This window comes from Lepisma saccharinum, chromosome 6, assembly GCF_977018435.1.
Source record: "Lepisma saccharinum chromosome 6, izLepSacc3.1, whole genome shotgun sequence".
NCBI lineage: Eukaryota > Metazoa > Arthropoda > Insecta > Zygentoma > Lepismatidae > Lepisma > Lepisma saccharinum.
The window spans coordinates 68,968,604-69,222,571 of NC_139234.1; the positions used below are offsets into that span (position 1 = coordinate 68,968,604).

General features: G+C 38.4%; 2 protein-coding genes across 3 annotated transcripts in view; both read right to left on the reverse strand.

The window, feature by feature from the left end:
* Positions 1-41,273, reverse strand: part of jeb (low-density lipoprotein receptor domain-containing jelly belly protein) — a 279,585-nt gene extending 238,312 nt beyond the window's left edge. Inside the window, exon 1 of the mRNA XM_083124078.1 lies at positions 40,485-41,273. Coding sequence (XP_082980204.1) covers positions 40,485-40,827 — 343 coding nt within the window. The 5' untranslated portion in view covers positions 40,828-41,273. The remainder of the gene's footprint in view (positions 1-40,484) is intronic.
* Positions 41,274-121,402: 80,129 nt separating this feature from the next.
* On the reverse strand, positions 121,403-236,129 carry S6kII (Ribosomal protein S6 kinase II). Of its 2 annotated transcripts, XM_083124079.1 has the most exons (18): positions 235,987-236,129; positions 218,503-218,546; positions 208,858-208,896; positions 202,341-202,472; positions 201,242-201,323; positions 200,717-200,877; positions 193,341-193,447; positions 183,524-183,701; positions 179,999-180,164; positions 165,675-165,836; positions 162,531-162,652; positions 162,116-162,241; positions 160,127-160,216; positions 159,121-159,279; positions 144,907-145,145; positions 142,122-142,239; positions 139,100-139,237; positions 121,403-126,998 (listed from the first exon to the last, which is right to left on the reverse strand). In XM_083124079.1, exons 1-18 carry the CDS (start codon positions 236,018-236,020, stop codon positions 126,867-126,869), a joined length of 2,229 nt encoding a protein of 742 aa, XP_082980205.1. In that variant the 5' UTR covers positions 236,021-236,129; the 3' UTR covers positions 121,403-126,866. The 2 variants fall into 2 exon arrangements, with proteins under 2 accessions (XP_082980205.1, XP_082980206.1); XM_083124080.1 differs by lacking the exon at positions 218,503-218,546.
* Positions 236,130-253,968: the final 17,839 nt, after the last annotated feature.

The following is a 253,968-nucleotide window of genomic DNA, read 5'->3' on the forward strand; positions in this document are numbered from 1 at the left end:
ACCCGAACTACAATGTACCTCCACCGGGTATCGAACCCGGGATCCCTTGACGACGACGCTACCACTGCTCCATCAGGAGGCCCTTACTGATATTATGGAATACACACACGTATTTAATCATATTTTGCAATATCATGGAGATCATCTTGTGACTGAGATGTATTCTAAAATCTGGGAAAACCAGGGAAGTTAAAAGTTTTTTATATACTGTGAGCATGAGAGGAAAAAAAATTCACTTCTCCATCCAAGTAGTTCTTGGTTAGAGATATTATTTATCCTACTGTTTGTATATCTAATTTGTGTTCATTTATTCTGAATGATTCATTTGAACAGCTTACAATATTTTTGCACTTATATGTTGGTTCATAAAATGAGTGCAGAGTAGTCAGGAAATTGTTTTTTAACGTACCTGAAATAACGCGGTATTTGCCTTGCAAAATGGGCGGAATGCATTGACGTACGCAGAGGAAAGGGGGGCTGAAGGGGCGAATTTTTTAGAAAATGAACATTTTCAAACAAAAGCAGTGAAGAACTCGGCAAAAAACAGAGTGGTGAATGCAAACTCGCCTTAAAATGACCCCCAATTGCAATTTTTGAGAGGGGAAAGTTTTCAATATACAAAACAACTTATTGCAAGCAGCTATCAACCTTTACAATTCCAGCCCCCTTCCGAAAAGAATCCTGCGTACACTAGTGGTTTTACTTAGTATTACTGTGAAAATGTTTTTTTTAAAAAATTAACATTATTGATTGTATTTAGTACGGTTATGAACTGGGAGGAAACAGGTTTTTCCACACATGCAAGTTTGCATTTCGATAACATCGAGTGATACTATCAAAAGTTAGTATCTGATCAAAACAGGATTCAAAACACAGGCTTGCAAAGTCTCTGAGGCGTGTGTCGAAGCCTGATTAAGACACATATGTTCTTTGTATACAATTTTAAAACTAGGAAGTTTTAATTTCGTTTTATATTAATTTCAACTAGGAGTTTATTCTGATTTTGCTACGCAGAGCCCTACATAACGTCAGAGCGGCTTGCATTCTGCGGTTTGGTCATCTCAGCACCATTCCAATGAATCGTGCTCGTATGAAGACGACCTAATATTAGCGCTTGTCACCCCGCTGCTATTCCGAGGTTGCAGGGGAATTTGAATGAAATGCGCATTTGTGTCACGTGGAGCCAGGAATCCACGCGATGCACCGTCTGGTTGGAATCAGTGCTGCCATCTTCTGAGCGAACACCCACACTCTCTCGTTCTCTCCTGGCGCCCAGTGCATTTCATCTCGTCACCTTCGGCACAGAATGAGCTGTTAGGATGGGGGAGGTAACGGACACCATATGATTTGTTTAAATGTGGGACACGATATTAATTGCTCACCAAACTACATTTTGGTCACCACTAACAAAATTTGGTAAATCTGATGAAATGATGTAGCATACACCCACGTTCAAAAATTATAACCTCTTGCTACATGCGTTTTATTTTTTTCTAAATTAAAGCAAAGATGTAGTTTAATTTTATTTCATTTCATACATATAAATTTCCGTACTAATAGCTGGTTTAGTATTTAGTAAATTTTTGCTGCAAAATATGAGTTACAAATGTCTGCTTCACCTGGGAGCTCTTGACATATTTGTTCTGCTTTTGTGATATAGCAGGAATATTTAATTATAATTTCTCCTTTTTAACACAGAAATATTGTTTGCATTTCCTTGATACATCAGATATATTTACTTACAAATTTGCCTAGCTGTTATATTTTTCTGATACACCATGAATAATTTTACTTACAATATTTTGCCGATGCTGCTAAAGTATTGGTTATATTTTTGTGGTATGGTAGGAACATTTACCTAGAATACATCAGAATCTTGTACAAATAGTAATTTAAACTTTTAAGTCCACTTTATGCACGGGTAGGCTAATTGGGACTGGACCTACAGTGTAAAGTAGAATCCAAATCACTGTGCAATGTACCTTGATTAAAACGCGATAACGTTAGAGAAATACTAATTAATTGTGCTCTGGCACGAAGAATCTTTATTAGTTATTTTTCTGATCCAAAATGAAGTGAAATCCGACATTTTTTCTCGTACTTTATCCTCGAGATCAACAATAACGCAGATGATTCAATTCCATCGAGCAAGAGTGACATCTGCATAAGAAGATTCAGTCCAAAGTTTACGTAAACAGTCATGTCTGTTTTAATGAAATGTTTATATATGTAACACTGCCGTGTTTGCAACGTTTGTTGTTGTCATGGAAACGAACGTTGCTAGGGAACTTACAGAAAGGATATATTAACCCGAAAACTATGGTGAGTGAGTGATACTTGATTCTTTGTTATTTTAAATTTTTTACGTCAGAATTTATTACAGTGACAAGGTAATAATTTGCCGGGATTGAAGGAAAATAATTTTAAAATTATTTTTTTAAATGTAGAAATGACAAATGATGTAAATATTGCTTCTCTAGTTTGGTGACACTTTTGAAACAGACAGTACCTATCCACTTTATTATTAAGAAGATAGACAATAATATTTTGAGTATATTTACAACATTAGAGCACGACCACACATAACATTATTGCTTTTCTGAAAAGATCATAGAGAAATTTATTTTTTTAAATATCCAAAAGTTTTTCACTTTAAATGTCAAATGTAAAACGTTCCTTCCAATTACTAAACTTTTTGACGGTCAATTTACCGTAACTTCTGAAGGAACGTAAAACTTGTGGCGGTGCAGCATTTCCAGGTTTGCGTTGCTCAACGAAGGAGGTCGCTGATGAGAGGCTGTAATCCCGCTTGTGTGCGTCATCCTTACTGTTCCCGTGACGCGTCTCGGGAGACCATCATCTTGCTTCTTCCCGAGGGAGCACTGGAAGAAGGGAGAGGGGGGAGGAGAGGATCCGAGAGAACGGGGGATCCCCGGGGAAGCCCCCGGTCCTTCGCGGCGTTTATCATTTCTCGGTTGCAAAAAAAATGAAGGCGGTCGAGTTAATTCCCTCTAAAGGAACGTCTGTCTTCGAAAGAGTTCATTTTCTGCGGCGAGGCAATAATTCAAAGCGCTTTCATTCCTCTCAGAGGGGAGGGGGGAGTGGGTGACGCTATAAATAGACTCCGAGGAAAATGAAAGCATGGACTCCCTGCCTAAATATATCCCCCGAGTTGAAATCGCGTAATAGAAACGTCTCATGAAAAGGAGCGAACTGACAAAAGGTAAAATTAAGTAGCTGCGTAAAAAATACACTGCACGTCCATTGTATATTCAGATTGCTATTCTACCTCCGTGTAAGCTCCGTGATAAACTAATGTATCATCTTGGACTAGAGGTGGTAAGCGTCACTTTCCTGCTAGGATATTATTAATCAGTTACAGTTATTGAGTCATTTGGCTTGTTCCGTCATTCGTTTCATCAATTCATCATCATCAAACAGCCAACAAGATAGAAATCAAGAAATAACATTCCGTAAAGTATAAAGTAGCCTCTAATTTAGCACCGTACGAATTCAACTTTTTATTTTGGGACCGGGGGAGGGGGAGGAGATGACCACTCAGTGGCGTATTTGTGGTTTCATTTCTGGAGGTAGCGATTTCTAGCCAAGTGTGCCGAGTACTGATTTTATTTGTTCCTGTTCCAATCACAGTAACCTCTATGCTTATTCACTTTCCGCAAGAAATTATATTCTCCATTGTCACTTTTTCAATATTATACACTTTTCTGTTCATAAGGTATACTGAGGTTTTGTGAATTGTTTTGGTATACCCTTGTTCTGGGGGGGTATGAAATTGTTTATATTCTGAAGTTATGTTTCCAGGCAAATCTGTGCAGGATCCACAGAACAGCAGTTTGAGGTTCAAAGATAAGTGTTCATATGGATATTGGAAATGGTTTTCTTGCGCATTGCAAATTTTCATATAAGGTATCACGATGGTGTTCCCGTAAATGGCATTGAAAAAATACATGATTAATTGACTATAAAGCTTCTCATCATTCGCAAGGGGCCTTCCCGATAGCCCAGTGGTAGCGTCGTCGCCTTGTAATCAAGTGGTCCCGGGTTCAATACCCGGTTAAGGCACATGGTACTTCGGATCCAACTTTAAACTGTAGGTTCAGTCCCGATTAGCCTTACTGTGCATAAAGTGGACTTAAAACACCAAATCAATCAATCCTCATTGACAGGAAGTTGAAGACACAACTTTTAAAAGTGCTAAGTTTCATTAACTAATACGTGACCTGTACGCATTCTCAAAAATAAATACAATTTAGGAATAAAAGTGGTAAACGTTGTAAGTGCCAAAGCGAAAGTGTTGGGAAATCGCATCGTTCCGCACATCAGCCCGTAAGAACGTGCACACTAGTGACCTCTTTACACGCCCTTTAAACTACTTAGAGGGCTACCAGCCACATTTCACGTTTACCACATTATAAAGCATGGCACATTTCACAGTTTAACGTGGAAAACGGTGTTTGAATTATTGTGGCACTGACAGCGTTTTCCAATTTTAGTCTTCAATTACTACCCGTGGTAGATCCATATTCACACACCACCCAGGCAACAAAGACTGACTAACACATGATACAAATTACTATGGAAACTAGAACAAATTTGGTCAAAAACTTACAATCCACTATCATTGTTGTAATTAAATTACATGGAAACAATAAAAGAAAGCTAACACAGAGAAAGAATGAAGGAAACGTCATTCCATGGAACAGATGTCTGGTATATTATTAAAAACACCAGGACATAAGCTCATACCCCTGAATGTATGCGCGAGGAGGTGTGCTCGTCAGGGGTTCCCCTTTTATATATAATTAAATAGCCCCAACGAAAGAACACCAATATTACAGGACGACAATATAATTCGCTTCCTTCCGTGGCAAATAAAATCTTTCTTTCTAGGATATAACGTGTTCCCAGAAGCGGAAGTAAAGCGACTGCCGGCAAACGGCGCTTGCAGCAAGGGGGGAAAAAATCCGTCGCTTTACTCTTCCCACCTCTTTCGACGCACAACTTTATTTCTCCCCCACCTTCTGTTACCATTTGCCTCCCCTCTCCCTCCTCTCCCTATTCTTTTCGCGAATATTATGTTTCCTAGAAATGATGTTATGTGGGGATATAAATCTTTTTTATTATCACAGATGGTTAAGTTCGGGTTAGCGAAACTTCCCCGCATATCGCTGTTAATCGAAGAGAATGAAAACAGCGGACGGTATATTAAGCCACCTATTCTTACCGTTCTCAATTTTTCCCCACTTTTTCCCACTTTTTCCCACTTTTTCCCACTTTTATACCACTTTTCCCCACTCTTGCATTTCCATGTGTGCTATTGCTCAGTCTTTATCTTCCTTCATCTTTTCCGCAATCATTCCTATTATCTTCACCTACCAGCGCCTGCCGCATTGTTGTTCAGCGATCGTTCTAGAAGCATTGGAAATTGCTTTGGCTTACACATTAACACCCTGGAGGCATTTTCAGAACTTGTTATGCAGGCAAAGATAAAAGAAAACAAAAAAGAAAAGATATCCCGCTTGTTGCATCGCACGAATTATCTCTACATTATTGGTCCTGCACTTTTCTTTGTGTGTATCTGAATGGGGGGGGGGGGGCTGCGTGGGGGTAAATAAAGTTTGACGAAGTCCACTTCACGCTCAGATAGACTAATCGGAAAGAGACCTACAGTTTGAAGCAGTGGCAGACTGGCGCTCTGGCCGGGCTTCTATGAGCAAAATTTGGATCAGTTCTGGACCAATTTTGGCCGATCACACATGTATGCAAAGATTCCTCGAAAATTGTCTTCCGTGTGTGGTGTCACCTACATACGTACAACATCACTGCAGTCGTTGGCCCGCGTAAACCCTTGCAGATGTTTGTCCAAAATTTTGCATTTGGAAGTTGTAAATTTGTATGTTTAGGAAAGTATAGGGATAAATTTAGAGATTACCAGAAATTGATTTTTTTATGAAACATTTTAGGAAGACGTTTGAGAAAATTTCGGAGGGTGTTGGGACTATCACTAAGCCCTCACGGGTCCCTTGAAACTTGTCAAAATTTTTGGAGTTTCTTCACGGGGATTGCAATTTCAGAACGTGGCTTTTCGTTATATTTGTGTATCTAGTTTGTCTGCGGTGTCAAATTTCATGAATCTTGACCTATCTTAATTTCTGCTAATCATTACTACCAACAACAATATGCTTAGAATCTGGTAATTATTTTTTAGAACTTCTGTAGTTCTAAATTCCAATTTACATGAGGTGTGTAAATGTGGTGAGTGAATGGGGGTGATCAGCAATCAATAATTAATGAATATAAGTAAAGGTAAGGCTTTTTCATTTATGAATGATATTTTACTTTAATTCTAATGAAAGACGGTAATTATTTGAGTCATAAAATATTTTATTACCTATAATTATAAGTGAGAATTGCAATTTCAGTGGGGAAAAGAGAAAAATACCCGTCCCTGAAAAGTCAATAATCCACCAGTGAATTTGGAAAGGGGAGACATATACATTTTCTTTAACTGAAATAGCATTACGAAGAGGCTACGATAGAGAAGGATTCAAGAATCCAAAAAATTAAATGACCACAAGGCCCACAGACCTTTTTAAAATATTTCTCAAATAATTTATATATTTATTTCAGTGTTTGACGTGGATTTATACACTCACCATGTATTGTGAAATTTTTATGTCGGATTAATTTTTTGTCTACTGGAATGACCTCCTCACTCCAGACTATCCGTTGAATGATAATACTCCTACGCGATGAATATGACTTGAAAAAAGATATTTAACCATCACATTTTATGAATCAAGTAGAATAATCTTAAAATTTCATTACATTTTGTTCACTCACTGTCGTTTAAATTTGGTAGATATATTTCTAGGACACTCTGTCCGTGTTGTGTGTGTACATGCATGCCCCTGGTTCATTAAGTAAGAAGCTCGAAATGTGTGGTAGCCTTTGTGAACAGCTCGTATAGGTTGTTATGCGCTGCGTGTAAATTTTGATGTCTGCATCACAGCATTTGATACGTGCTAATAACATCTGTAGATGTGCGTGGTCACCTAAAAGCAACATTTACACATGAGCGTACATTCGTAGATGCGTGTTTGTGTTTCTAAAGCGACATTGTTATTGGATACCTGGAAATCGATAGTGGGTTGATGTGAATAATAATGATCATGAAATATTTTTTTCACAGTTTATTCAGAACCGACAGTGTGTACAAATCAATTGTCAAAGTCAGAATTCTCTTTTCAACCTGGTTAAATATTTTTAATTACACGATAGTGAATGACATGACTGTGGAGAAAATATGTAATTAGTAATTATTAACTTAAGCAAAGGCACATTAAATTGAATTGAATTGTTGTCTTTAGTTTAATTTATGCACAGATAGGCTAATCGGAACTGAATCTACCGTCTAAAGTGGGATTCGAACCACTGTGATATGTGCCTTCACCGGGTAGCGAACCCGGGACCCTTTGAATACACCCCTACACATTGCAACGTACCATGAAGGTATACGTCATAATCACAATCTCGACCATTTTTCGAGGTGATGTTACACCACTATTCGGGCGCCTTTACACACACACACCCGCACCCATTTATTAGGGACTGGGTGAACCTCAGAGCCGTTCCATGCAGGGCGTTTCTGGAAAAACATCCACCTAAAATCACCCGCCCTGGGAATAGAAGCAGGTCCCCTATTTGGTCTGGCGACTGAGCCAATTATTCACTCGGTATTTATATAATTAACGCCAGAGATCCAGATTCGAGTTCTCATGATGTTTCTCTGTTTCTACGATGTAACATATGAGTTTGCCAAAATGAACTGTAATATCACATACTGGATGCATTGGCACGAATAGTCCGTCTGATTTACGAAAAAGCTTATGAGAAACAGGTGGCATGTTAGGTTGTGTTCTCGTCGGTTAGAAAGCCGGAATGATTTGGTTTATTTTAGTTCGCTTTTCTGTCACTTGCGCTCAATCGCAAAGATAAGAATGAATGGTGATAAGATGAATTGATGAAAGGGCAATCAGAAAAGCATATAGATTGGACACAAAAGAATCCTTACAGAGGAGTATTGTGTCTGTCTGTCCAGACGCCAGAGACTCGATAACCTGATAAATGCAGTCCAGTGTGTACTATGTGGACACAACCTTAACATCAGATCGCACAGGAGAACTCATCTACTCATCCCCCTTCATAACTCATTTCTATTCAAAAAACTTTCACTGTTTTCGCTTCCCGTCTTCGGAACTCACTGCTCTTCAAAATTCGGTACGCATCTTCAGAATACGAGGTATTTAAGACACAATTATTTTTTTTTACTGGGCACAAATAGCTAGCACATTAGTGCAAGCTTATTCGCTAGCTAGGGATAAATTGAATACAGTTATGTGCAGAAAAACACTGAAACCCGTTATTTAACTTAATATTTCAAATTCCAAATTACTGTCATGAAAATGTGAGTGTGTGTGTCTTTTTTGTTGTAGACTTTTATTCCTGTATGCATTTTTTTGTAATTTTATATTTTCTTTCCTTGTTTTCAATATTTCCCTTTTTATGTAATGATTTTAATTGTTTTCTATTTTTCGTACACTGAAATTTCGATGTAAACATGGTTAAGTGGTAGAAAAGGCTACAAAGCCTTAACTTTGCCGTGATAAACAAGACGTAATAAATGAATAAAATAAATAAGAGAGTTGACATTTGTGTGGCTTCTGAAAAATGCAGTTCTATAATAAGTACAGATGGAAGAACTAAACATTGTATAATGTCCAATTAACATTGCATGCCACCGTAAATACATTTTTAAAAACTGAACTATTAAAATTACATTAATCAGGGTGACTGTGTAATACTTGTTAATACCGGGTGTCCCAGAAGTAACCTGGCTGTAGTGTAGCAGTGTCAGTGCCCAGAAAACCGGAAATGTTCACAAATCAGGAAAAAGCTCAGTATGTCGTCTGGTATCACGAGACCCGGTCACCAATAACAGTGCAGAGGAACTTTCAAATGTACAGAATTATTTCGTCTAGAATATCTGCCATCAATAAGTTGGTATTTAAAATATGGAATTTATCTTCATTCCCAAATCCTGTCAAGTTCAAGAAACATTGTATGGAAAAATGCCACCCGATGTCAAGAGCATTAATTCCAGATTCCTTGGCACTGACACTACTACACTACAGCAACATTAATGAAACCTACAACAAATAAACTTGGTTAGTTTTCCAAAATTTTGGCACCACTTTCACATTTCTACCTTGCATATAGCGGATATGAATAAAGCTTGCAATCAGAGAAAGACTTCTGGGACACCCGGTACTTTAAAAACCATCATGGTCATTTATGTTATGGTAGTTGGATGGCAGTAGAAATTCACGGTCTTAGACTGTTATTTCTTCAGACAAAAAGTTTACACACTGTAGAAGATAACGAACTGAGCTCCAACTTGCATTTTTTCCTGTTGGCTCTTTAAAACATGGGCTTGGTTACACTCTGATAAATTATGGCGTCGAAACATCCCTCGAAATCCGTGCAACACCATATGGCTATTTATGGCCGCCCACATGGGGATTAAGCTGCACATTGGCACCTACGACCTCTTGCAGGAAAAAGGGATAAATATTAATCCCCATCGCTATTAGGCCCATCCGAACAGCCAAATAGTTCCGATAGTTTACGCGGAGAGCGCTGGCGGGCAGATCCTAATCCTCTGCGGCGAGCGCGTTGAATGATACCAGATTGTCACCTCGGCAATGTTTTCGGTCGTGGCTCTTCAGGTAAATAGGCGATAAAAGGGTATATTGTTGGTGAAACGCTATGACTGCAAGCGACTGCTGAAGTTAAAGGCTACGATGTGCGGAGAGTAAAACCCTTGGGTGGTGTTACGGTCCCCCTCCACTCAATTTGATCCGATCATGGATGCGTCGGATTATATTGCCGGGAATTCGTGAAATTCCGAGAATCATGCTGGAGACATAAGCATGCGCACATGGGATAAGGGGGCGGTTACCCCCATAATAGTTTAACTTTCAATTCAATGTAGAGAGAGTTTATAGCCGCTAACAAACAATATTATAATCTTTAATAAAGCATTTTGAAGCCCATTCGTATTGAAGCTTATTTCGTATTTGGACATGTGAGCGACAATGAATAAACACTAACATTATAGGCTAGAATATCTTCGTAAGACTTCGTTCTAAAGTTGGACCAACAGTTTTCATATCCTATCCCATATTTATAAATATACGTGCATTCCATTCTCCAGATCGTGAGCAGTGAAAGTTTTAGTCTAAGACGTGAATTTTGTTTGGATTCGGTTGTTTTTTTTTACTTGGCGTAAGTATGGGATTTTCAAGGGGTCAGAACCCACTCGAGATACGTCCCTATTTTGTAAATACAGTTTGTAAAACAGTGAGGTGGAATGCAGTTTTCTTTCCTAATCAGAAGATGTTCACCCGTCTATGGTGGGAATTATTGGTAACGGAAAATTTGCGAAAATTTTCTACATAAATGTAAAACTCTTAAGCCTGCACGTAGAAAATGCATTAAATAATGTTAAAAGTGCATAAACTCTCCAGCCAAGCGGCTAAATGTATGAACTAAAATGCATTTTATTTTATGTCATAAATATATTTATTGTGTCGTTCAAATGCATTATAAATATTTTTATAAACTTTCTTACGATAAAACTAAATTATTTCCGAGTTCTTAAAACATAATTAATTCATCCTTGTGTTTAATGAGATTGTACAGGGTGTCTCGGAAGTCATTGCAGTCTGTGGTGAGAAACATATGTCATATACGGACATAAAAATAAATTAATTACCTAACAAATAGGCTACCATATCACGTACTCAGACCAAAACGGAAATCACTATGTAATCGATTGATTGATTGATTTACCATATTTTACTTCGCATTTCTGGCTAGTCGCGAGGACGAGGATGGATGATGACATGATGAAATTGATGAAGTGACATACACAGAACACTCATGCTCAGGCCGGGATTCGAACCCGCGACTTCTGGCGTCGTAGCGCGGTGTGATAACCCTCTGCAACGGATTCCAGCTGAAACCACCGTATAAACTCATTGCGTTACGGCATGAATTATGGAATACCTTGTATTATGCATGAATGGTTAAATGTAACTTTCAACCCGTTGCTGAACCTCTTGGCCAATTGCGAAGATAAGCATGACGTCGACGACGTTGAGGTGCGGTTAAAGAAGTAAATAAATATAGCTTTATCTAGTCGACGATCATAACTTCTGCTTGTGGTCTGGTATCTTTCCGTTTACGATCCTCACATAGTTCAGGAATCAAGCCTTTTTCTCGCCGTAAAACGAGAGGAATTCGAGCGTCGGAATGTCATTTCGCTTCAGTCGCCTTTTGCGAAATTCCTTGTCTTTTGAGCGTCGGGAAGATAAGCCGATCGCAGAATGGACAATCGATGCAATACCTTGTCTCCCCTTCTGAAAGGAACACGAGATTGGCAAAAACAACCCCCACCCTCTCGTTCTTTCCCCTCCCCCACTTTCTTTTGTTTTTCGAGCGGAAACGTTTGAAGTTCTGCTGAGATCGCGCGGAGTTTTCCCCCACACACGTCCCCCTCCTCCCGAAGACTCAGTCGATCTCCCTCGGAAAAGTAGATGGCCTTTTCCGATGACAAAAAACGGCCGAGTAAAACTGTCTGTATCTTTTGATCGAAAAGTTTTCGGACGACGAACATATACGAGAGGGGAAGGGGCACGAATACGATTGAAAAGCGACAAAAAAAGAAGAGAAGAAAGAAAAATGAGAAGAAATCAATTCTTAGAGTAAGATTTTTGGCAACGTATTCTGGGATTCACTCGTTGTAGACTTCAAAGCCTCGTGTGGGCCTTGGGTCAGTCACAGCAAAGGCTATTTAAAATCTCTCTTTCTCCCCCTCTCTCTCTCTCACTCGCTCTTTACCTCTCTCTCTTTCTCTCTCTTTTGCTCTTGCTTGATTGATTGATCTTCATTAAAAGTATTATCCCAAGATTATTCTGGTGCCGCTGAGTATAATAACGGGATAACCTCATTCAAAGTCCATTGTTTATATAATAAGTCCACCTTATGCTCAAAAAGAATAAATGGAACTGGGCCTAGTTTAAGAAGGGGCCTGATTCATTGTGTCCCCAGCAAGATCGAACCCGGGACCCTTATATTACAGCTTTGAGTAGCATGTTATCGGAGAGTCTCCACTAGGATTTGAACCGGTGGCCTTGCCACTTTAACCTCGAACAGGACGCTTCCGAGAAAACCAATATTAATCTTTACCCGGCCTCTGTGGCTAGCGTAAAATACTTCATGTAATTATTCACCATCCGCAATCATCGTCGACAATAACCTAGGGAGGTAGGGGTGCGACTTAAAACAACCAAAAATATAATTCCTTGATTTTCGCCCCTTTTCTACACCTTTTGGAAAATCGCGACGTTGATAACGAGTGATGAGGTGATCACTCCACCTGCTCGACCACCGAGGCAAGAAAACACAAATCATCAGTCTGATAATTGACGGAGGGGGTTGCCAAGGACCCTCCCCACAAACTCAAATGTTCCAGGCAATGAGGAAATTTGCATCCATGCCAGGGCTTATTTTATCCCCCCCCCCTTTCCATAATATCACATCATAGTAATCTCAAACATGAAGCAAGTATCGTTTCTCACTTTTAATACACCAATCAACTATATGGCATGTCGTCCAATTCTTGTGATATCTATTGCTACTGTAATTACCCAGATTATGTATTTATTTAATAAGAGCACAAGAGGAAGAACCAGGAAAATTATCCATCACCATTTTTATGAAAAACTCAATATGCTGACCAAGGCAGTAATTTATTTTATTATAAAACATAAACTAAACGTAACGTTTCAACCTTCTAGCAAGGTCTTCATCAGACTCTGTATCAAGTACAAAAGTAACAAGATACAAAAACAGGAAGATATACGAGATACACAAACATTGATCCCCTCCAGACTATTAGAAAGTTGTGCAAAGTGCTTAGGAAAGCGAGCATTAAAACTTACAGGAAGGGATAAGCATCTTAAGAATAGCAAAGAATGCAAACAAGAAAAAGGAAAACAGAGAAGAGGAAGGGCGTATCTACGAAGTGAAGTGTAAAGAATGTCAGAGTGTGTACATAGGAGAAACGAAAAAGACAGGTTGAAACAACATAGGGATGATGTACGACTAAAGAGAGAGAGAAATGCGATATTTAAACACGCGAGAGAAACAGGACATGACATAGTGTTGGATGATGCTAAGCAGATAGGAAGGGAGAAGAGAATACTAGTGAGAAAATGGAAGGAGGCCAAGAAAATAGAGAAGATAGGTGAAGAAGACACAATGAACTGGAATGGGGGACTGAGGATAAACAAAGATTGGAAGAAGGTGTTAGAAAGAGTGGAAAGGACAAGAGAGAAAGACGAGAGAAGAAGGAAGAAGAATTAAGGGAAAAGAGTGTGAGATAAAGAGTCCAACCACATTCTAGATGGAAGAATATATGTTTAGCCTTTTAGGTGAAAGTACAGTTGACAAGGGAAAGCCACCTGCTAGAATGTTCCAGAACAACTTTCTAATAGTTTGGAGGGGAGTAATGTGTGTGTATATATATCGTCCTGTTTTTGTACCTTGTTACATTTGTATTTGGTGCAGAGTCTGAAGAAGACCTTGCCAGAAGGTTGAAACGTTACGTTTAATTTATGTTTTATAATAAAATAAATTTCTGCCTTGGTCAGCATATGGAGTTTTTCATATCATGCAAACAAGGCTTAATGCTGTTGTAACACCATTTTTATTCTCTTTGTTTTGAACAATGAGAGTTTTGAGGTTTCTAAAATATATATCAAATAAGCTGATGCCATCCTCTGCCACACCTTAACAACACATACTGTAGGATGTATAAGAAAAATTAATACAAAGTAGTCATGTTCAGTTTTCCGTATTGTGAATCCTACTGTACCCTGGCTTTCGTATACAAATATATTTTTCTTTGTAGCTGGTCACTGGTGGCTGATTCATGTTGATTTGTTTAGACTTTCTACCACTGTGTGTGAGCGGTCTAATGTATTTGTTGCTGTCTTCCTTCATATGCGCTTCAACACATTGGTTACATTCGTCAATTTCCGTGGCGGAGATCACAGCGCGCTACGACGCCAGGGTTCAATCTTGGCCTGGGCATGCTTCATGAGTTTCATCATATCATTACCAGGGACCTTGATTTCTCGCAAATGCTATAACACCAAAAAATGTTAATTGTTGCAAAAATGTTTTAATGTAGGTGCAGTAGTATGATCTAACCACGGTTTCCATGAATTCGAAATCGCAAAATAACGCGAATTGAGAAGAATTGTGACTCTTTATGCAAATTTAAACATATTTTGTACTTAAAAAACGAAAAATTCCGCGAAAATTCAGCATTTCTTGTGTTCTGGGCTTTACAAAATAAGATATACCATATTTCCGCGTGTATAATTTGCATTTTTCCCACAATTTTATTTTTAAAATAAATTATGATGCGTGTTATACACAAAACAATTCCGACAGCTACATGAAACCATGTGTAAATGGATATTTTCCACATTTTTTTTTACCTTCTGTACTAACGTATTGCATCACCAAGCAAAGCAGCGGGGTTTTGACGGGAGATCGACTGCACACCTGCCGTCGCAGGGAAACCGTAACATCGATATCGAAAATAACTTTCTCAAAAATTGCTTCAAACGCGTCAGCCACGAACAGTGGTAGGCCACGTGACTTTTAATTTAAATACTAGTTTAAAATCACCATGAAGGTATAATTTCAGGTACATTTGGCAGGAAAAGTGTTCGAAAATAAAAAACGCGAATTAAAAAAAAAAACACCGAAAAATCAAAGTCCCTAATCATCACTCATCCTCGCATTCGCAATTAACCAAAAGTGACAGAAAAGCGACGGTAAATAACAAAAATGAAGTCAGTCAATCAAGCATTGGCTATATTCGTACGACCTCTTAAGAATGAAGTTTGATATTTACTGCAGAAGAATGGACCCAGTGAGACAACTGTATGTTTACTTAAAGGGGTATAGTGGTTCGGATCCCACTTTAAACTGTAGGCCTAGTCCCGATTAGCCTATCTGTTCATAAAGTGAACTTAATACATAAAATACAGATATGTTTACTTGCATTCCCAGTTCACGAGACAGAATATGAGCAGTGTCTCCAAATGACAGTGTAGCAATTACACCCGATCGAACTTCATGTTTGGCCTCACGCAAACCTCTCCGACCTACAGCAATGTCACTCCGGACCGCATCAAAATTTAATCAGGGACCGTTTCGGAACTCCAAGGTATCATGAGACGCGGGTGTCTTCCAGCACATATATATATATTTTCGCAGCCCGCACCGACAGGGCCATGCCCCCTCCCGAAGGATTATTTATAGCGACCATGCTCCGTGGAAATAAACCCACAACGAACGGGGATTCCATCGACAGGAAGTGACGCACTTTGCTCTCCTGTGACGACATCACTTCGATCAACAGTGCAGGAAAGACACACGAACAGGCCCTCCTCTCTCTCTCTCGATCAATATAGGTGGCAGGGCATAACATTATTCCCACCTGTTCGCACAGCGTTAATCATAGCCACGTCCTGTTAATATTCCTGTACGTGTGTGTGTATATATATATATGCACACACAGAGAGAGAGAGAGAGAGAGAGAGAGCGTAAAATACCGGAAGTTGAGGAGGGGCCTTTTGACGTTCAAGTTTTTAAACGACACCCTCATTTGTGACGCAGGAAATAGAGTTCTAACAGATATGTATTGCTATTTTGAACTCTACCTTAGAATATGAAGAAGAAATTTTATGGAATGATGGTACATACTCTTATTCTTAGTTTCCGTTTACTGTCAAATAATTATTAATTATAATTAATACGTGTTTACCAAAAATGAATATTTCTAATGGCCTGCTATGTATATAGACACACACACAGATATATATATATATATATATATATATATATATATATATATATATATATATATATGTATGTATGTATGTATGTATGTATGTATGTATGTATGTGTGTGTGTGTGTGTGTGTGTGTGTAATGTAGTGTATATGTCTTTGAATTACTATTTTTTTGCCGTGGTTTGTGTGTGATGTGAAAAGTGTATGTATGATCATTATTTTTTATGTTTACATGTGAACCAAATTATGAATGTATATTATACGATATTATGAACTTTCTGTATAATATGGTTTATTGTAAGACAAGGCATGAACCTTATTCTCCACCATACAAAATAAGGGGTAAATAAATATTTCCAGTGTAAATACATCAATTCTGTATGTCACTCAAACATCAGCTTCTCTCTTCAACTGAAGGCTAACGAGGTTCTGGCGTATTATGTATTTTTCTTAAATATTATATGGCTTTTGTGCCTTTTTGGATAATCGCGACGATGAGGTTGAATGGCAAATTGAGGCCTAGGTCGTGAGTCGATATTGTGATTCGACCACTCAAGGCACCTAAGTGGTGAACAGTAGATTAACGAGGCTCTGACGTAAGGTGACCACTCTTTGATGATACGAAGCTTCTTACCAGACTATGTTGTTTTGTACTTTCTTTTTCCACTCCTCTTTCCACTTCTACGCCAGGGGTCCCGGACTGGACGTGGGTATTCTTTGTGAGTATCTCTTCATCAATTTTCATCATATCATCCCTCAACTCCATCTTCGCGATTAGCTAAAAGTGGCAAAAAATTCGGTCTAATAAACCAAATCGTTCATTTTTCTACTTCTCGTTATTCAAATATGTCATTTTTTCAATAAATTAAGAATCAAGTAAATTATAAGCATCAGAAAACTAATATTTGTTTTGTTTCTTCGACACGATCTCTCTCTCTCCCTCCCCCCCTCTCTCTCTCTCTGGATGACGCTTGTCAATCGATGGAGGATCATTGATATTGTTTTCTGACTTTCTACATTGGATCATTGGATTACCGTAATTCTTGCTTTTAAGAAGATCCAACATTGATATTTGGAGAGTTGGCACTGGGAATCGAAGCCAGGACCGATAGCACCAAAGGCGAGAGCGAGTGGAATGGGACTTGAGCGAGTGTCTTCATCAAATTGACCTTTAGAAACGGAAATAAATAAAATGCAAATTGAGCAAGATCCAATTGCGAGTCTGTTTCACATTGTCCGAGTACTTGACCGAGGAGTGTCTTCCATGAGTTAGTACAAAAGCTGTCCAAAAGCCAGATCTCTGGTACGTTAACAGTGGGAGCATTTGATCGTGGGGCTTTGTGAGACCCAGAGATACAAATAAGCCAGGACTGAATGCCATCGTAGCGTGCAAAATACATCAATGCGCTCAACAATTTACAAAAGTTCATAGCCTTTGTGTTCCCTCGAAGCGAAGAAAGAAAATTACGGACAATCACCGAGAGTAATCCTTTGCGGATGCAGCCACGGTTGATTTATCGTGGGGTAATTAAATGACGAGGCCAGTGGCGGGTTTCTGCAACAGCTCCCGGTCATTTGTCCATCCGGTCCTGACAGCTGTTTGTGTTGACATAAATTACCATGGCCTAATACCGTGGAACGGACATCCTCAGCAGCATTTAATATTGCGTTTGTGTTTCCTGTAATAGGAAGAGGAGGTCGTCGGTCTTTTCCCTTTGATGGAGTTGGTGCGTGTGTCCTTTCGCTCGAAACCCTGTGGGTTAAATAATGCAGAGGTGGGGGAGATTTTGCAGGTTTAAATGCGTGTGAGCTCATTGCGTGAGGATCAGCGTGAAGTTGAAGCCCTGCCTCGGTTGCTACACCTCTACCATAGGGTTGCTATACGTCCCGGATTTTCCGGGACAGTCCCGGAATAGTATAATTTGTCCCGGTGATAAAGATTATACTTTCGTGATGATTATTTCTATTTAAATGCGTGGACGTAATTTGAAAATGCTAATTTTCAAAGAAATTGAACAGCTCGCTATCAATAATACTAGAGACATAGAGTTACAAAAATTTGCTATAGAGGTTTTTGACTTCACCATGACCACTTGCCGACAACAATTAGTAATAGTGCCACTTTTATTTTTATCTGTTTGGGCCTTGTAAACAAAGGGTCCCGGGTATCGGCACATTGCACAGTGGCTCGGATCTCACTTTAAACTGTAGGTTCAGTCTCAATTAGCCTAGCCTTTATGTGCGTAAAGTGGACTTAAAACAAGAACTCAACAAATTTATTAACTAAACAACAAATTACTTCTGTTTGCAGTGCTAAATTTCAGTTAACGTTCTCTTTCATTGTATAGTTTTCGTTATTGATTAATTACACACTAATCAATCTATTATGTTAGATACAAGTAGCTGTCTGAAAATTATTTTAAGTCTTGATTGTTTGTGACTTTTGTTGCAAAAATGTATCATCTAAAGTTAGGCTAAAGAGCGATGTTTTTTTCTTTCGCGTCTCAAAATTGTTTCTGAAATACCTTAACCCCCCCCCCCGCTCCTCCACTAGACATCCGGTCAGCGGCGTCCTGGATTTTTAATCACGAAATATAGCAACCCTGCTCTACCAGATCGAGAAATAACCTTGATAAATTCGCAAACAAAACTGGACAATCATTTGTTTTCTCCCTTCGCTTCCCCTTCCCTTAGCTCCGACCGCCCCCGTGTTGCCATATTAATAATCTTCCTCCTTTGCTTCTTTGTCAAAAAAATTTCACTGTGTACGATTTTGCCTTTCATGGTGATACAAATAAATAAAGATGGTGATGGGTTGAATAAAGTCATACATTTTGACAATGGCAGGGGCAGATAAGCAGCTGATTGCATTACCCACGCTCCCTTCACTCACCAACGGTTGAAAATTGGTCGACAGCTCCAGAGGAGCCGCTATGTAGGCGCCCTCTGGTGTTGGCCAGTATTCCAGGTTTGTTCGGACTTCTTGTGAAGCCGGTAATGCATGGTTGTTCCTTTTAGAGTGTCCCCAATGTCATCTAATCATCGTTCATCTTCATCCTACAGAGATAATAAACTGGTCACTGCCAAAAGTATGGTGTGTTTTTTGGCATTTAAAAATTCAGATATGTGTCAAGAGTTTTTGGTACACCCTGTATTCCTGAACAAAAGCCCTGTTTTCTCCTGAGACCCACGCTCTTGATTATGTCCACAGCCACCTGGAAACTTTCCCAGAATATTGAATAACAATCAAGTCTTAGAGTGTAACAATGGGAGGCCGAGTCTCCAACTAGAAATTCGCTCCATTATTGATCAAGATTTCGAAATCATTGTTTTTCAGCGTTCGGTGAGTAACACGGTGGCAAGAATGAAAAATAGCATTTGAGCGACAAAGGAGAAGCGATTCTTAAAAAAAAAACAGTGCCAAGAGACGGTTGTAGTGAGAGGTTTTGACACAAGATGTCGCCAGCCGTAATGGATGAAGAGGTCGAGATGTGGGTGGTTCTTGAAGACAATGCTGGGAGGCTTCCCACCCACGCAGCGGGCAACAGGCGACATGACTAATAACCAGGGCCATTCTTGCCGCTTAATTCATTTCAATTTTCCCAAAAGAGAGAGAGGGTTCTTCTCCCCGGCCGCTTGCTAGGAGCATGTTGGCGTTGCTTCAAGAAACAAGCCGGGAACAAAGAAGGGGAGGGAGGAACAGGATAGCACCGTCATTTTTTCCCCACATCGTTGTTTAACTTTGTGTGACGGAAAATCACACCATTGATTTGATTAGGTGTGAGATACATACCTAGGGATTACCATACGCCTGTTTACACAAGACTGCCCTGTATTCTTTGGTCTGTTTTGAGGTTTTTTATAGTTTCACACCAGGTGGACATTTGTTTCAACATCGTCGAAATGTGAACTGCTTCTGATAAAAACGAAAGTGGTAAAAGAGAGCATGAATTTCTCCCCATGTTGGAAGTGGAAGAGATTTTTAATGTTGATTATTAAGCGACATACGATCTGCGGAAAAATATGATGAATTTAAGTATTTACAGGATCCCATATGTATTCCTTATGGAGAGGCAACTTCAACTTCGAATTACGTCAAATCTAGTGGACATTTCGACTTTGCCTAAGTTAAATGAAATCTTCAACGTGTGTTCTTTCCATTCATGTGTTTTTCTACACCATCCGAAGTTTAATATTTCCAAGAGAACAAGTACAATAATACTCCCATAAGCGATCTCCAGCCCACAGACCTCTCTTTCCCCCAGATCGCCGAGGGGGAATGGTCTGTGGGGGAGGACCAGTTTAGGGTCCTCGCGTCTGGCTGGACACAAACTGTTCCTCCTATCCTTAAAGGTTTGTACGGGCTCCCCGATTGCGTAGTGGGGACGTCGTCGAATTGCAACCAATGGGTCTCGGGTTCGTTACCCGGAGGAGTCACATAGCGGTTCGGATCCTACTTTAAACTGTAGGTCCAGTCCTGATTAGGCTATCTGTACATAAACTGGATTTAATACTGCCGATGTATTGGTATCCGCAGATACCAGTTGTATCGGTATCGGAAAGTATCGTTTGGATTTTATTTAACGATACTTTTCTGGCATTTTGATCTTTCCCAGGGTCAGGCAAAATGCTGCGGTGCCTAATTATACTGGAGGTTATGCAAAATTCGAAGTTTTAATTGATTCTGTGCCAATATTATGTCGAGAACTGTATTCTGTGATTACATAACAGGTATTTTCATATTCTGATGTAACCATTTTATATTTTAAATCAAAACTCTGGTTATAATTGGAGTAGAACACTCACCCACTAATATTATAATCGATATTTTAAACAATTTTTAATTTGTGCAATTTCCAAGAATCGATATCGGTGGCAATCGGTAAGGGTATCGGTATCGGTATGGGTATCGGCTCAGCCCTACTTGAAACTAAAACACTTAAAAGTTTATGCAGAACGCCAATTTGCCTTGCATTTTGGTACTTACAATTTTTTTTTTAGGTTTTTTTCATTGAGCGGATGAAATTTCAAAAGTGAATATTATACCGCGACAATTTTGTTTAGGAAATATAATTTGCTCACTAACAACAGAAAACTAGTCTGCTTAATTTAACAGCCTTCTGCTTCAGCTACTTTGATTACCTCTTCGGGTATGCTGATAGAACGCTGAAAGTACAACGAAAGTGTTGAGTGAGAGTTCTTCAAAACAGTGGGAATATAATATTTGTATTTTTGTTAAATAATGTCCCTTTTCTGCTACTTTTGGCTAATCGCAACGATGAAGATAAGCGACGATTAAATTGAATTGATTAAAGAGACACTAACAAAAAACGCCTTGAATTTGAACCCAGGAACTTCGGTAGCGAATCGAAAGTCGACCACTTAATGCTCTCGTCCACCGAGCAGGCAGGATAATATAGTAGAATAGATATTATAATAATATAATGTATTTTATAATACACAAGATTGCTCTTCTCTGTTGGTGTTTAAGAGCTGGTACCGTTCAGTGTGTCCTGTATTGGCAGATAGAATTTTTGCATTGTTTATTTCAACATAGGCGGGGTAAGGTGAGGTGCTTGCCCCCCTAAATTTTGAGATTTATTAAAATTTACTAATTAAGGGTATTTTTGTTAACCTCCTTTGGCCTAAGGAGCAAGGTAACAAAGAGTTATTTTTATGATTTCGCAATGTATCAGTTATTTGTTAAGATAGTCCTGGAAGCTATTTACGGGATGGAAAACCTATCAATTCTGTCCACTCAAAGAAAAGTCCTATATTCGATTCTGCCCCCCGCCCCAACGTTAGTCTCCAAGTTGCGCCCATGGCTTACAAGTTATGAAAGTCGTTTCCTGTAGGGTTTAACAAGAACAATTCATATCCATTTAGAAATTTTTGTGTAATTGCTTTAATCTCGCCAGTTATTAGATGTACAGGAGATATTTCCAGGAACCCTTGTATCTGGAAACAAATGCGAATGTAATTCCCCGAGGTTCGTGTTTCTTCTTTTAGAATTCCGTAGCCCGGAGGAAATCAACAGACTGTTAATGCAAATCAAATTACGCGAATAATAAAAATTTAACGGGTAATTCATAAAAGATTTCCTTGCAGTCTCGCTGGAGGGCAGATCTTGAATATTGAGTGAGTGGGCTATATGAAGTTTAACTGTTTCAGAAATATTTGAAGCCTCTTGTATAATTCAATAGCGTAATTTAAATTGAAATATCCTCAGGTGCCATTCTGAGGTTTGCTTTTTATTCGAAATGTGCAAGTAAAGTTATAATATGTTATAATGCCAATGACGTAGTGGCAGCGCTGTCGCCTTGTAATTCAAGGGTCTGGAGTTCGTTAATCTAATTTACAATTTCGTAGATCGAGGAAGTGTTTCGTAGCAATTTTGGAGCATTACTTTTGGGCCACTTTGGTAACGGTAACTAGGAGGCACCATGGTCTAGTTGGAAGTGCGTCTTACTGCCACGCGTGAGACTCGAGTTCGGAATTATTCAGTATAAAGCAGCGCTCTGGGGTTCATCCAGCCTCCAAAAAATGGGTACCCGGGGGGTAAAAGCAGCCGGAGCGTTGTGATGATCATATCACCTCCAAAAATGGCCTAGATCGAAGATGTGTGGAGCCGTACTCCCACAACACACCTATAATAAGTGCCTTAATGGCATGGTGTCAAATGCACGGGGAACTTGAAAGAAAAACCTTTCAATAATTTTGTACTGCGTTGTGGGGGAAGACTGGACGCCCAAGGTGGAGCTGTAAATCACCAGCCCTCTGACCGCAACAACTGTTCTAAAATTAAATCCTTTGATATTAAATTTACACAGTAAGCAAACACTGAAAGGCTCCTCTGAAGATAAATTAATTAATTTGCTTTATTTTACTTCGCTTTTATTCCACTTTTGGCCAATCGCGAAAATTGAGGATGAGTGATGATACGACGATGAAATTGATGAAGGAACATTCACAAATACCCATGCCTAGGCCGGGATTCAAACCCGGGACCCCTGGCGTCGTAGCGCGATGTGCTAACCACTCCGTCACAGAGGCCCGCTGGGCCAATTTGTTTATAAGGTGATAGGATTAGTCATTTGTTTTTTAAATAGTATAAGTTATTTGCATTAACAATGATTACAGAAAAGGTATAATCTTGAGAATTCACTTCCTGCGACGAAGGTGTCACAGACATGGGGTATATTTGACCATCAGAAGGTTCTTGCCTTGTAACAAACAAGCCCCGGGTTCGATTTCTGGTGTCGAATTATTTAAGTGTCTAGTAAATTTAGTCTCGACTAATTATTTGTCCTTTGTTTTATTCTTTTACACTCTGGGAAAGGATTGCTCAAACAATTTATTTCTTGTAATATATTGCTAGCAATACTCTATAATAATTAGTCAGTCCTTTTAGGAGAGGTGCGTATGGTCCCATGCTCCTCCTGCTAAATCCGCCAGTAGCCATGTTTGAACTGTGTGTCCAGTCCTAACTAGCCCGTGTACAAAAATCGACCTTATGAAGCATTTGTTGCCTTCGATAATCGTATTCCACCTAGCGACTCAAGCATTCGGCGCTGAGCAAGTTGTTAAACAATGGACCACCTTCCCCCTGCGCTGGGGTTCATCGGAAGGGAATGAAAACTTGGATCGCGGTGTTTGGTTTGTCGGGATGGCCGCAGGATGGCGGGTGTAGGTGGGGTCGAGTAGGCGGCGGGGGAGTGTTTTTCCAGCCGCCAAGGTCGCCGGAGCCCGAAAACAACCCACCCACTCATCTCCTCCCCGGAGTTTCCGGGCCGCCTCTCTGGCGCGACTTCCACGGAGGACGCAGCTATTCGTCTCCCGGAGGCTGTTGTTCTCGGATTCTGGAAGAAACGCCAGTTACTTTCCTCGCTTACTTAACGCGATCACAGTTGAATACGTTACAAAATTAATATTAATATCTAGAGAGAGTATGTCTCAGTTATTACATGTCACTCACTTACATTTGGAAATGAGTAACTTCAAGCCAATCACTTTTGAAAATGAGTTGCTGGAAATTCATTACTTTTGAAAATGAGTAACTGCAACTTGGTTACTTTTGATAATGAATAATTTCAACTAAGATTCCTTTGAAAATGACTCCATCTAACCTAGATACCTATAAAAATTAGTAACTATGATTCAATTCTCTTTGATTGATTGATTTGGTTTATTTTACTTCGCTATTCTGCCACTTTTGGCTAATCGCGAAGATGAGGATGAGTGATGATATGATTAAATTAATGAAAGGACACTCACAAAGAACACCCATGCCCAGGGATTCGATCCCAGGATTAATTATCTTTCAAAATGAGTAAACATAATTAAATTATTTGTAATGATAATGAGGCGGTTCATTTTCAGTGCTCTAATCATACAATTTCAAAGTTTCTATATAGTCTTATGTGACCGTTGTCAGCCACTTGGTTCGTTACCTTGTAGTTTCTTTGTTGGGGAAAATTATTACTCAGGAAATGAAAGTAAGACAATAAGAAATTACAATACAGAAAAACAACATTAGCTGAAATACTTTGCGTTGTAAGTCAGTTTGTTTATCATAAAATTTCAAGAAATATTAATTTGTTGGTATCCTTATTTCTTAAAAGAGTTTCCATGAATCAATATTACAATTAAATAGTCTTGTAAATCAAAATGACTCTGTTTTTGTATGTACTCCATTGAAGTAAGATCGTTGTCCTGTAAAATCTTGTTTTGCCATATCAAATATGCTTTTGTAGCTCCAAAAGATACTTTTTGCAATGGATAAAACTCCGAATACCTCTGAAATTTATTTTCGTCGATTCGAGAATAAAAGGCTGCTAATTTGATCCATATTGTTCAGATAGAAATTAATGGTGTAATCACTCACGAAAGGTATTTATCTTGCTTCGGCCAGCATAGAGAAATCTGATTTTGCTTCTTCTATCCGGAGAAGCTGACTTCCTTTGTTTCCGTCAGAGTCAATGGCCTGATTTTCCTTTCAACAGTCGGAGAAGCTGACTTCCTTCGTTTCAGCTGGAGTAAATGATCTGATTTTGCTTCTCTTATCCGGAGAAGTTGACTTCCTTTGTTTCCGTTGGACTAAATGACCTGATTTTGCTTCCTTCAGTCGGAGAAGCTGACTTCCTTAGATTCAGCTGGAGTAAATGATCTAATTGTGCTTCTTTTATCCGGAGAAGCTGACTTCCTTTGTTTCCGTCGGAGTCAATGACCTGATTTTGCTTCCTTCAGTCGGAGAAACTGACTTGCTTAGATTCTGCTGGAGTAAATGATCTAATTGTGCTTCTTTTATCCGGAGAAGCTGACTTCCTTTGTTTCCGTCGGAGTCAATGGCCTGATTTTGCTTCCTACAGTCGGAGAAGCGGACTTCCTTCGTTTCAGCTGGAGTAAATGATTTGATTTTGCTTCTTTTATCCGGAGAAGCTAACTTCCTTCGTTTCCGTCGAAGTAAATGATCTCATTTTGCTTCTTTTATCCGGAGAAGCTGATTTCCTTCGTTTCGGCTGGAATAAATTATCTGATTTTTATTATTTTATCCGATAAAGCTGACTTCCTTTTGTTTCCGTCGGAGTGAATGATCTGATTTGCTTCCTTCATTCGGAGAAGCTGACTTGCTTAGTTTCCGCTGGAATAAATGATCTGATTGTGCTTCTTTTATCCAGAGAAGCTAACTTCCTTTGTTTCCGTCGGAGTCAATGACCTGATTTTGCTTCCTTCAGTCGGAGAAGCTAACTTCCTTCGTTTCGGCCGGAAAAAATGATCTGATTTTGCTTATTTCAGCCGGAAAAGCTGACTTCCTTCGTTTCAACAAATAATTTGATTTTGCTGGGTGTAAGGGTTGACCTTCTGGAAAGACACCCAAGAGTCAATCACATTTCCACGTAGCACATCTTGATAACTATCATGTTGAATGCCAACGAGGCTCTAGCATCTGCACCTACGCCCAGTATAATCCTCCGTAGGGCTGTGTTATCCTGTGTTTATCCTTGTGTGTGCCGAGTGTCCCTGTACAGCCTCAGCTTTTAATAGGTAACTATATTTTAGTAATCATAGGCAGTATAAATTTAGCTCGTGTTAAGAAATTAATGAATGAATTAGTTTTAAACATTGATTAATGAAATTTTTAATAGACATTTCATTCCTTGTTAGAGGCTTGTCTTCAATATTGTTTTAGTTACGTCACGTATTGCGTGACGGTCAAATATTGCCTATGTGCTGAAGTGCCCACATTATCAAAATCAATCAATCAATCTGATTTTCCTTCTTTCAGTCAGAGAAGCTGACTTCCTTCGTTTCAACCGGAACAAATGATCTGATTTTGCTTCTGTCAGCCATGGAAGCTGACTTCCTTCATTTCAGGGCGAGAAAACGATCATATCGCATATTGCTTCTGTTAGCCAGAAAAGAAACTCCTTGCTCTTAGCGTCTCGGTTTGACGAAATGAATATATAGTTCTGACCATATCCAAAATGAAACACTTATTGCCCTCGGTCAACGGAAATGAGTTATTGTATCTTAGGTTTCGTTTGGTTTCAAAGAGTTGTTTCAGTAGAGTTAGCTGGCTCGATGACAGAACATAAGCAAGACCTGTTCATGTCCCCTGTCTTTTCGACGTTTTCCAAGTAAGTTCAGACTCTGAATACATAATTTGTGTAAAGGATATGTAATTTTGGGCACCCATGGAAACAGAGTGACTGGTTGATTTGGTGATGCATAAGTGTAGAGTTGAATAAGTATTCAAGACGTTAACTGATGTTCGCTTTATTTCTATAGAAAATCCCTCCAAACTCTGGTCTGTAGAGGGTAGTAAAGAGTTGATTCGAACCCGGGCTTCATTGATTAATTAACCGATTGCTGTTGCTTCATTCTCGCATGTAATTGAGCGGCTGCTCTCAATTAGCCAAATTATGACTGTAAATGCTCTGTAATGAAATCCCACCACGGGTGCGTGTTCAAAATAACTTCTTCTTTAAGGGAAAATGAAAGTTGTTTGTTTTACACCTTTCCCACTCTATTGCGCTTTAAAAACTGAACCTTCCATCATGTTTATATGCATTTTGTTGGTGAATTAATGGAGATTTGTTCTACAGGCGTGTTGTTTACATGTGGGTACAAATCAATCTGATAGCTATGTTTCCCGAGCCCTCAGCGTTCCTAGTAAATTGCACTCTACCTTCCCGGAAGGACACGTACGATGGAAAGTTTGCAGTTAAGTTACGGTTGCGAATTAACTTCGTCCATTTATTTAATTAATTAATTTATTTAAGCAATTGAACGCAACACGTATATTACCTAGTTATGGCGTTCATTACGCAATGGTTGAAATACATTTTAACACAAATTAATCGTGTTAAGATCGCAGAATTTTCATGAATTTATTATGAATTGGTGAAAATAAGAACAGCACTTTGCACCATGCCATGAGGCATATATGCGAGAGACGTCTGAGCCTCACACAATCTCGGCCATTTTGAAGGCGGTGATCAACACCACGCTCCGGTCGCCTTTACCTCTCCCCCCAGGTACGCATTTATTTGAGGCTGGATGAACCCCAGAGCCGGACAAGGCCGGGAAAATTCCGAACTTAGATCACCCACCCCGGGAATCTAACCCTGGTCCCCCACTTACTGTTAGCAAAAAAAAAACAAGGGATTCAAGGTGCGTATAGCAAGAAGTTACCAATGGCCTATTTTATTACAAGCTATTAACAGGTAGTGACTTATTTCAGCTTTTAAGGATTTCATTCATTTACATTGAAAACGTGACAAGTTAGAAACAACAGGTATTGCATATTTTTTTAGTACAGACCATTTGCATAGTCAAGAAAGCAAAGTATAATTTGCACCATTCACTGCATTTTCAAATTTAGCATACACACTCTGCAATCTTTCAGGATATCGAGGCTCTACCGCTTGGACTCTGGGCCAATATAATTGTTCTGTATGTTTGTGTCCTGTGATTGTCATCTTAATAGTCGAAATTAGCAAGAAGTGGCAAAAAAGGGCCACAAGTAGCAAAGAGAGGCAGAATCCGTCTTTTGGAAGAGTCGCAATGTATCCTACTTTGCCTAGGATGCTCCATCCCAAAAGAAGGGTGCCCCTTTGTTGTCATCCTCCCTAAGACCATCCTCCACGTAGTTACATTTGTATCTGTACTACTTACAAGAACACCTGCAATTCTGAAGAGTTGTGATTCCTAACGAGTGGTCTTCGAACCCTCAGAGGATTAGCTGCCCCCAGTTATAAAATAAACGTATTTAAATCGTAAATATTGCTAACTAAACACGTGACAATATTTTTGTATATCAGATGTTATTTACAAGACAGAACGTTTAATATGAGATCCAAATTTCAGATTGTCAATAAGCGAAGCACAATCCGTTTCCGCTAGTCACGACGCAAGTATAAAACAAAGAGAGAAAGAGTGTAAACAACTGTTGATTGAATTAGGTTATTATACGTCGCTTTTCTGCCACGTTTAACTAATCGCAACGATGGGGATGAATGGTGATATGATGAACTGGATGAATTGAAAATCACAAACAAGTATGGACGATACCCCCAACAAAATTCCTACAGAAAATTATACTGGCTGTATGTCGAGACATCAGAGCCTCGTTAATCTGGAAACTACGTGGAAGAGATGCTGACATTTGAGTGTCTTTGCTCCGCAGTAAACAACCACACCAACATGTTGATCGCTTTTATGAGAATTGTCATAAACTGTATTGTCTAATTGTAATGCAGGGTGTCTACCTATCAAGAAAGTCATGCAAGTTAAGAAAAAGTAAAGAAATCAACAAGTGTGTGAATAAGTTAATAAAAAGTCAAACAATTATACTTGTGGTCAAGAATTTAGTTTATTTTACTTCACTTTTCTGTCGCTTTGCTTAATCGCGAAGATGAGGATGAATGATGGTAACATAAGCTGGATGAAGGGACAATCATAAATATATAGGGGCGAACAACACGAGCCCCACATAATATTATACTGGCCTTGCTAGTCTGCCAAATTCAGTCCAGTATGCATTAATATATAAAGCAATTCTCTTGTTAAATACAGTTTCGGTTTTCATTAAAAAAATATTTATTTTCTTAATTGCTAATTTCCAACTTTAGCTAAGTAAGGGTCGATTAAATAAAGGTTAAAAAAGACGAAAAAGGGTCAAGAAAACGTCAAGAAAAGTCAGGAATTTTCGATGTTATTCTTGTAGACACCCTGTAACAAAAGACTTCTGATGATCAATTTTAAATACATATTTGATGCACTTCAGGCCTTATTGAACTAAGTCCTGGAGGTCCGTAACGAAAAATGTATTTAAAAGCTGTCCGTAGTAAGATAAAGTTCTGAATCTACAGAGCATTAGAGACCATCTTTAATTTAAAATAAGAATCGAGCAACATTTCTAATGTTACAAGTGAAATTCGCCTACTACATTGAAATAGGAAAGAAGGACATTGGGAAACGGAACGTAGATGTCAACCACTCTGTATTGTGCGATTGCATACATACAGGATAAATATGTGAATTTTCCGAGAGCATAGTAGCTTGGTACGAAGCAGCATAATATCGACATTGTTTTGGCCAATGGGCAACTTCACTCAGTGACGCTGTGATGTTTCTCGCGGCGCAAATTAGATTTTTGAAATTTACCATCGCCTCCGAAGGAGTGTCTTTGGCCATCTGCCAGAAATATGAACATCTGGGGGAAAGGCAAGTTGACAAAGAAGATCTGGTTGTTTTGTGCAACAGAGCCCGTATTTTACACGCACCGAGAAAGGCTTTCCGTTGGCGAACGCTCCCAACGACGCTTGTCTTAGCGGCGGATGGACGGTGTTGCGTTTCGCGAAGCAGGAACTTCTGTATGTGCCGTTGTTCTCAGGGCCGTGTGGAGGCCCATGACCACTAGGCCCAGGAGCGCAGGAAATCTCTTTTCCTACCCTTCCTTCTCTTTACTCTTTCCTCTCTCTTTCGCTCTATGCAAATTTATTTTGCTATACGTCTCTCTCTTACTTTCACTTTAAATTGTTCTTATTCATCTAATCTCTCTCTTCCCTATTTCCATTATAAGTCTTTCTCTTTTTCTCTAATTCTATTTCTCTCACACTCTTTCTTTCTTCTCCCATATTTTCTCTAATTCGTTCGTTGCCTTTTGTTGTCTTTCAAATTCTCCAAGGTTCCTTGTTCGAATCCTGGACATGGGTGTTCCTTTTGAGTGTCGCTTCATCAATTTCATCACTCATCCTCATCTTCACGATTAGCCAAAAGTGGCAGAAAAGCGAAGGAAAATTAACCAAATCAACGAACCAATCAATCTTTCTAATTCTCTCATGTTCCTTCTCTCTCTCTTTGACAACCCACCTTTTAGACAGGACTAGCGCTCGCTATCCCATGGGTATACGGAGTGATCTTTTTTTCTTCGTCTCTCTCTCTCTCTCTCTCTCTCTCTCTCTCTCTTCTACTCGCTGCAATTTTCATTCTTCGCCTCTTTCCATTGCTTTCCTCGTCTCTGTCGATCAAACTGTGCAATTTTCTTCCTCCCTTGCCTTTCTAATTCTCACACTCTCTCTAATTCCTTTTTTCCCATCACTTTTAATCTTTCTCTCGTTCGTCATTTCATTCTTGTACTCGATGCAATTATCATCCTTCATCTCTCTCTTTCTCTCTCTCTCTCTCTTCATTTCCTAGTGTCTATCACTGTAATTTTATCTCTCCCTCTCTATCAGAAGCCGTTCTAAAGTCCACCTGCACCTTTTCCCGCTTCTCTCGGCTGCACGCATTGCGTTAACTCCATTACACACATCATTGACTCCTCTTCCTGTTCAAAATACCGGCGGACTGGAGAAATTCGTATTCGACGCAACTGGTGATAGGGAATCGTGGAATTGTAAATCGGCTGCGGAGTTGGTTAAATAAACTACAGACTGCGTAAGAAATTTAGTTTCCTAACTACGTAACCAGAGCTTCTGGGTTCGAATCTCAGATAGAGCATGTGCTTAGAATTTCATTCATGCAGGTAGTTAATTCGTATTTCGTCCAGAGAAAGGGAAAGATAAATTTCCCCGTGCATATAGCATCGTGCCATGAAGACCCATTTAGGAGATGTGGGGGTAAGGCCCCATACATTCTCGTCCTCGGCAATTTTGGAGGTGATGTTATCAGCACCGCGCTCCGGCCGTCTTCGATTTGAGGTTGGGCGGGCGCAGAGCTGCTTTATGCGGGGACAAGTTCGGAAAAATTCCGACCTTAGATCACCCACCCCGGGAATCGAACCCGCACCTCCCGAGTGGCAGTCCGACACCCTAACGACTAGACCACCGTTTGCTCTCAGAGAAAACTATACAAAATAATGACAATGCATTACGTCGTTAAAAGTTATTTGTTCTTGGAATAATCGAAATATTTCTACACATTTTTGCTTCGCGAAATAAAAGTAAAAAATTGCCAAACGTATCCTTCCAACATGAGATTACGGATGTACCGTCATTAGCAGAAGCGATATTGGGTTCATTTATAAAAATGAGGAATTTAGATCATTCACCGCACCACACAAGCCAGGTAACTCTCATCACACGACAAACTTGTGAATTGTCTACCCTGCAAGAATCACCATTACTCCGAGCAGATCTAATTTAACATGCTTCTGGTATTGCATCATAAGATATTTACTCTCTCTCTCTCTCTCTCTCTCTCTCTCTCTCTCTCTCTCTCTCTCTCTCTCTCTCACTATATGCAGAGTTATTAAAAATGAATGTCTTGGTGTTTAAAGCAGCCACACGTTGTACACTTAGAATATGAATTATTTTTCTATTTTTGTGTAAGATTTCGCTACAGAAGGTTCTATTTTAAAGCCCTGTCTTGGACATTGGTGTTTGTTTCTTTGCGAGCATCCCTCCGTCAGTTTCTTCTGAACATCATTCTCCCTAATCGTTATGATCCCAAAGTGAAAGAAAGAGCTACATTAATGAGGAAAATATAAGTGCATTATTTTAGCTCAATATGTCTTATACACGTCAGAATGCTCCTTTCAACCGACAGCGAAATACAGATACCCACTCATCCACACCTCCCACCCCGACACAGATATCCTGTCTCCTGAAATTGGGCATACTATCTCCGAATACAATTGTTCGAGGGCGGATCTTTCCCAAATTCCCCTGACAATAATGGACCGACTTTGATGAAACTCGCGGACTTAAAAATCTGTTCTTTGTCAGCCACCATACTGCAAAAACCACCAACAGGTCGTCAGGTGGTGAAACAAACGTGGCGTACGGTAGAAAATAAATCTTAGAGACTTTGTATCCAGTAGCGTGACTACAATAGTCATATCTTGCTTTCGCTGTTGTCTAGATATTCTCCAATATTTGTATGCCGGCATCCATGGCGGAGTGGTTAGCACAGCTCTCTACGACTCCAGAGGTCCCGGGTTCGAATCCCGGCTTGGGTAAGGGTTGGGAGCGTTCCTTCATCAATTTCATCATATCGTCCCTCATTCTCATCTTCGCGATTATCCCAAAGTGGCAGAAAAGCGAAGTAAAGTAAACCAAATCAATCAATCAAGCAATATTTTTATGGATGAGCGAGCTTATTAAACTATTGCGAAACAGAGAAAGCAAACTACACCAAGATTCACGTGAATTCTCTGCAAGAAATTCTAAGCAAATATATATATATATATATATATATATATATATATATATATAAAGTCATAACATTACGTCCATAAGTAGCATTACAGGTTGCCTCTCTCGAGTGTGTAACACATCAACATAATTGTTCAGTCAATGGCATCAGTAAATGTCTAATGATACGTACGTTGCCTCTCCTGAGAAACTGCTCAACATCGCTTGTAAATCTTCCGACCCGTGCGTAACATAGCAAAGATAGCGACCTAACAGTTCAAGGTCTAACAAAAAAGAATCCACCTGAAGCTTTGAAGTGCTATTCTCAAACAGATAATTGTGCGGCAGTTAAACTCAGAATTTCAATAAGTTATGAACACAGCACTGGGTCGTATATTGCAAAGTTCTAGGAACCAGGAACAACTTTAGCTTCGAGTAGCACGATTACTCGAATTTTTGACTCAATACGTCCTGAGAATTAGAGAGAGGATTCACAAGAAACGCTACTTGGGTTTTATGACTTTCACGCAAATTAAAAGCTCCGGAAGTTCCCCTCAGGAAATGTTTTTCTTACAATTGTTTATGGTTTTAAGCAAAATTAATATATGTAGGTAAAGCATATTGCGTGCCGTGAAGGCATATGGGGACCTGTGGAGACAGAATCCTACACACATTCACAATCTAGTCCACTTGATAAGCACCACGCTTCAACCACCTTTACATATTTGATCCCCACTACCCATTTATTAGAGGTGGAAAAATTTCCACATGAAATCACCCACGCCGAGAATTGAACCATGCTGGCTCGTGCTGTGCATATTAGAGCAACGTATTGTTAAAAAGGTATCCAAATAATTTGGCACTTAAATTCTGTGTGTGTGTGTCTCTCTCTCTCTCTTTCGCTTTCTCTTTCTCTCTCTCTTTCTTTCTTTTCTCTCTCTTTCTTTCTCTCTCTCTTTCTTTCTCTTTCTGTCTCTATTTCTTTCTTCCTTTTTCTTTCTCTCCCTCTCTTTCTCTCTCTCTTTATATCTTTCTCCCTTTCATTCTTTATTTCTCTTTCTCGTTCTCTCCCTCTCTCTCTCTTTCTTTCTATCTCTCTCTCATTCTTTCTTTCTCTCATTCTTTCTTTCTCATTCTTTCTTTCCTTCTCTCTCTCTTTCCCTCTCTCTTTATTTCTTTCTCTCTCTCTCGCTTTCTTTCTTTCTTTCTTTCTCTCTCTCTCTCCCTCCAAACTTTGCCGTCCTCCGTGGTTAACACAGTGCGCTACGACGCCAGGGGTCCCGGGTTCGAATCCCAGCTTGGGCATGGGTGTTCTTTGTGAGTGTCCGTTTCATCATATCATCACTCATCCCCATCTTCACGATTACCCTAAAGTGGCAGAGATGCGAAGTAAAGTAAACCAAATCAATCAATCTCTCCAATTTATAACGAAACCTTGGAAATCTGCTCGCCTGAAAAAGAAAATAGCGCCAGTGAATTTGTATTTAGTACCTTCGTGTACCTCTGCGTCAATCGTAATTTTTTTAAAGGTGAATGGTGATTGGATGAGACGGGTGAACAATGAATGGTAATGAACTAATTCGTGCACTAGTTTGTTTGGACCCATCAATAGAATAGCGAAAAAATCATCCTGCATATACAAATGGCTGCTACATCACTAGATATTTTTATTTCTTTATTAAAGAAGTAAAATATTGATTGTTATTATTTCTTCTGTCCAAAGGAAAATATTGATTTTGATGTAAAATTGCATGTTTATTGTTGTATGACGAGCATACACGTAATGAAGATCACGTGTTTGTTCGCTTGCATTGCATGCATTTGCCTATAGTTTTGTTTTCTTCATATACCTATTTCCACGATTTAATCATTACAGCCTTTCGTTTGGTATTTCCAACCAACCTTACCTTTGCTTTTCATGATTAATACTTCCCCTTTCTTCACGAGTTCCGATTTTTTTTATCTCTATTAGTGTTATATGTACCACCCTCACAACATTTATTTATTTAAAAATTTAATTATTACGAACTTCCCACAATATTTTTTGATCGTTGCAATCACAGAACACACAGTGTTATTTCATAGGGGCTTTAAAATTTAGGTACAGTTACCGGCAATAAAAATGGAACACCTAGATCCTGAGATGGTCGTTTCCTGCAAGTCGTTATGTGTGTTGCCTAACTCTACGGTGATAATTGGATTTTAATAGCAAAGTTTCAATGGTTACTTCTGCCGACGCCGTAGAGCTAGGTAACACACATAACGCCTTCAGGGAAGCGATTATTTCAGGATCTAGGTGTCCCATTTTTATTGCCGGTGACTGTACATTCAACGCTGGAAAACGTATGCTACAAAATAAGCAAATATTTTTGTTTCAAACTTACATGTGTATGCAGTGAGCCAAATGACCCTAGACAAATAAAATCTAAAAAGAAATAGAAGTTGTTTGAAACGTATGGTACAAAATAAGCAAATATTTTTGTTTCAAACTTACATGTAGATGTAGTGAGCCAAATGACCCTAGACAAATAAAAACTAAAAATATAAAAGTTGTTTGAAACGTATGGTAAAAAATAAGCAAATATTTTTGATCCAAACTTACATGTGGATGTAGTGAGCCGAAGACACTAGACAAATAAAATCTTTTAAAAAATAGAAGTTGTTTGAAACGTATGGTACAAAATAAGCAAATACTTTTGTTTCAAACTCACATGTGGATGTAGTGAGCCAAATGACGCTAGACAAAAAAGACTAAAAAAATATAAGTTGTTAGATGTGGTACATAGATATATAAGATAAAAATAATAGAAACGTCTGGAGAAAGTGGTAGTATTAATCATGGGAATCAGAGCTAAAGTTGGATATACCAAATGAAAGGGTGTGATAATGAAATTGAGACGGTTTCAAATCGTATGGAAGTAGATATGGAAAGGGAACATTCCAAACCTTTACGGAGGTTTTCTAGCCATGACAGTCTCCTTTCTCACACTTGCCTTTTCTTCTGCAATATATTTATTAGTAGTAATTTTTGTGTTGTTTCTTAGGATATGTACACGACATTCAGTTTATATTCTCTGTGTCGATTGTATCATATTTTTTTCATATATCCTATTGCTCGCAGTTTTTCTTTCTTTTTCACTTTGAGAAAGATTTGTACTGTCATCTTTACATATTTGCTCTGAAATCCATTTATCATACTTCGTTCATGCTTGTTTGCGTGCTCATCGAGATAAATCTCTGTTTACTAGACAACAAAACCAATCTTCCCATACATTGGAACTGTCGTCTCGCATACCTGATATGTGTCACATGTATACACAACACAGATTCAATTTGTTTGACCAGAAAATGTAAATGTACGTACCTGGATGACATTACATAAAAGTCTTTGTACGTATTACAACATATTGAAACATATTATTTGTTTAAACAACAGGAAATACTGCTAGAAATGTGTACTATTTTCTGTCGACTCTGTGAAGATATTTTCCTTGTATGTATCCGCAATCCTGCTTAGTTTTCGTATTCGCACACACATTTTTATCAATATATTTTGCTGTTAAAATAAATGCACTGTGTAATTACATTTACATGTGTTGTAAGTAGCGGAGAGTTATAGTTGAGTACCTAGCCACGAGCATTGGAAAGGTGGAGGGACCGGGGCACGCTTACCCCAACAATTGAGTATAATTCAATAACTCAATGATCCAAAGTATTAAATAAAGAAATAAATTCCTATATTTTGTATAATTACAATTGCAATCAAAGGTTCGAATTTTATTTTTTTGTTTGAACCTAAAATAAAAGAATAACTGCATTCGGAACTGCCTCCTGTGTCATATTCTTGGCAATATCAATGCTTTTTTTTTAACTCTGTTTGTTTTTTCTGCAGGAAAACATAGAATTATTTTTTTCACTGGGCTGTATCAGTTTCTATTCTCCACTGATGTAATCATTTTCTTTCAGGTGTTGTGTAACGGCGAAACATCTGCCGTTATGTTAACGGTCGCGTGTAACGGAAAAGCAAGCGAAACGTAAGGAAACGTGAGAAGGTTATCATCGTGGCATTAGTCTGATGGGACTGGGGACTTTTTTTTCCAGTAGACTCTTAGTACTGATGCATTCTTCTGTCCAGTGGTTCTAAAGCTTCCTGAGACCGCGGTTCGAAATTCTTTTTTTAAGAGTCTATGCCCGATTCTGACAATTTTATTCACAAATACCTTTCTAATTTTTAACTTTATATATTAATTAATATGTAGAATTGATATTAAATATTAATAATTAAATTACGTCATAATCGTAAAGAGTAATTCTATTGTGTCTGACAAATTTAAAATTACGTTGAAGCTAGTTGTCAATCAGTGGAACTAATGAACCTTAAGCGGCTCAGCGGTTGAGAAACACTCTTTCATTCGTTGTTCGTTCGAGGCCGCCGTATCGATGGCAGTACCCGTTGAGGGATCTACTCACGAAGGTTCAGGGTTCGAGTCACGGCCAACGCATGGATGTTCCCCTCGTTTGTCCTTTCGTCTCTTTAATCTAATCATGATTCATCTTCATGGTCGCTATTAATCTAGTTAAGTATAAAAGTTACGTCAACAAATCGCACAGAATACACCGAACCAACATGCCGTTTAAGGAGATTACTTGTTAACGTCTATTACTTGCACTTTCTAAAGGTAACCTATTTTTCAAAAATTATTGCAAAATTGCAGGAGCAAGTGAACCAGTGACGTGCCCAGAATTTTCGAAAGGGGGGTTTCGTATACCTTTCTTAGTAGTCAGCCCTCATTTTGCCATCTTTTCCTGCCTTTGACTTTTTTTTAGGAATACTGAGTCAAAGAGGGGGTAATGACCTCCACCTTCCCTGGGCGCGTCAGTGAAGTGAACGTTCGTCATTGTGGACAACAACGTGTGAATAATACACACAGAATTCATTGTGTCATGTGACACAAATATGCATAAATACTTCGACTCCAGTAACTCAATACACAAACTGCTAATGACGCAATTTTGGTGCATCCAAAATATGAACAGAAATGCATCAAGGGATACTGTTATCACCTCCTGTTCCGTGGAATGCACTGAAAATGCATCAACTGAGAAAAGAAAATATGAACATTAAAAGAAATGAAAAGTGTATATATATAACGTGCAAAAACGGCGACAACTTTAATTTGAGACAATTTGAATTCTTTGTAGCTGTTGGGAAACGTGTGTAATATTTGCCTTTTGTTTGTTATTTAGCGACGATTCTCCGCCATTTTTGGCTACTCGCGACGATCAGGATGATTGTGTGAAGTTCTTGAAGGGACACTCACAAGGAACACTCGTGTCCACGCCGGGATTTGAACTTAGCTTCGGTTCAGAAAATTGACCGCTTAACGCTCTCGGCAATCGAGTCAGGAACTTGTGCAGGTACGCCAACTGTTAGGTTACGAGGTCCCCGTCTTGCTGTAAAGCAGTGCCGTAGCAAAAATAAGCGACAGTGTTATATTGCTAAGGCCAATGTGAAAAAGTAAAATACATTACTAAGATACGTAGATACGACAATCGAAGACAAGTCGCGGTATTAAAGATAATGGGTTTTCAATGAAGTCTATAATTCTGTGGTCTTCTTGAAGAATTACGTTAGCGGTTAGTACTAGTTATTAAGACCGTTAAATGCATATCAGCAGCTTTACTGATGCGATATTTTGGCATAAATAACCCTAACTAGCTTCTGCGCATAATTTTTGTTATTGTAAACATGAAATCATAATTTGCCCATGTGCTCGTAAGTTCCTCTGCCTGTAATATATTTTTTCTTGTAATCATATAACCATTACATTAATAAAAATAATTAAGATTAAAATAGTTGCAGTTTCTTGAATCGGATCGTTGTCGGCTATAGTTATCAGTAAATTTATTTCCAATTCTCTCTCGAGCCGGTAAAAATTTAGTTTTTACCTTATAATGCACTCGATATGAGATCGTAATATCTTAGGTTTCATCGGTTTGATTGTCCAGCTTATGAAAACGTGATGAAATGTATTCCTGGTGGAACAAATCAGAGGTCATAGCGTTCGTGACGTTCATATCCTCCGTAGATACTCACTCCCTACCCGTAACTCGAACCCAGGACCTTCGAAGAGGATATCGTAAGTACAGCAATGCGACAGGTTCCTCTGTGTGACAACAAAGCGAATTTAAGTTAAGTTTGAAACATTTCGGAATCCGCTAATATTAGTGCCTGGTTTTGTTTTCTCGAGAAATTGCTGAAAGGGAGGGGGGGTATTCTCATCCGGGGTACTCCTGCCCTGCCACTTTCTGCACGGCTCGTTGGAGCGAAGGCACCACCTACGCAAAGGACGGCCATTCTGTATACACAGTGACGTGTTACATGGCAATGCGACAAGCCCCTCCCCCTTTGAAAGTGCCACCTGTAAAATTATGGCAACCCTCAATATTTCACTTAGAACAGCAGCGTACACACTTCTAAAGAAAAAGGGAAGGCAAGTGTTCGTCGGAAAGCATTTTTAAGAACTTAACTTTATTTTCAATGCATAGATTAAATTTAGCAAACTTTCGTTAAATCTTTAGAGGATATGCAAAATGAGCTGCCGGTCTGAATTCAAGATTACATACATAGCAGGATAAACAGTCGTCTGTGCTAATCAAGCCATATGTATTGTATATTGGAACTGTAAATGCTAGCAATATTTATCACTGCGTTGTTGCTTTAACACGCGTTCGCATATCTTTTTGTATTATTTTCGTTTTCCAAAAAAGAGAATTCGATTAGTACTGGCGCTTCTTTAACATACTCGTATTTAAATGCAAGGTTTTTAAATACAAGTGGATAACGCATACAAAGAACACAAATATGTTCAATATAGCGAAAGTGTTAAATCCCAAACGGTGCTGGCGGTAAGGGATTACCAATTGTCATTTTTTAATGACAATCATTACGACACTCCCCTCAAATCTTTACGAACAAACACGGTCTTCCTTGAAATATTAAAATGTTAAGAGCAGTTGATGCATCCCAAACCTTTCGTTCTTGAAATTTGCATTATTCTTTTAAAATGTTTTCGAATTTTTGTTGAGGTTCAGTAATCGGATATGATGCAGGTTCCTGGACTAAAAATGGATGTTGTGAGTGGGGAAGTACCTTACTTCCTTGCATGTACGCAACAGGCAGAGATTGTAAAGCATGGAACGTTTGGCATTGTCTGTCAGATACATCACAAGAGAGAAGATGAGGTGCCTAGAAGTAGTATTCTGTTCGTACTCATCGACATATGCCTCTTCGTAGGATTTGGATGTGAGAATAGAAGTAAGTGTTGGTTGCACATGCTCAAGAAATATGCGCGGCGATTTGAACCAAGTAGCTCACGGTACAGACACTTATGTAGATGAGGTGGTGTGCCGATAAGAAAACACCACACGTTTGGCAGATTGGCTAAATGGAACTTAGGATTTACTTTCTTGCATCAACCAATAAGACCACTTTGTGGTAATTGGCTGAACACAATTTAAAATTCACTTTCCCTGTGTTAATCAGTAACACCACGCAATTGGGCACATGGAACTTAAAATCCACATTCTTTTGTTAACCAGTAACGCCACATTATGACAGTTGACCAAACGGAATGTGAACTTTGATTTACTAGTTTTACGTTAAGTAACTTCATGCAAGCGTTTGTACATTTTAAGTAAAGTAGCCAGCTCCATTCTTGTCGAATCGGTTTACCCAGGAGTGAAAATACGCGACGATACCGTTAAGAACTTACACTTAAAATCACTTATTCTTTCCCCCTGTTAAGAAAATGATTGCACTTACCTATTTGCGGCACGTCAAAAGGTGGGCGATTTCCTCGTGGGGATCGCAGCATAAATTGGTTGGCGATATTTTTTCCAGCCTGCACCACACTGTCGGCCAGCTCTGAGCCAGACGACCCCGAGGGGGGCTCCTTCCCGGCCCTTTTCCTCCACGGCATTTGAACGTCGGAAGCTGCTGGGGGCGGCAACGGCTCGTACATGAGCCACCGGTCGGCTGACGCTGGCTCCATCAACTGCACTTCGGACTTCACCCGGTGTCGCGGGTATCGAACCCGGGCACCACTCGTCAAACTGATCGCGATGAGCACGAGGCACACAACCGCCGCACCACCGCTGGTCATCATACGTGGAGGAGAGTCACTCTGAGATACTAGTCCCTCTCGTACCCAGTCTTCGGTGTATCCTTGCGTTTGTTGTTGTCGTCGCGGGCCGAACCTGTCTTGCTTTTCTTTTTTTATTATTATTATTAGTGTTATTGTTCGGTTCGAACGGCGGAATTGGGTTGTTGTTTTTTTTGTTTTTTTATTGGCTTAGAAAGTCATCCTGACGGATCACAGGGTGCCTAACGTCCGTGCTGGACGTTTTGCCCCGTCGATCTCACGGGCACCCGTCACCAGCGTCTGTCTCTCGTTCCTTCTGGAAGTTTACCAACAAAAAAAAATATGTCCCGCGTATCCTCGCAGCGACGGTTCAACCTTGTCGGAGGGAGTCCATGAGCTCCCGCGCTGGGGATCGTAGCCTAGGCATAGCGGCTGCTGCTCAACTTCCAACGCGGTGCAAATCGACCGCCTCTCGTTCTCCGTGTGTAGCCCGGCGCCGGCGACCGAAGCAAGCACCTCTTCGCCTCCCACCCACGCACACAGAAACATCCTCGGTGCGCCCGCGCTGCGACCGCATTGATTTTGCCACGGTGGGGAGCGAGAGGAGGGGGGGAGGGAGGGAGAGAACGTTCCGCCACGAGGACGTTCAGGTGCGGCCCCCATTCAGGACAGCTGGCCGAGGGGCCGCCGGTCCATTCACGAACTCAACAAGTACCCGATGCACGTTCCCCGACCGGCTGCACGGGACGCTGTTTGGTGTTTGCGTCCGAGGCGATCGACTGCTTGCTCTGCTGTTCCGGCCGCAGGTGCGTTTCGGTTCCGTAACCCATCAGAACGAAGCAGTGGGGCATGAATGTAACTCAGCACCTGATCTCTACTCAAAGTTTTGGATCGTGTATGTTGGATCATACCGATTGTAACACTTTTTGTTCTCGTGTATGTTGCCGATTTATACATGGCAGTTCATAAACGAAATTTTACACACAAGAAACTTCACATTAGTAGTTTAAAATATGCAATAACTGCAAACAAACTATGAGCCGTTTGTGAGAAATTAAAGAGCAAAGGTAAAAAGGTAAAGTGTTCCCCTGTGCATAGCACCACGCCATGAAGGCGTATAGGGGGTGTGGGGGTAACGCCCCACACTTTCTTGATCCGGTCGTGAGTGGGGGTGATGTGATCAGCATCACGCCCCTGACCGCCTTTACCCCCCAGGGTTTCCCCCAGGTACCCATGTTATTCGACGCTGGGTGGGCGCCGGGGCCGCTTTCACCGTTAGAAAAGTTCCCGGATTTGAACCGGCCGGGGATCGAACCCGGGACCTTGAGCATGGTAGTCAGACGCGTTACCGACTGAGCCACCGCGGCCAAAAGGTAACCTTGCAATTGTTACCACCTGCCCCATCAAGTGGGTTGTTGTAACATTCTCCTTCATAGATGAACACACTCGAATATCTGAATATAGATGACAAAACACAAAATATGGAAACTTTTAGTTGTATGATTGTACATCGAAGTACAGCAAATCTACAGAAAAGTGACATATTAGAGAAGCGTGTCAGAATACATTACCTAACATAAAAATTGGATAAATGAATCACAGTAACTTTTAAAATAATACTGCACACAATTAAGTTCACGATAGAAATTAAGATTTTTGTTGAATATTAACAAGTTACTTGCATCAAAATAAGCTAAATTGACTCAATTACAATGTAACAACCAGACCCATGCAATTTGTTACAACCTGCTCCATAGTGCTGTAGGCATTCTTATCCTTACATTGCTGACATATGTTGGAAATTAGAATCAATTCTTCTCTCAGTACTAGAAATTGCACAGTCATGCTGTGATCACATAACCAACCTATCTGCTACGTATTTACAAACAACACTATTTTTCTGACAAGGCAAATTTTTGCTTTGTCCTCGAAATAACAGGAGAAGTCCTCTGTCACCTGCAGTTGCCGAATGGGCAACTGAGGCACTAATAAGCGCTCCACTACCACTGAAATTTCAAGGTCATCGACCAAAGAGAATCGAAGTTATTAGCTCTGTTACAACCTGGATTGTTACAACCAGACCCGCTCTCCACTATTCCATTTGGTACAAATGAAACTGAGCACCTCGCCACAGCTCAAAGTTTTGGAACAGCTATTCCGTTTCATTGTAGGCCACTTTGGCAAACACCGGGTGGCCTGCGTGATTAGGCTAGGTACGTATATACCTTTCTTTTAATGGATCCTCTCGACGAGCTTTAGGTGGAAGCTGGAGTATCACCCTTTTGCTTACCATTTGAACATGCAATAAATGTCAAGTTGAAAGAGAAATATTTAAAATGAGGGAAATTTGCTATGCCGTTAATATGTTCCCTATGGCTAGATAGTACATACATGAGCTTTACATTTCGAATTGCACATTTATACAGACATACAAATCACAATCAACATTTTTTTTATGTTAAATAAAGAAATATTAGCATTTAGAAATTGGACATCCAAATATTCAACATTACCAATATGCAAGGTTCACAAATTCTTAAATGTCGTACTTCGGGTTGAACACAAACATATTTTGCACTAACGTGTAATTAAACGTTGCATCACATACAAAAGCACGAATTTAAGTGTAATTGATAAAAAATGATTATTTCTAATTTGCTATTATTATTCTCACCCTTGTTTACAGCAAATTTACAGGATCTTTCTTGTGAACTAGTAGCTCATTCAAATAGATGAATTTCCACAAAATATAGGACCAGTCTTTTGACGTCATCAGCCATTGATTGAGGGTCGTAGTATCTCGAAGGCCCCGTGTAATCCCAGTAAATTAAGAAGTAAGTACCGATATTATTGTTTGACCTGGGCATGATATTTCCAGCCAATTAGACATTCGAATAGAGTTATCCACTGTCCTAGGTTTGTATATCATATACTTACAGATTTCATTTATCTCGGTTAAAGGCTTGGTTGCACCAGAGGTTATAATACACAGTAGTTTCACTGTTTTGCTATTCGCATTAGTAATTTTTTGTGATGTTGCAATCAACCCTGGCCTGTCTCCAAGGTGTCAGTTTAAGTGTGCTGTCAGCAATGACGTACTGGTGCCCAAGTTAATGCATTACTAGAAATGAAACTAATACACGATTTGCTAAATTTCATCAAATTACATGTTAGAGTGTTATTGTATTACATTTTGTGTTTATATTGTAAAATATTGAAACAAAAACTCGTATTGCTCATTTTAAACATTGCTCAATGGTTTTTATTTCATGTTATGTGTAATAAGTACCCGTCAGTATATTCAATTTATCTGAAGCCAGAAACTGTAAGTGGGCTTATTGCTTATAAGTAAAAAAGCATCTTACATCAGGAAATGCGTTACAGTGTTTCCTATTTCGTGTATTCAGTTGTCTGACATTTTTTTTTATTTGCATAGTGCTACACTAGGAAATAGATTTCGTATTCATTTCATGGAAAGATCACCTTTAACCGTCATTACACCATGAAGAAAACAATTAATCTCCCCAACTTCTATTCTTCTAATAACCGTGGTTGCAATCAGTGGCGGTGATTAGGGGAGGCGTGGCAGTTGCTTCCCACTTATGCCCCTGTACTATGCTAAACCTTATATATCAAGGTAAAGTAAACTGTCCTTGTCGCCCTCCCCAGATATGACACCTTGCCCCCTTAGTTTTGGAACCCAATCGCTGCCACTGGTTGCAATGGTTGTTAGGTTACGGATTCAAGCTCATTCAGTTTTCCTTCCTCTACTCTGTCCCGGGAAACTGTGGAGCATGGCAGCGCATAACGGTAGAGAAGGGAAGACTGCGGGTTAGCGGAGCGAAGCAGTGGACGCTGCTGCAAATGGCTGGTACCCACACTCACTTCCCCTCTCACGAGTTCATTGGACGAGACCTCTCGAGTCACTCCTTGCGCAGAGACTTCTTTTCTTTCTTTCGCTCCACAGATACCTGAGATAAAGTATATGTTCTTCCTGTACATTAATTTGTGGTTATTGACTTGAGTTGGTGTTTGAAGTCAACTTTATGCACAGTAAGGCTAATCGGGACTGGAACACTATGTGCCTCCACCGGGTATCGAACTCGGGATCCCTTGATTACAAGGCAACCACGCTACGGTACAACTGCCCCTTCGGGGAGGCCTCAATTTGTGGTTATTGTTTTCTTAGCACAGGTGTTAGTGAAAATCGAGATTTCGCTCAAACTAGTAATATCGATATGACTATGAGCATTTTCAAACTCATGTACACGTACATTAGTTTGAATTGAATTGTTGTTTTAAGTCCACTTTATGCACATAAAGGCTAATTGGGACTGAACCTGCAGTTTAAAGTGGGATCAGAGCACTGTGCAATGTACCTCCACCGGGAATCGAAACCGGGACCTCATTGTTACTAGCCGGCGACGTTATCACTACGCCATCGGGGATGCCCTGTACACGAGTTTGAAAATGTTCGTGTTTCCGTGCTCTGAGATTTTTTATATCTCTTTAAAATATTTACAAGATGAAGAGAATGTCTCAAAAAATCGAGAGGTGGTATACCTGATTTCACATTGGTTCCACGACAAGGAAAGAAGCTTTTCGAGAATAAGGGATGTTTGTGCGAGGGGGCTGTCCAGGTCCACGCTAAATCTGAAAGTGTTGGGAATTTGATGTGAAGAGGCGGAGGGTTATTGCACTTTGGAGGAAAAACCAATATCCGAAAACCTAGAAATAGAAGGTTTAACAGCAAACCAATTGGAGCGTCGAAGAAACAATGGAAAATTCCTCACACAAACAAGTGATTCGATTCGCCGTAATGTTTGTTTCGGAGACCCAAAGCTAATTTCAAGTTCCCGGATTAATTTATTGGCTCGAATCAATAAGAAAGGTGTTCTTCCTTTTCTTCTCTCTTCCAAATGACGTTAATTGAGGGTCTCTCTATTACGGAGAGAAGGAAATTGTAATTATCGGTTGATTTTCCTTGTTCTCTTAAGTAAAAGTCATGGTTATGATAAGACTTGCTCAGAGGCGTCGCCCGAAGGGTGTTCACGGAGCACACGAACCCCCAACCGAAAACGGAAATTTTTCAATTTATTTTCTTTTCTGCACAATAAAACACTACATTTCAATATACTTATTTTACAAAGCAGCTTTTTTCGTTCACAATGTCTTCGCAACGCTTCAAATTTCCCAATTTACCCAGACTGTTGACAAGAAAAGGTCACCAGGTTAGACAGCGAGAGCCCGGGGCACATCTGACAGAGTGAACTCCCTCTGCTGTATTCTCCCGATTACGTGCGTCTAGCGCAAGTGCATCGAGCGCACAATATTTGGAGCGCACACAGAAGACAAGCCGTACATCGAGCGCACGTGAAGGTCACATAAGTGAATCACCCTAGCATATCCAAGGTGCAGGCAAGAAGGAGATTGAAATTTGTAAAGTGGGCTCATTCTTTTCAAAGTATTTATAGTGAGAAAGTCGTGGTTCAGAGCGCTTTGTTTTATGTAGTTTTATATATATATATATATATATATATATCATAAATACAAGAGTAAACTTAGTCTTCTACTCGACGAATATCGGTACCGTGTTGGCCGTCAAACTGAGAACATTATCCACTGGCGCTGTGTGAAGGAATGTCAACTAAAGTGCAAGGCTTCAGTGAAAACGATGTTTTGGAATCGACACCTCATCAATGTGTGCCAAACGTTGCTGAGTCGGAAGTAGAAAAAATCAAGTATAAGTGCAGTAAAAAAGCCAGAGAGGACCTTTCGACGCCAGTCAACGCCATCTGCAAGCAAGAGTTTGGTAAACTGTTCAACAGGGGATACGAATTGGTGACAGAAGTTCCTAGATACGCAAACGTGCCAGGAACGCAGAGAAGCACTGGGAACTACGCAAAATTCGGCCGACAGTTCCGAAATTTGTTTCAATTAGAAGATGCTGCGACGAGGCTATTGTCGATTGAAAATATATTATGAAAAGTTTGACGAAACTCACTGCTGAATTAAATAGTATTCATCCTAAAAAAATTTGATGAAGTCGTTGCTAATAAACAACAACCTTTAAACCAGCATTGTGCATTGTGCATTGTCCAGTCCCAAGTCTAGAAAACAGTGTGAGGGAAGGTTGACATTTAATCATAAAGGTAGAAAAATATGTGAGCGCTCGATATAAGGTCCTTTAAAGGTTATTTAGGAAGTGTGCGCTCGATGTACGAAATTTTCTTAGTGCGCTGGATGCACGTGCGCTCATCGCACGACGCACCATTCTTCCCGTGCTCTAGATCTTCTACGGAAGAAGCCGAGAGGAACCAAGGGGGAAAACTGGAAATCGGAGCACGTGCGCCTTCCGAAAGAACACTCAACAGATGACAGCAACTGTTCGGAGAATGCCGATAGCGGCGGAGGGACGAGGTATCTTATTTTTCCTTTCGTTTAGCTTCTGTATTGGAGAAAAGTAAGCAGTAGTTAAGATATAATGGAAGCACTGTTTGCATTGTTATAGTAATTCCTAAGATCTTCAATGTTTTAGCCTAATATTTCTTTTTTCCAATACATTTCACCATGGACGTCCGCAGGATTTTTTCAAGGGAGGGGCAAGGAATATATTTTTTCCAGAGGGGGCAAACGGCAAACAAGGCACATTTTCTGCAATAATAGTGTTGTTCCCTCAAAAAACATTGCTAATTTGAATTTATCATGTTCGTGCAATAATTAATACGTATGATTGTGGCTGAAAGAAATTATGTGCGTGAAATATATAATTTTTGGTTGACTTTAATTTTCAAGAAGGGGCACGCCCCCCCCTCCTTCGGACGCCCATGCATTTCAACAAAAATTTAGGCCGCAAACCTCTTCAACAACTCCATTGCAAATAGTTGTCGCGCAGCCAAACCTTTCATGGCGAAGGTTTTAAGTTCTAAAACACTATACAGGGTGCTCGGAAATTCCCCTTACAAACTCCTAGGGCTAGTAGAGGGGACTGAGTAGACAATATATGGAATAGGAACCCATGTCCGGAAACTTACTGTTTTCGAGCTACAACCATGATAATGTGTCGGATGTGCCTGTGCTGGTATGCAACCTGGTAGGCAGTACATGACGTCAGAAAATCTCCTGATGGAACTTGACGTCTACCCTGCCGCGGTATCCAGCCAGTCTAACGGGTGCCGCGTACTTGATCTTCCTACAGGAAGTATTGGCCCTGTTCTTGGATGCTGTGCCATTGAACGTCCGTCAGGAACTGTCGTTTCAGCACGATGGCGCACCGCCTCACTTTACACGTGACGTTCGGCGACATCTTAACCGAAGATTCGGGCAAAGATGGATAGGCCGAGGTGATCCAACCACGTGGCCCTCACGATCGCCGGATTTAACGCCATTGAACTATTTCTTGTGGGGTCGTATGAAGAGTATGGTGTACGAGACTCTTGTAGAGACAGAGGAAGAACTGCTGGCACGAGTTATGGTCGCTGCACAAGAGACTGACGGGACACCGGTGTGATGGAGCGAGTGTACCGGAAAATGATTCGTCGGTATAATGTGTGCAACGACGTTGGTGGTCGTCACATCGAGCCACTGTTATGGTTGAGCAGTGCCGTATGGGACACATACAGTGCAGAAGACAGAAACAAATTGTTGCGTTCCACTGTCGACACAATTGTTATTGTTATCAATGAATAGTACGTTTCTTTGTTGTTCCCTTGCCATTATTACCAAATAAATTTGTTTGTATTATGTACTGAGTCACACATCATTCAATGCTGTACCTTACGTAACACCTCATTTGACATGGTTGTAAAAAATGATTACACTTTAGGTTATCAGGTGATCTTCTGACGTCATGTACTGCCCACCCGGTTGCATACCAACGCAGGTACATCCGACACATTGTTATGGTTGTAGCACGGAAACGGTACGTTTCCGGGCATGGGTTCCTTATCTAAATATTGTCTACTTAGTCCCCTCTTCTAGCCCTAGGAGTTTGTAAGGGGAATTTCCGAGCACCCTGTATTACCAAAATGAGCAGATTTACACTTACATCAATAGTTAAAATGTGTTGCTTAAACCTTTAGATAATGTAGATGAGTCAAAACGAAAGAAGACTAAGACACTCTTAGCAAAAAATAATATCTTGGTACACGAGTATGGATAATTTCCAGTTACATTTTTTGGAAAATAAATTATAATTGTTATAAACTCCTACTTATAAGCTTTAAAACAATAATTTTTAAGTTTGTCGAGTTGCAATTCTCATCATGAAATTTGAACATTGCCAGAGACTTACAAATAAAATATAGGGAAGCTGCCCTGAAATTACAAATAGCTATTTTAAAAAATCACATATTCGACGGTATCATGATTAGTTAAAATGAGAGTGAGGGTTAATTCTTAGGATCAAGGAAAGAAATTTCCAAAACTAAACTAAAAGAGAAAAGTAATTGTTTATTGGTTTGGTTTATTTTACTTCGCTTTTCTGTCCCTTTTGGCTAATCGCCAAGATGAGGATGAGTGATGACATGATGAAACTGAAGAAGGGACATTGACAAAGAACAACCATGCCCTGGCTGAGATTCGAACACTGGACCCCTAGCACAGCGTTGTAGGACGGAGTTCGGCGAGGAGAAAAGCATGGAATTTAAATAACTTGCAACATAATTTTTGCATTGTTTAACTTGGTAATTTTTCCATGTGTTTGAATGATGAATGCACACTCACAAACATCCATGCCGAGGCCGGGATTCGAACCCGTGACCCCTGGCGTCGTAGCGCGATGCGCTAACCACTCCGCGTATCCTCGATACACACGCGCTTTTATATTCCTTCTTTTATGTTGCTTTTCTTCGACGTTTGGCAAAGGCACTCGATGAAAAAAGAAAATAAATCTTAGCTTCCACTCTTGGCTGCAATTTCGTCCTTTGTATGCTCGATTATCCAGTGTCACTTAGGTTCTTTTTTCTTGCGATGGTGATCAATAATTGATTTCTCTGTGTTTTTAGCCCCCTCGGTCTGGGGAAGGGGGGGTGTAAATTTTCTCTGATCAAGGATTTACTCCACGCGACGCCACTGGACTTGCTGTAAAAAGGGCTATGTACACTACATCAATGTTTAATGATAGGCCTCGTTATCCGGGCTCTGAATTTACAAAACCTACATGAAAATCGCAATTCCAGCCATGGCTAATGTGATGAGCCAATATGTTACATCATAATCTTCGTGGCATAAATGAAACACACATATCAAGAACGGAGCTTAATAATGGAACATATGTTGATTCATTTAACTAACACATGCAGATTATTTTATGTAAACGACATTCATATAGAAACCTCATACCTCGTTCCTATCCGTTTGGCCACAGCTGCGAGTTAACCACGCATAGGAATACAATATATTTGAAATCCAATGTTAGGATGCATAAAAAGTTAATCCTTTTATCAGAACAGACATCTTATCCAAACACTATGACAACCTGTATGCTTGTATTATATTTTTTGAATTATCATTTTAATTTTTACCATTTTTGTTTTACAATTTTAATAATATAATATGCAGAGCAATATTGATTGAAATTAGCGTTCTGTTCCAAAATCGTAAATTTTATATTATGCTGTATTAATATTGTTACAGCATAACAGAATTGTAAGTTTAAATGTAGTCCATGACGGGTTATATGACAAAACAAGCTCTGGCTGAACCTCGCCCACGGAAATAAAGATTTTTAATTTGATCCCAATAGTAACGTGTTTCTTACAAGTAGTGTAGCCTCGTATATATATTTTTTTCCGCGTCAATAATTATAACATTCGTTCGTTGCATCGGGTCCTGTTAATTTCTTTATTATACTTTTTTCTAAAGAATTAAACCATTAGGTTATACGTGTTAAATAAAATGTTGTTAGTAACTTAACGTTTTTCTTTGGTATCATGATATTAGTAAATTTATATTTTTCTTCGGTTAGATCCTGTTAGCAATTTTATATTTTTCTTCAGATTGGTCATGTTGATAATATTACGTATTTGTTATCCTGTTAATAATTTTACGTTGTTTTTTTTCGTTTTGATCCTGTTTGCAATGAACGTTTTGTTTGATTTGAGGGTGTATAATTTTCTCACGCCACATACACCGATTGAGAAATAAAGTTTGCGCTACAACGTCAGGGGTCCCTGATTCGAATCCCAGCCTGGGCATGGCTGTTCTTTGTCATTATCCCTTCATCAATTTCATCATATCGTATCAATCCATAAGATTATATTTTATTTAAAGCCTCTCTGATGCTTCATGTTGACCAGAGCATTCACTTGTTTATCTCAGTTGTCTCAACCTCTTTGGTATGTAAATAATGCACAGTGTTGTGCTATGCAAACCTCCTGAGGTATTCAGGATATAGGAAGTTCCATCAGCCTATGGAGTCAGCTGTTTGCAATAGAGGTAGTAAAAATCACGATTCGGCATAGAGGAAGGTCTCCATGGCCTGAGTGATATAGAGGTGAGAGAGACTGAGAAGGGACTGACTTTGGATTTGGATTGAGGAGAAAGAGGAGCTTAGAGAAAGGAGTTGAGGGAAAGTGAGGCGAGTCCTGGTCAACCTGCAAGGAAGCCTAGAGAGGACTTAGTTTATTTTATTCTTCGAATTTATCATCACTCTTCAGATAGACAGGTAATTATCTTAACCCAGTCATGAGTCAGGTTCGAAGGTTCATAAAACCCAATGAATGACCATTGTCTTTTCTAATTGTTAAGCTGTTTAGTTTTATTTGTGCCTTTCGCACTGCTAAGTGTTTAACTTGTCATGTTAATGACAAGTACTCTCAATATCGAGGATGAAGGATGAATAAGTTTCATTACCCAGCAATTAATTGTGGAAGTGATTGGTTTTGATCTCCATCATTCTGTAGAATGATACGTGGTGGAGATGCTGACTCTATAGGCTCATGGAACTTCCTATATCCTGAATACATCACGAAGTTTGCAAAGCGCAACACTGTGCATTATTTACATGCCTCAGAGATTGAGACAACTGATATAAACAAGTGAATGCCTTGGTCGACATGAAGCATCAGAGAGGCTTTAAATAAAATATAATCTTATGGATTGATACGATATCATCTTTCAACCTCATCTTTGCGATTAGCCGAACGTGGCAGAAAAACGAAGTAAAATAAACCAAATCAATCAATCATAAATAAATAAAGTTTGCGAGACCAATTTTCTTTTCACGGTTTAACTCGCAGCCGATGAAACTGGTGTGCAACTTATGAAACGAGTTACTATTGACTGTTGCAGTTAACCACACATACAGTTGCAATTTCCATATGGGTTTTGTAAATTCGCAACCGGGCTTATGATTTCAATTCATTTCTTCCAATTACGAACGAGACGAGATGACACTTGGACAATCTTGTTTCTTCATATTTCAGTTATTTTCCGTCGCTTTCATATCTCTTCGATTAATCCTGACAATGAACAGTGAAATGGATAACGAGACATACAATTATTCATGCATGACTTACACAGGCTTCGATTGATTGATTGATCTGGTCTATTTTACTTCGCTTTTCGCCCACTTTTGGCTAACTGCGAAGATGAGGATGAGTGATGATATGTTGAAATTGATGAAGAGATCTTCACAAAGAACATCCATCCACGGGATTCGAACACGTGAGACTTGGCGTAGTATCGAGGTGTGATAACCGCTTCACCACGGAAGTCGGCCAGAGTGAAAGTTATTTGTAATACTTGCTTAGAAGGCAATACTGATCTTAAAGAAAATGTTTAAATATGCTTTCAGTGTTTTGTTAAATTTATGTTTTTAAATTTCTGTAAGTATACAATTTTGTATGTATTCACTACATTCGACTAATTACGTATATTCACTTTTTTAATGATTTTTTGTAAATAATGTAAATATAAAAGCTGAAAATTAAAGCACAAATTTGAAAAATCGTAATTACCTATTTTTTTCTTAATTTTTATGGGGAAGAAATTAGGAACTCCTTCCTTGGTTTTGCCGAAAATATAGACTTTTGGAATTATTTACTTGGCACTAACAATTGATTATACAGGCGATTTGGCTTGGTTTCCAAGTAAAGGGATAGTTGATGAAGGTAGAGTCAAATTTTGAAGCTCGTTGTCATTTAATAAGGTCTGCAGGTATGAAAATGTGACTATTGGATGAAATTTGAGCCCTCTGCTTTATCTACCGCACCCCATACGTACAGTCACCGGCAATAAAAATGGGAAACGTAGATCCTGAAATACTCTCTTCCCTGCAAAGCGTTATGTGTGTTGCCTAACATTAAGGCGATAAGTGGATTTTAATAACAATGGAAAGCTATACCACACGCATAACGCCTTGCAGGAAAGCGAGTATTTTAGGATCTAGGTAGGTGTCCCATTTTTATTGTAGTTGACTGTACCTCCATCCTGCGAGAACCTATACGGACGTTTGTTCGATTTCCATTCTTAACCTTCTGATGTAGGAAGGGTACATTGTTGTTCGTTGCCTGTACTGTCGGAAGACATTCAAGTGACGTCAGCAAGCGACCAGGTTGGGAAAGATTCGAGCAGCAGCACCGCTTGTTTCATCTTGCGGAACCTCCTAGAGCACAGGGCCCTGTCTGACGTCACTCGTTATCACCCGGCAGTGATTGGTGGAGCGTGGGTGGGATGCTTACCGTTGGCGAAAATTGAGAAAATTTTCTTCTCATCCTCTCCCCACTCCCTCTCTCTGTAAGCTTCCTTCCGATTCTAGCAATATTCTAGGAATCGTATAAAGGATACATGCAATTTTCCCATGACGTATCTAGATGAATAATTCAGCTCGTAGTGCATTCGACGTGTGAGATAATACCAAGCAAATTATTGCTATTCTCAATTTTGTAGAATTCTAAATCCGGAACATTGAATTGTCTGGTGCATAAGCTGATATTATCTGTTTATTTCAGTTCACCTTCTCACGTTGCAGACAATGGAGTGCATAAACATGATGATGGGAAATTTGACTAGCATTTTAGTTTATTTTACGTCGCATTTCTGCCACTTTTTTCTAATCGCGACAATGGGAATGGCGATAAGATGATGGGGAGACAATCACAAACAAACCCTCAGAGGATTATATTGCTTGTGGGTCAAGACGCCAGAGTCTCGTTAGCCTGCTAAAATGCTGTCCTGGGTATACTGCGTGAAAGTGAAGTTGACAGTTGAATACCTTCAGCGATGATCACTCCTTGAATACCTATTCGCCAACTAGAGTGCGTTGATTTGGTTATTGTGCCGCGCGAAGGCGGCCCAGGTAGCCACTGGAATATCGCCGCTTGCCGTCGGAATTAGCAACTCCTCAAGTCCTAAGATTTATTTTAATCATTTAATTAAAATGTTTCACAATTAAAAGTAAAATTATCACATACTATTGTTTCAGAAAATATTGGAAATATTGCCTTTGTACTGTATTACCTCAGCTGCTTACCACACTTTACCTCTCCTCTCGAGGATTGGTGCACTCCGTTTTCGGCTCTGATTTCGCTAGCAGTATCTATCTTTCTAAGGAAATGCATGTGTGTGTGTGTGTGTGTGTGTGTGTATGAGGGAGAGAGAGAGAGAGAGAGAGCTCCCCACCCCAACAGTCCCGTGGCGAATGTAGTAAGCACATCACGCTACGACGCCAGGGGTACCGGGTTCGAATCCCGGTGGATGTTTGTGAGTGTCCATTCATCAATTTCATCATATCATCACTCATCCCCATTTTTGCAAATTAGCCAAAAGTGTCACAAAAAAGCGAAGTAAAATAAAGCAAATCAAATCAAATCAAAACAAAGATTCCCCTTATCCCCTCCTTATCCGGGCAAGCTATTTTTGTAACGTGTCCGGGCAAACAGTGTCTGTCGGACACTGCATTGTTTTAAATGGATCCTGCTCTTCTAATGCGAGATTTTTATGTTTCATCGATGTGGAAACATCCGAGTAGCATGATATTTAACCTAATCATCATTCTTGTGTCCATAATTCTTGTATTCATCATCATCATCATCGTAATTGCATTTTTTACAGCATAGTATATGAAACATGTTAGGCCGGAAGGTAGTGTGAGGAAATTGTTTTATTTGCTCATATAGTTTTCATTTTTTTTCTATTTTATCGCTAATAATATTTTTATGTGGTGTCTTATTAAATACTTTATTTTTGGTTAAACATTTGAAGGGCTCGGTGCAATAAGGAGCTAACCCTCACTTCTGTCAAAATTGAGATACACCGTGCAGTACGTGCGGCATGAACGTTTGCTGCATTCACCAAGAGGTGGTGCTGGTGCTGTGTGACATTCGCGCGCAATCACATGGTACCCTTCTTCGAAAGGAACATACGAACGGAAAGTTCTGTGCAACAAGGTGTCAAGCCACAGGAAAATGTCGGATAACGAGGAAGGTCTGCAGAGCACCTCCTCATATATTTGTGATTCTGATGAGGAAAATGGCCCTCTGTGCTGTGACAACAGCTTTGATGACCCAGACTATGTGTGTGGAGTGTGGAGCAGCGAAAGCACCGACTCTGAGGTAAGAAAGAGGTTGTTTTTTTGGGGTATTTTTTGAAAATGTTGGTTAACACCTTATTGTCTTAGACTTGGGCACGGTGAAAACGGTTGGTAAGTGTGCGTCGTGATGTGTATGTTAATGCGCAAATCAGCTCACTATGCATTCGTCAGGCCTCTTGCAAGTTGGTACAGTAAAATCATGACAACTGCTGCTAACATAATGAATGTAGGTTAGCACCATATTGCTGAAATGATTAATCACGAAGAAATCGACATGATACACGTACATGGTTCCCTAATAATGACAAATTCTGACAACGTACCATCAAGGACATTGCGATAAATCGTATAGAATAGGAAAAGTGGCCTCCCGTATGGCGCAGTGGTAGCGTCGTCGCCTTGTAATCAAGGGGTCCCGGGTGCAATTCCCGGTGAAGGCACATAGTGGTTCGGATTCCACTTTAAACTGTAGGTCCAGTTCCGATTAACCTTAATGTGCATAAAGTAGACTTAAAACAATAAATCAATCAGTCAATCAACAGGAAAGGTATTGTAGAAATAGTGTAGAGATAAATAGTCAGAATTGTTTTGTCATTTGCAAATATGATGTTTTTCGGAAATTTCTGTTTGTCGAGTGGATTGGGCTGTTATTGCTTAGTGCTAGTTTACATTTTCAAATAAATTTATTACTCTGATCCATTTCAGAATGACCTTCACATCACAAGGACGACAGAGCGATCTCCTGTGAAACATCCTCCAGCCAGAAAGAGACGATGCGACCAAGATAACTGGGAGAGAGTGAAACGTAAGAGAAGAAGAAATAAAGTGGAGCAGTACACATCCGGGCACACAAAGGATGTTGTTCCAGCCAGGAACATAGGCGAGCCATGTACTTGTCCAAAGAAATGCTGGAACAAAATTAAGGGGGATGCAGAGTTCATTTTTCACACATTCTAGGACTTGGCTGATTATGCAACACAGAACACATACCTCATGCAAAATATTAGAATTCAGAATACGAAACGTTCCTACACAAAGGGACAATCTTCCAGGAGGTCATTCACATTTTCCTATAATATACAATATGCAACAGATGAATGTGCAGATGTGATCAGCAGTGCAAACAGAAAGAAGAAATTTCATGTAACACGCATGCAGCAAACCGACTTTAAGAATTTCACACCACTTGTGGCATCAATTACCATGAAAACCACCACAGATGGTAAGGAGCCCATCAAGTTTAAAGAGGCTGCGCTGTTCATGATGGAATCCGCTACTCGCCATATTCTGCATGAGAGTTATTCATACCAGAAACAAGCGCCAGTATGGGCTAGGTGCACCCTAAAGAAAAGAGGCCGTCCACTGCCAGAGGTACCCTTAAGTGATTTGCCATGCAAGTACAAGGAACAGATTCCCATAGATATCCGGAAATATTCAGACATAATGTCCCTGTTAGAATGAATCCCTCCAATATACCATAATTTTTATCTCAGCCTTGTTCCGACGGAAGTAGCTGCCGAGGAGAGTGCAGAAATTCTGGATGGACTTGATGACTGATACATTAGGAGGGCCTGGATCAGTTGAATTCAGAATAGTTTGTGCGACCTGCATTCATATGCCACTATTTGGTGTCAGTGCTGAGAATATTTCGGCTGACACTGCATATGAATTAAACTTGTATGTCATTTTTTTCTCCCTACAAAATTAACTTTGATTTTTCATTCTTATGTATATTTTTTTGTTCACAATATAATGGTCATGGATTCCTGTTTGTCGTTATTCCACATAACTGACACCGAAGATTGTGATGCAATAAGGATCTAACCAACAATGGAAAACAATGAACTGAAAAAAAACTAATTTAATCATCTTTGCAATAATTGTACCACATTTGAATGTGTCTATGTAAACTGGAAACTTCAGACATGCTTGTGAAATCACCTATACGACAATACAAACAAAATTCATATTTATGGATTTTTTAAAACTTTCAAATGCTTATATCTCGAAAACAAGTTTTTGATGGTTAGCTCCTTCTTGCACCGAGCTCTTCATTTGTTAATACATATTCAAGTAATATTACAACTTTTGTTTTCAGACACTGTTTGCCCGTTTACGTAAGTGAAATGGAATTTTTTTTTTACGCCGGACCTTCTTTATCAAACAAAGTCAAACATTGTGAAATGAGGAGAAAAAAGAGAAACAAACAAAGTAAAAAATATCATGTTCGCAGGAAGTATCCTTTGGAGTATGTGACAAAAAATATAAGCAACAGTGTCTTATAGACACTGGTTGCCCGGATAAGGGTTAAATCCACCCAGGGAAAAAATACCCTATTATAGACACCCTTACGGTGAAATCTGAACTACAGCTAAACTCCCATGTGCAACAGTCCTTTCAGGCCCAATGCCTGCAAAGCATATTTTTTCATTGGGTAACGCATCGAGTCCCATCGCCGCTATTTTCTGGCTTTCGAGACCTGTTGTTTTCTAGTAACTCTCCAATTATCATCACTATTGCCGAAACGTTTGGAGGTCCTGCGGAGTGGCTAGCACGACGCGGTACGACGCCGTAGGTACCGGGTTCAAATCCTTGCCTAAGCACAGGTGTTCTGAACGAGCGTCCCATTATCAATTTCATATCATCACTTATCCTCATCGCCCCTATTAGCCAAAAAATGGCAGAAAATCGACGCTAATTAATATTTTTTTAAAAATAGAGCTCACATCAGCGATCGAACCCAGCACCGCTTGCACCAATGACAAGAGCGCTAATCACATGACTATGCGGAATTCATTTTATATCAATGACTGGGCCTCCCCGATGGCGTAGTGGTAACGTTCTTGGCCTCTAATCAAGGGGCTCGATGCCAGGCTCATAGTGCTTCGGATCCCACTTTAAACTGTACGCCCAGTCCCGATTAGCGTTACTGTGCATAAAGTGGACTTAAATTAAAAAAAAAACTCAACCGGCCCCCGTGGCATCATCGCGCTACGACGCCAGGGGTCCCGGGTTCGAATCCCGGCCTGTGCATAGATGTTTGTGAGTGTCCATTAGGGTGGAACGAAAAAAATATATTTTTTTGAAAAAATCTAATAGTGTGGAAAAGTTGTCTTTTGATGTAAAAACGACAAAAATAAAATTTGATGGCAATCGGAGCATGTCTTGAGGTGCCGCAAGTACGATAAAGTTTCATAAATTTGATTTTTTTGCTCTATTTCAATCTTTTTCTCTAGTTTCATATTTGCCCAAATCAAGAAGTTCGTACTTTTTATGCCTTTTTATTAATAGAACAAAAGTTTTTTTGGGTTTTTAAATTTATGGTGAGGATAAAAAAAAATTATTAAAATATTAAATTTAAAACCCCAAAAAAACGTTTGTTCTATTAATAAAGAGGCATAAAAAGTACGAACTTTTTGATTTGGGCAAATAAGAAACTAGAGAAAAACGTTGAAATAGAGCAAAAAATCAAATTTATGAAACTTTATCGTACTTATGGCACCTCAAGACATGCTCCGATTACCATCACATTTTATTTTTGTCGTTTTTACATGAAAAGGCAACTTTTCCGCACTTACAGAATTTTTTTTTTAAAAAAAAATCGTTCTACCCTAGTGTCCATTCATCAATTTAATCACATCATCACTCATCCCCATCTTCACAAATTAGCGAAAAGTGGCACAAAATGCGACGTAAAATAAAGCAAATCAATTAAAACAAAAACTCAATTATATCAACTACTTTATCAAAATTCCTGAAGAGAACACTTACTTATTGCTGATTGTAAATCGAAGGAACAAAAAGGATGGGAAAATATAGATTTTCATGAATCCGGCAAAGTTTTCCCAAACGCTGTCTAGCCAAGTAATGCCAAGAGTCCTTTCGCTGTCTCCGAGGACGAAACGAGGTGCGGAAAAATAAGCGAAAGCCGGGAGACTAGTTTCGGCCGCTCAGGTGAACCACTTTCGCCTTTCCCCCGCCAGATGCCCTCGCTGCGGCTTCAAATAAATCAGCGCCATCTGGGGAATTTGGCAGTCGCCCGAACAACTTCCGGTTACAGAAGTGTCCCTGCGCTCGAGCGGGAGTAAAGGGGGGAAAACGCTCGCGAACAGGTTCGTCAGGACGCTTCCCATTCATCATCCTTGCGAGTGAACTCCTCATCCGGCTGTACATGGAACAAGTGTTGCCACAACCTCAGAGAATAGCGTCACTTTTGCAGGTGAAATAATTCCCTTTACGTGAAAATTTTCCGTCCATCATCGGAAATTTGTAAATTCGGATCACAAAACTTCAACTTCATGTACTCTAATTACAGTGTTCGGAAAGTTAGTTATAAAATGGAACTTAGTAACAGTTACTCGTAGCGAGAGGGTAGGCTATGGGGGGAGGGGGCTGAAGCATAGAGCATCATGCACAGAGGGAGCCAGCTATTCAAACTTTTTTTTAAAAAAAATATAACAAAGAATATGCGACGGAGAAATTTACTCTTAGCAGAGGTATATTCTTGTAACACAGTGCAGGAATTTTCTGTTTCACAAAGTAGTGGTAATAGTACTTTTTAAAAGATTTTCTTCTGACATAACTGAAATATTCTTAAATATGAAAAACTTTTTTAAAATCATAAGTTCAAACTACGAATCTTTAAATATAACCTACATTATTTTTCAATGTGTTTTCTTTGTTTCCTCATTTCAAAATTTGTAGAATGTAAATATCACAAACCATAGGATAAGAAGAAAATTATCGAAGTACGCGCATAAAATGTCTTGGGGTCGGCGGGGAGCGCCAAACCACAATCCCGCCTAGTGCGGTGCTGCAGTTATAATTTTAGGGGTGCCGGACCCTGTGGCCGAGTGATTAGCACATCGCGCTGCGACGCCAAGGGTCCCGGGTTTGAATCCCGCTCGGGCTTGGTTGTTTCTGAATGTTCCATTCATCAATTTCATAATTTCATCACTCATCCCCATCTTCGCAAATTAGCCAAGAGGCACAAAACGCGAAGTAAAATAAACTAAATGAATCATTTTAAGAGTAACTCAGTTTGCTGAGGAAGGGAAATGGATAGATATTGAATATATGTTAAGGAGAAAGCATATGAGGAAAGAATGAGGTAAAATATAGAGAAAGACACAAGAGTAATAGAGAATAAATGAAACAATTAGTGGAAAGAAGGAGAGAAAGAATCATAGGAATATAGAGAGATAGAAAGAGGAAAATGAGGAGAAAAACAAAGGGGAGGAGAGAGAGAGAGAAAGGTAGAAAGACAATCAAGGAAAGAGGAAAGGAAATATAGAGAAAGTAGAGAGAGAGATAAGGGTATAAAGATAAAGAAAAAGAGAAAGCGAGAGATTCTTAGCATCCAAGACAACCAAGAAATAATGAACCTGGCAAAATTTCTCCACCCTTCATCCAACCTGGCGACTCTACTACTTAGCATGTGGCTTAGTAGTCGTTCCATCCAGGGTACATTTCCCCGTTTTTTTCGCCACCTCTGTCGATTGGAAGGGCGGCAATGTAATCAATCCGTTGATAAAGGTCAGGGGGGGAAGAGATTCTCCCTTAATGGGTCGGAAGCAAATAGGCATATCCCAGATACACCCACGAGACGCTTCTCTTCCAACGGGTCGCTTAAGTTTTTGCCGATGTTCAAGTCTTTTGTTTGGCCGAAACACCCACGGTGGCTTACTGGGAATTCCCCCATTCCGGTGACGCAATGGAGATGCAACCGTCCCGTCGTTCGTGATGTCGGAAAGTTACTTAATTGAAAAGTAATCCAACTGCAGTTACTCTCCGTTCCTTTACATGCTAAGGATGACCGAGACAAGTGTACAAGACACGCCACTAGTCAGGGGGAGGGCTACGGGGACTGAAGCCCTCCCCGAAATCCCACAAATATCTAATTTAAATAGTGTATATTGCTAATTAATTTTACTTCCTTATCAGGATTTAACATCTTGCATAATAATTAGTAATATACTGAGAAATTCATCTTCGGGGCTTCTATCCCTTTTTTTCACTTTTAGATGGCGGCTGCTGATAAGGGATGACACCCCCCTCCCAGAAATAAAATCCTGGCTGCGGGCCTGACACTAGGTACAGCATTCCAACAAGTCATAGACCCGTTGGGATGAGGGGGGAGGTACTGGTTCCACATATTCACTTCTCGGTCATTGTGGAGATGATATGGTCAACATCACGCTCCGGTCGCCTTTACCCCCCGCCTTGTTTCCCCAGATACCCATTTTATTAGAGAATGATTGAACCTTAGGTGGAAATTTTCCTGACCACGTCCCTGCATAAGATGACTCTGAGATCATCTACCCCGGGAATCGAATCTGGATCTCCCAAGTGGTAGTTAGACGCCATACCGTCCTATTTCTGCGTTTTTCAATTACAGTCCGTCACAAAAAATAGCACCACTGCGTTTGTTCTCCGCCATGAATTATGTGATCTTCCTGCAACTGGACGATATAGAAAACAATTCCTTTCGATCTGTAAACAGGAAAAGAGCAAGGGTGGAGCCATGGTCGCATACAGGGTGGATAAAAAATTATGGTTATTATTAAATCGTCCTCCTCCGTTGCCGTGCGGTATAAGGCGCTTTGCTTTGGACTCCGACTGCGGGACGGCATGGGTTCAAGTCTGCCTAAGTCTCTAGGTTCTCGTCCTGTGTATAGGACTGGTGGCAAACCACCATCGTGAGGAAATTGGGAAATTACAAGAACACATAGAGTTCGAACCCGAGACCTCTGCGCCAGCCACTTTGCAGCGGAGGTCGACATGTGGACCACTGCGGATACATACTACGTAGAGTTACTATGTTACTGAATATTCAACCTAAACCACATTAACCTATCCTAACTCAACCCAACCCAACCTAACACAACTTAACCTAACCCAACACAAACGAACCTAACGTAGCCTAACCCCATCTAACCTAGACCAACCCATCCTAACCTAACCTAACCCAACCGAACCCAACCTAATCTAAACTCACATCCTAATATACGTCCTGATTTCAGTGCTGATTTACGTCTTGACTTACGTCCTGAATTCAGTCTGCACTTCAGTCCCCACTTCAGTCTCACTTCTGTGTTAAGTTAGGTTTGGCCGATAGCGATACAACGGCATCGTTATCAGCTTAGTCCTGTGTGTGTTCTTTCTCTCTGTTTCTTTATCTTTCTACTTTATCTCTATTATCCCTTAGATCCCTCATTTCCCCCTTTTCTCTCTTATTTTCCTCTGGTTTTTCATCTCTCCTCCTCTCTCTCTTTCTTTTCTCTTTCCATCTCCAGCTTATATATATATATATATATATATATATATATATATATATATATATATATATGTGTGTGTGTGTGTGTGTGTGTGTGTGTGTGTGTGTGTGTGTATAGTGTGTATAGTGTGTGTATGTATATATATATATAAATACCGGGTGTCCCAGAAGTCTTTCCCTGATTACAAACTTTATTCATATCCGCTATATGCAATGTAGAGATGTGAAAGTGGTGCCAAAATGTTGGAAAACTAACCAAGTTTATTTGTTGCACGTTTCAGTAATGTGGCTGTAGTGTAGCAGTGTCAGTGCCAAGGAATCCGGAATTAATGCTCTTGACATCGGGTGGCATCTTTCCATACAATGTTTCTTGGACTTGACAGGATTTGGGAATGAAGATAAATTCCATTTTTTAAATACCTACTTATTGATGGCAGATATTCTAGACGAAAGAATTCTGTACATTTGAAAGTTCCTCTGCACTGTTATTGGTGACCGGGTCTCGTGAGACCAGAGGACATGCTGAGCTTTTTCCTGATTTGTGAACATTTCCGGTTTTCTGGGCAGTGACACTGCTACACTACAGCCACGTTACTCAAACCTGCAACAAAAAAAAACTTAGTTAGTTTTCCAACATTTTGGCACCACTTTCACATCTCTACCTTGCATATAGCGGATATGAATAAAGTTTGTAATCAGGAAAATACTTCTGGGACACCAGGTATATACTCTATGTGATCAAAAGTATCCGGACACACCGTGAAACGTGTGTTTATCATAGAGGGCGACACAGTACTGTCATCTACCGCGTGGAACTCATAGTCAGCGAACTCAGTAGTCTGCAGAAAGTGTGAGACAGCAGTATGGGACGGTCTGAGGAACTCGCAGACTTTCAACGTGGTCAGTTGGTTGGGTGCCACTTGCGTAGGAAGTCTGTGTGTGAGATTTCTACCATCCTAAACATCCCTCTGTCCACTGTTTCCGATTTTACAGTAAAGGGATGTGTACAACCCAAAAGCGTGCAGGCCAACATACCATGTTGACCTGCAGAGACCATCGAGTGTTGAAGAGGGTCGTACAGCATTATCCTCAATCATCCATCGCCACCATCACACAGGAATTCCGAACTGCAGCAGGATCTACTCCAAGCACCATGACTGTTTGGTGCAAGGTGCGGCAACTTGGTTTCCATGGCCGAGCAGCTGCTCATAAGTCAAACATCACACAGACAAATGCCAAACGCCTCCACGTGTGGTGCAAGGAGCGTCGAAACTGGACCATAGAACAGTGGAAAACCGTTGTGTGGAGTGATGATTCACAGAACACAATGTGGCGATCCGATGGTAGGGTGTGGGTGTGGCGAATGCCTGGTGAACGACATCTACCATCCTGTATAGTGCCGACAGTGAAATTCGGAGGTTGCGGGGTTACAGTGTGGTCATGTTTCTCCTGGAGGGGGCTTGGCGCCCGTGTTGCACCGATCCACATCAATACCTCTTCTGATTTTGGCGTTCTGCGAGGAATGGGCTGCCATTCCTCAGGAAACCTTCCGGCACCTGATTGAAAACATCCCTGTGAGAGTGATCGCTGTCATCAAGGTTAAGGGTGGTCCAACGCCGTATTGACTGCCAGTGTTCCCGATGGAGGGTTGCCCAAACTTGTACTTTATTTTCAGGTGGGTGTCCGGATACTTATGATCACATAGAGTATACACACACACACACACACACACACACACACACACATGAGGTATTTAAGAGGGGTTCAACGGGTCCAACCCCCCCTTTTGGTTCAGTAAAATTGCCAGATTTCCTGTTCTATCCGCTTGTTCATAAAAATTTCTTGGGACTTATTTTATTCTCCTAAATTCGAGACGTATAGAACGGGATACGGATGGGAAGGAAATTACGAAATTCCACACACCAGATGGACCAAATGTCTGCAATTTCCTAATATTTTCGGAATTTCTGCGATAAGAAACTGCATTGGGACTGTCAAATCAGTTATATTTTTTTCCCTCGAGTCTTCTTAAAGGAATTTAGTTTTAAAAAACGCAATGCAAGAAAACCAGGTAAATATCGTAGCATTCTCAAGTTGCTTGATGCAAGATGAACACAGACAAGTATCAAAACTAAGTAGCGTGACTTCGTGACTACATACACACAACTTTGTCGGGTCCAGCAACACCCCCCCCCCCCCACCCCCCGTCGCTCCCCAACAAGCTTCCGGTCATCAATGCCCTGGATTTTCACATATGAAATAAAGCAACCCTAATCATACCAAAAGTTGAACCCCCCTTACGTGAACTATATATACGTATATATGTATATGTATATGTATATATATATATATAAAATTTTCCTCTGGTTTTTCATCTCTCTCCTTCTCTCCATTTTCTTTCTACATTCTCTCTCTCTCTCTCTCTCTCTCTCTCTCTCTCTCTCTCTCTCTCTCTCTCTCTCTCTCTCTCTCGCCTCCTCCTTACCATCCAATTCCTCCATATTTGCACGACCTTGTCTCAGGACATGATCATCCCCTTCTACCCCTTTAGTCATTCCCAGAGTTTGAAGTGTGAATTCGATTGAAATCACAATTTTGATTTATAAATTACGTCTGCATTCAAAGGGAAAACACATGTCCGGTAAATTGCACCCCCTCGACTAGGGAGAGGGGGAAGTAAATCTTATTCTTAAGTGACAGAACTTCTTTTGAATCTGTCCGCCCACGCCGAATTCTCATTTCCTTCCCAGCATTGCAAGCAATAGGGGCAAATCTTCCCACTAAGAAAGGCGATATCAAGAGAGCTGGATCTTTTAACGTCGGTTCTTTCAAAAGAGGGGCAGGTAATCAATAAGCACTCGGGGGAGGGGGAAGGGGGGGGGCAAGGATTTCCATTCGGCAGAAATATGAACTTTGAGCTTCGAACATCATTTGAAAAAATCAGCTTAATAAAACTTGCAGATGGAGTTTTGTGAAAGGTTCGGTAGTAAATAACGAAGACCGTTTGGCGAGGAAATGCACAATGGGAATATTTAAGTAGATTGTTCGTGAAAACCCAATTCGGGACTTGCCCGATATTTATCAAAAATCTATTCAGTTACGACAGTGTTGCAAAGCACGTGGGACCTCCCTACCCAAAAATTCAGATAAAAATTGGATTTTTATTTTCACAATTTTGCGTAGTTGTCTATACTTTTGAATAAGTTATAAAATATATAACATATATAATATATATATATATATATATATACACACACACACACACACACACTATTCTCTTAGTTCTAGATTTGTGGTGAAGATAATAGTTTTAATAAGATGTAATAATTGAAGACTAAAATTGGTAAACGCTGTAAGTGCCAAAATAATTGAAACACCGTTTTCCACGTTAAACTGTTAAATGTGCCATGCTTTATAATGTGGTAAACGTCAAAAGGGGCTGATAGCCCTCTAAGTAGTTCAAAGGGCGTTTAAAGAGGTCACTAGTGTGCACGTTCTTACGGGCTGATGTGCGGAACGATGCGATTTCCCAACACTTTCGCTTTTGGCACTTACAACGTTTACCACTTTTAGTCCTCAATTATTATAAAACCAAAACAGACGCTTCTGTTCCCCAACACGTTCAATTGTCGATTTACGTTCTCGCCACCGAAAGCTCCGGGTTCGTGTTCCGGTCTGACCATGGATTCTTCTTACCATCATCCTTTCGTTAATTTCAACCAATCATCATTCGTTGTGATCGTTGCAATTGACCGGAAGTAGCAGAAAAACGACCAAATATAATAATAATGCAAAACCAAATACATGTCTGTCCATCTTTCTCGAGGGATAAAGGCTTTCCAGCTGATGAGCACCCGATCTTCGAATGTTTTCCACTCATACATTTTAGGAACAGTCGTTACAAATGAGGTCAGTTTTGTCTTCTCAAGCACAGTCGAATGACACCACTCTTTACCCAAGATGTCCTGAACCCATTCTTCAACTCGGAAAATTTACGGTAGCAATAGGTTCACTCAGTGGCGACGATTAGCGGGGGGCGTGGTAGCCCAACACTTTTTGCCCTGTACTATGGCCTCTTAATGCTACCAGGTGTGCCTGTTAATAATTCTTAATTTCGTCACTGGGTGGCGCTGGAAGCAAGGGTTGGTGCACAGTCTCAACTGTTACGTCAGTGTGTTGCCAGGACAGTACCTGTCAAAACGCCGTGGATGTGCAACCGAGTGCGAGTGACCGTGATATTGGGTTTGTGTGGTAAACATGTCGACCTTCAAACCAAATAAGGAGCATGTGCGGCACGTCCTGCTTTTCTTGTTCAATCAAAAGAAAAACGCGAGTGAAAGCCATTGTATCCTTGTGGAAACGTACGGTGACAAATGTCCTAACGCAAGACGCGTGTGTGCGTTGGTTTCGACGATTCAAAAGTGGTGATTTCGACTTTAAAGACAAAGATCGCCCGGGCCAGCCGAAAAAATCCAAGACGCCGAATTGCAAGCACTGTTGGACGAAGACGATACGCAAACGCAACAACAACTGGCAGAGAAGTTAAATGTTGGTCGACAAACCATATCTGATCGTCTTCATGCCATGGGAAAGCTCCATATTGGGCGACAACACACGGAAAAGTGATTTTACAACACGACAACACCTCATCACATACAGCGAAAGACGTCAGAGACTCCATTTCTGCACTTGGCTGGGAATTCTTGCCCCACCCACCATACGCACTAGACTTAGCCCCTTCGGACTACCACTTGTTTTCATCAATGTCTCACTCACTTTCCCAGCAACACTTCAACAATTTCGAAGATGACGAACAATGGCTGATTGAATCACCTCAACAAGTGAACGATTTTTCTGGTAGGGCATCCACAATTTGACGGACAGATGGGCAAAATGTATAGCTAGCAATGGCGCATACTTTGAATAAAGCATTTGTTGTTACCTTTCTCTCCAGATACTCTTGTTTTCTTTCGGATCAATTAAGAATTATTAACCGGCACACCTGGTAAGCGTTGCCTACCGAGAAAAAAAAACGACCCACCCCCTCCAAGTTTTGGCCCCACATCGCCGCCATTGCGTTCACTTGACAAATGCAGTGGTAACGTCGTCGCCGTGCCGGGTTCGATTCCCGGTGGAGGCACATACTGGTTCGGATTTCACTTTAAACTGTAGGTCCAGTCCCGATTAGCCTTTCTATGCTTAAAGTGGACTTAAAACAAACATAGTGGAAAATGCAGTTATTTCTACTTAAACAGGTGATTGATAGATAACTCAAAGTAAAAAAAAAAAGTAAAAGTAAAGTGCTCCCCTGTGCTTTGCACCACTCAATGAAGGCGTATAGGGAGTGTGGAGTCATGGCCCCACACTTTCTTGATCACGGCCGAAGGTGGGGGTGGTGTTATCAGAGGACTAAATGCATCATATCGATTGATGCACCAGAATGCATCGATTGATGCACTAAAGTGTGTTTTATGGCTTCTTCAAAGAATCAGTCACATTTGATGCATTTGGGTGCATTTTTGTATGTCGTGAAAGAAACGCCAAAGTGCATCATTTGATTCAAATGAGGACTTATTACAGTCGAGATGCACTTCAATGCATCAGTTGATGCGTTTTGATGCACCAGAATTCATCTTTTTCGATGATGCACTTAAACGTTTCGTCTGAACTACACGAACTCTGTAGCTCAGACCAAACGTTTAAGTGTATCATCCAAAAAGATGCAGGAAGGTGCATCAAGGAAAATCAACTGATGCATTGAAGTGCATCTGAACTGTAATAAGTCCTCACTTGAATCAAATGATGCACTTTGGTTTTTCCTTCACGACGTACAAAAATGCACCCAAATGCATCAAATGTGAATCTGATTCTTTGAAGAAGCCATAAAACACATTTAGTGCATCAATCGATGCATTCTGGTGCATCAATCGATATGATGCATTTAGTTTTCTGTGTGTGCTCAGGGTGTCTACCAAAATAACAAATCCAAAATTCTTGACTTTTCTTGGCACCCTTTCTTTTCCTTTTCGTACCATTTAATCGCCCCCTACTTAGGTGCAGTTGTTAATTAAGAAAATATATATTTTTATTCAACGAATAACCCCCACCACAAAGACGGTTATGATGAAAGCTGAAGCTGTACTTTATCAAGAGATTTAGACTTGATTTAATTATTAATGCTGGTAAAAATTAATTCTTCAGACTTCGTCCTTGGCAACATTACTTTGATATTTTTTTACAAAACTTCACGCACACAGAAATGTAATCCTTAAGAAACAAAGTGAACTAAACTTAACCACACTCAATACAATTTTAGATTTTAAAATATTCAATTTTATCATATCCCATTGTAGGGATGTAACAATGTAAATTCACTATACTGTAAAAAAAAAAAAGAAAAAAAAAGCAAAAATTATTGACCACAAGCATAATTTCTTGACTTTTTCTTGACTTTCTTGACATACCTGTTGATTTCTTGATTGTTTCTTGACTGGTAGACATCCTGCTACTTTATTTGACGCTGGGTGGGCCCCGGAGCCGTTTGAACAGAAAAATACCCGGTTATCCCCCGCCGAGGATCGAACCCGGGTCTCTCGCATGGTAGCCAGACGAGAACTTAAGAATAATTTCGCTACCATTCTTAAATTTGGAGGAACGAACCATATAGTAGATACGTTCAAGGAAAGAGGAGGGGAAATCTCCCCCTACCCCCTTGAAATCGCACCCTTCTTTGCGCTACCTCACGCCATTTTGCTGCTTGAGGAGAGAATCCTGAACTGGCTGGACGAATCCGTATTTATTACTGCCCAGAGGGTTAGTATTGCAAGGTAAGGGAATGTCGTGAGGAAAAGACATGCTAAAAATCACAACATTATTCAGTGTGGAAGTTAAAGATACAGACGCGCTGTGTGTGGCGTTCAGTGTTGCCTGTTACGATCGTGTGCTTGTAGAGGTTGAAAAAAAAAAGAGCTCTTGAAAGGAAACTGTGATGTTCCCTTTTGGAATTTAATGGTCAATGTCGAAAGAAACAAAACAAGATATTTCACCCGTCCACTGTGAACTTAGTTCTATTGAACCACTGAAAAAACACGTTTTCTCACACTTCAACAATTCACACAGTAAAGTTTCATGCGTCATCGGAAAGGCAAGGCAAGGCAAGGCAAAAAAAAAAAAACTCTTTCTAGCGAGAACATTACAATCCAAACTTTCTCGCTATAGCCCTTGTTTGCACGAAGAAATAAATAATTTAGAGGGAGCGCCAATTTTAGCGTCTCCCTCATCCAGTATTGATGTGCGTCTGATATTCTGATGGCCTGACGTCAGCTTTCCCTCTAAAGAAGCAGCGAAACTGCGTACAATAGACGAATAAAAGTAAAGATTGGTGTATATTAAGACGCGGCAATACCCCAAAGAAAACTTATGATGTATGGGATAAGCGTCCATCACGTTAAACACTGACATGTCCGAACTTGAAAAGGTAATCCAAGCAACGCCTACGGTACTAAAACATGCTAGGTTATTCCCGCGCCTTTCTAAGAGACATGGTGTACCTGCGGTCACCCACGCACGTGCCAATCTTTCTAACCGACGAAGACTGTTACAAATAGGTTGGTCCACCATCTATCTTGCTGTCCTTGTTTTCTTTAGCGTTAACGAAATATATTTATGTAAAGTGGAAATGTTGTTCCAGTGGCTTATCTTAACGGTATCAACTTCTGCAAGTATGGGATTTGAAAAAAAAACACAATTTCAAAGTTTTAAGTGTTCTTTTTTTGTTTTATTTTGCTTGTTTAAGTGTTAGAACTGATAAAAATGGACGATAAGTGCAAATAACCTGACTTGTCTTTCCAAACTTCTGCATTGCTGAATTTGTTCCCACCCAGAGAACGAAACGCTTATCTTTTCCGAGAATATAAACTCTATGTATAGTTTCATAGTTGTTTTACATTATTTGTTAATAATATTTCAGTATAATGATTGATTGATTTGTTGTTTTAAGTCCACTTTATGCACAGGAAGGCTAATCGGGACTGGACCTACAGTTTAAAGTGGGATTCGAACCACTGTGCCATGTGTCTGCACCGGGTATCGTACCCGGGACCCCTTGATTACAAGGCGACGACGTTACCACTACGCCATCGGGAGGCCTTTTCAGTATAATATCTGAAACTTTGAAAAATATTTTTTAAATGCTCTGATCTTTTTCATTATGGATAGCTTAAACAGTACAATTTGTTGCAATCGCTATTCTAATGACATAATTTGGATTGGTATTCCATGATGCTTTTCAAGATGTGAAAGAAATTCATGGGTGCCGTAACCAAGTTGGAAGGATCAGTTCTAACCCCTTCGTCAGTCACAACCCTGAGATATTTTCATGCAAAAATGAAAGAGAGAGGAGACAAAATAGGAGAGAATGATATGAGAGGAAAAGATGGACATTGGAGAAAGAAAACAGAAGATATAAAGAAGAAAAGGAGGAAAGAGAGAGGAAGAAGGAGAAAGTTAAAGAAGATGGATATAAAGAGATAGCAAGAAAGGGTGAATGAAGAAGACAAGATGTAGGAGAAAGAAAGGGGCAAAAGAAGAAGAGACGTGGGAAGAAAGAAAGAAATAAGAAAGGAAATAAAGAGTGAAAGAGGGAGAGTTCCGTGACTGAGAGCCCAACCATCACCGCCTACATTCTATGATATTAGGACACTGGTTATTCACTTCCTTCCTAACGGTATAGATGGAAACAGATGTTTGGTGCTGCCCTCCGGCGGACAATTTCTGAGTTAATTCTGCTGCAGTTTTTGGAGGGTGTATTAGAGCAGCCACTTTAGTGTCGTCCCCCTCCCACCACTTTAAAGAGGGCGAAATGAAGAGGAACTGCCGAGGCCATCTTCGGGTTTCTCCAGGGGATCTATTCCTGTGTAACGTAAGCTCTGTGAAATCGGATTTTCTGGAAGCGAGACACTTCCGAGCATGAGACGGGGGGGGGGGGGTGAGCTCACAGGATTTGCAATAGGGAGTCTCTGGCACATTTGTCTCTTACAAGTCCGTTCAGAGTTTAGCTTAATTGTTATCCTGATCTGTTACGTCACTGAGTAGCGAGAGTTTCAAGTTTACAAGGAGTTACTGATCGAGCAAAAATAATACATTCTCCTCCGCTTACATGGGACTGGGACAGCGAGTCTGGTGCGGTGCACATCCAGTTTGCAACAAACGCTAAAACTAATTGCTAAGAGCTCTAAATCTGACCCTTCTAACCTAACCACATATACAGAGTGTCCCAATAAAATGTATACACTCTTTGAAAGCTCATAACTACCACACTTTTTGTTATTTTAGCAGGTGTGACCGCATAAAATAACGGCTGAAGTCAGACTAAGCTCTGAGGAAAGGAAATTTATTCTAAAGTGTTACTGGAAGACTGAGAACATAAGTGAAGTGCAAATACAGTTTAGAAGGGAGTTTCAACGAGATGCACCAACACGACTCACAATTGCTCGTTTGCGAGATAAGTTTGAGGTGGAAGGAACTGTTCACAATGTCCATAAGAAGCATTCCGGAAGACCACGGACATCCACCAGCCCCACAAGAGAAAGAGAAGTCATAGAAAGGTTTGAGCAATCTCCCAGAAAATCTCACTTACCTCAACGTGGTACAGGAATCCATCATGTCACGCATTCAAGAGATGTTTAGGCACGAAGAATGGTACTTCCAGCAGGATGGAGCACCTCCCCACTACCATCGCGACGTGAGAGCTTATCTTGACGAAAATCTGGTGAATAGATGGATAGAGGTACCACGGAGTACCCCCCACGGTCACCGGATTTGACCCCGATGGACTTCTTTTGTGGGACACCTCAAACACAATGTTTACAGCACAAAACAAGCTACAATCAATGAGTTGAAAGCAACAATTGAAAGAGAATGTGCCCAAATACCAGATGAAATGATTAGGAACGTTCTTGAATCAATTGATGAGCGTTATCAGCTGTGCCTGGACCATAACGGCCAACAATTCGAGCACTTTCGATAAATGGCTGACTTATACATTTGTCTACTTTATTTTGAAATATCAAACTTTTCTGTATCATAATAATTGCTAGTGTTATAGTCATTCAAAGTGTGTATACATTTTATTGGGACACCCTATACATAATTAGACCTAAGCAGAATTGTAGATTAAAGAATTGTAAGAGGACAGGTTTTGAGCTTTTAGCAATTAGTTTTAGCGTTTGTTGCAAGCTGGATACGCCCCGCACCATACTCCCAGAACAGCATTGAAAATGATTCTTCTAGAAATTACTGTCGTAGTTACTTCATGAGAAAAGTAACTTTAATTATTGTTACTTTAGAAAGAGCTGTAATAGACTTACTAGCACCATATAACACATTCATTTATTGATTAGTTGGTTTTACTTTTGGCTAATCTTGAAGCTGAGGATGAGTGATGATATGATGAAATTGATGAAGGGACACTCACAAAGAACACCTATGCCCTGGAAGGGAATCGAACCCGGGACACCTCACGTCGTAGCGCATTGTGCTAACCACTCACCCACTGAGGTTGGCACATCCAATATATATATAGCCCCAATCCCACCACTGACTCACTCACTGACATAAATGTTCTCCATGAAGGAAGCCCCGGAGGCGAAAAACGCCCGATTACGAGCTCCCATGAAATCGTCCCACAAGGCCGAGAAAATTCAAAAATCGCTCAATCGGCCCTTCCTTAAGGGCGAGAATGCCCTTTTTTCACGTCCTTAGCAACCGTTGCCACGGGCATTTCTTTTGCACACATTGTTTCCTTCAATTCTTAATTGTCTAGCTACATTATATTTCTCACAGATCAATAGCACACAGATGAATCAACTCCTGGTTTTGAAAAGGTGCCTCAAACAAGGGTGACATCTACATAATAAGGAGTTTCAGCCCAGATACAATTACGTATATATTGTTATACTCAATGCGTAAATATCTACATCGTGGTTGTTTTAACTAAATGTTTAGGGGGTATAATGACATGCAATTCCTTAGAGCTTGCCGTGCCTGTTGTTGTCCATGGAAACGGACGTTGCTAGGGAACTTAAAGAAAGTTTATTTTCATCCAAGAAACTACTGTAAGGGAATTATGCTAGACTTTTCGAATTTCAAAATACCAGCAACAGAATTTATTACAGAGGAGAGGTAGAAATTTGAGGGGAATGACGGGAAAACTGTTATTATCCAATTACGTTCAAAAATGTGAAAATAACAAAATACGTAAATATTGCATTTTCAATTTAGTCGCTTTTCAATTCGTTTAGGCAAAACATCCAACTACTTACCTTGAAACGGTTATTACTTACTCAGTTCATTATTAAGAAAATAGACAATAATAGTTTGAATATTTGTACCTTATTAGAGCCAATACACATATAAAGTTACTTTCTAAACTTTTCAAGCTTATACATATGTTCTCATCATCCAATACAACATGCAGACATTTTCAAAGTCATTAAGATCTATGAAGAACCCCATCTCCCACAACGTAGCCGAAGGTCACGCATGCGAGCGTACAAGACGTGGCCAAAGGCCACGTCGAAAGTACGCGAGTCCAATATATATATAGCCCCAATCCCACCACTCACTCACTGACATAAATGTTCTCCATGAAGGAAGCCCCGGAGGCGAAAAATGCCCGATTACGACCCCCCATGAAATTGTCCCAAAAGGCCGAGAAAATTCAAAAATTGTTCAATCGGCCCTTTCTTAAGGGTGAAAATGCCCTTTTCTCACGTCCTTAGCAACCGTTGCCACGGACATTTTTTGCAGCACACATTGTTTCCTTCAATTCTTAATTGTCTAGCTACATTATATTTCTCACAGATCAATAGCACACAGATGAATGAACTCATGACTTGAAAAGGTGCCTGAAACAAGGGTGACATCTACATAATAAGGAGTTTCAGCCCAGATACAATTCCGTATATATTGTTATACTCAATGCGTAAATATCTACATCGTGCTTGTTTTAACTAAATGTTTAGGGGGTATAATGGCATGCAATTCCTTAGAGCTTGCCGTGTCTGTTGTTGTCCATGGAAACGGACGTTGCTAGGGAACTTAAAGAATGTTTATTTTCACCCCGAAAAATACTGTAAGGGACTCTCTGCTAGACTCTGATAGACTCTTCGAATTTCAAAATGCGTGCATCAGAATTTATTACAGAGGCAAGGTAGGCAAAAGAGGGGAATGACGGAAAACAGTTATTATCCAATTACGTTCAAAAATGTGAAAATGACAAAAGAAGTAAATATAACATTTTCAATTTAGTGTCGCAATTTAATTCGTAAATGCAAAACATCCATCTAATTATCTTGAAACGGTTATTACTTACTCAGTTCAATAATGACAATAATAGTTTGAATATTTGTACCTTATTAGAGCCCATACACACATAAAGTTACTTTCTAAACTTTTCAAACTTATACATATGTTCCCCATCATCCAATACAACATGCAGACATTTTCAAAGTCATTAAGATCTATGAAGAACCCCATCTATAACATGATTGCGACCACAACGTGGCCGAAGGTCACGCATGCGAGCGTACAAGACGTGGCCAATGGCCACGTCGAAAGTACGCGAGTCCATCCAATATATATATAGCCCCAATCCCACCACTCACTCACTGACATAAATGTTCTCCATGAAGGAAGCCCCGGAGGCGAAAAATGCCCGATTACGAGCCCCCATGAAATTGTCCCAAAAGGCCGAGAAAATTCAAAAATCGCTCAATCGGCCCTTCCTTAAGGGTGAAAATGCCCTTTTTCACGTCCTTAGCAACCGTTGCCACGGACATTTCTTTTGCACACATTGTTTCCTTCAATTCTTAATTGTCTAGCTACATTATATTTCTCACAGATCAATAGCACACAGATGAATCAACTCCTGGTTTTGAAAAGGTGCCTCAAACAAGGGTGACATCTACATAATAAGGAGTTTCAGCCCAGATACAATTACGTATATATTGTTATACTCAATGCGTAAATATCTACATCGTGGTTGTTTTAACTAAATGTTTAGGGGGTATAATGACATGCAATTCCTTAGAGCTTGCCGTGCCTGTTGTTGTCCATGGAAACGGACGTTGCTAGGGAACTTAAAGAAAGTTTATTTTCATCCAAGAAACTACTGTAAGGGAATTATGCTAGACTTTTCGAATTTCAAAATACCAGCAACAGAATTTATTACAGAGGAGAGGTAGAAATTTGAGGGGAATGACGGGAAAACTGTTATTATCCAATTACGTTCAAAAATGTGAAAATAACAAAATACGTAAATATTGCATTTTCAATTTAGTCGCTTTTCAATTCGTTTAGGCAAAACATCCAACTACTTATCTTGAAACGGTTATTACTTACTCAGTTCATTATTAAGAAAATAGACAATAATAGTTTGAATATTTGTACCTTATTAGAGCCAATACACATATAAAGTTACTTTCTAAACTTTTCAAGCTTATACATATGTTCTCATCATCCAATACAACATGCAGACATTTTCAAAGTCATTAAGATCTATGAAGAACCCCATCTCCCACAACGTAGCCGAAGGTCACGCATGCGAGCGTACAAGACGTGGCCAAAGGCCACGTCGAAAGTACGCGAGTCCAATATATATATAGCCCCAATCCCACCACTCACTCACTGACATAAATGTTCTCCATGAAGGAAGCCCCGGAGGCGAAAAATGCCCGATTACGACCCCCCATGAAATTGTCCCAAAAGGCCGAGAAAATTCAAAAATTGTTCAATCGGCCCTTTCTTAAGGGTGAAAATGCCCTTTTCTCACGTCCTTAGCAACCGTTGCCACGGACATTTTTTGCAGCACACATTGTTTCCTTCAATTCTTAATTGTCTAGCTACATTATATTTCTCACAGATCAATAGCACACAGATGAATGAACTCATGACTTGAAAAGGTGCCTGAAACAAGGGTGACATCTACATAATAAGGAGTTTCAGCCCAGATACAATTCCGTATATATTGTTATACTCAATGCGTAAATATCTACATCGTGCTTGTTTTAACTAAATGTTTAGGGGGTATAATGGCATGCAATTCCTTAGAGCTTGCCGTGTCTGTTGTTGTCCATGGAAACGGACGTTGCTAGGGAACTTAAAGAATGTTTATTTTCACCCCGAAAAATACTGTAAGGGACTCTCTGCTAGACTCTGATAGACTCTTCGAATTTCAAAATGCGTGCATCAGAATTTATTACAGAGGCAAGGTAGGCAAAAGAGGGGAATGACGGAAAACAGTTATTATCCAATTACGTTCAAAAATGTGAAAATGACAAAAGAAGTAAATATAACATTTTCAATTTAGTGTCGCAATTTAATTCGTAAATGCAAAACATCCATCTAATTATCTTGAAACGGTTATTACTTACTCAGTTCAATAATGACAATAATAGTTTGAATATTTGTACCTTATTAGAGCCCATACACACATAAAGTTACTTTCTAAACTTTTCAAACTTATACATATGTTCCCCATCATCCAATACAACATGCAGACATTTTCAAAGTCATTAAGATCTATGAAGAACCCCATCTATAACATGATTGCGACCACAACGTGGCCGAAGGTCACGCATGCGAGCGTACAAGACGTGGCCAATGGCCACGTCGAAAGTACGCGAGTCCATCCAATATATATATAGCCCCAATCCCACCACTCACTCACTGACATAAATGTTCTCCATGAAGGAAGCCCCGGAGGCGAAAAATGCCCGATTACGAGCCCCCATGAAATTGTCCCAAAAGGCCGAGAAAATTCAAAAATCGCTCAATCGGCCCTTCCTTAAGGGTGAAAATGCCCTTTTTCACGTCCTTAGCAACCGTTGCCACGGACATTTCTTTTGCACACATTGTTTCCTTCAATTCTTAATTGTCTAGCTACATTATATTTCTCACAGATCAATAGCACACAGATGAATCAACTCCTGGTTTTGAAAAGGTGCCTCAAACAAGGGTGACATCTACATAATAAGGAGTTTCAGCCCAGATACAATTACGTATATATTGTTATACTCAATGCGTAAATATCTACATCGTGGTTGTTTTAACTAAATGTTTAGGGGGTATAATGACATGCAATTCCTTAGAGCTTGCCGTGCCTGTTGTTGTCCATGGAAACGGACGTTGCTAGGGAACTTAAAGAAAGTTTATTTTCATCCAAGAAACTACTGTAAGGGAATTATGCTAGACTTTTCGAATTTCAAAATACCAGCAACAGAATTTATTACAGAGGAGAGGTAGAAATTTGAGGGGAATGACGGGAAAACTGTCATTATCCAATTACGTTCAAAAATGTGAAAATAACAAAATACGTAAATATTGCATTTTCAATTTAGTCGCTTTTCAATTCGTTTAGGCAAAACATCCAACTACTTATCTTGAAACGGTTATTACTTACTCAGTTCATTATTAAGAAAATAGACAATAATAGTTTGAATATTTGTACCTTATTAGAGCCAATACACATATAAAGTTACTTTCTAAACTTTTCAAGCTTATACATATGTTCTCATCATCCAATACAACATGCAGACATTTTCAAAGTCATTAAGATCTATGAAGAACCCCATCTCCCACAACGTAGCCGAAGGTCACGCATGCGAGCGTACAAGACGTGGCCAAAGGCCACGTCGACAGTACGCGAGTCAACGTATAAAGACGGCGATCGAATATTATGTATTCTGCCAGTTCGTCACATTTATGTTTTTACCTTACGTTGTATTGCTTTTCTGCCTTTGTAGGCTAATCGCGACGATGATTACATGAAATTGATAAGAAGGACAAACACTAAGGACTCCATGGCGGGATTTGAATCGAGAACCAGAAAAATAAATAAATACTTATTAAACGATAAAGAATTGGCTTAGAGATGAACATCATACCGGTACGGTCACGAGCATAAAGGTATTGGAGTTAAAAATAGAGGTAAGGAAAAGATAATCGGTTACTAGCTCCTTAAAGTCACGACAGTATTTCTACATTCTATGCATGGAGACCCGCTACATGCTGACTGAATTGACTGGGCTCTTTTTCCTCAGGCATTCTATGTTAATACTGAGACGGCAGCTCTAACGTAGAACACATCCTGTTCCCTTCCATACCTACCGCATCCCTCTGTCTCATTTCGTGTACCATATAAGGAAATACGATCATATCCTCCAAACCCTAAAAGCAAACAAAATGTTGAACATGGCCAGACGCCGCAAATTACATCTGTGTTGCTTTATTCATAATCTTTTACAGGCCAAAACACTTAAAAACCTTTTCTAGAAATTAAAATTCAGAAGGGAAATACATGATTATAAAACAAGGGGAAATCGAAACTTGAGCTTACAAAGCACACACTAGTGCTTTTCGAATCATCATTCAGCTGCAAGAGCGTGGAATGAACTTCCTCCTTCCATGACGTCCCTCAACTAATCGCAACAAGTTCAAAGACAAACTGAAAGATCTATTGTTAAATGAACAATATATGTGTTCCAGCACTCACGAATAATAGCTCTCACTTCTGAACCAACTTCCTAAAAACAAGTATTTTCATTTTCATTTTGCTTGTTTACTTTCCCATTTACATGTTGCCAACCCTTGCCACACCAAACACCCTTACATGTTGCCAACCCTTGACGATATCACACCAAGCACAATTGTGTCAATTAATTTGTGTATCCTTTGTGTATTTTTTCTTAGTGTGTAGACGAGACTTTGTTCTCAATTTTGTATTTGTTATTTTTGTGTCTTCTTTATGTTTCTATCTTTCTTCTTTGTTTGTTATTGTACAAACATTTAGTATGTAGAATGTATTTAGTATGTACATGTATCCATTGGGGTTAGGTGGTAGAACAGCCGCAGGCTGAACCTCGCCCTTTAATAAAGGAAAATTGAAATTGAAACATAATAGTGCAAATAAGTGACGTCATTAAATCGGACTACTCCGTGGCGGAATGTTTAGCACATCGCGCTACGACGCCAGGGGTCCCGGGTTCGATTCCCGGCCTGGGCATAGGTGTTCTTTGTGAGCGTCCCTTCATCTGTTTCATTATCACTCATCCTCATCGTCGCGATTAGCCAGAGGTGACAGAAAAGCGAAATAAAGAAAACCAAATCAATCAAACAAGCGAAGTGAAATATACCAAATCAATCAGAATCAGTCATTAAATCGAACCAATTCAATATATTCTACTCGTTTCCCGCCTGATTTAATTTGATGCGATTATTTCAGATCCGCCGGAAGCACTGAGGTAATATTTTTCATGCACTCGTTACACGTGCTCGTATTAGAACAAGGGGTTAGGAGAGAACAGTTCGAGGAATTCGTTGATTGAACCCAGACGCTGTTATTTTGGCAGTTGTCAGTACGATGAGAGTGCGTGTACTACTTTATGTATTTCCCTCAAGGATGCTTTGACAAAGGTTCTGATAAGTGAAATCACCCAGACTAGGAAGACGCGAGACATTGGATCTGTCCCTTATTTTTCACCGTCCATGTAGACAAGAACACCCAGCTTGTGAACGAAGACAAAATCTACTCAGCACATCTGAAAACATGTTCAAACTGTGTTTGCGGCGCATAACCACATTCAGCGCACGGGAACTGCATGCTACGAAGCCAAAGGTCCCAGGTTTGAACCCTGGGTAAGTATGTATCGTTGTACGTACTTGTTCCTCCATCTTTGACGCGCTGAAGCCAAGAGGTAGAATAGCGACTTAAACTAGCCGAAATAGAAAGAAAGAAACAAACAAACAAAAAGCTGTGTTTAGTTGCTGTCCATTTGCCTCCAAAACTTGGTCTATCCCGATAACGTATAGTAGCTAATGCTGTCGCCTTGTAACCACGGGATCCCAGATTCGACTACTTCTTGAGGTACAGTCAACCGCAATAAACATGGGTCACCTGTATCCTGAAATGCTCGCTTCCCTACAATGTGTTGTGTGTGTTGCCTAACTGTACGGCGATGAGTGTATTGATTGCTATTGAGCATTGTTCATAGCCGTAGAGAGGAAGCGACATGATACATTTTACTGCTGGTGACTGTACGTGCATTGCAGAGTACTTTGGATCGCTCTTGAAACTGTAGACCCAGTCCCGGTTAGCCTTTCTGAGCACAAAGTTGATTTAAAACAAACTTTGCCGAATTTTATTATTTATTTATTATCCTGGCAGCGTTGAGATAACCGCTTCTCTGGTTCTGGCTGGTGAACCGACTTCAGACGCTCAACTTAAATTTCTAAGTAGGGGACGGGACTTCTGTAAAATTGCCGTATGTGAGCGGCGGGGATAAATAACTTAAAGATGAGATTGCCGTCGTACCACTTTTACTTTGAATATTTTCTGTCTTGTTTTGCCTGGAAATAGAAAGCAATATTTCGCATGATTGAGTACACAGATTGCGACGTTCTTTTATAGGTGGGGCCTCGGAAATATGTCGCCTGTGTAGCAGAGGAGGATTCTGATTGCACGTGCTAGTTGTATTTCTCTGTGTGTGTGTGTTGAATAGTAATTGATGATATTGATGAAAGGACTCAAACCCGGTGACAAGATCGTGAGTCGAACACTCAACGCGCTAGGTTGGAAAGTCTCAAATACAGATAGAGTTTAACAAAAAAAATGTTTGCGGCTGTAAAAAGAACTATTGATAGCAATTTAAGCACTGTTTTAGTGACTGCTATTATTAGCTTGCCTTGCAGAAGCCAGTGTGTTTCTTCCTTTCTTATTACTCCATCCACCAATACACCCCTAATTGTAATCGTCGCGATTACGTAAATTAATAAAAATCCACGGCAGTGGTCATTTTTCCATGTTACATGTGTCTCCTTCAAGAATGATGGTGAAAAAACATCGGACTGTGTCCAGAGTTATTGTTTAGTGGTGTGTCCACCGAATTTCGTTTGGGTGGGTTCAAGGGAAGAAGAAATATTGTCAGGAGGATCCTGCTTCAGTAGTCAAGAGATTCTCTCGTTTTCCCTCCCTACCTTTCTCTCTGCTATCTGGTTTTTTACCATTCATTTGTTTTTGCTTCTTTATGGATGCACCACTTCATTTTTAAACCCTGGTATTGGAGCAGTGGCACTAATGAGAAGATATAGTTACGAGCATGCCTGTAGCTCGCATATTTTCCAGGTTTTACAAGTCTTGGCGCTAGTAGTATACCTTTATTTCGGTACCTCTTAGTCTATATACTAATCTTCTATCTCATTCTTTTCCATCTCCCCTCTGTCTATCTGCCTTTATTTTCTTTAGATCTCTCTCTCTCTCTCTCTCTCTCTCTCTCTCTCTATGTTAACAGTTATTTAACGTCATTTTCCCACCCTATGAGATTAAGGTGAAGAGTGACAGTTTCGTACCAGGTGTGCATGTATTTCAATATCGTCGGAATGCGCACTGCAACTAAAAATAAACCCAACTATACTAGAAAGTATGACTTTATCCCCATGTTACAAGCGGTTTCTCAAGTTGGTGTTTGATACGGAGGAAAAATGCATCAGCAACTTCAAGTTAAGACTATTCATGTAGGAGTCTTCCACTTTCCCGACGACAAATAAAATCTTCAACGTGTTCTCTTTCCGTTCATGTGTTTTACTACGCCTCGGAAGTTTGATATTCCCAAGAAAAGAAGTAAAATAATAAGTGTAATGCTAAGTTGTATCCCCCTCTTACAACCATCATTCTCCATTTCGCTGCGAGTAAAGGTCGGTGGGGAAGGGACGTTCTAGAGTCTTTGCACTGAAACTGTTCCTCCTGACCTTAATCCACAGGATAAATGACAATGAGCTGTAATAGATGAAATGACAAGGGCAGTGAAACACACTTGCTCTGGCCAGGTCTCGAACCTAGAATTTTTAGTGACGAGATCGTAAGTCGATCAATAAACACGCTCTGTGTGTATATATATATGTGAGGGCTGTAGCAGGCAGAATGTTTCATGTTTCAGCAAATAGGTAAAGTGAACGTTTTCTGTCTGCACCAATGCTGGTAAATCTTGAGATGGGAGTGATTCTTGTGGTTCGAGTTTGTTATAAATTCCCATTTGCATTGAGGCCTGGCTATAACACCTACACCTAGGACGATGGCTCGTGCGTGGTGTACGTGACTCCACGGGATTATGTTCCTTGAGGTAAGTTATCGACCCCCGTGGAACTCATCACAGGTCGTCCACCCTCGGCGCTCCTTCATCTCTTAATTTAAGAAAATATGAAATGCCGACGCACAGGAAGGTTCATAAATAATAAGGGAGGTCGTTGCCTTCCTCTCTTTGTATATTCTTTCATCCCTCTGAGAATCTCTAAGAGGAGACGGATAATCTTATTTTCAACCGCCTTCTGCAGATCGTAAGCGAAGGTACTTTTAGACATTACGAAACGCGCCTCCCACCCTGCGTATGGAAGCGTGTTGGCGGCCTGGAACAGGAGGATGACCTGTGTGTTGTGCGCAGTGACGCCAACTTTGGCTGGGGTAAAAAACTACCTCAGGGCTACAACACTGATCAGGCAAACTTCAAAACGCCATTTTTGTCATTTTGAAAATGGCACCTCCTCCATATATTTGCACAAACGAAGAGCAACGGCTTCTTGCCGCCATCTGGAAGCCAAAAGCTTCTCCGGCAAATGAAAATTCAATATTTCTGTGCATACGTACCACACTAGCAAGCTTACAAATAGAGAAGGAAGATCCACAATGTCCTCAGTTTGCAGGCAGATGGGTGGAAAGACCTTCGCAGTGGATTCAGAACTGACTGCACCTGCATTCCAAATATTCTTCTTCTTGAGGAATACAGACACTAACTCAGACTTGGTTCATCAGCTAGCAGCTGGGTCTATGCTAAAATGCAGCAAACTTGTGCAATTCTACATTATCATCTCCTAGAAAAAACAAAAGAACAAATTTAGGTTTTCATTTGACTGTCCCTCGTATATTATACGAGGCCCGTCCAGAAAGTAAGTTTCCCTCGGGCTGTCTACAGAAATAAACAAAATTGCAATGGAAATTTTTATTGGAACAGATTCAGCAATTATTCAACTATTTTCAACATACTTTCCACCGGAATTGAGACATTTTTCGTCCCGTGGGATCAACTTTTGTAACCCTGCGTCGTAGAAGTCTGCCGCCTGGGATCGGAACCAGTGTGTGACAGCCGTCTTCACCTGCTCGTCACTTTGCAAATGCTGAAAGGACAGGAATTTCTTGAGGTGTAAGAAAAGATGGTAATCACAATGAGCGAGATCCGGGATATAGGTTGGATGGTCAAATAACTCGCAGCGGAACTCCTGCAGAAGATCTGTTGTGCGCTGAGCCATATGTGGACGAGCGTTATCGTGCAGCATGACAACACCGGTTAGAGCATCTCGCGCCGCTTGTTCTGAATCGCCCGTCACAAATTCCGTAGTGTTTCACAGTACCGTTCAGCGTTCATCGTCTCACCTCTGGTCAAGAACTCGATGAACAGAATGCCCTGTCTGTCCCAGAACGCCGTGCACAGCACACTCCGCGCCGACACAGTCTGCTTGAATTTCTTCTTACATGGAGATCCACCGTGACGCCAATGCTTAGACTACTGCTTGGTTTCTGGGTTAGAGTGTGCGACCCACGTTTCATCGCCTGTAGTGATCCGGTCCAGAAACTCGTCGCCCTCATCATGGTACCACATTTTGAGCGGTGCTATGCCTTGTGCGTTCAAAAAATGTATCACCGACCGAACTTCACAGTCGGCGGGAGTGTGGTACTTGGGGTTCCCGACTTGTTGGTCCATTTTTCATTGAGGGAAACTTAAAGGCAGAAGGCTACTTGCTTCTGCTACGGGAGGAGATCTTACCATCCTTGCTTTCCGAGGATGGGAGCTATCCTGAATGGCTCCAGGAAGATGGTGCCACACCGCACAATGGGATGATGGTCCGTTAGTACCTGGGTCAACAATTCCCTCACTACTGGATTGGTCGCCGAGAGACTGTGGAATGGCCAGCACGTTCACCTGACCTGGCATTGGACTTTTACATGTGGGGACATCTGAAAGCCATGGTGTATGCTACGAAAATCAGGAATGTGGCCCATTTGCGCACACGCATAATGGATGCCTGTGCTGCAATCTCTCCTGAGGTTCTGCAGAATGGTCATGGGAGAGACGTTTACACGTGTGTGTTGCGCAACAGGGACGCCATATTGAGCATGTGTTATAACTTTTGTGGTACCGTTATCTCTGCAACAATTAAAGTTAGGTGCAAACAAATGTAACAGTTGGATTCCTGGTGAAATTCTAGCCCACATTGATGTGTCGCACGACCCCCTGCCTATTTAAAATTATCACGTTGGTTTCAAGATGGCTGGCATCAAGATGGCCGTCGACCGCGCGGGTGGCATCAATGTGGTTCCCTCTTGGCCTGGCAATGATTGGTCGCCACCATTTCCACGTTGCGCGCTGCAGTGGCCTTGTACCGGGGGTGTTAAGGAATTTATTGAGCCACCCTGTATATACATTCGTTTATTGTTGTTTCGAGCAAGTTAACGTACTTTTATTGTGCCTACAAATGCTTGCTTTGAGGTGTAATGCGTATTTTGCTTAACCTTGACTAAGAAATGCCTTTTCAGTATTTATTACTTACTCCCAGTTTCTGTCGCTACAATAATTGCAGAGGAAGGTGACATTGTTGATGAAAAATGAACAATAAAGACTAGAAAGGTGTTCAAAATGAGAGAAAAATATTGCAGTAATGTTCAAATTGTTACTGAAAAATGAACCTAAAACTTTCGAAATCGGACCAAAAGGAGTGCAAAAACTGTGCCTCTCTCCACAGTACAGTGCGTAACTTGGCGTGGGCAAGGGGGAGACTCGCCCACCCAAAATTGGTAGGTTTATGAAAATGTATAAGTTAATGGAACCTTTCTTAACCTCTTCGAAGAGCAGCAAAATAATGAGTATTTTTATGATTTCGTAAACTTAACAGTTATTTAGGAAAATAGTCCTGGATGCTATTTTTGCTATTTTTATGGGGTTGGAGAATATTTTTTGTCCTGGCCCCCTCCCCAAGTTTCACAAGTTACTCCCATGCACTGCAGAATGTAATTTCTTGCCTTCTGAGTGTTCCATCATCATTCATTATCATTGTTGGGCTTAGTCAACAGTTCCAGAAAAACTGACTCAAATAGGAAAATACAAGTTTGCAATTTAGAATGGAAATTAATAACAAGTGTTCAGTGCCTGTTTTCGTTTTTTTTTTATCAAGTGACTGCACACAAATAATGAGACGAATTCGTGAGGAACGAAAAACGTCATGTCGTCTCTTCTGAGCTATTTTCGTACATGAAATTTCGCTAAGAGTAACCCGAGTTATGAATCTGTGTCACCAGGATGACGTAGAGGCAGGAGCCCCCGTGCATCCAGATGGCGATCAAATTGCCTGTAGCTGTAACTCGAGCGCCATTTCCGTGCTTCGAGAAAGTCTAGCAACGCCATTACAATAATCCAAGCGACCTTATTTTATGTTGGAAGCGGCGCGTCCTGGAAATGACCTTTTAAGAAGCTCCGGACGTCCGCGGAATATAGATCTGCAACTTGATCTGAAAGTATCTTCTTAGATCCAGCGGGAAAGGTGATCCACTTCTACTCTTCGGCACCGAAGCCTTCTTCCTCTTTTTCCTAACTTTAGATGGTAACGCAGGAGGAGACTATTTGTGTATTCAACGCTTTCTTGCCTATATAACACCGATGTCAGGTGTGGAATATTATGAGCAACTTTTCACAAAGTTCAGCATTTCAGTTACTGCTTGCACCTGAGGCAGGTGCACGACCGTGTATTTGCTAAATTGTTCTCGAAGAAGCTTTTAGGTTCATGCTATCGTGCATGACTAGAATAACTGCTAGCAAATAGCCCAGTGAGTGATGTGTGACATGAGTTGCTTTCACGCGGTCGAAGCATAGATTAAAACAGCGTGCCGAGAGAATCGGGGTTGGGGATCTTCTTCTTCTTTATGCCACGCTACATCTCTCACAGAATCACACCGAACTGGATATCCAGTAAGAATGCCCTAGTTGGCGCTGGACTGGTTACCTGGCTGGAAATCATGGTTGCCAAGCTGGCTGCTGGACTGGTTTTCACGACTAGACGGTGCTCTAAATTCAACCGGCTTTCTCAGCTAGATTCTGTGGAACAGCCAATCAGAGCAAAAGTTTGGTCATGTGACGATAATCTGTGAGTTTCGTAAGCGAAAGTTTTTTGTCTGTAGTTTCAGAGTGTTGGTTGTTTTTGTTCACTGCTCGATGAAAGAAAAAGTAATAGATGATGTGCATTTGTGTTCATTAATATTTAGGAATTTACCCAAAGCGATGAGATTTGTGTACGATAAATGTGATTAGCCGATAATTCAAATCCTTCTTATTACCAGTGTATTAAAAGTTTGACATATTTAGTTAAATAAAATATTTTTTTATGAATAAATCCTGTGAATTTTATTCATGAATATACAGGGTGGTCACAAACTAGGCATACCACTGGGTTTTCGTCGGAAAGTATGTTTTATTTATGTTGATTTGCAATCGTTCGACCATGATGAAACACAAGAAACTTGATTTAAAGTGCAAGCCGTACCGTCGTTGTCACGTTAATGAACTCTCTGATGCTGATAGGACGTGACGCCGGAATATCTCCGCAAAACATCTGCCAGGACATGGTGCAGAATTCAGCTGTGCTACAATCATGATGGTCTCCATACCGATGTCCTGGTCAAGTGAACTATCAGGTACGTGATCAACAACAACCACTGTAGTATCGGAAACAGAAGGGGTACGCCCACTTTGTGACCTCCCTGTTCATACCCGAGTTCATTAAAAAGCTTATTGAGTACACCTTGATTACCGTATTTCATTTCGAGCCAATTTCAAGCCCATACTTTTCATTTAGGTTTAATTTTTAAGAATAGCAGTAGCAGTTCTCCCAGAACGATTTTCAGCGGTTATTAAAATAACACCGATGATGTTATTTTCAATTTTGTAGCAAGGAGGAAAATACTAATTATAATATTGTAATTCTTCTTTAGAAGTCAAGCTGGGAATAGCTTTTATAAAAGCATTTTCTACTCATTTTATATGGAGAAGTTAGAAGTTTGTAGATATACCTAAATTAATAAAGTTATGGCCTTTCATGTGGTGGCAGATTGAATTTTGATAGCCTGATCATACTTAGACCTGCTATACATCCCAGATTTTCCGATACAGGCACGGAATGTTATCATCCATTTCTTCATCATTTTCTCTGCTTTGGAATAAATTGAAGTTCTCAGAACTTTCTCTTAGTTTTTTTTAATATCTCTATTAGAAAAAAATATAAAGAAAAAGAAAGATGCAGGCAGTGGAGATTAAATTTTTTAAGGAGTATGTTGGGGAAGACTAGAAGGAATAGAATAAGGAATGAGGAGATACGACAGACAGTGGTGGTGGTGAAGCTTCAGGGCAGAATAGATCAGGTACAGATGGGATGGTTTGGACACATGAAGAGGATGGATACTGAAAGACTACCAGTAAGAGCCGTTACATATTGTCATTCATATAATATGAGAAACTTGCGCTATTCATCCCTGCACAAGCTAACTGAACGGTTCCATTTATTGCTGCAGGCGAAGTTACGATCCCATTTCATAATAGAACAATACGGAGCTTATAATGCACAAGGAGTGGGAATAAGGCCAAGGGGAAGACAAAGATGCCGTTGGAAAGAGCAGATAGTGGAGAGTTTTAGGAGAAAAGGACAAGATTGGAACACCGTGGAAAAAGAGGAACACGCTGAAGGAACTGAAGAGCTTGCTGAAATGTTTCTCTTGTACTGGTGAATTGTAAAGTCTGTAAAGTATCTACTTTAGTCAAAACAATTCCAAAGTCACATAACTTAGTTTTGATACTATTCTGTCCATCTTGTGTCAAACATTTGAGAATATTAGGGTGTTTCCTTGGTTTTCTTGCAATGCGTTTTTTTAAAAACAAAGTCCTTTGAAAAGACTCGAGGACAAATATATAACTGATTTTACAGTCCCGATGTAGTTTCTTATCGTGTAATTTTCACATGATGTGCAACACCTAGAGTTAAAATATGTGCTGAACAATGCACAAAAATTGCTTTTGGACACTTCTCTGAAATTATCGATCTCACCCCCTTAAATCTACCATGCATTACATCAGCGCCAGCATATCCTTGAACAAACATTTTTTTTTCCTAAATCCGCACCCAACCAAGACAGAGTAGAAGTAATAGCTGAACCTAACCCACATGCTGTTACATCTTGTTACGTGCCTAGATGGACGAAATACATTGTAAATAGTTGAAAGTATTAATGAAAGATGGCAGCACAAGCGGCTGAATCTAAATTATATTATTTAACGAGTGAGAGGAGATAAAATTGATTATAGAACAAATGTAAGTTTTAATAATGAATGGATAACAATTAAATTTCGTGTCATTCTATAGAATGAAGGGATCTGAACCAGTTAATTGATGGGGTGATGTAACTACTCATCATTCATCCTCTTGATGAGACCACTCGTCATTGACATGACGAGTTATTGCTTGGCATGCGAAAGGTACAAATTACACAAAAGGAATTAAACTACTGAAAAGACAATGGCAACTCGTTGGATTTTGTGAACCGTTGAACCTGTATCATGGCTGGGTGTAGGATAATTACCTGTCTAACTGAAGTCTCTGAGCTGAATGAAAATAGCGAAGTCCTCTGTAAGCTTCTAACTTGTTGACCAAAGCGTGCTTCCACTATCGACCTCCTGTCTTGCTGACCTCCTCTCTCTACCAACTCAATTCCCAAAGTCCAGTCACTTCCCAGCTTGTCTCACCTCTATATTGCCTGGCCATCGAGCTCTTCCTCGATGCCGAATCGCCGAATCGTGTTTATTATAATTGCTACCATGCAAACCGCTGACACCAAACCCAGAAGTATTACCTGCTTCCTGAATGCTCAGGAGGTTTGCATGGCACAACACAATGCATTGTAAACATGCCTAAGAGGCTTGAGACAGCTGAGAAAAACAAGTGAATGCCCTGGTCAACATGAAGCGTTCAGAGAGACTTAATAAAATAAACATACAATCCTATGGATTGATACGTTCGCGCCCTCTAGGAAAAATTTTCTTCTTTGAAAATTTAAAAGTCAAATCGCAAAGCTTGACATGACTCAGGTTCGCCAATTCCATATATTTTCTTAAAAAACCCAAATATACAACAAAAAAAAAAAAAATCCACCAAAACATACCTTCCCTTGTTTACCGTAGCCGGAAGGAAAGAAAAAATTTTTATTCCCTAAACTCTATAATGAATAATACCCTTAATACTAACAAATTCGTATGTTTATACGATGTAAAAAACAATAATATATACTATTATATGACTAGAAATCACAAAAGTTCGTGTCGTTAAGCGAAAAACTCTTAATGTACCACATTTTGTGCGTACGTACTATTTATTATGTATAATTGCTCATCCATTTGCTCCGAGTCAAGAGTCTGTGATGCCTCGCCACGCGGTAAAGACTCTGTGTCTTCCGCGAAGCTAACGGCTGGAGCGGAGCGTCTTTGCAAGATAGAACAAAATTCACAATGTTGTTTATATTGCCACTTGATATAGACTCTTCAAATAAATAGAAAAGAACTTACTAGGTGCACAAGTAAGTACACGTAAGTAAGCATGTAAAACATTGTCACTTCTCACTGTTTTGTCCGTGTAAAAACCTGATCATATCAAAAGTGCGTATGTTTTACAAACTGCGTAGCCACTGTACTCCTAAAATCGTTGAATATGTGAGCTTGCACGGCTGTGTTGCACATTCCAATGTATTATTATACAATATTCAAATGCATATAGTGAGTTACACTGAAAACTGTCGCTGGTAAAACTTAAGTATAGCGTTCCATTTTCTTTTCTTCGTTTAAACTGTACACTGTATACACAACTATGGCGTGGTGAATACCTTTGTATGACTGCACACAAAATTAATAATCTTCCAAGTGACAAAACTATGTGCTTAAGTTATAACTATCAAAAATGTTTTGCGAACAAATATGTCGCTTTCAATATTCCATGTTGGTGAAAAGAAAGAGATAAAAAAAAAATAACAATAATACCTGCATGCGACAAACATATGCATAAAATATTGGCACTAAAGCATGCTTTCTAAAATGTTCGAAAGTGCTATAATTATGTTATTTGTATTGCTTGCATGTCCATTTATTATTCGAAGTGCAAAATTTCATCGTAAAAAAAAAATTATGCACTAATTGATGCGAACACTGGTCACTTGACACCACTGGTGCGTGTCGCTTCCTTGTAGTATGATGTACACTTGCATGCATATAAAACTAGTTCTTATGCATGACACAAAACTAAAAAATGTATATAAGGGCTATGGAAAAATATTGTTTCCCATAATGCATGTTAAATAACCAAATAGATACACATGATAGGAGCTCGCATGTGTATGTGTAGAAACACTGTAGCACAATTCTGTAATTATTGTTTGTGACCAGAACTGCTGTTTGTAGAATGTATGTTTTCTCTGCTTCCTCTTCTTTCTGGATTGCTTGTCGAAGATTGCTTGTCGTCTTGACTGCATTGGGGCAATGTAAAAATGTAGTGAATTACCCGTAGAACTTGGGAGATAGGGAAAAATTGTTGTTCGAACTGCAGTGTGGAGGGAAATTTTATCTAGCTCCATCACTAGCTGTTGTTGATAATGTGTAGTCTGTTATACTGGGAAATGTATGGTTGATTACATCCTTCCTGTAAAAGGTAGTCTCTGTGTAATAATTAGAAATGTCTGCATGTCTCCCTCAAATTGGTGGTGACGATTCTCTTCTTGAAATAGTGCTTAAAATGTCTGCATGTCCCCCTCGTAGAATGGTAATCAGTCTTTCTGCCTGGTAATAGACTGCCTGCGGATGTCCGTCACAAAAAATGCCCATGGATGGTGTAGGCATTGCTTGTCCATGGTGCTCCGTATAGACAGGTTAGGTTAAAAGGAAAAATTATGACAAAGAAAGGAAATTGCAATAGGATGGGTATATATAATTCAAGTATGCATGTACACAAAACCAACTAATTTCCACTGCCTTTTCTTTAAAATTAAATTAAATTGTCTCATCAAAAATAAAATATGATTAAAATAAATTAATAAAATAATTGCCATAACTCTTTGAAAATAAATAAGGAAAATTTAAATAAAATATCCAACCGTAATTAAAATATTAATGTCCATGATTAATGTGTTGCCTTAACCTATTAATTATTACTGTGCTGCTCTGAATTAATCTGTTTCGCAAGCTGATGATGCTTATAAAAATAATATCCTAAGGTTGCGGTTAATAACACATTCCAAATAACAAAAACTAATATAGACATAGGCAAAGGGTTTAGAACTAATTCTTGAAATGAAATGTTCTTACTAATTGATTGATTAAGTTGTTTTAAAGCAAGTTCAAGCGAAGTCCATTGGGGAATAGTGAAATCAGATAAATTCTTTGGAATATTAAGTAATAACTCAATTTCCTGCATTTTGACTTGTTCGAAGGCTAAAATTCTTGTGTGTAAAATTTGTTGATCCACAATAATCTGTGAAAAATCCTGATAATTAAAAAATAAAGATTCCCCTTCGTTAAGCTGAATTGATCTGTGCGTGTTCAAATTATTATTCAAATTCTGAATAACAATAAATTGACCTGAACCTGATATTAAAATACCATTACGTGTTCTAATAACCTGAAATAATTTATTGTCAGTAATAGATTTCACTTCAAAATTACAAAATGTAAAATTAATAAACAAAAGATAAGTGTTGCAAGCATGTTCTAAATTCTGTTGAAAATTATAAAATAAATTATGGTGTGAACCCTAAAAATAAATATATAAAATTTGTGTTGCGCAAAGCAAGCTATTAGAATCTAAAAGTTGCTTTGACAAGCCTCTAATGGCCTCCTAATAAACAATAGGCCGGTGCAATTTGCCGTGGTTCATTAATATGCAATGTAAGACAAAAATTTCAGTAAATGCTACTTCTGAGTTTCGTTGAAACTCCAGGTGGTAACAACTATAGCATCAGGGAATTAAAAAAGGTGATATTCAAATTTGAAACACAATAAAAATAATAAAACTTTCTCAATTTCAAATTTTCTTTAAACAAAAGAAATTTAACCACTCAAAACTTCTTGAGTCCGCCGTATACCTCAAATCACTTGGTCGTGTAAACAGACCCGCCGCGGAAAGGTATACTTGACCCATATAAGAATGGTGTGTCAATCCCTTAGGTATGTCCAAACAAAATAGATAGAGAATAGTTATGCAATATATTAGAATATAAATACAAATTAATAGTTATTACCTACTGTACTAACATTAACATGAAGTTAATCAGTAAGAAGTAATGAATTTATTGCTGCATTGTCGAATAAGGTGCAAATTGGGTAAATTAGCTAAATTTCCTAATAATAAATATGAATAATAATAATAATTCTCAAATTATAACATTTGTGATAACCCACTCTGTTTAAATTTGGAAAGGCTAACGATGCCGTGGCGACTTTTGCTGCACATGCCTGTGCCAATCACCGAGGCTTAGCCTGGCATGTTGCTAATAATCTTGATTACTCTAAATGCATAAAGTGCTAAAATTGCCCTTTTGTAGAAATTTCCCTGATTTTATCAAAATTTCGTTTATCTTTATCCTGATTTAAACCAAATGTACGTCGATTTCCCAAAAAACTTACTTACTATAAATATCTCTATGAAAAACGGGAAAATTTGGCGAGAAAAACGCAGAAAATTCGTCGTGTTGTTCCTTTGAAAAATTATTGGTCGTGATTAACCTGAAGTGCATAAATGCGACGTTTTACGGAAAAATTTATCTATATAGAACAAAATATCCCTAACATTGTTTACATGAACTTCTATCGTAAAAATCAAATTCTGATGGCTATATGCGTAACTAAACTGATTCCCTAAAATTTTACTGAACGAACGCCACTAACTCAAAAAAAATATGCAAAGCCTGTGGTAAGTGTTTCTGAGCTTCTAGCGTGTTCAAAGTACTCGGAAGAGAGCTTGAGTGCGGAAAAGGAATTTGCAAATTCAGCTGCAATGTATTTCTGCTTATCGTTGCATTCTTCGTAGTCGCTTGGATGGACTGAACAAATTTCTTTACAGCGACAGGCGTGATCGGCGACTTCGGGGAAGTTCGGGTTCCGTTCGGGAGGTGGAGGGAAAAAGGTCGCTGCTTCGGGCAGCGGGCATAGAAACTGAGAAGGAAAATGCAACGCCAGGATTCGTTGATACATGGAATGACGCGTAACTGTTTACAAAGCTTTAACTTACTACGAACAAAGTCTAGTAAGCGCTGCGGGAGTTCGAAATAAAGTCAAGGACTTTGAAATGACGTAATAAATTGGATGGAAAGAGAGAAAACTTCGTTGTGCTTGCGACAGCGTGTTCACTTGAACACTTTCGTGCTGGTAAAATAACAACAGTTGGGAAGCTGTTAGCAAACTAAATGACTAATAAACATTGCATAAGGTACAATCAAACATAAAAAATGAATTATACTTAAAATTTGAATCGTAATAAATATAAAATTCTAGTCGAACATGAGGTCGTAGAAAATATGGTCTGTAAACGAAACAACAGGTTCGGGAACCTGAAAATTTGGCTTACTTTCTGCTTTTAAAGTAACACTTGAAACTTTCTCGATTTTTACGGGTGACTGATTAGCAAATGACTCTTTAATTTTTACAACTGGCTGAACACAGGGTGAAATAGGCAATTCACTTTCCATTTTGCGACTGTTTTGAACAAAATTAGGACCCTTGCTTACGGCAAATTTTTGAACTCTATCTTTAACGGATAAAATATTCTTCGGCACATCTATACTGTCGTCTTTAGTGACTAAACTATTTCTGGATAAATCTTGAACTTCTTGTTGTACAATATGAGGAATAATAATGGACTGAGGGAGTGGAGGAGGAATTGGCGGGTGACTCGTTTTTAATGGTACCACTTCAACAATCGGTGCAATATCGTCGTAAATCGGATCAATGGACGGTGAATCATTATTAAGTTTGCTCAACGGTAATTCGTTGGTACACTCATGGTCATAAGTAATGGATTTCTTGCGTTGACATTGAAAATAACAGATTATGAAAATTATAAAAATACTAATAATAAATGTTGTTAATAATAAAATTGTAATTATATTATAAGGATAGTCAAAAGACTTGTTCAACAGATAAATAAAATTAGAAGCTTTTACGTATGGAAGAAATCCGTTTAAAATAACTAAAATCGCAATGATTTTCATGTTGCTTAGGCAATCAAAACAAACAGTTCTTCAAAACTAATACGTACTTTAAGCCTGCCTAGTCTAAATAGTAGATATATTAACTCAACTTTTAATTATTTCTGACTCTAGGCTCAATTATCTGCGTGATTTATTTATTTAATATAATTTATTTATTCTCTAAATTTATTAGCACTGGTTAACTTATGTTATTTTAAATTTTACTGCAAACTTCTCTTATCTACTTTCAGGTGTTATTTCTATTCTTACTCCTGACTACCTGAAAAATAATAATTATTATTTATGCGATCTTTAAATGCATTAAAATACTAACATCACTAAAACTTGAAGAATCTTTAATTCTCTCTACTCATTCTAAAATATGCTTAGCATATTATTGTGGCAAAGCTTTAAACTAAAACCGTTGTGGTTTACTCATTATCATTCTGCGATGGCAGAATGGATTTCCAGGATTATCGGTTGCAATCCAATATCCGAAGGAAAATACTTGTTATAGGAGCGCAAAAAAATCTTGACGTCGACGTCTACATATTCATATAATATAAATATTCTCATAACTGGCGCTTAAAATTAAACTTTGCTAATATAATCATATACCTTCTTCTGAAGAGTAACTATAAAATTCTAGTGATGTATTCGCTGAGCTAGTATTATTACATACTGCCAAAAAAACTTTTGTGCCTAAAGCACATTATTAAATAATAAGTCTGCTTTTAATTGTTAATGTTATTAGTGCTATTTTATTATAAATTATTATTATGTCACGCGAGTGGATTTAAAATATTAGACCTGTTTCACTTTAATAAATGCCGTAACTTGGAGCAAACTTGCAATATTTATATTTAAGATTTTAAAACAATCTGCATTTTAAAGTTTTTAACATTCGAAGCTACAACATGCTAAGGATAAATATTCAACTGTCAAACGAAACATTGTTTCGGACAGAGAAAAAAAATATATAAATATATACTAACAAAAAAAAATCTCGTTAATATGTGAGAAACGTCCACGCCGTGTGATGCTCTCATAATTCTCTTCTAGTTATTCAAAATAAGTTGGCTGTGCCTAACTTTGCTTAAAGCATATAAGTATATGTATATCTGTGTACGGATTCATTCATTCTCGTCACTACTGCTTACCTGTGAACGGACATCTCTCGTCACTGCAGCCTAATAATACATCTATTACTTCTCAACTAGAACTTTTAATTAATCGGGCGGTTTATACCCTAAATCACGGTACGAACCTTGTACATGCGTGTCGAGGAATATAATTGGCGTTTCGTTTCTTTACATATTAACATGAATTAAAATTTTCAGGCAATGTATGCGTAAGTTAAGGTAACGTAAGGCAAGTGACTATCTCGTATAAACTTGACTATCTCCTTAATCTAAGCTCCCTTCAAGAGGTGCTAGGAGACTTCAGTCATTAAGAATATAAATGAGTGGTCCTCGGGGCCTTATTCGTTCCCAAAACTATATATGTATAAAATGTAATATCCTCGTTGCAATAATCTTAGCAGTTATAGTTCAAGCATTCTAAATCATTTACAAGTTACGGTCAGTTTTAAACAAAATTAAATTAATCTTTTAATGAATCTCAATTATTAATAATAACAATAACAAAAAAAATTGACTCAGAAAAGCATACTCTCTGCCATGACTCGTTAAACTGCACCATAGTGCTGATTGACTCTGACTCGGTGGCACTAATTTATTTTCCTCATTCATAAATAACTTTAAAATCCACTTGTAATCCACGTTATTAATTAATTAAAATATTAAGGGTAAAATCGTTTACTGTTCACTGTAGCTTACTGCATCCTCATAACCAACGTTGTAATAATTTTCGTATTCAAGATTATGTAAAAAAAAATTCTAAAATCACTGTCAATGCAAGAAATCTTCAAATCTAAATGCCTTTCCCTTATTCCTTATTTAAAATTCTGGATGGTAAAAATTTCCCAGGTGGGAATTTGTCGTAGCCATGGTACCGGGTTCGTGAGTGAACCACAGAGCTACCAGGAGCAGATTGATAGGGAATCGTCCACAGACGTCCCTGGCCGACCGCATTTTTGGCAAAATGTGGCTGCCTGAAACCCGACATCGAACCTTCCGCCACGCGGAATGCCGGACGCTCCTGATACAAAAGCGCCAGCCCGACGCGGGTAACCGCGACAGAGCTAGGGCGCAGTTCCTCCGCATTCTTACATTTCGCTGATTACCGACCCAGACTCGAGGTCGATAAATTTCATCGCATTCATCCTCATGTTAGACTAAACATCTATCATGGCATATATAAATTCTTCTCCCCCCATTAATGCAAAAAAGCTTTAAGCCCTATGTATTTTCAAAATTGAAATATGGCAAGGACATACCAAAAAAAACTAAACAAATGAGCAAAATTTTGGGGTGGGATTTGAACTAGCACTCCACTACGTGTCAAAATTTGGGGTGGGGTTGAATCCTAAACTGGTTAACAAACTTTTTTCTCATCGCATTTCCGAAAAAATGCATGAGAAGCCCTAGCAAATCCACCACGTGTCAAAATTTTGGGTGGGGTTTAAATTTAAACTGGTTGTTGAAACCTCTTTTCTCATCGCATTTCCGAAAAAATGGATGAAAGCCCTAAGCACCTCCATCCACGTGTCAAAATTAGGGGTGGGAAATAATTCTAAACTGGTTAACAAACTCTTTTCATTCCTGTAAGAAATGAAAAGGCCCACGTATCTCCACCACGTGTCATTCTATAGAATGAAGGGATCTGAACCAGTTAATTGATGGGGTGATGTAACTACTCATCATTCATCCTCTTGATGAGACCACTCGTCATTGACATGACGAGTTATTGCTTGGCATGCGAAAGGTACAAATTACACAAAAGGAATTAAACTACTGAAAAGACAATGGCAACTCGTTGGATTTTGTGAACCGTTGAACCTGTATCATGGCTGGGTGTAGGATAATTACCTGTCTAACTGAAGTCTCTGAGCTGAATGAAAATAGCGAAGTCCTCTGTAAGCTTCTAACTTGTTGACCAAAGCGTGCTTCCACTATCGACCTCCTGTCTTGCTGACCTCCTCTCTCTACCAACTCAATTCCCAAAGTCCAGTCACTTCCCAGCTTGTCTCACCTCTATATTGCCTGGCCATCGAGCTCTTCCTCGATGCCGAATCGCCGAATCGTGTTTATTATAATTGCTACCATGCAAACCGCTGACACCAAACCCAGAAGTATTACCTGCTTCCTGAATGCTCAGGAGGTTTGCATGGCACAACACAATGCATTGTAAACATGCCTAAGAGGCTTGAGACAGCTGAGAAAAACAAGTGAATGCCCTGGTCAACATGAAGCGTTCAGAGAGACTTAATAAAATAAACATACAATCCTATGGATTGATACGATTTGTAAGAGTAGATAAAAATGAACATGAAGAAAGAGATAATACCAACAGGATTGCCATAACAGTCACATACGAGTCGAATAACAATTTAAGGAAGTGAAACTGCAGTTCTCAATCTGGGTATTTACATTCTAACAGGAAAGAGTCAGTCCTGTTAGTAATTGTGGTTGTTTTCCCAAGGTGGCACCATCTCCTACGGGCTGCCCCAAGCACTTCGGTTGCGCATCATAGAAAACTACACCGGGTAGAGCAGTAGCACGTGAATGGACGCGATCCTCGACTTGCACTCAAAGCGGGGGTGCAAGATAGATAACTTTATGCCGAAGGTGACAGGAAAACGGACCGGCCGAAAGGTTAGGGAAGCGCTGCAGGAGCGACGAAGAAAAGAAGGGGGCGAGAAGATCGAACCGCCTATCCGAAATAATGATTTTCTGGGATTGAAACACGATATAGCGAATGAGGAAGGTAAATACAGATTGATTCCATTGGATTCATCGGATATATCAAAGGCGATATATCAAGGCCTTCCAGAGGAGAACCCGAAGGATCCGAGGTGTGGTTCACGTAACGGAAAGTGCTGTATTGATAAATAATCTAAGGCGTTCCTAGCAGATTATGAATTATAAAAGAAGGTATCCATGTATCCTGTGAAGAAGAAGATATCCATGTACCTGTAAATAGAGGAAGTACTATCGCGGAGAAGCATAGTCTATGTAAAGAAGAAGATATCCATGTATCCTGTAAAGAAGAGGATATCCATGTACCTGTAAATAGAGGGAGTACTATCGCGGAGAAGCATAGTCCATTGGTAGAAGAAGATATCCATGTACCTGTAAATACGATATCCATGTATCCTGTAAAGAAGAAGATATCCATATGAAGGATCTCATTAAAAGAAATCTGTGTGAAGTTAACGATCTCAGATTAAATTATGTTTATTTTATCTTCATCGTAAACAGATATATACATACAAGCTCATATATTATTTCCTTTCTACCTTAAGTTATCTTGCCCTGAGGTATCTCATTGCTCTACTACTGTCCTAAGCCGAGCAGGTTGTAACGATCTCCAACAGAAACAAATCGGAAATATAGTTTCCCATTCCGATCTGGGCTTTGGGAAATTATTTATCGACTCTCAGATTTATCGAACAGTTTGGAATTTCAAATTGTAAAAAAATTGAACTTTATGAATGCTTAATATCGTGAACTTATAATGAAATGGTAATATTCGTGCTACAAGTTCACAAACAACTGCTTCGGGCAGAAATTACATGTAACATTATGGAATTTGCGTAATATCAGGAATTATCTGAGCATTTTCCAGGGAAATTCCGAAACTATCAGGAAATTGCAGACATTTGGTCTGCAATACCATCTGGTGTGTGGAATTAATTTCTTTCCCATCCGTATCCCGTCCTATACGTCTCTAATTTAGAAGAACAAAATAAGTCTAAAGAAATTTTTATAAACAAGCTGATAAAACAGGTAATTTTACTGAACCTAAAGGGGGGGTTGGACCCGTTGATCCCCCCTTTCAATACGCCCATGTAAAAAGTGGAGTACTTCTTCTTTGTTATAATGAGAAAATGAATCACAGCTAGAAACTACGACAAGGTACATCTGTTATTATGAGCAGCTACAGCCTTGTTTAAATCCAAAGATTTGATATGATCCACATTTTTATGTGACGTCACCAGTAGAAGATATGTCACTAATGTATTTATTTTTTGTAAAAGAAAGCGTAATTTTTTTGTTATTATATGTAATATTGCACCCTGTTTGTAATATATATATTTTGTTTAATGTTTATTGTATTTTATGCTCTGTTATGAGTAGTTTAATGTATCTTCATGTTTGCAAGAGTGCACTATACGAATTTGTATTTCTAAAGATGTATAGATGTCAGTTTTGTTGATAGTATCTTTTTGTAGATAGTGAATGATTCATCTGTACTTTAATCTGTGTTCTCGAAAATAGTATAAAAGCGAGGATATCGCGTAAGAATCATCACACTTTTTCGCCACGGATCGACGAAGCTTTTAAACTTAAAAAGAACTCCTCGGTGTTGTGCATACATCTTGGTATGGTAGTTCGGGGCGCAAGCTAGGCCTATGTGATCATAGGTACGCCGATAGCCATGCATTGATGATATGCACAATACTGTAACCATTCTACTTTAATAATAAAGTTAGGTAAGGATTAATTTGGAAATAAAAGGCTAAAGAGCAAATATTGGCTCAGTTATCATTGCATATCTCTTGGTGTGGTAGTTCGGGGCGCAAGCTAGGTCTATGTGATCATAGGCTTGCCGATAGCCACGCATTGAGTTTATGCGTTTTAGTTGAGTCAATTCATCGACAAAGCGAAATCCTCGCCTTCGTCTCAAGTATAGTTGCATTATAATTGCAATAAATAAAGAATAAAACTTTTCAGTTTATACATACTGCAGTAATGTGGTTTTATTTCTCTGAGCTGTTAATATTGTCTTTGCCTAACACTATCCCTGTACCTGAGAGGAGTCTGTGTACTTCACCGAGTCTCATCGTTCCCCGCTGAGTATTATTAAGTTAATATTAATAGTAAAATAATACGACCGTGAAGTAATTGTGCGTAAGAACGTATCAAGTGGCAGCTCAACGTGTTGGCTCGATTTTGTAGTGTACAAGGGCAAGATAATTATTTAAAGTTGAGATTCATTGTGCAAGAGCACTAAACTTTTATATTTGTAGAAAAGCACAGAACTACTTCGTTCGAAATGGAAAGAAAACATTTGCGTAGCGCAAATAAAAATCTTGCTTCAAGTTCAGAGCTTAATGTTCCCGATTGTTGTCGGGCCATTGATAAAGAAAGAACCACATTTGTATGCAAGAAATGTACAAGGCTTCTACATTATGAATGTTGTGGCTTAGACATTCGAACTGAAAGCCACGATGCTACCGATTTGGTTTGTAAAGATTGTGAATCATTGTCTACGGATAGTTCATCTGATCCATTAAATATGTTCAAAGCATTAAAAGCCATGATTGAAGGGATTAGCAAGCAACAAGTCGAAAGTATGGAAAAATTACAGGCTGATATTAGCAATGATATTAGCAAACAGTCTGAAACACTGCAGGCGGATATGTGTAAACAGTCTGAAGCACTGAAAGCTGATATTAGCGAACAGTCTGAAGCACTGAAAGCTGATATCTGCAAACAGTCTGAAACATTACAGGCTGATATTAAACAGCAAGCTGATTCCATTAACGACTTGAAGGCTGATATCTGTAGACAATGTGCGCTATTAAAGGATGATATAGGTAAGCAGCACGATGAATCTATGAAAGCTTTAAGAGCTGAAATAGGCGAGATGGCCTGTGAAATACAACAACTAAAGTCTGAGAACGAGGAAACTAGGGCCCGATTCTCTGAAGAAATTCGGCAGGCTAGAGAGATGGACTTTGATGAGTTCCGGCGTAGCTTGGCAGCCGATGTTAATAAAGCCACGGAAAGTGTTCGCATCGATGTAGAGGATATTAATTCGAGATTCACTGAGGAGTGCAATAAGATTATTGAAAAACAGCTGACGATGGAACAGATATTGGCCGAGGCCGAGACTGACAAAATACAGTTCCGGGCTGAGGTCCAAGAAAATATTAGTCAGATTTCCGTAGTTGTGTCTCAAAGAAGCAAGGATGTTGAGGAAATAAAGACTCAAGTAGAACAACTTACGAATCAGTTAGAAACTATGCACGTTTCCCGGCAAACGGAAACAGAAACTGGATCTCGAACAGCTGGTCATCCGTCTGCAGTTGCTGAGAGTGCAGTGTTGCCAACCATTAACATTGAACTAAATGAAGCGATGGACAGAACAGGTGGAGAGAAAACTAGAAAGGACAAACAAGTATGTCGCTCACGAGTTACTGCTGATTCAAGAGATAATGAAGTGGCCTCTACAGTTCCACCTACCTTTAGTCTTTCTGGCGATGATAGAGGTTACAGAGAGCGTGAATCTCCTAGGGCACGGCATCGTCGTTATGAAGAAGGGGCAAAGAGGAAACGTCTAGCAAGGAAGAAAGATCGCAGTTCCTCCTCTTCCAGCACCAGCTCGGACTCTCAGTATCAAGCGAATATCAGGAAGCGAACACGAAGGCATGGAAATGTGAGAAGCGGGTCAGATGAGTCACCACCGCGAACTCAGCGATCAACGACGACAGGAACCCCAAGGATGGCAGACCTTAATTCCTTGTCCAAGTTCAAGGGAGACCTGGAAGCCCAGAATGCTGAACAGTATTTAAAAGAACTCAATATCAACTTTGATTTAATGCAAGTTCCATACGAATACCGATTGGAAATTATTCCTCGGTTATTCAAAGGCCAGGCTGAGCATTGGTTTCGAGCAAACCAGTTAGAGTTCAAGTCCTATTCTGATTTCTGCCGTCGTTTTCGCAAACAATATGCTTCAGAAGAGGCCAAAGAGAGGCAGCTGACAGCAGTGAGATCTCGCCGATACTTAAAGCAGTCCGGTATGAGCTTGGAGGAATATGCCTGGTCTATTTACTCAGCCTACCGCAATCTGTCTGCCCGTTATGTAGAACCAGAGATAGTGAACTTAATAATCTCTCAGCTTCCATATAGAGCCCGCAGCCTGAGTTTGGCTAATTCTCCTCGAACTGTACGACAGCTTGCTGATTTTTTGAAAAGATTCGAGGTGCTTGAAGAACAGGACAGTTGGAAGCCTGTGTGGAATAGGGAAGGTGCAGGCCAGGGAAATGCTCCCAGACAAAATAGAATTGGAAACCAACAACCCAGAGTCAGACAAGTTATGCAGAACCAGAGGAATGGATATTCCAATTACAACAGACGACGTAATCCTCCTAGAAGGGATGGCAGGAACGACTACGCACGTGGGCCGCGTCGTTCCAGATCTGATCCAGAAGACCATTCCCGTGACTCTTCACGTAACGCCTCTGAACCCAGTAACTTCAGAGCGACGGCGCCTCCGTTTGAACCTTCTGCTTCACGTTTGACGAACGAGCAACGTCAAAGCGTCGACATAACAAGAGACGTTTGTTGGGCACCATCGACTAGTGCTAATCCGAGTGGTATGCAGTCGGATTTAGCCAGTCGCCCAACGTGAATTCTTCGTTCCCGATCACGGTTGGGCTAAAATCTTGGACTTCTCTGGGAACCGATGACAGCGTTATAAATAGTGAAGATAATCATCTTTTTGTTGTGCTGACTCTCAATGAAGGAGAACAAAGTTTAGATAGAGCACTACAACAGGCAGTTAGAAAAGAAAATTTACCCAGGTCTCCGTTAATTAAAGCAACTGTAACAGGCGTCGATTTTATTTGTGTTCTGGACACTGGCAGCGAATGTAATCTCATGAGCTACGCCATTTGGAAGAAGATTAAAGAGAAGCTGCCGTCATTGCAGTTACAAACATGTCCAGATGTTAGGCTGACTGATTTCACTGGGAGAAACAAAACTAGAGTTGTGGGATGTAGACAAGTATATCTAGAGATTGCTGGAAGAAATTTATTGGAGGACATGTTTGTCTTGAAAGGTCTCGAAGCTGACTTTATTTTGGGCTACCCATTCCTCAGGAAATATGAAGCAGGAATTGACCTACAGCGCGAGAAGTTATCCCTCACCGTAGACGGAGTTCCGATAGAGCAGGACCTCGTGAATAATGGATCTTCGAAAGGGACGTATGTAAGAAATGTCCGTGAAGATTCCCATGTCGATCAGTGGACGGCTAGTCCTGACGACATTCTTCAGAAGGTCAATGCGAATGAGATTTTATGCGAATGGGGTAGATGCCAATTGAAGAAAGTATTACTGAAGTATAAAGATGTATTTTCCGAGAGACCAGGTACTATTAAAAACTTCCAGTGTGAGATTGAACTCACCGCCACAGAACCTGTGTATAGATAGATCTCCATATCCCATACCGATAGCCTAAAGAAAACTCCTGAAAGAAGAACTGAAAAAGTGGAGACGATGAGATATTACTGTGCCTTGATATTCATCTTGTATGAGCACCTTAATTGTTGGTAAGCCTGATGGTAACATACGCCTGCAGTCGTCCTGCTGATTAATTATTCCATTTCTGAGACTACTGGATATTCACCTGCTGAACTATTCTTCAACCATCCCATACCCAGAGAGATCCTAACCCATTTCAATTGGCCTGAACGGGAAGAAGCCCAACCGGATTGGAGGTCCAAATTATTCTTAGCCCAAGTCAGGGAGAAGAAGAAGCTGTCGAAGGATTTAAAACAGAAGAGAAACGCCAAGACAGTGACAGTTGGAGACTTAGTGATGTTTAAAAACCATTCCTTAAGCTCCTCACTAGATAGGACCATTCAAAAGTTATTCATGTTGTGGATAGGACCTTATCTAGTGGACAAAGTGGAAAATAATGTTGTGACATTGCTAATTCCAAGGACTAAAGAATTATATGGTAAGGTTAACTTGGATAACCTAAAACTGGTGCGTTTTTCGGAGGATAAAAAGAAAGAATTTGTACTTTAAAACAAAGTTTCCTCCAGGTAGATAAGTTCCTTCCTGAAACTTAGTTTCCGAAAGGAAGGGGCAGATGATATGATCCACATTTTTATGTGACGTCACCAGTAGAAAATATGTCACTAATGTATTTATTTTTTGTAAAAGAAAGCGTAATTTCTTTGTTATTATATGTAATATTGCACCCTGTTTGTAATATATATATTTTGTTTAATGTTTATTGTATTTTATGCTCTATTATGAGTAGTTTAATGTATCTTCATGTTTGCAAGAGTGCACTATACGAATTTGTATTTCTAAAGATGTATAGATGTCAGTCTTGTTGATAGTATCTTTTTGTAGATAGTGAATGATTCATCTGTACTTTAATCTGTGTTCTCGAAAATAGTATAAAAGCGAGGATATCGCGTAAGAATCATCACACTTTTTCGCCACGGATCGACGAAGCTTTTAAACTTAAAAAGAACTCCTCGGTGTTGTGCATACATCTTGGTATGGTAGTTCGGGGCGCAAGCTAGGCCTATGTGATCATAGGTACGCCGATAGCCATGCATTGATGATATGCACAATACTGTAACCATTCTACGTTAATAATAAAGTTAGCCTAAGGATTAATTTGGAAATAAAAGGCTAAAGAGCAAATATTGGCTCAGTTATCATTGCATATCTCTTGGTGTGGTAGTTCGGGGCGCAAGCTAGGTCTATGTGATCATAGGCTTGCCGATAGCCACGCATTGAGTTTATGCGTTTTAGTTGAGTCAATTCATCGACAAAGCGAAATCCTCGCCTTCGTCTCAAGTATAGTTGCATTATAATTGCAATAAATAAAGAATAAAACTTTTCAGTTTATACATATAAAGACTCTCAGTGATAAATCATAAGCAACAAAATCTAAAAGTTATAAAATTTGATACAGGAAAGTTTACTGATGAAAGAATTAAGAAAGATTACCAAATTAAACTGTCAAATAGATTTGAGGTTTTGCAGGATTTAAATGATGATGAAAATATAAATGAAACAGACGTAAATAAGAATTGGGAGCACATACGTAATGCAATAGAATCAGCAGCTAAAGAAAGTATAGGATACCATAAACCAAGAAAAGGTAAGCCATGGTTTGATAATGAATGTCATAATCTAATAGAAATAAGAAATCAGGCTAGACTTAGGTGGTTAAATAACTCGGATGATACAAATCTAAGCAATTATAATAGAATAAAGCGAGAAGTTAACCGCACGTTTAGAAGTAAAAAAAGAGAGTACTTGAAAAGCAAAATTAACGAAATTGAAACAAACAGCAAAAATGAAAATATCAGAGATTTATATAAAGGTGTAAATGAATTTAGAAAGGGGTGGCAACCTAAAGTAAACTTGATAAAAGATAAAGACGGTGATTTTCTAGCTGACCCAAGCGATATTCTAAATAGATGGAAGAACTACTTTAATGACCTTATAAATGTCCATGTAGGAGATAAATCAGAAGTAAATTAAGTACACACAGCAGAACCTTTAGTTCCAGAACCTAACTTGACTGAAGTTAAAGATGCTATTAAAAGGCTTAAGAATAACAAAGCACCTGGCATTGATTTAATACCAGCTGAGTTAATTAAATATGGTGGAAATTCATTAATATGTCAAATTCATAAATTAATTTGTTTAATATGGAATAAAGAAGAAATCCGTCAACAGTGTAAAGAATCCATAATTGTTCCTGTGTTTAAAAAAGGTGATAAAATGAACTGCAATAATTACCGTGGAATTTCTCTACTCTCAACAACATATAAAATATTGTCTAACATTCTTTTAACAAGACTAACCCCATATGCTAATGAAATTATAGGTGATTATCAATATGGATTTAAACGTAACAGATCAACTACAGATCAAATTTTTCACATCAGACAGACACTTGAAAAAAGTGGGAATATAATCAAAATGTCCATCAGCTATTCATTGATTTCAAAAAAGCATATGATTCGGTCAAAAGAGATAAATTATATAATATATTAGTCGAGTTTGGAATACCTAAGAAGCTTGTTAGTATAATAAAAATATGCACCAGTGAAACAGAAAGTAAAATTCGTGTGGGTAATAATATGTCTGACAAATTTATAATTCATGATGGGTTAAAACAAGGAGATGCATTATCTCCATTGCTCTTTAATTTTGCCTTAGAATATGCTGTAAGGAAGGTAAAAGAAACTAAAGAAGGACTAAAATTAAATGGTGTGACTCAGTTGTTAGCATATGCAGATGATGTAGACTTACTGGGGGATGATATAAATACGATTAAGAATAATGCTAAAATATTTTTCAAAACTGCTAAAGAGATAGGTTTGGAAGTTAACAAAGAGAAAACTAAATATATGCTTACAGGCCGAAACCAAGTGTTAGGTAATAATCAAAATCTAATTATTGATAACAACTTGTTTGAAACAGTTTCCAAATTCAAATACTTAGGAGTAATATTAACAAATGAAAATTATATTAAAGAGGAAATAAAAAGTAGGCTTAATTCAGGAAATGCATGTTACTTCTCTCTTCATAAACTTTTGTCTTCTCGTTTAATATCTAAGAAACTAAAAGTTAAAATATACAAAACAGTAATTTTGCCTGTAGTATTATATGGGTGTGAAACTTGGTCCCTTACATTGAAAGAGGAACATAAATTGAGAGTATTTGAAAATAAGATCCTTAGGAAAATCTTTGGACCTAAAAGGGATGAGGAGACAGGTGAGTGGAGAAGGTTACATAATTTAGAACTACATAATTTGTATTCATGTCCAGATATTATTAGAATAATTAAATCAAGAAGACTTAGATGGGCAGGCCATGTGGCACGAATGGGAGAGGAAAGAGGAGTTTACAGGATTCTTGTTGGGAAACCAGATGGTAAGAGACCTGTAGGAAGGCCAAGACGAAGATGGAGGGACAACGTTGAGATGGACCTAAAGGAAATCGGTAGGGATGGAAAAGAGTATATAGATCTTGCTCAAGATAGGGACAGATGGAAGGCCTGTGTTGCTGCAGCCATGAACCTTCGGGTTTAAGAAGGCTAGAGAGTTAGTTAGTTAGTTAGTTAGTTAGTTTATACATACTGCAGTAATGTGGTTTTATTTCTCTGAGCTGTGAATATTGTCTTTGCCTAACACTATCCCTGTACCTGAGAGGAGTCTGTGTACTTCACCGAGTCTCATCGTTCACCGCTGAGTATTATTAAGTTAATATTAATAGTAAAATAATACGACGCGTGAAGTAATTGTGCGTAAGAACGTATCAGATTTTGTAAGTTCTTTCCTAAAGGGCAGAATAGGTATAGTACTCAGCATCTAGTCACAAATTCGATTACGAAGGTAACACTTGATTTGCCGTATGCAGTTGTTCAATAACACAAAGCTTATAAAGTTCGTAAAAGGCAATTTTAAATGTTTCAATCACTACTAACAGCTGCTGAAGGGTCTTTATTTTGAGTTCCTTTCTGCCTCATAGTCCAAATCACAACAGTAGGAAGCAGCGAAAGGTTGTTGCTTTTCATGCTTCAGAAAAGTGACACTAACTTAATAAAGTGCACATCAAATAAACAATACCACCATTGAAGAGAGTGTGTTAATGTTATATACCATTTTCTCTGTTATGATGAAATAGACTATCTTACGTTTTCTTGTTCAACGACAGCAATTCAGAACATAGAGGTAAAAATGGGGAGGATGCGAGAAATACTGTCAAGGACGGCGCCAGAAAATTTTGACCGGGTGAGCAGGATCCACATATTGATAACTTAGGGTGGGCAGATATAAAGTAGCCTAATATATGAGCTTCACAAATATGCATTCTCTTTCTGTCTCCCTCTTCTCCCTATCTCTCCCGATTTCCTCTGTATTTCTTTCGCCATTTCATTGTATCTCACTGTCCACGCTTTCAACTGTTCACTGTGTACTTTGCTTTGTATAGTGGATAGATTGTCTTGCCCCTTCAAGTTAAGAAGGAATTCTTCACATACTTAGATACGTAAATAAAAACGAACTTTATTAAATGAACTTAGCAAATAACAGTGTGGCTGTACTGTTTAATTCATGCGAAAATTATGAAACATCTGGAAGAAATTATTTACCAATGAAAGAGACTGCGAAAGTTATTAAGTTACAAGGAGTATTTATATTTGTGAAACCAGCGGCGCGATAGGAGAGGGACAAGGCTTTGCACTACATGGAGAGGAACCGTCTAGTAGCAAGAATATTTGAAATGTAATTTTAGCATACCCAGTGGAGGCATAGTGGTTCGGATTCCACTTTAAACTGTAGGTTTTGTCCCGATTAGCCTTATTGTGCATAAAGTGGACATAAAAAATCAAATGTAATTTTAGCGTTTAGATTCGGATAGCAAATTATGCCAAAATTGGACATTAAAGAGTTGCGTAGTTTTCCCTTTGCCACTATTACAAATCAACAATATTGTGAGTTTTTAACTGGAGATATTGCTGCTTCCTGGATGAGGGTTAACGAATTATCCTTTTACTTGGCTCACGGCGGTTATACAAATTGATAAATTCATATGAATCATTTCATTAAATGAATGTCTTATTGAGAAAGTTTTAAAACACACAAGGAACGAACATTTTTTGTTCACTGCACTAAACTTTTCCAGCATAAAAACGAGAATTTTCACAGAAGGTATAACTGAAATTGGTCAAAATAAAGGAATTTGCGTAATATGAATATCGAAAAATCGATATCTGCCCCAAAATTCCCCAAGAAGTATATACATTATACTTAAAAAAAAAACTATTGTGTCAATATTGCCAACAATATTTATATGAAGTGGTTTCACTATCGAAATAAGACATCTATTACCCAAAACGCTAGGATATGGAAGCCTTTTTATTGATAAAAGTTTTATTCATGCCATATGGAAATTACGCGAAGATGTTTTTATTTACGTGTTTGGTTGGTTTAAGGTATTTTTTATTCTGTATGATTTTGTACTCCCCACCTCGGAAAACGTGAATATTAACTGGATCATGAGTCCTATCAGGGCTCGATATGAAAATCTTGACGAAACGGAAAGCTTCGTGTTGTCACTTTAATTTTGTCTATGACTACAGCCCCTCCCGAAATTTTGAGAAAATCAAAATTTTCAAGTTAAAAATCTGTAGATAAGGAGAGTAAAAGAAAGGTGTAAATGCAAGCCCCCCTTAAAATTACCCCCAGATTACCATTTCCGTCTTCAAGTACAAATTTAATACAGTGAAAATTCCAAATATACGAAATATTTTATTGTATTAATATATCAACCTTCACAAACGAAGCTATGTATTATTCACATTTACCATTTCAGCCCCTCCCGAAAAAAAATTCTGCTTACGCCAGAGCTCAGTAGCCAGTAGCTACTATGATATATCGACGATATTAACGACTAGCGATTTATTACAATGAATAATAGTTAATATTAAAATATTTACATGAACATCAAATAATAAAAAAATACATTGGACAAGTGTCTCCTGGAATTTTCTTCCTTTTCAAAAATTTAAACAGACGTAAATCGTGATTTGTAGTCAGCTCGCTCAATCTTTTTTATTATTTATATATATCTATATCTATATCTATATCTATATATATATATATATATATATATATATATATATATATATATATATATATATATATATGAATGGCTTATTGCAGAAAGGGACCTGAGTCGCTTTTGCACAATTCTGAGAAAAACAAGAAAAATCGTATAATATTGATAGTGTAAGAAAGAAATGTGCCGTTGTTGGCTCAAATTTTCAGCATAATGAATAGTTAATTTTGCAACCCTCAATGCGCCCCCTACAGTATGCTGCTAGAGACAGTGGAGATGAAAAAATTGTGACTCCGGTACCTTTCTGCAATAAAAGTGAAAACTGTGAGAAATAAGACGAGAAATTTTCTACAAACGCCCGTTTGTCGTTGCCACATACGCTAGGTTAGGTTAGATTATGTTATATATGCCACAGGAAATTATAGATTCATCAATAAATGACAGTGTACTGCACTTTCTGGACTTTATTTTCGGTGTTTGAAGTACAAGAATGTACGAGCTCATACATGCATGTGTTCCTCTACATCTGAGTCTGTTTCATTGGCGCGTGGAGTGGGCCACTGAAGAATATCTTCATAAAATCCTTTGACATCGACTGGTACATACGACAAGGCAGTTCATATATCCTTCAATTTAGTAAGCTTGATTGGCATACGTGCAACTGGGAACGTACGTGGCGTAGGAATTACAATTCTTGCACCTTTGGACAGATAGAAGGTGTAAGACGTCAAAGCTTTGATGAATTGGGAAACCTTGACAGTACCCTTATGTTCAACACAGTATTCAAAGTAATGATACTTGGAAATCTGAAAATACTGCCTATTCTTGTAGGAACACATGGTAGTTTTCACAAAATCCACATTTTTTTTTGTAGACATGAGGTCACCACGTTGCAAAACCAATAATGTTACTGGTGTCAATAAGTTTGACAGTATTTTTACCGCCCCTAGCTGCATTACAGATTAGCGTACACAGTTCGTACAACGTATAAATACGGCTAAGTTTATTGCAGAAAAGGACCCGAGTCAGTAACTCAGGTACCTTTCTGCATTAAAGTACACTTTTCACTGTGCATTTTCTTGGCTATAGTCTCGTGTGACTGACATCCATTCTGCACTAAAAGATGTGTCTGTAACTAAGAAAATCAAAAATACCATTAACTCCGAAACCTCAAAAATGTGACTCAGGTCCCTTTCTGCAATAAGCCATTCATATATATATATATATATATATATATATATATATATATATATATGCACGTATCCTCAATACTTTGTCTTAATAACGCTCATTAAACGAATCAATTTGTACAAGTGCTATTTTGCGTGTGGTCAGAGATTGGATTTATTCTTCAGCTCCTCAATAATATATCTGCTCAGCCTAATGAAAATAAGTGACCAGAAAAAGAGAAACCGAATTTGTAAAAATCTTGCGCAGAAGGATCTATCAGATTCTGTCAGAACAATCACAAGACACGACATATAATAATAATTAACATGCAAAATGTAAGAAAAGATAACCACAAGAGACAAAGGATGAATCCAACATACACGTCCTCACATATAATACTCTGCTAAGTCCCCTCGTAGCAACAACGCATGCGCATCTCCACGAGAGGAGAAGCTTATATAGATGCTACCATACCGCTAGGTACTCGTATTAAAGAGTAGTAACAAATTTACTTCACACGGAAAAGGAAAATCTAGTGCAATATGTAAAGAAAAGATTACAACGGACCGTTGCAATATCTGACGAGGTTCCAGATATTCATGAACCGGAACGCCTTTCTAACGATTTTCCTTATCTTACTTAGTAAACTAATGTAAATCCAAAAACAGCGAAACTTCTTGTAGAATAATTTTTTGAGCTTTTCTAGTATCGACGATATTCATAAGAAAAATGTGCATAGAGTCAAGACAAGAATACCTCTCCTTATTGAACCATTCATACTGTATTTTCTTAAACACTTATGTCTTGAATTTGTTCAGGTGGTGACACTCTCAAGCAAACAAACATATTTTCACTACAAATTTACCTCCAGAGACACATATATTGCCATAAAAGCAATGAATATAGTTGCAACTCTTGCACTGAGCATTTTTATTAGTGAAAATAACTGCTGAAGATTATAATTTTATTTCAGAAAATATTATGCATAAATACTGATCAGAATTGGATCCATAGTTTTATATGTGCTTTAAAGATTGAATATCCTGCATGGAATCAAATTTGGCTATGTTGGTACTGCAGAAATTATTTTCTAGCTCACAAATGATAAATTTATTAACATAGAACTAGGACTGCGAGCTATATAAAAGTGCCCAACCATGCTGATTTTCGCACCATATCGCAATGATTAGTTAATTGGATTTGTAGTAAGTTTCACTATATGCACAGAGGCTAATCGAGACGAAAGCTACGGCTTCTAGTGGAATCCGAACCACTTAAAGAAATGTTAGCACCATCGGGGATGGAGCCCAGGACAAGTCAGTGTTTTATCGCTAGACTATCGGGGCTGGCAGTCCAATTTTAATCTATCCAATTCTTAGCTTTCAAGAATCAAGGATTAGGTAATATGTGTACTCTTTGATTCTTTAACATCGTATTTCTCCATCTCGAATATATGAAGCGATGAAACCAATGAGAGAACATCGCTAACAGTCGTAAGGAACTAACAAGCAGGAAAGAAACATAACGCTTCTTTAGAATTTGAACGTCGTCCTACTTATAAAAATTCATTTGTCACACCTGTTAGACCTAAATACACTGAGTGCTCACTGAAATGCGACCATCCCCTCCAAACAACAAGGAACGGCCCAGCGGCTACTCTCATCACATGACCACCCCAACTGGAAGTATCGTGGTGAATGTATAGACGTAACGCTACATGTTAGTTGAACAGCACACGTTAAAATGGGAGGTGGTCAGAATTTAACTTTATTCCAAAAGAGCATGATTGTGGGTGCCCGAGCATCAGGTGCGTCAATAACCCAGACAGCGACACTGGTCAGATGCACCCGTTCCAGTGTAGTGAAGGCATACGGCAGGTGACACTGCGGAATGAGCATCGAATCAAACTGCTCGTGACCAGTGGCGAAGAGGATTTTGGATTTTCTCAATACGTTTGCACTGTACTTTGCCCCTTGTAAAAGTAGCGCATTTTCAGTTACGTCACTAATCATGAAAGGAAATTTCGCCTCAATATCCCTTTCCTCAAAGAGATAAAATACTTCTTTCTCTGAATCGAGATTGGTGTGGGGCACATCCAGCAGCTAACACTTCGTGAAAAGCGGTATCTCAAAAAAGCTGAAAGCTCCAAACTTAACACTGGTAACCAACTTACATGCATTATTTGCAGTTAGAATTCTAATAATGCCTACGTGGATAGGTTAGGAGGTGTTAGCAACGCATTTTCGCTCCCGGCACACACTGAATCTCCTATGGAAACGCTGCTTCAACAAGCTCTGTGCATCCACTGCCTGCTTCGTCACGTGCTCGTACACGATCGGCACTCTTCGGAAGTCAGAGGCCAGCTTCACCGTTTACCTTATAGGCGAACACGCCCCTGAAATTGTGTTTTCCCACACGAATCACATAGGTTGTTATGGGACCAGCTGAGGCACTCTCAGGCGGGCCTTGCTGAATGCGCAGATAAGAGTTCCAGGCAGGGTTGGAAACTTGCGGTAATTATCGGAAGACCTAGAATTTCAGTTCTCTTTTATTAAGCGTTGTTTAATGAAATATAAGTAATAAAATAATCCGTAATAGACAAATATATTAGAGTAGGCCCGACCTCCAGGACTCTTAGGATGCTTCGCCTATGATCGTGACAGCTGAATGCACCATAAGAGTCCGGGATACAACAGTGGATGCACAACACCCATATCCCACGCAACTGTGCGGCGCACACTGGCACTCATGAAGTTCCACAGCAGATCACCTATTCCTCACGAAGCATCACCACCGACTTTGTCTTGCTTGTGTCCACGAGCATGCTGATTGGACCGTGGACGATTGGAGAAGGGTGTGTTGGTCCGATGAATCATGGTTTTTGCTACACCACTATGACAGGCATGTGCATGTGTGGCACCAACAGCATGAGGCTATAGGCTATAGGCGAGTAGGGTCCTGCATGGTGAGTGCTGTACGCGGGTGGGGGCAGCTGTATGGTGTAGAGTTGCCTCTGTTGGCATGGACTTGGACCATTGGTGTGTATGGACTGTCGTGTGATATTCGTTGTGTATTGGGAGGTGTTAGGGGACCACTTACACCCCACAATGCAACACTTCTATCCACACAGGGATGGCATTTTCCAGGACGAGAATGCATGCCTTTACTATGACATTATAATTTTTTTTGTATTGTTGTAAAACATAATTACTGTATTAGGTTCATAATGTGTAAAATTATAAAATGTTTGACGTTTAATAGGCTTTTCTTAATATCTCCCTATTATCAGACATTTTCGCTTATCTGACGTTCTGCCGGACCGTTTATGTCGGATAAGCGAGACACTACTGTAATTCAGAAATTTTCTAATCGCATTTTAGGTCAAAAGTTCCCAAATTGCAATCTGTTAAATGTCACAGCATTGATTTATGTATCAAATTCAATCTGTTTTAACACAGTTTATATTGTTTTGGGATTCATTCATTCTTTATTGGATTTAAATATTGTTTTAGGAAATAATGTTAAGATTTTGAAAATGTCAATTTCAGCCAAATGAATTAAGGCATATATATACAGGTGCACCCATAACCTTTCCAAACAGTCTGTTGTTACAGGAACATATTGCGTGATACATGAAATTCTTATATGTATTGAAATATTTGTTAATCATGTTACAAATTGTGTCTTCACTTTAATACTAATGTTTAAACCAGATTCAATAGCACTGCTTTCCATAAAATATTAAAATCTTCATATTTCACATTTAAAACATTTGAACATCAATTTTTTTATTATGTGCTTGTAAGTGAGGATCTGGTAACACTGTGGTCGTCAAGGTTATTAGAAGTATAGGTTGGGCCAATCCGTTGTTTACTCGTTATGACGAAACGACGGTAAGAGGTGAATTTATCCATGAAATGAATTCCAAATCTATGCGCTAGTGTTGCACTATGCAGATAGGAAACCATGCCAGAAACTGAACACACGAAATCGAGTACACAAATGAGCATTTCCACCCATTTACATTTTGTGGCTTCAGACAAATTGAAAATAAATATAGATAGGTACTTATTGTTATGCGGGACAGAATATTATTGATCGGAACGGGATTTTTTTTTTTAATCCCGACATTCGGGACGGGAAATATTCGCAATTTCTCGACTAGTCGGGAAATCTCAAATTCTCATTTTCACCTTAAGTGATTTTCTTTGCATTTCTGTAATGAAAACTAACAATTTCCGATAAGTTCCAGACACTTGCAATGTAGAAAACGTCAAGAATTAATACCGTTTTAAAATGACCATTCGGTATTTCCCGACTGCTCGGGATCCAGAAAAGTAGGGAAGTCATTTGCTGAAGTCGGGATAGGGACGGAATTTTTCTTTCCGATACCGGTCCCGACTTTTCGAGATACCGCACACCACTTGTTATTATTATTTATTTTAGTTCAGCACAAGATACATCTTACAAGTACGTTGAACATAATATATACGTTATATACGTTTTTCAAAAGGATTCTTCAGTCACCGAGCTTTGGATTCGTGTGGAAACGCTAACGTGAATCATGCTATTGCTAGAATCTGCAGTGCGCATTTCTGCCCAGAAGATTATGTACGTAATCTGAAAAGTCAACTTTTAGGTTTACATCGAAGAAAGATCCTTAAGCAAGATGCCTTCGACTCCTTATTATGAGCAGGAATGTAGGGAGTATAATCCTGGTAAATACTTCGCCTACCACTTCTTTGCCATTGGTGTACAATTCTCTCTCGCTTTTTCCCTACATATTCACATAAAGCAATAAAAATACAAACTGCTAACTTTTCATTCCATTTAGGTTATTTATTAAACGGTACGTGTGTGTATTTATATTTGATAAATTTACTTTGCTCTTCCGGCCATTTAAGTCAATTGAGATGATGAAGAAGTGATAAAATTCGCGATTAAAATTAACCGATATGCCATCTGGTGGGATTTTCAGGAAGTACTGTAAGTAGGATACGTTGTGTTAAAGTCGTTTAAAGCATGGGGAATATGCGAGAGAGTAAGATCTACTGTTCAGGTTTTTTTGTGCTCTAAATCGTTTTATGGGTCAGAACAAATTAAAAGTTTTCATGTGTTTCCACCCCGTGGAATCAACAAAATGAAATTTGTTAATAAATCAGGGAAAACGTAATTGACAGAAGATTGGTATGGGGGATATAACACTGTAATTCGGCAAGGAAATTAAGAAGAATGCACGAGTCTGCTTACTTTATTTTTCGAGAGATAAATATATATTACCATGAAAGTAAAGTTTTAAATTGTACTTTATAAATAAAGCTTTTTTTTCGGAAAATCATGAAGCGTCTTAGCCAATGCGACCATGTATTACCGGTATTACGTATGTGTGAAATTTGGAACAGGTGCAAGTCGATTAAGAGAGAAGATGAAAATAGTTTGAGAATGAATTAATGTCAAACGTAACCAGAAAATAAAGTGGACATGCTAATGTTACTGTTTCATTCAGTACGATGTCCTTTTTCAGTGAGTATAGCCTGGTCATGAAATCGTGAATATTATTATAAAAGTAGCCTTTTTCTCTCGAGAAAGAACTGCAACGATATGTTCGCAATTTTCTCCTGTCCCAGCTTTTCAAGTACACGTCAATTTCAATTCCTTTCTTTTCAAATAATTTCCGAGAACCCCAGTTACAACATGACGTGCAGATGATACAGCACTGCTTTGGACAACCAGTGCGTATACATAGTTTCGTCTGCATTTTCCGTGTTATTTTTGCCTATCATAATTAAATGCTTCGTTCTCAGTACAGCTTCACGTTTGTTAGAGTACCTGGAATTCACATCGCATTCGCAATATTTAAAAATAATGCGTAATTTAAACGTTTTCTACCATACCAGTCATGACAACACGCTGCTATTTTGTACTACTGCTGAATGTAAACAAAGATTTATCCTACTTAGAGCGGCCATATTGGAAGCGACACTAGCGCTCAGGTGGTAATTTTAATCGCGAATAGATGAATGGCCAATCACAGTTCCCTTTACTTACAAGAGCGACCACAAGAAAAAGAACCTTCCTCCTCTTCCGTTCAACTCGGACTATAAGAGAGCATGCTCCACTCTTCCCCTCCCCTCCACACTGGAGTACGGTGCACAGGAGTCGCGAGTCTGTGCAGGTTTCTTTGCTTGTGGTTCCACTATAATAGTAATATAAAATTGTACACTCACCTCATTTAGTTCTCCGGCAGTTTGTTTCTTTATACATCATATTTGGAGAAGATATAATTCAATCTATAGTTGTACATACACTGTATATAACACACCTTATTACTGACTTCCTTGACCCTGGATGTACAGTGTCAAGGAAAACAAAGAAATGAGCATAATTTTCTCTTCGGTAAAGATGTTGAACCTAAACAAAAAAAAACCTCAAATAATGAATTCGACAACGTAAATTGATGAGATTTAGTAAATCACCCTATTACTTCTTCATGGTATGTGACGTAAAGTTCCCGCCCAACCATTTGACGGCGTTAGTGGTTATCGCATCTCCTTTTCCATAGCCTGTAGTACACATCCTCATCTAGATATTGTTCTTGTTCTGGTGTTTAATATCTGCATACTGCAACACTGTCGTTTTATCATTTCACGTGACTTCACATTGAAGTGATGCATTCACTTGGCCGGTCACACGTCATCGCACTTCAACCGTTACCATGGTTTTGGGCCAGGGCTGGTGGTCGTGCTTGAAGGATGAAGAAAAGAACAGGACACTGATATTTTGAAGACTTCATATTTAGGCACAACTAAGGAACTATTCTAGAAAACAGATCTGTTCTGCTATAGTTGTGAATTCCTTCCCTTATATGATGTTCTTTAGTTTGGGTACAAATGGAGCATGAATTGCAATCTTGAAGTCCACTTTATGCACAGATACGCTAATCGGGACTGGACTACAGTTTAAAGTGGGATCTGAACCACTGTGCAATGTGCATCCACCAGGTATCGAATCCGGAACCCCTTGATTACAAGGCAACAACCTTACCACAACACCATCGAGGTGGCAAAATCTTGGAATGAGGACAGCTAAGTATAATCATTAACAAACCATCCAAGTGCACAGATGATATTTTGCTTTTAAATATGCAAGATTGTTGTTCTTTAGTAACTCATCTAAGGGTTACTATTAAACTAAATGCACGTGAATAATCAACTCTCAATAATTGATGCCTTACCACATCTTGATGCAAGAAACAGGACAATTGGCAAATGTCAGTTCTGTCAACTGTTCATTCCTAAACAGTTTTGCACCGTTTCATGTAATCATCCTCACTGTTGTGATTAACCACAAGTGGCATCAGTGTGACTCTAAATAACAAAAGTACAAAAATTGCAACACAGGATACAAACACCCAATGTTTCAACACTTAAACACTGAATATTATCAGAGGAATAGCAGCCAAAATAGGCGAGTAGGGTCATGGAAGCAAAGCACCCTGGCAGATATATTGGATGTCTTTTTCTGTGCAAATCTGGAAGTCTTTCTCGTGTACAGTTTTATAACCACCGAGAGGATACTGAATAAAGCAAACAAAAGAACCCTGCGGCAGTAGCAACTCGAGAGGGTCTGCCAATAAACTCTTGATAGGGGCAATGAGTACAGCTACCAATCTCTTGCAGCACCAACTCTCTCTCTCCCCTTCTCTTCCTGTTATGTGTGGCCCTGCTCCCCCAGATTCTATCTTTCACTTTTACCATAGTTTTAATTGATTTTTGTTTTCAATATTTATAATAAGGTAAGAGCAAGGGAATTTTTCTTTCATATTCACTTAAAGGTATAACGATTAAACACCGAGGAATGAGTTAGTTCTAAACTAGACCCCATAGCAGGGCTAATACAGATCAAAATTGCAGTTCATTACTGCAAGATTCACACTGTACACATGTGAAAAAGACTAAATGACCAAAAGGTAGGAATGAATGGAAAATAAAAAAGTACTGGAAATCTGAACAGTGGCTTTACATTTTGATTTTTGCACATTTATACAATTGTTGCTCTAAAAAGCAAAAATGCAATCGAGTACAAATAAAATTTGTAAGTTTTTGTACGAAAGGAAAAAAACAGATTTATAAAATGTTAGAGGAAAATGAATTATGCAATCCACCCTTTCTAATTAGGACATTTGCATATCCAATTAAAGTAGCCTGAGTATAAATTCCATACAAGAACTATACCAAGGATGAGTTTCCTAATAAAGCTACTCTCTACTCATGGCAAAATGAACTAACACCGTGAGGTTACTGGAAGATGCCATTTTAAAATATGGCTTCCCCTTTGTTTTAAAAGGGGATGAAAGGAAGAAGTCTTTTCATGTCGACAAATTGATTATCCAATATGGCTGCTCAATTCTGAGGGAAAAATTTCAGCAACCGAGTTGGCTAGATACTCTTTTGTGGGTACAACCATCATCTGACATGCATGCCCCTGGTGTCAATACCTGAACTAATTCAAGGATGACAAAGGTCAACTCAAGGACTATGAAGATCAAAGCAGTAAAATGGGGCAAATTAGGAAAAATCACCAAAAATTGCAATTTTCAAGGAATTTTGAATTTGACCTTGAAACTGGTTGCCTAACCTACAGGTTCCACCCCTCTTCCAGTCGATTTCACAATAGGCTGGTTACCTCTCATCAGGGGGGGTTGATGATGCTTGCTTTCCCTCCCTCAGAACAAACTATTCTCGAAAAGTCCATTTTCACAAGTGAGAAGGGCACCGTACAAAAAAATGGCACAGTAGCTAGTTGCAACAAGGCAATAGTTCATTTTCGTAAGAGCAGATGTCAGCACAATTGAAAATTGTAAATACAATTCCTCGTTTAGAGCTTACTTCACTTGAAAGAGAACAATGACAACATGTTGCATTTTAAGAGTAAGTAAGAGCCAGTAAGAGGGAATATTTTTAAATATATTGCAAGTCTCTCTACTTTTTTTTTTAAACCAAGAAATTGCATTTCTGTTGTAATGAATACACTTCATAAAAACACATTCTTAAAGTAGTCTTCAGACCACCATTTGTTGCTCAAAATATTTTTTTAGGATTCTTTTCTGCAGTGTTTAGCAAAGATTTCTTTGATAACCCAATATTACATAGAATTTTAGTTACTTTTAAACATCAATTCAAATTTAACCTGTGTCAACACATTTTTTGCATTCTTAGTACAGCAGTTCCATAGTTACGTTCCCAAAGAATCATCTTTGATATTTTTTTAAAAAACAAACATTTCAACAAAAGGTTTATTTTTTTGCTGAAAATATATCCATTAAAAATTTATTAACAAAATGGGAAAACTTTCTTTTAATTCTAAGATATGTAATCATTCATCACCACCTGCATTCTTAGGAAATTATTTATAATTTGCAATTTCATATTTTAACTTCTGGAAGTCACAAAAAAAATAATAAAAACTTGCAATGCTGTTGTTTCTGGGAGATGGACCCAGGGATTTATCCAGAATTACCAATTTGGGGTGCATCAGGGTAAATTTTAAGCCAAAATGACCATAAATTGGACCTTTGTGAAAAATTTTAGAGGGTGTTGGGGGTGTATGGATAAATCACGGGGTGGACCAAAGTCCAGAGGGATTGCAAACTGACACAACACACACATTTTTAGACAGTCAAGTGACAAAATATGAACTTTTTTGTTGCTGTTGGCAAGAAAAAACGTAACAAATATAATGAAATAATTTTATTAACATAATACAGCACAAATCGGCAATGTGCTTTGCTTGAAATCAATGCATCATTATTATTATTACTATTATTGCAAACATGGTCTACAAATAAAATTAACTAAAAATAAGAAATGTACTCTATATGACTTTGTTCTCATGAATTGAAGCAAATCTTTTTTAAATTGTGACATTTGACATTTCATGATCTGCAAAAATATATACATGTATATCAAAATCCAAAACATTCTCTTCATCTTTTTTATTGGCTATAGAATGCATTAAATGCAAGCATGAGAAAAATAAAAAATGAGAAAATGCAAGGAAAGAAAAAACTCATTTTTAAATATTTCACATGTCTTAGATTTGTTCACAAATGAAAAAATGAAAGGAAAGAAAAACTCATTTTTAAATATTTCACATGTTCTAGATTTGTTCACAATCAACAATACAATTATGAAAGGAATACAGTATATTTTATCCTGATATTATCAGGGATAATTCTTTAATGCAAAACATTTATATATACATCCATATTAACAGTCTTTGATTCTTTCGTATTTGTGCAGTACATCTGAACACACTTTCAGAAATTTATCACCCATGGTGCTAAATTCATATTAGTGATGGGTCAAGAATGCTGAAATTCTATCTCACACGATGTTTATGAAATCAACAATTTGTGTTTCAGAATGTATAAAAGACAAAGGGAACAAAGTTATATTCATAACCAATAGAAACTGTATTATCCTCCACATTAGAACAAGCGATGCAACCAAGAGCTTATACAGCTTCAGTTTGTGGGATAAAATAACAATTGACGTTCGAGAAAAATCAAGACCACTTATTTTTCAGGTTCTTATATGAATACAAGCTCAAAATTTTTAAAGCAATTCTTTTTGTACTATTAATGCCTCGAAAATCCTTCATGTCATCAATGTTTTGCATCTTTACAATACCTTTAAGGATTGTTGTTCTCATTATTTTTCTCTATTATGAACTTACACTCAATATAGATTATAAATTCTTGTTTTATACAACTAACTGAATGCAACAAAGCACAAAACCTCTGCAATTAAATCAAAATTAACACAATTCAGAGCATGTATGATGCGACTTAATTTAACATGCAAATTTGAGAACATACTGTGGGTCAATATTTAAATACTTGCATTGTTTCACTAGTTTCAAAGGGTGTCATGGCTCACAAGGAAAAATTGAAAGACCAACTTTCTCACCATACACTGTAACATTAAAAAATCTCAGTATGAGAGTAAGACCAGTTAATATTTCAGAATTTTTCTCAACCTTGGAAGTTCCATGAAGCCTTACCCTTGGTGTCCTGGGTTAGATTCCTGGTGGGAGCTCCAAAATTTCAATGTTGACCCAGCATCGTGAGGACAACTGGGGACCTACTTGACAGCAATAGTAGCAGGCCATCAGACTTGAGTGTCACATTTTTGTTTTTTTACCTCTGAGGTCCTAGTTTTGTCAGTGGGCACTGGCCAAAGTTTCTTCTTTGAAAAAATAGCCCTAAATTTTTTTTCTACCTCTTGTTACTGAAATATATGTGCCTCCTACGAGACTGATTTATATTGAACAAAAGAAGATGTGATGCTTAATTCTGTCATTATTATACTTTCCAACAGAATAAATTTTATTTATGTAGTACTCAATTTCAAATTATGCCAAAAGGAACCTTGATATTGAGGCTATCACTGCTATGGTTAAATATATTTTTACAAAAAGATTTATATCTTTTTTTCTTTCTTCCCCATCCTTCACATTTCATTCATAATGACTAAAGCATGACTTGTGTATACCAATGCACTTCCTTTACAAATATTAACTGAAATGGAAGCTCAAAATATATATACATTTATATATTGCATATTAAACTGATATCTAGACTAACACTACATAATGGTCTGTTTGTAAATCATGACAACTCAACGGGTTCTTCAATGCTAATGTCCAATTAAGAAACATGACAATTATCATATTTCTCTTCTTAGTTGAAATATGATGCATCACATTTTTGAAAGAATACATCAAATATATTTATAAGACTCCACGACTTTAATTATCTTTACACACCAAATATTGTCAGAAGAGACTTTTCTTCAACCACATTTTTATTTAGTTCATAATTACAATTTACCACCAATACATTAAGACCAGCACACCAACTGCAAGATTAGAAAGATTATATCTTGAATATTACAGTCAAGGAAAAATAAGTATCTTCTAGAACTGCTTCTCAAAATATAAGTCTACTTTATGCTCACACTGGCTAATCGGGATTGGACATACGATTTAAAGTGGGGTCCAAACCACTATGCCTTCGTAGAGAATTGAATCTGGGACCCTTGACAGCAAGGTAAAAGTGTTACTACTATATCATCAGGAAGATCCACAGATGTGATCAGGTCAACCAAAATGTTCCATACTCTCACCTGTCTCTAAGAAAGCCTAGGTTTGGCAACGAACTCTGAAATGTCAATGTTTGCATCTTATGGACAATTTGGGAACTATTTGATAAGAAATTGCTCTGACTCTAGATAGCAAGTCAGTTAACAGCAGGAATGGGACTCAATGAATCAATGTTGCATCACCAACAGGAAGCAGTTTGGCCCTCAAAGGAATTTTATGTAATGGATGCAAACAATTTGGCAATTGTTTGACAAGAACTTTGATAAGTTTAATTACAAGAATAAAGAGTAGTATGAAAGATTTAGATATAGTTTTAACATGATACTTCCCTAATTTTTCACAGCATATCCCCCTGTACAGAAGCACAATCATGATGATGACAGTGATAAACTATGTAAAGTGCTCTGTTAAGTTTTTCTAGCCTTTCTGTTGTTGGAAATTTAAAGCATCTTATCATGGTAAGTGCAAATTTTTGCAGTACTTGGAACTTGACAACACTTGAGAGAGAAATAATGAATAAACAACGAAGATTTTAACAACTATAATAAAGTCAGAACTTTGAAATACAATATCTCTTTATATTCATCACAAATTAGTCAACCGAATAGCCGTATGTTGGCAAGTATCCCACAAACACCTTATGAACAGTGAAATATCAAAGAAGTGTATTTAGTACATTAGAACATTTAAGATTTAGGAAATGATTTACAGTCAACATGTAACAACTGTAATAATTTTTGGAGCAAGAACTTCCACAATTTGTTTTACAGGTGAGATTTGGGAGTATGCATGCAGCTGGGGCTTTGAAATAACTGAATAAAGATGTAAGAAACACGAAACACATCTTGTAAGATACGGTTGTAATTGAGCATTCAGATTTTTTTTTATTTTTTTTTGGCATATTTCTGTGAAAGAAACCGAAGGAATATAATGTATCATCATGCATAATTGCAAGTTACAACGGCAGCACTGAAAATCAGTCATTACAGCCAAGAATAATCCATGACAATACACAAAAGTTACTTGGAGGCAAAAAGCTCCTATGTGATGTTTTCAGCACGAGCCTCTGATTCACTTTAAATATCCAATACCTGGTCTTTAAAATGTGTTCACAGCACTCTGTGGCAACTCCAACCCACTCCATTCATCTACATATTCTTTTGTTAAACAAAGAGACTGCACTCTTTATAAAATTTCCTTGTAATTTTATGAGAATTATGTATAATTTGCATCATACCTACACACACACACATTCATTCACAAACATAATATTAAACAAATCAAGTGAGAGATAAGGGGATATTTTTTCCCCAAATATGCAAGCTTACCATCTTGAGACCTGATATCAACATGTATATTTCTTGCAAGGCAACAAAGTGGTGCCACAATAGTACAAACTGCCACATTCTTTTCTATTTTTGTTGTGCACTTGTGTGCACATACATAAAACTTTTTCTTGATAATAATTAAACATTCTCTGCATGTGGAAATTCTCACTAACTCAATGGATGTATGAACATGCATATACAGATATATTGATATGTACAGTCAATTACATCAACTACTGTAATATTTGATTATGTACTTGATTATACTTCCAAAAAATATTGTTGATTTTAAGTTGTGAACAATATCATGAGTTAGTTTATGTGTTCTTTGGTTCCTTCTGACAACAACCAGATATGAAAAAAATAGTTTTGGTGTTATAAATCCATAAACCATAAACAGACTTCATCAGAGAAAGATTTTACAAAGCAATCCATTAAGACACATCTTACCAAAAACAATCTCATTAATAATGATATATATCATTTTCTCAAACATCAAGATAGCTCAGAAAAAAATACCAAAAAATTCAGAAAAGACAAATATTTAACTTCAGCAAAAAGATGAAAAGATTTACATGCCATCTGGTACCAAAATTTCTAAATGGAAAAATTTTGAATAGACAGTCAAGAAATTTATTTAAGAGTCAAGCTAAGGACGAGCACAAGTTCTCTTATTTCTCTTTCATTTCATAAGATACACATCATAAAATGTTTGGACTTTGCAGTCCTATAATTTCCAAGAAAGAAAACCCTAGTATAATGTTTTATTTCCTTGAAATATACTGCAATCAAACTTGTTGCAATTAACACGGGGGAAAAAGAAACTCGCACACCAAAAAAAAGTGCATTATGGCACATGGAAGAAACAATGGAAGAAAATACTGGAATGACTTATTCACTCTCACAAGGTAACTTCCTCAGCCATCATGGAATGATGAGTGTTATGAGCACAACCTTCCACTATCAAACTAGTGAAGAGCAGTGCTTGACAGAATGACTAGTTTTTTTCTTTCCCCCCATTTTTAGTTTCTTCCTTTGAACAGTGCAGCATCTCACAGACTCTCTAATGCAAGTTCATTCCAGAAATTGCACAATACTTCGGAACAAAATTATACTGTATCTGATCCCACTACTTATTAGCGTTTAACACATCTTGTACAATTGACCATAGGATATACGATTTCTTTTTAAAAAATACTTTCTTTACACATAAAGATTAAGACACTCACAATAAAGAAAACATTAAATCATTAACACATGTAACTCTATACAATTTTTAACACAATGGGACGTGTACGGTCCACACTCAACAATGTCATCACGGCAATTGAACAACTTTATCCTCATTTTATTTCATTACAAATAACTTCTAAAATGTCTCCTGCTAAAAATACTCTTTTTTACTTTGACTGGAAGTCAAATATAATAATTACCTCAACAACCACACCATATGCAAGCCAATTGCTCGGAGAATCCTTCAGCTAAATTTCAGAACACACTCCACAATTCAGTGAAACAGTCATTCTGCTCACACACACACACATGCACATATATACATACATCAACATATATATACATTTTATATATATATATTTTGTGATCACTGTTCTTAAAATACTTGCAATAAACTGGATGTGTGTTCACTCTACTATAATGCCACTATTACTGAGACCAAAATATTAGCACCAGATGAAAATATTGGGGGAGGAATTCACATATCACTAGAAGACTTGGGCTTCAGTTTCCACTTCCTGCGTGCGGCGAGTTCCGACTGATGGACAGGGCCAAGATTTGGTGCTCGTGGTGTCTGTGTGATGGCTCGATATGTGGCAGCCATGGCACCCTGCGAATCAAAAAGGGGGTCAAAATTATCTTCTAGTTTCCTACTTCCCAAAAATACTTCTCATTATACCACTACCTGAAGAATGTTCATATGTTGATTAATACAATAGTTTCTCTTGACAGTGTGCCATTGTATTGTTTAGAAATAAAAAATAGGATTGCCTTGCGATTTGGTACACACAGGAGATGTAGTATGGGGGTCTGGCATACCATGCCACTGCTCTACCAACTGAGCTACTGAGACAGCTCTGGCTTCATGAAAAATCAAGAACCGGGTCTGAGTCCTTGTAGAGTACATTTTCACTAAGATTTCTACATAGAAAATAGGATGAATGGCAAAGAATGGACTAACAAAACAACAACGATGGATTAAAACAAGGGTATGTAATATTATCAAAACTACTAATTAAAAATTAACCTACTACCTGCAATGGTGAAACACACTGTATATTTAGAACATGGGTATATTTTCAGGGTGGCTACAGACAAGCAAAAATGAAATTCCCTGACTTTTCCAGGACAATTTTTGCATTTTTTCTCTGATTAAAACCAATACGTTGCTGACCAAGGCAGTTTATTAAGATAAAACACTTAACACGTAACGTTTCGACCCTGTATCAGGGTCTTCCTCAGACGAAGAACTAAGGGGACACGTATGAGGAGATTTGTGGAATGGAAGAGGAACGCAATATTAGAGAAAAGATCATAAAAGATTGTGGAAGGAGGGGGTTTAGAAAGCTCACAAAGGAGGCAGGAAGACTGCCCTGTTTAAAAGGCTTTCCCAAAATACATAAAGAAGAGATAAAGTTGAGACCAGTGATGAATTGCAGGGACAATATTTTGGAACCATTGGAGAAGAAGTTAAAAAAGGTAATTGAAGTGTTAGTGAGAGAACAAGAAAGCAGAGCCGTGAAAAACAGTGAGCAAGTGGTGGACCTTATAAAAGGTCTGAAGGAGTCTGGGGATAAAATCATAATGTTTAGCCTAGACGTGAGAAGCATGTTCCCGAGCATCAAAAGGGGACACGTAGTGGATATAGTGAGGAAGAAAGTGGGGAAAAGCATTATAGGAGAATGGGATAGTGAGAGAGTGGTACAAGCGCTGGAAACCATTTGGGACAATGGCTACAGCAGAGTGGGGAGTAAAATCATCAAGATTAGTGAAGGTCTGAATATAGGCTCTTGCTTGAGCCCTGTGCTGGCGGAATTAGTTATGAATGAATGGGAGAAGGAAGTGATAGTGAAAGGAGGAGATAAGTTAAGTCTGTTTTGTAGATATGTGGATGATTGTTTTGGGATATGGAAGGGAACAAAAAGGCAGCTGAGTAAACTTGTTAAAGATGTAGAAGATGAGAAAGCAGGGATATTCCTTGAGCTCGAAACGGAACAGGAAGGAACATTAAATTTCTTGGATATTGAGATGAAAAAGAAGAGAGGAATGGGGATTGTGGCTACATGGTATCAAAAGAAGTGTTCGGCAGGAGTGTTCTGCCACAAAAGAAGTGATGTGGGTGATGGAACTAAACGTAATTTTATAAGGAACATGGAAGACCGAATAAAGAAGATATGCACAGAGAAAGGGGAAGAAGAAACCAAGATTAATAGCCTGTGGGAACAACTAGAAGAGAATGGCTATGAAAAGAAAGACAGACACAACATCAACAGAAGAAGGAAAGAGATAAAAGAGAGAGGACTGGAAGAGAAGGAAGAAAAAGAAAAAGAGAGATGGTTTGGTATAAGAAGTATGGGCGATGCCACAGAGAAGATATGCAAAGTGCTGAGGAAAGTGGGTATAAGAACTTACAGGAAGGGAGGACGCACTATTTTAAGTATAGCCAGCAAGAAGAAGGAAGAAAAGAGAGAGGAAGAAGAGGAAGGGGTTATCTACGAGGTGAAGTGCAGAGGATGTGAAAGTGTATATATCGGGGAAACGAAGAAGAGACTTAAGATTTTTAGTTTAGTTCTTCGTCTGAGGAAGACCCTGATACAGGGTCGAAACGTTACGTGTTAAGTGTTTTATCTTAATAAACTGCCTTGGTCAGCAACGTATTGGTTTTAATATGGAAAAAACAAGGCTTAATTATATTACAATTTTTCTCTGACAATTTTGAACTAAATCCACGTATTTGTACATTGAAAATAAACTCTCATAGATTTCACGTATGGACTGTATTAAGTATCTATATTAGCTTACAAGAAATTTACTTAATTTCTCTATGATTAATAGTGAATTTGTAAAATTATTACAATTCACAAGCTAGGGAGTGACTTCTACAGGGGTTTTCTCATTTGCAAGCAGGCTTAAATAAAATATTTGATTATTTTTAAAGGTATGATAAATGAAATTAGAGTAAATTAGTTGTTTTTAATTAAGATATTTTGTAATTTCTCATTCTTCGATTAGCCTTTCTCGTTATTAAATGTTGATATTTCGCCGCCGCTTGCAAGAACCATGACTGCAAACTTATTTTTGAAGCATTAACACTTGTATCCTACATCTCTTTTCTATATAAAGCAAAGAAGATGATGGAGATATTGGTATGATGAACTCGCAGCTTGTTTGATGTGAACATGGCAACACATGGCATCCGCTTCACATCCAAAACCGTAACATACCTTAAACCTGCTTCTTGGGACTAACTGTTCCGAAAGTGAAGCAATGAACAAAACAGTGTCATATTACCTTACATTATCAATGTGACTTCTCTTTCAGCACAAACATTCACAGTATATCCCAAGTACCTTGAAACTGACAACACACTGTTACCTACATTGCTAGCAAACAGTGTGCGTGTGTGTGTGTGTGTGTATAATATTAAAAACTTAACGCAAGCAATTCATAGTAGGGGAATCTACGGCACTGCACAGGCATTTGATTTTGCTAATCAGACAGGATAAGATAGGAACATGCTGTTAATAACAGGGTCTGTAAGTTTATATATGAGGCACGTCCTGAAAGTAAGTTCTGATATCGTTGGAACGCAACGCTAGTGGTTGGTGAACGATGCGCACATATAGATAGAAAGAGGTGGTATGTGTCTGTAATGTGGTGCAGTCGCATTGTTGTGAAGAGAGTTGATTTAAGAACAGTGTTATACCAGGGAAGAACAGTGTTATACCAGGGCCAAGCTATCTCCTGGCTGCATTCTCAGTGCAGAACGGTTACAGGGTGGCTACAGACAAGCAGAAATGAAATTCCCTGACTTTTCCATGTTTTCCAGGACAAATTTTATATTATCCCCTGACAATTGTAAACTAAATCCATGTTTTTACAAATGGAAATAATAAACTCGCATACAGATCCAGCTATTGACTGTGTTAAGTACCAATATTATCTTGAGAGAAACTGACTTCATATCTCTATGATTTGAAATTGCAAAATAGTGAAGTTGGAAAATTATTACAATTCACAAGCTAGGGAGAATTTATTACAGGAATTTTTTCATATGCAGCCAGTTTTCAATACAAAAAATTGATTATTTTAAAAGTTGTGACTAAATGAGATTTGAGTGAAGTGCCATTGATGAAAAAATAAATTTTGTAATTTATAAATCTCCTTAGACTTTCTCATTATTATATGTTGATATTTCCACTGAGGTCCCTCTGCTTGCAAGACCCATGAGTGCAGACTTCTGTTTTCTCTGTAAATGAAACAACTTAACCTTTGCACATATGAGCGAGATTTAGACAGGGCAAATTCGTGACTTATTCGATGCACACATGGCAACACATAGTATCTGCTTGGCACCAAAACTCCTAAAATCCCTTAAACCTGATTCTCGGGAGTAAATGTTCTGAAAGTGAAACAATGGAATTGTACAAAACAAAGTGCCATATTTCCTTACATTATCAATGGAACTTCTCCTTCAGTACAAACATTCACAGTATATCCATGTACTATGAAACTGACAACATGCATTTATACTAGGGATGGGCCGATATGAAATTTTGGCCGATACCAATAAAGTACAGATATAAAATTTACCGATACCGATAACCGATATTCTACCGATCCGATATAAAATTAGAAATGGTCCTTGAAGAACCTGAAATGTTCATTGATCTCCTTAATGAATGTGTGTTTCGTGGTGACTGCAGTGCAAAGAAGTTGAATATTTAGACATTTACTTTTTTAGAAAGAAGGGCATGGAGATTATCCATAAAAATTACAACAAAATGGCAGAATTTTGCACTAAATTATCAGATATTTATCGATATATCGGATCGGTAAAATAATCGGTAATTTTACCGATAAACCGATACACCGATATGCCCATATCGGCCGACACCGATAGAGTACCGATTAATCGGTCCCATCCCTAATTTATACCATTATTGTTGGGCGAAAGGGGTATATACGTACTGTATTAAAAATTTAAGGCAAGAAATTTATAGACAAGAATCTGCTGCAATCGCAGCACAGTCGTGTTAGGTCAGTGCTAGGAGAAAGATGGTACGTACGGTAATCAGATTTTTGTATGCTCAGAAGTGGGACTTCAGAATAGAGCCACCAGCAATTGCGTGAGGTGTACAAACCAGACGTCATGAGTGACAGTATGGCCTTATGATGGTGCAGACAATTCAGTGAAGGCTGATCTAATGTGCACTTCCCCATAGAGCTGAGTGCATGTGGGTTCTCTTGAATCACTTCAAACACCCCCAACCTTACACATGCAGACTCATCTCTTTATTCAGCTGAAGAGGCACGTTCTACATACACAAATATGGCATATTATGTTTCTTTAAGCCTAAAAATGTTGGATTTCGCATTATATTTAGTTGTTTAACATTTTTTTAAAAAAAAGTGAAAAATGCAAAAATTTGAGTTTTATGGCAAATTTGCATTATTTTGCAATTTCGGATGGGTGAAAAATGTGTACAGATATTACTGCACATTCATAAACAGGAGTTTGCAGCAATTAACTTATTTCAGTGTTATCGCGTCAAGGTCCCTACTAATCGGAACTTACCTAGATGCCCCTCGTATAAATCAGTGGAGGAAAAGTGAAAATTTAGCAGGGCTGGCAAAAAAAATGTTGTTTACTGAAGAAAATACGCTTCTAGGATTGATTGATTCAAGTAATTATTAAGTAAAAATATTTACCTATTTATTATTATTATATTTCAAACATTGAACATTAACTTCACTCAATGGCAGATTAACAATAATCTATCACGAGTTTAAACGAGTTTAAATGGACAGGGCCCAGTGGGGGGGGGGGGGTGTGAATTGCAATGCCACTGTAGCAGAAAACTGAGGTTGGAAGCATGCACATGTCAAATTTTGTTAATGTTTACGAATGCAGATATCTGTTCCACTTTGTCATGATATTATTCAATAGATATATCCCGATTCGCTGGACTCTTGACATGAAATAACATTTCAACGTCAATGTAAACGTGTGTTAACCTGTATTATGTTAGGGGGATGAAGGAAAACTTTTGTATGTACTGCTAAGATAAAGTAAGCCAGAAGAGTAATACAATTCTAGCAGCATATTTGCAGTGGTGCAGCAGTGTAAGGTTCTATTTATGAATTTGATTTTTGTTGAATGTTGAATCCGACAAACAACGTAAACTACAAAAATTGTTATTCTTGGAAATCCAAGGAACATCGGATTAACAGGAGCGTAATGCATGCGATTATTTTCGGATGTTGCATATGACAAATTTATTTATTTAACAGAAGATTCTGAATGCAGTATTAGCCATTTTACATAGGACTAACAACAGAAAATAACATGGAAATTAATAACAAACTAATATTACATGTGATAATGTGACTTGCATATTTTTACTCAACAGCCTTCTAAAACGTGCCTATTTTCAAAAATGTCCATTTCGTTTGTTAAATTATTGAATTGGCTGGACAATCTGTGAAACAGGGAACAAATGTTGAACTGCTATGTCCGATATGCATAAAAGGTTTGTTCAAAGAAATGTGGAACCACGTCAGACAAACTCGGATGTACAGTCACGGACACTTCTGGGTTGTAACTATCCCATTAAAAGTCAATTAAATTGTTACAACCCAGAATTGTCCATGATTGTACAAGGCTCCGTTTATGCATGCAATTTTTGTCAGATGTTGCAGTGAAACATTATGTTGATATCCACGCAACAAAATCAATCTAGACAAAATTCCCCGACATTTCCCAGACTTTTTTAACCTCTCAAATGCCCTGACTTTTCCTAGTTTTCCAGGTCTGTCGCCACCCTGGGTTATTTTGGCAAAATCGTGTTTCCCTACTGGCCGCTGCAGGGAGGAGGGATTCTAAGGTTGCCGATTGTTGCTCAGAGAAAGGGGGGGGGGGGCAGTGGTAGGCCTAATTGGCTGTTTGACTGCAAGTTTCTTCGTAGGTAAAAGTGGCAACAGCGGGTCACTGCCATAAAGATGTGTCCCGTGCCAGGAATTAGCTTGGTTGATTGATTGATTTGCTTTGCTTTCTGTGCCAATTTTGGCTAATTTGTGAAGATGGGTATGAGTGGTGACATAACAAAATTGATGAATGGATACTCACAAACATTCATGCCCAGGCTGGGATTCGAACCCGGGACCCCTGGTGTTGTAGCGCAATGTGTTCACCGATCTGCCACGGGGGCCAGCAGGTTAGCTTGGCTAACTCTATGAGAAAGATGGCAGTTCTCATATACCGACTGCGTGCTGTAATCAGATTTTTGCATGCTCAGAAGCAGATGTCAGCAGAGATCCATCAGAACTTGTGAGAGGTGTAAGGACTGGATACCATAAGTGACAGTATGGTCAGACAATTCATGGAAGGCAGATCCATCATGCACGACCCCACACACCTGACCGCAAGTGTGCTCTTTTGCATCACTTTAAATGGGAGCCCCAACCTCACAAGCTAAGACTTTCATCTCTTCCTTCAGCTGAAGCAGTTTCTGGCAGGACATATGTTTTGACAGATATGGTTCCGCTTTTTGGAGACAAGACACATGACATGGGCAACAACATTTAGTGCCCCACTGCAACAAATATCTGAAGAGTGGTGGTGAATATGTTGAAAAGTAAGTTATGGGTCACTGCAATTAAGACATTAAAATGTCAATTATTACCGAAATTTGTGTTTCAATTTCTGGCTAGTTGGAATGTACCTTCTGGACCATCCTCGGATAACGCTTAAGCCTGTTAAATTCAATAACAGTAGACGAAAAGTGAAAATTCCGTAGAGCTGGCAGAGGAAAATTGATTACTGACAAAAATTATATGTTTTTAGGATTGAGGGCCATGCATGTGTTTATATGAGACATTTTGTCGCAATTCGACATTAGTCAGATTTCAGTAAATCTTGAAGATTCCCTGGCAATGATTGATGAAATGATTCTCTCAGGCTATCCACAACTCACCAGGTCAATAGTACGAGAGAATCTTTTCATTAGTCAGATTTATCTGACAAAAATCACGTGCATCAATGGAGCCTAAATATTTAGCAGATCAAATGTCGTTCCACAGCATACGACAAAAAATTCAGGTTGGATAAAAACCCTCATTCGTTTCAATGTTCCTTCAGAATGTCCACACAATGCCATACTATGGAGTTGGACATCTGTCAGACAGTGCCAGAGTGGGTGCACCAGAAGACAAAAAAAAATATGTCAATACATTTTAAATGTGACATCAAATGTGTCTACCTCACTGGAAATTTCTCCTCCCCTTCTATCGCTTGTTTCTGGCACCGTGGTTGTGTCCAATGCATAATAGATACCTAAAAGTTTATGCCAAAGGCTGGCAAGATGATTTCCCGTTTAAGTGCAGAGCTTATTAAGACTACTTCAAAATCAAATGTCTGACAGGTTCAAAGCATCACATCGCATTTACACTTCAACAAAGAAACATTTGTCAATCAAGACAAAATTCCCTGACATTTCCCTGACTTTTTTGACCTCTCCAATTCCCTGAATTTTCCAGGTTTTCCAGGTCTGTCGCCACCCTGATTCTGTATTGTACACTTTGCAACATCTTATTTGACCGCCCCGAAAGAATTCTAAGTCCCGAATTCGTAAACTTAGCAACATTGCACTTCGGCTCCAAGTGGGAGTAGCCAACTTTGAGTTGGTCCTTCCACTAGACGAAAAACGCTACGGTGAGAGGTTTTCAATTTCGCACTTTCCATGAACTTAGAAGCTATAAACCGCTATTATAATACACAATCAAACAGAAATAATAAATTGGAAAAAGACCCTTGAGGAATTTTTACGATTCTGCTTGCTCGACTTGAAATTAGAGGGTTTGAAACACTGAATACAGTTTATCTCCACCTGGAGGATATAGCCATCAAGTTTGTGCATAAAGAAGCAAATTTGTGAGGAGTTTATGCGACATTTTATTTACAATAGCTTGCATAATATCGAACAGTTCTCAAAAAATAATATTTTTCACGACTTGTCGAGAAAATATGCTTGGAACACAGGAAGGTGGGAGTCTTCATAAACGTCAACATGTTTTTAAGGGTATTATGTCATGATGTTAACGTAGAGCAGTTAGTTACACCCTGCTTTCCTTATTTTTTGTCTAGCGTGAAAGGTCGCGGGTTCAAATCCCACCCTCTCCTCATATTTTATTTTTTCTTGCTGAACAGAGACCACTGATATTAGAATATTTAAAAAATGAACCCGATGCACACTAGAGGGACGTCCCTTCTGCGGATATTTCCCCTTAGAAGTTGCAGATTTCCAGTTTTAAAGCTAAAACTTGTTTTTAGTTATTGTTCATATGTTGTGTTAACACACACATCATGATTAATTCACAAATCATATATATGTATTCAGGATGCAAAATGTAATGTTATTTAAGTTATGTATTGTTTGTTCTTTACTGACACCTAAAATATTGATTATTTGATTTTGATATACTAAAACAAACATATACAGTTAGTGATGTAGTGCATTACTGTAACAAAGGAGAGCGTTTAATGAGTTCAAATTGCTAAGATTGGTAATTTTATGTCCGTTCCTTCGTAATGACTGTTGTCAATCCCCTCACCACCATCTTACCATGCATTCATGATGGTTGCGGTAAACGTGGTTTAAAATTACTTACGTGAAATTTAGAAGATTTCGCACTTCCGCATTGCACAATTTAATGGTTCAATCCCATTAATTTCGAAGATCCATTCTTTTGTGAACGAAGACAGTGGATCTTCGAAATTAATAGGATTGAACCATTAAATTGTGCAATGCAGAAGTGCGAAATCTTCTAAATTTCACGTAAGTAATCTTACCATGCGTCTAAAAATAATAGTAAATCGCCAATTAACATAAGTAAATGGTTATTGCGACGGAGGCTGATTCGATAAGAAACTACTAATAAGTATTTATATAGTGAGTGACAAACAAAAAATTCAAAACCTCATAATGATCGTTAAATTGTCACTGCCTTTGTATCTAAAATGTTTGTCTTCTTTGAACAGAAAGTACGAGTATCAGATATAACAATCTTTCCCCACTAACTTTGCAATATTCGATACCACCATTACAGACCTAAGCTCTACGTAACTTGATTCTCCGCATTCCACGTTGCATGTGACTTCCTCCTATCATCGAAACAACTTTCTCTTACTATCTCCTTTCACCTCATAAAATACAGAGACCAATGTTAACTTCTTAGCATGGTGGATAGACTTTACATTCAACGATAAACTCCTGATAAAAATCCTGCCTAGGTGGAGAATCGAACCTACGACCTTCCTCCAGGTAGGTCATGTTATGATTAGCTACCAGTTTGAAGAAACCAATTCACACATAATGTCATGTCTATAATTTCCTCATGGCAAATTTCATGAGGAAAGGAATTCAGAAAATATCGAGAAACGATGAAAGGGAAAGATGATGAACATGTCTATTGGTGTTTTGTCATATTTTGTAAATTGTGTAAAAGTTCCGTGTTTTGAATAAGCAATTGTTTAGTTACGAAGTTTTTTGTTATTTGTTTAAGGTAGAAACAGGAGAGTGTAAAGGAGTAATTTGAACCAGAACCCGGTTGCCAAGAAACTTCAGCTTTTTCCAAAGACTGTATGAAAAGAGAGAGGAAAGGGATATTCAACGTATGAAATATAAAACATGTGTGAAAATAAAACAATGGAAACCCTGCAAGATAATACTAATGAACTTCAAACTATGAAAACATATTTTCGTGGTGGAAAACTGCAAGTCATTTTCGAAATATGAACTTGAATTTTTTCTGTATTAGAAAGTGGAGATATGGGACGATACGATCCCTCAGCAAGAAAAATTAATTAAGCCGACTCCCTCTCTTCACCTTTTTCAATGGTCATAATTGAAGTTGAGGAAAAATCAACTTTTTTTCTGACCCTTAAAAACAATGCCAAACCTGATATCATGTCCGTTTCCCTTCAGTTAGAGCCTGAAAACAGTTTCTATTTTACAATTCTTTTGCATTTTTCAGCCTCTTTTTGGCTTTAAGTTTATTTGTCAGTATTCTTAACAGTTTTTGTTGCATTTTTTAACTTATTTTTGAGGTTTATTTTTCTCCTCCCCTGTCGTTTCGTGCATCTTAAATGCATTTACATATTTAGATTTCTTGACATGGTCCTTTTAGCAAATTCACTATGAATCGAAAATACGGTCAATAGAAAAGCATAATATCATTTTTAACTGAAATGTTTGGCAATGGATTAAAATACTTTGTGTGAAGACTACTTTGAGGTTCTTTTTCTGGACACTTTAATCTCTGGTTTTAAAGTAAAATTAGTCACAATATTAAATGAAATTATACTCTGGTGTACGCGAAGCAGAACTGTATTTTCGGATGCTGGCCGACTACAGTATCGTAGAAGGCCCACTCTGAAAGATGTATTGGTTGATTTGGTGTTTTAAGTCAACTTTATGCACAGTAAAGCTAATCGGGACTGGACCTACAGTTTAAAGTGGGATCCGAACCACTGTGCAATGAGCCTCCACCTGATATTAAAACGGGGACACTTTGATTACAACATGCTGTTTAAGAACATGCATTTATGATATATTAATTCTTAATGTGTGTTTGACAGCTAAATGAAAAGAAAGGTCTTGCCAAAGATCCTGCCAATCACTGAAATATCAAGAAGATGAGTAGAAACATTTCTGAGGTATGCATCGCATAAATATTTACAGTGATTTAATGTCATCTTATATTACATTATTACAACACTTCGTACTACGTAAATAACAATAAAAAAAAGAATCATGAGTGGGTGAGATTTGAACCTACGATGTTTCGTTCTCGCCGAAAAAGCAAAACGAGACAACAGCTTAACCAACTGGTCCAGGGGATTGCTAACATGAAAGCCTGTAAAACAAGTTGATCTAAGTTGAAATAACATTTTGCCGGAGTTCCGAACCATGTTTCGCCACAGATCAGGGAAATGACGCACTTTGTAGAATCGTCCGGTATTGTGCAATTTATCTTTACTGTAATTTTGCTTAAAATCGAGAGAAATTTGCTTCATTGCATTGATATGTGATTTCAATTCTCTCCATGTGGTGGAGAACGAGTTCAGTGTTTCCAACTAGACATAAATTCCCCTATTTTTTATTTCAGAACGAATAGTCTTAAAAAAAAATCAACATTTCTATTTCCAATTTACGATTTTTGTTTAATTGCGTATTATATTACTGGTTTAGGGTTCGTAACTTCATGGAATGTGAAAGAATGAAAGAAATTCACAAGAGTGTTTTAGTTTAGAAAGAAAAACTGTTGCTAAGTTGGATACTATTTGTGGACTCTGAAGCGCTATGTTGCCAAATTTACGAATTCAGGACTTTGAATTTTTCAGGGCGGTCAATTAAGATGTTGCGAAGAGTACCTTTATATTCATATAAATAATAACAAAATTAGCACAATCATGCTTGGATCAGTAAATCTGAGGGCAATTTTTCCAATATAAATACTGACAGAGTACAAATTAATCTGTCCTACATGTATTTGTAACATTCAAGTAATTCTCAGTCAGCAGAAACCCCGATAAACTTCCAACCCAAAACACATAAATGCTTACAGGGAAACAGCACACGATTAACCTCCTTGCCAGGCATACAAATTTAAATTAAAAACAAAGGATTTTTTTTACAAAAATGCACTGACCTTGATCACGCTGGCCTCTTGGAGTTTCAGCCTATGATTTGGAAGCAAATTTTTGTGCTGTATCCAAGGATGCTGTAGAACTTGAGAAGCAGTCAGGCGCTGATTTGGATCCACGTGTAACATTTTATGCACTAAATCCTACAATAAAGACAAAAATGTGGAATTTATTGTCATTCATGTTTTAGGGAAAGGAAGACACAGTAGCACATTAATATATTGAAAAAATGAAATACTCACTTATCTGCGAAACTTCTAAGAGTTTTCAAGAGGACAGTGGCAGTGGCCACTCAAATTACTAGAACTTCATGAAAAACAGTTTAGTGGATGAACAAGCACTTCATTTCAGTATAGGTGAAAGAGAAATCATTGTTAACCTCAACCCCCTGACTTCGTATCGAACTCGGAACTTTCAATAGCAAGTTTGAGTGAGGCATTGAACATTGCAAGTACACTGTATTGAATACATGTAAGAACCTTTCAAAATTATACTTTCATACCAAATAATGTTCAGCAATGGACATTTCCACTCATTTTTTTTTTACAGGAATTTTAAAAACTAACAACCTGAAAAAATAACCCCTGCAAGTTCTCGCGTGTCTCTGAGTTCATTTTAAGGCCAAAACGAGACTTCCAAAGTTACGAGGCTAGCATTGCACTCAAAACACACCCCGCCATGTTAATATGTCACTACTTAGAACTCGCTTGTCTTGGCTGTTCGAACGTTCATTGTACTGGGGGTAGGTCAAGGAGAGCCAACGTGTGCAGCAGTTTTACAAATCTGTACAGATTTAAATAATGGAAGGAGGAGCGATAGTGGAAGGGAAAGCTATGCTTTGTAATGATCATTCTTCTATTAAATAATCCTACTGCTCACGTGCAAGATAAATGAAAGAGTTCTGCTGCATGCGTGCTCTCACAGGTCATGCAAAAAATAGTGCTTGTAAAATTGGTTACTGACCAAATTTTCAAAAATATATTTTAAACTTATATTTATCAGTCTTGGTCTCGTTCTCGGTGAGAGTCGTAAATGTCTATCTTGCGTTTATTTGTAAATGTCTTGTTGGCAATCCAGTCTAGATTTATAAACATCAGTCTCAGTTTCGGAGGACAATTCTCATTCTCATCTTAAGTCTTGAAAAATATAGAATTAACAACATATGCAAAGGCTTATCATACAAACTTCCACAGTGCAGAGAGATTATAAAGACAGAAAACTTTACTTAATAATTTTGTTTGTTTGCCTCCTCGTTTCAACACTACGAGCCCTCGAAAACTGGATGTTATCCTGCTTATATATACAAACCAAACTGCCGATTCAGAATTACCATGAATGAACTGCCATTGTAATAATTATACACAAAATTCATGATTTATCTGAGGAAATTGCATGTTCCAGGTTTGACTCTCGATCTGGGCATGATGGTTCCTTTGTGAATGTCCATTGTAAATGAAGTGGAAATTGTTACGTGGTGGGATGTTTGCTCGAGACTTTGGGGATAGCTAGGGGGATGCTTCTATGGTTAACGTTAGTGTTGCTCATGACACGAGACATTTGCGGTCGTCATCTCTTAAAAAAGGCAGGACATGCAAATGTTATCGAAACGAGACAGGACACACCAAAGTTTTGACTCCTCTCGTGGGAAGGTTGGTGGGGGTGGTAGTGAGGGGGGAGGGCTGTTCTCCTGGACCCCGACTTCGAATACTCCTTGTAGTTATTCATCTTCATTGTCGTGATTAGCCAAAAGTGGCAAGAGATCCAAAGTTAGAGAAGTTACATCCTAATTAACAATGCATTCTCATCGTTGCAGTTAAACAAAGTGATGGAAAAAGAGACAAAAAGTAGGATAAATACATACATTTGCAATATATATATGTATATTACCTGAAGAAAACTGTCGTTTACTGCAGGAAATTTAAAACCTCCATGTACCTTTTTTTACCGTATCACCTCTTATAATGAAGAAATTGGCATGTAAACCCGAGTGTCTACACATATTGTTATTTTAAAAATTTGCGAAGAAAATATTTTGACGAAAATAATTGTAATTCCAGAAAAAGCATTCTTGTAATGATAATTTCTTGCCAGTCAGACCCTCTGTGTTGGCAATGAACAAAGCTGTTCACGTGTTCAGGCATTGACTGTTACCAGTATTGCTTTGTCAGCCTAATGGAAAAACCCTCCACCGAGTGGCTGAATTAGTAAATACTGCTATACTGTTGGGGCATAATTCATCTCAAAGAAATGGGAGTGCACATTTTTGTACTGTAAGTTATAAGATACTTGTTTTACACAGGAACAAATGACTATTTGCTGTCGCTTTCATGCCCATGCTAAGTTTACAGGATGACCAGAAGCCCTGCCTGCAGGCCAATCAGATGAAGTTTTCAAATCTGTAACATAGAATGTGAATTTCAGCAGTGTTTGAAGGATTGTTTCTCAAGAACCAAAACAAATATTGCAGAGATACTTTGCACATCTCATTTTGGTGTCCTTATCAGTAAAATGAATGAATTCAAAACGTTTTTCATGTCAGAGTGGGAATGTCCATTGTCCCCAATTTCAAGTTTCAAGGAGAATGCAGAATAGATGCAGCTGCAGGTATTTGTGAAGGACAAATGAATTGTTCTCTTCTTTTCATACTATCAACAAAATATAGTTTGCAGAATGCATTCAAAGAAAGAAAATTATTACTCATGTCTTTTCAATACCTTGTACTTATGAAAAGTACACATCAAATTCATCTCTTCCATGCAATAGGGAGAAACTTTCCAAGCTCAAAATCTTGAATACATTTCAATTAGGTCACTTTACTTCAAAGAAATTAATATATTAGAAAACTTTATCTAGCAGTAGCTTTACTGATATGATGGCATGGCCGTATCAGGCCATACCAAAACAGTACCTTAATATGTTCGATGCCTAGTAAATATAAATTTGTACAAGAGACTAAAGAAGAAAGATAAATTTTTGTTTGCACTTAGAACTGATTTCTTGTCTCTCTTCCTGTATTCACAAACTCACTTTTGCATCTGGTGATATGGAAGCCCAGTTTCCAGATTCCATATCGAAAAAGCCATCCTCTACACGTTTTAGAATTTCTTGCGGTGTGTCTGATGGTCCATTGGCATACGGTGTGTGCCTGCAAAATTAGAATAAGTTCATGAAAATATTTTCCAAGATACTGGCAATTTACCATATAGTAAACCCAATTAAAATTAGATGTATACTTGCATAATAATATTGGTGTTAGAAAGTAACAGTTCAAATTCAGCAGAACCCATATCTCATGGGGTCTGCTAAATTGCCACACAGCACTTTCATGGAGTCTGAATTATCCTTTAATATAAAATGCGTACACCAGCACCGAGTGTTTTTAAAAAAAATAATAGTTATTTTAATATTCTGATTAGGGCTGAGTCGATACCGATGTTTATGGATGTGCTGAAGCAGATTACAGATGCATAAAAATCGGCAGAAATTGACACATCGGCATCGGCAAAAATCCGATATTTAAACCGGTCCAGATTATACTAGAGTTTTACCTTCTAATAAGTTTTATATTTTAATTTTGTAAGATTTATTGAAAATTAGGTTATGATTCATCATTATTATAGAGTTTTTGTAATAAAATTATTGCAAACTCTCATGTAGAGGATCAACCTAACTCAAAATTGGAAATAAAACAGTACATTGCTGAACCAGGATCTGCTGTTGTATTGGAAATTCAAAAGTGAGTATTCAATCCTGAAGCAAGTGCTGAGAAAATACTTGGCCATACCTGCTGCATCAGTATTCAGTGATTGAGTGTTCAGTGTTGCTGAACAGATTTGCGATAAGAGAAGAAGTAGGTTACTTCCTTCCTAAACTGCTTCCAAAACTCGTGTTTCTGAAGTTGAATCTAGCAGCAGTAAATTTCCAACATTAAGAACAGGAATTCATTTTGCATTTCAAAGAACTGCTTGTGTACTAATGTAAAATCTCTTGAGAATCCATGTTCTTTTTAAAGGTTCATATAACCGCCTTTAGTAGATGCAAATGTACATTCGCATCTCTTGAGAATATATATATGCATATACATATGATATGCAATACAAATGTACATAGCAAATTTATTTTTGTCATGCTGAAAATAACATCCCATTTCTATTTAATAATCTTATTATCGGAATCGGTTAAATATCGGTTCCAAAAATTATCGGAGAGTACATCGGCATCGGTAAATTTTCAGCTTCGTCACATCCCTACCGATGTTGATGTACCAGTGGTATCAGTATCGGAAAGTATCAGGTGGTATCAGCCAATACTTTTCCAGCACTTTGATCATTCGTAGAACCCATAAAAATGCCATGTGACACCTCCACAGGATTTAATTATCCTGGAAGTTATTAAAAATTCTAAATTGCTATTCATTTTGCACCAACATTACATGGAATAACTGTATTTTGTGATAACATAACAGGTATATCAATGTTCTGTTGTAATTTTTGAACATTTTAAAGCAAAACTCAGTAAATTGATGTTTATAATTGGAGTGGCATACTCATCCACTAATAACGGGTGTCTGAAGAAGACGGGACATTTTGAAACTGAGTTATAGAGAAGAGATTTAATCATGGATATAAATAGTGTAGAGGATGCCATTACATAATACCGCAGAAGAGATGGGTGATGGGTGATTATAACTTGATGACATCCAGTAGAGTACAAACTTCTTTTAACCCCTTCCCTGTGAAATTTTCTGACAAAATGGTTTCCTGTTCTGTGTATTTTTTTTTTCTGAGTTTGCGTGGTAATATTTTTAAGTAGCTACTGCTTCAGCACAATTCATCCGAGTATCGTGGTTCATACGTTTTTCTCTTCAGAACAGAACAGGCTTTCAAATGGTACCACTCACATGTGTACATAAGTATGAGGAAAGGGAAATTGGGGATAATTCGGGAATTTTCCCTCCGAAAAATCCCTTTTGGTAACTTTGGGGCCCTCTGGACCGGCCCTGGATATAGGTGCCAGATTATAATCTACTTTGAAAAATACTATGGTCTATACGTGATGCGTCCGCCAAGTTTTATTGCAATATCTTCAAAGTATGAGGGATGAGGTGTAAAATTTTTTGCAATCCTGTTTGACAATACTATTAGAAACTATTATAAACTCACAAACCAATCACCAACAGTTCAAATAACGCAACACCAAAAATAAATAAATATATATATATATATATATATATATATATAAAGCAACTGACTAAACACGGCAAACAAACGAACTCACGTTTGCACTTTGTCAGCATAACACAAACACAGTTTGCTTTCCTCTGAACTACTGCTTCTTCTTTTAATTATTCTTCTTCTTCTTCTTCTTTGTCAGCACTGAAAATCGTGACTTAATAAAAGGTCGTTTTTTCAATAGCAAAACATATGTTTCACCAACAAAAAAACGTATTATTCCATTCAACACAGGTTACTTCAGTCAGAGGCCCAACACAGAATAAACTAGTGACCAAGGGCGTAATATTATGCCGAACACAGGGAAGGGGTTAAGCAATGACAACGATTCCTGCAATCGTCGAGGGACTTCCTGCACAGCTTGACGTAACATGTCCACAGAAATCTGGGCGATTTTCTCACAGATCATTTCAACTCAACCTGCTACAACTGAAGAATTGCTCAGATCCCTGAGGGCATGTTATGCATTGAACGAGAAAGTATATTAGTACTACTGTTATTATTACTTTTACAATGAATTTCCCTGCAGGTAGAATCTGCAAAGGATTGAGCTTGAGCAGGTAAATATAACAATTTCTTACCCCGCCAACATAGTGTACAGCAGAACTCCCAAACTCCAGATATCACATGCTGCATCATAGCCTTGTCTTTTGAGAACTTCAGGAGCAACAAAATTTGCTGTGTAGCAGGGAGTCATTAACAGGCCATTTTCTGCTCTAAGCTGTTTTGCAAAACCAAAATCGCATATCCTTAGAGACTCTGGGTTTCCATTTTCATCAGCATACAGCAGATTGGAAGGCTTCAAGTCCCTGTGTACCACCTGGAAAAAAAAATCAAATTAATGCTGGTGGAGCGAATTGGGATTTTGCACAGACAATACAAATCACATAGTATGTTCTTAGATTTATCTTTCTATTTACAATTGGAGGATTAACAGGAGCAGTATTAGCAAATTCCTCATTAGATATTGTATTACATGACACACATTATGTTGTAGCCCACTTTCACTATGTTTTATCTATAGGGGCAGTATTTGCTGGCACAACCACTTTTTGTAGATGTCGTAACAGATGGATTTCAGCAACCACACTTTACAACGAGACATTTATTCAGAATACATATTTTACATAAATTTTCTGAGTTCTTTGGTAATGATTGGTGCCAGTCCTGACAATTACTGGTTACCTTGTGACATAAAAGTATACAGTCACTGTTTCTTTACGAACTAGAAGTATGAGAAAAGGTATAAGTCCAGACCACTGGCTAAAGGCCCAAGGTTGGAATAGAGAAGAGTGGCTAACCCATAAAAGGGTGAACTATTTTAAGTGGTAAACACCACGTGACTTCAAGGTTCTCTGGAAACAGGGAAAAATAATGAATTGTGTGATTACCCAAATATGGAAAATTGCCTAAGAACTAAATATGGGATATTGTGATAACCCAATATGGGCAAAGTGAGGAAATGGACTTGGGCATAAAGAGCCACTGAGATCAAATTAATTTGGAAAGTTCACTGATAAACAAAGAGACAGGAAGACAATTTGCTGTCAAAACCCCCCATTTTAGGAAACATCATACCTGCGCAGGGGAATACCGCTAACTGTACCTCTGAGCCAGGAAAATGAACGTTATTCTTACTTTAAATGATCTTGGATAGTCTCTTGTAGAAATTCTTAGGATTAGATAGATAGCTAAAAACTCCAAGTATTCTCTGTGTTGATTGTCAAATAAACTATGAAATACGAAGGGTGTGTCTTTATATTCAACGATCTTACAAATAGAGCTACACATCCCCTGTAGTGTCTCTTTCATCCCAAGAGTGCTACAATGCAAAATTATATAATACATTTATTTTAAGTGTTTTTGTTTTTTCATAATTGGGAAATGAGAGACGCTGTAGTAAATAAATACAGAGAAACTAGGACTCACTTTATCCGCGAAACTGTTTTTTTAGTTGTTCTATTAACTTGTTGTATGGATAAAGTTTCACGGATAAAGTGAGTACTAGTTTCTCTGTATTTATTTGTTTATTTTTATTTTTCCTGCAATGTTTCATCCTGGTTTCCCAGAAGTGCAAATGAAAGAGGGGAGAGAAAATGAAATAGAGAGAAAAGTGGCAAAAATGAAGCTCATCTGCATAAACAGGGGAGAGAAAATGAACAAAAATGAAGGGGAAATTGAACAAAATGGGTGGAGCTAATAAACAAGCATGTGGAAAGTAAATTGGTTAAAGTTACAGTTCAGTTCAGTTCAGTTTTTAGCACATAAGTAAAAGATTTTAGGTTGCCAGACCACTTAAATGAAAAAGTGAAGGTCAGTAAGGAGGGGAGTGGAAAAAGTAAGCCACAGGATGAATGCAAGGGGAAGAAACAACCAGTTGTGACACCTAGGGAAGTACAGCAAGGTGGAAAAAGTTTTCCCAGGAAGAAACATGGACAAGTGTAGAGTGACTGACTAGTTTTGTAAGGTTGTGTGTTGTGTGTGTGGTTACTGGTTTACATTTGAGAAAGTTCTGTGAAACCAGGACGAAATGTCTCAGGAAAAATAAAACCACTTAAAATAACTGTATTATATTGTTTTGCAAATTCACATACAAAAGCATTTAGATAACACTGAGCAACAAATTTTTTGTTGCATTCCTATCAGCACTTGTTCTAACCTAATTTGGGTGTGCTGATTTCAAATCTGAAGTTAGTTTTCTCTGTAAGCTCTAGTTTTCTTTCAATTCGACATTTTAATTTTTAACCTTCTTATAAAATTTTCAAAATTCAACATTTTAAAGTTGGATGCCATCTTCGATGCCATCTTGGCGAAGATATTCTTAATTTATTCACAAAAATGTGTAGGTGCACCAAAATATGCATTACAGTTTGAAAATACGGCAAAATAAAAGCATTTGTTTGAAATATTAAACCTATATTTAACATAGTAAAAGTAAAGTAAAGTAAAGTGCTCCCCTGTGCATAGCACCATGCCATGAAGGCGTATAGGGGGTGTGGGGGTAACGCCCCACACTTTCTTGATCCGGTCGTGAGTGGGGGTGATGTGATCAGCATCACGCCCCTAACCACCTTTACCCCCCAGGGTTTCCCCCATGTTATTCGACGCTGGGTGGGCACCGGGGCCACTTCCATTGTTAGAAAAGTTCCCGGATTTGAACCGGCCGGGGATCGAACCCGGGACCTTTAGCATGGTAGTCAGATGCGTTACCAACTGAGCCACCGCAGCCACATATATTTAACATAGTAAAATATGAATATAAATTTAAGGCTTTTTTCTTTAAAATAACATGGATGTCTTCATACAGAAATCAGATAATGTAAAAAATTTGATATGAATGGCATTCAAAGTTCAAATTGGTTCTATCTAGGCAAGAATTTGCACTTGTAGCTTGTGTTTGCAGACTTTCTCAGAGCATCTTATTTGATGCACCATCTCCATCATATTCTTGTCCCATCACCATTGATAACACACTTCCATCGGCTTCAACCCTTGATGAAATCGCTCTCCCTGTTCATCACTAAGAGTTCCAAGGCTTTCAGGGAATTGATCTAGGTGATTGTTTAGGAAATGGATTTTTACACACATGTTGCACCCAAATTCGTGGAAAGCCAACAACATTCAACCACAACCTCCTAAGTTGTCTGCCATTTATTTTAACTGCCATGAAAACAGTCATGCTACCTTCTTCTTGTTATTAATTTTCCTAACAAATTCCTCATCACGTACAAGGATATGAATCTGAAGTGATCGAACACACCTACTTTGATCTTCTCAAAAGACAAAGCGGAAAAAACAGAAACAATATTTTGAAAATAATCACCATTGGTGTTCAATGACTTCACGAACTTCATCATCAAGACAAGCTTGATATGAAGCAGGGGATAATGATCCTATCTCGGCTGAAAATTAGTTACTTCACGAAGTTTGGCAATCCTCCTTCCAGTTTTTCACAGATGGGCACTCCTGTACCCAGTGTTTCTCTCGATTATTAATAATTTGTGAAGCCTTTCTGCTGTTCAAGCAGGGAGCTGACAATTTTGACATTAACACAAATGAGAAGACCTGGGATATCATGGCAGTAAACAAAGTATTTGTCTAAAAAATGCACAAAAATCTGGTTCTGCTTTCGGAAATATGACTCTTTGATCAGCTGTGCAGTATATTTTTTCTTGCAACCTGGAGGCTAATAACTCAGCTGCTTTCTTATGTCTACTTGAATAAGCCATAATCTGATACGAAGAACAGAAAAGGGTGTGTCTAGGGAAGATTAAGTGTCGTCGTCAACCTACCCCCGGTGTAAATGCTAATGGATGCCCATTTCTGAGAAAGTAAAAGTTTCAAATTGCATGATAACTATAGCATGTACAGGAAAACTTATTTCAGATTTGAAATCAGTCTTGAAACAATATCCAGAAACAGTTGAAAATCTAATACAACAGAAAATGAGAAAAACATTATTCCCCAGTGAATTTGCTAATTTATGTGCTAATTCTCCCCACTAAACAAACAGTTGTTGCAAATTAAATAGTGACCAAGGAAAGAGGAAAATATATCCATTGCTCAAGCTCCTACCAGTAGAGTCATTATATGATGTGATCTGAATCCGACAAAGGTCTATTAGAGATTTTTGATTGTACTGGGTTTTATGTCAGTTGGTCTACATTCATTCTTCTACATTAGATGGATACATTAGATGTACAAGAATGAATGAATGAATGAAGGTAAGTAAGTAGGTTGGTTGGTTGGTATGTACTATCCAACTATCGTACTTTGAAGGTTTGTCAATAAGTCCTCAACACTAGTGTTATCATAATCCACATGCTGATGCACAGTGTAGCAACTGAACCGAGGCTATTGCAACAACTTGCACAATTACAGTGGGCAATTTTCAAGTGCGCCTCGACTGTAGCATACACATCAGACATAAAAGGTACATGTTGCCTAAAGTAAAATGGAATTTGGTGACACACACTGTTAGTGGTAGACATTCATGCATAACAAAAGATTTTGCAGAGATGGCCTCAATGGTAAGGCTACCAGAGAGAGAACACAATGTTTTTTCCCAAAAAACTCAGTACAGTGAAACCCCAATTTTACGTTCCCGTATTATACGTTTTCCTGCTTAATACGTTCAGCCATCTGGGTCCCGGCAAAAGGCAGTGTTAAATAAAAGGTTGTTCATCTCGATCTTATGTTCGATCTAACTCCCGTTTCCCACCTTATACGTTTTCCAAGCAGTGCCGATGTCAAAAAATTTGCCAGAAGGCTGGTCCGTTGACTGTGGAACTTCTCCCTCCTCTTTTTCCTTCCGCAGCTCTTCCAGATGTTAGGCTTTTCACGCGACAGGAGGGAGATAAGAGGTATGGCTGGTTGGAGGAGGCACACAACTTGCATTTGTCGCTCCTCCCTTGATCGGCAGGAAGGGAAAATGATACTTCTTGATGAAATGGGCCTCAGGATCAAACAAGCGCACTGTTGCCAAACCGATTCTCGCTAAATGCTGCTTTCCATTGAGTTTGGACACAATGTGGGTCAGTCAGGTGTCTTCGTTTGCCCTTCCCCCTCAACAAAAATGCAAGAATTGACAACAGGACTCGATCACCATTCGCTTCTTTGCCCAAACATTTACGGTATCCTTCCTAGTTGATGGAAAAAAAAAAGAGAGCAGGGGGATTGTTTGTCAAAACTTTCCTTCTTCTCGTCTGCAGCGTTGGAAATTGAGAAAAATTAAGTAGGGTTTCCCAACCTCTGCTATCCGATACTGGATAAGAGAGGCACTTTTTCTTTTATGAGAAGTCAATTACATTTCTAAGGAAATACGATTGGATGTAGTCTACTGTATATTTCACTGTAAATTATTTTTAGTCTTAAAAGTTTTTTCACGAAGCTGAAAATGCACAAGCTAAAGTGCTTCTTTTTTCTATTGATAGATTGGCATTATTTTACTCACCCACAGAAAATTACAACAAACAAAAACCGATATTGAATTGGAAACACTCCAGTGTCAATGCCGAAACTCTATGCAAGATAAGGAAGATCTGCACAGCTGTCAGAAGAGCAATGTTAACCATGAGTCAGTCATCAATGAATTAGCACAGCGTTTCTTTCTGTGGTCATTCAGCCTCGGAAGAAATATATGTTGTCCATTTTGAGCTCTCAAGAAATCGGGTTCTGAGCTGGCGATTTATTTCCTTCATGAATGAAAATAGGTTGTTCATTTTTTTCGTTTCTTTTCTCTCTTTTGTCATTAGTTCTAAACAAATATAAAAATAAAACAAGCAAAGAAAGTCGTTTCTTTCGGCACGTGAAAGGCATATGTTGTAACTTTGCTATTTTTACGACCATATTATATCCCTCTTGTTTACTTTCAACGATAAGGACGAATGTTGGAGTGAACAGAAAAAATGAACGTACACAATAAGCTCTTAAATATTACCCACACTTCGAAAAAAAGATTCCAGCCCCAGTGTCAGAGTGGTTATCACATTACGCTACGACGCCAGGCATCCCGCATTCGAATCCTGGCCTGGGCATGGATTTGTGAGTGTCCATTCATCAATTTCATCATATCGTCACTCATCCCCATATTTGATAGTTTGATTGATTGAGTAGTTTGTGTTTGAAGTCCACTTTATGCACAGTAAGGCTAATCGGGAAGTACAGTTTAAAGTGGGATCCGAACCACTATGTGCCTACACCGGGTATCGAACTCGGGAACCCTTGATCACAAGGTGACGATGCTACCACTGCGCCATAGGGGAGGCCTCCCCCATATTTGCAACTTAGCCAAAAGTGGCACAACAAGCAAAGTAAAATAAAGCAAATCAATCAATCGAACATAGGGTATCCGGTTTCATAGAGCAGTATGCAAAGCACTCGGTCATGAAGACGCTCAAAATTGAAATAATAAGTGGAACAAAAAACGTGATATTAGAGTATTTTAAGAGTTTAGGCAGATTAAAAATTCACGTCAACCTACAACAACTTCACCTGTATTGTGTGATATATGGTTCTGCCCTAATATAATTGAATGTGCTCTTGCGATAATAGTTACACATTTCAGTCTTGCAACACACAACCTCGACTCGGCACGATATGTGCATTTCCTTGCCCCTTTTCTGTATTCTTTTCTATTTAGGATATATTACGTTGCCTTTTTGCCTCTTGGTTAATCCGTGGCGATGAGAATGATTGACTAATTGATAACATGGATGTGAAGGGGCAAACATGCCTTAATCATGGTTCGAACTTAAGACCTCTGTCTTCAAAGCACGTTACAATCTGCCACGTGTGTCTTTTCATCTCCAGGCACCTTTAATTTCAAGAGGTAGAAAACGACGTTACTCAAACAAATTGTATAAATGATTTCCAAGACCATAAACATTTGTTGCACTTGTTGAGAGAAATCCATACCCTCGTAACGTTATAAGTAAACATCAACCTAGTTGATGTCCCAGGAACCCTTCCTTGCACGAAAATCACACTGTGTCCACAGGATTTATGACTGAACACTTACTAAAGTAATAGAAATGTGCATCCCCATTTCCATTAATCGTTCACTGTTCCTATATTTTGAGGTCAGCTAATTCGAACATACGACCTTAAGACAGCTACACACTGCCAAAAAAACTGCAGTGTCAACAAAGTAATTACTGTATATTTATATATTTTATTTTTGGTAATGGAATATTTTTCCCTTCAGCTTCTTATTTATGTTTGATTTGGTTTATTTTACTTCGCTTTTCTGCCACTTTTGGCTAAACGCGACGATGAGGATGAGCGATGAAAAGATGAAATTGATGAAGAGACATTCACAATGAACACCGAACGAACACAATGCCAAGGCGGTGTTTAAGCAAGCTGTGTTAACCACTCTACCACGGAGGCCGGAATCCTTTTTAGTTAGGAGAAATCGTTCCTTGACAGCGAACTAAGAACAGTTAATATGCGTCACGTCAGAGTTATAATATTTTAAATTTCTAACAATCAATTGGGATTTACTCTTAACCATTTTTTTGCCTACATAAAAACTTCCACACAGTTAAGATTGTTTACACTAAGGACAACAGCGTTAAAGTCTATGCTTTAAGGAATGATTAAGCACACTATGATGACGGAAAATAATAATTTACATGACTATAGTGATGCATTACATCGGCGAAACAATAATTTTCATTCGGGAAGAAATATTGAAAAATGCAGGGACACAATGACCAATTGATTTATTTATTTTACTTCGCTTTTCTTCCACTTCTGAGTAATCACGTACATAAGGATGAAAGGTGTATTAAGATGAAATTTGTGAAAGGCAATCACAAACGTAGGGCACAGACCAAACTTCACAGACCATTATACTGGCCTTGTGTCTAGACGCCAGATCCTCGTTAGTGTGCAAAATATACTCCATTGTCACAATGAAGTAAGCATTCGTATAATAAATTTGTATATCATTCTCCCCCCCCCTCCCCCCACCTCCCCTAAGAAATGTGTGCTAAACTAGTGCACATTCTGTGATATGTTCATTACTTCTCAGGAACCACTCGAGGCCTTCAACTAGTTTATCCTGAAAAAAACTGCAGGTTAGGATGTTAACAGATATTTCAGGGACAATATCCAAAGAATACTGTCACAAACTCAGAATGCAAAACATTTCATTTTCTCATTTCTACTACAACCCTGGAGAAAAAAAGGCAGCTGGAGCATGGTGCTGATCATATCACCTCCAAAATGGCCGAGCTCGAGAATATGCGGTGCCCTACTACCACATCTCTTAAATGTGCCTCCATGGCACGTTGCTATATGCACGAGGAACTTTACCTAACCTTTACTACTACTAACTACTCATGCCAGGAATTTTGGTATTTTTTATACTTTTTTATTTGCCCATTGCTAACCTGGTTCATTCCCAGCCATAACAGCAATTAGTCGATGCAATAAACATATGCCAAACTTAAAAAGAAACAGGTGTTGGCATGCGCACGCGCACACACACACACACACAGAGGGGAAGGGGGGGGGGGGGTAGGAACACAAGAATCTTCCATAAACTGCCCAGATCATGCCTGACAAGACTCCAGCAGAAAGCTTTCCGGAAACAAGTTTACGTGCGCATAGGGTAGTGATGGCCTTGTCTGCAACTGCCTTCCCCAACTTTCTTATCCAATACAGGAGTAATGAAGTGTTTCCAAATACTTTCCAATCTAACTAAGAGGAGGGAGACCTTTTTTTAAAGTTCGCCAGTGTACAGTAACAGGGCCAGGAAAAATGAGTGGATAAACGAGGGATGTGGCAATATTTTCTGGGAGCAGTAAAATTTAGTGCACATCTAAATACTATTCAAATGCTTATTCGGGCCCAAGGGCATATATTTACTTTGTTTTCTCATTTGCTGTGGAGCTGTGGTGGCCTAGTCAGTAGGGCATCTGACTGCAACGCAGGGGACCTCAGTTTGATGTAGCTGGGGGCAACCCTGGTGTGGGGGGGGGAGAAGGCTACCCAAGCATGGCGATGATCACATCACCTCCAAATTGGCTGAGATCGAAGAGAGTGTGGGGTAAAGGCAGACGGACCATGGTGCTAATCACATCATCTCTCACATCCCCCTATACATGCATCACGACATGGTGCAAAGTGTACGGGAAACTTTACCTTCACATTTTTCCACTTTGCTGGGTGGGGGGGTACCCTCCTAATGTCCCCTATGGTATCATCACTAGTCTTGTAATTACTAAAAAGTGCCAAGAATTTCTGCTCCGATTTTCTTGCTCGGGTAGAAGTGAGTCCCCTTACACGAGACATCTTAACCAATTAGCATGAGGGTGAAAAGCGATCATCCCTTCTCCTTTCCTCAGACGTCTAAAATTAAGCAGTTGCTCCTGGATAGGTACATTCCACGAACATAGCACACTACACAATAAAAAAAAGGTGACTCATCTCCCCCACCTTTCGAAAATCCGGGGCACGTCACTGATAACAATCCCCCTAGTGAGAGTCTAAAAATGTGTAAGTTTTACAAAGCTTGATTTAACTTCATTTTATGCTGTTAGGCTGATCGGGACTGGATACATATGCAGCTTAAAGTGGGATGTGAATTATTCTACATCAGAGTTCCCCCGTGAACTTGTAATGTATTTTCCCTGAGATTTTCCCCGAGTTTTCCAGAATCTTCAATTTTTTTCCAGAGTATTCAATACACAGTGCAATATTGTTCATTTTTTTTACAATAGCCTCAATTTCACCACCTTATTATTATTATTATTATTATTATTATTATTATTATTATTATTAGAGATGAGATGGACTAGCTGATTGATTGATTTAAAATTTTTGGGAATGCAAATTGTAAAGGAACTTCTACAGGACAAACATAAAATTTAGAAAAGGCAAGGATAGTCTAAAAACTTCCTCAGAAACAGTGTAAAAGGTCCGCTCTTCTCAAAAAAGATAAAAAACATTTGGTACAACACTGTCATCATCTTCCAACATGAATGGATGATAAATCGTTGGAAAGGTTAAAACTCAGTCTGAGGAAATTAAAATCAGCACATGCGTGAAAAATGTGCTGAACACCCTTCTTAATTACAGGTACAGCACAGCAGAGAATACAGGCCTTGCAGCAAATGGCAATGTGTGAGACGGCTGTGTCAGATTCGAAGCAGAGTTAAGATGACTTATTCTCGGCAAGAGAGAGAACGAGAACAAAGTGGACGAGAAGGTCACCTCTGCATCAGCAGACTTTGCGGTAGCATCAGCTACTTCATTTCCCTTGATGCCTACATGACTGGGGACCCAGCAGAAGAAAACTAATTGTTACTTTATTGGTATGGGCATATCTGTGTATCAGTAATATTACTGATAATTTTAGCACTTTTTATTACTTTTATGAATAAAAAAATACAATTTGTATGTCATGGTTTTGTGAAATAAATGTCTAAATAAGCAGTTCATTACTAAAGTAAATCATATTGAATCACTTGGTTACATACGATAATTGAGGTAAATGAATGTTCTGCAAGGATCATTTGCAATTTTGAATTGGCTCCGATATCGGAATCAGTAAATTTTATATCATTAGTTTATCAGTACTGGGAAATACTTCATATCAGTTCACTTTCTGAAATCAAACTAAATGAAGAATCCCTGTGCACATATAATTAAGGACTACGGTTACAGATATCTGTCTGAGTTAACACCTTTTCCAACTGTATTGCAGTGCACAAAATAACATTGCAAACATACCACGTATACAACAAATATTTTCACACTTTTGAGAAACAGAAATTTACAAATGGACACACTATCAATTAATCTGTAATGGAAAATAAGCATATGTTACAAGCCTATGCCTTCAAAGCAGCTTGTGTGAAGAAAATCAACAGGCAGGAGCATATTCTAGCACTTCAGATGTACTTAAATGTGACTCATTGATCAATTAGGTGATTTTCCCCAAGATTTTCCTGGGAATTTTACTTTTTCAAATTTCCTGAGATTTCCAGGTTTCTCCAGGTGTGTGGAAACCCTGTACATGTCTCCACTGTGAATTGAATCCAGGACACTTTGATTACAGCATAAAAAGATGCTTGATGTCTAGATATAAATGCCCCTCCCCCAATACCAGAGACTTCAAAAACTAGCAATAATTACCAGTTTACAGAGTAAACCAAGATCCCACACAATCAGATGAATAAATTGAACCTAATAGGCAGCAGTTAGAAGCAGTCATCCACCGTTCCTACCCTAGAAAGTGGGTCACATTAATCCACCACTGATTTTCACAGCAGGTCTTGCTTCTTTCCTTAGAAATCCATAATCATACTTCTTTCCCATTGTTAAATTAGTTTTGACACATTATACCTCCTTCCCTCGTCCAAAAGTAGTCCTTTCTTACCGACACTTGGGTTTCACCCCTCCTTTGATTTCCTACGGTGGTTTTCTATGTCCAGTGATATCTGATAAAGTTCATCCTTGTGTACAGCTCTGGAGGGGTGGATCACCTTTGACTTAGTTTTTGGAAGGCTGGCTTCTCTCCAACACCACAGATTCGTAGTGTTGAATCAAATACTGTGAACGCACTAAGAACACCATTTGCTTACGGAGCCACGATGGTAGGACATGTGACTGCAGCCTGGTGTGGGTGAGCTCTATGCTTGGAATTTTTCAGGTCTTGACCCTGCACAAAGCAGCTCTGGGGTTGACCCAGCTCCAAATAAATGGGTACCTGGGGGTAACACGGTGGGGGGAATAGGTGTCTAGAGCATAATGCTGATTACATCGCTGTAGCAAGTCAGTGTCATTCAACTATTCATGAGTCTAAAGATTAACAAAGGTTAGATGTTTTTGGAGGCGAATCAAGCCTTCCTCTGGTGAATCCTTGCAACACAAGCAAGAGAGAAAGGAAATGGCTAAACAGGAAGATTCTGATAAGTGGCAACTTTACCCAAACCTAACTAGACTGGTCAGCCCAAAGTCCTCCCATTCTTACAATGTTACTGCTAAAGCTATTATGTAAAACAGACAGAAAAGTATATCTTTAAATTAATTTTTCCCCTCAACAAATTGGCCACCCATCACGAAAATTAAAGAGCAGTTCAAAATTTTCACCTAAATTAGAGAATGAGTTTCAAACTATGTTCTTAAAACATGGTAAAACTATGCAGTTGTAGCACCAGAGGTTCAATATTATTGGCATTGAGATAACTTTAATAATATAATTTTTAATAAGTTATAAAATTTAATACAAGAAAAATTGCTGATGAAAGAATTAAGAAAGATTACCAAATTAAATGATGATGAAAATATAAATGAAACAGACGTAAATAAGAATTGGGAGCACATACGTAATGCAATAGAATCAGCAGCTAAAGAAAGTATAGGATACCATAAACCGAGAAAAAGTAAGCCATGGTTTGATAATGAATGTCATAATCTAATAGAAATAAGAAATCAGGCTAGACTTAGGTGGTTAAATAACTCTGATGATACAAATCTAAGCAATTAATAGAATAAAGCGAGAAGTTAACCGCACATTTAGAAGTAAAAAAAGAGATTACTTGAAAAGCAAAATTAACGAAATTGAAACAAACAGCAAAAACAAAAATATCAGAGATTTATATAAAGGTGTAAATGAGTTTAGAAAGGGGTGGCAACCTATAGTAAACTTGATAAAAGATAAAGACGGTGATTTTCTAGCTGACCCAAGCGATATTCTAAATAGATGGAAGGACTACTTTAATGACCTTTTAAATGTCCATGTAGGAGATAAATCAGAAGTAAATGAAGTACACACAGCAGAACCTTTAGTTCCAGAACCTAACTTGACTGAAGTTAAAGATGCTATTAAAAGGCTAAAGAATAACAAAGCACCTGGCATTGATTTAATACCAGCTGAGTTAATTAAATATGGTGGAAATTCATTAATATGTCAAATTCATAAATTAATTTGTTTAATATGGAATAAAGAAGAAATCCCTCAACAGTGGAAAGAATCCATAATTGTTCCTGTGTTGTTTAAAAAAGGTGATAAAATGAACTGCAATAATTACCGTGGAATTTCTCTACTCTCAACAACATATAAAATATTATCTAACATTCTTTTAACAAGACTTATCCCATATGCTAATGAAATTATTGGTGATTATCAATGTGGATTTAAACGTAACAGATCAACTACAGTTCAAATTTTTCACATTAGACAGACACTTGAAAAAAAGTGGGAATATAATCAAAATGTCCATCAGCTATTCATTGATTTCAAAAAAGCATATGATTCGGTCAAAAGAGATAAATTATATAATATATTAGTAGAGTTTGGAATACCTAAGAAGCTTGTTAGTATGATAAAAGTATGCACCAGTGAAACAGAAAGTAAAATTCGTGTGGGTATTAATGTGTCTGACAAATTTAAATTCATGATGGGTTAAAACAAGGAGATGCATTATCTCCATAGCTCTTTAATTTTGCCTTAGAATATGCTGTTAGGAAGGTAAAAGAAACTAACGAAGGACTAAAATTAAATGGTATGACTCAGTTGTTAGCATATGCAGATGATGTAGACTTATTAGGAAATGATATAAATACAATTAAGAATAATGCTAAAATATTTTTCAAAACTGCTAAAGAGATAGGTTTGGAAGTTAACAAAGAGAAAACTAAAGATATGCTTACAGGCCGAAACCAAGTGTTAGGTAATATTCAAAATCTAATTATTGATAACAACTCGTTTGAACCAGTTTCCAAATTCAAATACTTAGGAGTAATATTAACAAATGAAAATTAGGAGTAATATTAACAAATGAAAATTATATTAAAGAGGAAATAAAAAGTAGGCTTAATTCAGGAAATGCATGTTACTTCTCTCTTCATAAACTTTTGTCTTCTCGTTTAATATCTAAGAAAGTAAAAGTTAAAATATACAAAACAGTAATTTTGCCTGTAGTATTATATGGGTGTGAAACTTGGTCCCTTACATTGAAAGAGGAACATAAATTGAAAGTATTTGAAAATAAGATCCTTAGGAAAATTTTGACCTAAAAGGGATGAGGAGACAGGTGAGTGGAGAAGGTTACATAATTTAGAACTACATAATTTGTATTCATGTCGATATTATTAGAATAATTAAATCAAGAAGACTTAGGTGGGCAGGCCATGTGGCACAAATGGGAGAGGAAAGAGGAGTTTACAGGATTCTTGTTTGGATCTTGCTCAAGATAGGGACAGATGGAAGGCCTGTGTTGCTGCAGCCATGAACCTTTGGGTTTAAGATGGCTAGAGAGTTAGTTAGTTAGATAACTTACCCCATTCTGATGTAGGTACTGAACTGTTTGAACCACAACTTTTAGCACAGCACTTGCTTCTCGCTCCGAGAAAAACTTTTGCCGAAGGATCTTATCCAGCAACTCTCCCCCTCTCATTAGTTCCATGACCAAGTACACATGTTTATCATCCTCATATACCTGTTAAAAATACAAACAGATCAAGAAAATTAGTCAATAAAATAAAACTTCAACAGAAAAAACATTACCAAGCCCAATGAGTGTACATTAGTAACAGTGTACTACGTTGCTACTAAGAAATGAAACTATTTCATCCTTCACCCTTTCATTCTATGATACATTACTTCACCAGATAATAATTTAAAGATAATCTACGTTGCTAGGCAATGGTTGCTCAATTATTAACAACACTGTTTTTCTGACAGTGGTAATCAAATGCATGCATCTGTATCCCTTTAACAACTCTTCTCTGATACAAGTTACCAACATTCTTTTCAAATTTCATATTAATTATATGGCACCATGGTGAGAAAGAAAAAAAAACTTAGGAAGCATGTAAATGTTGCCATGTATAATACACATTTTGAGAGAAAGTATCCAAAAGTAAGCTAGGCTCAAGTACATCCTACTCTTTCTTGTACTTTATTTAATACTTGCAAAATACATATGGTACTTGAGTAAGCACATGCCTCAAACAATCCTGGTAGGTTCAACAGTTTCAACAGAGCTCAACACTGAAATAAATCTGCAACAAACAACTCATAATTGATAACAATAAATGCTGTAACAATTTATTTTCCATAATATAGATTATTTAGTCTCTCCGTCAAAAGTCTAAAAATTTCCTTAACTTTTTATTAACTAACTCAGCCCTGAGTAAGATTCATTTTCGTTAAAATTAATACTTACTATTGTAAATACCATTAAGTATCTACATTTTATTGTATACTAACTTTTGTAAAATTCAAATTACATGAGTCAAAAATATTGACAAAATTGCAATCTGGAAATTACTCAATGCACTTACATCTCTTAACTTCACGATATTTTGATGGTGGCCATAGCGCAGAAGAACTTCTACCTCCTCATGGCAATCTCGTTTTGATTTGTCTATGATCTGTAACAGAAAACAAATTATTACATTTCATACTAAAATATATCATTTTATATATGTTAAAATCTTGTGAAAGACCCTAGTTTATAGTCTAAAAACTTCAGAAACAGTGTAAAATGCCTGCTCTTCTCAAAAAAATAAAAACATTTGGTAAAAACACTGTCCACATCTCCCAACATGGATAGATAATAAATAGCTGGGAAGGTTAATGTGCCAAACACTTAAAACAACGTTACAGGTACAGCACAACGGAGGATCCAGCCTTTGCAGCAAATGACGAGAGAGATGGTTGTGTCCGATTCGAAGCACAGTTAAGATGACTTCTCAGAGAGAGGAACAGGATGAGAAATGCCAAGCACCAGTGATGGGCCTGATAGCACGAAGCTTGTTCCCTGCTACCTCATCCCACTCGGCCTGCCACGTCTCAAGAAGAGAACAGTGGAAAAAATTCTGCAGGTCCCTAACTGGCAGGAGGTGGACAATTTGAATTTAAAATTTTAGGTGCGTCAGCACTAAGGCTATTTTGCACTCATCACATTATATGGGGTCCAGCCCCTTATCGTTACACAGAACAACTCTAACGTTGCAGAACTAAAATCATAAAATATTAAAATCTTCTGACTTTCGTTAAAAGCTGAGGCTGTAAAGGAGCACTCAGCACAAATAAGGACAAAACACAGAACAACACAAACAAAATTATACTGGCCATGGGGCTCGTTAGTCTGCAGGGTGTACTATGTGGAAGTGAGGTTGACTATTGGGTGCACTATGTGGAAGGAGCACCCCTTACACCCCAGGAGGTGGACAATAACGTCACCATCTGCATCAACAGACTTGACGGTAACCCTACATGACTGGGGACCCAGCAGAAGGAGACTAATTGTTACTCTATCGGTGTAGGCATCAGGGGTGCCTCCTGCATCATGGGATTTCTTTTGGGGGGGACAAAATTTTATACCAATTCTATATATCTTCACACAAAAATTGGGGGATCGTTTAGATTGATTGTTATTGATTTTTAGTTATGGTTATTATGTACAGTTTTTATACCTACCTGTGGGCGATTGTGGCGATAGGGTTGAAATGGAACACCACCTCTTATGCCTTTATAATTGGTTTGGTTGGGGGGAGGGGGGCATACTGTTCGCATTAATACAAGGTTAGTCAAGTAGATAAACTGCTAAGAATAAGGTTCAGTACACTAACAATGGCAGTGAGCCTGAGCAGTTTTGTACGTTATATGTTAGCAAACATGAAAGTTACAGATATTTGTGTGAGTTAAACACCTTTTCCAACTGTATAATAGTGCACAAAATAACATTTCAAACACCACATATAGAACAAATATTTTCACACTTTTGAGAAACAGACGTTTACAAATGGACACACTATCAATTTATCTGTAATAGAAAATAAAACATATATTACAAGCCTATATCTTCAAAGCAGCTTATGTGAAGAAAATGAACAGGTAGGAGCATATTCTAGACCTTCAGATGTACTTCCCTGGGACTAATTGCTCATTTACATGGTTTTTCCCTGAGAATTTTACTTTTTCAAATTCCCTGAGATTTCCAGGTTTTTCCAGGTGTGTGGGAACCTTGTCCCTTACACAGGAATAAACTTAATACTCTGATAACTATATAAAATGTGCTTTAAAATTGAAATTTTGTGTAATAAGTGTAGTTTTTTAATCAAATTTAGGGTTTTATTCAACATTTTAACACCAACGTGCCATTTTTATATGCTACTTTTGATCCAGATATGTGCCCAGTTTTTGTACTGAAATCTTGATCTTTTCTTCACCATAAATATATGGCTCTAGCCATGAAGTTACATGATCTGCAAATCTGCATCTGAATCATGAATCAACAGTGCATGGAATAGTGAGCTACTACGTACCTTCACTGCGTACTCTATCCTGGTTGCCTTATGAACACACAGTCTGCACACTGAGTAACTTCCAACACCAATCTCTTCCTTCAACTCGTACTCATCCGTTACACTATTTGGCTTCACATACGAAAGCTGGAAAATAGAAACCTGAGATCACAATCTTGATCATCACATATTTAATGCAAAACTGCAGCTGTGTGTGTCTTAACATGATTTACCAGTGTGAAATTTCTTCCAATATCAATACTAGAAACAAAAAATTGTTAATCACGTCAACTTTTAATGAAAAACCTGAATAAATATGTATCTATATCTATCTACTGGGTGGGGCATAATAACTAAACCTTCTCAGCTTGTGAATTGTGAATGAGTAACTCTACAATTTAATCTAAGAAAAAGTCTGAGGTATCAATCTTCTTACTTTTGGAATATTGATGTCCGATATTTTGTCCGTAGCTTCTTGTTCTAACAAACAAGGGGCAACAAAGCTAAATCCTCTGAACAACTCATGGGCAGTAGCACTGGGGGGAACACCTGGAGAATCTGGAAAGAAAAATGGTAAACACTTTAAATAGATAAATACAGCGTTCAGTTATGATTTAATGCTACAACTGAAGATATGCAACTGCCAATAATAAACACATGGAAGAGAAAAAAAAGGCAGGCAAAAATGAATTTTTGATTTTAAACGTATTCATTATTTGGTTCTTGTATGAGGGTGGGTCAATATTGATTGGAACTTCTCCATGCAATGAGGATGGAGGGGACGCTAACAAAAAATTACCCCATAGGTTGTTCACATCACTCCCCACTTGGTCCACACATCGTTGTTAGCGATTTGGAAGCTTGTGAATAACAACAGCTAGAGTTGGAAGTGGTCGCAGTTTTTTTCATGGCTTCTTTGGTTGAGCTTTTTTCGGCTTCTTACTTCAAAGTGTTTCAAATCTATGAAAATACATTACTTGACTGCATTTTTCTTTTTCCACTGCTTTCATTTATATCTCTACTATGAAAGACACACATATCTAAATTTAAAGTACAACTTTCGACATGGAATCCATAGCTAGACATGAGCAGTAGTTGCAAAAATGACTGCTTTTTTGAATGGATGATCTTATCCAAGTGTTATCTTCATATTTCAGTAGGCTTATTAAATATACGTACATAGCATACACACACACACATAACTTAGAGCAGTTTTGTATATATTTTGTAAATAAAATCTAATAATATACTAATATAACATTCAATGTTTAATTTTGGCATATGAACATGCACCTAAAGCAAAAAGAAAAGAAGAAAGAAAGAAAATATAGCTACATCTTTTAACACACTTATCAAATGTACCCTCAGTGATACCATTTTGTGTTGAACTATATTTAAAATAAAAAATCTAATATCAAACCCCTTTACATTTGTATTTAGCATAAAATATTTGTATTCTGGCTTTCAAGTGTATCATGTATAATTTGATGTAACAGCTACTAAATCTGTTCACAGAGCAAGCCTTGGGTAGTGGTTCTCAACCATTATGAGGCCAGAGGGTGGTAAAGTTATTTTATAAAGTTGATGCCCTGCTCAAAAATTTTACCCCTTTTTATACATTACTATGCACACTTCAAATTAAATATTAATAAATAAATCAATTATGCCATGTGGGACATGTCTAGGCTTCTTGACAAATATAAAATTGGGTTTCAAATAGTTTGCAAGCATTGGATCTAGTGCTCTCTTGCAGCCAAGTAGCGGTTCACAGCCTGGCAGTTGAGAAACACTGCCTTAATACACAGTGGCCCTAAAACTGAGGCAGAAACTGAAATAGATTGGCCAAAAATGACCAAAGAAATGACACTATTACATATTTTTTTTTTAAATCTGGCTTTCTGTGAATAAAATTTTGTTTAAGTCCATTTTATGCTCAAATATGTTCTTGGAACACCTTGATTACAAGGTACCAACATTACTTTATCCCATCAGGGGCTCTGATTCTGTTATATAATATGTAACATTCAATGAAAAATCTGGCAATTTTCCAACAACAGTACTCACAACAATAAGTTACATTGGGCTGTAAATCTTCCTTGTAGTAGTATACTGAGCTTAATTATTTAATGAAGTATATGCACATGTACGTAGATCGACATACAAATTATGAATAGTAATGTTTTTAATTGTCCTGGAACATCTAATAGTTTAATTCATGATGGATGCGGTAAATGTGGTTTAAAATTACTTAAGTGAAATTTAGAAGAAGCGGAGATGGTACCACGTCAAAGCAGTGATGCGGTACCATCTCCACTTCAGATGCCGTACCCTTTTGTGAATGAAGACAGTGGATCTTAGAAATTAATACAATTTAACCATTAAATTGTGTAATGCGGAAGTGCGAAATTTCTAAATTTCACGTAAGTAATAGTTTAATATTAACATTTGCTTAATTTTTTATGACATCTTTAAGTACATTTTATACTCTGATAGGCTAATCAGGACTAGTCCTACAGTTTTAAAATGAAATCCAAATCATTATGCTTTATGTCTCCACTGAGGATCAAACCTGTTACTCCTTGATTACAAGATACGGTATTATCTCAATGCATTGGGTAGGCACATACACAAACTCACAAACTACAAAAATAAGTTAATAACGACTGGACGTTCAAAGTCATGCAACTGAGACTTTGAACGTACATGACTTTCATATAAAAAGCGATACACACACGATCATTGCATTGGGTATTAACTTTGATTATGTGGATATTTTTAAAACATTAAAGAAGAAAAAATGATTCTCTGCAAGAACGTTCAGTATGCAGAAAAGTTACTAAAGTGTAAAATTTTTTGTGCAAAGTAAAGAAAAACATGGATAAAGAGAAAGACATGGAATCGCTTGCAAACATTTTTGATGTGTGTCGATGGTCTCTGTGGGTATTTATCAAATTAGCAAAAGAACAACAAATTCTTGTACATTCTATGCATTACAGATGATTTATATTTATAGCAATTTCCATTTACATAAAAATTCAAGTATTATACATAATTAACTTAGAAGGTATTTTACATTTTGTTGTTTATTTTAACTTTTTGATTTACTTGTGTTTTCTATTGTCCCCCACCCATGACAATAAAAAAAAAACAATTAATTTCTCCTTTAACCTTTACATTTCCCCTTCAACTCCACTAGAATATTCAAAGGTTAATTACCTTCTATCTTTGTCTTAAATAATTTACTTTTCATCATTTGACAATTCACAGAAATTAAAATACATTTATTAAGCAAGTGTTTCGTCTGTCCCACCCGTAACACAAAATTATTCACTTCTAGCTGTAAATCTGGGACTTTTTTTTACGAGTAGTTATGTTTAATCAACAGCGTTAAGTTTCCTAGTTCATTGCACAGAAAGATTGAGAAAAATTTTGCTTAACAATCAGTAGAATAGTTATCTTAATATCAAAAACTTAGTCCATGTGTCCCACCCGTGACAATGGAATGACCCACATACATATCTTTATGGGAGAGTACAAATATTACTACATTACATCTACCCATTAAATACAAACACTTAACCTTTTGGTGTTTTGGAAGTAAATTCACTGTCAAAATAAAAGGCGTCATCTGCACGACTGACTGCTGGCTTGAATGGTGGCTGGATTTCTTTCCGCAAAAGCTTTTCCCAGTCTATCGTTGCAAAGAACGAGTGAGCCTTAATTTCATTCACACCATCAGGACCTGTAAGAGTAAAAAGAAAATCCTCACTAACTCATTCAAACAATCAAAATATTGCTTTAAGTTGTACAAAAAAAATTGCATATTTCTAAAATAAAAGTAAGTTGGAACTGCATTTAATGCAATATGTTCCACAGGCACCAATTAGAACATATAATTCATTTAACGAATTGACCAATGGAGATAACTTGTTGAACAAAAAACATGCATTTGATAGGTATTTTAGTGCATCAAATTTTACTATTTGTACTAGTTTTCAAATATTGAACCAATATCCTAACTCCAAACACAAAACTGACAGCCCACTGAGGGTATGTACATCTCATGAAGTTAGTATTTTGTAGGTATTTTAGGCTGCCAAGTTGTAACTGCATTTGTCTCCAATATACAAGGTTAAAGGGATTTGAATTGTACACTTCAAAATATACAAAAATATATCAAATTTTGATTGTGGCATGATCATGTAAATGTGTAATCCACCAAACTAAATGATAATTTACAGAAAAGTGTAATATGCTACTTCACTTAGCTAATTAACTTGATGTTCTGTCAATTAGCATTGTTCACACGTCCAACAGTTCCCAATGTCAATGAGAAAACCACTTGCCCAGACATCTAAGTTGCGTAAATTGTGGGGAGACCAGCCACTCCATGTTGGATTCACAGTGCAGAACATTTTTCTGGCCTTGTATAACTTACCTGAGTGCAGTTTCAGTAATTCTGATTAGTCTCTCTTATTTACGTATACAATCATTGTAAAGTTGTCAGTGCAACGTCAATCACATGATCACTGTGGGTCCATTGATGAAAAAGAGAGTGATGAAACATTTGTTTGCAGAGTAAGTTGCATATTTTCTTTTGGACTCTTCTGCAACTCTTCAAATTTTTTGAACCAGACACACACTTTTTTCCACTCGTCTTAACTCTGTAGTTCAAAAACTCATGATAGAATTGTTCGTAGTGACTCCTGGACATAAACATTGGTTGCCATATGATCTTTCAGCTTTAGTTATAAGAAATAACTGGACATGAGTTATTGTCTTTTTATTTTGATTACTTTATGAAGTTTTTCTACCTCTCTAAGCTAATTATGAAGATGAGAATGACGAATGACTGATGAACACTATTGTAGTGTCTCTCAAAAGTTTTAGGACAACGACATTTTAAACTAGGCAACCCAATTTACACAAGGCGTTGGTGGGTTGCGTGTAGAGTTAGGCTCAATTTCAGGGTTGCCACATGCACAATAGATATTTATAAAATACGCGAAGGGAATAAAAACAAGTAATATTCTATAAAATTATTAAAAATATCACTATTATATCGCAAGTGACAAAATTCTTTCTGAAAGAAAAGAAAAGGTTTTTTAGTATTTCATCGCTGATTAGTCTACAGAAAGGAAAAGAGGTGAGAGAAAACGAAAGGTGACAAAGGAGAGGAGAAAGAGAAAGCGAAAGGAGAATAGGAAAAGTAGAGGAGAGAAGAAAGAGAGGATGGACGAGGAGAGGAGATGTAGTGAAGAGAATGGAAAAAGATTCTAGGAGAGATGAGGAAAATGGAGCAAAGAAGAGAGAAGAGGAGACTAGACGAGAAGAGGGGAGTGGAGAGTAGAGTAAAGGAGAGAAAAAGAGAAGAACGAAAAGAAGAGGAGAAGAGTGCAGTGGAGTCGGAAATCTAAGACAGGAGAGGAGATACGAGGAGTGGAGATGAGTGGGATGGAGATAAGATGCGAGAAAAGTAGGGAAGGCGATATGAGATAAAAGCAGAGCGAGCAGGAGGAGGGGAGAGGAGAAGGAGAAGAGAAGAACAGAAGGGACTGAAGAGAAGAGGTAGTTGCAGAAAATATCGTCTCAGCGTCAAGAATTGATGCATTGGTCAAATTATCGACATGAAACATTCAATAACATTTTGAAATGTATTGGAGAATGTATTAGATGGGTTTGAAATGCCTTTTGGCTTACTTCAGAGCAAGGTAAAATCTCCCATGTAAGATCTTTGATTTTACCTGTGATTATACCACTAAAAACATGAATGTAATTTGAATATTTATAAGAATTATCCAATTTTTGTCCACTTCTCGGTTCGTTGAAATGGAGATTTTGTAATTTATTATTTCCCGTCACCCCATCGTTAATTCCAAACTGAATCATTCCATTTCACACGGCGTGGACAATGAACACAATGGGATAGGTCTAAAACTTACGAAAATGTTCTGCCACCGGAAGGGTTTGAACGTACGACCATCAGATTGACAGTCCTGAATGGTAAACACTACCCTACAAGCTTTCGCTCCTGAAAGTAAGTGGAAGGAGCTGACCAATGTGAAATGTAGATGCAACTCTCCTCCTACATGTAATGTGCAAACAATACTTGTTTGTAACAAAGAAAACAAAGGTAGTACGACTCGGCGAAAACATTTAATGGAGAATTGCACATGATGAAAACTTTTCATTTGATATTTGCGGAGGTATCCTTGCATTGAACTCGAGTGGGAAAAGGGGTAAAATTATTATGTCCTGAATTGCCACAAATATAAATAGTTATTTCATTAATATTTGACAATGTCTTTCAAGCAGTACACAATTATCTTTAGAGTATCATAATTCACAATCTTATACATGAAAATATCCCTTTGAATGTGTGTCAATTCATTTATTTCTTTATTTTATTATAAATTCCATATGCAGAACAATGTAGCCACTATACACAGCTATTACAAATAATGTTACCATGCTCTTGTTTATAATAAAAGGAGAATTAAAAAAAGAACATCTAGTATGGAGGATCGAACCTGGGACCGCAATCAATGCTTTCAAGAACTCTAACCAATACACCATGCCCTTTGTTTCCTTTGGAGCAACAGTTCTTAATTATTCTGTCGCGTCAATATTGTAAACGTTATCCTGCAAAAAAGAAGTTCAATACTCTGATATAGCTCTGTACTTCTAGAATTACTCTATACACATACATTTGAAATTTAACTCTGAATTTATTTCTTCGTTGTTAGTATATCTAAGCTTGTGAATATACTTTATTTGTAATTTTATAACGGTTACATGAACATCTACGAAATAGTTTCTTATAATAACCTCCGGTTGACCAAGTTACCAATATAAACAAATGGAATACAGATTGTCTTCGAGCTAACATTGTTAAAAATGAGCGGATACACGTATTACTATCCCAATACTTATTCAATAAGATTTCTTGTTTTTCAGAAATTATGACTTAAACTATTGTATGTTGAGCTAGTGCCCACATAGCCGCCTCTGATGAAATCTATCATTCTTCAGATTCTCTTTCAAATTCAACTGGTCACTTGTAACTTGCTGGGTGCAGACATTGTGCATCGACGCACAGTGTTTTGCGATAAGAAGCGGCCTTGAATAGCGTGAGTGAGTCACTTTGAACGCGAGCAAGCTACACTACCAAGCTTGTCTGCCTTTGAAAACCAAGTAATTTCTTTTTTTTTCACCGTTTCCGAACGCGATTGCTATTGTAGAAGTATATGTTCTCTCAAAAGAGCACGAAAGGAAATTTGACCAATATTCTCCCGTCGTTTAAAACCAAATATTATCTACTAAACGAAAAGTTCACGATTGTTAATAAACGGTTTAACCTATCTGAGCGTAGGTTCGATCCCGGGTTCAGTCTCCGGGAATTTTCGGCCTGTGTATAGGGCCGGTGGCAACCCACCATCATGAGGAAATTGGGTAGCTCCGAGTGAGTGAGCGTAATCCGGTCGCGAAGTCCTACAACGGCTGGGGGTCGGTTGGGCCGACCACCCGTCCCCCTAGTCTGGCTGCAGATCTCCACGCCCCATTGGTGGCCCGCGTGGGAAGGAGGCCAGCAGTAGGTAGGTAAGCCAGGGCCCAATATTGGGCTGTAGCGCAATAGGATTATTATTATTTAAATAATAAAATTAAATAGAAAGATTCTCCGAAATTTATCTCCCACTGTCATGGGTGCCATGCCCCCCTCGAACCCTGAAAAAATATTTAAATGTGAACCTATCAATAACTACGAAAATAACATCGTCGATTTTAGAAACGTGTAAAAATTTCAATTTTCTTCTTACATAAATTAATCTGTTTCTTCAGGGTGGCTACAAACAAGCAGAAATAAAATTCCCTGACTTTTCCAGGTTTTCCAGGACAAAATTTACATTTTTCCTTGACAATTACAAACTAAATCCATGTTTTTGCAAATAGAAATAAAAAACTCATACAGATCCACGTATGGTTTTGTTAAGTACCAATATTATCTTCTATGAAATTGACTCAATTTCTCTATTCTCTATGATTTGAATTCAAAGTGCAAAATAGTGAATTTGGAAAATTATTACAATTCACAAGCTAGGGAAGGATTACGGAATTTTGTGAAACGCAGTAAGTTTAAAATAAAATACCTGATTATTTTTAAAGTTACGACTAAATGAGATAAGAGTGATTGATTAAGAAATACAATTTGTAATTTATCAGTCTCCATATACATTCTCGGTATTATATGTTGATATTTCCACTGAGGTTTGGAACCCTCTGCTTGCAAGAACCATAAGTGCGGACTCATTTTTCAATGCACAAAGCTACATCTCTCTTCTCTGTAAAGCAAACAACTTAACTCTTGCATATAAGTGAAAGAACTGAACTGTACAAAAGAAAGTGTCATATTTACTTACATTATGAATGGGATTTCTGCTTCAGTACAGTATATCCAAGTGAAGTACTGTGAAACTGACAACATGCAGTTATACCATTATTGCGGACGAAAAGGGTATGTAGGTATTAGAAATTTAACGCAAGGGATTTATAGAATTGCATTGTGTAGGTACCTGATTTAGGTAACCACACATTACAACAGGAACACTAATAATAAAAGCTTCTGAAATTCATATACGAGGGGCATCCTGAAAAAAGCTCCAATTGTGCCTATACGCAGCACTAGTGGTCAGAGATAGACACACACACATGCGGGCAGGAAGAAGTGGCATGTAGCTGTAATCTGGTACAGTTGCAATGCAGCCGTTTTAGGACAGTTCTAGGTTAAAGATTGCAGCTCTCATACAGTCTCCCACAGACTGCGATGTAGCCTACATTGCACGCAGAATTTGGCACAGAGCCACCAGTAATCGTGCGAGGCGTGCACTTTCATCTCTTTGTTTAACTGAAGAAGTTTCTGGCAGGGCAAGGATTTGACAGCTACACTGCGGTAGAGATAGTTCCAGTTTTTGCTGTCAAACACATATATCATGGGCATACAAAATTTAGTGCCATGCTACGACAAATGCCAGAACAATGGTGGTGATTATGCCGAAAATTAGGTTAGGACACTGTTACTAATGCAATAAACTACAACTGATATTCTTGTTTTATTTATGCCTAATCGGTAGGGATCTTGATAGTTTATTTTTTTTTTAAAATTGGTGTATTGTTTATTTTTATTTTTTTACTATACAGTGTTATTATTCCCAAAATTCACATTTTCATTTTAGCGCATTTTCTGGCAAATATCGTTAATTATACCTTCATGGTGTTTTTAAACTAATGTTTCAAATTGAAAGTCACATGGTTTACGCCTCTTCGTGAGAGTTTGATATCTTGAAAGTTATTTTGTGAAAGTTATTTTCCATACCTCTTTTTTAATTTTAAGGTAAGGATTTTAGATAATTGAATTTTCCCCATATATACTGAAGGGTGCATAATGACCATAAGCGGCGACGCACCCAAAAAATTAAAATCAATCAATCTCAGGTGACAGATACCGATAATCTCAGGTGACAGATACCGATATATTATGGCACCAAAACTTGGCATTATCTTTTTTTGACTTGTTAAAGTGTTACGTTTCCCAAAATTCACTTCTTTGTTTTAGAACATTTATCTGCCAAATATACCGAAACGTAATACTTCATTGTGCTTTTAAACTATTATTTTAAATTGTAGGTCACATGGTCTACGTATTTTCGTGACAGTTTGATATGTTGGAACAGATTTTTGAGGAAGTAAAAGTAAAGTGCTCCCCTGCACTTTTCCATGAAGGTGTATAGTAGTGGTGTGTAGTTAGGGCCCCACACTTTCTTGATCATGGCTGAAGGTAAGGGTGATGTGATCAGCACCACGCTCCTGGTACCTTTATCCCTCAAAGTTTCCTCAAGGTACCAGCTTCATATGATGCTGTTTGGGCGCCAGAGCAGTTTGAATAGGTCGAAAACATCCAAGTTCTCTCCCGCAGGGGATTCGACCCAAGGTCTCTCGCATAGTAGTCAGACGCCCTAATGACTGAGCTCCATTATTACTCGCTCGTCGAATGCCGATGGTGCGCACTTAGCTTGGTAATTCAAAACATATCTCGTGCGACAAATACGAAGATGTGGCTCCCGTGTGACGGTAGATACGCACTCGATCTACTGTTTGAATGCTGCCACTTTGCTCTGTGGCAAATGGTTTTGATAGAAGTTGAAAAAATCGTGGGAAATACATGATTTAACGTGGCTGTAGGAATTATTCCATGTACGTATTACTCTATAGTTTAGTCTTGAGTAAAATGTTGGTAAACTTGCATGTTCTATGTACACAAACATGGCCTAGAAAAGACAAGAATGTTGGATTTCATGGAATTTCTTGATGTTTTAGGACATTTCTTTAAAAAAAATTGCTAAAAACGCCAACAATTCGTATTTTATGCCAAATTCGCATTATTTCGATATTTCGAACGGACGAAAAATGTGTCCAGACATCACTGCACATTCCTAAACATAACTTCGCAGCAATTACCATTTTTTACGGTTTTGGCGTTTGCGAAAAATCAATGTCCCTACTAATTGGAAATTACTTTCTGGCCACCCCTCGTATAAATCAATAGATGGAAAGTGAAAATTTAGCAGGGCTTGAAGAAAGTGATTTGCTTTTATGATTGAATGATTGGAGTAAATATGATATTAAAATATTTACGTATTTATTATTAGTATTTTATTTCATAATATTGAACATTAACCTTCTCAGTTAGAGATTAAGGACCATCTCTCATGAGTTTAAACAGACAGGACAGAGAGTGGCGTTAATTTCATTGCAATACTAGTGTTGCAGTAAATTTGAGGTTGGGAGCATGCACTTGCCAATTTTTATAACGTTCACCAATGCAGATTTATATTTCACTTTTTCGTGATAGTATTCAATATATATCCCATTTGGTTGGATTCTTCTTGATATCTAAGAATAGTGCAATGTCATTGTAAACGTATGTTACCTTGTGCGAATCCAGTAATACGTCAGGATGATGAAAGAAAACCTTTGCAAGCACTGATACATTAAATAAGGTGAAGTGAGCCAGATGAGTAACAAAATTGGAGAAGCATATTTGCAGTCTAAAGCTCTTCTTGTTTATGCATGCGATTTGTGTTGGATGTTACAGTCCATGCAATTTCTGTCGCATGTTGTAGTAGGGTACTTTGTCGAGTGGCGATATTCAACAAAAATCGTATGTATCAATGGAACCTATTTGTTTCCATGTTCCTTTGCCCAACAAAATGCCTTACTACGACGTCCGATAACTATCGGACGGCACCACCCGCTCTTATCCCCTCCATTTGTTGACAAGTCCCCTTACTACTCCCATACAGACAAGAAAATATGATAATTCAATGCATTTTCCACGTAATATTTAGAGCCTTAACCTTTACTCCCCCGATGATACCATAAGGTATCATCAGAGTAAGGTCGTACTCGCCCGATGATACCATATGGTATCATGGTGCTGATTACGAAATGAATGTGCTTTCTGGATTTTCATACTCTTATGTTTGGGTGGAAACTCTGACACAGGTCTGGAGCAAGCCTGGGAAATTCATATTGATGACCAAACTCCCCCCCCCCCCCCCCTCTCCGCAATATATCCATGCCACATTTCCGAACAGAGTTTCACGTTTTGGCTCATTATTCAACTTGTATGGCACCCAGGAACATGAAACATGTTTCAATCTCTTTGGATGGAAACGTCCATTTTTTGAAAAGAATACAAAGGTTTGCGCATTCTCCCCAAAATAGCAGGAGAAGAGGGGGCAAACTCCAGATTTTTGTTTTTTCATTGAAATTCGGGGGGCGTGCCCCCAAAACCCCCCTTCCTCGGTTCGGCGTTCTAAATTGTACACGTTTGCATGCTCTGATGTTTTAGCTGCAAAACAAAACTTATCCGAAGTAGATTTCTCCCATAGTTCCAGAGTTATAACAATTTTCTGAGCAATATGCAAATTGCCTATTTTTCGTAAAAAACAGAGTTTCACATTTTGGCTTATTATTCTACTTGTGTGGCACCCAAGAACAAGAAACATATTTCATTCTCTTTGGAAACGTCCATTCTTTGAAGAGAATAGTAAGGTTTGCGCCTTCTCCCAAAAATAACAGGAGAAGAGGGGGCAAACTCCAGATTTTTATTTTTCTTTCATTGAAATTTGGGGTCGCCCCCCCCCCCACCAAGCCCCTCTTCCTCCGTCCGGCGTTCTGAATTGTACACTGTTGCATACTCTGATGTTCTATCTGCAAAACAAAACTTATCCGAAGTAGATTGATCCCATAGTGCCAGAGTTATAACAATTTTCCTCCAAAAATGCAAATTACCTATTTTTCGTAAAAAAAAAAAAATATCACATTTTGGCTCATTACTCAACTTGTATGGCACCCAAGAACATCAAACATGTTAAGTTCTCTTGAGAAATGTCCATTCTTTGACAAGAATACTAAAGTTTGCGCCCTCTCCCCAAAATAGTGGGCGAAGAAGGGGCAAATTCCAGATTTTTTTTTTCCATTGAAATTCGGTGGTTGTGCCCCCAAACCCCCCTTCCTTGGTCCGGCGTTCTGAATTGTACACGGTTGCATGCGCTGATGTTTTAGCTGAAAAACAAAAGTTATCCGAAGTAGATTGCTCCCATAGTGCCCGAGTTATAACAATTTTCCTCCAAAGAGTGTTCGAATTTAAAATTCCCGCCGAGAAGCCAGGGCGAGAGAAATTTCTCTCTCTCTCTCTCTCTCCTCCTGCCATCACTGGTTTCTGGCGCCGTGGTTGTGTTGCGCATAAAAGGGGCCTAAAATTTGAGGCCAAAACGTACGAATGAGATTTCCTGTTCCCGTGAAGAGTTCCATAACGATATCTTTAAATAAATATAAATTTAAAAAAGTCAATGAAGACGAAATTCCCTGACATTTCCCTGACTTTTTTTGACCCCTCAAATTCCCTGACTTTTCCCGGTTTTCCAGGTTTTCCAGGTGTGTCGCCACCCTGTTCTTGTGCAAAAGTCTTCAGGCTGCAATATTGGGTAGTTTTAGTTTTATAATCATTGATGCAAGGCTACCAGACGTCCGATTCAGCAATTTTGTCAGGACAGTGTGTTACTTTCAATCCCTGTCCCGACTTTTTCGAACTGCAATCGTGATGCAAGAATGTCTCTTTATTACTGTCAAATGTGAAGTGATTTTATGAATAAAATTTTCCGTCTGTTTACGTCTAACGTTGCGCAGATTTGGTAGTTCGCAAACGGTGTAATTATTTTGTGTTACCTTACGCAACAGCAAATACATTTCATAGGACTGTTCTGAACACAACACTTGCGTCAGTAAACAAGCAATTCGTCTGTTGCAGTATCACAGGAAAAGAATATCGTCCTGCAATGTTCAAGCCTCTAGATATTTTCCATTAATAATGTCTAATCACAATAATAAGTTAGAAGAAATAACTCGCATTTTCGCAACTACCAATATTCTCGATTTTCTTCATCACTTCGAAAATTATTTCTCGAAGATATCTGTTATACTACAAGAAAGCAATTCAAAATTAAAGTAAAAGTTCAACTACATGTATACCCAACGACATTTACAATATTGGAGGGACAGAATACTTAAAAATTGTTGTTTCAATCGAAGGTACGGGCGTGGTGTATTGGTTAGAGTTCTCGATTAGGCTGCTAGCGGTCCCAGGTTCGATCCTCCATACTAGGTGTGGAGAGCATGGTAACATTATTTGTAATAGCAGTGTATAGTGGCTACATTGTTCTGCATATGGAATTTATATATAAGAAAAAGAAATAAATGAATTGACACACATTCAAAGGGATATTTTCATGTATAAGATCGTGAATTATGATACTCTAACGATAATTGTGTACTGCTTCAAAGACATTGACAAATATTAATGAAATAACTATTTATATTTGTGGCAATTCAGGACATAATAATTTTACCCCTTTTCCCACTCGAGTTCAATGCAAGGATACCTCCGCAAATATCAAATGAAAAGTTTTCATCATGTGCAATTCTCCATTAAATGTTTTCGCCGAGTCGTACTACCTTTGTTTTCTTTGTTACAAACAAGTATTGTTTGCACATTACATGTAAGAGGAGAGTTGCATCTACATTTCACATTGGTCAGCTCCTTCCACTTACTTTCAGGAGCGAAAGCTTGTAGGGTAGTGTTTAACGTTCAGGACTGTCAATCTGATGGTCGTACGTTCAAACCCTTCCGGTGGCAGAACATTTTCGTAAGTTTTAGACCTATCCCATTGTGTTCATTGTCCACACCGTGTTAAACGGAATGATTCAGTTTGGAATTAACAATGGGGTGACAGGAAATATTAAATTACAAAATCTCCATTTCAACGAACCGAGAAGTGGACAAAAATTGGATAATTCTTATAAATATTCAAATTACATTCATGTTTTTAGTGGTATAATCACAGGTAAAATCAAAGATCTTACATGGGAGATTTTACCTTGCTCTGAAGTAAGCCAAAAGGCATTTCAAACCCATCTAATACATTCTCCAATACATTTCAAAATGTTATTGAATGTTTCATGTCGATAATTTGACCAATGCATCAATTCTTGACGCTGAGACGATATTTTCTGCAACTACCTCTTCTCTTCAGTCCCTTCTGTTCTTCTCTTCTCCTTCTCCTCTCCCCTCCTCCTGCTCGCTCTGCTTTTATCTCATATCGCCTTCCCTACTTTTCTCGCATCTTATCTCCATCCCACTCATCTCCACTCCTCGTATCTCCTCTCCTGTCTTAGATTTCCGACTCCACTGCACTCTTCTCCTCTTCTTTTCGTTCTTCTCTTTTTCTCTCCTTTACTCTACTCTCCACTCCCCTCTTCTCGTCTAGTCTCCTCTTCTCTCTTCTTTGCTCCATTTTCCTCATCTCTCCTAGAATCTTTTTCCATTCTCTTCACTACATCTCCTCTCCTCGTCCATCCTCTCTTTCTTCTCTCCTCTACTTTTCCTATTCTCCTTTCGCTTTCTCTTTCTCCTCTCCTTTGTCACCTTTCGTTTTCTCTCACCTCTTTTCCTTTCTGTAGACTAATCAGCGATGAAATACTAAAAAACCTTTTCTTTTCTTTCAGAAAGAATTTTGTCACTTGCGATATAATAGTGATATTTTTAATAATTTTATAGAATATTACTTGTTTTTATTCCCTTCGCGTATTTTATAAATATCTATTGTGCATGTGGCAACCCTGAAATTGAGCCTAACTCTACACGCAACCCACCAACGCCTTGTGTAAATTGGGTTGCCTAGTTTAAAATGTCGTTGTCCTAAAACTTTTGAGAGATGCTGTACATGCATATCTTGCACAGTATTTGAACCTAGGATTTCTGGCATTATATACAATACAGTAATCAGTCCCCAATGAGTTTGGCTGTTGCCTCTCATGGTCAGATAGATACATAGATAATTTATATTGCACTGAGCTAATATTTTCTAGGCACATATTTTTGGTAAATAAAATAAAATTTTGCTGTTATAGCAGTGAAAAAGCAGTATATAAAATTACATTTTGGTTTTAAAAATGTGAATATAATCCAAAATTTGATTTAAAAACTGCACTTATTACACAAAATAAAGATATCCCTCCTAATAGCACATTTATGTAGTTACCAGAATATTACGTTTATTCCTGTATAATGGGGTCCATTTTTGCTTCTCAAGTATTTACAGCAGAATTAATCAATTTTCCGTGAATTGCATATAACTCATAGGATAATTTTGACTTCAGAAAGTGTCGCATCGGTATATAAACTCTAAATGTCTTGTTTAACCCTTAAACGCGTAGCATTACCTGGTAACGCTCAACATTCACACACTTTCCTGCTAGAGGCTTGTCTATATTGAGTGTGTAGGTAAACCTAAAGCCAGAAGAGACAACTTGTTTCAGTCCAGGTAATGGCATTGTTGCAAGAGGATGTATTTGTTTTGACCTTGAATTTTTTTATTCAATATGTCATACACTGGAAAGTAAATATAGTGTTTTTATTGGATTGTCTTTCATTATGTAGCTCTGAATGTATTCAGCATTTAGTAAACACATGTAATTAAAAACTTATGAAGTTTTCTGTTTAAGAATTTGCATCACTTGCTCGTTTTTTGCTCATAACGGTGGCGTTACCATATGGTAACACTATGCAGACACAGTACCTACAAGTTTTTTCTACAATTACTTTATTTATTCTTTTATTATTGCATGTAAAGCAAGAAATTTAGGTTGTAAAGGCTTTTCTGGTCTTTTGCATGGTTTATTTATATTTATTTCTATTGCTTATAATTTATATTTTATTTTAATAATAATAATAAATATAATACAATAATAGTAATAATAGATGACCATTTCATGAAACATTTTGTGCCTGTTCAGTAGCTCAGCCTTGTTGAGTCTGTGATCCCGTATTATGAAAAACATTCGTGCAAGTTATTTATTACAGGTAAACCTATAAGATTTAGTTACAAAGCCTGTCGGGTGCTTGTAAACCTTCCGTGGATACCTCTTTTGTTTTGATATCTATCAACACAAGAGTATAAGAAGATTCCACTGACATTGAAAATAAATTTAGAAAGACTGCAGCTTCTCTCATCCATATGCTACATGAATTTCCCAAGACAAAAATTCTTCCAGCTTGAATTTGGATGGATATCGCTCAAAACTATATGACATCATTCCGTGTTGCATCTAAGGGAGCTTGGCAGCCCATTACAACTCAAAGGAAGGTTTTGAAAGATGTGTGGTATGCTGGTGGTCCACCAGTAGTGTTCGCATTTGACATAACAAATATGTGGTTGGATTTCACGTTCCATGTTTCATACGTTTCTATGACAAGGGCCTCCCCGATGGCGTAGTGGTAACGTCATAACCTTGTAACAAAGGGGTCCCGGGTTCGTTACATGGTGGAGGTACATGGCACATTGGTTTCATCTAACTTTAAATTGTAGGTCCAGTCCCGATTAGCTATTCTGTGCATAAAGTGCACTTAAAAACTTCAATTCAACTCAATACAAAGTTTCTATGACAAGTGAATATTGAAAAATGATAAACAATATGTGAATATAGAGTAATCATCATGTACTAAATAGATATCTGAGCACCTTTAGCTCAGAAAATGTGAGATTAACGTACAATCGATCTATATTATTTGTATTTTTTTTAAAAAAAAAAAATTTGAAAGTAATTTTAAGGTTAATTCAATTTCCAAGTTTTTAATAATAAATCAATTTGTAGGGGTGAACGCATAGCGTTACCACATGCAGTTCATTTCGCAGTTTGCAGTCCATTTCACATTATTCCGTGACAAAACAGGGTAGGAAAATGCACCCTCACACCTTTCAGAAACATGAAAAATTAACATTACAATGTGTTATTTCACATTTCGTGTTTTCGTCAAAAATGCATCTACTAATAAGTACACCAAAATTTTGTCTCTGTAGCTTGTGACTGTCCAAAAGTAACATTCACAATTATTGTAAGTGTATTTAGTGAAAACACTTTTAAAGTATTTGCAACATTGATACATATTTCTTTTGTTCAAAAGTTGTTGATAAAAATGGAATTTCTAAGAATGGCTTTTAAATGAATGTTATCATTGTGATTGTACAAGTGTGTTAATATAGATATATATTACGATGTGTCGACATTTTTATTTGTGAAATCTGTGAACTTAACAAAAAGGTAATTTGGAATTAGGCAAAGGCAAGGGTCTCAACGTTTAGCAATTTTTGACACATGAATGGATAAAAACCAAGTTTAACTGGGTACTTTTCTTTTTTTTAAACTTTGCTGATTTGTACCTTCAAAACTACTTGGGAGCCAGGGAAACTAAATAGTGCAAGGGACAAAACACAGTGTAAAACTTACCTGCACCTAATCGATTTGCTGGATTCCTTTTAAACAGTGCCCGAAGTAAAGCTTGAGCTTCTGGTGATATGAACTGTGGCATGCCTAGTTTTGCCTTCAAGATTTGTGTCATCGTTTCCTTCCTGTTAGCACCTTGGAATGGAAGAGCACCAGTTAACATTTCAAACTGAAAAGAGCAAAGACATGACATTTTAAGTAATAAGAACAGCCTTTGAAAATATAAAGAATTTCTAATGAATATATATCTATTGTGGTTTGATTTATTTTACGATACAGTTACCAAAAGTCACATGCGCAAGTAACATGTATGAGCTATTATCAAAAACTTCTTACAATGTTGCACATGTTCTGTGAGCTATCATCAAAAACTTCTTACAACGTTGCACATGTTCTTTACAAGATGTGGAAACTTAACTTCACTGGATGACACTTGTGAGCCATCATGACAAGTGAGTGGTGACTCAGTCGTGATCGAGGCTGATTGGTGAGCCCAATCCAGTCTGTGTGAAGACTAAAGTAAAAATGTGATACAGGAAAACCTCGTTAATACGATATTGGTTAATACGAAGTACCCTTTAATCCGAAGTTCTTCCCATTCCCCAGCCGATAAGATAGGATTTATAATGTATTTCAGTACGGATAAATCGAAATACGGATAATTTTTAATACGAAGTTGTTTACAAGACCCTTCCGCAAAACTGGTTTTGCTTAATTCGAAGTAGACACCTGCGTAAGTCAACAAGAGAAGATCGAATGTGGAGAGAGCTTGGACGTTATTTTAACTTGACCTTGACATGTTTCCTTGTCCTAAGAGCTGCTGACAAAGGGAAGCAGCCCGAAATGCCCGCTGGACATTGACATTCTTTGTCAATGTGCATGGGAGGTCAAGCTCTTTCCCCGCTGAATGCGCTACCTTGGAAATATTCACCAGTGCTAGATGAGAAATGCGAGATAAGATCGCACGAATGTTCCAAAATACAAGACGCGTGGCACCTGGAAGTCTCACCCATCTGTCTAGCTCTGAGCTCGAGATACAGCAATTTCCCGTGAGCGAGCAACTTTTGGCCTGGTAGCCGACAACTTTCGGTAACCACTTTCATTAAAAGCGTGTTCTTTGTGCCCTGTAGAACTTCATAAAAAAAAGGGAAACTGTTACAGATAATCAAAGCCGCATAGGCCAACCCGCTTAATACGTTGTCATCTAGGTTTCCCGCAAAAGTTGACGTCGATCTTACGTATGTTGCAACTTCAGTTTCCCGCTTCATACGTTTCCCAACTGTGCAGGTCATAAAATTTGCCAAAACAGGGTTTTGTTGTCTGAGTGACTTCTCCCCTTTATCTATCAGCAAACGGGGGGGGGGGGGGGGGGGGTTCGTTGCTAATTGTTTCGGCCACGATTTTCTTGCTCATGTGCGCACACGGGCTCCTTTCCTTTCGCGTCTAAAAAAAAAGCAAACAGTTCTGAATACCTTCTTTAAAACGAACAAAAACTGCATGATAAGTAAAAGAAAAGTGAACCCCTTCCTTCTCCTACAACAGGTCATTATCCGCCACTGGTATGCATGGTAATGTGATAATTGCAGAATTCAGGTCTCTCTTTCTTGTTTGAATGCAGCTGTATGGATAGGAAATATTGCCCCTATTATTGTCTGTTGCATGATAAAAGGTAATGCAAGGATCATTTTTTTTCACACTGCTGATAAAAGTTCGGTCTTCCACAACTGCTTTATCTTTAAAATGCCAATGATTTCCCTTCTGCCACCTGCTGCTCTAACTTCCAGCGGGTCTCATTGTGTTTACGCTGCAGCTGGCGCCAGTGTTTAGTCTAGCGTCTGGAAAGCTCTCGCTTGCCGATAACTGCAATGACTCATCCTGTGTGAAGGAATAAGCTTCATTGTTTTGAATCTCACAAAGCCATATAATCCACGCTTTTCTTCAGAACCATTAGAGTGCTGCTGTTAAAAAAAACAACAACAAAAAAAACGCAATGCTCAATGTAGGAATACGAGAGGAAAAGTTTTGGGGGAGCGAGTGTTTGACCTCCAGAATACTCCAATAAATTGTCGATTAATCTGAAAATACGCAAGTAAAGCTTGTTTTTAGTTCATGTTATGCTGATGAGCTAAGCGGGACTAAATATACAGTTTAAAGTGGGATCCAAACCAGAGTGATTATCGAGTGCGGCACTGTTGAATGTGTCCTAGGATACACATTCGGTGCAAACAGATCCCAAGTTGTGTGTTTACTTTTTCAGAGTGGATTACAATGCAAGTTGAGGAAGAATTTGAACTGATCCCTGCAAAGGGGGAGGAGGGGGGGGGGGGCGAATATGAAGTTAACTGAAGCAAAGAATACTTGACTTTTTTTTACAGCGGAACCATACAGCCCCGATTTTTTTTTTTTTTTGCCAGGGAAAGGTTCTGTTCTCTCCCAAGAGAATCTTCTCTTACCAGTTAATCCTGTAACTGACAATGTTCTAGTGAACGCACATAAAATCCAATATTCATTCTGTCCGATTATCTCCCGTCTCTTGCTCGCGCCAGTGTGACTACTGTCAAGATTCTTCCGAGTTTCACTTCTTGCCATAAACGAGATTGTTTTCCTTTCCATAGGTCTCCGTGCAAATGGGTTTCTTATGAACTAAAATTGTAAGAATTTCGTGGAAGAGCAACGACTTTGCACAATTAAAAGAAAATACCGTTTTTTATAAGACTTTTTGCCACGACATGCATCCCGTGCATAACCGGTTGTATAACTAGGCAGGATAAATGGTGTTAACCGTCTCCTTGGAATCTTTGCGTCCGCGTTAAGCTCCGTGTTCTCATTTTGTGTAACATTTTTTACACTTTCTTTAAAACGTACAATATTCTTATATAGTACATATAAAGCTTATTTTCTGAGCTACCACCAAGTATAAAACATCCTTTGTGGGGGTAATTTATACTCTACTTTATTTACACCTGAAAACAGGCGCCATCTTGAAAAGTTTGGATAACTCGAAGTCGTTTAATACGAAGTTGACATTGTTTGGTCCCTTGAACTTCGTATTAACGAGGTTTTCCTGTACAAAGTTTCTAGTGTATGCAGCCACTTTACTCAAATGTTCTGGCACTTGAAGGGAGTCTTAAAATGCATGCATAACCAATGCCATGTGCCAATAATTTTGCATATTCACTTTGGTTCATCAAAGAGAAATATTTATTTGTAGTTCACGATTGTTACAAGCATATAAACACAATTTTTGATGTCATGTTTCAGGAGAGCACAAGCTCCCTGGACTACCAAAAGAAAGTCTGGAATGCGGGCTACAATAATCACCTGATTATTTTCTTTTTTTGCCTTGACTCTAATAATAAGATATTCACTATTTTGTATATAAAACCGACTTATTAACAGCACTAAATTTGCCTACTATGTTTAACTGAAATATAGTACACTAAAGAGAATAATTTCACTGTTGCTTTTTTTTTGATGGACAAGATTAACTATTTCACACAATCTTTGAATTCCTCAAATGCAACTCACCATAAGAACACCAAAGGACCACCAATCAGCAGCAAAGGAGTGTCCTTTCCTATTAACAACCTCTGGAGCCATGTATTCTACAGTACCACAGAATGAGTAGGCCTTCTTGTCATCTAAAGGAAGTTTACTAAGGCCAAAGTCAGTTAAGGAAATGTGTCCCTCGGCATCAAGTAAAATGCTGGAAAGGAATATCAAAATATTACAGTGTAATGAAATAATAACATAGTGGATACATAATTTAAAAAGGTTTAGCAACATTTATGTTTATATTACAATAATTCTAATGTTTACTTTGGCCTGTTTAAATCAATATTAGTTGCAAAAAAGTCTCCATACACAGAGCAAGGAATGATTTCTGATAGAACTATAGTTGTAGCAAAATGATGTTGGTAAGTATAAACTGTATGAAACAGAGAAAATGGAGGATGTAAGCTGTATCTTTCTTGTTTTTCTATTTTGGTTATTGTATGTTGCTTTTCTAGCTCTTGGGTCAAGAATAATGAATGATGACTGATGATGGGGACCAACACAATGATACATTCATGCATAACCATGTTTAGTACCTACGATGCCGGTCTTGTTACTCTGAACCCTTCACATGAAAGCTGACATAATCTGTATTAGAGAGCAATACTACAAATACAGTTAGCATTTTTATTTATCTTATTTTAAATCAGTTTTCTGTTTCTTTAGGCTAGTTACAATGAAGGTAAATGACAATTTGATAAAATTGAACAACCATTCCTAGAACAAAACTGAAACCTAAAAAAAAGAATAGACTTGAACTACAGCTCAAAGTGTCCTCCTCCGTGGCTGTGTGGTCTAAGACACCTTTCTTTGGACTGCGGCTGCGGGACGGCATGGGTTCAATCTCAGGTTCAGTCTTCAGGAATATTCGGCCTGCGTATAGGGCCGGTGGCAACCCACCGTTGTGAGGAAATTGGGGAGCTTCGAATGAGTAAGTGTAATCCGGTCGCAGAGACCTACTACAACGGCTGGGCATACGTCGGCCTGACCACCCAGCTATTCCAATACTGGTTGACGATTTCCACGCTTAGAGGTGATGAAGGAAAGCATGGGAGGGAGACCGGCAGTCGGTAGGTAAGCCAAGGGCCTTCATGGGCTGTTATGCACAGGACAGCTCAAAGTGGGTTCTGAATCAACATGGAATGTGCCTGCACTGGGAATTGAACCAAGGATGCCATGATTACAAGACAACAAATATAGTTGTTGTTAGAGAAGTAACCTTATAAATAATTTAAATTTAGGATCATTCCTATAAAATGTTTGGTTTTTAATTGATCATATTCTTGTATTTGTATTTTGTATTCTTGTTATTAGCACTGCTTTTCCGCCACTTTTGTCTAATTCCAAGGATAAGGATGTCATGATTAGAGGAAATTGGTGAAAGGACAATTGCAAAGAACATCTATGCCCAGGTTAGGATCTGAACCAGGGACCTTCAGTGACAAGATCAAAAGTAGACCACTTAACGTACCCAGCAACAAAGCTGCCTTAGTTGATTATGAAATATATTCTAATTTTGTGTAATTATAAATCAGGGTGGCTACAAACAAGCAGAAATGAAATTCCCTGACTTTTCCAGGTTTTCCAGGACAAAAATTTGCATTTTTCCCTGACAATTACAAACTAAACTAAATCGATGTTTTTGCAAATGGAAATAATAAACTCATATAGATCCAGGTATGTATTTGTTAAGTACCAATATTATCTTCTATAAAATTGACTCAATTTCTCTATTCTCTATGATTTGAATTCAAACTGCAAAATAGTGAATTTGGAAAATTATTACAATTCACAAGCTAGGGAAGGATTACGGAATTTTGTCATACGCAGTAAGTTTAAAATAAAATACTTGATTATTTTTAAAGTTACGACTAAATGAAATTAGAGTGATTGATTTAAGAAATACAATTTGTAATTTATCAGTCTCCTTATACATTCTCGGTACTATATGTTGATATTTCCACTGAGGTTTGGAACCCTCTGCTTGCAAGAACCATGAGTGCGGACTCATTTTTCAATGCATAAAGCTCTCTTCTCTGTAAAGCAAACAACTTAACTGTTGCATGTAAGTGAAACAATTGAATCGAATAAAATAAAGTGTCATATTTCCTTACATTATCAATGGGATTTCTGCTTCAGTACAGTATATCCAAGGGAAGTACTGTGAAACTGACAACATGCAGTTATACCATTAATGCTGACGAAAAGGGTATGTAGGTATTAGAAATTTAACGCAAGCAATTTATAGAATTTCATTGTATAGGTACCTGACTTAGCTAACCACACATTAAAACAGGAACACACTAATAATAAAAGCTTCTGAAAGTTCATATACGAGGGGCATCCTGAAAAAAGCTCCAATTGTGCCTATACGCAGCACTAGTGGTCGGAGAGCGACACACACACACATGCAGGCAGGAAGAAGTGGCATGTAGCTGTAATCTGGTACAGTTGCAATGCAGCCGTTTTAGGAAAGTTCTAGGTTAAAGATTGCACCTGTCATACAGTCTCCCACCGAGCCTAGCCTACAATGCACACTCAGAATTTGGCACAGAGCCACCAGCAATTGTGTGAGGTGTGCAGACAGGACGTTGTGTATGGTCAGACGATGGTGCAGACAATTCACGGAAGGCCAATCGAATGTGCACAACCCCATACAGCTGAGTACACACGGGCCCTTTGCATCACTTCAGGTGAGAGATCTTGGACCATTCCCTGTACAGCCCTGGCCTTGAATGTACCGACTTTCATCTCTTTGTTTAACTAAAGAGGTTTCTGGCAGGGTAAGGATTTGACAGCTACACTGAGGTAGAGATAGTTCCAGTCTTTGCTGTCCGACACATATACCATGGGCATACAAAATTTAGTGGCATGCTACTACAAATCCCAGAATAACGGTGGTGATTATGCTGAAAATTAGGTTAAGATTCACTGTTACTAATGCAATAAATTACAACTGATATTCATGTTTTATTTATACCTAATCGGTAGGGACCTTGATATTTTGTTATTTTTTTTTAAACAATTGGTGTATTTTCTTATTTTTTATTTTTTACTATACGGTGTTATTTTTCTCAAAATTCACATTTTCATTTTAGCGCATTTTCTGGCAAACATCTGAAATTATTCCTTCATGGTATTTTTAAACTAATGTTTCAAATTGTAAGTCACATGGCTTACGCCACTTCGTGAGAGTTTGATATCTTGAAAGTTCTTTTGGGAAAGTTATTTTCGATACACCTTTTTTTAAATTTTAAGGTAAGGATTTTAGATAATGGAATTTCCCCCGTATATACTGAAGGGTGGATAACGACCATAAGTGGTGATGTACCCAAAAAATTAAAATCAATCAATCTCACGTGACAGATACCGATATATTATGGCACCAAAAATTGGCATTATCATTTTTTTGACTTGTCAGTATTACATTTCCCAAAATTCGCGTTTTTGTTTTAGAACATTTATCTGCCAAATATACCGAAACTTAATACTCCATTGTGCTTTTAAACGATTATTTAAAATTGTAGATCACATGGTCTATGTATTTTCGTGACAGTTTGATATGTTGGAACAGATTTTTGAGGAAGTAAAAGTAAAGTGCTCCCCTGCACTTTTCCAGGAAGGTGTATAAGGGTGTGGAGTTAGGGCCCCACACTTTCTTGATCATGGCTAAAGGTGGGGGTGATGTGATCAGCACCATGCTCCTGGCTACCTTTATCCCTCAAAGTTTCCTCAAGGTACCAGCTTCATATGATGCTGGGTGGGTGCCGAAGAAGTTTGAATAGGTGGAAAACATCCCGGTTCTCCCCCCAGGAGATCGACATTGAAATTGAAAACATATCTCGTGTGACAACTATGAGGATATGGATCCCGTGTGACAGTAGATAAGCATTTGATCTCCTGTTAGAACCCTGCCACTTTTCTCTGTGATGCAAATGGTTTTGATAGAAGTTGCAAAAATCGTGGGAAATACATGATTTAATGTGGCTGTCGGAATTATTCCATGTAAGTATAACTCAATAGTTTACTCTTGAGTAAAATGTTGGAAACCTTGCATGTTCTATGTACACAAACATGGCCTAGAAAAGACAAGAATGTTGGATTTCATGGAATTTTTTGTTGTTTTAGGTCATTTCTTTAAAAAAATCAATAAAAAAGCCAACAATTTACGTTTTATGCCAAATTCGCATTATTTTGATATTTAGAAAGGGCGAAAAATGTGTCCAGACATCACTGCACATTCCTAAACATAACTTCGCAGCAATTACAATTTTTCATGGTTTTGGAGTTTGCGAAAAATCAATCGGAAATTACTTTCTGGCCACCCCTCGTATAAATCAGTAGATGGAAAGTGAAAATTTAGGAGGGCTGGCAGAAAAAAGTCATTTCTTGAAGAAAGTTATTTGCTTTCATGATTGAATGATTCGAGTAAATATCATATTAAAATATTTACGTATTTATTACTAGTATTTTATTTCATAATATTGGACATTAACCTTACTCAGAGAGAGATTAATGACCATCTCTCACGAGTTTAAACAGACAGGACAGAGAATGGTGTTAATTTCATTGCAATACTAGTGTTGCAGTAAATTTGAGGTTGGGAGCATGCACTTGCCAATTTTTATAACGTTCACCAATGCAGGTTTATCTTTCACTTTTTCGTGATAGTATTCAATATATATCCAGTTTTGTTGGATTCTTCTTGATATCTAAGAATAGTGCAATGTCATTGCAAACGTATGCTAACTTGTGCGAAACCAGTAATACATCAGGATTATGTAAGAAAACCTTTGTAAGCACTGCTACATTAAATAAGGTGAAGTAAGCCAGAAAAGTAATACAATTCCAGCAGCATATTTGCAGTCTAAAGCTCTTCTTGTTTATGCATACGATTTTTGTTGGATGTGCAGTCTGAAGACATCGAACAAAAATCATAAGGGTCCCATGCATGCAATTTCTGTCACATGTTGTAGTGAGATACTTTGTCGGGTGGCGATATTCGACAAAAATCGTAGGTATCAATGGAACCTATTTGTTTCCATGTTCCTTCAGTTTGCCCAACAAAATGCTTACTACGACACCGACAACTATCGGACGGCGCCACCCGCTCCCATCCCCTTCATCTGTTGACAGTTCTGTCTCCTTAGTACTCCCATACGGACAAGAAAAAAATGATAATTCAATGCATTTTCCACGTAATATTTAGAGGCTTAACCTTTACTCCCCCGATGATATTATATGGTATCATCAGAGTAAGGTCGTTCTGGCCCGATGAAACCATATGGTATCATGGTGCAGATTACGAAATGAATGTGCTTTTTGGACCCTCAAACTCTTCTGTTTGAGTTGAAACTCTGACACAGGTCTGGAGCAAGCCTGGGTAAATTCATATTGATGACCAACCTCCCCCGCTCCGCAACATATCCATGGCACATTTCCGAATAGTCTCACATTTTGGCTCATTATTCAACTTGTATGGCACCCAGGAACATGAAACAAGTTTCAATCTCTTTGGAATGGTCCATTCTTTGAAGAGAATACTAAGGTTTGCGCCTTCTTCCGAAAATAGCGAGAGAAGAGGAGGCAAACTAAAGATTTTTTTAAAATTGAAATTCGATGGTCACGCCCCCAAACCCCCCTTCCTCGGTTCGGCGATTTTAATTGTACACGGTTGCATGCTATGATGTTTTAGCTGCAAAACAAAACTTATCTGAAGTAGATTGCTCCCATAGTGTCCGAGTTATAACAATTTTCCTCCAAAAATACTAATTACCTATTTTTCGTATATAAAAAAAAGAAATCACATTTTGGCTCATTATTCAACTTGTATGACACCCAAGAACATGAAACATGTTTCATTCTCTTCAGAAATGTCCATTCTTTGAAAAGAATACTAAAGTTCACGCCTTCTTCCCAAATAGCGGGAGAAGAGGGGCAACCTCCAGATTTTTATGGTTTTTTCATTGAAATTCGGGGGTCGCGCCCCCAAACCCCCTTCCTCGGTACGGCGTTCTGAATTGTACACGGTTGCATGCTATGATGTTTTAGCTGCAAAACAAAACTTATCATAAGTAGATTGCTCCCATAGTGTCAGAGTTATAACAATTTTCCTCCAAAAATGCAAATTACCTATTTTTCGTTAAAAAAAATCACATTTTGGCTTATTATTCAACTTGTATGGAACCCAAGAACATGAAACATGTTTCATTCTCTTGAGAAATGTCCATTATTTGAAAAGAATACTAAAGTTTGTGCCTTCTCCCCAAAATAACGGGAGAAGAGCGCACAAACTTGAGATGTTTGTTTTTCCCATTGAAATTCGGGGGACGTGCCCCGCCAAGCCCCCTTCCTCAGCCCGGTGTTCTAAATTGTACAAGATTGCATGCGCTGATGTTCTAGCTGCAAAACAAAAGTTATCCGAAGTAGATTGCTCCCATAGTGCCCGAGTTATAACAATTTTCGTCAAAAGAGTGTTCGAAGTCAATGAAGACGATATTCCCTGACATTTCCCTGACTTTTTTTGACACCTCAAATTCCCTGACTTTTCCCGGTTTTCCAGGTTTTCCAGGTCTGTCGCCACCCTGTAAATGCAAAGAATACTTGTGTAAACAAGACATATCAAAGCGTAAGTTGGTATTTAAAATTCAACATGTTCAACCACCATTTAAGATGGTATGTCACTGGCAAGGTTGCCCCAAATACAAAAAAAAACAAATGAAAACATTAACTTACATTTTCTTTTAAAAAATCCAAACTTTCCACCTATTTGGTTTAGTAACTACCGTCTAGCAGCCCGAGTTGCGCAGTTTGGAGAATCGCAGACTGCCCGACTTGCCTACTCACAAAATACCCCTGCATGAAAACTTTTAAACCTACAACTTTAAATCAAAGAGCAAAATTATTTATTTTCTTATAACAATTAATAATTTTAGAATGCCCCTCGGATAAATCCCTTATGCTCACTAATGCTTAAAGATTTCCACATCAAACAATTCACACATCCCCTTTAAAATCGAACATCCGATATTTCCACTTTCCCAAACTGACAGTAACTTAATTTTAAGTAACCCCTCAGATAAATCACAAACAATTGACCAAGACCAATATGCACATAGAGATTCGCCCACCTGAAAGAACCAGTTCATTAGTACTCATATAGACATGAGACAATATTGTTCGTGATAATGTTAATGTAGTCTCTGAAAAGCAAAGACTAGTGTATGATAGTGTTAACAACTTTATTTGACACAAAGTGAATTAGATTTTATGCAACCGCATGACGTCAAATGATGATCAGTACCAATGATTATATCGACATAAATAGAACGTTATTACCTTCTACTCAATATAAAATAACAATATTTTTTTAGATAACTATGCTATCACATCTTGCGATATTACATAAAGAGAGCCTAATATATTGGCCTACATGAAAACTTTCAATCAGATGCAATCGTGTGTACAAGTATTCTATTGCACTTTTTTCAATAGTTAATGAATAACAAACACCATTTTCCATACATATTTCACTCAATTAAAAAAAGATGAAATGAACTTTCTCAAATTGTCAGTCAAAACAAATTATCTTGAGAAAATGGCTTCCTGTTTATTAAAAAGCAGTACAAACGTGTTCAACTCCTGAACTCATGTATTGTCTTATTTATCTCATTATTCTTTCATCTCCTGTATTTTCACTGTATATTGTGAGAGATTTGAAAATCGTTGACTGAAATTCATATCAGTAAATCGCCTCCATAGCGATTCCTCAACATGGAATACGTGTCTCATAATTTGCAGACTTTATCATGAAAGCAAATTTACTGTTATGGCACCTATTCAACCATGCATAATGCAATAATACAGGGTGGCCACTCTAGGACCATGATAAAATTCAAGTATAATTCCCGGTTTTTAAGGCAAACTTTCCAAGATTTCAAGGGTACAAGCACACACGTCTTCCATCTTACGTATTACCGCCTCTCACCACACCATACACAAATATATTAAGAATATAAAAAGGATCTGTGTTATTTCAATCCTATCCAAAAATTCTAATTCAATTCAATTTAATGGTACTTACATTACATATTCAAATTATTTAAGGTAATTTGCCATTTCACATATTCAGGCTCGAAATACAACTTCAAGCAAAAGTCAAGAATGTTACGGGATATACTAATCTACGAAAAATTGTTAATTATATAGGGATATCAAACTCAAATTTATGTAATCAACTTCAAGATATCTTATCTCTTGCAATAATCCTCTGTTTGTCTAACAAATTGTTCTGCAAAGAACACTAACAAAGTAAACACATTGATGAATTCTCTTTTATTTTCCACACAGCTTTCTTTTCCATCCTCATACAAGTACAAGCTAAACTGTGAAAAACTTGCCTCAAGGCTTCTATAAATACGTATAAATTCAATTCGATTTGGATTTTAAAAAGTTTAAATTTTTCACGTCTACGGATAAAAATCTACGCAGAATGCATGCATAATTCTCTGAGCCAATAATTCACACTAATTCCCAGAATTCAAGGAATTTCCAGTGAGTAACCAACCTATAACAACATTTTTTACTTGCTTGACACTCTCATATATACATAAATCATCTGCATATTGTATAAATCCAAATGGCTCAGGACATATTCTTTGAACATCCATTAAATATATATTAAGAATTTTGCCTGCGAGAATATGCTTCCCATGAACTCAAAATGACTTAAACGCGCACTTATGTTTCAAGTTTCCTAGTCCAAATCTTTACTCCTGACATGCGACGTGATGGAGCATCTGTCCTTTCAATGGTGAAAACAGTAAATCTCTTACCTTGAATGGGAAGTAGTGGGTGACAACAACAACAACTGATCGCATACACTTTCCTATGAAGTCTGTACCACGACCTCCCTTCACAAAGCATTTACAGTTGTGTCTTTTATACACCACCAATGTCAGGCTGAACATCTCCAACAAGCCAGATATCAATGCTTTCATGTAAACAAAGCGATGTACTTTCACCACCCTTGTACAGTCATGGACACTGCTGGGTTGTAACGATTCCATTGAAAGTCAATTCATTCATTACAACCCAGAACTCTGTCCGTGATTCTACACTATCTTCACTTAGGGACCATCATCCACCCGAGCCCCATCACTCACTCCTCATCAACCATCCACGGATTTGAACACACAAATCTTAACTCTTAACTACAACCTTTACATTGTTGTATGATTGTGCGAGTTAAAGAACTGCATGCACGCATATATGCTTATTGTTACTTATTTATGTTGAACACTCAAGTTTTCCTAAATTTTGTGGCACTCCACCGTTCTTCTTTTTCAACGTCAAGGAAAACGGATGCCACGAAGAAATGGCTAATTCTTAGCTGAGTCGGCAACAATTAGGGAATTTGGGAACTCTTGAGACTTAATTTTAATTATTAGCCCAAAATAACAGATTCTAACTAGGATGCTTTTATAAATAGTAAAAGTACAATGTGTTACATGACTGAAAGGACAGAAACATGTATTTTATTATATGTGAGATCCCTTAATGAAACAGGTGATGGCAGCACCAGTTTCCAGGAAAATACAGATTATCAACTATGCTGTTTGGCACTTAATGACTATTCAGCAGAAGTACATCGCACACCATCTGTTGGACGAGAAAACTTTTTACTCAGTACACTGTTGCTAATGATGAATTGTCATACATTGTCAAACATCTTTAATTTAAAAAAAGTAAAGATCAATCATGATCAATTTTGAAATTAAGGAATACTCACTTCTCTGGCTTTAAATCACGATATATAATGCCCAATTGGTGCAGGTGATCCAAAGCTAATGCCAATTCGGCTAAATAGAATTTTACATCTTCTTCCGTAAACATCACCTAAAAAGAAACAATACTTAAAAATTACAAAAAATCAACAGAAAGGTTTCTAAATATATTACATCAAAACTTACTAGTGTATCTAAAGTGAAAATCACAGAACTTAAGACCTTCTGTAAACAAAAGCACCTGTACCTTAACAGTGTTACCAACTTATGTTCTATTGCATGTAGTTTCAGAGCTATGTTATTTTGTAATGGTACCGGGACTTTATGAACACCCTGTAGATCGGATCCTCTGCAAGAAAAACGTGTAAATTACATCGGGTTATACATTTTAAAATATATTTTCATTAAAGGTTTCTGTTTATAATAATAATACGTGATGATTGTATAAATTACAATCGATCACGTGAGCAGCAAGGAAATAACATGGCGACTTCCATGCGTGCAGGAAGGTCTCAGTGTTCTCACTCAAGAGTTTCTTTCGGAAATACAGCTGTTTGGAAAGTGACGAGAAGCAGGTTGTTCTTAACTTTTATGTGACGTTGTGTTGGTGGTATCCTGAGAAAGCAGTGAAGTTAGTGCTCGAGTGTAGTTGTGTGTCTGCGTCTTATGGTTTCAATGTTATGAAAGAAAGAGAAACGACCGGTCAAGTTGTGTCCCGCAAAGAAACACGTGTTGCTCATATAAACAACTACACTGATTCTGAGATAAGCGCAATATAGCGCAAGGTGCATTCGTAATTTTTCAATCAAAGAGCTGCCCACTGTGGGGAAGATATTGGCGGATGTTAATAGTGATGATGACAATCTCCCCAATTTTAGAGGTCGACGTTGCACGTTGAGTTCGTTTTGGGGAAGCAAATTTGACAGACGGCGTTCATTGACAGGGATGATATTGGTGTCTAGCGGGAAAATGCCTCCAGGTAAGGTAATACATTACTTGCATAAGATGTGGGAATGTGCTTATTATAGTCTTCTTGTTTTCCAGTGCACGAGAAACAGAAAGAAAGATAAACAATATTTTTATTCCCCAGCTTATCTTTGTTTAGCTTCCGCTAAAACTGGTGGCATATTTGGTGGAAGGGGAAGCAACAAAACCAAAAGGCTTGAATTTACTGAAACGATTCTCTCACTCCCTTGTAAGTTTTACTTTGGGGCTGTCATACTGAGAGAGGAGGGGGGAAGGGTGATCTGTTACCCAAAGTGTCAGATAAATGGAACTTTTGGTGTAGAAAAATATGTTCATTCCTGAACAAGAACACGTATTTAATCACTTCTCGAAAATTTCTTAAACTTCAATGTGTAGAACTATCAGTTAAAATATGAATATGTTTCTCCATGTTACATAAAGTTAACCTTTTGGATCCCAAGCGTCTCGAACGAGATACCCAAATGTAAGCCTCACGGTACCAAGCATCTCGATCGAGATGCTGTGTCAAGGTCGTAGTTTTTACGTTATAACTTTTCTATTTTTGGCTAGAATTTCGATTTAATTTTTTATATTGTTCCTAACACATGTATTTAACAGAAATGTTTCTTTGCATTTTTTTTGTCTTCATGAAAATGGAGGGGAAAAGGCGAGACTTTTGCGGCTCTTTTCAAGGTCAAATTTTTGCCGACAAAGGAAGACCCGCTTTGTTGTTCTAAAGCAATGCTTTTTCACTCCCTCCTGCTAACTGCGTTCGAAGGAAGCTTGTTTTATAAGTATCCGATGTCAAAATGAAAGCTTTCCGTAAGGGCGGAAGCAGGGGGAGGGGGAAAACTGGTTGTTGAATCTGCGTTGTGAGAATGGGAATTTGAAGCACGCTGAAGGAAACCTTTGTTTGTGAGCACAAGTGTTCCACAATGTGCAACAGAGGTCACCCTGCATTGTCTAAAAATAGAATGTCAAGCAGCTGCAAGAATCGGCGTTCATTTTTCAGTGCGTTCTAGCTTTTCGTCCATGAAAGTTGTGCGTAGGTGTGTGTCGTTTTGTGCCCAAGTGTGAGGATATTTTTTGACTGAATTGACATACTTCCAAGGACTTTTTTGTCATCTACGTGTTTGTGAAAAGTGTGCTAGTGTCGTTTGTGCCTGCTGTGTCCCCAAAAGGGTTATAGTCGACCATGGCTGCTCCCCGTGATCTCCGCTCTGATGAAATCTGAGATGAGCTGGGGGATATGGATACAAACTCCGAGTGGGATGAAGAAGAGCTTGACATTGATTCTGATGATATGTCACAAAGACGTTCCCCTTCCCCTCCTCCTGCTCCATCCGACTAGCAACCCCCTTCCCGAACTGGTAGAACTGCTCCCAACCCCCAACCCTTCCTAGGACAGACTGGACTGAAGGTTCGACACATTGACAATGCATCCTCTTCCTTAGACTTTTTTTCCTTGACTTTCTCTGAAGAAATCTTCCAGCATCTGGTGACTGAGACTAACAGGTACTACCACCAACATATCACACAGCACCCAACGACGAAGCCCAAATGTGACGTGACCATTGACGAAATGAAGACTTTCGTTGGTTTGAGAATACTGATGGGACATGACCGCAGATTACATTGGCAAGACTAGTGGTCCAGAAAACCCCACCTTCAGACACAGTTTTACGGACAACATATGTCACGTAACCGCTTATATAACTTGCTCAGATTCCTACACTTTGAGGACAACACGAAAAACCCCTCCCCCCAAGATCCCGATTATGACAGGCTGTGGAAGATGAGGTTTGTCTTTGACAAGATCAATGAGCTTAGCTGTAATTGTTACTATCCTACAGAGCATTTAGAGTTCATGAAGCTTGTACAAAGGGAAAGTCATCTTCAAACAGTATATTCCAAAGAAACACAAGAGGTTTGGGATCAAGATCTACAAACTCTGTGATTCTTTGGGATACACCTATGACATGACTGTATATCTGGGCAAGGACAAGAACAGAGCGACTGCCACGACATCAGCGACGCATGGTTTAGTTGTAGCATTGACAGAGAAGGTGAAGGAGTTGGTCATAAATTATTTATGGACAACTACTTCTCTTCTCCAGAGCTATTTGATGATCTTGCAACAAGAAGTATCTATTGCTGCGGGACCGTCAATCCCCGACGAAAAGGCTTCCCACAAATCTTTTCAAAGACTGACTTGAAGCTGAAGAGAGGTGACCTACGTGTTCGGGTGAAGAATGACTTGACTGTGATATGTTGGAAAGACAAGAGAGAGGTGTACCTGTTGACGAACATCCATCGGTCACCAGCTGAGGGAAATTTCTCGGATGACCATGGCAATGTACTCAAGCCGGCTATTGTATGCGAATACAATAGCCACATGGGTTACGTTGACAAGGCCGACCGCATGACTAATTCCTACGGTGTCCAACGAAAGACCATGAAGTGGACTGTCAAGCTCTTCTTCCACCTAATCGACCAATGTATCCTCAACGCCTACCTGCTCTTCAAGACATTTCATCAAAACGTGAGGCACTGTGAGTTCTGTGAGAAGTTGGCTATAAGTCTTTTGGGGACAAGTAGCAGACAAGGCACTCGAACCCCAGCTCCCCAAGGTGCTGCACAACTTGGTCCATCATCAAGTTCGTCTCCATCCACCAACACCGTCCATCAGCCTTCCGTCACTTCCCCACCATGACACGGGAACAATGGAGATGTGCGCTGCGCGGGCCACGAACTTCACGGCGAAGTAGCCGATGCGTTACCTGCAAGGTGTCCCTGTGTCTGGAGCCATGTTTTATGGAGTACCACCAGAAGTAAGGCATCATGGCTCCAGACCAAGCCTGGGAGCTGGAGCAGCAAAGATAAATACAAAGAAACCTTCTTATTTGTACTCTTCTTCCTATATTCTTTAAAATTATTTTTGGAGGGTTTCCTCCCTTCCCCCTCCATATATACGCCGAATTTGCATAAATTTTGCATTTTGACATACTTTTCTTCAGGGGGAGAATCCCCATTTTTTTAAAAAAAATATATATTTTTCAGGGGATTTCCCCCCCTTCCTCCTTCATATGTAGGCCGAATGTGCATAAATTATATATCATCTGAATCTGTGATTCATTCTGCGTACAACGGTATATTATTCATATCTCTAGGGCATTTAGTTTCTGAGCTATAGTCATTTCAATGTAACTCTGCATCTCACTCAATTCTGAAGCTTGAGACAGTGACCTTTCGTTTCAGGGGTACAACTCCCGTTACATTGGTCATACGACAATGATGCAAATATTTTTCTGTTTCTTACATGCCAGTGATAATTTCTATGTGCATTTTGAACTTTTCATATCCTTGTTTTCGGGGGGTGGGGGAAACCCCTTTTTTTTTTTAAAAAAAAAAAAAAAAGGGATTTTCAGGGGATTATTTTTGGAGGGTTTCCTCCCTTCCCCCTCCATATATACGCCGAATTTTCATAAATTTTGCATTTTGACATACTTTTCTTCAGGGGGAGAATCCCCATTTTTTTTAAAAAAATATATATTTTTCAGGGGATTTCCCCCCTTTCCCGATGCATATGTACGCCGAATGTGCATAAATTATATATCGTCTGAATCTGTGATTCATTCTGCGTACAATGGTATATCTTTCATATCTCCAGGGCAAATAGTCTCTGAGCTAAAGTCATTTCAAGGTACCGCTGCATTTTGAAGCTTGAATCAGTGGCGTGCCGACAATTTCTTTTGGGGGGTACAACTCAAGTTACATTGGTCATATGATAATAATGCAAATATTTTTGTGTTCCTTACATGTTAGCGATCATTTCCATGTGCATGTCGACACTGTCATGTACTTTTTTCTTGAGGGGGGATGAGGAACCCAATTTTTTTTTCCGAAATTTTGGAATTTTGAGAGTTAGCCCCCTCCCCACCCCCGCCACATATACGCCGAATTTGCAAAAATTTCATATAGTCTGAATCTCTGGTTCATTCCGCGTACAACAGTATATCACTCATCTCTCTAGGGTAATTAGTCTCCGATCTACACTCATTTAATTGAAACTCTGCATTTTGCTCAAAATCGGCTCGGGACCGAGAGGCTTACGTGTGAAAATGGCCTTGGGACTCAAAAGGTTAAAGGTCGGGTGAAGTGCGCGTGAACAGCATATGATGGTCACGCCATTCACAAACAGCTGACGTGGAGTGATACGTTACTCGAAGTGAGACGGTTTGTATACAGAGGGTCGTAAGGTTCTTGATTCCGACTGTAGAGGAATCTATAGATTCACATGGAACAGTTGCGAACAACATTAGTAATTGCACAAACAATTTTTAATTTGTATTTGTATACTGTTATTTAGTGTTTCTTTTCTGACAATTTTGCCAAATTAGTATAATGAGGATGAATGATTAGATGAAATTGATAAAGGGACAATCTCAAATAACAACTGTGCCCATGATTGGATTTGAATCAGAGACGTTTGGTGGCCAAGACCAAAAGTCAACCACTTAAAGCTCTCTGCCACTAAACCGCCAACAATTTTGAATTGACACAATCTTCAAGTCTCAGTACAAATACCCAATAAACCTAAGATACATTTCATATGAAGTAGAGTCCAGCGCAGATATTTCTGCCGTGCGATGCGCGAAACAACTAAAGAAGCAGTGTTGCTAATGGAGCAGATAGAAAAATCGCTGCAGTGCGCCGATGCACAGCTGTTACGTACAACAATAAAATTAGAGAATTCACGTCTATCTAACGTTGAGTTTTAAACATCATGCATTATACCAGGACTAGGATTAATATGTACTAACAAGTGGCTTTGTATGTAGCTACATACATATGGACTAAAAATTCACAAAATATGAACTAACACATAAGTAAAATTACCAAAAATGCTGCAAAGAAGACTTCTTCATACGATTCCTTATTTGAGTGATTTCAAACAAAATAAAAAAAATATATATATTATTTTTCATTGCATTAATGCACTGGTGGCGTTCTAACTTTTCACTCCCAAAACCCGTATACACTGGTATGGAACTGCAACGGCAGATAACAACATGCCAACGTGTTAAACCGCTACAATTGCACCATAACACTCCTCCTCAAGCAGTATTATTATTTCCTCTCTGAGATCGGCGACAGTCGGTTGCCTTTGTTGTACATTTACAAAGGATGCCGACTTCCACAACAATAACAAGTACATATACTGCCACTAGACGATAAGCTGCGCGGCTTTTTCTTTTGTTATGAACCAGGGCCGGCGCTAGTCATTTTGCCTCCCTGGGAGGTGGCGGCAGATGCCGCTCTATTTCGACCCCTCTCCCCCCCCCCCCCCGGTCATTACGCAGCAACGGAAAATTGAAAATCAATATATTCCTAACTAAAACATCAAAATATAAAATAAATAATGAGACTTCTTATGCTATTTCAATACTCCACCTAAATCCCATCTTTCGCAGCAAACGTCGCAAACTCTCTTGACTTCCCGCAAAATTTATGTCCGCCTGTAATTTGACATGCAATTTTTTCAATGTCGGCACTTCATTTTCACGCAGAGCATAGTGGTATATGCGCCTACGGATAACGTTTTCATCGAAAGCATCCACTGACGATTTGGTCGCTGGTCTTTGTCTTCTTTCCCGGGAGTGTGGAATGATGTGGAGGGGCCTTCTGACATCTCAAGAGATTGTCTTTCGTTCATGATAGCCCTGATTGTTCTTTCAGGAACTCCAGTCGCAGCCGCTGCTCTCTTGCCAAAATGCTTTATTGGGATGCTAACACCATGACTGGCTTCCTCCTTCATGAACTCGTGCACGTTGCTTAGAATTTCCCGAGCTTGGCTATGCAAGGTTTTTGATTTCAACTTCGACAGAACTGGAGGCATTATGGAATTTAACGTTCATTAGCAAACACACACTTTTACATACACACACGCAATACACGCACACAACGTCAAACCGGTCAAATACTTAGTATAAAATAAAAATATGGTGCTTCCAATCCAACAAAACTCACCGCCACTTTACCTGCCCTTCCCCTTCCGTGACAGAAATAGTGCTTCATTATTACAGTTGGCAACACTAGTTACTAGATAGCCAATGAACATGCACTACATAAAAGAAGTAACCACTAGGCCGTGCTATATTGCCACATTACCGTCCCTGCCGAACGGTGGGAACCGCGAGCTGGAGCGCTATTCAATTGTTTTCAATGATGTTTGCGCGAGTGTGTCCAGGAATGGAATGACAATATGACAACAATAGCGAAGGTTTTCGAGCAGGGTAGAACACGTGATGCTAAGAGAGAGGGAGACGAAACGAAAATTCGTTTCTACGCAACGGCAAATTTATGTGTGATGCACTCTAATTGTATTATCGCTATATTAACCTAAGTCACTAACCTCCTTAGAAAGACGAGTAAATAAATCGCCTCCTCTTAGGAAGTCCAAGATGAGGTAGAGCTTCCCTTCCGTTTGAAATGCGTAGTGCAGTCTAACGATGAACGGGTGTTGCACGTCTACCAGTATGTTTCTTTCCATTTTCGTTCTCATTCTATCCCGAACTGGAAAACAAGAATAAACATCCTTGAAATATCAACAAAAATTTAGCACTACAATAACAAATTGCCTCACAGTATAATTCATTCTTCACGTTCTGTGGAAATTGTGAATCTTGAGACATTAAAATAATAATACCTGCGTTCCATAAAGAGATATCAAGACACCTTAGGTTCACTTCTGATGAGAACAAAGAAGCATCCCGTAACATAGGTACAAAAATGGATTGAAAAATATTATTCTTAATTCAAACACTAGTTGTAACTCCTCAAATTTAAATCCTGTTTACACTTAATTTTTCCATCCTAAATTAACAACAAAAAACTAACATGCCTTCAAATGTACATATTGGAAACCTGTGTCACTTACGTTTTAATGTTGCCTTCTTTAGTACTTTCATTGCATATAGTGTTCCAGAATCTTTCCCTAAAATTTTTCGAACAAGGAACACCTGAAACAAAAACAATTTTGTCTTATAGAAAGCATACATGAATAAGTAAGCATGTTCCATTAATGTCATTCTTACAATTACCAAATCACATAATAAGGTATCACGACAAATGGATATATTCAATTCTACTTTGTTTTTTCTGAACAACTGGCAAAGGAATGTGCGTAACTAATGTTGTTACAAAAAACTAATGTTACTGTCTTGCAAGACAGTACGTGTCTGACAAAGCCACCAGAGAGGTGGCAAAATCGATCGCAAACAAGAACTACGGGAAAAAATGAAATGTGAACTTTTTAAAGTAAATTACTTAACCTATCTCCGTGTAACCACCGAACAGATATCTTTAGATACAATGTAACTAATGTTGTTCTAAATCTTTCAGTTCAATTCAATCTTCCTATTGATTTATGAATCACTCATTCATTCTATCCAGGTTAAAACTTCATGTGCTGTACTGGACAAATGAAGAAATTAAATATCTCCATGTAATAATACGAATTACTACTGAATATTGTCAGGTAAAGTATTAATAATTACTTTCACATCAAAATTGTCATTTTTTAGACACTCCTGTTTTTCTTTCTCAGGAGACACTCCTGTTTTCTTTTCTCAGGAAGCAAAAACGAAAGGTAAAACCTATATCTGCATTAAAGAAAATAGTTATTGGAGCAGAAACATATCTTTTTTTGCTTGCCCTTACCCTATTGGGCAACATTGATGCACTCTTTACCATTCTTAGCAAAATTTCTTCATTCCATATTATTATTAAATATTATTCATTATCTTTCCTTTTCCATTCCTGAAGCAAACAACAAGAGCTGTTGGAAATTTGAAAATAGAAAACTCTAGTATGTATGTACCTTTACGACGTCAAAAAAAAAAAAACATGAAATACAGGACATTTTATATGCCATAGCTATTATTGCAGTAGGTTCTATACAGTGTTATAACTGATAATGCACACACCCCTGATATTCTACCACATTGTCACCCGGTCACTCAACACTGCAAGCTCACCTTTCCAAAAGAGCCCTGCCCAAGGACTTTGAGCAGCTCAAATTGACTTGGGTCCGCTCGATCATGTCCCTCCTTAATTACTTCCTTCAATTCTATTTCATGCGTTTCACTTCCATCGTTGTTATGATTGTTCTGTAATGAAAGCAAACTTTAGCACCATGTGTGGCACTGCACATACGTTAACAAAACACAGGTCCCTTATTGACTCTGGTTTGCTTCAGCCCGAGTTTCATGAGCATGCTCTTGCTTGCCCTTGACATCTTAAAACATACTTACATAATTATGCATACAAGTTCATGTGTTTAATGGAACAAGCTGAACTGTGAATAATAATTAATTGAAATAAAGCATTAGGTATAACTTGGCTGGCTTCCCACCACTTAGCGCTAAGCCTCATGGATGCTGTTGCAGATACACTTGCATCCTCTGCTGCTGGACCCTATCAATAGGGGTGCAGCAAGCTTTGGCATAGGTGGTGGCAACTTTGCCAACAGGGCTGGTTTTCGCTAATGGCTGGTTTTCGCTAACATGTCCCTGTACTGCCATCTGTTGCTTTGGTTGGGAGGCAACAGTTATGGCCCTTACCCCATAACTAATATCTGTGTACTTCCTCGTGGGAAATTTGTTCAACTTTAAAAATCAAATGTTTGCATTTTTCCATAATGTTTATCACTCTATTGTCACTTTTGGCTGATATCAATGGTAGTGATAAATTATATGAAACTGATGAAGGGACGCTCACAAAGAAACAATCACCTCCAGGTTATGACTCAAACCTGGAGCCTCCAGTAGTAAGACCATGAGCAGGCCATGTTGAAATCAATGTTGCTACCAATTCCTATCAACATTGATACTGGAACATGGGCAAAGTGAAAAAGTGGCACTTTAGTGGTATATAATATTGGTTAGCAACACTAGGAGTTTAGGGTTATACCCACATGAAAAATCGTAAATCATAATTTTCTCCTGAAATTTTACTTCAGTCTAAATTTTGTTGCAACTGGCAAATTAAATTATGCCACTAAGCATGATGGATCACATGATATACCCATACAGCTGAAATGGAGCATGGGAAAGTGGTGCAAACAAAAAAACTCTCGTAATTTCTGTTTCAGATCAAAATTTCCCATCTATTTTCCATACATCTACCCAAGTAGATACACTGTAATTCACTCCTCCAGGTTAGTCAAAAATAGGAGGAGAGTGACATGAAACAAATCAATTATAACAAGACTGTAATTCAGTGCTTTTGTACAGAATAAAATATTGGGCAGCTTTCAGACCAGCCACTCCAGTCTGCAAAAAAAGCAATCACTGAACATGTACGACTAGCAAACCAATGTGCACTACTGAGAAAAAAACCAAGTAACATGCAAGCAACAAGTGATGTGTGCTTCTCGTCTCACTTCAGTATGAAAGGTTGCATTTATTTTCAGAGGTTCATTTCCAAGTAACACATCTCTTTGGTTTGGTTTGAGTTGCTGTTTTAAGTCCAATTTATGCACAGTAAGGCTAATCGGGACTGGACCTACAGTTTAAAGTGGGATCCGAACCACTTGTGCCTCCACCGGGTATCGAATCCAGGACCCCTAGATTACAAGGCAATAACGCTACCACTGCGCCATAGGGGAGGCCCTAACACATCTCTTGTGCATTGCTTATCAACATGGTCTGAAAGCTGCCTAAAAACATGTGAATTATTTGTGAAAATATTTATCCCAATCAGAGTCCAAATTAAAGGTGGAATGGATTAATCAATACTCAATTGGTACTGGTTAATATAAGCAGGTCTGAGACAATAAAAACCTTCTTACGCCACGTGCCGGCATTTTTAGTGAACAACACAAAAGAAACAGCATGATGATAAACCATATAAATAAAACCTATCTGAGCTTTTGGCTCCATCCCAAAGACATCATGAGAGATGCTTATTTCTTTTGTGTGGGGTTCACTACAATAAGCATGTTTGTTATCAGTAAATTTGCTTATACTGACATCGGTCCAATAGTTATATAAACAGACGGTAATTTAGTTCCAAATGCCAGTTTGTTATCCTGATTTTGTCAAGTCCATCTCCCCATCCAATAATCCAAACATACAAGGACTTACCAACACTGCAACGACATCTGCTGGCAGACACATCAAGTAACGCCAGCGGAACTACAACCGTGTCCGCTCAGTCTTCCCTCGACCAGCCCTGATGATGACTCTGTGAAGGAGTTGAAAGCTCCGAAGAACTCCTAAGTGGTTTTCATTGTGCTGTTTGTGTTATTTTAGTGTTTTTAACAAAAGTCTAAAATACAGTTTAGTTTTCTATGGCAAAACCCACTACAGTCATATGTATTAATTATGGAGGCTAATGAACTATTCTGGTTCTTCATGAAACATTTGTAATTTTATATTGGTACTTTATTGGTACATGCAAAAATTTATATTCCACCAATCCCCAGAAGAAACGGTCACAGAATGAAGGGAACTAGAGAGACCCGCTCTTCTCAAAAAAGTTAACAGCATTACTTAAAACACTGTTGTCATCTCCAAACAGGGGTGATAAACAGTTGGGAAGATAAAAAGTAGACCTGTTCTGACTGAATAAAAAAGGAGTACATAAAATAACCCGTAGTACAACAGCCTGTGAGGGCCAGGGCCTACCTAATGACTGCCGCCTTCACTCCCACCTGCTAAAGTGGGAAATCATCCAGCTAGTTACAGGGTGATGTGTGGTCAGCACGACGAACCCCCAGTCATTGTTGTAGGTTTCCATGACCGGGTTATGCTACTCACTCGTAGCTCCCCAATTTCCTCAGGATGGTTTGTGGCCACAGGTCCAATATACAAGCCGAAACCTCAGGAGAAAAGTTGTTACGCTTCCCCCTGGACACTCGAACCTGCACATGTCCCGTAGCCAGAGCCCAAAGCACAACACCTTAGATGGCCACGGTGCAGGACAAAAAAAGAAAAAAAAAAGAAAAAAAAAGGGTGGGGAGTAAAACTTTGCACTAAAAGAGTTGTTGAAATATCTAAAAATGTGCAAACAACCTGAATATGTGTAAAGAACAAGAGGAATGTATATTGAAATCAGGTAAAGGAACAGAAAACAAGGGAAATGCACACATAAATAGGAGCAAGTAATGAAAGGAGAAATATGCATAAAAATGGTTAAGTAAGCACTGGAGAAAAGGCAATGCTATCCCAGGGAGGCATGTAGGAGGATGTGAAGGGAGGCCACCTTTAAGACCCAGGTACCCAGAAAAAGCTGAACTCCAAAGCTGCTTCATCCAGGAACATTGCTGGTAAACTTCCCACCATTCATCCTTGGAATCGAACTCAGATCTTCCACATGGCAGTCGGTCAGCCTAATTCATGGAACACAGCTATGAATAATGTTCAGAATGACTTACATTAGTGGGGCTCACCCAAATTTTCATCCACGGGTATCACTCAGATGGAGTAACAGCCTACCTTCCCTGGAAAATGAACCAGTTCAATTTTTCGAAAAATGCACAAGCCTTATGTTTAGGAATGAAATTAAATTCAGATCCAAAAAATATGAGAGAGTATCCCAAATTATAACAATTTTACGTGAAAAGTCACACAGCATGAACTTCACGTCAAAAATGTTTACCCTAACATTCCTTGATTCAGGTGGGTACAAGCTGTAACAAATATGAGGAGGACTGTTTCAGTGTATTAAAGGTTTGAAATCAGTGGGAGGGGGTTAACAGTTGTGCCAGATATTAGCTCATGTGTTTTAAGATGAAGAAAATAGTTTCTACAGTTCTGGACGAACTTAAGGAAACTTGGACCTTCCTCATTATTTTGACAAGACGTGAAGAGGCTACAAGTTTCTTCGATGTTGCCAATACTTGTAAGGACACCCATGTAAAAAAGTCAGAGATGGGAGGAACACCATAATTTTGAATCGACGATTGACCACTCCCTACAAAAATCCCCGATGACCTGCATGCTCTCACCAATGGGTACTTGGAGGGAACCACCAAAACATGCAAGAGCATGATGTTGATGACACCGCCTCCACTGTGGCCAAAGTTCAGAACATGTGCTATTGTACCTCCACACTCCCCATGTGAATCCATGGCACAGTGCAATGCAGAAGAAGAATGTTCAAAAAAAAAGTGCAAATAAGCACTGCTGGAACTGGTTATGTTTCCATTAGCTGCTAAAACATATGTACAGTCATGGACAGTTCTGGAGTGTAACAACCCACTGATTATATCAATCCAGAACTGTCCATGACTGTATATGGGCATACTATTATTTGCTGTTTGACAATAATCAATGGTTAAGGTCATGCTTGGCAGTTTCCTACCTCCACACTCCATGAGCCAATTCTGTCTCACATTGTTTCTTTCTCTCCCCTTAACTCAGTGTTGCCAGCCTAATGTTTTATCAACTGTCTGACAGAATTTCTATGTAACAGAATAGTCACTGGTGGAAACTAACATTTGCGGATGGGACTGGTAACTGTCATAACATCCTTGAAATAGTCGTGCACACTGTTTACAGTTTTCGTCAGTTACTTCCTAGCATTCTCTAACTGGTCATTCTGAGAAAATCACACAAGCAGATCAAAACGCATTCAAAAGTATTCAGTCTGAATCAAACTGAAGTTGCTGTGGAGGGAGGAAGATTCAGTTAGGAAGCTGAAGACAATGTGAACTTGACCAACCGATCATGAAAATTAAGGACTGTCCTATATGTGGTTGAAACATGAAATGCTTTAGCAGAACTGTAATGTTATTAAAGACTAAATTTGGACATACGGATCAAGTGGAAATCATTGGTATGCTACTGTCAACACTGCAAGATGGAGGAAAGAAGGAAGAGTAGTAGTAAAAAAATGGACTTAAAATGATTAATTCTGAAATAACAAGACTAAATGGGAAAAATCACTGAAAGATAGTATAATAAAAAGGGGGAAGGGAGGCAGCATGTGCTAAATTAGTGGTATGTACCACTATAAATATAGGAATAACAAACAAAAAACTTAAATATTTACAAAAAAAATATATGCACATGTATATGGAATGGAACCTAAAATAGAAAATTCACTAATGATGGGTACAAAGAACTAGGGTTATCAGACCTGGATTAATAAGGTTAAGTCCTCTGTGCATATAGCACCGTGTCATGAAGGTACATTTATGGGATGTGGAGGTAGGGCCCCACACATTCTCGATCTCATCCTTTTTTGAGGTGACGTGATCAGCACCACCATACATCCACCTTTACCTCCCAGGGTTGCCCCCAGGTACCTATACCTATTGAGTCTGGGTGAGCCCCAGAGCTACTTCATGAGGAGACAAGGCTGGAAAAATACCGACCTTAGAACACCCACCCTGGAAATCCAACCTAGGTCTCCTGCATGGCAGTCAGTCACCCTACCGACTAGACCTCCATGGCTCTTGAGCTGCATTAATGCATTAGGATATATTACACATTAGGATAGATCACTTGTTCTTCTACCTCTTGTTTTCTAACCCCAACCAATCTAATACAGGGTTTTCCATTAGTAGCTACCACATATAAATGACTCTCAATAAGAAAACTGTGAATGTCATTATTTTGATTGTTGATGTATTTAAATGAAAACTGAGGGCATCAGCACTCAGGCACTAATCTCCTTACCCCAGGTTAAAGGTTGATACTGGAAAGGGGCACTTCACACATATGACAAAATCCTATGGAGGATTATCCTGGCTGTAGGTCCAGACACCAGAGCCTAACTAATCTGCAACATGTAGTACTACATGGAAGGCAGGCTGACATTTGATTGTCTTCTGTAAGAGTCACCCCTGTCATTATTTTAACATTTAGTTTGATGAATTGCAATAATGTATGAAGAATAATCTCTGATCACAATGGCCATCACGTCACTTTCTGTCTAGGTTTCTGATGGCATTTTCCCATAATTGCACTCAATCTCACCAATGACACATTAAATATCTTCTTTGAGCTTGTCACTGGTTGTGGGATTCTTGGCATACACCTTCCCTTTCACGTGGCCCCAAAGCAAATAACCAGGTGGTAGCAATCACATGTTCTTTTCTCTGTCAGGTGCTTATGTAGATTGAAATAATCATGTATTTTGTGGAACAAATTATCATAAGTTTTCACAATATGAATGCATTGTTCCACTACTTATCGCTCCGTGACTATATTTGTCATGGCTTACAGGTTGCACCTGTTTATTGAAACAATGTTTCCAGTTGGAAAAGGATACATAAATGTGTAAATTACATTTTTCTTAATGTTTTACTTCGTCAACTGTTGATATCTCAAGTGCTACATACACTGCTCGAGAAGAAAGATACACTTTTCCAGTTTTACTTTATATAAATCTATCCCTAGCACAGGTCGGTACAGAATACCAAATGACACCCCACAGTTATCAATGACAGAGTGCTTTTGCATGCGTCACACACCCTTACATTATTATATGTATAATTTATTTACACCCTTACACTCACATATATAATTTACTTAAACTACTTACTTCAGATTCATCTACAACCATTTCTTCTGTGCTCACGGCCTGCAATAAGAGAGAAAAGGAACATTAATAACATGACATTTATGCTACATTTCTTGCATAATTCAGGTGTATGTAGAGGCTAAATAATTGGATTGGGAAAAAAATTAGGACTCAAGCTTTTCAATTTTTTTTTTGAACAACCTAGCATCTAGCACAGCTACAGTTCCTCTATCTGCACCAAATATACATACATATATATATATTATATGACAATCTTTTTGCTACAGCTACTAAGGGGAAAAAACATTACAGTCTTGTACATAGAAAGCCTTGCACTTAATAGCAGAAAGGCGAATGAAACAATAATTATGGAGAAATATTCTTGCCATATGTAATATGGTAGAATGTGTAAATATTTTTCATCTGGCTAGAAGCACGCAAGACTATTTCAATCATTCTTAATAGTATTCTAGAAATTTTCTTCAGGTACTTCTGTAGGTAAAAACAATATAAAATTCTGACAAACCTACCACACACCAAAATATGCCAAAAGATGAAATGGCCACATTTGCAACATACAAATGTATATTTTTATTCAATGATTTGCTAATTTTTTGTTGCTCTTCTACCACTTTTGGCTAATTATGATGATAAGGGATGAATGTTGATGAGATGGATGAAGGTGCACGACACAAGACAAGCCCCACAAGGGATTATACTGGGTCTAGATACCAGAGCCTCATTAGTTTGCAAAGTGCAATCCACGGTGTACTACATGTGGAAGCGATGTTACACCCTACAAATGCATATCTATATAGTGAGTCACGATCAAACTTATAAAGGTACGTAACCAATCTACTTGATTTTAACTGATTGGTACTGTTGTATCATTAAAAAAAATGCAAGAATAGTCACAGAAATGAATTTATGTATATCCAAAAACACATCTGAGCACAACTGAATTTTCGACAGCTTTCAGTTCTTTCTTGAACTGAATTTGGAATCAATTTCAGAAATGTTTAGAGTGAAGAAACATTCATTTCAAGAGTAACTGGGTTCACTAGGGTCAAATTCTGAGAACGAAGACTAGAATATTCAGAGTTTTAACTGAAAACAAAAAAGTGATGTTTAAAGGTATTTACATTAGGTGAGAAGAAAACTTGAGTGCCTCAATAATGCGTATTGTATTATTGGTTAGAAGGAATAATATGTAAAGCCAACTAAAAAAAAGTATACACTTTTTAGATTGTTATTATGCTTTAATGGTTGGTAAGAAAAGAATCCTTATAGCAAGCTTATGAGACAAAAAAATAAATACTGTGTTTTGGCATGTATAAGCTCACTGCACCTTATTTTTGAAACAGTTTTATTTGGGAATAAAAATAGCTTTCTTGCATTTTTGCTGAATGACGAAATCTGAAATGGAAGTACCGAGATATATGACAATGTTGCAATTCTTGAATTTACACCCACCACAATAACGTTACATGAGGACAGAACAAAAAGGCTTGAAGTGCAGATCTTCTCCATCATTGCTTGAGTTGACATGTCTTGAGACAGAGTGAAACATGTGCATCATCTGTCAGCGAAGACTCAAGCAAGAGTGACAGGGACAAAAATGAGTCACGTGATGGCAGTAAACAAATCTATAGTGTATATGAAGAATAAATGTTTTGACTTTAGAGTAATCTAAGATTACTGAAGAAGAAATTACTAAGAAATAGGGTAACCCATTTTCCCCTTCCAATTTAAGTTTTAAAATAGTGCAGCGGATACATACATAAATGTAGCAACTACGCTTTGATCAGCATTAACTGTATCAAATCATTTTTCACCTCTTACCTGAATGCACATAACTTTGCGAATTTTTTCTTCCAGTAAAAAGTGTGAATAGGTGCCAGATCTGTTTTCACCAAAATCAATTATAAAAAGGGGTTAATTTCCCCCATCTAATTGATTTGTGTTGGAAAGTTTCATGTAATTGAAACGGGATAAAAAAAATGCATTTCTAACTTCACAAAAATAATTAAATAAAACACAGTTGTAGCATTTCAGACACATATTAAAATCCTGAGGTTCAGCCTGAATCAGAACTAAACTATAACAATAATTTACTATTTACAAAATTTAAGTGAATACTACACAGCAATGCTAAATATATATATATATATATATACATACATCTTGTATCTGTATCAAAATATGTACTAAGCATACCAATCATATCTTTCCTTCACTTACAAGGAAACTTTCAAAGTAATCACTTGTTATCACTTAAACAATAATATAATATAATATATGCAAATATAGTAAGTAAAAGGTATTTTAAATCCTGAACATTCCAATCCAGTGAAGTCAAAGCTTACAGTCCAAAGTACACAAATGCAATGGTTAAGAAATGCCTTATACAGCTACGTAAAAATGTAATGCAATTTTATTCAAATATGTACATGTTCATATTAATAATTATGCAATCATTATAAAAATGAGCTGAGGCAGAGAAAAATTCAAGGTTCAACACATGTGTACATTTAAATGTTATAAAGTCACCAGGTCTGTTGTGTGTCTGTAAATTAAAAACTTTACAAATATTGCTAATTTTCAAAACCTTACAAGCTTGCATGAAAGTAATTTGCAACTAGTGTGAAAAACAATTCACCATATTCAAGCCTCAAAATGACAGGGATTGAAAAAATAAGGTTGATGAAGGAAACCGTTAGAAATTCTCATTTCATAATCTGTATTTGTTTATACGAGGGTCATTCAAAAAATAAGTTTCACTATGATGTAATATTTTTATTTGGTAATATATACATGCAAACTCTACACGTCTAGATAAGTACATACCTGTACTACTTTTCAAGATAATCGCCGTGCACATTGAGGCATTTGTCCCAACGCTGCACCGACTTATCAATGTCCTGTGCAAAAAAGTCCGGGCTCAGGCCTTGCAACACTCCTCCACAAGTCCTCATGGATGATGCTGTGAGCGGTTCCAAGGAAAATGTTTGTGTTGGCCACCTCACGAACCTTGATTCTTCTGTTCCACCAGATCAGTTCATCCACTTTCGCAATGTTCTCATCAGTGGAGCCAATTGAGGGACGACCGGATCGAACTTCATCAAAATTCCCTACTCTGTCTACGGTGAACATGTTGCACCACCTTCTGACCATCTGCACAGACATTACAGTGTCACCGTACACAGCAATGCCCATTCGTATCAAATCACTGCACGCACTTCTTCCTGACACCAGCTGTCCAATACACGTGCACCTGCCACGCTGCCCTCCTCTCTAATGGCACAAGCCTGGCATTTCACAATGTTCCGTTGTTTCCTTACCCTCTGCACATGCGCCTTCATGTCTGGGGGGAAATGCCTATCGTTCCTTGAAGGCAACAGATAGGGCTCATCAACCATGTGCATAGTGTCACTCAATTATTTTTGTAACTAGTTTTATGGCACAGGGAAACTTACTCATTGAACAACTCTCGTATACATACTGTAGACTGATAACACCAACTCTAAGAAGAACAACTTTCCTCTCAGAAGTCTTACTTTGATGCTATACGTTCATGCTGCACAGAGTTACGAAAGATTCATGGTTGACAATGACTTGCTGTTTTCATCAGACAACATACAGAAAGCAATAATTTGCTACACAAACAGTATCATGCCAGCACACACACATCTTCATAGAATCCCCCGCACCTTTACAAATTGAGTGTGTATCACTATCAACACACTTGTTGCTTCTGCACAATTGAAGGGGCTTGGGGGTAAAACATGGTGATATTTTTGTCATTATTGAGTTCCAAAGTAAAAAAGAGCCATCCTTAAATTTTCACGTGCAATAGCCTTGTCATGCAATTTGCATTGACCCATTGAACGCTTCTGAAATTGGTAAACACGACATGAGAACAATTTATCTACAGCATAGTTTCTAATAACCTCTATGCTTAATAAATTCAATAATGACCAATGCCCAATAATGTCACTTATACCCAAGCATTCATTCCAGTAGTAATAACAATCCAAAAGAAGCCTGAATTCCACAGAAAAATAAATGTTCTGAAAACTGTGACTCAACAAGGCATTAAGGGATCTTTGGATCACTGTGCTGCCAATTACTTCAGATTAATTAGTTCCTCAATTAATGAGAAATGACAGTGTTCACGTGCCCAAGGGTGTTCAATAGCAACAAGAAGTTGCAGTATAACTACAATGAACATTGTAAACTTACACAGAGATCTAAGTAGTGAAAATTGTTCCAGAAGTTCTCTTGGTTGTTCAATAGTAAAGCCAGCACAGCATGCAAAAAACACAGGTTTGATCCCTGGGTGAGCCACAGTTTTCACAAAACTTTTGATTGAATTAAATGATGTAGTTGTTTGCATAGTATGATATGTAAGTCCTGAGCTGTTGGTGGAAGAGTGTCATCTGGAAAAGCAGGAACTGAAGGTGGTGCCCGAGATGTTTGTGTTGATGCTGTAATTGAAATTGATCTCTTCCGTGGAAAAGTGCTGTTCTTGATTCTCAAATGAGGGTTGTGGAAGTTTCCGCTAGGTAAAAGCCACCGCAGGTGTTGCAGGCAAGGATGTAAATGAGATTGGAGTATGACACGTTCCGCAAGTTGTTGAGTGACAAGCCAAATGTGAAAAAAAGAGAAAATAGAAAACACTCTCCAAACAATAAGAAACTCTCATGTACGTATGTAATAAAGTTTGAAAGTTAAAGCTTGTGTCTTGTCACCTGCTGTGAAGTTACCACAGAAGGCCAATTACGTTTTAGTAGAAGAGCACGTCACTATTATCAAGTATGCAAGCTGTCATTAATCGGTGCAGTTCCACCCATCTGTTTTCACAGGTAACATAATTTATATTACTCTTTTCTAATGTCACCATGGAACTTTCCCTATTACAAATTAAAATTAAACCCTACTTTTGTAATCATACCCAAAAGCACACTAATAAAAAGTAAAACTCAAATTTAAAAAATTAACTATAAATTCCACGTACCAATCAAATATTAACAACACTTGAATAATTCTAATATTGCATATGCAGAATGCAAGATAATTCAAATGAACATTGAAAAATGAAAAAAGGAGCAGATGTCAAAGGCAGCGTAATTTCTCTCCAATGTGCTCCCCAATTAGAGCTTCTGTGGCAGGGAGATGAAGTACTGAACAAAGTACAGAGGCACAGAATATGCTGCTGATGTTCTTTTGTTCATTCTATGTTTCGCAGATGTTGATCAAGAAAGTATGAAGTTGTCAAAAGTGTTCCCAAAAATAGCATGTTGTGATTAAATCTATCTGTATGAGTAGAAACATAGTGTTTATTGTATGAATGTGTCATTTTTTGACAGTCCTGAGGGGGGATGTTAATCATTAAGGGCAAGTTTCTTTCAAAGTACAATTAAAACCTAGGTTGGCATATATATAGCTAGGTAAAGGTAAAGTTCACTTTGCACCATGCCATGAGGCATATATAGGGGGATGTGGGGGTAGGGTCCCACACATTCTATCGATCTCTGCAATTATGTAGGTCATGTGATCAGCACTATGCTCCAGCCATCTTTACCACAAGGTGCACATTTTATTGAGACTGTCACAAGGCTTGAAAAATTCCGACCTTAGACATCCATGTGCAAATCGAACCAGTCTCTCCCACGTGGCAGTCAGATGCCCCACCGACTAGACACAATTGCAATTTTGAGATTTTCCATATGCAGTTAGCTTCTCAACTGGAGATTGAGTGGCAGTTAACTTAATTTGTGCTTTATCCCGTGATCAGCAAGATAACTGGCAGTTGTGAACAAACATGGCAGTCTCATTGAAACATTGATCTCCACCAGACAATTTTTCAGTCGGATTGAGCAAGAAATTATTCACTAAAAAGTTACGTAAAATTAAACTTGTATTGCTTGGCAGTGTTCAACTGATGTGCAACAACAAATAAAACAAAGGGCAATACAGCAACTGTTCTTTTTGCAAGCTTCGTGGGACCATTTCACTTAAAAAAAATAGTGCATTTCGTTAGCTGTTGTGGAATGCACATGTTCTGTACTGTCTTGATTGGTGTGGATCTGTGATCAGCGTAACATGTTACGAACCCAGAGGTTGAACCTTTAGTGAGGCATTGTGTTTCCCCCTTCAATTCATCAATCAACCTCATCATCCTAATTAAACTAAGTAGAAAGGGAACTTAAAAAATAATAATAAATAGAAAATCTCTTGAATCGTGCACAAAAAATTTGAGGATTATACATAATTAGGGCCCAGGACTTTATGTTATAACATATTTTTTATTTGGCATTGGATCGAATACTGGGGTGAGATCTTTACTTATCTGATGAAAATCAGCTGAAACAGACAAACTTAATAAGCCATATTTTGACATATTTTACCAATTTAGCATTTTTACAACTTATTTCTGTATAATTTCGTAATTGTTTTGCACATAATCGGTTATTTTATAATTTATTCTTCATACCTTTAGTGCAACAGATAGTTTATATATCGATGGCAGGATAAGGAAATTACGGACAAAGAAATTAAAAGCAGATGCAGTCTTTTCTTACCAACTAGTACAGAACTGTAATAACCCCCCTTTTTTTATCCCACCAACAATTGATAGCCATGCGAACATTATTGAGGAAAAATGTTCTCCGTTACACTTGTACAGGCATAGGAATCACCGTGAACAAGTTTCAATTGTTATAATTTCTTTACAGTTTTTCTACTTCTCACAACGATTAGTCAAAAGTAAAAATAACAATCAGTACATTACAGGCCTCTACTCTATCGGCAATCGAGTATGGGAGTTTCAAGATAACATGTTGTTTGAGCCACGCATGTATTAAGTGTGTATACTCTGTCCTGGCTATCTCTTGGGCAGGCGAACGAAAACAAGTCTCTGCCAAGTAGCAATGCGAGACGGCTCCACCAATTTACACGTGAGAGGGAACAGGATTGCATGGAGGTGGGAAGGCGACAGTAGTTACCAGCATTCACAGCAGTGTGTACTGCCTCGCTCTTTGTAAGTCCATTGTGGAACGGAAACGTATTTAGTGTAACTTGTTCTGGAAAAAAAATGTGGGCTATTTTTCAAATTATATATATTCAAAATCGCTCCTAAAATGTTGTGCTTGCGTATTGATTGCTGCCACAAAATGATGCGTTGTGCAACGAAAATAATATTAAGTATAACATGTTCTGACCAAAATGTTGTAGGCTGTTTTTCAGATTTTATAGTTAAAATCTGCCTAAAAAAGTTGCGTTTGTGTACTGTACCAGAGCTGTAAAGGTGTAAAGCTGACATAATAGTTAATGAAACTTAGAATAATTGCAGTGAACCTCACGATATTTTCAGTATTTTCCCACTACATTATTCGGCTGAAGGGATTCTGACTGTCTGTACAATGAGAAATTCGGAAGTGCTGTTGTGCATATTTTTAGCTTACTGGGAATATTTCTGCATTTTTCTGACATATTTTTCACTTTTTATGACATTTTCAATTTTTTATAACATAATTATATACATATTTTACAGGACAAATAGTCCAAGGCCCTATACATAACAATTTTCACCGTACAGCCATTTAAGGCAATTAATGAACCTTGAATATTTCTCTAAATATAATAAAATATGGAAGATCCCTAGTATTGCAAGCATCACCACAACATACTCAGGTAGTGCTTCATACAGCAAAGCATGGAAACATACCAAGCAAATAAATCAGGTTAGTAATGAAATAGCAGACAGTTAACACTTGGTACCATGCACATATGCAAGAAAGGGTATCACTATTATATTCCGAACTATAATCTACTCCATATTAAGGGGGTTAAAGGTTCTCATATGCCAAGCAGTAGAACACCACAGCAAATGATATCAAACATTAACACAGAAAGAAGTCTACACCACAAAATAGGTTGGGATTGAGAGCACCTCTCCTCTCCTAATCTACATCAGAGTAAATAAAGGGGGTACATAGTCTTCCAAATAATGTATAATAATTTCTACATAAAATATTCATTACTAGATCTTGATTACTTTTTTCTGCTAGATATAAAGCAAATTCAAACATGACATCAACATAATGGTGATTCTATGAAGAACCTGCGTTCCAAACAGTTGTATGACTTGTGTCATTATACACCCATGTATGCATTTGGCAAGCAACAATCAATTTCACACGAAACCTGATAATTTACTACTCTTTTAACTTATTGATGTTTGACAAAGTTCACGAATGTTCCATCATGTGCTTGTTAGCACTTCACAAAAACCGCAAAATGCTTTGGTGACATTAGCATATTAATGTTATTGTTGACCAGTGTCAGTCTGATCTGAATGGCATCTATAATTTGCCTATGTGTGTTTTGATGACACTTGCAGAGCTTGAATTAAGAGCAGAAAGCAAACATTAAAATTCTTGACAAACTTGGCAAGAATTGAAGTAAAATCAAGTGAGATCTTAGTGCAAGTGTATGAGAACAATGCTGTGATGAAAGCAACAGTTTGCAAGAGGATAAAACATTTTTCTGAGGGAAGATTGGTTGATTTGGTGTTTCAAGTCCACTTTATGCACAGTAAGGCTAATCGAGTATCAAACCCAGGACACCTTGATTACAAGGTGTTCTGAGGGAAGAAAAGGCATCACTGACGATGAGTGGTCAGGATGACCATCAATGAGAAGAACTGAAAAAAAAATCAAAGGTTTATCGAATTATACGTGAAAATCATCAGCTGACTGTCAGGGCATAACAGAGCAAGTAATATCAACATAGAAACAGTTAGCAAAATATTAACTGAAGATCTTGACATGAGGAAAGTATGTGAAAATAAGATCCCAAAGGAGTTCAATACATCTGCTCCTGTCATACTGTATGTGAAGAAGTTTCTGGCTAGTAAAAAAAAATAGATGTGTTGGAATACCCTCCTTAATCACAGGACCCAACAACCAATGAATTTTTTTGATGCTAAAGATAACATTGAAAGGAAGACATATTGATGAGATGATGACAATAGAGTAATATGACAGCAGCTATGAAGTCATTCTGCAAACCCATTTCCTAACGTACTTTGAAGCAACTGCAATGCTATTAAGCATAGACTATGTAGTAATTTCACTGCAATTATTCTCAGGCAAAAGATCCATGTAACCAAAATATTATAAATAAGTACTGTCATTTCTTTGGTAACTTAAATTATAATTTAAGCCACTAAAGAAACAAAAGTTCTTATTTCCAATGTTGTTGAACCTCATAACTTGTGGAAAACATTAATTGTGGAGAGTTAAATTGGAATCAGACAACTGTTGCAATGTTTTGACTCTAAATTCTTAACAGAAAAAATGTTAGAAATAAATTAATCTCACATTACTTGACTAGTTGCCAATTCTAAAAATCAAACTTATAGGAGAAATTTAACCTTATTTAATCGTATATCTGGTCATTTATAAAGCTTTTACTGAACAATATCTCAATGAATTTGGAACTTACAATAAAAATACAGTAAACTATGGCACAATGTCCCAATATAACTATTTATACATTATTAGGAAGACCATCATTTCCTGAATTAAAATATATTTGATTCTGCAAGAAATGAGGAAAGGATAGAAGAGAGGTACCCACAAATCATTTCAATGTACCTACAGAGTAAATCCTTAGTCCAGAAATGGACCTGGACACTCCATTAGCTGAAAGCAAGGAAGAAAAAATATTTTAAAATGGCTATTTACTAATTGACCAAAAACAAGAACACTGCACCAAACTAAAATAAACACTGCTTATTTATTTAATGAAAAGAAAGAACTGTTAACCATATAAAACTGGCAGACCACAATGCTAATTTAAATTGCTTTAATTATGATATAAAATGCAACACTAACTACATACACACCTATCACATCACATAATGCTCGCTGCACCTAGTCTAAATTGCTAACTGTAAAACAAATATATATCAGCATGTTAGGTAGACAAACTACACCTGCCATGTGCTAAATATAAGTCAGTGAACTAAAATTACACCTTTCACATGTAGAGTGGGAAGGATAAATATTGCAAGGCAAACTGTCCATCTGCACGTCCAGTCACATAGTTTTACACAACACAAAGTTCAAAATTTGAAGGAAGCACTGCAAAAGCAGTTGATAAACTCTCCATAATTCCATTCCTTAGAAAATAGATATAAATATATAAAAATAGAACAAAAGAGTGATGGTCAATCTGCCTGGTAATACTTATGCATTCAATGGTACACAATGCAGGGTGTCTTGAAGTAGGTAATTTCCTTTCAGATCTACCATGTCCAGAAATAATCATTTCGGATTCTTTAAGATACAAAAACCTTGACATGATGCCATGAATGGTTACCATGAATAACTCACACAATTCCGTTTCCAATCTAACATTGGGCAGTGCATTATAGAGTGGAAAAGTACACACTGCTGTTATAGGCATGTTGAGGCAAATCAACTTTTCATAAAGTATAGTTCACACCATATCCCAATGTACTCCCAAAGGTGATGTTCACTGTTTTGGCACTTACCTTACTTCCTCGAGTTTTCATCGCATCAAGTGGCTTTCTCAAGAGGCTGGGCAAGATTTTGGATAAAACTTGATAAATGTTACATTGTTAGAAGGTTAAAAAATAAAAAATAAGTAGGCAGACAAGTTGAAATCAGTAGGTGGCTGTAATCTTCCAACAATCTACCTTTTGAATCAAATTAATCTTATCCACCCTCCTGAAGAACTCACATGATGTGGGGAAAGCTTAAAGAAGTGGGAGGGAGCATGCCAAAACAGCCAGAATTACCTTTGCGAGGACAACTTTTGTAGTGCACAGCCTAAATCAATGGGGGATGAGCATGTGTTTCAGGTCACTACAGGAGATAGATAGGTGCATTATCTTGCACTAAGTTTTGTTTTTCCATGGTTTGTTAATATTGAATAGACCCTTTATTTTGGATAAAGGCCATCATCTGCCCCATGAATGCTGTCTATTTTGAGTAATTTGCATAATTCAAACCACCTAGACTGCAGCCCACTTAATTTTTGACAAGCAATAATGACAATAAAATTAATGAATCCTCCGATACTGTAGAACAATCCTCAAGTCTCACACATATCTAAACTCTGATGTTGGCAATCACATTGTAATAAAAATAATGTAAAAGGAAAGTTTCCTGTGTACATAGCACTCTGCCATGAAGGCACATTTAGGAGATGTGGGGGTAGGGCCCCACACATTCTTGATCTTTGCCATTTTGGAGGTGACTGAATCAGCACAATGCTTCAGCCACCTTTACCCACCAGGGTTGCCCCAGGTACCCATTGGTTTGATGCTGGGTGAGCTCCAGAGCCACTTTATGCAGGGACCAGGCCAGAAAAACTATCATCCACCCTGGGAATCGAACCCAGGTCTCCCACATGGCAGTCAGATGCCCTACTGACTAGACCACCGCAGAAGGCATTTCCTTGTTAACATGCAGCTTCAAAGGCAGACCTGGATAAGGTCTTGAACCTTTCATCACTGCTGTAATCTGGAATTATCCACTACACTATGCAGAAATGCATGACTTCATTCTCTACAGCACTAGGGTATCAAGCCACTGCATTGAGTATTTAGGATAATATACTACAAAAATAGACATCCTAGGTTCAAATCATAGACATTTCTCAGTCCTTGTTACTTTATCACCTCATCAATCACTCTCATCTTCATGATCAACTTACAGAGGCAGATAAAGTTGCATAAAATATGAATACGTAGCAAATGGTGGTTAAGTCAATATATCCTAATCAAGCCATGGGGTGCTCTGGGATACAGATACATTGCACCATAATGAGCAACTCAGACAGAAGTCTCTGCACTTGAAAGAGGTCTTCATACGTAGGTTTGAACCTGTTCGTTGGCAAAAATTATCATTACAAACTTGTGTTTGAATTAACTATTGAAAAAATACTCATATTTTTCCCCTTGTTGTGTGATTCCTTTTGTGCACTAAAAAAAATGCATTAGGAACTTACATTAATGCTGGCTTACACAAACTTTTAAGCGATACATAATATTTATGTTAGTTTACCATCACAATAAATATTACATGCCACAAACTTAACACTTAAACTCACATTAAAGTGATGCTTTGGGAATTTTCTACTTGGTTGATTGATCGACTGTCCACTTTATGCACAGTAAGGGTAATCGGGACTGAACCTACAGTTTAAAGTGAGATCCGAACCACTATGTGCCTCCACCGGGTATCGAACCCAGGACCCCTTGATTACAAGGTGACGATGCTAGCTAGCACTGTGCCATCAGGGAGGAAAACGTTCTACTTAGATCTTGTCATCAAAAGGTTAGGTTAAGAATGCCATTATCAAACCTCACAAAATATTCACAATAGCTCAATCTTTGCTCATGTTTGATACATGTTAATTTCGGCACACAACTGATCTTCACTTCTTTGTAGCATAGCATCAAATGTAGATGCATGATTGATAGAATTAACTTAGAAAAAAATGAGTGAATATTTTGATTACATTTGCCACAATAATATTTATGGAGATTTCACACCAAAGTTGTTGAGACATATGTCATACTGATACTGTGTGAAATGTTGATATTGATTGGTTCATTTCCAAGTTAGGCTTCACTTGATATATCAGGGTGAAATCTCCCTTGGGAGACTTATGTTTGTAATCTATACTACTGTGCACATCATAATTCAATAATACAGTGGTCAAGTAGCAAGTGTAGCAGCAGCTGACGTGCTGGGCAGTGAGAGCACATCTGACCAGGGCCGTAACTATAATGGATTTTCCTCACTTTTTGTTAGGCTGGCCGGCTACAGACAGCCGGCTGTACACACATAGAAAGTGATATAAAATTCTTTTGTCAAGATCAATGGTCACTGAACTTCGCAAGGAACCTAAAAAAATGGTTAAAACATTTCTAAACCTTTATTTCAATCATACATAGTATCAGAAGTTCCTCTAAACATAAGATGAAGGACATGAATAATGTGAAGCTCATCTTCTCGTGATACAATATAGTTCATTGACTTCCAGTTATCCTGGTGTGTGTTTCATGTAACTTAGGCCCATATTCATAGTTAACTCTCAAGACAGAGACAGAAAAATCAAGTTTAACAAAGTATTTTGATGCTTTTGCATAAATGATAATATTGTAATTAATCATTAACCTTAATTGTTTAAAGATTAAATAATGTATTTCACCGTATCTATTTTATTTGTTATTTTGTAATATTCCTCTCTAGCATTTAGGAAAACAAACACATCTTTAACCTTTTGATTACAGAGCCCATTTTGCCAAGTAAGCATGATGTTACCGGGCCAATTTTTAGCAAAATGCAGAGTTTAATTTAGATGACTGTAGATCGGAGGCTAATTGCCCTAGATAGACGAATGAAGTACCATTATACGCATAATGAACCATAGATTCGGACTACATACAATTTATGCACATTGAATGTATGTATGGATGTGGGGGGAGGGGAGGAACCAGAAAATTCCAAAATTTCTGAAAAAAAATGCCCCTCATTGGACAACAAAGTACAGGACATTCTCAAAATACACATGGAAATGATTGCATGCATGTCAGGAACAAGAAAATAATTGCACTATTATCATATGAGCAATAGAACATGACTTGTAACCCCCAAACGACATGTCTGTGTGCCACTGACTCAGTGCACCACTGAAACTTGTCAATGCACAGCCATTTTCTACAAGAACTTTTCGCTGCACAACCACGATTGTGAGTGACTCAGAACTCCTTAGAAGTGTGTTATCAGTCTATGTTTGGATATTGCCGGTCACATTGCAGTCACGTAACGAACACCTGTATTTGGGTATAATGATTTCTCTTTCCACCTACACTCTGATCCTTTGTTACACGCCAACTTCCTCCACCCCTTACTCACCCCCTTTGCCAAAACTGAAAGTACTTGCCAACCTCCTGCTACTGACCAGCGACCTATTCCCAAATCGAGTTCAAGTGCATTATTGTAGTGGAACAAAATTCCGACCTTTTGTTTGTCGCAATGCTTTTTTTGGTTCAAAAAAAGCCGACAAAAGAAGCTGCCATTTTCCCACCTTTTTTTTGGAACACCAATTAATGCAAGACCGAGGGTTTACCGGTAAGTATCTCAATCGAGGAACCTGGTAAACAAGAGGTTAATCATAATAAAGAGAATTACACCCCATATGCTAAAATTAGGCATTTCTTTTTGTATTAATACCACTATCATAGCAGTAACTGGGGGGGGGGGGTTGAGTAGTCTGCCCCGGAGGCCCCATGAGTCCCATTATGCCCCTGTGTCTACCAGCATTTAGACCCACAGCTGTATGTTGATCTGTGCCCTGGATGTGTCAGTGCTTCAGTATCCAGATAGCTGGTGTCCAGTTTGCAGTTATTTGTGAAGTATTAAGGTGTTAACAAGTGTTATGTATTACTGGTACTAATCTGCACTCTAATAATGCTACGCTATTCATACATTTTAAAACAATGATTTTTTATGTATGACTCTTACATTATTACCAGGGTTAGTCCATGTCAAATCAACCAATGCATAAACCTTTGATGTAATGGATTTGGCTAAATTTTGGTATACATATTTCCTATCATCTGAAATATAGAAAATATTTCTTTATTATTTTTTTTCATGTTGCCGGTTTTTGAGTTATTGAAATTCGAAAATTGACAAAACTGCCCAAAAACCGCTCATCGCTGAAACTTTAAATACAATTTGCAAGAGACCTGTTTCAACTACATGGCTGGGCATGGTTTCATTTTAGAGCTTACGAAGAGGGCTTTCAATTGATATACAATATGCTTGGTTTCTTTGCAAAAAACAAATTTTGAAAGTTGATTCAAAATTTTATTTTACAATTTCCAAAAAAAACATTTTCAAAGATTGTACACATATTAGTACACATCTACAAAATTTCAAGGTGGTATCTCTTTGGTATCATGAGTGAGAGACAGATAAAGCTCAAGTGTGAGTCATTCCTTTCCTGCAGTGACTTGTTTATTCCTGCTCTCCTATGCTTCTTTGTCCAACTGGATCAGTTATGGTGTAGCTGTCAGTGTGTGTAAATCTCAGTTAATTTCCGTGCTGAAACTTGCTTTATTAGTGTCTACATTTTTTTAAAAAATCTTGATATGGGTGGCAAGAAGGGGTCCATTTACTGTTGTAATCCTTTGAAGAAAAAGAGACACTGGTGCAGTAAAGATCTGAGGAATGTGGCGGCTTGGATGATTTCTTTAAATTATGAAATTGTAGAAAACATGAAAATTTGCACTTCCTATAGACTGCAGTTGGGGAAGGAAAAGCAGGCTATTGGTCCTTCAGGGCCAGATGATAATGCTGGTCCTAGTTGCAGTAACCAAGATTCAGAATATATGTTGATACAGGGTTCAGCTACTTGAATGCCTCTTTGATCTCTTTTGGTGAGGGAGTGTGTGATGGTGTTGGAGGGACAGTAAAGAGGCTGGCAGCCAAAGCTAGTCTCCAGAATCCTCTTTCAAACCAAATCATGACACCACTCCAGCTATTTGAGTGGGGAAAGGAAAACATTCCATCAATAACTTTCTTTTATGTGATAAATGACAAATATTTGGAAGAAGATTGATTTTTACAGACAGGGTTTGTTGAAGCTGTAGCTGTTAACAGGGACTCACAAGTTTCATGCATTCATACCAGTAAGCACAGAAAAAGTGGAGACTGTTTTCTGCATCCGAAGAAACTTTGGTACATTGTGTTCAAGTTAATGCAGATGTTGAAAATGTACCCTTTGAACACATCACAGGTTTTGTAGCATGTGCGTGATGCCAATTGGTGGGTGGGATGTGTACTTTCGAAAGATGATGTAGAATATGAAGTGCAGGTGTCTTTCTTGCATCCTTGTGGTCCAGCACAGTTATTTAGTTATCCAAGGTGACCAGATGTTCTTAAAATCCCAAGAGGCCTCCCTGATGGCACAGTGGTAGCGTTGTCGCCTTGTAATCAAGGGGTCCCAGGTTCGATTCCCGATGGAGGCACATAGTGGTTCAGATCCCACTTTAAACTGTAGGCCCAGTCCCAATAAGCCTTACTGTGCATAAAGTGGACTTAAAACAACAAATCAATCCAATCAATTAAAATCCCAAGTCACGCAGTCCTTTGCAAAGTGGACCCTGTAACAGCCCCCGGTAGAACATACAGGCCCTGATTTCCCAATAGGCCTCATAGGCCCGGGCCTAGAGCGGCACTTTGGTAGGGGTGGCACGAATGTTTGTTTTAAATTTATAAGGAATACCTAATTATAGGATTGTCTTTTTTTTTCCCTCTGGACACATGAATGGAATGACAATGTAGTTGTATTAAGTCAAAGAAGAATATTTCTTAAGTGAGATAGGCTAGCAGGGCTTGGAACTAGTTTACTAACTTTTTGTTTTAACTACCGACGTTGTTGTTTCGAATGTACAGTATTGTGCCGCATATCAAAAGCATGCGATTCACGTTGAATTGTTGAGAACTAAACTGTTGGCGCAAGCATTATTAAAAGGGTTTCGCATTGTATTATTCAAGTAGTAGGTGCTGTGTTGCATCTTGCGTGTGTCAGTGTCAGACGTGCGTTTGTTGGGGTAAGTTTAAAATGTCATTACGCTCATTATGAGTGATCAAAGAGTAAGACTCAGTGGGTCACAATACAAAAAGAGAAAAGCGGAGAAAGATGAAAAACAGGAAGCATTTCTGAAGAAGGTTCCGAAAATCAGTTCTTTTTTTTACACAGAAGTGTAATCAGAAAAAAAGTGAAGAAAATGCCGTTGTTGAGCCCAGTGTTTGTTCTGTCAATTCTACAGATGTTCCTCAGATGGGAGCGGCAGGGCTTGTTTGGCCTAAGGGTGGCAAAGAGGAAAATCCGGCCCTGAGAACATACCAGCTGAAGCAAGAGGAGATGACACAAGCATCATGCATTTTATCACAGAAATACTTTTCTGTATCACTAAGCAGTTTCTTGGTATGTATGCTTCTGTATTTATAATGTGGTAAAGTATGTAAAATAGGTTAACTTAAATCATCTCATAGTCTTGAAAGGAATTCACTTTTCATATGATACCAAAGAGATACCACCTTGAAATTTTGACTGAACCTTCAGAGGATTTGTACCAATATGTGTGTACAATTTTTGAAAATTTCGTTTTTGGAAATTAAAAAATAAAATTTTGAATCTACTTTCAAAATTTGTTTTTCACAAAAAAAAAAACTAATCATGTTGTATATCAAATAAAAGCCCTCTTCATAAACTTTAAAATGAAACCATGCCCAGACATGTAGTTGAAACAGGTCTCTTGCAAATTGTATTTAAAGTTTCAGCGGTGAGTGGTTTTTGGGCATTTTCAAAATTCAATAACTCAAAAAAAGGCAACATGAAAAATTAAATATTTTCTATATTTCAGATTATAAGAAACGTGTATACCAAAAATTAGTCAAATCCATGGAATCAAATTCCAAAATTTATTTTTTCTTGGTTGATTTGACATGCAATTACCCTAGCAAATTTTTGTAGGGAGAAGGCGCTTTGCAGCAGAATTTCCAGATGTTTCTGTTCCACGCAGAGACAATGTTCTAAAACTTGTAAACAAATTTAGGAAAACAGAGTCTGTTCTTGATAAGAAGCAAAGGGTGAAACAGCATGTGCTTACTGAGGAGAAACTAGAAGATGTTGGAGAACGATTCGAACATATTCCTCAAAAACCCCTCCTGTGCTTTGCACAAGAAACAAGACATTTCCATGACATCTGCGTGATGAGCTACCAAGCTTTTAAACCTGGAGCCATAAATTAGAAGAATTGAAAGAAAACATCAGGACAGAAATTGAAGCAATTTCAGAAGAGAAACTGATACGTGTTAGTGAAAATTTCCAAAAAAGATGCCATAATTGTGTGGATGCAGGAGGACAACATTTCCAACACCTCTTGTAACAAGGTACTTGCTCATTTTCATAGTAACTGCAATGTAATTGTACAAGCTTATTTCTTTACATAGCTAGTGGTTCCAGTTACACGGATGTTGCATGCAGTTTGTCGGCAGACGCACTCTCACTGTCGCTCCTCCATGGACGACTTGACCGTGGAAAAGCACTGTTTAAGCTAATGTCATTTTATGTCTTTGCTGGCATGTGGTATAGGGAGTTCTTTATTGGCACATAAGCTAATATATTTGCTACATTAGAAACAAAAGAGTGATACACAATGTACTACTACTACTACTACTACTACAGACTATCACTACAGAAAATATGGATAACCAAATTTCAGAAAACTTCTTAAAAACCTTCAGGACTCAAATCCGTGGCGTATGAAGGTACTTCATACGCACGCATCTGCATAACATGCATAGGTGAAAGAAACATCTGTTAGTAAATACAAAATACAAGGATACAGTAAATGGTGCATCATAGAAACTTTACAACCAGTAATCAAGTGTACACCCTGAAAAACTTAGCAAAATTCTTGCATCTAATAGTTACGTCCATCAATTCCACATTTCCCTGCAAAGACCATGCATTTTACAAACTCCATATATAATGCAGCGACAATACATTCCCGTAGAAAAGAAAGAGATTCATATATGGAAACTGGAGAACTTAAATCAACTTTAGAAACCAGTCTCGCCAACTCACATTCCTTGACATGTTGCTTTAAGTCATAAATATAAAAACCTCCATTGTGTTGGTCCTGAAGTATAATTCAGTGAAGTTGAGTCCTTGTGTGTCAAAGAGAAAAAAGTACTATAGCAACTAAAACTGTAACTAACCTGACATACCACTTAAGAGCATGAGGAACATTTCCGACAAGGCTCTATCCTCCATGACAATGTTGCCAACTTAGCTCACTAGGAGCAAGATCTGGCTCTTTTGTGCACTCCTTCGGCTGTGAACTGGGGCACCCACCCCCGTGCCCCACTATGATGGCATCACTAGTTATATTGGCTGCATCACCCCACCCCCTCTTACCTTCACAGCTACTTTTATATAGCGCCGTGTTTGACGTGAATGACATAATATGGTTATCCGAGATTCCTTTATTTTTTACTTCATACGACCATCGATGGATTATTGAGATGGGCGATGCTGCTGGTTCTAGATGGTCAAAACTAAGAATAAATTTTCATCACCTCTTTGACAACTAAAATTATGCTATCCAGCCTTCATAAATCTAGCTCCTTGAAAGTTAAGTTTTAACTCCATTTAAGGTGAAATTTAGCTCTATTATATGCATCAGGTTTGGCAACACTGCCAGGATAGCCGTACGAGGCAAGGAGAAATGCATTGCGCTTATGGGAGTATTATTTGATTTCTTTTCTCAGCAAAATTCCGATGGCATAGAAAAATACATCAACTGAAAAAGGGCAGTTTGAAGATGCATTTGACCAATGAAAAAGTCGAAACTTCTATTTGATTAGTCGTAACTTGATGTTGAAGTTGATTCCCCAGATTCTGAAAATTCTCATTCATCATATTTTTCAAACATCCTGTCTAGCTTAATAATCAACATAAAAAATAGCTTCCACTTGCAACATGGGGAGAAATTCATGCTCTTGCATATGCATTTTTTTTATTTTTTTTAGTAGTAGTAGTAGTAACCATTCGGATGATATTGAAATAAATGCACACTGGTGCGAAACTGTAACTCCTCCCCTTAACAAATTCATCTTCATTTCTGGCCACTCACCACATTTTCATATAATCAGAGATGAAACATATGTAATTAGACTGAAGTGAAGTAACCTAACCTACTCTATGTCATCATGTAACTGTAAGTTGTTAAAACATTAGATCAAGTATCTCAATGACAATATTTCTGAAAGTAAAACACAGCATTGTTTCACAAACAATTCCAGTTTTTTTTTCTATTCAATTAATATACAGTGTGTACACTGAGCCCTGGTCTTCCAACATTCTTCAAAATAAAACTGTTTCACAGCCATAATACTTTCATTTCACAAAACATTACAATGGATTTAAAATATTAAACATTTCTCCCTACAGAGGCATGGAATATTCCAAACCATGCAGGGGTACTAAAAGCTACAGTGACACTGCAGCATGCTATACTCCTGACAACAGAGATATCTGTTCCAATATGAATACAGTCACAAGGACAAGCAACATTTGATAAACATTAGCAACTGAACCCTTCCAGTTGTTGGTGTATCTTGATATTGATGGTAACAAGATGGGAAATGTGTCTTCAGTAAATAAACCCAACACACACTAATCCATGTAAACCATTCAAAACAGGTGACAAACTGCTACTTTAAACAGTGCATGCTGTGGCTAAAATACATTAAAATTAACAAAAAAATTGCAAATAAAAAAAACCATAACAAACAAAGTGGCACAACCACTATCCACCACCAGAATAAGATCGATGATCAAAATAGGTATTAATTGCTGAAATAACACTGATTCACGAGAAAGCCAGTAGAAACTAAGTGAATAGTGAGTGGTTATGACAGGCAAGTCTACACCCCAGTGTAGGAAACAAAGTTAAGTTCCTTGCTTGCTTGCATTCAAAGCCTAGAAGATGTAGAATTTATTGGATGACCAAGTCCATCATTTGCAAAATCAAGCAACAATCCCTGGTGTGAGAGAAACGGCAAAGGGCTTTACTGAAAATGCAAAAATATCTCTCGCAGCAACTCGGCACCAGGTTGATCAATCTTTGGTCTGCCAATCGTCGTACTCAGCCAGAGGTTTCTGAGACTTAACATGTATGAGTATATGCAACATTAAACCAGGAGGGCATGCACTATCTGCCAGGGTGCAAGGACATGTCCTGGTTAAATATTATCCACAAGCAAAATTATTTCACGAGTCTGAATTATAACCCAGCTGGAAATTTTTACAATTGGTTCCGATAGCCAATATGAGATTTTAGACACTGTATCGGAACAGATTGGTCAATTGTAATGAATTGGTTCTTATTAGAAAGTATTTTACTGTTTCAATATATTGCTTATGATAAATTCTTATCTATACAACTGTAAATGCAATGAAGAAATCACATAAAACAACTACAATAAATCTCTGGTAAAGCAGGTGGAATTTGTAATGAACATGTTTTGTAAGTCTGTAGCATAATTGTGTTTAACACACTTATAGAAAATCAAAAAACATGCTGCATCAATCATAAATTGATATGTTATTCTTCCTTTTTGCATGCGAAAACAACAACAAATTAGGTTAAACAAAGAATCTGACCCACAACACTTGAAAAAGTGGTAAACAAACAAACAATGTCCAGGTCGACTTAGTTGATCAAAAGATTGCTCATTTTCCCAATTGCATTATATACACATAATAATAATTCATTAAATTACACACACAGGAGATGTACTACGTAGAACTTTCAGCAAAAAATGCAGGCTCGGCCAGGACTCGAACCCAGGTGGATGGCATTCTGTGCCATTGCTCTACCACTGAGCTACAGAGCCAGCCTGGCTTCGCCTGATTTTTCGCTTCCGCTGTTTTACCTGTCTGGAATAGTCTCTGCCAGTGTTGCAACGGGATCTGTTGCCTTTGAAACACAGTAGACGTCGACATTGTCTCTTTCCTCCCAGCATAGAGATGCTACTTCATTAAATTAGGCACACACAGGAGATGTACTAGATAGATCTTTCAGCAAAAAATGCAGTACATCTACATAGTACATCTCCTGTGTGTGCCTAATTAAATGAAGTAGTATATCTATGCTGGGAGGAAAGAGGCAACATCGACCACTACTGTGTTTCAAAGGCAACAGATCCCGTTGCAGTAGCACTGGCAGAGACGATTCCACACAAATAAAACAGCGGAAGTGAAAAATCAGGCGAAGCCAGGCTGGCTCGGTAGCTCAGTGGTAGAGCAATGGCACAGAATGCCAGAGACCCGGGAATGGTGTTAGGGGGGGGGGCCTTAAGTGCTGCTCTATTCCTGGAACTATCAAACAAGTGGCCAGGGTTGAAGATTACCCCCCCCCCCTTTCCTTTTCTTTGTCCACTGAATTTGCTAGCATATGAAAGTTACAATTTAGTTGTCACATGACTCGAACTTGTCACCTCAGAACGTCTCAATTTGTATGAGTGGAACAATAGTACACGAAGCTACCCTACATGGAATTTTTGACACAAGCACGATAGCCCTTTACGAAGTCATTTTTTAAAGAACAGTGTGCTTTTTTGTAAATAATGAGTTAGATTTCTTTGTGAAGCTAGAATGTTAGTGGAAAAAGTGAGCCTTACAAGTTCCAGACTCTGGTATATCGGGAATCTGCCTTCAAAATGAACGAAATCTGAAAAAAGCTGGTGGCAGTGAAGGCTGTGTTGGTCAAAGGATCCGTTTTGAAAATTTGCAAATGAATCTACACAAGGAGGAGGTAGTAGTAAAGTGTTGAGTTTCTTTGTTTGTTGCCCATGAAAGATTTAACAAATGTACAAGGTAACCAAAAAAGTTCTTGCCGTTCTAGAGCAGTGATAAACAAAGATCAATACAGTAAACGGTATGTACCTTTAGGTTTCGAAGTAATCTCCATCAGCATCCAACACCTTTTGCCAACGTTCCTGCAGCTGCACAATACCCTGGTGATAAAACTCGGCAGTCTTGGATGCAAAGAAGTCCGTGAGTGTGTTCCGCAGGTCTCCCTCATTTGCGAAGGATCTCCCACGGAGGTGGTTTGTCGAGGGAATGAAACAGGTGGTAATCTGTTGGTGCAAGGTCCAGTGAATATGGCGGATGACACAGTGTCTCCCAGGTCCTCTTTGCCACATGTGGCTTGGTATTGTCATGCAGGAACAGCACACCCTTGCCATTCACCAATGCTCACTCCTTCTGCCGCAATGCACAGTGCACCTTTTGCAACTGCTGAGAGTAGAGGTCAGCAGTGATGGTCTGACCAGGTGGAAGGAGCTCGTAATGCACCACGTGCCGACAATTCCACCATACAGAGAGCATAACCTTTCGTGAGTGCAGAGGTGGTCTTGAGGTGTGAGGAACAGGGTCACGTGGCGACAACCAATGTCTGGTATGCTTGGGAGTGTCGTAGAGGACCCACTTTTCGTCACCAGTGAGCAAGCGATCAAATGGGTGTGTTCAGGTGCCGAGTGAGCAAGGACAAACAGGCTGTCACTTGTTGTTCCTTGTTGGCTGCCGACAATGTGTGGGGTACCCACTCGCTTAACTTGTATGACTTCCCTATCCAATGCAGGTGCAGTCTGACTGTTTCATCGGAAACATGAAACCTTTCTGCAAGTTCATCACACGTTAGACCACTGTCCTCCTCGATGGCTGCTTTCAGGGCCTCGTCATCCAACACTTGTGGTCGTCCACTGCAAAGTTCATCCGAAAGGCTCACATCTCCCGAATGGAATTTCTGGAACCAATACCTGGCAGTGCGTTCGTTCACGGCATTCTCCCCAAATGCCTGGCAAAAGCGGCGACTTGATGCGGCAGCTGACAGACCCACTTTAAAATCATACAACAAACACACGCGAACAAGATGCTTCAATACCTCCATTTCTCTTCAACACTGGACGAGCTATGACTGCTGTGTGTGCCTGTATTACTGACAGTCGATGGTCAGACAAACTCCCGATCGTTTGGCAGCAACGTGCGTCATTTCGTATCCTCTCTGTGAGTGCATGATTAATGGGATGTTAAAAACGGAAAGAACTTTTTTGGTTACATTGTAAAATTATGTGGCCGCTACATTACCTTTCATTGCCCACCTAACAAATTTTCAGAATTAACAAGCTAATAGAACTTGTGTTAAGCTCCGGTTCTGAGATGCAAGTTAAAGTAATTTTTATGATTTCGCAAGTGTAACTGTAAATTAGCAAAGTAGCTTTGGGTGCTATTTTTATGTGTTACAAAACTTTTTGATTCTGCCTCCCCCCAAAAGTTATGCCCAAGTTTGATTGAGAACCCCAAAAGTTAGGTCCCAGACTAGATTTCTGGCGGTGCGTGTCAAAATCTCACTTTAAAAACTGTAGGCAAAGTACCGATTAACTGTTCTGATCATAAAGTGGATTTGTCCATTTCTTTCTGTCAAGATACAAATTTACATCGGCAATTTTTCATCAATTATTAAAAATATGTTTTGTTCAAAGCTTTTTTTAAAAAAGTTCAGTGACATAAAACGAAGTGTGGAGTGACCCCATTTATCAATTAAAATTGTCACCTTGTAATAAAGTGGTCCCAGGTTTGATACCCGGTGGAGGAACAGAGTGGTTCGGTTCCCACTTTAAAACTGTAGGTCCAGTCCCGATTAGCCTTACTGTGCATCAATGTGGACTTAAAACACCAAATCAACCAATCACATAACATACATACATACATATATATATATATACACACACACATACATGCGTAATATATATACCGGTATATTATATTAATATTATTACATATATATTTTATCGGGTCACTCAACAATATATAGCCTAAGCATTACCTCATGCTGTCTCTAGACAGTCGGTAGAATTCCCCCCCCCCCCCACCCTTCTGGAAATTTCTTAAATACCACACTGGTACTACATAAGAATAACAATGGAAATTACATACTGCAAAAAACAAGAACTAATATGAATATAAATCTGACTTCAGTCATATGCATTAGAATTCAGAAGAAATTCAGTTCAAGTGTGCTGTTTTTCCAATGAACTTCTAAATCACAGAAAATGTGGTGTCAAGAATAAAACTCCCTATCATTTGAGTCTAAAAATGAATTTATAACATATTGATTCTACAGGGAGGTTACTTAAGTCTTTTACCGTTTTTAAGTATTTTCTTTTACTTCTCCTCCCTAAGTATCCAGATAAACTAATCCATTCATTCCAAACCGAGCGCAAAGAAAGTGCAACTGACTGGCGAGTAAGCTTTGCACAATAAAATGTTATTTTCCAAGATTGAAAAAAGTCCCTACATCTTCCCTCATTTGGCAAAATCTGTCCCTACGTGGGCGAAATATAGTGAAAAGTCCCTATGCGTAGGGCCATGTCCCTACGATTGGCATCACTGCCGACAGGTGTCGTATTCGTGCAGTATGAAGCACCCTCTCGTGGCTAACAAGTCCCCCAATAAGATGCCGGAACTCTCGCGACAACTGAGGATAAAGTAGCGATGTCTAATCTAAGATTAGATGTCAGAAATAAGGTGCCAGATATATTTGTATTTGGGAAGACACCTTTTTCAGCATCCTTGCGACAAGGTACGTGCTTATTGTAATTGTAACTGTAATTGTGAAAAGTGAAAACATTACAAAACAAGCGGTTTCTGTTACGGACTTCCCGTAATGCAATTTGCCGGGACCTGTTGCATGATGGGGCCGCCGATGCTCTCACGGTAAAAGATACTGAGAAAGGTGGCCTCAGGTATCAACATTTGCACTCTGTCCACTTGATGTTTCATACAAACATAACAGATTAACACAGAACGTGACTCTTTTACCATTGTTCACAATTGTTAATAACAACTATTTTGTGCTTATCACAGACAAGTTTTTTTCAACTGTCAATCCTTCACCACTATGTTCACTGAAGATAATATATTAGTTCTGGACATGTAGGGGATGGAAAAAAACTATATTTAGATTCACACAGGCATGGAAATCTGGAAAGAGATGTAGAAAAGGGGTCCGCGGTCACATCCTACACCCTCGTTTTCGCACGGATTTTTTTCTTTTTTATGAAGATTGTGTGTTGCAAATTCTGAAGAACAAAATTTTGGAGCGCGGAAACAAGTATTTAAGACTGTACAGTCATTTAAAGTTGAGATGTAGCCGTTTGAAGTTGCGAAGTGGAACTGTACTTGCGGACATGTTAGTTTCGTAGCACCCGTACTCTACTTGCGGCCATGTTAGTTTTGTTGCACCTGTGCCGATGGATATATGTAATAGTCAGTTTTTCATGGTATACCTCAAGAAATTTCATAAAAATTGCTGGCTCCAAATTTCCCGGCGATTCCGGGCTCCGCGCCTAGGGTAATTAACCTACCATCTTCTACCGCTACCGTGGCCCTGCCTTTCTCTATAGAGTCCCTTTGGAAGGCATGTTAGAAACTGGACGGAGCCACCTGCCGAACACTATCTTTACCAAAAATTAAACCTCAGAACGTAACTTACCTCTTTATCCCAAGGCCAGGCACTGAACTGCGGGTCGAAGTTAAGTCGTATGTTAAATATCTTTGTTGTCTATTTCCACAGAATACTACCCTCCCCTTCCGTTCCCATCCCATTCCAGAAGTCAATCATAAGAATAAAAAGAAAAAGGTGTAGAGGTGCGGCTGTGACATGAATCCCTCAAAAACTTTTGACATTACTTACGTAAGGAATTTTAATATTACCAAAAATGTTAAGTTTCGTAGCACGTAGATGTGAAAAAATTACCTTTTGCGCTATTATGAAACACTTTTCTTAGAAGAAACTTATATTTTGACGAAAATATTTGAAATGTGGCTGAAATCGAGGGTGTAGGATGTGACCATGGAGCCTAGAAAAGAGCCACGCCCCCCCCCTGGAAAGTGACCGCTGGGTAAAAATTAAATATTTCATGCATCTAATTTAATTTAGACGGTAATAAATTAGAAAGGACCGACAGTTACAGACGTCTCTGGGAGAGAAGGGTTCTTGGGCTGCTCCTATCCTGTTTATCCTACTGATTTCTATGACTGATTTGTTAGTATACATACATATTTCATACGTCGTGTACAAAATATATCATGAATTTTCACTTATAGGATATTTTCTCCCAACCACCACAGGCAAAGAGTATTCGTTCACATCGATAGAAATGAGAAGAGCACACTCTTTTATCATCAATGTAAACAGGTGTGATAATACTTTTACGATCGTATGCGTACTTCATTCAACCCTTTTCAAGGTTTCTGCAGATGTACTGTACACATACAGTAAACGGCCTTGAATATTTAATTCGTTAAATATATCCTTATCTAACAATTATTTATTTTTGTCATATAAGTCGTACCAAATTCTCACACTAGTGTACTGACGAACATATGTTGTTTCCTTCCTTGATCTAACCATTAGATACACATGAGAAAACGTTCATTTTGGAAAGTAATAATTACCTCGTGTTCTTCTTTGACTCGCAGATGTTGCCATGGGTCTGATGAAACGGCAGCAAGCGGCATATCTGTACGCAAATAACTAATTCACAATTACAGTTCTTCTCTGCATAAGCCCCACCAATATCTACAGTAAAAAACCTTGCAATATGGCGCACAGGAAATCAATACTGCCATATCAACAAGTAAAAGTTACTCATAATCTTGAAAGACGCTAAAATAGGAACATCCCTTACTTCATTCATAAAATACAAATAAATAAAATAAAATACTCGGTCGTAAAACAAATTCTTGCCAACAATATATAAGAAAATATAAAAAGGAAAGCAATTGGCAAACAAAAGCTGAGAGAGAAAATAAAATACATGGTTTACGTTTCTTACGTGGTAGAGACAGATATCTTTATTAACAAAAAGTCAGTTTATCATGTTAGTATTTGGAACATTTTCTTGCATGTTCATGTCAACAAGTAAATCGCTACTCTATAAGGAGCATGAGGGGCTATGGCCCCAAGAACTGGCTTCGAATTTCTGGCCCTTTTTTTTTTTTTGTACATCTTTCTTATAGGTACCCCAACCATTCTATGCCCCAACGGCGAAAGAAACAGTAGGCGTATTGTCCACCACCATTTTCATTCGGTCTGAATTACACAATGTGATGGCAATGAATTAAAATAAAGACGTCAATAAGCAAAGAACAATGCCTGCTTCGAACCAACATAGTTTCATTCCTTAAAACAACACAGGATGTAGAATAAAAAGTAGTGAAAATAGCGGTGGACAATTTACCTACCATTATCTTTGCTGTTGACTTTGATGTAGGCCAATGATGTGACTCCGACTATATACCCTGTCTCAAATAACTGTGGAGCAGGGCCGCGCATAGCGGAAGAGGAGGAGGAGGGAAATCGAGTAGTGAAAGCGCAGCGTTGCCAACCAAACGGTCCTGACCGTACTTGTACGGAAATTTCATGGCATGTACGGACGTACGGTCCAGACCTTAGTCCGTACGCTAAATGCACGGCTTGTCAAAATTTGCACTTGCTGTTTTATCCCTAATATTTCCCTAGGCTATTCTTAAACCAAGCGTACGGACCTGGAGACAAAAATACGGCCCGTTTGCCATGTGCGTACGGTATTGTGGCTTTGAAAAGTTTGCAACGCTTCCAGAGTGAAGCAGAAATCGGGTAACTCCAATCGCCCATTACGCAATCCCTTCTCTCTCACTGTTCGTTAAGCCCCTATCACACGGAACTTGATTTCTAGTTGGATGCCCTAGTTGACGCTGAACTAACTTTCTAGGTAGCAATCATGGCCGCCTGGCTGACTGCTTGACTGGTTTGGAGGAATAGGACATGTTCTAATTGCTACTTGCTTTCCTCGACTGGATTGTGTGGAACAGCCAATCAGAGCAAAGTTTCGCCATGTGAAGATAATCTGTGAGTGTGCAAGGGAGCGTTTTTGTCTGTGGTTTCCGAGTGTTACTCCAGCAATGCATAACGTATACAGCATGAAAGGCGCGTTGAGTTATACCATTTATGTCGAGTGCACGGTGTTTACATTTGAAACAACTAAAATATGCTTCCATACGTGTACAGTAAACGTTGTAAAGTATGTATTTAAGCAGCGCCATTGTTTTGTACCTACGTGGGTCGTTCAATATATGTTTCCGTATGCTGCAAAAAATTTTATTTTTAAGATACATTAGAAAACTATACATAAATGTGTAGGAGGATCCTTCCTCACTTCTCCACATAATCCCCATAGAGATTCAGGCATTTGTCCCACAGTTGCACCAATTTGTCCATACCCTTTGCAAGAAAATCACGGCTCTGGCTATTGAGCACTATTCTCACATTCCGCTTCACTTCTTCGTCTGTTTCGAAACGGTAACCTTGCAATTCAGACTTTAACACCAGAAAAAGATGGAAATCACTCTGTGCTAAATCGGGGCCGTATGGAGGGTGGGGCAGCCGTTCCCACCCCAATTCTTCAATTTTGTGTTGTGTTTGCACTGCTGAGTGGGGGGCGAGCGTTATCGTCAAGAAGAATGACACCAGCTGACAGGAGACCTGGTCGCTTATATCGAATTGAGTTTTTCAGTTTATCCAATGTTTGACAGTAACGGTCAGCATTAATCAGTGACGTGCACTGAGGAGTAGCTATACGGCGTACGCTTTTAGAAGGAACATGAGTTCGGCCAATACCCGGCCAGTGCTAGTGCGCCGTTGCCAAACTAACTGCTAGCGCAAGGAAAGAACAGAAGATTCGCGATGTATCCATTATTTTGATAATGCATGTACAGTATATATGAGTACAGTGAAATAATATACAGTATACCCTCGTTAACACGAATCCCAAGGGACCGAAAAATCAAGAGTTCGTGTTAAAAAAAAATCGTGCTAACCGGGGACTCAAATTTTATTGTTGCAATACAGTTCTTTCTACACATTAACCATTTACAATACTTATTTTGTATGTCACCATAGAAAACACTACTACATTAATTATTTTTTTAAAAAAAAGTACTCACAGATCATTTTCTGGTGAAAAACAGTTCTGTATGTGTTGTGATGACACAGATTCCCAGGATGCGGTGATAGTTTTTATTGTATCAAGCACACTCCTACTTGGGGTCTTCTACGTTTTAAAGAATAGAAAAACACATCGGAACACACAACTGAATTTGTTGGTTAAATACGTATAAGCTCATTGTTGACGCGGTGATGGCGATTGTCGAGCAATTGCACCCAAGTTTTAATATTTATGTTACTCGTACTGGCTATGTTTTAAAGAATAGAAAAACACCTTTGAACACATTGTGATCTTAATCTGTTGGTTACAAGACTGTATAAGTTGATTGTTGGCAAGATGATAGAGATTGTTGAGCGATTTCTTACATACCTAGCAGAGGAACGACAGAGGAACAACAAAAAAAAATATGAAAAACTTTGAAAGTTCGTGTTAAATGAGATCTAATGACACAACGGACTGAAAAACAGTTCGTAATTCGTGGTAACCGAAATTCGCGTTAACCGATAAAACTTTCTATAAGATATAATACATCCCTGCCGGGACCAACATTTTGTTCATGTTAACCGAGTGTTCGTCTTAAGCGAGTTTGTGTTAACGAGGGTTTACTGTTGTGAATATTTCTACACAGGATTATAATATCATATCACTGTAGCATATACGAGAAACCCATACCTGAAAGAAGCTCTCGTCGTCTTCCTCGGTCTCCGTGTCACTCATTTCACTCATTTCCGAGTCACTCTCCTGGAGATTAATGATTAGATTTTGCACCCTTGGTGCCTGTACTACTGGTGCTAGGTTTCGAGAGTGACATTACTTAAAATAAAAAGAACACACGGAACACACATTATTGTACGAAAGGGCTGTATTTAATCTTTCCACAAACTGTTCTTTGTGGCGCACGAGTGAACGATAAGCGAATAATTTTACATCAGCCTTGCTACGAAAACGCTGAACTCAAACTGACCCAGACTTTCAATGTTCGAGAACAATGAAGGGTCATTGTTTATATCGAGACGAATTTAACACCCACAGTTTTCCTTAGACACAACAACTCAGCTGCGTCAACACGGTGGCAATGAAAAAAAAAAAAGGCTCAAGGAAATGAAAGGTGACGTTTCCCTTGTTTCTTCAAGGAACGATAACTCCGTCTGTAGGCGACGGAAATTCATGGGACTTGGACAGTCAGGTTCAAAATGTCTTTCCCCATCTTATGATGAACCTTAAAGTGGCGAGTTTTATGAAAACATCTTGCGCGCAAGAAAAATACAGAACACGGCTTTTAACTTCCGCGCCGCAGTCTCCTAACTGTACAACGTTGCACTCCTGCCATTGGCTCATTGCCACGCACACCCTCTACGTGGCCCCTCCCTATATCGCTTCTAAAAGCGTGCGTCGTATAGTCTAGCAGAGATAGATCAATCAATCTCACGTCTCTAATTATTTTCAAATCACAACATTTATTATCTTGAAGCCTCAGTTCATATGCAACACTTCTTTACACGCGCTTCTCGTCCCTCGATGTGATCAGCTGGCAAGGCTGAATACCCTTGCTCTTCTTCCGCCTTACCAGATCCAGGTATAGACAACCTCTCGAAGGGAAAGGGAAGATTTCTGCCTGTACCTCCCTTGCCCCCTCGTCCCCCGCTCCAATGGTTGAAAGCCCGTTGTTTCAGGTCCTCCAGTCTATCTCCTATAGGACAGATAGGGGATTGGTTTCCCTTAGATTCCTTTGTAAACAGAGGGCTGCACAACGGCCAGAATCGCTTACTAAGCCCGCCTGGCTGGTCGGGCGGGCGAGTAAAACTATATACCTGGGTTTTGACCCGTCAAGCCTCGAAAGCCCACAGGTAACTGGAAGGCCTTGCAAGACGAAGCTTGCTTATCTTCAGCGAACGCTCATTCCGGTTTTGCACCGTCTCCACATACATGAGTCACGCAGTCACCGTTGCCAACTTTTTAGATTCTAAACTGTTCTAGGAGCACTTAAAATGTTCACTTTTATCAATTTGAAATTGCAGACATTTATTCCCTGCTAGAAAACATTTGTATCGCTCACACCCAGAGGCGGCGATTGGGTTCCAAAACTAGAGGGCCAAAGTGCAAATGTACGGGGGGGTGGGGGGGGCAAGGATAATTTAATTTCCCTTGGTACATGAGGTTAGCGTGGTGCAAAAGTAGCAAAAAGTGGGGGGGGGACTTTATTCTCTCGGCCCCGCCCCTAATTGCTGACACTGCTGACACCTGTACAGGAGTACGAACCAAGTTTCGCAAAAAGTGCCATCGTAAATACTTTGGAACTTTGGGTGACTGGTGGTTGTTCTACATTATACTTTTTGGGGGGTGCTCCCCTATGGCGCAGTGGTAGTGTCGTCGCCTTGTAATCAAAGGGTACCAGGTTCGATACCCGGTGGAAGCACATGATGGTTCGGATCCCACTTTAAACTATAGGTCCAGTCCCGATTAGCCTTATTGTGCATAAATTGACCAAATAAATGAATCAATCAATCAAACAGATTTTCTCTCTGGTGTAATTTTGCCAATTCAATATCCGAATTAGTTGCTCAAGATCCCTCCCCCCCCCCCCTGAACACTAAGGCACGATGGTCCATAAAATGGAACATGAAATCAGAATTTGCATTATAAAAGGTTTTTGAATATTGTCATCTCTTTCAACAAATCGTCGTTCGCTCATGTTGTTGCTAGTTATCTTGTTCTCAGACCGCATTGATAGTAATACGATACAAAATATAATTGTTAGCTTGTATTTTTACATGGGTGCAAATAACAGGCAATGCTATTTACACATTTCAACAAACAAACAACGTAAAAATGAAACCGAGAGAAGATTTACGATTTCAAGATCAGAAAGGTGACATAAAATGAACAAGACACACAAACCTATTTCAAGACCATCGAAACAAATTTAGAAAATATGTGGTAGTTGGTTTGACATAATAATGACACTAATTTGAGAAGTTTCAAAATCTTAGGTGCAGTGGCTTAGCAACATATCGCGAGGTCCTGGGCGAGATTTGAATGCAAGGCCCCATCGTTCTTTAAGTTTGAAATATCAATGTAAATCGATACACAGTCATCAAGGAAACGTCAGCAAATTATCATATTTATATAATAGCCTACAATAATAATTAATTTCTGACGAAAATTATATTTAATAGTACGCGACAGAGAAATTTACACTTGGCAGAGCTACAGTAACACGCTGCTGGAATTTTCATTAACCAAAGTAGTAGTAATAGTACGTTTTTTAAGATGTTCTTTAGGCAGTAAGATAACTGAAATATCCTTAAATGTGCTAAAGGTTTTTTTAAAAAATTAGAAATACAAAGTAAGAATCTTGAAATATAACCTATATATTATTTAATGAGTCGTTCTTTGTTTCCTCATTTCGAAGTTTGTAAGATGTAAATGTCACAAACCATGGCTTAAGTAGAAAATATGGAAGGACGCACATAAAATGTCAGTGCTTGATAGAGCGGGGGGAAGGGAGTGCGCTAGACCACAATCCTGTCTAGGGGCCCAATGTATCTACCTACAAGCTCTTCTACACAATCCGTTTCAACATCAGCAAATCTTAAAACGATAGTCATTTGCACAATAAATGTGAAATGTTTGGTGTAATCAACTGATAAAGCTAATTTGACTTTTTTTTAAATTAGCAATTTTGACCTTTTTTTAATTAGCAATTTTGACTTTGTTGCACATAAATTGTACCAGATAACTTTGAATTTTATGATTTTGATGATAATAATAACTTTGAATCTCATTTTGTTGTTACGTCTTAGTGTTCTTGTAATATTAAATATTTGACGCAGTGGCGTAACAAAATCGTAAAGTACGCGTCCGCAAGAAATAAACTTGGGTCCCTCAAGTACAGTCAGCTTCTTCCAGGAAATTTACGTAATTGCTTAGAATGGCTGGTTGTGGCTGCACTTACATTAATAACTATACAAATCGATGCTCTAACTCTGAATTTTCACATATTACAACATAGCTTTCTTTGACATTTATGTATTCAAAAGAAGAAAATACAAATACTTACTTATCCCTTCCCCCAAGCAGAAGGCGGTACAGGATACATAGAACACTGGAAGCTAGTGTAGAGCTATCAAGGAGAAGAAACTTTCCTAAACCACTGATTTCAGATTTAAGCACATTCCTGAAACATGGAACTTGATCAGGAAATTCGGAAGATAAATCATCTTCGTGCCCGTTACAGAGGGCAATAGCTGCTTCTGAAGTTGTAGGAACGAAGGAAGAACTGCTAATATTATCCATACCCTTCTTCAGTTTAAAACACCAGAAGCATTTAAATGCCCCATACTTTGCTCCGTGGCAGTTTGAGGTGTTTTACCATTAACATATTAAAATCGGGTAGGCTATGTAAGGTCACGACACACAAGAAAAATGGATAAAAATGTCCAAAGCAATTTTTGCGTTGATGTTTCACATGAGAAATGAGAATTATTTTGACTTTTTCGGGGCCCCTTAGGCTTAGAGCTCCCGCCCGCCTCTGATTTGACGAATTCATTCAAATTATAACGTTAAACTAGAATATAAAGCAAGATAAAAAGTTCTAAATTTTATTGCCCACAAAAATTAGCCTTTTCTATCTTTCTCACTTCCATTTATTACGTTTTTCGTATCAACCTCATAGGACGCGAGGCCCCTATATGCGCGAGGCCCAGGGTGGTCGCCCACTTCGCTCACCCCTTGCTACGCCAATGATTCTACAACCTCAAGGCACCTGCGCCTAGCAGAAATTCAAATATTTCCATGCGTAGGGAAATATAATGGCCGTTGGCAACACTGACAGTAGTGCTCGCCGTCTACTTGCAAGAACTACATCGAGTCTCACGGGTCTTCTTAAGACCCGGGTAATAGAAAAGCCTGGCAGGCATCGATGCCTGTGAAAAACTGTGACGTGAAGCTCGCTTGCGCGATGTCGAACACCTGGGCTTGATGTGCGTGTTGCATATTATTGTAGGCGCGCCTCCTCGCAGACGGGTTTTCTCCGGGTCTTGTGCAGGTCTCTATTTGTAAATCCTCTAAAGAACTCGGGGGAAAATTTTCTGCAGTACTATGTACAATATGTATGTATAATATGGGAAGTAGTTTTATTTGTATATGAATGGGAACGTACTTGTATTATGTGCAGACAAAAATGTTATGGTTTCTTTTCTTTTTTTCAAATATGGAATATTAATGATTAAATAACAAATATTTGCTCACGCTCTCTCTCGCTCTCGTTTTAGTAGTGTTTTATTTAAATATCCTAATAATTTGGCCTCCAATAAAAAATGGGTAAGCTCAGGGCCCGATTGTATAAAACAGTTGATCCTCGATTAGCCAGTAAAATTGATCTGCAGTCACGCTGAACTCCGATTTTGTGTTGTATAAAAGTTAAACTGAGATTCAGTTCCTGCGATCTGCGATCAAAGTTGATCCGCGATTTTTCTCCGATCAGCAGACATTGACCGTAGATCAACTGTTGTAACATGGCTGTACTAACGAATATTTGCTTGTAAAATGTGTTGCAAGTGAACGTATGCGGCAAGACGGGAGAATCACTTCATAAAATCCTGTTTCCATAATAATAAAAGAAGAAGCATGCACAACGAGGTGAACAATGATAAATCTTTCTTCCATTTTTCTTTCTTTCCATATATCGTGTGTCATTGTTATTTACTGTTTGAAATACCTGTATTTTTTTTCTTGAAATTTGCCTTAAATGGCTGCAAGAGCATATTGTAACATTGTTTAATTGCACGATCAGAGAAAAGTAACTTGAGAACAATCGAGTGTTGATACAAACCGAAAATAGACCCGTTTACATTTTCTTGTTGATATGATATCATTGTAAAACTTGCGTTGGGATGAAGAGGGAGTATAAAAATATTACCATTTCGCTTTACTGCATCCAGCCAAGTATTATTGCAATTCAATGTTGTCCGCAGAATGAAACAGATCATGTAACTTTGGTTGTAGTGTATATATCTACTGCTTTATGAACCGAACACGTTGCATTTTAGTTGGTAAAGCTTTCTCCCCCGATATATAAATTACACATATTTTATTTCGAATATTATTTGTTTTGTGCATAATTTACATCCGAGAGGACAAGCGTCACTGTTGTTTCCATATTTCTTTCCATTCGGGAAAACGCAAACACATTTTACATTTCACAACGTAGGCTATTCAAGTGCAAGGAAAATTCCGTATATTACTTACAGGAACTAATGGTCCACCTGTAACATGTTGTCGTGTAATCACAAAATAAATATAATAAACATGTCCTTACATGAACAAAAGCTCCAAATCCGAGTATAAGAAAGTTGTTATATCTCTTTTCAGTATTAAAAAGAAATACATATTTTTTTAAAAAAAATCTATTTATGCAAGCATATTTTCTCCCCTTCGCAACCGAGAACCGATATAACTTGACAAGTTTAAAAACAAGACGCTGCTATCCATTGTTTGCGCACCTCACATCACATTTCCCCACTCCATTGTCTGCGGCGACGTTCGTTCACAGTGTTGCAAACCCGGAAGGAGCGGAATTGTCTGAGAATTTTCAACGAAATTTGAATGTGAAAGGCATGAATTAGTATCCCCTAACCTACGCTACCTATTGATTACGCTAAATTCTAAATTCATTTTGATATTTTCCCTTTAAACCTTAAATGAATTAAGTTATATTAGGGATATTTCTTACCAGCATAAGAAATGTATGAAATAAAACGATAGAAAAATGAAAAATATATAAACGATAGAACTGAGCTCACCTTCTAAATATTTTCCAGTTCTCCTTCTTCAGTTTCACTCTCCCAGTCATCCGAGTCTGTGTCTACCGATGAATCTGTGACCGTGTCTGAATCGGCTTCACCAATTTAATTATCAGTTCATCTACACACTCGTCCATAAGTCCATCTCTTTCAAAGTTTCAATGCTTTAGAAAATGATACAGGTAAGCGTGTTATCAGATTGCCTTCTCGTATTGATTGTTGTACGCTAAACGATAAACAAACGAACCTCCACCCCACTCGGTTAAAAAAAAAAGAAAAGGCCAATGCTCGATGTCGCATTCAGAAAATGAAGTCATTCGCCCTGTAATTTTTCTTCGTTATAAACCTTAACGCACGTGCGTAATACTACAGTTTAAGATCGGCGCACCGCACGCATTTTCAAAGGCCGGATTAAATAAAATGAACCACTGATAATATAGGAGCCTGCATGCATCGTCACGCTAAACAGTGAAAATCGTTTGTCATATTTGTTTTAGCTTAATCTTGCTGAGTTCGCACCACTGGTATTCTCAACGCCAGACCAGTGAGTAGAAGAGTGGTGGGGAGGATGACGTAATAGGAAGTGCTCCGCAGCGATCTGCGCATATCGGGACTTAACTTGTCAGGCTATAGTTGCTTTCGTTGTCAAGGACAAATCATCCATGTGGAACGTGCACAAGCAATAAATGGCCGTTTAGTATCTAATTTACGTGATGTTACAAAATTTGCAACATGTTCGAATATTTACTACATCCAGCATCTCAGATTTGTTCTTTATTCAAATATTAAATACATGCATTTTCCGAAACCGACTTTAAAATGTTTGCGGTTCAGTGTTGGACAAATGGCAACATCACAGGCACACTAGCGACATGTCTGGATTTGCCACGTTGCCAAACGTATTTCTTTGACACAAGATCAGGATTTGATCTAAGATCGACAAATCGACAGTTAAAAAGAAAACGTGCGTTCTAATTGTTGTTGTTGGTTTGGTTTATTTTACTTCACCTTTCTGCCACATTTGGTTATCGCGAAAATGAGGATGAGTGATGATATAATGAAATTGATCAAGGGTCCTCACAAAGAACAATTCAGGCCGGGATTCGAACCCGTGACGAGCGCGCATTCTTGTTCCTCTGTGTTGTACTCTGCAGTGAATAATGAAATAATTTGGAAAGAAAAATGTATCCCAGAACTCAAAAAGCCAAATGAATATCATTGAAGAAAGTTGAAAAAAGTGTGTTTTGTTACCTGTTTATCTCCTCTAATATATTTATTTTTTGCCACCTCACATCGCTTTTTCTAGCTGTATAGATTTAATCGCCATAAGTAGCTAATGAGCTTATGGAAGTCACGAGGGTGATTTCACAGTGCCCTGCAGATGCACTGGGAGGAAGTTACCCGTATTTGTATTTCCCCCCCCCCCCTTTTTCTTTAGCGTTGCTTTTCCATCACTTTACCTAAATTCTGCCATGACGATGAAGGTTGATTAAATTAAACGGATGAAGAGTGGCTACAAAGGAACACTCATGCACAGGCCAGGGCTCGAGCCCGGATCTTTCAGTAACGAGATCGTGAGATGGAGAAATTAAGGAAATCAAGCAATGCAAATTTTTTGGAAAAACGTTAATCATATACAAATATGGTGTATCAAAAATCCAATTGAAATTTACGTACCACCGAGTAAATACGCAGTTTGCTTTACCGATACCCAAGTATCCGAATAGTTAGAGCTTTCCACTCATCTTTGATGTCGGCCGACCTCCGTGGGGGAGTGCAAGTGGCCACGGATCGGTACCAGGTGGAGGCACATAGTGGTTCGGATCCCACTTTAAACTGTGGGTCCAGTCCCGATTAGCTTTTATGTACATAAAGTGGACTTAAACACCAAATCTACCAACCGCGGGGGAGTGGTTATCACTGCACGCTATGACACCAGGAGTTCCGGGTTCGAACCCCGACCTTGGGTGTTTTTTGTGTTTGTCTCTTCATTAATTGTATTGTAGCTACCATCTTCGCGATTAACCAAATGTGACAGCGACGCTAAGTAGCATAAATCAAATCAAATCATTGATTGATTGTTTCATTTGGTTTGTTTTACTTCGCTTTTCCTACACTTTTGGCTAATCGTCAAGATGGTACGATAAAATTGATGAAGGGACAAACACAAATAACACCCATGGCCAGGTCGGAGTTCGAACCCGGGATCTCTGGCTTAATAGTCAAATCAACATGTTTTGGATTTTCGAAAGTGGGTGGGATTATCACGTGCTTCTTTTCAGTAGTCCTTCCTCATTTTGCAATCCTTTCCTTTCTTTGACGTTCTATTTTTAGGAATACTGGGCCCTAAAGGGGGGAGGGGGATTATGACCCACACCAACCTCCCTTGGGCACGCCACTGATTGCTACCCCAAGTGTCGACATCACCGCACGTCACTGGCATTAATTGTTCTTCCTCGTTCCAAAAAGTCCATAAGCAGAACGCCCTTAGCATCCATGCTTCTGAACTCCTTATGACGCGAGCCCGCATTTTCCGAACAAGCATTTACTTTTCGCCCTTGAGCGCATGCGCCTTCACGTCTGATAAAGAATCGATTGTTGTTCCTTGTAGACGAAGGATGGCGTTTGTCAACCATGTGCTTCTTTTTAATGGTATTGCTTTATACAATATTTTATAGCACAGGGAAACTTATATATTGAACGTCCCTAGTCATAACGTTTTATACGAAACGTTATTCCTCTCGGTTAAATAGTTATCGGCTTTTAAAAATGTGAAGTGATACATTGTTTACATCTCACGCGGCCGCCATTACAACTTCCCTCGTATGGGAACAAAAGTCTATCGACAAGTACGCTGATAAGTATCGTGTGAGGCGAAAAACTAGCAAATTGATAGCAAGTCCAGCGCCAACTAGGGCATACCTACTGGAAATCCAGTTCCGTGTGATGCGGGCTTTAGTGGAGCCGTCTCGTGGCACTACTTGCGCAGAGACTTGTTCTCGTTCGCCTGGTCTATAGTTAGCTGGTATGGACTTTAGTTGGCCTGTCTAATATAGTGGTCCCGAAATTTTCTTGAATAACTTCCTTCAAAACTTAGCATTTAGAATGCCATTTAATTTTTGAATATGGTCAGGTTTCTGCAAACTCCCGCTATACTTTCTACATGTACGAAGTTCAGTCTGGATTTTGAAGAAATCTCAGGGGTGTTCACAGGGGGGGGGGGGGGAGGGTTATGACGCACCTGCGTCATGGGAATTTTTTTGAGGGACAAAATTTAATACCAATTCTATATTGATTGACTTGTTGATTTTTAATTTAGGTTATTATGTAGGGATTTTCTATCTTGTGCAAGATTCACAGAAAGGAAACAGAAAGACAAAAAGAAAGAAATATAGAGAGAAAGGAAAAGAAGGAAACAGCCAGCGGCGTATACTCTGGGTCATCTAGGTAATCGCAGATGACCCGGCTGTATTTCTTTTTTTTTTTTAAAAAATATATATATATATATATACATTTCTTCGCAATATTCTTCCAAACCAATTTCGATGCATACATTTCTTTGCTTCCAGCGCGCCGCGAATGCTTCCAACCGTTTGCCGCTGAATGTCCGGGAACCTTTCTCCAGCCGGTGGAATGACGTTAGGGAATCTCACCCTGACGTCATTCCACCCGCTTCCTTTACAACCCTTGGCGAGAAGAGAAAGAAAAGAGGGGGAGGAAACTCTGCTTCTCAGGCGCGGCGATTCCGTCGCCAGGGTAAGCTCCTTCTGGTGAGAGTCCACCGGTCTCAACCCCTAGAGTTTGCCTTTCCCTCCGCTGGCGACCATTGACCTCCTACAACCCTCCTCCACAATTCTCTCCCGAAGGCTATGTCGTCGCTAAACATAGAAACTGTGTTTTTTTATGGCAGGGACATTTCTCAGGAACGGGAATCTTGGGTTCACAAATTGCCTTCTGTAAGGGAAATAGGGAAAACATACCCGGTAAAGTGCGAAGAACAGGAAAATATGAATAACATAGGCAAACCAATTCTACGCTAATTTTCACTATACATTTACTTCTGTCTTGCTGATGTCTGTTACAAAAGGAAAAAGCTTAAATATTGAAGATGAAGCAAACTAAATTAAAATTCAAAACTTAAGCAATTAATGCACCTATAAGCTGACTCCCCCCATTCTTGTATTTGCAAAAATAGTGATTGTTTCTTCTCTATAATCTTCAAAAGCAGCGAGAGTACTTCCTTCACGGAACTGAATATTTTTTAAAGGTAAAATAGGTAAAGTGCTCCCCTGTGCATAGCACCACGCCATGAAGGCGTATAGGGGGTGTGGGGGTAACGCCCCACACTTTCTTGATCCGGTCGTGAGTGGAGATGATGTGATCAGCATCACGCCCCTGACCGCCTTTACCCCCCAAGGTTTCCCCCAGGTACCCATGTTATTCGACGCTGGGTGGGCGCCGGGGCCGCTTCCATCGTTAGAAAAGTTCCCGGATTTGAACCGGCCGGGGATCGAACCCGGGACCTTTAGCATGGTAGTCAGACGCGTCACCGATTGAGCCACCGCGGCCACACGAATATTTTTTAAAGGAAAAGATATAAATAAATTACATATATTTTAGTTTATTTAAGTTACTATTCCACATTTTTAGATTAATAGTGATGAAGATGAACGACTAAAACATATAAGGAACAAACACATCAGGCACGTAGCCAGGTGGAGGACTCGGGGAGCTGAAATCCCTTCCCCGAAATCATTCATATATCTAATTTAAAAAGTGTATAGTGGTAATTAATTTTACTTCATTTGCAGATTAAACACCTTGCATAATACGTTGTAATTATCTGAGATTTATCTTCAAAACTCTACCCCCACTTTTTCAACTTTATGATGCGGCTTGTAATAAGGGATGAGTACCCTCCTCTCCTCTCCACCCCACCCCGAAATAAATTTCTGGCTCAGGCCTGCACTGATTCGAACTTTTAAAACCTGTCATCGCAGGGAATTTGGAGCTCGGAAAGGGAATTTTTTTTATCATTCATAGGGAATTTCATTTTGAGTCCTGGAGTAAGTTGAATTTTGCACTTAAATTAATAATGAGGGTTTCTATTTCACTAGTGCATGTCTTTCATTTTATATTTCACAGTTTTTTTTATTTTGCTTTATAATACTGTCTTGTTTTATTATTTGAAATTCTACACGTATATTAAACTGCAATAATGAGAATTAATTGATTGTGGTCGCCACAATAAGACAAACATTCCCACAAAATATTCCTAAATCCCATATGGATCCTGATATAAAATGCACGGAAACATTTATTAGTTTGATGATCAAGGGTCGGAGATTACCCACTCGTTAGAACCAGCATACGCCCCTGGAAACAGCAATGTATAGTTTTTCTACCTACCTGTGGGCGCACGCGGCGATTGGCTTGAAATGAAACACCACATCTTATGTCTTTAGAATCGGTTTGGATGGAGGTGGGGTGTGGTATTCGCATTCATACAAGGTTAGTCAAGCAGACAAACTGTGCAGAATAAGGTTGACTAACAATGGCAGTGAACCTAAAGTATCTAAATTAAACATATATTGCTTAAATATGTCTGTATTATACAGTGACGCAACCACAGGGGCGGCAGAGGGGTCATTGCCTTTGACGGAAGTCAATTCTAGGGGGCAAGGGGGGACACATAGACGGGCAAGGGCACCTGCAAGGGGGGGGGGGGGACACAGAGGAGCAATTACCACTTTCGATTTCAAATTTTATGCAAATAAAAATACATTTTGTAAAATTTTCTTGCTTGCTTTGCTCGCATTATCTGTTTTTCTCGTTTTCGTCAAGCTCAGAGCTGTAGCTAGGGGCGGTGGGAGTCGGCCATGGGAGCCAAATGGTCTAACAAAATGTTGAAAAGGAGAGAATCCCATGGCGTCCAGTGAAATTATTTGAGCCCTATTAAATCAATATTGTTCTAAAAGTTTTCTTGCTCGGTTCGCTCGCAATCTGCTTGTTTTCTGTAATGTAATGTATATAAATAATATGTGTTGTATATTTGTATTGAATAAGCTTTGAATACGTACACAATTTAGTGTTAGCTTGTTGCATATGTACGAGTATTTTCTTATTTTATGTCGCTCCATGTTGCATATGTGTAAAACATATGTTGTACATGAAAGTTACACATGTATCTTCGGAATGCATTTATCATTCATTTTCTGCCATTCAAAAATACAGTTTGTGTGCTTGATATCCATTATTATAACGGCGTACGCTTTTAGAAGGAACATGAGTTCAGCCAATACGCAGCGAGTGCTGTCGCGCTGTTGCCAAACCAACTGCTAGCGGAAGGGAAACACAGATAATTCGCTGTGTCCAATATTCAGCTTTTTATGGGTATAATGCATGCACGTGATATTTGAGTACAATGAAATATATAGTGAATAATTCTACACAGGATTATATCATATCACTGCAGCATATAAGAGAAACTCGTACCTGAAAGAAGTTTGAAGGTACGTATTTATTGTAGAGAACTGCAAGGTCATCATCATCGCTCTCGTTTCTGTTTTCTGGCATGTTTCCCAGGAGATTTGAATAGGGGTTCGCCGATTTCTGTGGTAGATACTTTACCCTGTTTTATAATGCGCAACATGCACACATGCACCACACGCTTTAGCCGTAAGTTCTCGACTCTGAGAAAACACTGTTTCAGCACGCACGTCTTGCGAATTCCTTGAAGTAAGAATAAGTTTTAAAACTAAGATTTCTGTCTTGTGAACGTAATACGAGTATTTACCCTTGGTGCCTGTACTACTGGTACGTACTAGGTTTCGAGAGCGACATTATTAATTTCATTTGATTTGCTTTATTTTACTTTGCTTTTCTGTCTCTTTTGGCTAATTGCGAAGATGGGAATGAGTGATGATATAATGAAATTGATGAAGGGACGTTCATAAACATCCATGTCCAGGCCAGGATTCGAACCCGGACTCGTGGCGTCGTAGAGCGATAGTATGCTAACCACTCCACAATGGCGCCGGCGCGACATTATTAAATAACACTCACGCAACACACGCACCATTGCACAACTATCGAGCATAAGGGCTGTATTGCACATCACGCTACGACGCCTGGGGTCCCGGGTTCGAATCCAGACCTGGGCATGGATATTTGTGAGTGTCCATTCATCAATTTCATCATATCAGCACTCATCCCAATCTTCGTAAATTAACCAAAAGTGGCAGAAAAAGCGAAGTAAAATAAATCAATCAATAAGGGCTGTATTGAATCCTCTCACAACTGTTCTTCATGCAGTACGAGTAAAATTATCTTACACCGCCCTTGTTATGAAAACGCTGAACCAAAAACTCACCCAGACTCGCAATGTTTGTGAACACACAAGACAATGAAAGGTCATTGTGCATATTCAACCGCATTTGACACCCATAGCTTTACCAAGACACAACTCATCGGGGTCAACATGTTGGCAACGAAAAAACAACAGACGGAACACGGAAGGAAAGCGAAAGGGTCATTGTGTGTGTGTGTGTAGAGTAGGGATGGCCAGATCCGGATCCTGGCGGATCCGAAATCCGGATCCGGTTGGTTCCGGATCCTAAGGATCCGGATCCTAAAATTTTTCGGATCCGGATCCGTGGATCCGAAATTTTCAGATCCGGATCCGGATCCGGTACTTTCGGATCCGGATCCAGAACTTTCGGATCCGGATCCAGAACTTTCGGATCCGGATCCGGTACTTTTGGATCCGGATCCGGAATTTTCGGATCCGGATCCGTTTTGCCATCCCACATGCGCTTCTTTGGAAAGTAAGAATGTGCTTATAAAACATATTGTTACCTGCTAATATACGTATATATATAATATACATACACACACACACACATATATATATAGTGTGTGTGTGCGCGTGCGCGATTTGTAATTAATTAATACACTTACAAGGGAGGTCTAAGTCTCCCCCTCCGATTTCCATGAAACTTGCAGGGCCCAAATGAAGAAATACGTGTTTTTTTGTTTAGGCAAAAAATTTGTTCTAGGGGGCAACCACCTCTCAAATGTCAAGATGAGGACAAATTGAAGTGGGGATGTGACCCCTGTGTTCCCCTCCGATTTCCATGAAATGTGGCAGGTGTATAGTAGGGATGGCCAGATCCGGATACTAGCGGATCCGAAATCCAGATCCAGAACTTTTTTATTTTAATTTGTAGAACTGTAACTGTAGAACAATTGTATAATTTTTGTATAACATTTCTATCTTGTTATATGTGTTAAAGGTTTCATCCTGGAATGGAATGTCTCACATTTATGTGTGTTTTCATTCCCCCCTCAAATGTCAAGATGAGGAGAAATTGAAGTGGGGATCTGACCCCGAAACCACGTAAATATGGCATAGGAAGAAACAGGGGGAATAGGGCCTCTCTATCCACCTGTCAAATTTCATGAAAATCGGAGGGGGACACAGGGGTCAGATCCTTACTTCAATTTGTCCTCATCTTGACATTTGAGGGGATTTTGCCCCCTAAAACAGTTTTTAGCTGAAACAAAAAAACACGTAATTCTTCCTTTGGGCCCCTCTATACACGTTTCATGGAAATCGGAGGGGAACACAGGGGTCAGATCCCCACTTC

What these genes read in the sequence shown, in the direction of transcription:
- S6kII (XM_083124079.1), bottom strand. Translation starts at nt 236,020, where the DNA reads ATGGCAACATCTGCGAGTCAAAGAAGAACACGAG. An exon ending in AAAGAAGGCAACATTAAAAC is followed by an intron (nt 200,878 to 201,241) that starts GTAAGTGACACA and finishes CTTGTTTTCCAG; the next exon opens with TTCGGGATAGAATGAGAACG. An exon ending in TACTTCCAAAACACCAAAAG is followed by an intron (nt 162,653 to 165,674) that starts GTTAAGTGTTTG and finishes TTTTCTTTCCAG; the next exon opens with ATTCTCCAGGTGTTCCCCCC.